The sequence below is a fragment of the Zingiber officinale genome, chromosome 8A (genome assembly GCF_018446385.1).
Source record: "Zingiber officinale cultivar Zhangliang chromosome 8A, Zo_v1.1, whole genome shotgun sequence".
Lineage (NCBI taxonomy): Eukaryota > Viridiplantae > Streptophyta > Magnoliopsida > Zingiberales > Zingiberaceae > Zingiber > Zingiber officinale.
This window is the reverse complement of record NC_056000.1, coordinates 40,689,924-40,966,406: the sequence shown is the minus strand read 5'-3', so window position 1 is coordinate 40,966,406 and position 276,483 is coordinate 40,689,924. Positions and strand designations below refer to the sequence as shown.

The following is a 276,483-nucleotide window of genomic DNA, read 5'->3' as shown; positions in this document are numbered from 1 at the left end:
CCCGCTGTGAGCGCTTCCCGATTTATCCTGTTAGTCAATAGAAAACTTTCGTGAAGTCGGATCGATCATCCCAAACTCAACGTTATCCAACTTGATTAATTTTTTTTTTTTTATTTTTTTTCTATTAGTCTGTTCTCATATTAACACGACGACAGGTTTCATCACGAGGATATGTCCAGTAGCAATTAAACACTTAATTCATATATTCATCGTCAAACATTTACCAACTGTGTTGTGCACCGGGTGTTATCCATCTGAACTAGGAACATTAGTTGGTGGATCTATGAACAAATTACTCAAATGCAACAATTAATGCATGGATAGTTAACAGCAGCTAATACAATCCTCTATGCTAGACCTGACCACGACCAGGCTCGATCAGGCTGAAGCAGATCCAACTCAAACCTACTTGTTGATCTAGTTCAATAGATGGATCTGTAATTGATCGCCCATGGCACTAAAAAAAATAGTTTTCCCGATGAAAATATCCATTGGTATTCCGTCGGTATATGCCTATACCGACAGACTTTCGACGGAATAATTTTCGTCGAGAAAATATTCGACGGTCCATGATTTCCGACGAAAAACGTCATTTCCGTCGGTAATATATATCGGAAAACTCCCAGTAATTTTAATTCCGTCAATGACATTGGCAAAACACTGTACCAAATATCGAAAAACTTCCGACGGAACCATAGGTTCCATCAAGAAATTTCAGAAATACCGATGGAAAATGATATTTCCGTCGGCAATCTATCGAATTCCATAATTAGTTTCGATAATTGTCGACGGAATAGTTTCCGTCGGTATTCCGACGGAAAATAAAAAAAAAAATTGCCAGATTCAAATCGTTTACACGTTGTTCCCATATACATTTTTCAAATATATAAACAAACCATCACAAACGATGGTATCATACAATCCACACATTAAATACAATCCACATCAAATATAATCCATACATCAAATACAATCCACATCAAATATAATATATACATATATATATATATATATAACAATCACACACTAATAAAATCCACAAAAAAAAATATATTCCATATAATCCATAGCTAATCAAATCTACAGAATATATATATATATATATGCAAATATCCATATCTAAAGTCAAGTTTACAGAATACATACCGCGCTAGAATGCACTCCAAATAATACAAGAACGCTAAATAATAAAGAAAATCCAGTAGAAAGTCAAATTCAAAATGATCATTTTGATGTATAAATAAACAGTTTACATATATATGTATAACAAATTTTATATGAAATGATACCTGAACAAAAATGAGCAAATGATGTAGTGAAGAGCCAATATGTAAATAGGACCGAACGTGATTCCTGAAACATATAGTAATAAAATATTTAGAAATAAACATGTTATAATATCAAAACAGAATAAATATATTAGCTCAGGTTCTATATGATAAATAAAAAATTAAAGTGTAGTTGAACAAACCTCAAAAAAGTTAATCATCACCGTCTGATAGATCTTGAGTCTCTTGTGACTCAGAACCATGTGATGCCTGGGTGAAAGAAGCCACAATCGTCCGTATTTGGGCCATCAGATCTTCATTATTGTTGTCACGTTCAGCTCTCTTCTTCTCCTCTCGGCTCTCCACTAATCCATATCAGTCAGTCTCTGATCTATTGATTTCAGTTGAGTACGTAATTCTTGATTTTCACATCTTAAAGACTACATCTCACTAGAAGAAGAGGAACTAGCACGATCTACTGGATTTCTCAAACGATCAAATGCCACTTTGGCCAGAGAGACAGGGTCGTAGAGGGTAGAGTTTTTTTGTCCTTTCATGATAACATCATAATAAATCTCATTTAGATCGTCGATGGATAAAGAATGCGACTCTCCACCCTCTGCTGATGGCTGAGATGCCTGAGCCACCCTTTCTATCATTTGTTGATCGATAAAAAAAATATAATATCCAATTTGATCAGTATTACTAAATACTAATCAAGATAGAAATGAACAAATGTAATAAAGTTAATAATCTTACATGTAGAGTTTGAGATCGAGAATCAACAAATGACCCATCCTTCTTCTTGTGGGTCATGAGAAAGACCTCCATACATGTGGGATGTCGGGCAAGCTCACATTTCTACATTCAAAAAATTTGGAAAAAAATTATACAAGGTTGGTAATAAATATAAAATTTGTTACAAAGTATAATTTTAAATTATACTGACCAGATTCATGGTATGCTCAATAATAGATCTGGATCCTGACGTATGTCGAGCGGTTTCGGTGCTTGGGCCACCTGGCTCTGTATTCCTATTTTCTTTTGCCTTTTCGGCATTAGCTTGCCACCTTTCTGCAGCCCAGGTGGTCGTCCATGCACTCCATATCGCCTCCGAAACATACGCAGACCTAGTGCCCTTCTTTCTCATATAATACATATGATCTCTGTAGAGTTTGGCACAGTAAGTATTCCATGTAGCTTTAACGCTTGCGATAGATCGATGGATCTATCGGCTGGCAAGCATCATCAGAATTTCTAGGGCACTTGCAATGTCTTGTTTGCACTATCAACAAAACAATAGGAGCAGAAAGAAGAAGCTTCTTCAACTGTATAAGTATTGCATATTGACCCTTCAACTCTTACTTTGTTATGAACATTATTTTTTAATTTCCTCAAAAATCGTTCGAATGGATACATCCATCTGTACTGCACAAGACCTGCTATTTGTGCCTCATATGGTAATGTACTGGTAGATGTTCCATTGAATCAAAAAAAATTGGTGGAAATATACGCTCCAGTTTACATAATATGAGAGGAATGTCTGTTTCTAGCCGAAGCATATCATCCATCGTAATACACCTTGTTGTCAAATCTCTAAAAGAATAGACTCAATTCAGTGAGTGTTTATCAAACATTTTAAGGAAGTAAGTCATGGAAAGCTACTGGAATAAGTCTTTGCATAAATACATGACGGTCATAACTTTTCATTCCAAATATCTTTAATCTATTCATATCCACGCATCGAGCCATATTTGAGGCATACCCATATGGAAATTTGATTTCTTTCAACCAATTATATAAAGCTTGCTTGCCATCTTTGTCCAATATATAACAAGCTTTTAGAAATCTATTAGTTATTTCATCTTGATGTAACTATGCTCTATTGACTAATTCTTTTAATTTCTCACGTGATTTTGCAGTGTCTTTAGTTCTTCCAGACACGTTCATCACAGTGTTAAAGATATTATCGAAGAAATTTTTCTCAATATGCATAACATCTAAATTATGTCGAATAAGCAGATACTTCCAATACGGTAACTCCCAAAAAATACTCCTTTTCTTCCAACCACACTTGCACATCCTAACAATATATTTATTTATCTCATCAGAACCAGATTGAGATACTGGTAGAAATCCATAACTATCAATTTGCTCAATGATTTGTTCACCTGAAGCATGGAGTGGAGGGGGTTTTCTAACTACAATATTTTTTAGAAAATTTTTCTTATTTCGCCTGAGAGAGTGATCAAGTGGTAAAAATTTACAGTGATTATCAAACCAAGACACCTTCCTACTGTAAGATAATAAAAATTCATCAGAATCAGTCATGCAGTGTGGACATGCTAATTTATCAGTCGTGCTCCAACCCGACAACATTCAGTATGCTGGAAAATCACTAATCGTTCATAATATTGCAGCATTCAATCTAAAATTAGTTTTACTTGCAACATCATAAATCACCGACCCAACATTACATAATTCATTTAACTCGGCAATCAGAAGTTGTAAGAAAATATCTATCTTCTCTTTGAGATTGGTTGGACCAGGAATAAGTACTGTAAGGAACATAAATTCATCTTTCATACACATCCATGACGGTAAATTGTACGGTGTTAATATAACTGGCCAAGATGAATATTGTTGCCCTGACTGTCCAAATGACTGAAATCTATCTGCAGAAAGTCCCAATCTCACATTACGTGGTTCCATTGCAAAAGGAGGAAATACATCATCTAGATGTTTCCATGCTGGTGAATCAAAAGGACGACACATTTTACCTCCATCTTGCTCATGCTCATAATGCGACGTCATATGGCAAGATGTAGCAGCAGATGCATACAAACGTTGAAGTCTAACAGTTAACGGAAAATAATACATCACTTGCCAAGCAATTTTTTTCTTCTTCTACCCTGGTATATTAGTACCATGCTTATAACGAGGGTGTGTACACATTTTACATTCACGCAGATCATTATTTTCATTCCAAAATATCATGCAGTTATTTATACAACAAACAATCTTCTCTACAGGCAAACCTAAACCTTTGACCAATTTTTTTGTACTGTAAAAACTATCAGTTATTATGTTATCAGCAGGAAGCAATTCTGACATCAACTAACAAATGTCATCGTAACATCTTTCTGAAAAATGATATTCTACTTTCATATTCAATAACCATGCAATAACTGATAATTGAGAATGACCAGAGGGAATGTCTTTCCACACTTCTCTTTCACTAACCTTTAACATTTCATATAGTTGTTGTTATTCAGGTGTTGGTGTTTCATCTGTATTGGAATAATCAACTGCAGCATTCATCGCATCATGAACCATTGATTGCATTGCAATATCAATATTAGTTGATGCTTCAGGAGCGGTAACCATTGTCCCAGATGACAAACCACCAGAAGGTTCAATTGGTTCATATAAATAAAGCTCTCTGTGACAGTACCAATTGTAGTAATTTGACACAAAACTATTTCTACATATATGCAATTTTACAGTACCTCATCATAGAAAGCTTTATTTTGACATTTTTTATGATTACATGGACACCGTAACTCGGCACCATTCATACAATCAGGGTGACTTTTAGCAAAGTTCACAAACTGTTCAACTTCAGCAATAAAATCATCTGATAAATTTATTTTCTAATCGATTGTACATCCAAGTTTTGTTCATAGACATTTTCACCTAGAACTAATACATTCAGAATTAGAAATTAGCATAGATTAACATATTACCGCAAAACAAACAAACGGACTATATTATGTTATAGATTAACATGCTAACATAACATATTTCTAAATTTAACCATGTTAAATAACATATAGTATAATTTAGTAAATTTTACCTGAAGATGTGTAGGTCAACCGAAGAAGAGCAGCAAATGCTACATGTTTACAAAATAAAAATAATTTAGCTCAAAATTTATGACAATAAATGACAAGTTGCTCGCGGCAACAAGCACAACCTGTGGGCGGGCGACAAAGCTGGATCAGGCAGACCACGGACGGGCACAACCGCCAGCAACTGCTGGCGGTCGGCACAACCGCCAACAGCCAGCTAGCAGCCGACAACGGTCGGCACAACCACCGGCAGCCAGCTGGCGGCCGACAACGGTTAGCACAGTCGCCAGCAGGCGCAGGCGGCAGCTGGTTGGCGCCAGCGGGCGCAGGCGGCCACCGCCGGCCGCCGTTAGTGGGCGCAGGCCGACGGCAGCTGCCAACCACTGGAAAACAACGGAGAAGAGTCGGAAAGAAGGAGAAAAGTCATACCTGCGATCGGGATCGGGGAAAATGGAGAAGAGTCGGTCGTCGCACGTGAGGGAATAAGCGAAGCATTAGGGTTTTTTAAGGGGCATTTCCGACGAAATTTTAATTCCGTCGGAAATCCCTAATTTTATGGACAGGATTATTAATTTCGTCGGTAAAATCCTGGGGTTACCGACGGAAATTACTCTTCCGTCGGTAAAATCAGATTTTACCGACGAAATTAATAATTTCGTTGGTAATATTAGGGATTTCCGACTGAATTAAAATTTCGTCGAAAATTCCGTCGGTAAATTGTTATTTTTTGTAGTGTGGTGTGTCAATTAAGAGTTGGATTCCAAATGAATCAAATATGGTTTGAACCGTGCTTTAACTGGTATTATATAAAAATATAAGGTGATGTTTGGTTAAATGACTGGAATGACTAGCTATGAGTATGAGTTTGATAGTTAGATGGAATAAGAATGAAAATGAAATTCACCTACTTATATGAGTTTGGTTGATTCTCATAAATGTAGAAATCATTCTCAAATTGTCATTCTCAAACTCATAATTTAAATATTATCTTTTATTATTATTCTATTCCCTTATTCCTAAATTCATTAACTAAACACCACCTAAATTCATATAGTGACTCAATCAACGACATTTTTAATTTGTAAGGCTTTTTATATATTGAGAGAGAGAGAGAGATTTCTAGGTAACCAAGGACAATTTCATGGCACCATGAAAGGAAGGAAGAGCACTCATAGGAGCGGAGTTAGGATTTGTGTAGTCAAATAGGGTGCAAATGAATGAGTATATTCAGCTTTTTTTAGTCAATTCGAAAAATAGTTGGTATGTGTTTGAAATTATTGAATTTGAGTCGAATTTAATGTTCAATAATTTTTTTCATTCCTAATCGAATCTATAATATTTTATTCAATTATTCACGAATTATTCATGAACTGAACTTAAATCAAACTTTGTTTAATTTTTTACATAATTTTAATTAAAATATGTTAAATTAAAGCTAAATAATTTGAACCGAACTTAAATTTAAATCATTTCGAACGATAATTCGATTCTTCTTGAATCGAGGTTCGAACAAGTAAAACTAATTCAAATTTTATTTCAAACCAAGCTCAAACTCAAATTATTTGTACTTTCTAACTTAAAATAAAATTCAAATATCACATATATTTTTTAATAAGATTGTATCTATCTATAGTTCTTAAATAAATATTTCAACTATCTATTATTCTTAAATAAATATCTTCATGAACTGACGGAGCTTTAGGAACTCCTTAAAGCTCATTGCATATTCTGTTTTTTTTCTCTAATCAGCTCATGATTATGTTCATTCTTTATTTTTTTAATTGCATGTTATTATTTTTTCTCTAAGCCCACTTCTTGAAACATATTTTTTTTCTCTAATGAGCTCATTAATGATTATGTTTATTTTTTATTTTTTTTAAATTGCATGTTATCAATTTTTTTTTTTTAGACCAAGCTATCCACTTTGGACCTACATTAACTCCACCCTTAATGGGAGACATGAAGATAGTTGTATAGAATTTTAGGAGCTCCAACCAGCCCAGAAAACAAGAGGAGTAGAGGATGGGGATGATAACAGGTCGGATTTAAATTAGATTTTATATCTTTTGTCTCTGCCCCCATTTATTATATTCATTTCTATTCCCATCCGATATTCAACTTTCATCTCTTCCTTATTCTCATACTTATTAAAGGATCAGATATGTAACATCCCACCCTCCTCACTACTAGTCTGCGAGGGTGGAGCGCTACTGGACTACTAACTTATCTTAATTAGAGTTGTTCACATGTAAAGATCAATACATAAACTCTCTAAACATACAACTGATAGCAGCGGAAAACATAAACAACTTATCTCTACATTCTACTCCAGCATATGAACACAACTAAAACTATACATCAATCTAATCATGCTGAAATATATGTATTAATCTGAACATGCATACAACCATTATACAAGTCAGATAATAGGTCTAATGTGCATAACACTTAAATGAAAGAATTCTAAATACATGGCAATCTTAATAAATTCTTATGCTAAATCCCAAGGCTTCTATAGTCCAGACATCACACATCCATCCGTACCTCCTTGTCGCCTTCCTTCGCTATAGCTTTTCCTTTCCTTTATCTGCAGTAAGAGGAAATGCATCTATAAGCAAAATTGCTTAGTAAGCGCTATCTAACTCACAAAACTCGAATATGCATGTGACTGGAAGAAATCTAAAAACTGAATACTCAAAAGAAGATACTACTCATGCTCATCTAATAGCAAAAGAAACATAGCATACGAAAATACTAAACATGTAAGTAAATCTAAACAACATGTCAGCATATTGGAAAACTAAACTTGCTGAATTTTAAACTTATGTGAAGTTTATTTCTTTTGTTTTAAAAAAACTTATACTTTAATACTTCAAAATAATAATAAATCTCTTCTTGGGCCCAGGCATAGTACCATTGCGCGCTCCCTAATAGAAACTGAGGTAGCGAGTCACCAGTCCTACGAGGATAAAGACCTCGGTCTTACCAGGGCCGAGATCTCGGAATTGGTCATCTAGATTTGTTTAACGACAACCTCGGAAGTCGGGTACTAGCCTTTCAAAGTAAAATATCTTAATTACTTCTTCTTTAAATGCCTTGGCATTTTAACAAACACCTTGTGTGCCAAAATCCCTAAAGTCTTGACTTTGGGATCTACTTAAGGCCTTGGCCTTTTTCTTTTTTTTCTTTATATTTCTTATACTTGTTAATACCTCTAATAAAAGAATGCTTCTTTAAAAACTGAAATGTTTAAACAAATTCTAACATTGAAATGCATAACCAAAAAAATCTACATACTATGCTAATCATAATTCTGCATACTATACTAACAAAATTCTGCACTTGTAAGCTTAATAAATTCTACAAATCTAATTAAGCTACTAGAGATCTAATTGGATCTTCCAATGCTAAACCATCAAAACTGCAATGCTAAACAATTCAAAATCTGCAATGCTAAACAAATCAAAATCTGTAATGCTACACATAGTTATTCCACACTAAAAATATGTTAAAGCTCGATACCTATGTAAAGCTTATACTTTTATAGAGCAATAGAGATCTTTAAGCATGTTACAACATGAACTAAACTGGAATACTAAGCCAAAATCACAAACTGAAAACTAAATTTGCACTAAAATTATGCACTATAAGGAGATCTAAAATACATTAAAACTTCCAAATTGATTTCAACTATTTCAGTTTCCCCACTCATCTAGTATCAACAACTGCTTTCTAAACTTTCTGTTTCATCATCAACATGATCCATTTATCCACTAACATGAACTCCAGAGTTGTGTAAACCTACCAATGCTAGAAATCAATAGTACTTAAAGCTCCTAACATCTCAAGAACAAACTCTAAAACGGTTTCCAAAAGTTAATAAAACTTCTTTACAAACTCTATTCCATATGGACAACTGGAAGCAAAATACTGAAAACAATTTAACAAGTTCATCTAAACTTCAAAATCATCATCAAGAAATAGTTATAACCTTGTAACTGATCCATAATCTGTTCACAAAATACCATAAACATTCACAAACAACACTGAACATCACCTGGAATTCACACATCAAAACAGAAATACAGAAATACGTCCCTGCTTCAATGGAAACTTGAATCTATCCCTAGCTTATGAACCATCACAACAAGAACTCAGAACTTGCTTACCCATTTCTATCCAGAAACCAAACCAATCGAAAACCAATCGAAGGAACTACTCTTACTGCAGGTGAGGAAGCACTTACCTTGGTTCTTGGACTCAAAACCGAGAAGAAGAGCTCTAGGGTTTCCGGTTAGCTCGAGCTTTCCGGCCTCCTCTTGTGCCTACGCGTTCACCTTGCCGAGAGAGTCACAACCGCGTGAAGAATCCATCGGATTGAACCTTGGCCGACCACCGGAGACGATGCCCTAACTCCTCCTTGCGTTCTCGCCCAAGCTGAGACCGACACCGCGCGAGAGGGAGATAGGGAAAAGGTTTAGGTCATGGTAACATAACCCCAACTTATCCCCTTTTTATAACTTAGTATTTCTGTTATGGCTTAAGACCAATTCGTTATTAATTAGTTCACAAAACACCTGGTGAACGTTTGGCTACCGCGCTTCGCCTAAATCTCTGACCGGGTCAGAGGTCGCGGGTTCGAATCTCAGTCGCATCTCTTTTATACTTAATTATTTTCTGTTATTAAATACTACTTAAATAAATTTCGTTCTTCCTTTAATCAGCACTGCCCGCTTGGGCACTTGGCTATCGCGCTCCGCTTAAGTCGTGGACCGGGTCGGAGGTTGCGGGTTCGAACCTCAGCCGAAACTCTTTTATTCCTAATTATTTTCTGTTTACTACTAATACTTAAAATATTTCCACTCCTTCTTTAATCAGCACCGCCCACTTGGGCACTTAGCTATCGTGCTTCACTTAAGTCGTGGACTGGGTCGGAGGTTGCGGGTTCGAACCTCAGTTGAAACCCTTTTATTCCTAATTATTTTCTGTTTTCTATTATTGCTTAAATTAATTTCGCTATCTATTTTATCAGCACCGCCCAGCTGGGTTCTTGGTCAGCCGAGAGGCTTTGCTTAACCAGAGGTCTCCGGTTCGAACATCGGCTTAACCTCTTTATTTTTGCAACTTATTTCTTTTGGTAAAAATACCAAACGAACTCCAAAAATTACATAAAAATACTCTAAAAATTTATAAAAACCTCTAGAATATTTCTAAAGCATTTCTAAATATTTTTAATTACTATTAGGACCTGAAATGAAGAAATTGGGTTGTTACAGGATATCTATAACCTATCCAAATATCCTATTACCACCTATAATTATATATATTTTTTAAATTTAAATTATTTTGATGAAGTTATGACTATTTACTAAATTATTTAAAAAAAATAAGAAGAAAAAAAGATTAAAAGTAAAAAAATTAACAAATTAAATATCATGGAAGAAATAATAAAATATTAAAAATAATTTATCCCAATTAGGACTGAGCAATCGGTTCAAAACTCAATTGACCGAAGTGATTAACTTGAAACTGAATAAATCAAATTTTTCCGAACTAACCAAACCGACCAATCTTTTCAATAAAGATCAACCAAACTAGACCTATAAAACATCAATTAATTCGATCAAAACTCAAGTTAACCGAACTGTCTATGGTGCTGATTTTTGAAAACCAACATTCAATGGTGCAGCTCTAGTTTAGTTGATAATGTCAATTTATTCCGCTTAACTGAATTAAGAGTTTTAGGATTAAACCTTATTTTCATCCCCAAAAAAAAGTTAAAGAATATAGGGTTTAGGGTTTTAAAGTGGAAGATGAAGAGGACGCGATGAAATGAAAATTTTCTTTAATATATATATATATATATGATTGGGTATTCGGGTTAGGTATGGGTAGAATTCTACTAAACTTGTCTTTAGATTTGAACCCAAAAAATCTTCATACTGATTATGCGATTGTTTAATCAAGTTCAAAAAAAAAATCTCTTCATACTCTCCTTCATTCGGGTCATATTTCAGATCGCTTATAGGGTTCAAAAGAAATTATCATTTCTAGTAGAGGGTCTCCTTAGAAAGCAAGGAATTGCAATATTGGGACTTTTGGAAACCAAACTCAAGCATGAAGCGTATCACAAACTGTTGAAGCTTAGGTTTCATCATTTTAGAACTGAGCATGACGCATTGTGTATGCAAAGAAGTAGAATGATGATAGTTTGGGATCTAAGCAAGGTCAATTTGACCATTTTGTAGTAGGAGCAACTCATTCATTGCAATATCAGTCGTAAAGTTACACATATTTGCATTACTATCACCTTTATATATGGCCAACTTAATATTGTTGGTGGGAGCCTCTAAGCATGACACAAACATAACAGGATACTACATACACTAGGAGGAAGGTTTGTACCAAAAAGAGCATCTCATATGAGGAGGAAGGTTTGTACCAAAAAGAGCATCTCCTATGGTATAATGCACCCTACAGGAACTACCCATTTGTGGTTTGATAGGGTTCCAAATAAAGGAGAGTCAAAAATCAATTAGTTATTGTAGACCCTATTCAGTCAGCAAAGAGAATATCTGAATGATGTTGAGGCTGAGGAGTTTTCTAGGCTACGAGTCTGATTTGAATGTCAATGAAAAAGGAAAGGGCGAGTCAGTGGTTACTGAAAAAATAAGACTACCTCCTCACAGAATCGAATTGAAGTGTTTGATGAGTTAAAGAACAAAATTTTGGAGGTAACCCTAAATTAACATAACCACTAATATGATTTAGGCATGCTTTGTTTTAAATATAATAATGTATTTGTTTAATATGCAGCAAGCTTATACACACTTTAGTAAAAACATTGTAACAACAAGGGTGGAATCTGTCACACCGCAACCCCACACAATCAGTTCCACGATTATATGTGAGGAGGTAAATCAGGAAATTACAGTTGGCCACTATGGAGAGAGCATTTTTCTCAGCTTTACCAAGATTCTGTTGGTAGTCCAAGGAAGATCGTACTGGTTCTACTGTACAAAAATTTTGTACAAGTCTCGAACCTTTCCTAAACAACCTATTGTGTTCTTTAGAAATTAAATTAGGAATCACAAACGAAACTTAACATCATTGATTCCAAATTTAACTTATCTGTACTTAATGGTTTAGATTTGGATCGTAAACGATGCTTAATATTATTGATCCAAATCCACCTATGTTATAAACTCAATTAAATATTAATTTCCAAAATTTGCTTCCAGGTTAAACATGGCGAGGCACTAGGTCTTCTTGGATATGGGAGCAACCATCACTTCCTAGACAAAGCCTTTTAAAGAAATTTAATATTTAATTTCCTTATATAACTCTAGGTTTAACCAAAAGAAACAATCGAATCACAAATTTGAAAAACAAAAAAAAATAAACTCGAATAACAAATTCGAAACTCTAGAATCATATGTCTCTTGTGTTTGGAATTCATACAAAGAAAAACTAGTATGATGCGGAAAATAATTACTAGTTATACCTTCCTTTGTAAGCAAATAACCTCTTAATCTTCTACCGTATTCCTCTTCTAATCTCAGACGTTGTGTGGGCAATGATCTTCCGAGACGAGAACCACCAAGCTCCTTCTTCTCCAAGCTAGATTCGGCCACCACCAATTCTCCAAGAGAAGTAGAGGCCCGGCCACCACCACCAAGCTCCAAGGGATGCAAGAGCAAAGCCTCCTTTCTCTCCTTCTTCTCCTAGCTAGAACCAACCACCAACAAGTGCTCCAAGGAAAGGAAAATCTGACCACTAAAGAAGAAGAGAAAAGGAAGGAATAGGGATGGCCACACACCAAAGAAAAAAGGAGGAACTATAGAATAGATGTTCTAAGGCGAAGGCACCTCTACACCCTCTTTTATATTCCTTGGTCTTGGAAAATAAAGAAATTTAATTGTTATTAAAATTCCAATATATTCCTTGCCTTTGGTTATTAAGGAAAAATTAATTAAATTTTCCTTTTAACCATGCTATGGCCGGCCACATCCCCATGCTCCAAATAAGGAAAGTGTTAAACACAAAATTAAAACTTCCTTATTTGTTTCCGGAAATTTTAAAATTAAAATTTCTCTAATAATTTATCCCTTCATGGCTGGTTATAAAAGAAAATTTTATAAATTAAAATCTTTCTTTTAAACATGTGGTTGATTTCCAAAAAGGAAAGTTATCTCTAAAATTAAAATCTCCTTTCAATCTACAAATAAGGAAAGATATCTAATCTTTCTCTTAATCTTTTGTAGAATACTATAAAAGGAAATATTTAATTTTAAAACTCTCTTTTTAAATCATGAATATGGTTACAAAAAAAGAAAGTTTTATCTAAATTAAAATTTTCCTCTCAATCTATAAATAAGGAAAGATATCAAATCTTTTCTTAATCTTTTGTAGAAGGAAAGATTTAAATTTTAAACCATGGAATCCACATAAGAAAAATTTTAAAATAAAAATCCTTTTATTTTTCTTAGGGCCGGCCACACCATGCTTGGGCTCCAAGCATTGGCCGACCCCTACTTGGCTCAATCTTTGGATCTTGGCCAACCCTAGCTTGGGCTCCAAGCTAGCTTGGCCGACCACCAAAGAGTGGGTAAGAAAGTGGGTATAGGTGGGTATAATTCTCTATATACAATAGGCTACGATAGGGACCGAGAGGAGAAATTAGTTGATTAAGCTTCCCGTTTTCGCCCCGAACACCCAACTTAATTTTATCAATAATAATTCATATCACTAAAGAATTATTATTGAACTACCGCACCAATCCCAAATTATATTTTGGGCTCCTTCTTATTATGAGTGTATTAATCTCCCTGTGTTTAAGATGTCGAATGCCCACTAATTAATTAAGTTACTGACAACTCATTTTAATTAATATCTTTAGTCCAAGATTAGTACCACTCAACCTTATCGTCATGTCGGACTAAGTCCACCTGCAGGGTTTAACATGACAATCCTTATGAGCTCCTCTTGGGGACATTATCAACCTAGATTTCTAGGACACAGTTTCCTTCTATAATCAATAACACACACTATAAGTAATATCATTTCCCAACTTATCGAGCATTTTAATTTATCGAGCTAAATCTCACCCTTTGATAAGTCAAAGAAATAAGTACTAAATATATGTGCTTGTTATTATATTAGGATTAAGAGCACACACTTCCATAATAACTAAGGTCTTGTTCTTTTATTAAGTCAGTACAAAAAGAACTTACCTTAAATGGTCCTACTCAATACACTCAGAGTGTACTAGTGTAATTTATTAGTCAAGATAAACTAATATCTAATTATACTACGACTATTCCAACAGTTTGTTCCTTTCCATCTTAGTCGTGAGCAACTGTTTATAATTTATAAAGAACTGATAACATGATCTTCTGTGTGTGACACCACACACCATGTTATCTACAATATAAATTAATTGAACAACTACACTTAACAAATAAATATAGACATTTGACCAATATGATTCTATTATTTCAAAAATAGATGTTTACAAAAAGCTAGACCTTTAGTATACACTCTAACAATCTCCCACTTATACTAAAAGACTAAGCTGTCATATCTGCTGTCATACATTTGATTCTCATCCCCTCCACATGCCGATCAAAAGCTTTCGCCGGAAGGGCCTTAGTGAAAGGATCTGTCAGGTTATCTGTTGATACAATCTTGGCGACGACAACTTCTCCTCGCTTGACGATGTCTCGTATCAGGTGGTACTTGCGCTCTATATGCTTACTCACCTTATAGGCTCGTGGTTCCTTCGAGTTTGCAACTGCACCGCTATTATCACAATAGATTGTGATGATTTTGGGCAAACCAGGAATCACATCTAAGTCCATTAGGAAGTTCCTAAGCCATACAACTTCTTTGGCTGCCTCAGAGGCTACCACATACTCAGCTTCCATGGTTGAGTCTGAAACACATTTTTGCTTAACACTCCTCCATGCAATGGCTCCACCTCCTAAAGTAAACACATAGCCTGATGTAGACTTACTATTGTCCCTATCTGATTGGAAATCTGAATCTGTGTAACCCACAAGGAGCAAATCATCTGCTTGGTATACTAGCATATAATCTCTAGTCCTTCTAAGGTACTTTAATATATGTTTTACCGCAGTCCAATGTCCTTGTCCAGGGTTACTTTGATATCTACTAACCATGCTCACGGCAAAACAGATATCTGGTCTCGTACACAGCATTTCATACATTAGGCTTCCTACAGCTGAAGCATAAGGAACTGCCTTCATGTCCTCTATCTCCTTTGATGTCTTCGGAGACATCTCTTTAGATAAAGCTACTCCATGCCTAAAATGTAAGAAACCTTTCTTGGAGTTTTGCATGCTAAAACGAGTAAGGATTGTATCTATATATGAAGCTTGAGATAGGCACAACATCTTTTTCTTGTGATCCCTTATGACTTTGATCCCAAGAATGTGTACACATTCTCCTAAGTCCTTCATATCGAATTGTTTGGACAATCATACCCTTACGTCTGATAATACTTTGACATTGTTGTCAATTAACAAAATATCATCTACGTATAGTACAAGAAATACCACCACATTTCCGTTACACTTCTTGTATACACAAGACTCATCCGGACACTGAATAAACCCATATGACTAGATTACTTCATTAAACCGGATGTTCCAAGATCTTGAAGCTTGCTTTAATCCATAAACGGACCGATTGAGCTTGCACACTAGATGCTCTTTGTCTTTTTTAATGAACCCCTCTAGTTGCTTTATATGGATATTTTCCTCAAGACTTCCATTAAGGAAAGCTGTCTTGACATCCATTTGCCAAACCTCATAATCCATATGAGCGGCAATAGACAAGAGTATCCGGATAGACTTAAGCATGGCTACCGGCGAAAAAGTTTCCTCATAATCGATTCCCTCTTTCTAAGTATACCCTTTCGCAACAAGCCTTGCTTTGAAGGTTTCTACCTTCCCGTTTGTCCCTCTTTTCCTTTTGTAGATCCACTTGCATCCAATGGCTTTTACATCATTTAGTGGTTCTACAAACTCTCAGATCTTATTAGAATACATAGATTCTATTTCAAAATTCATTGTCTTTTGCCAAGATACTGCATCTTTATCTTGGAGTGCTTCGTCATATGTCCGGGGATCAAGTTCATGTTTACCCGGGATCAAATCTGAAGATTCTCCCAAAAACATGAATCTCTCAGGTTGCCTCATAACCCTCCCACTACGACGACGCACTGTCTTTAACTGTGCATCATCTGTAACACGTGTTGCAATCTCTTGTGGTACTTCATCTTATACTGTTGGTACTAAAGTAGATGTGTCCTCTCTTATTTCTTCTAGAACAATTTCACTCATGAGCTTATGGTTCATTACATAATCTTTTTCTAAAAATCGAGCATTAGTGCTAACAATGATCTTCTGATTTTTAGGATTATAAAACAAACCACCTTTCGTTCCCTTAGGATATCTCACAAACAGACAAACTTCTATACGTGATTCCAACTTGTCAGTATCTCCCTTCAACACATGTGCTGGACTACCCCATATCCTGATATGATTCAGACTAGGCTTACGCCCATTCCACAACTTCATGGGAGTAGAAGGAACTATTTTAGAAAGTACCATATTGAGAATGTACACTGCTGTTTCTAGAGCATATCCCCAAAACAAATTTGGTAATTCTGAATAACTCATCATCGATCTAACCATTTCCATAAGAGTCCTATTCCTTCGTTCTGCCACACCATTCTGTAGGTGTGTACCAGGTGCAGACAATTGGGATTGGATCTCATCTTCTGATAAGTAATTCCTAAACTCTCCAAAGAGGTATTCGCCACCACGGTCAGACGGTAGTGTCTTGATACTTTTACCAAGACGTTTCTCCACATCAGCCCTATATTCTTTGAACTTATCAAAGCATTCAGACTTACGACGCATCAAGTAAATGTATCTGTATCTTGAATAATCGTCTATAAAGGAGATGAAATATTCATAACCACCTCTTGCCTGGATAGACATAGGACCACACAAATCAGAATGAACTAGTTCTAACACATCTTTGGCTCTATACCCCTTGGCCTTAAAATGTCTCTTGGTCATTTTACCTTCCAAACAAGATTCACAGGTTGGAAAGTTTTCCAACTCTAATGAACCCAAGAGTCCATCGGCTACAAGCCTTTGAATCCTGCTTAAGTTAATATGACCAAGCCTTAGATGCCAAAGATATGTTTGGTTCCTTTCCAAAGGTTCTTTTCTCTTATTAAAGTTAGAAGATGTGTTATTAATTTCCATTTGTTGCTTTGTGAGAGAAATTGGATTTAAAGTATATAAATTGCCAACCAATGCACCAGAACAGATAATAACCCTATTTCTCTTTATAACCACATTGTTACTAAAAGAAACAGAATATCCATCCAAATACAGTTTAGAAACTGAAATTAAATTCTTTCTAAAACTGGGTACATAAAGATAATTTCTTAAAATCAAACTTCTATTCCTATCAAAAGATAAGGAGACATCTCCCACTGCAACAGTCACCACCTTAGTAGCATTGTCCATGTAGACAGTTATCCTCCTTCAAATAGTCGTCGGGTTTCCTGGAACCCCTACAAAGAGTTATAGACATGATCAGTAGCTCCCGTATCTACACACCAAGTGCTGGTAGATAACACCGCTAAACATGTTTCAACTACTAGAGAATGAGATATACCTATATTGTTCTCTTTCCTACGAGGGCAGCCAACCTTCCGATGTCTGACCTGCTTGCAAATGAAGCACTTGCCCCTCGGCTTCTTCATTCCAGCTTTTAGTCTTGTACCCAGAGGTTTATTCACCTTCTTTACTGAAACACCCCATTTCTTCTTCTTCTTGCCTTTCGACTTAGATGAAGAACCATTTTCAGCATAGTGAATCTGAGAATTTTGACGAAATAGCCCTTCTACTGTCTGAAGTTCTGTCAGTAGTTCCGCTAATGAATACATCCTTTTATTCATATTATAGTTCAGGCGGAAATGCTCAAAACTTCTGGGTAGCGCTTGGAGAATAATATCGATCTGGGTTTCCCCATTGATTTCACCTCCAAGGATTTGTATTTTGTTCAACTAAGTCGTCATCTTTAGGATATGATCCCTTACGGGAGTACCTTCTGACATGGTGGTTTTCAATAATTTTCTCATGGCTTCTTGCCTAGCGGCCCGATCCTGGTGACCAAAGAGATCCTTAAGATTGTTCATTATATCATAAGCTATTGGTAAATCCTGATGCTGATGTTGCAGCACATTTAACATTGAAGCCAAAATGTAACACCGAGCCATCTCATCTTCTTTTACCCATTTCCTATAATTCTCAATCTCCTCTTGAGTAGATTCACCATTAGGCACAATAGGGCACTCCTCTGACAGTACAAACTTATAGCCCTCCGCAGTTAGGACAATGTCTAGGTTTCTTTTCCAATCAATATAGTTTGTGTTGGAGGATCGGTGGACGGCTAGAAGGGGGGTTGAATGGACGGCGCCCCCAAATCGATTACTTCCTACGTATTCGTTAGCACAGCGGAATACAAAGAATACAAATACGAATACGAAAGATAAATACTAAATACAAGAATGGAAATGCAAACCGCTAACACGTTTGTTTAACGTGGTTCGGAGATGATGCTCCTACTCCACGGCTGTCCGTAAGGTGGACGATCCCGATCCTTCGGTGGATTAGCCCCCGGAAACTCCGGCTATCTCAAGTCGCTCCTTGTGGGTGGAGAAACCTCACCACAACACACCAAGACCTCTTGGATTCCACAAACACTTGAGCACTTGTAGACTACTAATTAGACCTTAACCAAGTACCAGTCGACTGGTACAACTCTAAACTTAGGGTTTCCCATCCCGAGTACATTTCACTCGCACTCGGACCCTCACGACTCTCTTGACTCTTCTTTGCAGCCTTGACCTCTTGCCTTCAAGTCTACTTCCTTTTGGCTCTCGTCCCTCGGATGCATCCAAGCCCGCGACTTGTCTCCAATGCCATCCTTCGCGTATGCCTCGAATTCGCTTCCCTCGGCCCTTGTCCTTGCTGCCTTGTCCACGATCCCTCAGATGCATTCAAGCCCGCGGCTTGTCCTCAATGTCATCCTTCATCGGACCCGAAGCCGTCAACCTGAGTCACATGTGTCACCTGCAGTCCTGCACAACTCAAGTACACATATCAAATAACGAGGGTAAACCAAACTTAAACCCTTTGCCCAAACACCAAAACACATGGTCCCGCGGACCATTGGGATTGCTCCAACAGTTTGGACCAGTAAGTTTGTTCTCTTTCAGTATAATGGTCAGTGGATTGAAAGTCATCCTAAGAATCACAAAATAAACTTTGGTCAGGACTCTAAATTTAAAATAATATTGATTCCTCAAACAATACTATTTAAATTTACCAACATCTCAAAACACTGTGAATTTTGCATGTCACGTTAGTGTGGATGTATACAAATTCAATATTTGTAAGAGGAGGGTATTACCCATTAATTTTATTCTCTTGTCATCCTAACTTTATGACAAATAAAATTAATAGTTGATTTTCCTTTGGTCACACAAAACAATAGCAGTGACTCCGTTGGGGAGGATACTATTGAATGCATCTAAGTGTATACCATTACTTGATACTTAGTCCATTAAATAGGATTGTGCCCCTTCAGTTGGAGAAGATCACACACTCCTAAATAATTTCCTATAACCATCCATAAAGGAAGTTTGATCTAGTGATCCACAACAAATCCATCCGTTGTGGAGGGAGGCACTCAAAGCCAACACGCAAGCTTGTTGCATCACTTACAAACCAGTAATGGAGACCGTGGAATTTATTTAAAAATCCCTCTCCCACTTAGTTATTTAAGGTGAGGAATTTTAACCTAGTTTGCACTCATCACACACATTACAGTAAATAAAAGTAATAAATATGGAAATTAATTTTCCAACTATTATGGCCTTTTTCCATCACTGTCCTTCGCATGTTGTCAGCCCTAGGGTTTATGTCATCGGGTCCATCAGGTTTCTTTTTTTGCTGCGCTTCTGGTCCTCCAATAGTACCACGCCTTACAAGGATACGATCCGCGACAAAAATAGAATTTTACATATATCAATCCTATATTCGACAAAGGAATATACATGTAATCTATATCGAAACAAAAATATAAAATCCTAATAACTAATACATCTCCTGCTGTATTTAATATTACAATCATGCACACACAATAAAATGCCCTTGACATGTCCAAGGGTCCAATAACACACAATATCTGTAAGCCATAATAGTTGGAGCCAGCAACCACAGAGTTAGCACATCCTACTATTATCCTGCCTAAATTATGTATGACATGGGCATAATTAATTTTGAAAACCAAACACACAGAGGCAAACCCTAGCTCTGATACCAATTGTTGGTTGGTCCTAGGAAGATCGTACCGGTTCCACTGTACAAATATTTTGTACAAGTGTCGAATCTTCCTAAACAACCTATTGTGTTCTTTAGAAATTAAATTAGGAATCGCAAATAGAACTTAACATTATTGATTCCAAATTTAACTAATTTGTTTTTAATGGTTTAGATTTGGATCGCAAACGATGCTTAACATTATTGATCCAAATCCACCTATGTTATAAATTCAATAAATTATTAATTTCTAAAATTGGCTTCCAGGTTAAACATGGCGAGGCACTAGGCCTTCTTGGATATGGGAACAACCACCACTTCCTAGACAAAGCCTTTTAAAGAAATTTAATATTTAATTTCCTTATATAACTCTAGGTTTAACCAAAAGGAACAATCGAATCACAAATTCGAAAAACAAAAAAAAAATAACTCGAATAACAAATTCGAAACTCTAGAATCATATGTCTCTTGTGTTTGGAATTCATACAAAGAAAAACTAGTATGATGTGGAAAATAATTACTAGTTATACCTTCCTTTGTAAGCAAATAGCCTCTTGATCTTCTACCGTATTCCTCTTCTAATCTCGGACGTTGTGTGGGCAACGATCTTACGAGACGAGAACCACCAAGCTCCTTCTTCTCCAAGCTAGATTCGGCCACCACCAATTCTCCAAGAGAAGTAGAGGTCCAGCCACCACCACCAAGCTCCAAGGGATGCAAGAGCAAAGCTTCCTTTCTCTCCTTCTTCTCCTAGCTAGAACTGGCCACCAACAAGTGCTCCAAGGGAAGGATAATCCAGCCACTAAAGAAGAAGAGAAAAGGAAGGAATAGGGTCGGCCACACACCAAAGAAAAGAGGAGGAACTATATAATAGATGTTCTAAGGCGAAGGCACCTCTACACCCTCTTTTAAATTCCTTGATCTTGGAAAATAAGGAAATTTAATTGTTATTAAAATTCCAATATATTCCTTGCCTTTGGTTATTAAGGAAAAATTAATTAAATTTTCCTTTTAACCAAGCTATGGTCGGCCACATCCCCATGCTCCAAATAAGGAAAGTGTTAAATACAAAATTAAAACTTCCTTATTTGTTTTTGAAAATTTTAAAATTAAAATTTCTCTAATAATTTATCCCTTCATGGTTGGTTATAAAAGAAAATTTTATAAATTAAAATCTTTCTTTTAAATATGTGGTTGATTTCCAAAAAGAAAAGTTATCTCTAAAATTAAAATTTCCTTTCAATCTACAAATAAGGAAAGATATCTAATCTTTCTCTTAATATTTTGTAGAAGGCTATAAAAGGAAATATTTAATTTTAAAACTCTCTTTTTAAATCATGAACATGGTTATAAAAAAAGAAAGTTTTATCAAAATTTAAATCTTCCTCTCAATCTACAAATAAGGAAAGATATCAAATCTTTTCTTAATCTTTTGTAGAAGGAAAGATTTAAATTTTAAACCATGGAATCCACATAAGAAAAATTTTAAAATAAAAATCCTTTTATTTTTCTTAGGGTCGGCCATACCATGCTTGGGCTCCAAGCATTGGTCAGCCCCTACTTGGCTCAATCTTTGGGTCTTGCCCGGCCTTAGCTTGGGCTCCAAGCTAGCTTGGTCGGCCACCAAAGAGTGGGTAAGAAGGTGGGTATAGGTGGGTATAATTCTCTATATACAAGAGGTTACGATAGAGACCGAGAGGAAGAATTGGTTTTGGTCTCCCGATGAAATTAAACTTCCCGTGTTCGCCCCGAACACCCAACTTAATTTTATCAATAACAATTCATACCACTAAAAAATTATTATTGAACTACAACACCAATCCCAAATTATATTTTGGGCTCCTTCTTATTATGAGTGTATTAATCTCCCTGTGTTTAAGATGTTGAATGTCCACTAATTAATTAAGTTACTCACAACTCATTTTAATTAATATCTTTAGTCCAAGTGTAGTACCACTCAACCTTATCGTCATGTCAGACTAAGTCCACCTGCAGGGTTTAACATGACAATCCTTATGAGCTCCTCTTGGGGGCATTATCAACCTAGATTTCTAGGACACAGTTTCCTTCTATAATCAACAACACCCACTATAAGTAATATCATTTCCCAACTTATCGGGCATTTTAATTTATCGAGCTAAATCTCACCCTTTGATAAGTCAAAGAAATAAATACTAAATATATGTACTTGTTATTATATTAGGATTAAGAACACACACTTCCATAATAACTAAGACCTTGCTCTTTTATTAAGTCAGTACAAAAAAAACTTACCTTAAATGGTCTTACTCAATACACTCAGAGTGTACTAGTGTAATTTATTAGTCAAAATAAAATAATACCTAATTACACTATGACTATTCCAACAGTTTGTTCCTTTCCATCTTAGTCGTGAGCAACTGTTTATAATTTATAAAGAACTGATAACATGATCTTCTGTGTGTGACACCACACACCATGTTATCTACAATATAAATTAATTGAACAACTACACTTAACAAATAAATGTAGACATTTGACCAATGTGACTCTATTATTTCAAAAATAGATGTTTACAAAAAGCTAGGCTTTTAGTATACACTCTAACAGATTCAACCCCTTGTCCATTGTAACAATATCTATCCAATAGTAGTCAAGTCAACTATGTCCTGGGGGTCACTTTAGTAAATGATAAATAACAAAATGATGGTGTTGGTTTCCAAGGATCAACACTATTGTGGGACTATTATTCGAATATCAGAACCAATATGTTCTATTGATCTTACAAAAGGATGGTGTTGGTTTCTAAGGATCAGCATCATTGTGGTATTGTTATTCGAAGACCAAAGTCTAAAACTTTAAAAACCATTTGAGTACTATTGGGAATATCTTCAAGATGATAACTTAGGGCATATTTGGACTTTAAGGAATTACAGAAACCTATCGGACTTGGAATGGATCCACTCGGAACTTACTAAGTCCATCAATAGATTTTCATCGAAACACAATGATGAAGCTAAGGGATTTGAATTTATGAAAAATAACCCTAAAATGGAAGAGTTGAGTGTGAAGAAGGTATATATCGTGTGCAACCCTAGTTCTAATACCTCTGCAAGAGTTATTGGTCCATACTAATTGGCATGCATGATGAAATTTTTTAATTAACACTGGTGCTGCATTTGAAAAAATAGAAGCATTGTTTACAATAATTAACAAAATGATAGTACTGGTTTCCAATTATCAGCGCCATTACGGTGATGTTATTTGAAGATCAAAATCAAAGTCTGAAACTTTTAAAATATTTTGAGCAATGTTGGGAATGTCTTCAAACTGATAACTTCGAGCACATTTGGACTCTAAAAAATTGCAGAAACCTACCGAACTTGGAATGTCACCAATCGTAGTTTGCTAAGTTCATCAATGAGTTTTAACCAAAACTTACTAATGAACCTAGGGGATTTAGATTTATGAAAAATAGCCATGGAATGGAAGAGTTGAGTGTGGAAAAGATATATATGGTGTGCAAGCCTAGTTCTAGGCCTTTACAAGAAGTTATGAATCTATGCCAATTGACATGCATGATATAATTTTTTAAAACACCAGTGTAGAGTTCAAAAGAACAAAACTATTGTTTATTAGAAATACTAAAATGGTGGTGTTGATTTCCAAGGATCAACGCCATTCTGATGTTGTTATTTAAAGGTTAGAAACAAAGTTTGAAACTTTAAAAACTATTTGAGCATTGCTAAGAATGTCTTTAAGCTGATAAGTTAGGGCACATTTAGATCGGGAAACTGTCAAAACCTATTGTACTTGGAATGAGTACAATAAGAGCTTGTTAAGTCTATCAATGAATTTTGACCGAAACTCATTGATGGCCCTAGAGAATTTGAATTTTTGAAAAATGGACATGTATTAGAAGAAGGTAGTGTAAAGATCGTTGTTATGATGTGGAAGCCTAGTTTTAAGCCTCATAAACGAAGTTATGGATCCGTTCCAATTGGCATGAAGTTTGAAACTTTAAAATTCATTTGAGCACTACTGGTATTGCCTACAAGCTAAACTTTAATAACTCAAGTTACATTTGGACTCTAGGGCACTGCAAAAAACCTACCTGACTTGGAATGGGTTGAATCTGAGCTTGCTATGTCGATCAATGAGTTTTGACTGAAATCTATTGATGAACTTAGGGGATTTGAATTTCTAAAAAATAGTCATGGAATGGAAGAGTTGAGTTTGGAATAGATAGAGATGATATTCAACCTTAGTTATGAGAGTTCTATAGAAGTTATGGGTCTGTGCTAATTGACATGCATAATGAAATTTTTTAAAACACTAGTACTAGGTTTGAAATAATAGAACCGTTGTTTATGATAAAAAACAAAATGGTAGTTTTGTTTTTCAATGATCAATACAATTGTGGTGCTATTATTCAAATATCAGAACCAATATATTATATTAATCTCACAAATAGTGGTGGTAGTTTTCAAGGATCAACACAATTCTGGAGCTATTATTCAAAGATCAAAATCAAAATCAAAGTCTAAAATTTTAAGTGTGCATTTGGTTATTATGCATAATTTTGACTGTGTAATTATTAGGTAATCACATAATCAAATTATGGGAAATAAAAAATAATTTAATATTATTTAGTTCAATCTTAGATAATGGAATAAAAACTTATTTATTTGGAGGCTTTAATTATAACCTAGATAATAATAAGTTTATAAGAGTGAAAATAAACCAAAAAAATATAATAATAATAATAATATTATTATTTATTAATGATGAATATATAAATAAATAAATTTAGATAATATTTTAGAATTTTTGGAGAATAATTTTACTGGGCTTTAGATTAGATCTACTTAATTTATCTTAATTAAAGCCAGGAGTTTATTGATTAATTGACTAAAGTTTTAATCAAAAATTTAAAGTAAAAAAAAACCCAAAGTTAAACAAAATCACAGTCACCTCACATACGTGATTGTGAACCTATCGTCCCTACCGTCATCTCTCGCAACGGCGATTGTGCGCATGCAACATCCGTCCCCACTTGTCGATCATCTTGTTCATGAGACTGATGAGCCGCCGCCACATCCGGTGAGCCTTCTGCACAAAAGGAATGACGACACCATTTATTGCTCATGCTCACTCCATGAGACGATCAATTGTTGCTAGCCATGGGACGACCGGTCGCTGCTCGCCCTAACTGCGACAACCGGCTGCTGCTTGCCATTGGAGGACCAACCGCTACTCGTCCCCGCTGCGATGAAGGAATGATCGACTGCTATTCGCTCTCGCTACGACGATCGGTCGCTGCTCGTGCTCGACCAACGAACGACTGAGGTTGGATTCTCGTTAACCTCGAAATCAAGAAAAATCTTATAAGTCTTTGGTAATCCCATTTCAGGTTCTATTCCCTTTTTACTGATGTTTGTTGATGCACTAGGAATGCATCAGGGAATTGCCCATTACCTAAACCAAAAGGAGTTAAACAACATAATTTTGTGTGGATAACTAAGGTTATTGACAATAACCCCAACCAAATGCATCCTAAAAACCATTTGAGCAATGTTGGGAATGCTTTCAAGCTAATAACTCAGGACATATTTGGACTCTAGGGCATTGTAGAAATGGGTCAAACTTGCAAACAGTTTAATCAGAGCTTGCTAAGTCCATTAATAGATTTTGATCGAAACTCATTGATGAATTTAGGAGATTTAGATTTCTTAAAAATGGACACAGGATATAAGAGTGGAATGTGGAGAAGGTATATAAGAAGTGTACACCTAATTCTGAGACCCTCACAAGAAGTCATGAGTTCGTGCTAATTGGCACAAAATCAGAACTTTTTGGTGTTGTTGCTCAAAGACTGGCACCATTGAGTAGGTGAAATCACAAAATGGTGGTGCTGGTTTAGAGAATTCATAAGCTATTTGGTGTTGTTGTTCAAACACCGATGCCACTGTGTTGCAAAGATCACAATATGTCAACATCATTTTGGTGCTAGTTTTAGACATCATCATTTTTTTGGATAAATAACAATATTGTATGTTAATTTTGAAAGTTCAAAAGTTTGTAATGCTATTGTTCAATGATCAGAATAATAGTGGTGTTAATTGTCAAATAATAGTACCAAAGTGACAATTGATATGATGTATTTTGTTCGACATGATAGTAAAAACATTATAACAATTTACTATAAATAATTTATACATAACACTGTTAAATAAACATTTAATAAAAGTAATAACAAACAACTCTAATATAATTAACAATACAGTTATTACGACAATTACCAATACATTATATGACGAGCACAGGCCTACTATAACCATAACTTTGTTGTATCATTTCAAACGTGAAATAAATATCTAACCACTAAAAATATATAAGTCACATACATACATAAATTCACAGTTACAATCCCTACCAAACTCTTTTTGTTACAACAAGATGAATAATTAAACTAAAATTTTTGAAAAGAGTCCGTCAAAATTGATATTGATACACCCATTCTTTTTTTTTTTTTTTTTTTTTTGCTTGTTTGAAATCTATATTCAGATCATATATAAGATATATAATGTATTACATTGTAAAAAAGTTACAATTATTGTTGTAAATAACATAAGATATTTAGTATTCAAAATTTGTCAAAATTGCACATTAATATTGTTTTTCGTTTATTTATAAGTTGACTTCGTGTCAGGAGCAATCAATTGTAACATGTAATAGAGACTTAGTTGTCAATAGGTGTTGGAATCTTAAGATTATTTTTTGTGTGATCAACCAAGTTAGGTTAGGTTTTGTTATGTTTTGACCTTGTGTCTAAGTGTGCAGGAGCTTACGAGTAAAGAAAGTTGAGCGAAAGACGCGGCTAGCGAGAAGACAGCACGGGAGAGAGTCAACGGGCTCGGTGCGTCCAAGGGTTGAGATGTTGCGGAAGAGTACACCAATAGATGAGAAGGATGTGTGTGACATTCGAGGGACGAGAAGCCAGAGCAAAAGCCTGCTCGAGGAGAAGGCCGAAATTGGGTTCGGGTGAGCCTTATTTCGGTTGGCCGAAATCACCCAAGCAAACAGAACAACGAAAGAACTAGAGTGGAGCTATGGAGCTGCTAGAGGCGCCTTCAACAGGAGTTGGAGGCGCCTTTGCAACCTTCAGGCAGAAGGCGCCTTCAACCAACCATGGAATGCGCCTTCGACCAAGCAATCTGACCGTTGGCGGAAAGGATAAAGTTTTATCTTTTGCCTCGATGGAGGGGTCTTCCGGCCCTATGGAAGGCGCCTTCATCTTGTGGATAAGGTTTTCCAGGGTCTATAAAAAGACCCCTGGACCTAGGAAAGAAACAACAACTTGTGTATTGATTTCCTAGCAATAGTCTGAGCTATTATCGAGTGTAAGAGGCTTCTCCGCCTTCAGTGAAGGAGACTTTTTAAGAGCTTTCATTTGGCTTGAATTAACAACCACCTAAGTTGTAACCAAGTAAATTATGGTGCCTCTTTCTTTAGTTATTGTTTAATTTTATCTTTATGTTATTACTACTGACCTGAGTTGAAAGATTGAGAAAGGTATTTTAGTGTTTCAGACAACTCAACCCTCTCCAGCCGGCCGACCCGAACCAACAATAGAGTGGTAATATTCTAAACAAAGACGAATATCACTAAGTTTCTCATGAGAATATTCTTAAAATTCAGATACCTATAAGAATAAATGAAAAAAACTAACATAACTATTAATTTATACTAAAATACTAATATAAACACAAATATCGTATACTCACTACTACTTCAAAATTATATGTTGGAGAGTTATAATGGTTAAAAGTCATTGTAATTGTGCTAATAGACAATAAGTGAAAGTGTATTCTAGCACTGGTAATAGGTATAAAAATATAACTAACTCCTCCAACTTCCATATCCATTTTTATGAAGTGTTGTGGAAGTCTTCCACAAACATTTTGATGTTGACTGTAATTGTGCAGAAATATATAATTAGCCAACTAATATAACATATTCAATCATGATATATTACTAGATAATTTTAGTTCCTTACAGTGAACCTAGATGAAGAATATACAGACTTGTTATATGGCCTACTAGACAAGGCCCTCCTAAATAGAATTGAACAATAGATATCAATTAACTCACTAATTGTAAAAATAGAACCATTTACACTATATAAGAAGGAAGTCATAGTTGAACAAAAAGGTGCATCATGCTAAACAAATTTGAAAGTAGGCCTCTATGGAAAATCAATTGTAAATTATTAAACGTGTAACATAATTAAATAACTATGTAATGAGGGCTTCAAACTACCGTTCTTTATTTTTTTTCAATGTATAAAATAAATAGACAACATCTTCATCTTATTTTTTTCTTCTTAGGAGTCTTAAATTATTTCTTGACATACTATCATTAAGAAAAAACACATATAATTAGTAATTAAAATCAAAATACACAAAATACTTGATGTGAAAATACAATCTTACAACAATGACTCCCAATCTCATTTTTGTTAAGTTTAACGATCCTTGTTGCCTTCTTATTGACCTCTTCTTTAGAATTACCTTCAAAAATTGAGATACTAACTCTTTGTTATTGCAAATTATCCACATCAATTTTTTTTCTTTCCCCCTTCCCCTTCCAAAACAACTTTTACTTCTTTTATATTTTTTCAACATTGCTTTTTGATACCTCAATCAATTGTACTCCTTTCCATGTCATGTTTATGGAAGGATCGAAGATTTCTGTCTTACTCCTCTTCCTCTAAGGTACCATCTTGAGGCATATAGGACTATCAATAGTAGCATCTCTATAATTATAGTGACTTCGGTCACATCTTCTCCTAGTCCTGGTTTTAGAAGCGACTAGTTCAAGATGAGGATCCACTACATGGTCACTTGGTTCAGACTAGATATCTTTATCTTCTATCATTGTAAGTAATTATTTCACCCTTTTATTTATTTGAATATTTTTTTTATTATTAGCTCCTTGATTTAGTTTTGATGAATAATGCAATTACGACATTCACTATTACTAGGGTATCTTGCTTCTATAGCAAAATCATCGAGATAAGGAAGATTTTCAACCAATATATTTTCAAAAGGAGTAGGGACTAGCTCAACAATAACTTATCAAAAAAAATAAAATTATTTAGAAATTGACAATAACTTAGAAATGAAGAGGAGCTTTGGCGTAACGGTAAAGTTGTTGCTATATGACCAAAAGGTCACGAGTTTGAATCCAGTAAATAGTCTCTTATAAAAAAAGTAGGGTAAGGTTGCATACAATGAATCCTTCTGTGGGACCCCGTATGGCGGGAGCTTCGTACACCAAGTTATCTTTTTTTCATTTAGAAATTGACAATGAACGAAAGTTAGGTGAAATTCTTGATATTTACCTCTCTAGATGAGATTTAGCTCAACAATGCCCTAACCTTACTAATATATATAGGAGTAGTCATCCACTTATTTATTCATGTCTATTCAATATTATAATATGATCTCTGATTGAGACATGCTCCAAAAAATCAAACTTATTTCATAAACTAAGTATTACATACATACTAATGTCATCCATATAAAAAATCAAATTGACTAGCAAAAAATAATTTATAGCCAAAAGACCCACAAATCCCTTTAGGTAAGGAAGTGAGATGGTTGTTTGATATATCTTAGAGAAATAAATTGATCAATAACTTCAACTCAATTGAATCTAACTAGATTGTCAAAAACCTGTAAATCCCTTTAGGTAAGGAAGTGAGATGGTTGTTTGATATATCTTAGAGAAATAAAGTGATCAATAACTTCAACTCAATTGAATCTACCTAGATTGTCAAAATCATCAATAATATCTAGAAGATTTATAGGAATCTTATATGTAATAGAAGAAAACAATACACAAATAAATATATATACAAAATATACAATTTACAAAATACTAAAACATCATCATTTACTTCAATTCTATAGGACTATATTTAAAGCAACTCAATTTTTGATCTAGTAGGTTCTTTTAAAAAAAAAAAAACAAGAAAGAGGTCACCGTATGCATTAGTTGAATTCATAGGAACTTAAGCATCTTTATCTAGAATACCAAGCAATAGAGACACATCTCTTCTGGTGAAAGTAACTAGAACACTTGAAAATCTAAAATATTTAAGACGTTGAATTCCAACTAAGAAATATATTCACCAATAGATCCACAATTTACTTAATATCTTATATATTTAAAAAAAATAGTAAAAGTGGACTATTTAATGATATCTTTGTGTCTATCATGTAAATGAACAGAATCATGTTGCTTTCCTTTACTTATTGTACAACCAAAAAAATATTAAAGTGACCTAAAACAATAGTCCATTGGAATTTTTGCCAACACCTACAATTTTAAAAAATAAAAATTAATAAATGATAAAACCAAATTCTCACATTCCTATCAATTTGATGATGCACGAGTATGGTTACTGTAAGTACCCTGGGTTGATTTTGATACGATCAGCCAAGTTAAGTTAGTTCATATTTATTTTTTTATGCCTTGTGTCTAAGTGTGCAAGAGGTTAGGAACACAAAAAGTTAAGCAAAAGACACAACGGATGAGAATGATGACATGGGAAGTGAGTTGACGGGCTTGGTATATCCGAGTGACGATAAACTATGGAAGAGTATACTAGTGGAGCGAGGACACGCACAGCAATCCGAGGGACGAGAAGACAGGGAGGAAACCTTCTTAAAGAGAAGACTGGAGTTGAGTTCGGGTGAACTCAATTCCGAACAGCCGGAGCATCACCCAAACAAGCATGGGAAAGAGATTTGTTCAAATGAATAGTATTCAAGACGCCTCCAATGGCTTTGGAGACGTCTTAAGCTTCGGTAGAGAAGTTGTCGCATTCGAGACCCAAGGTGCCTCAAATGTGCCTGAGGCGCCTAGGATAAAAAAGCACGAAGGCACCTTGAGCGAACTCGAATGTACCTTAAGCAGAGGTGTGAAAGCGCCGTCAATCCTCATGAAGGTGCCTTTTCAACGTGGCAGAGACGTTGGTGACTATGCCACTAAGGATAAAATTTTAACCACACTAGAAGCGTCTTGGATCCTTTTGGAGGTGCCTCTGAGCCACATCAGCCAATGGTAACATCATCTCAGGAGACTATAAAAAACTCCATGGAGTTAGAATTTAACAACAATCATTGTATTGATTTTCCTAGCTTTTTTTGAGCATTCAAAGTTTGTAAGAGGCTACTCCGCCTGCAGGAAGGAGATTTTTCTTAGTGAAGCTTATAATTGTCTTGGATTAACAATCACCTAGGTTGTAACCAAGTAAATCTTTTTATTCTCTTACTTTATTTTTGTTATTGATTTTAATGTTAATTATTTGTGCTTAATTAATTTGACTATCCTTGCTAAGTAAAAGTAAAAAATTTGATTAATTTATTTTTAGGACTATTCACCGCCTCTAACCAGTCTAATACAGTCTACCCATTATAAGATTTTAAAATTGATAAAACTCTATGTCATGCCCACCAATGAATTTTGATAAAAAGTTATCGATGGATTTTCAAATTTCAAGAAAATTGCGTGGTGGTTAAGGACAATGCAAACCAATACAAAATCAAATCAAAGGAATGCAAGTTAAAGTGTGACAAAGTCTAAACATGTGTAAGAGATGGGGACTACAATAGAAATCTGAAACATACCTGATCGAGAGGTTGAATTACAATACTAGGTCAGCGATCCAAGATAGTAGAGGAGAGAGATGACCAACATCATGATACAAAATGAGAAGTCAAACTAAACCCTAAACTTGAATCGGAGAGGAAAAGATTATCAGTAGATCCTAAGTCACTTTCGGCGAGCTGATAGATCTACGTGGAGGGTTTCAACTTTTGAGGAAATTGTTTTCGACGAGCTAATAGAGAGAGAGGAGATTTAATTTCTGTGAACTGGGAGAGCGAAGAGATGTCGAGATTGTATGCATCCGAATCAAATAATTTTTTTTATTTTTAATATGTTGCTCTGATGTTTGGGAATGGGATAAGCAGTTGGCGAGAGGCATATTATCGGAAATAAATGCACTTTTTGAAAAATAACAACTTTAGTATGTTCTTTAATTAGGAATTCTGAAATTTTATATGTGGGCTTTAGTCAATTACCGAATATCTTTTTGTACATCTACTTTCTTGATTTCTTTTAGAACGTTGTTTCACTATAAATCAACACAAAGGACATGATCAGTTGGGAAGCAACACGTGACTTCTATGGATCTCATTTGCTATTGTCTTCGCAACAAGCACGAGGCCGCCACACGTCTTCCTTATTAGGGCATTCATGCGGATCCTCTCTAATATACCCGGTGATTTCTATTTTAAAAAAATATATAAAAAATATTAAAAAAAAGGAGGGCTCTACAAGATAGAAATCTGAAATATACCTGATCGAGAGGTTGAATTACAATACTAGGTCAGCGATCCAAGATAGGAGAGGATAGAGATGACCAACGTCAGGATACAGAATGAGAAGTCAAACTAAACCCTGAACTTGAATGGGAGACGGAAAGATTATCAGTAGATCCTAATTCACTTTCGACGAGCTGATAGATCCATGTGGAGGGTTTCGACTTTTGAGGAAATTGTTTTCGACGAGCTAATAGAGAGAGAGGAGATTTAATTTCCATGAACTGGGAGAGCGAAGAGATGTCGAGATTGCATGTATCCGAATCAAATAATTTTTTTTTTTATTTTGAATATGTTGCTCACTTGCTCTGATGTTTGGGAATGGGATAAGCAGTTGGCGAGAGGCGTATTATCGGAAATAAATGCACTTTTCGAAAAATAACAACTTTAGTGTGTTCTTTAATTAGGAATTCTGAAATTTTATATGTAGGCTTTAGTCAATTACCGAATTTCTTTTTATACATCTACTTTCTTGATTTCTTTTAGAACGTTGTTTCACTGTAAATCAACACAAAGACCATGATCAACTGGGAAGCAACACGCGACTTCTGCGGGTCTCATTTGTTGTTGTCTCCGCAACAAGCTCGAGGCCGCCACACGTCTTCCTTATTAGGGCATCCATGCGAATCCTCTCCAATATACTCGGTGATTTCTATTTTTAAAAAATATATAAAGAAACATTAAAAAAAAAAAAAGGGACTCTGCATTGGGGGCACGTGGGTGACGTGTAGCAGGGGCCACCAAAAAAAGTCGGCATTGATTACTTATTTAATTTTTTTATTTTTATTTTTTTGAAATTAAAATTAAGAGAGAATTAAAGATATGTGATATTCAACGAATTTATCTATAAATATTTACTTAATAAAATATTTAATTATAAATTTTAAAATATTTGAAAAATAAAATATCTGAATGATAATATGAAAATCAGATAAAAATATCAAAAAAAGGAAATGGAATTATTAGTTCCGTTTGCACCGTGGATGGCATTAAAAGCTCATGAGCTGCCTTTTGTTTTCAAAACTTTATTTTTTTTTTGGCTGAAAGATTCCTTTCACACGGTCGCCGAGGAAGAGAGTCGTGTGGAGTCCACGCGCGCATCCGACTGAAAATGATCTGACTGTCCACTTGTCGCCCATCCAGTCTCTCCCCTGCCCTTTTTATATCCCCGCGTCCTCGCCCTTTCATTCCCCACCCATCATCCTTCGAGCGAGAAGACATGCCTCTCGAAGCTTCCGCGGCCGCTGCCAACTCCGGCCAGGCGTTGACGGGAGTCGTGTTTCGGCCCTTGGAGGAGATCGGGAAGGAGCTCGCTCTGATTCCGACGTCCCCAGATCTGTCTTTGGGCCGTCAGAAATACGCCGATGAGTGCGAATCTGCCATCAATCAACAGATCAAGTCGGTTCTATTTCTCTCTCTCATTCATTTAACCTTATGTTTATTGTAATATTTTTTCCCTGCGATCTTTGATTCATCTTTTCAATGAAATTTCTTTGTCATTCTCGAGATAAATGACCTGGGATCTCCACAATGCGAGCGAGTTCTTAGCTGCCTTGTTAGTTGATAGTTCTTCGAAAACGCGTCTTGTTTGACTTACCTTTCGTTTGTTCTGTTCTTTAAATTCCTTCTATGAGAAATTTAATTAGATCAATCTCAGTGATCTCGTCAACATTGTTCCATTCGCAGTGTCGAATTCAATAATTCGTACGTCTATCATGCCTTGTTCGCTTACTTCGACCGCGACAACGTTGCGCTGAAAGGCCTCGCAAAGTAAGTCGGCGTTTATTCTCTATTTTCATACATGTGTTGTGATTCTTGAGTATATCTGACTTGCTTTTGCTCATTACAGATTTTTCAAGGAGTCAAGTGAAGAGGAAAGGGAGCATGCCGAGAAACTGATGGAATACCAAGTAAGTTACAGATTCAAATTTCAAGGTGTTTGTTATTGTCTCTGATCTACGACAACTGATTCTAAATCTCTCCGTGATCAGAACAAGCGAGGAGGAAGAGTGAAACTCCAGTCTCTTGTTATGCCACCGTCTGAATTCGATCATCCCGAGAAGGGAGAAGCATTGCATGGTAAGTTCGAATCTGTGCATCAGCACAAATCTACTCTGTCGTTTTATGTAACTGTTGCATATAAATATTTGTTTTGTCCATTCTCCTCAATATCGATGAACTCTATCCTGTTATTACTTATTCGTTGATGATGTTCCAGGAAAGAGACTTTTTTTTTTAAACAACGATGGCGACTATTCCTAAATTTTTACAATTTAATGTCGGCTCCAGGAATCCTAATATTTTCATTCGGAATCCTAAATTTTTACATCGAGATTGAATTATTTGGTTTTGTATCATTCCATTTTTTTTATTTTTTTTACTACTCTGCTAAGTTTGATCAAACCTTGGATTTTGTAGAATCTTTGGTGACATTGTTTTGCTTTGTTTCAGCCATGGAATTGACTTTGGCTCTTGAGAAGTTGACTAACGAGAAGTTGATCCAGCTACACAATGTAAGTGATACTGAACCATGGTCCAACTAGTTAGCGTTATTTCATATTTGAACTTTTACATTGTCTTGAAATTTAATCCAGATTGCTGAAAATTGCAAAGATGCTCAACTGGCTGACTTTATTGAGAGTGAATTTCTCGAAGAGCAGGTGACATAATTATGCGCATGGTTTAACTGATTGTCAACTTTGACACAATTGTTAATTTGTTCAGAAAAAATCAACATAATTTCACTAAAATCAACAAAATTATAGATAAAAACCTAGAATAAGATTGAAAGGTCAAGGTAAAAAAAGAAAGCAAAAGCTTTATTTCCAGTTTCTACTCTCCAGTAACCAATCTCTATACCGCTATTAGAATACTGTTGGAGCAAATAAGTAATAGCAACTTATGAAACTGTCAAACAACAAGTTAGAAAAATCAAAGTTGTTTATTACTGTTGAAATTTATAATCTTCATCTCATTTTTAGGTGGAAGCCATAAAGAAGATATCTGAGTACGTTGCTCAGCTGAGAAGGTTAGGGAAAGGACATGGTAAGGATTCCATTATTAAGATAATCTCTAGATGTCTGTTTTGAAATGTTGTAGATAACCTTCAGATGTCTTATTTGCGATTGGGTATTATATGCAGGGGTTTGGCATTTCGACCAGATGCTCCTCCATGAGGGAGATGTTGTGGTTGCCTAAAGTGTTGAGGTCCTGATCAGTTACATCTGTCTCTAGATGTAGGTTGTCATTTGTTTCATTCTATATTTGTAATCTTTGATGCTGTCGAAAGTAGAGAGCAGAACCAGACGGGCTTTCTGGAGGAAGTAATATTTGATGTATGACATCGAGGTCTAGTCTTGATTGACTATGAAACTTGGTTCAAGCTTTCGCAATCAACTGGATTAACACTGCATGTTGGAATAAATATGTGCAATTGTGTGTGGTTGTCATAACTTGAAAGGGCTGACCTCATGCCATGGATTTGGGATCCTTCGTTCATAAAAAAAGTGAATTAGGGGATTGATCACTTATAATTACGACTAGATTATGGTCGTGATCCGGTCATAATTGGTTATGATCCCTTGCTAGGTTCACTATCCCTAGATTATAGTTTGGGTTGGGGCGAGTGGTCGGAGGCCACCTCCTACTCGTCGCCCGGCAGCTTGGCCACTTGCCCACTGCTGGCGACCTCCGAGCGGCCTTTGGTTACTCGTCATGACCCAAACTATAATAGGGGGTGGTGCGATCCGGCTGCAATTGCAAGTGGTCAATTCCCTAGTTCATTTTTTTGGGGCCATGGGCTCTGGGCTCATTAAACCTAGAGTGATTGTTCTATTTGTTTACTATTTTACTTTCTTTAATTATTCGGAGGAGTGTATAACTGCTATTTTAGACTCTCATTGAGTAAATCTACAAAGTCCCAATTTGAATATAGGAGTTTATTCATAGTGAAATTGTTATTTTACTATGGGAAGCCTCATGAAAATAGATCAAATCGTATTCTTGGATTCGAGAACTAGATTTTCTAGACTAATCGTGTTGATAAATTTGAATAAGCTTTCTCTACAAGGTTTATGAATTGGGATTGGAAGTGGAACATTTTTTAAAAGGAGGCCCTCCAACGATGGAGAGGCCGAGCGAACGGAGATTGCTTTATTTAGCATGACTAGACAAGGAGTCCTGGTCGAGCAGGTGCCAATCGGGCTACAACGGGACCCATCTATGTATCTCTTCGTATTCTTTTAGAGTTTTGTGCTACTAACAACAGAACATGTTCCATAGGCAAATCGTATTTTAGAAGCTTCTAGCCTGTCACATCAGGGATTTGCATACTCGCTTAAGGAAAGGTGTCAAAGACATTTTTTATCTTGTCTTTTCCTAGGACATCTGGGAAAATGTGTCATGCTTTGATATGTTTGCACAGGCACTGCAGTGACACTATAAAAGGGAGGTTCCCATCTTCAGAGGTATGCGTAACTTTGTTATTCGACACACTCTTTGTTATAATGTTTTTACTATTCTCTACATCAACAGAAACTGACTTAAGTATTAGAGGGTCAATGCCGGGAACCCCCTTCCCAACCCGGCACTAAGGTTTTGTGTTATAGGACTACGTGGAGTCTTCGCCCCATCAACTTCCGAACCACATCCCCAGCTTGCCATCTTCTTCGTTTCCAGACTGGATTAGGATCTATTTTAGGTCATGTGGATTTCTAAGGCTGCAAGGAGTCTAACAATGTCGTCCATTACATATTTCAGCTTCTTTGAAGGTGTTAAAATTTTATTAGAATAACCAGCTAAACCTTACCCCCCATGGGTCTAATATGGAATTATATCAAGCCTACTTTAGGCTTGATATGAATGAGTTTATGGTTTAGCTATTTTTTTTGATAAAATTTTAGCACCACTAAAAAGGATGAAATATGTAATGGACAACACCGTTGGACTTCTTGCAGCCTAAAAAATACAGGACCTAAAATAATTACAATCAGAGGTTTCTAGATCAATCAGTGAGTTTTAATCAAAACCTACTAATGGACTTAGACTAATCTGATTAGACTCATTTCAAGTTCTATGAATTTCTGAGACTATAAGAAGTCTAATGGTGTCCTCCATTACTTATTTTGACTTTCTGGAGGTATTAAAAGATTATCGAAAGAATTAGCTAAATCCTAAATCTTATGGACCTGATATGAATCATATCAAGACCAACGTGGGCTTGATATAGAATTATATTAGACCCATGTTATGCATGCATACATCCAAATGAGAGAGAAAAGAGAGAAATGATGGAAGGGTAGAATGGGAAAAGTATTAAATTGAGTGTACTATTTGGTAAATATTAAAATATAGTCTGTATTTTTTTTAATTCATAAACCTAAGTGCATCCTTTGAAAAATTGTCATTTTTATTTTTATCCTTTATAATACAATAAAGTTTATTATTATAGTAAGCTTTTGAATATAAGGGTAAATTCTCCTAAACTTTATAACACCAAATTCAACTTTCTTCTCAATCCTTACGTCAGAAAAAAATTTATTCTCACTCTCTACGTACAAACTTTCATTTGCTTAAACTACTTTTCAACTCCCTAATGCACATCGATTTACCTAATTACTCTAATTTTTTATAGGTAAAAAAAGTCCAAAATGAGGTATAATTTCTCCTAAATTTAGCATATTTAAATTAGAATCTAATATATTTTCTATCAAATTAAGCATAATTTTTTTTTCATTTGTCGCGAGGGAATAAAAGCCTTTATTATTTTTTATAGGTAAAAAAAATCTAAAATGAGATGTAATTCTTTCTAAATTCAACATATTTAAAATAGAAACTAGTATTTTTTTTTATCAAATTAAGAATGACTCTTTTTACTTAAGAGAACAAAAGCCCTGGTCATTTTTTATAAGTAGAAAAAAAAATCTAAAATAAAGTATAATTTTTCTTAAATTTAGCATCATTTAACTAAAATCAAGTATATTATTTATTCAATTGAGCATAATTTTTTTTTCGCCTGACCAATTGATTCGAAGCTCATATCAATTAATTGGCTTAGGCTAAATTAATTAGATGATTTTAGTTAAATTGTACTAATTTTATGATAAATTATATCTTATTTTAGATTTCTTATATTTAAAAAAATAAAAATAATTAGGTAAATCGAAGTGTATATTAGGGAATGAAAGTAAAAAAAATATATTTTAGATAGGGAGTGGAAATAAAAAAATGATTAATCAAGTTGGGTAACATCGAATCTGGGGTGATCAGTCTGACCGGATAGAAGTTTTCTACCGACCTTAGGATAAATTGAAAATTTATCATAACAGAATGAATCGGAATATCAGCATTTAACTATTATGTATTTGGAGGAAAAATTAAAATTTTGAGACACATGGGAAAGTGGAGAAAGTTGCGTTTTGTATTAGTGATTTTTGGGTAATTTGCTGTTATAAGAAACTCAAAAGTCATTTTTGCTAGAAAAAAAAAACAAAGAAGAAAAGATTATTTAATTAACTCCAAGAAATAAAATCATCAAATAAATAATTATGACGTGCTCCCGCTGCGGCCCATGCCCCTCTGCCTGCCCTAACGCCACGTCTACGACTCGCCATGTCTCCGGCCATCCGCCGCCTCCCGTCCGCCCCCTCTCGCTGAACATCCGCCGCCAGCACCGCCACCAGCACCTTCAACCGAGGTTTGGATCCTCCTCTCTTCCTTCTTTCTGCTGCCCTTCTTCCTCTCCCTAGGAGCTGCAGTCGGCAGTCGCCACTCTGCTTTTTCCCCCTTCCTTCCAATCTGCCTCTCCCTATTTCTCTTCTTACTCCCTCTTTGGCCCCGTGACCTACCTGACTGCCTCACTTTTTTTTTTCTCTCTTTCTTTAGCTAGCTACTACCTTCAATTTTGCAGTATCAATTGCCTACTCTGCTAGATTTTTTTTTTTTTTTTCAAAATGCTACAAAATTTCCAAATTTTTGATTGACTCTGGCAGATGTACATATAAGAAAGACGCTTACATTTTTATAGGTAGAGCACAACCACTTTTCGTGTTTAACCAAACAACACATCAACGCTGATTGTGGAGTTCAAAATTAATCTTAACAGTATAGTTGTTTATTTCAGTTATTCCAGCACTTGCTAATTGTTAGATCTCTTTGTCTGTGAAAGAATGTTGGAGACATTAAACTATACCATCATCGAAGACAATCCTTTTTGCGCCGATCATCCTACTAATTAGTAGCAACTCAGTGAATCCCATAATTATGTTACGTATTTAGATGTTTAAATGACTTGAATAGGATTGCTCATATTTTTTGGGCAATGTGAATTTTTAGACAGTTTCTGCTATTGTGTGAAGCTTACTATGATATTATTGTGAAGATTTTCCATTATTTTGTTGTAAAAAAATAGATTGTCCTGAAAAGGTTTAGTCTCACTTTATTGATGTTTTACATGTCGAACATTTAAGATATAAATTATAAAATTTGAATAGTACAAATAAATCTAGTGCTTGAACAAGGAGATATCCTTTGAGATTGGTATCACTCAACTATTGAAAGTTTGCGCTGCTAGGCATGTGAGTTTTAAAATTTTGTAACTGCTAGATTGTCAGTATGTGATGTCTATGTATTAATTTTGTGTTACTAATGTGAAAAACTATCATAACAACAACAACAACAACCAAACCTTATCCTAATAAGTGGGATCGGCTATGTGGATCTTTTTACGCCATTGGGCTCTATCCCCTACTATAAAATTATCAACATCCATATTGAGAATAAATTAGCTATGTGGATCTTTTTTTTTAAGTCGACCGCACCTAGTGGGATAAGACTTGGTTGCTGTTATTGTTGTAGTAGTTAAATTCTCATTTTTTTTCCTTTATAATTATCAAAATAATGCATATTAAACCTTGGGCTTTCTTTTTATTTAATAATGAAACCTCAAATTCTGAGAACTAGACACAATTTTGTGTTGTAAAATTATTAATATTTAAAAATTGTAATAATTTAATTTTCAAGGAAATATTATTCTCTCACTTGCATTGAAGAATTTGCACTTTGTGATGTCCTCAATGTTAGAATTTCTACCGATGATGAAAGTGATTTATAAAGTAAGTTTTTTTAAGCCTTGAGGTTTTTCATCAAGCTACTTGTCCCTCGGTTGCATAGAGTCCTCGATTCCTTCTCATATCATCTTTCATGCTTTTGCTTATGTAGTTCACTTCCTCAGCTCTATTGTGCTATCCTGCGGACCCTCAAATGACAATTCCATCATTAATAAATCTCCATGGATCTCATCCTATAGACCCTTGGATGTCTACGTCATGCTTCTCCGATCTCCATGGACCTCGAGCCATCGAGCCATCAACTGCCTTGACTATGTTGGTTTCACTTCTTCACGCGGTGGATCCTGCACAACTTAACACACATATTAGATGTAGCAATCTTTAATTTAAACCTTTGTACGATTCATTAAAACACTTAATTCCATCAATATAGAAGGGGATGAAAACTCCAACGATCTCCCTTTTTTACAACACATTTAAGTTAGGGGTATAAAGACAACATATAGGAAAGTTTTTTTTTAAAAAAAATATGATTAAACTCCCTCTTCACTTAAGCTCCGCTTGAGTTAGGAATTTAGAAAAAAAATATACTACTTCGAGAATTAACCCCTTATATTTTTCTTCCTTTGTCATTCATCAAAGGAATGTACAAAAAACCAATCGAAAATATTCATTACACATGATTAATATTTCAATTTAACCCTAAACCACGAATGTGAAAACAAGGTTAGATTGCTATTCATAAAGTACTATTGCCTGAAAGGCGTTATTCGGTCGACAAAATTACTAAATCAGTCAATTGAGGCACAAAAGGTTGGTTCTGTGCCACACTTCGAAAAATGCATAGAAAATTCTAAATTTTTCTAGTTACAAGGTAGTAATACGATTTTTCCTTCTTTAACTCCTTGTGGCCTAAACCAGTTTTGCTGAAATTTACTATTTAGTTATTGATTATCATGTTTAAGGATTGTGAACTAATGGTAAATTTTTCTAATGCTACTTTAAAGAGTCAATTTACCTTTTCAACCAATTATTTTCTAATTTTAATCCTTAAATCCTAATATAATGCAATTTCTCACAAGGAACAATAACACTTATTTTTTTTGCTAACATAGAAATTTTCTTTTTCTTTTTACGTTTCTAGAGTGATCGATTCAAGGAATTTACTAAATTAGCTTAGTTTCGTAGGTGGAAGAATTTACCTCATTGTGTCAGTTGAATCATAATGGTTTGCTTTCCCTTAATTTGATGCCTCATTGCCTTCTTTGGATGAGGAAGGTATGCTATCGTCAAACGCCATAAATGTTTTGTTGGCTGTGTAGGTGTCTCCTGCTTTGTCTTCGGATGCAGATGTGTTGATATAATTCACCAAGCATGTTGTGCTATTGACTTCAACATCTTCCGATGAAGAGCTTGATTCATTCCATGTGCCCTTCAAATTTCTTTTAGGATGTTTCTTCTTTGACCTCTTTGATGTGGTTGCCTCCTTTTCTTCTTCTTTTCCCTCTCCTTCGCCCTCCTTATGAAATTTGTAGCAATAAACTATTTTCCTGCTGTCTTACTTTGCTTCAAGTACTCCTTTATGTCGTTCCTGGTCAATTTCATTTTATTTTTGAATTTTACTCTTTACCTTACCATACATCATTTGTCATCATTCCTCCTCTGCAATGAACTCCTCAGAATCTGAGGATGGTGCTCTGTCATTTTTCTCTTTTTCTTTACCTACCAATGCCAGGTTTTGATGAGTGTATGCTTGTTCCTTTTTAGCATTGGGTCTGGAAGTATTTAATTTTAATTCTAAAAATAACTCATCTAAAATATTACATTCATCTCTTGAGCTATGTATTAGCTCTTTATCATTTAGCTTCAATACTATGTCTTCAGTAGGGCATTTAGTGTGATTCAGATGAGGTACCTATTCAATATTTACTCGCTAATACTTGTTGAGTCATGAACAATTTGTTTATATCTTATGTACATATTGACGATTTGTTCTCCCTTCAGCATGTGAACGAATTGAGTTTTGTTTGTAGTAGGTCTCTCCATGCAAGTTTCACCTCCGATGATCCTTCATGTATGGCTATGACCTTGTTCCATAGCTCTTTGGCGGGCTTGTATTTTCCAATTTTGTTCATCTCCTACTCCTACTCAGATAATGCTTGTTCCAACTCCAAGTTCACATTCATGTTGGTCACCACCTCCTTTTGTTACTTTGTCAACCTAGAAGGAGATAGCAAATTATTATTTCCATCAATAGGAAAATCATACTGCAATAAATCTGTCTTGGAATATGTAGGAAAATCATACTGCAATAAATCTGTCTTGCAATTATTATTGTCAACCTTCTTTTATGGATATCTCTATATCCATGTCGACTATGTAGGAGAGAGCCATTTTCTTTTCCATGAGTTGAAGTTGCCCTCCAGCCTTGGAATAAATCTGTCTCTTACCATTGCTTCGTCTGTCATTACTCCTTTGAATGTGATGAGGCTATGATACCACGTGTTGGATTGAGTGAACGATGTGGTAGAGAGGGTGAATACCACTTTCCTGCAATGTTAGAATTCTGAAAGAATACAAGAAATAAAATGCAAACCAGAATGCATTGTGATTTAACATAGTTTAGCAGCCCTAGGCTTATAATCAATTTTGTAGCTTCTCGAACTCTTTTTATAGCCTCCTCCTTAAATTCAAACTTATCTTATCGTTATGCTGATGTGACATCTATAAGTTGATTGATCTGTCATATTTTATCCCAGTCCTGTCATTGCTCCTTTCATCTTCAATTGCATTTGAATAGGTCGCTATAACATCAATCAGATGATTAGTATTGAGTCAAATGCTTAGTTGATTAGAAAGGATTATGTTCTCAGCCAAATAGAACCTCAGTTTACTGTGCAATCAACTGACAAACATTTTGTTCGTTTGCCAAATGGTTTGAGTTATCAGTAACCAAAACTGACCAATCAGTTGATTGCTACATCCATAACACGACCAACTACCAGTCAACTGTCCAAACCATAAACTTCGTTATTGAATTTCTCAACCATCAATTGACTATCCTATAGGCATCAGTCGATTGGTCAAACCACAAGCCACAGAACACTTGAGGTGTGGTTTTCTTAGCCACCAATCGACTAATCCCCAACACTAGTCAACCCAGACTTCGACAACATTTACGGTCGAGTTTGCCTAAGTTGTCATCTATCCTTGTCCTTTATATATAGGTCACTTTACTCACATCTCTCATGGAGAGTATCTAAACCTTGAGGTTTTCTTCCATCAAGCTACTCGTGTGTTGAGCCCTTGGCTTATCATGCCATCCTTCATGCCTTCTCTTACATAGTTCACCTCCTCGGCTTTACCATGTTCTATGCTCCTTGTCCCATTGTCCCTTGGATGGCATTGCCATCCTTCTTTAATCATCACAGACCTTGGTCTGTGGTCCCTTATGATAGGACTCTTGTCCCTTTTGTGTTGTAAGTAGCAAAAGGATTTTGATAAGATTGACAAAGGGGTTAAGTTAGATTTGTGGTTTGTCTAACTTGTGTGTTAAGTTGTGTAGTATATATTATGTATACATGTTGACTTGGCATAGGTTGTGATGACCCAAGGGCTGTGAGATCAGAGAAGGACAGTGCATCAAAGGTCGCTGGATGAGGAATATTGGAGTGTGGCAAGCCGAGAAGGTGAACTACACGAAAGATGCCATGGGTAGGAGTCGTGGGTTCATTGCATTCAAAGGACATGAGAATGTGAGATGTGAGTGGAGTGAACTATATACAAGGGATGAAAGGTAGACAACAACTTAGGCGGAATCGACCTTAGAACTGGTCAAAGTCAAGGGGCATAGTCGATTGGTGTTGGGATCTAGTCAACTCCCCGTGTGAGTAAGGGGTTTGTGGTTTGACCCAATCGACCAATAAGTGGTTATTAGTCAACTCATGGTTCAACACCTATTCTAGTTAGAGTAGTTGACTAATGGGTAAGGATCGGTTCAAACTTTGTTAAAGTGAAGTTTTCAGGGATTAAAATCTTGAATGACTAACATCTATCATGCCCTTATGGATTGGTTAATTTATAAATCTATTAATATTTTGAGGACTGACATAACTAAAACTAGAGAAGGCCAAGGTTTGTCCCCATGGGACGGATAGATGGTCATTGCATGGGGGTGTTGCCACCAAGAGGTCTGGAGGTCAATTCCGGGAAGCGAAATGCTTGCCAGGTTCCTGCCCTCCCCCATGTAATGGTCACTATTCAAAGACAAAGTCACCCGTAATTTACCTCTTTATAAATGACTGTGAAACCGGTCGTGTGGGGGCTTCTGGGGTCAACGTATGACCTTTTGCTAAAAGAAGGCCAAGGAGCTCTAATCCATCATTATATGATGTGTTAGAACTACAGCAGCAGGAAGGTTGAGTGTGGTAAAATATCAGTTATGAGTTTATTATTACTAAATGTAATACTTATACATGTATGACTATCTATTTGTACTCTATATTACAAAGAACAATGTCGCTATTTAACCCAAATTGTATATTTGATTTGATAATTATTCAGAATTGGATTCAAGTTTGGATTTAAACTCGGTTTTATAGGTCTTAAGTTTGTCTTGTATTGACAGCATCAAGGTTTCTACTTCCTAGTATTGGCAATATACCATATGGGCAAAACTTGTTATTTTTTCCCTATCAGCTGGTTCAATTTTCATTTCATAGGTGTAATGATATGTGTTGCCTATGTCAACTAACAAAGCTAACTACTTATTTCTACTACCATGACTTTTGTTGTCTTCTTGTGATTTACTAGGAGAGACTTGCCTAAAGAAGATATTACAAGAGCATGCAAAATTCTTTGTGGATTCTAGAGCTTCTTGAAGAATTCTGATTTGGGGGCTTGAGCTTGAGGATGTGATATTGATGATATTTTGTACAGAAGGTTGATGGGAATATTGACTATGGCGTTGAAGGATGAAGGTAGCAGTGGGGATAGGCAATCTTCCCAGATTCAGAATTTGTCGAGGCAAGGGTCACTTTATAATATGACCCTCAACGAAGTTCAGAACCACTTAGGGGAGCCCCTTCATAGCATGAACCTAGATGAACTACTGAAGAGTGTTTTTGCAGCAGAGACTAATCAGTTAAATGGTGTGGACCATGAAAATCCCATAGACCAACATGCCTCTAGCTCTGGAATCCACCGTCAAGGAAGCATTACCATGTCACAAGGGTTGTGTAAAAAGACAGTGGATGAAGTTTGGCGGGACATTCAAGTTGGGCCAACTAAAGGTGATGAGGTAAAGAAATCAGGCCATGAGAGGCAAACAACACTTGGTGAAATGACACTGGAGGATTTTCTTTTGAAGGCTGGGGTGGTTACTGAGAACATTATGAAAGAGGGTAATGATTTTATTGGAAATTTGGATCGTGTAGAAAATCCAGATCTAACATCTAGGACACATGGTTTTACACATGGAGCTAGTTGGTTACCACAGTTTAATCAGATCCCAGCTATGAATAATCAAATGCAGGGACAGCAAAGCTTGCTGGGGGCTTATATGTCTGCCCGTCCACCTCCACAACCAATAGTTGCTGGTTCTGCACCTATGTTTGACACTGTTTTCCCTGAGGGTCAGATGAATATATCATCACCAACAATTGGTGGATATTCTGATTCTCAGACACCTGGAAGAAAACGCAGAGCTTCAGAGGACATAGTAGACAAATTGTCTGAGAGGAGACAGAAAAGGATGATCAAGAACCGTGAGTCTGCTGCACGATCAAGAGCTAGGAAACAGGTTTTTTAACAGCACAATAATAATTATAACCATGCATTTGTTTTTTAAACCAACAGTTCGTTTGCTATTTTATGAGTTCTCTGGGAGGCTATTTCTTTCGTAGGAAAGGTTGCATTCTAACCTTTAATTTATTATATTTTAGGCATACACCAATGAATTAGAAAACAAGGTTTCTCGCTTGGAAGAAGAGAATGAGAGGCTGAAGAAACAGAAGGTAGACTATTGCCTTCTCTATGATTATTTTATCTGAGTGAATTTTCTTTCTGCAATCATTTTATTTATTCTATATCTGCCTTTGAATCCAGGCATGCCAACGTTGAAATTATTTTTATTCATTTTCATGTTACTGGTGTACTTATTTGGATGATTCTTTGTAGAGTGCTTTAAATGAAAATCGTTGTTTTAGAATTTTTCTATTATTCCACTAAATAAAATTTGGCCGACCCCACCTAATAGGATAAGACTTGGTTGTTGTTGTCTACTTAAAAATTGAGGTGGTTGCGAAACTATCAGTTCCTGTGAAATCACTTCCCTTTCAAGTTCTGTTTTTTCATGTTATTTTGAAGATTTATTTTTTCATGTTAACCACAAAACATCTGCAAAGTTCTGAAATGCTACAACTTTACAACATGCCTAAAGGTATTATCGTAAAGCTTAGCATATCATTGGCATTAAGACATTATTTTAAGATTACTCTTATCAGTGTTAAGAACGTTCTTAAAAGCATGCAAAAACATAGTTGACATTTCTGTGAAAAACGACACTTACAAATTAGATTTGCATAGTCATTGTTTTTTTCTTTGTTACTTGACAAGCACAACTAACATTGTCACTTGTTTTCATACTTTAGATTATGTAAAAAGTATTCATATTTATGGATTTTGTGCTTGAAAAACCATATTTTCACCTCAAAAGTTTTTCTTTAGATATTTCCTGTTTATAATCTTAAATATTTGATTAGACTGTCTACAAATTCTAATATTGGTTGGACTTTGGAGCATAAGTACATTTATTATTTACTTTTGTCCAATTATCCACTAATAGAACCAAAGAGCTCAGTCTTGGTGTACCTTTTCTTTAACTCTTGTTTCAATTACACCAACTGGTGCAGGTGCAGCTGAGTTTTTCATGTCTTATTAACAAACAGGTCTTAAATATACAACCAACATTGGAACTCCATTTGATTATCTAGCAGCCACTCATGCATTAGTATTGCTTTTACATGTTTCTCGGTTAACCTTTGTTTTGCTGCCTGTTTAAATTCAATGAAATATCACCATAAAATATAGCTCAAGTACATTATTCGCATTTGAAATTCATTTTATTTAGCGTTGATGGCATGGTAAGATGAATATTTGGTTGTTTGACTTGCATTGTGGCTTGTGATGTTAGGTTTTTGCTTATGTTCATAAGATCCACCATATGCCAGTTAATTCAGGTTTTATTAGGTGGATATTAATGTTAAGCATTATCAGTAGCCAAATAAAGAAACAAAAGTCCCAAACGATGAGGTGGATATAATACCTTAACGCATTTTTTTATCCTATTGATCCTATCTTCTTCAGCTAATCGTATTAATAAAATATTAATTCAGCAACCCTACTGTTATGCATGTTGTAGAGTTGCATTGAAATGTCAAACAAGCCACCTGTTCCATTAATTAAGTAATATAATATGGTAATTTATAGGGTATTAGAGACATTCCGTTAGTACTGGTTATGCTAGTCATCTTATTATTGATGCATGTAAAATTCTCGATGAAAAAGCAAATGCATATTACGTATCATCCATAATCTCATGAACAAGCATGAAACTTTTATATAGCATGATGATCAACTTCGTGAGTTTCATGCATTTCACACTTGCAATCTAGTTGCATCCTTATTCTCTACAATATTTATGCATCTGCCATTTCTTTTTGGCTGTGATACATAGACATCGATTAGTGGGAAACATTCTCTTCTTGGATTCAACTTGTCATGGCCGTGCTCTTTTGCAATTTGATTGCAGCTCAATAAACTGACTTAAATCCTTGCTTACTTCCATTTCCTCCAATCGTTGCAGGAGTTGGACCAGATTCTTATGGCTTTACCAGTACCCGAACCAAGGTATCAACTTCGACGGACGAGTTCTGCACCTCTCTAATAATTTCAAATATATATCCTTCGTAGCTCAGGGTGTTGTAATCAATCTTTCAATGGAGACATAATAGTTAGTCGACTTTTAAGTTATGGAGAGCAACAGCCATGAATAGTGGTTGCTGCCCCTTTATGAGCCCTGGTTTTGGGGAATCAATATTGTAGCAGTTGCTTTGTAAATTGGATGAGTTAAAGGGGATGTCCAAATACACAACACTCAAAATGTGGTAAGAGGTAAATGGCATTAGAAAGTAGATGGGTAGCTACAAATGATTTACTGGCTAGTTGGAAGGAAGTTCAGTTGCAATTGGTGCTCTTAAATTGCAGACAAACTAGCCTGTTGATTTGACATGCCTCTTGTAATAAAAAAGAGTAAAAATTAAAAGGGCCTTCTAAATAATATAAATTCTTAAAAGTTTTTTCTAAAAAAAATTAAAAGAACAATTCATCATATGTTTTATTTTGAGATTATTCTTATTTTAATGTTGTTGTAATAATTAGGATTAGCTGTTATAACATGTAATAATTTCCCTGTAGCTATTACAATATTATTTCTTACCTTTAGTGTTATTGTAGATGTAAAGATGTGATAGTGCTCGCGCTCACCATTGATCCTATGATGAGATGAATGGAAGTAAATTAAATATTGATGACCTTAAGTGGGAGGGTTATTTGTTGTAATCGCAGTTTAAACTTTTGTCTATTGATGTAAGTCTATCATTTGAGTACCTACTCAGGTTAGGTACATCCTGGGAGCTTTTTAGTGTTATTATAGCACGACTATATGTTATAATCTATAATAGCTATTATGTAATTGCAACACTATGTAACTATTAATACAATATTATTGTAATATAAATAGCTATTATATAGTTATCTCATTGCTATACAATATTATTGTAATATAAATAGCTATTATATAGTTATCTCATTGCTATACAATATTATTGTAATATTAATAGCTATTATGTAGTTGTACTCATTATAGCTGCTATAATTATTTTAAAATTTTAAAGTGATTTTGATAAATTTAAAATAATTTTGATAGGTTTAAATAATTTTGACAAATTAATAAAAAATATTTTAATATAATAATATTTAAAATTTAAATATAATTATATAATAACTACGTCATAGTTATAATTATTTTAAAATAATTGCGACCCACGTTAATAGATTTGGATGAATTTGAAAGAATTTTCATTAAGTTAGTAAGGGGTGTTTTAATAGAATAATATTTCATGTATAATAAGTTTAATTAAAATGATTTTAACATTGTAATAATTATACATTGAGGAACTATTATATGTTGGAGTTCCTAGCAGTTGTTATAATAACATTTAGAATTGATACTGTCCAAAATTTAAGGAGTTGGTGAGCTGACGATGTGGCCCATTAGTTGATTCAGTGAAAACTCCTTGATAGTCTTGCAAGCACATAGAATGTCAGTACTAAGCCAGGAAGGAGTTTTCGGTGTTGGCTCTTCGATGATCAAATTAGTTTTCTTGCAAAACATAATAGTGGAAAAACTACAGCTAAAGCGTGTAAAGAAATGAAGTTGCACATACCTTCGCTGTGAAGGAACCCCTTTTTTATAGAGCCATTGTAACTCTTGTGCATGTATCTCAAAGCACAAACACGTCTTCCCAAATGTCCTATGAAAGGACAACTCCATAAAGTGTCTTTGACACTTTTCCTTAAGCAAGCTAACCATCTTCTGACAAGATGGCTGGAAGTTTCTAAGGTACACTCCGTCAGCTGGAGCAATCCTGCTGTCAGTGGCACTCACTCCCAAAAGAATGTGATAAGATACTTGCTTAATCCGTACGGAGCCGCATGGGTGATCTGCTCGGCCGTATTATAGCTCGCTCGGGCGTATGTAACCTTCTTGGGCGTATGTAACCTACTCGACCGCATGTAGCCTGCTCATGCGTATGTAGCCCACTCGGCCATATTGTAGCCCGCTCGGGCGTATGTAGTCCGCTCGGCCATGGCCTCCACGTCATCCGGTCTTCGCGACCTTGACTCTCCTTTAGTGGGGTCCCTCATTACCGAATCACAAGTCTCTCCCTCAAGTTTAGTCGAAGGAGGCTGCAAGTCCGACTGATTGGACCATTAGTGTGCTTTGTCGTTCGCCTTCTTGGGTTTTGGTCTGTTGCTCAGCGGTCGAAGGCCCGGAGTTTGTGGGCATCGCTCAACTGCTCCCAATCGCACGGGTACGTGAGCCTGGAATTAAATCTGGCCGCTTGGCACAGGAATCTCCGACACTGGCCATGGCTAGCTAGGCTCCCTTATAACACGACCGCTCGGGCGCGTGAGTCTTTGACACTAGGCGTGACTAGCTAGGCTCACTTATAACACGACCGCTCGGGCGCGTGAGTCTTTGACACTTAGCGTGGGGGCATGCCCACTTATAACACGACCGCTTGTCACGTGTTCAAACCTGACCGCTCGACATAGGAGTCTCTGACACTGGGCGTGGCTAGCTAGGCTCACTTATAACACGACTACTCGGGTGCGTGAGTCTTTGACACTTGGCGTGGGGGTATACCCACTTATAACACAGCCACTCAGCACGTGAGCCTTGAGTTCAAACCTAGCCGCTCGATAGAGGAGTCTCCGACATTGGGTGTGGCTAGCTAGGCTTACTTATAACACGGCCGCTAGGGCGCGTGAGTCTTTGACACTTGACATGGGGGCATGCCCACTTATAACACGATCCTTCGGCACGTGAGCCTTGAGTTCAAACCTGGTCGCTCGACACAAGAGTCTCTGACACTAGGCATGACTAGCTAAGCTCACTTATAACACAGTCGCTCGGGCGCATGAGTCTTTGACACTTGGCATGGGGGCAAGCCCACTTATAACACAACTGTTTGGCACATGAGCCTTGAGTTCAAACCTGGTCGCTCGGCACAAGAGTCTGTGACACTAGGCTTGGCTAGCTAGGCTCACTTATAACATGTTGCTAGGGCGCATGAGTCTTTGACACTTGGCATGAGGGCATGCCCACTTATAACACAGTCGATCGGCACGTGAACCTTGAGTTCAAACCCGGCTGCTTGGCACAGGAGTCTCTGACACTAGGCGTGGCTAGCTAGGCTCACTTATAACACGGTCGTTCGGGCACGTGAGTCTTTGGCACTTGGTGTGGGGGCATGTCCACTTATAACATGGCCACTTGGCATGTGAGCCTTGAGTATTTTAGAGATTTCTTTCAAATTCCCTTGCATTGATGCAATGGATATTTTTATAAATTACATGAATTCAATTTCGCACTTACTATCCGACCCGGTAGGGTTATAGGTGGTTCGCACTCCATGGCCGCTTCAAATTACTCCTGTTTTTGTCTTGCAGACAATGAGAGTATGAGTCGAGCTCTCCTGCTCAATTAGCCTCAATTCCCATCTCGATTACCATATAACCAAGGAAGCACCCGCTTCTAGCTCAAAACAAACACTTGGCCGGATTCAGCCTAACTCCGAATTTCTCCAATGTTCGGCATGTTTTCTTTCTACATTTCTGCCGATTTGATGCCAGCACACTCTGTTCATTAGCCTCTAGTAGGTGGCTCCTGTGCTTTTGTGCCAGAACAGTATGAGTCTCCAACTGCTGGGCGTGCGACTTTCGTGCCCTGTTGGAGTTGCCATCAATTGGACTCCTCATGATCATCTAATGTCGGCCCGGGCGGCATTCCTTTTATTTTCTTCCTCCTGCGTGGATATGCACAGCCTTTCCGAAGACACCCGGGCGGATATGTCACCATGCCTTGACTGTGATCGCCTTCGGGATGCCTTAGCATGTGCGCTATCACGGTCGTGTTGTCATCCGATCGGCAATAGTGTCGGCGCTTGGGTTTTGGAGATCAGAACCAAACGCCCTACCGAGTGGGGCGGTGGTGTGGGGTATTTAATGTTGGATCGTGAATTCGCTAGAAGGGGGAGGGGTGAATAGCGATTAAAAATTTAGCGAGAGTACGCAGCGGAATAAACACGAAAACAACAACACTAACACAAGTAATTTTTACTTGGTTCGAAGTCTTCGGCGACTCCTACTCCAAGGCCCGTACTCGTTGAGTGCTTTCGTTGGACAATCCACTAACAATTCGAAAAACTTATTACAAAAGTAAGGTACAAAAATGCTAGTAAAAATAATACCGATAATAATTTAGAAGAAATAAAAAATAGTACTTGTCGGAGAGCCTTCGCAGCGTCGTAGGAGCACAGCAGAGCAATCGATGAAAGATCTTGTCGTTCGTTGTTTTTTTTTTGCTCCAGCCTTCACCCTCCTTATATAGGAGGCTCCGGACACCCGGATCCCTTCCGGACGCTTGGAATGTGACGTAGCACAGCCAATCACAAAGCTCTACGTGTCGACGTGCGTTGGAGGATAAAACTTGCCTCCGGGCGCCCGGACCCTTGTTTTCCAACAATCTCCTTCCTGCAAGAAAACGTTAGTCCGGAGGCAAATGTAAATTATATATCTTGCAAAATAGATTGTTAGCACAGTTTATAATTAAACAGAATAGTATTTAGATTCCGTCTCACCGAGACCGGAATCTAGTCAAGATCTCGACTTAGAGTTCTGAAATGGTTCTAAGTTGAATCGACACCTAAGTTCCCTTCCCGGGAAGCCGTCCTCACAGTCACTCCCCTCTAGTGACTTACCTCAACTTACCTGTCAGACGTCCGGTCAGCCCGTCGACCCATCTGGACTTCGTGCCAGACGTCTAGTTAGCACTTCGACTCGTCTGAACTTCGTGCCAGCTATCAGGTCAGCCCATCGACCTAGCTAGACTTCGTGCCAAACGTCAGGTCAGCCCTTCGACTCGTCTGGACTTCGTGCCAGCTATCAGGTCTGGACGTCGACCTAGCTGAACTTCGTGCCAAACGTCAGGTCAGCCCGTCGACCCGTCTGGACTTCTCCTTCACACTTGGTCAAAATGTTATATCAATATGAAACTAACTTAGCCTACTTTATCATTCATCAAAACTTGAGTTAGACCGTTAGTGCTAACCACGCCAACATTTAAGCTGTAGCAGTCTCTCATATTGTGAGTCACTGTTTTGAGCAACGAGCATAACATAGCAGTCCACTGCTGAAGCTCTTTGACCTTCTTCTGCTCAGCCTTTACATGTTGCATGGCATGCGCTTGGTGCTCCATATGCTAATACGTCGTACCCGATCGGGGTCCCTTCGGGGCCGGATTATGGTGTGCCTCTCGGCACTCCTAAGTAACAGCCGACTTGGCAGTCGCGCCTCTCTTCCGAGCCGCATGTGCCTCCTCGATGTTGATGAACTTCGTTTCTCATTCGAGCAACTCATCAAAGTCCTTTGGGGGCTCTATGACGAGCGAGCAGAAAAATTCGCCCTCCGTGAGTCCCTGAGGGAATGCGCTCTGCGGCACTTCTTGGGTAGCCGCTAGGACCTCCATAGTCACCTGATTGAACCTCTTAATATAGGTCCTGAGCGGCTCCTTGGGCCCTTGCTTGATTGCGAAGAGGTTTACTTTGGTATTTTGCTAATGACGGCTGCTAGCAAAGTGTTGAGTGAATGTCACTCAGAAGTCTCTGAAGCAACGAATGGAATTGAACGACAATCGCTGGAACCACCTCTACGCCGACCCCGAAAGAGTAGTAAGGAAGACTCGGCACTTGACTCCGTCCAAGTATTGGTGGAGAGTAGATACAATGTCGAACTCGAGCAAATGGTCCTTCGGGCCAGTTGACCTGTTATACTTCCCGATCGTCGACGGTCTGAAGTTCGATGGCAACTCATCATCGTGAATTGCTTGTCAGAATTGCCGGTTGACCCACTCAGCAGAGTCGTCGAGCCAAGGGGTCTTGCCCTTTCGGTTATCCTGAGCGGTCATGTCTTCGCTAGATGATCCCTGCATTCTTTCCGCTTGGCCTTGTCCTTCCATAGGAGTGAGAAACAACGCTCGATGGTAGGGGATCGGTGCGTTAGGCGCCTGCTAATCGACCCCTATCGGTCGGCTACACGGTCACCGGTCAGGCGAGTTGTCTGCTCATGACCCATGGTCAGGTGGTCGACCTGGCTCCGATGTTGTTGGGTCCTTGGACACTCGGTCATCGCCCGTCGCTTCCTGCTGTTGTTGAAACATTCTCGCCGCTCAGACCTATATCAACACCTCTAGATCCTCTTGTGTTAGTGTTACCGTTGTGAGCCGTCCATCGTCCTCCATCTTCACGTTTTAGATGCAAGCTACGTTTCCACAGATGGCGCCAATCTGTTCCTGTCCAAAATCTAAGGAGATGGTGAGCTGGCAACGTGACCCACTGGTTGACTCAGTGAAGACTCCTCGATAGTCCTGCAATAACGTCAATGCCGAGCCCGGAAAGGGTTCCCGACGTTGGCCCTCCGACGCTTAAGTCAGTTTTTCGGTGAAACAGAATAGTGGGAAAACTGCAGCTAGAGCATGTAAAGAAATGAAGTTGCCCATACCTCCACTATAGAAGGGAACCTCCCTTTTATAGAGCTATTGTAACGCCTATGCATGCATCTCAAAACGCAAACGTGTCTTTCCATATGTCCTATGAAAGGATAACTCTAGAAAGTATCTTTGGCACTATTCCTTAAGTAAGCCAACTATCTTCTAACAAAACGACGGGAAGCTTCTAAGAAACTCTCCGCCAGCTAGAGCAATCATGCTGTCAACGACACTCTCTCCCAGAAAGATGCGATAAGATACTTTCTTGACTCGCATCGAGCCACTTGGGTGATCTACTACGCCGTATTGTACCCCGCTCGGGCGTATGTAACTTGTTCGGGCGTATGTAGCCTACTCGACTGCATGTAGCCTGCTCGTGCGTATGTAGCCCGCTTGGTTGTATTGTAGCCCGCTCGGGTGTATGAAGTCCGCTTAGGCGTATCCTCCACGTCATCTTATCTTTACAGCCTTGACTCTTCTTCGATGGGATCCCTCATCATTACCAAATCAAGAATAAAAGAGTATTTTAATTACACAACATCCAGTGGAGTGTGCTTTATTTATTTATTTTAAAATGAAAAATCCTTTGATCATTTATATAATTTAGAAAGCTCTTTTAATTCTTACCTTAGGTAATGATATAAATAAAATTCAACAAAACATTTTTATTTTTCAGTTGCCAAAGAAGCCCGATCTTCTTGGACTATTAGAAAATTATCTAATTTCATTTAATTAGCGATGGAATTTTTAATTGCATGGCTAATCAACTATAAAAATTTAATTCAGATGTAAATTTAAGGAATGAAATTAAATATCAGTCGTTAATTTAACGACAGATAAAATTTTTTATTGCTAATAGTGTCGTCGTTTTGACTGGATGAATCAAATACAAAAATAAAGTTATAATTATTTACAATGATCTTCTGAAGAAATCGAAGAAATCGTCGGACATCGCTACTGTTGGAAGCACGATCATGGGTAACCGAAAAGTACTTCAAAATCAACGAGTCAAATCTCTAGAGTCCAGAACGTTCTGCTTTGACTCTCTGATCACCTCCAATCCCTCTCCTTATGCTTGTTCCTTCTCATGGCTTGGACACACTATTTATAAGATGACTGAGGAAGACGAAAGGGAAAGAACGTTCCTTTGTCTCCTTGGCGTTTGTAGCAATGAGAGACGTTTGCAACAATGAGAGAAATGAAAGGGAAACGGTGTCCCTTCGTCTCCTCAACGTCAACAAATAGGGATGTAAATGAATTAGATGTTCCTAAACAAGTTTGGTAAGAATTTATTTATTTTCGTTCAATATACACAAGATCGTTTAAATAAATAAGTTTGAACAGCTCGTCATATTAAATAAAAAAGTTTGAACACATATGTATTCAGCTCGTTAACGTTCGTGAACAACGCTCATGAATAATATTCACGAATCATATTCAGTAATAAAACTCTTATCAATATGCTAATAAATAAGTAAGTTTGAATTATCAATCTCAATAACTAATCAAACAAACTTAAATTAAGAGCTTGACAATATTTAAATGAACCAAATTCAAACCAGGCTCAAGTTAAGTTTGAATTAGGAGTTCAAAAACATCTAAACGAACCAAGCTCAAGTTAAACTTCAAACAAGCTCAAACTCAAGTTCATAAAAAATAAACCAAACCAAACTTGAACAATCATTTTAAAAATTTGATTCATTTTAAACTCGACTTGACTCGATTATCTTATCAAAAAAGTTTGAGCGCCCAAAAGTTTAACTTAGTTCGGCTCAACTTATTTACATTCCTAATTACTAAATAGTGACTAAAAATAATTTCGTTGTTGTTGGATATTGGGGTCTTAAATGGACCAAAACGATTTAGAGGAAGGAAGCCATCAATTGTTGAAAGTCGTAATTGACTTCAAAATTGAAATCTACGATTCACGTAGATAGATTTAGACTATTAATTTGCTCAAAACCGATTAAGGGTGAATGAGAAATTAATGTTTAAAGTCAGCCCAAAATAATATTTATTATTCATTAATAAAGTGCATGGGAGAATAGTCCCACATCGGAAATTCTCGATGTGTATTCTCTACTTATTAATGAAGATGTGTTAATGGAGTTAACACAAAAATAAAAGGACAGGTTACCCCTTAGCCCAGGGCGAGCAGGTGCTCGCACCTGTGAGCCCGCCACCCGCCACGTGCGCACGTGCGCAATGGGCGCTTTGTAGGCGCACTTTGCACTTCGCACGTACGCATCGTCACGTGGCACTCGGGTGACGTGTCAGGCTCGTACTTGACGTGGCAGCACCTATGCGGCATCCTCGTGGGCAAAGGGAGATGACTGGACAGTTGACTTAGGGAATGGATGGCTACCGTTGATCAACGTTGATCAAATAGGTATGATGGATCGCTTGTGATGCGATCTAGAGCGTTGGATCGCAAAGAGTAACGATCTGACGGCTTGGGATGAGACTTGATCTGAAACATCGAATCAATAGATCCAGATCCGATGGCCGATGACAATAGGCGGGATCTGAGGGTCACAACTCCTCAGATCTGATGGATGAGATTGAAGTGGGCTTGGTGAAGGGTTACAACCCTTCAGAATGGATGATCTAGATCGATCCAGCCCAAGGAACACATCCACTCACCCAAAGGACAATCAACCTCTTCTTTCAGTATAAATAGAACCCTCCAGATGATGGAAAATTTACTCAATCCTCTCTTCTCTTCCTCAAGCATTCATATCATCTTGTGCATTCAAGAGTCCAAGAAGTCTACTAGAAGGTTCACTGGTCTCGGAAGTCGGAGTGCTACGATTCCGAGACGTTCGTCGTAGTTGTATCTTGGGAACGAATTGCAACAATCCGTTAAGCACCGTAGCGGAGCAATATCGTTTACGGAGATAGTGTCGAACACTAGCATCGACGATCAGTTTGCATACTCCAGAAGCTACCCGGGGACCAACAGTCGTAAACGATATTCCGTGCAAACTGATATGGATACCAACGACATTCCGACGGCCGTTCCGACCGCCATTCCGACAACCATTCCGCACGGAGAAAAGCCGGAGAAATTCACCGGAACCGACTTCAAAAGATGCAGCAGAAGATGTTGTTTTATCTAACAACGCTAAACCTTGTACGGTTTTTGCACGAAGACACGCCAGCCGCTACGGAAGGTAGTAAGGCTGCTAGCGATGCGTGGTCTCACGGAGATTTTCTGTGCCGCAATTATATACTCAATGCCTTGGACAACACGTTATATAACGTATATTGTTCTCTGGAGACGGCAAAATCTTTGTGGGAATCCCTTGAGAAGAAATACAAAACCGAAAATGCTGGATTGAAAAAATTCATCGTCGGTCGGTTTTTGGATTTCAAGATGGTGGACTCAAAAAGCGTCTCATCTCAAGTCCAAGATATGCAATTAATACTGCATGATCTGGAGCCGAAGGCATGAAGCTGAACGAGAAATTCGCAGTTGCTGCGGTAATTGAGAAGCTCCCTCCGTCATGGAAGGATTTCAAGAATTACGTAAAGCACAAGCAAAAGGAGATAGGGCTGCAAGACCTGATCCTGAGGCTACGAATAGAGGAGGATAATCGAAAGTTATCCGACTCCAGAGGAACCAAACGGACTATAGACGAAATGTCCAACCTGGTCGAGCCGAACGCCAAAAAGCCGAAGCAGTTCAAAAAGAAGGCTCAAGCAAAGAAGTTCAAAGGCTCCTGCTACAACTGTGGAAAGGCAGGACACCTATCCAAGGACTGCAGACGCCCAAAGAAGCCAACCAAGGGGCCAAAGGATGTTGCGAATCATGTCGCAACCTCTCTTGAGGACTTGGATCTCACTGCGGTTGTATTTGAAGCCAACTTGGTGGATACCAACTCGAAGCAGTGGTTCATTGATACTGGAGCAAACTCGTCATATCTGTTCCGATAAAGCGATGTTCTCCAAGTATACTCCAATAAATGGCAGGAAGCTCTATATGGGTAATTCCACGACGTCGCCAGTTGTTGGACTCGGAAAGGTTGTTCTGAAGATGACGTCCGGAAAAGAGCTAACACTCATTGATGTACTCCATGTTCCCGACATCAGTAAGAACCTAGTTTCTGGAGCGACATTGGTCAAGGCCGGATTTAGGCTAGTGTTCCAGTCAGACAACTTTGTACTTACGAAGAATGGTGTCTTCGTAGGAAAGGGGTACCTAGAAAAGGGTCTATTCAAAATGGTTGTAATGCCTGTACTCCGAAATTTTAATGTTAATAAAATAAATGCTTCCAGCTATGTTGTTGAGTGTTTTAATTTATGGCATGATCGACTCGGACATGTGAATAATAATACTCTCAAACGTCTCGTCAAATTAAATTTATTACCAAACGTCAATGTTGACGGAACACACAAATGTGAAGTGTGCGTGGAAGCGAAAATGACGAAACTACCTTTTCATTCGGTGGAAAGGACAACAACTCCTCTAGAGTTAATACATAGTGATCTATGTGACTTGAAATTTGTGCAAACTAGAGGAGGTAAAAAATATTTTATTACTTTTATCGATGACTGCACAAAGTTCTGTTATGTCTTTCTTTTAAGAAGTAAAGACGAAGCCCTAGAGGCGTTCAGAACCTATAAAACAGAAGTTGAAAACCAACTTGACAAACGAATTAAAATAATTCGAAGCGATAGAGGTGGAGAATATAGTGCACCGTTTGATGAATTTTGTACAGAATCTGACATTATCCATCAAACAATGGCGCCTTACTCACCTCAATCAAACGGTGTTGCCAAACGTAAAAATCGGACACTAAAAGAAATGATGAATGCCTTGTTGATAAATTCAGGCTTACCTCAAAACTTGTGGGGGGAAGCAATATTATCCGCAAATCACATTCTCAACAGAATCCCTCATAAGAAAAATGATAAAACTCCATATGAATTGTGGAAAGGCCGCGAGCCATCGTACAAATACCTGAAAGTGTGGGGGTGCTTGGCAAAGGTCGAAGTACCTAAACCAAAGTAAGTAAAGATCGGACCTAAAACGTTCAATGCGGTATTTGTCGGATATGCCCATAATAGTAGTGCATATCGTTTCCTAGTTCACAAATCAGACATTCCTCATTCCTGATATACATGTGGAAACAACCATAGAATCTCGGAATGCGATATTCTTTGAAAACGTATTCCCAAATAAAAAGGGAAACATTGAAAGTGATAAAAACGGAAGTTCAAACAAAAATGACGTTACCGAACTTAGCTGTTATAAAAGGACTATTGACGATCAAAGTGAAAAGCCACGTCGTAGCAAACGGGCTAGAGTTGAGAAATCGTTCGGGCCAGATTTCATGACTTTCATGTCAGAAATGGAACCAAGAACATTAAGTGAAGCTCTCTCTAGACCCGATGCTCCAATGTGGAAAGAAGTTGTCAATAGTGAAATTGAGTCTATCATGAATAATCATACTTGGGAATTAGTAGACCTTCCTTCTGGTAATAAACCATTAGGTTATAAGTGGATACTAAAACGTAAGTATAAAGCTGATGGATCAATTGACAAGTATAAGGCCAGACTTGTAGCCAAGGGGTACAAGCAAGAGGAAGGCCTTAATTACTTCGATACATACTCACCGGTGACAAGGATTACGTCCATACGAGTGCTAATAGTCATTGCAGCACTGTATGACCTTGAAAAACATCAAATGGATGTTAAGACTGCGTTCTTAAATGGTGAGTTAGAAGAAGAAATTTATATGGAGCAACCCGAAGGGTTCATGGCTCCTGGAAATGAGAAAAAGGTGTGTCGACTTGTTAAGTCGTTGTACGGACTTAAGCAAGTGCCTAAACAATGACACGAAAAATTTGACAAAGTAATGCTGTCAAACGAATTCAGAATAAATGAATGTGACAAATGCATTTATGTCAAAAACACACATGAAGGCTATGTAATTGTCTGTCTATACGTAGACGACATGCTAATAATGGGCAGTAATCATGATGTAATCATGACTACAAAGAAAATGTTGACCAGAAATTTTGATATGAAAGATATGGGTCAAGAAGATGTTATATTGGGAATTAAAATTCTCAGGACATCAGAAGGGATAGTTTTAACACAATCCCATTATGTAGAATCTGTATTGAAAAAATTCAATGCGTACGATCTCTCTACAGTGAAAACACCTATGGATCTAAGTCAACACTTAGCGAAAAACCATGGTGAGACCATATCGCAGTTGGAATATTCTCGGATAATAGGCAGTTTGATGTATCTCACAAACTGCACACGTCCGGATATTGCCTGTACGGTCAACAAACTGAGTCGTTTTACGAGTAATCCAAACGACACCCATTGGAAAGCATTGATGCGAGTTCTCAGATATTTGAAATATACTATGAACTATGGATTACATTATGGAAAATATCCCGCTGTGTTGGAAGGATATTGTGATGCTAATTGGATATCAGATACAAAAGACTTCAAATCCACTAGTGGATACGTATTCACGATCGGTGGGGTCCACTAAGCAGACTTGCATTGCTCGGTCAACTATGGAATCCGAGTTTATAGCACTAGACAAAGCAGCTGAGGAAGCTGAATGACTGCGGAATTTCTTGGAAGATATTCCTAGCTGGGTGAAACCTGTGCCTGCTGTGATAGTCAATCAGCGATTGGAAGGGCACAGAGTAATATGTATAATGGGAAGTCATGACATATACGTCGTAGACATAATACCATTAGGCAGTTGATCTCGAATGGAGTGATTGCAATCGACTATGTTAAGTCCAAAGATAATTTGGCAGATCCTCTAACGAAGGGGTTGAGTCGAGATCAAGTATACTGCTCATCAAGAGGAATGGGATTAAAAAAATCTACAACTAAAAACGACTGTAGCGGTAACCCAACCTTGTTGACTGGAGATCCCAAGATCATGATTCAATGGGACAACGAAGTTACAGAAGTTGTGGTCCAGCACATTAGATAGTTTATCTCTATCCCAATCCTAGGATGAATTTGTGTTGTCCTACCTCATGTAGTGAGGTTAAGTTTATGCTTTTAGTGACTTCTATACCTGATAAGGTGGAGTATGGTAGGATACTCTTGATAGAAGTGTCACCTATGTGAGTGTGAAGACAGGTCGCTTCAATGAAACACTCATGAATCGAAGATGGTATCCATGGCCGAAACGGAACCAACCATGAGAACCTAAAGTAGGTGAGATAGATCTCTGTGTGGGTGTTATTGTCTCAGTATACACCAACAGCTGAGCAGTTCAAGACATCACGTTCACTGCACAGCCTAGTATACTCGATAGCATTTCACTACGGAAGGTTCAAAGCCACAAGCTACCTCTCCCGATGCAGTGACTTATCGATTGGACTCTTGTAAAATGTCAGCATGCATACACGCATTGCATTAATTTCCATTCATGTGGGGGATTGTTGGATATTGGGGCCTTAAATGGACCAAAACGATTTAGAGGAAGGAAGCCATCAATTGTTGAAAGTCGTAATTGACTTCAAAATTGAAATCTACGATTCGCGTAGATAGATTTAGACTATTAATTTGCTCAAAACCGATTAAGGGTGAATGAGAAATTAATGTTTAAAGTCAGCCCAAAATAACATTTATTATTCATTAATAAAGTGCATGGGAGAATAGTCCCACATCGGAAATTCTCGATGTGTATTCTCTACTTATTAATGAAGATATGTTAATGGAGTTAACACAAAAATAAAAGGACAGGTTACCCCTTAGCCCAGGGCGAACACATCCACTCACCCAAAGGACAATCAACCTCTTCTTTCAGTATAAATAGAACCCTCCAGATGATGGAAAATTTACTCAATCCTCTCTTCTCTTCCTCAAGCATTCATATCATCTTGTGCAATATCGTTTACGGAGATAGTGTCGAACATTAGCCTCGACGATCAATTTGCATACTCCAGAAGCTACCCGGGGACCAATTTGTATCGTTTACGGAGATACATCGGCTAAAGTAGCGATAGAAAATTTTTGAAATAATTTATTGCGTCACTAAATTACTTTTCCAATTTCTTTCCGATCTATCCTCTAAATTTTTCCTCACGCAATCACGCCCATGCGATCTCCTCATGCAATCTCTCCTCATAAGTTTGCTTCTCTCCCCTCTTCCCTATCCCCCTACCCTGATCTGTCAGCAACCGAGGTGTCATGGTCGAGCGTGGCCTCGACCGTGGCTCATAGCGGTCACGAAGTCAAGCGTGACCTCGACTGCGGCCTTGCAGCGAGGCCATGAGGTCGAGCATGACCTAGCCACCTTAATGATACCAGGTCATGGGCAAGGTAGAGGTCGGGTGCGCATGCAACCCAGGCCGGCCACGCGTGCAACCCTTGAACTGGCGTGCATGGGATGGAATTTTCTATGGTAAAAAATACCAAAAATGTTGTTTGTTAGCTGTGCGACCCTCTATTTGATACTTAATTTTATAATGTTGTTTGTGCAGCCTTCTATTTGACGTGTTCTTAAACTATTTGGAGATAATTTTCTTTGTGCACTAGGTATTGATGAATGATTATTATTAGCAATGCGCTCTTACTCACTTAGCACAATGCAGATGACTTTCTGTACTTCAAATAAGCATGTGGAAAAGATGATGTTACCCCATATAAGTATTCACATTCCAGTGCACATTATTGATGATGTTAGTAAATTCACATTCCTATATTAGAACGAACAATATATAAGATCCTAATGCTTAATAAGAATTCTACAACGATAGAAAAAGAATTGCTAACCTTAGTTAATAAAGATTAATAGTTTGTTGGTGAGAGGCTGACATCTTTAACCAATTACCTATTTATTATTGAAGAGATTACATTTGTTATTAAAAAGAACACTCGCAAAGATAAATGTGCATAGATTGCCTATGGTACAATGTAAATAAATTCAAAATGAAATCAAAATGGTAGGTAAACCAGTAACCTTTTCTGTTATGTCTGGTTTCAATAGATTGAAATCATTTCTAATGAATGGGATTGAAGCATGGATATAAATAAATTTTCTAAAAATAGAAATTTCATCCATAGAGGGAAATGAGTAAAATTATTTTGGTTAAAGATAGCATGTTCATTAGAGGGGTTGAACTATGCAAAGATGAATGGTTCTTGAACATATTTAATTTTTTTAGGACCTATTAGATATTAAGAATGTACTCGGCAAACTTGGATGTTTTAAATAAAGTCTAGCGATGAAGATTTAAAAATTGTTAATGTTAATGATTTAGTTTGTAATGATGATTAAATCTTAGGATTGAAAACTATGGTTAAGTAAATTTCTAAGGCTGATTGATCTGTAATTTTTTTCTGGCCTCATAATGTTGTACACTAAGTTTGCCTAACATGTCTCTTTTGTTGCCAAACAAAATTTCTAAGGGTGTCCTTTATGCTTAATTATTTCCGGCATATGCTTTTATACAGATTTGATTATTATTTGAAACTTATATGTGTTATAATATTATTTTACATATATAATAAAGCTAGATCTTATATTAAATATACAATGGCTAGATTATGCTGAAAATTATTGGTGATAAGTATTGATGTTATTAATGATTCATATTCATATAATTTTTTTATTATTTTAAAAAATTAAAGATTTTTTCATGCAATCTTACTCCTAATGATCATAGCATATCTGTTTACATCATTAAAAAAATTTAATAAACGTCAGTGTGTTTTTGATTATATATGGAGGTATGTAGATCAAGATATTAAAAATTTTTATTATCATGATTTTTTTTTTGTAAGTATTTGAATATTATTGTAGCATAAAGTAATTACGCTAACCTCATAAGTCTTTCACAGTCCGTCCCCAGATTATATGAAGGGAGGTAAATTATGGAGTCAGCTTATAACTGACCTTCAAATTGGTTAGAAGGTGGGAGTGGTCAGCTTATACAGTATTATTGATATTGTATAATATCCATTTATACTAATTTTCTCAATATTATTGTAGAAAAAATATAATTGGGAGCCGATACGAGGTCAAATTTATAGAACTTGTTGTTAGACACAAATAATCTGATGCCGGAGATTTTACGGGGTATTAGCTGAATTTAAATTGCGCTGAATTAAATTCAACTTTCAGTAGAGATGACCTGAGCGGATAATCTCAGGCTGCCAGCAGGGGCTGGTTTCTACTCTGAGCCGAAGAATTGTCGAGCAAGAAGATCGACTGAGCCACTAGTTTGTGTTGCCAAGATGAGGTCGGATCGGCAGGTCGGATCGGTCGGTCAGCCGAGATGAGGTCGGTTCGGTCGGGCATCAGGTCGACCGGTCTGCTCCGTTTTGATTAATGATCGTTACTCAACGCCAGCTTTTCACTTTGCCGTTTTGATTCTGCATTAATCTTTCTTTAATGCATCAGTTACACAAGTAGCAAAAAGATATATGTGACAAAATATTGGTTGTTCTGCTTGGGTAAATTTTGCCCAACCGATCCGACATTTAAATTGGTTCATGCAATTCGGGACCTGGATTTGCACCCCCTGCGCACCCACACGTGAGAGAGAGTCTCTCCCAATGCATTTGTTCATATCCTTAATGTATGTGAATCAATATAAACCAACAAAGATGTCAAAAAACTACCAATGTGGGACTAAAGTCCCATGCACAATAGAGCTTCTTCTCTTCCTCCTCTTCTCCATTCACACTTATTCAACACTTGTCAAAAATAATATAAGAAATTATTATACAAGTGGAGAAAGAAAGAGACAAAGTCATCCCATGTACCAAATGAGATTTGAGATGATTGGAAAAAAATTTGGACTATAGAAAAATAACAAAATTCATTAATTTCTTGAAACAATATAAATACTGAGATCGTTGGTCTAGGTACAAGAATGATACAGCTGGATCACAATATATTATAGAACATGTAATAGAGTTGATGAACTTACAATAAATTTATATATGTACTTTATAATTATCAATGAATTTATTTTAATTTATAAACAAATGTGTTTATGTAAGAAATACTTTACAACTACCATCCAATTGTTGGGAGCTATTTTGTAGTAGCATTAATGAAAGGATGATACTGTTGTCAATGCTCGATCATAGGCTATAGATATAATTATCTTAAATGTATTACCTCTCACATTTAATAATGACTAGCTTTATTATTTGTATATTAGATAAGAATAAAATTTTCTTTTACATAGAACGATATGACTACTAGTATTGCACAGGTGTCTCATCTTACTATAGAGGGAAGGGAGCTACAGATTCCATCACACAATGTTATACATGATATGTATTATAAGGTTGTTGGTGAAAGCAAAAAATAATTCCCTCTATAATCATGGCTGACAAACAAAAGTTATTTTTGATCGTGTGATGTCTACTCCTAGGCTCAAGGTCGTTCGAGTTCATCATCTACTAAAGTACAAGAATTAAGAAAGGAGAATCAAGAATTGAGAGATCGATTCACAATATTAAAGTTGTTGATGGAAGGTCAGGTCAAGGTGGCAGTAGAGCAATTGATGCAAGATTTCATATCTCACTTTATATGTCTCATTCATTGATGAGTCATGCTTTTTCAATGGCACATGATTTTTATTCCCAAAAGACTCAAGACCCTAAAGCCACTGATAAGTAGCTAAAAATAGCAATCCTTTTTTTTTAGATTTGTTTACCTTCAACTTAGTCTTTTTTGTTTATTACTCGTAAAATAGGCAAAATGATTTTGTTAATTTTAATACTATATGCAACTCTAATTACATCATAACTTTTTAGGAAGAATGTAGATAAAAGTTAACACTTGAAAACTTAGATTTGATCCTTCTTTGATGAAATTGTTAATGGAGGGTAAGATTCCTCCTTATGCTAGTCTTGATTTGCATAATCTTCCAATAACAATTTAGTTCTTTGTTTATCATGCAACTTAAAATGATATAATTTTGTTCTCCTGGGAGCCTACTGTTTATATATATATATATATATATATATATATATATATATATATATATATATATATGTGATCCTGTCCGAACCGTCGAACCAAAGGACGCTGGGCACGTGGCGCACTCCTAGTCGATGGTGTAGGCTTCCGTGGGGTCGCACGAATCTCCGGCGAACTTGCACAGAAGTCGGGCCGGGAAGGGGTTCCCGGCGGCGACCCTCCGACGCTCAAGTCAGGTAAGCGAACAGCAAAAGGTGGCTCCCAAGCTTGTAGAATGCATACCTCCGGCAAAGGAAGAGACTCTTTATATAGAGCGATGAAAGAACTAATACACGTCCCCCGGGGCGCATACGTGTCCGCAGCCCATACCTCGGTATGTACCTTTCAGAGAGCTTACCTGACACCATACTGCTACAGTTCAATCATGTCTTCAATGGGACAACAGAATACCTTGTTGTCAGACTTAGAGTATGGCCTGGCCATAGGACTTGACGGCTGTCAGAAGATGTTCCTATCCTTCACTCACCGCCCAGCCCCGGCGCGAAGAGCGTCGTCCGAATGGCCCTAATTCCCCGCGCCAGCCGGCCGGCGCGCCCATTATGCCCTGTCTTCTCCTAGGCCTTCCGCTCGGTCATTATTTACTGTTTCATTAAGCGTCGGAACCCCGACTCCTGTCAGGACGTCTTTCCCTATCAAACGTTTACGGGCAGGCCGATCGACCTGCCCTTTTTCCATACATCCGGTCGGCTCACCCTTCTTCGACGGACCACCTGGCCCTTTGGCCTCCACGTGGCATTGACCCCTCGTTAGGGGGTCCCGGGCTCTTACCACCGGATCAATATATATATATATATAATTAATTAATAGAAATTTATTGGAATTTTTTAGAATTTTAAAATGAATGTTTAGATAGTTTATAGGGATAAATAGATTAGGTTTTTCTAAAGTCTATTTAGAATATCCATTTAAGTTGGGAGTTAATAATATAAATTAACTTAATTAATCTAAGTTGATATTAAAAACCTAAGTTCGAAGTCTCCTCTCACGCGTCTCATGCACGTGGCGTCGAACTGTAGCCGCAGCCGCCACTCACCTCAGACGCCGGTACAACCTCTACCGGTGCCGTTTCTCTACTGCACAGCCACCACTCGCCCCTTCCCTGCTCCCACACGCGATGCGAGTCACTAATTTGCCCACTGCCGCCGTCTTCTGCGGTCGTGAGACGTCGCTGAAGAAGACGATGTGGAATCGTTCCTCATCCTCATCGCCGCCGCACGGATGCTGCCGTGATTTCACGGTCGTCGTCGAGCATCCTTGTTGTTTTTGTTGGTTGTCGGACACTGTACTCCCTTCTCCTGGTCATGCGACGTCACCGCTGTAAACTGTCGGCTACCGAGAGAGTAAGCTGTCGTCTATCGCTGGAGAAAACTGCGATCTGGGTACCATGAGCGGCCGCCGCCGTGCCGACTGCCCAAGAGCCCGCCCTAATGCCGGCGCCTCCCAACTGCTCCGACCGACTGCCTTCCCCTTCCTCCCAATGCCACACACGCCGTGAGTCCGACGAGTCGTCACTACCGGGCCACCTGCCACTTTTCTTCTTCCCTTCGCCGTGCACGAACCCTTCTCCAGTGACGTCACCGCCGTTGATTCCCTACAACCTCGTCGGAATTTCTACTCGTGGAGGAGTCACGAACTCAGGAAGAACACAGTTAACAGAAGGTTATATTAATTAAAGCTATGATTTAGTTGATTAATTAATTGTACTAGTTACAGATTTAATAGATTGACTAACTAATTAACAAATGGGTTAACATTGATGAGTTAGTGATTAACATATGAATTAATCACCTGGTTGATAAACCAATTTAACTTTATTATTAGGACTACTTTGCTACTTAGATTGGATCTGTATCCTATACTTGTAAGACTTGAGCTCGGAGTAGACAATTGACTTAAAGACAGTTAGGATGATTTACAATGAGGTGGGTAGATCCTGCTTATCGTTTTGATCATAGCTGTGATTATAGTGTATGATTGTTTACTGTCATGTTTTGATGAGGTCACAATTACTCGCTTCCTTAAGTCTGTCCTATATCACTCCTAAGTTTGATATCTTATTATTTATCCTTATATGCTGATCTATTATTGATAGCTATGCAATTATGTTTAATATTCATGATAGTGTTTATGGATATGCATAATATTACCATACCATAGTGTAAGACTGAATATTCTGCTAGACCCCTTAGTAGATGCATGATTTGACTTTGTGTTTATTGTTAGGATGATCATATCGTAGTATAGGATATCGAGCATCTTGCTAAACCTTTGTTTATTATTTTATACTACAGTGTAGGATATTGAGTATCCTAATAGACTCTAGTTGTTATTTAGGCCTATAGCTTATGTTCGTGAATTTATATTATAGTATGATTATATACTTAGGCCCGTGTCTGCAGGACACTAATATTATAGGTAGTATAGTTGTATATTGGTGCGAGGACATATATGTTAGTGAGATTATAGTAGCCTATACTTGATAGAAATTACTCCCTAGCAGGAGGGTAGTGTATTCCACTAGACTTTCCCCTTTGAATCGGCTTCTGGGATTACTTGATTTTGATCTCGTTGTTTATTATATCTGAGATGATTCCATGGAATTAGTCAAGATATTAATGCTAGGTGACTAGTAACTTGGAGATATGATTATCTATTTTCTACCCCTATATTAGTAGGATTATATCGTAATATAGGGTACCGAGTATCCTAGTAGATCCTTACTTAATATAGGCTCATGCCTATACATTAGTAGAATTATACCATAGTATAGGATTTCGAAGATTCTACTAGACCCTTGGTTGTTATACCTTGTCGACAATTATCTCCCATTCGTGGTTGAGAGAGTCGTCAGCAACCGTTGGTGTATCATGTCGACCATTGTCTCTCATTCGTGGTTGAGAGAGTCGTCAGCGACCGTTAGTATATCCTGTCTCCCATGCGTGGGTGAGAGAGTCATTAGTGACCATTGGTATATACTCTGTCCACCTACGGGACTACCCGTGGTAGAGCGTTCTCCTGCAGACAGTGACTAGTTATTTATCCTGTCCGCCCATGGGACCATTCGTGGCAGAGCGTTCTCTCACGAATAGTGACTAGTCATTTACCCTGACTGCCCACGGGACCATCCGTGGTAGAGCGTTCTCCTACAATCAGTGTTTGTTATATACTTATTATATGTCGATCATGTATTTGTTCATGCAAGTTTGGATATACTGTATATATTCCCGATTTGTTGGTTATACTTGGTTGAGCAGGTTAGTGAAGTGTTACGTTATTGATTATACTTTTGGTTAGCTGGTGATTATGTCGGGACATCTACGTTGGTTAGTAAATATTTTTACCTGAGACTGGATCCTTTGATCTCCTGTCAATGTGTTATCCATGCACTATCTTCTTCTACCCACTAAGTAGTTGTACTCACTACCCTTTGCTTTTCATTTGACTTTCAGATTAGCAGATAGAGGAGGTGTTGTGTCACTCAGAGGTGTTGACTGTCAGTCTCACTCGAGTTGGATTTATGTTGAGCTATTTCTTTTTATTGTTTCCGTTGCTTATAGGGATGTAAACAAGTCAAACCGAGTCGAACAATATTAGGCTCGAGCTCGGCTCGTTTAAGTTATATTCGGGCTCGAGCTCGGCTCGAGCTCGAATCGAACTTTTATCATAAGGCTCGAGCTCAGCTCGTTTTAGAATTATCAAGCTCGCGAACAATTCGAGCTCGGCTCGTTATTAGCTCGATTATCAAAGTTAACGAGCCTAACTCGTTAAGCAAGCTCAAGCTCATTTAGAGCTCGTTTTTGGCTCATTTTAGTGCTCATTTTTTGGCTCATTTTAAAGCTCATTTTAAGGCTCATTTTAGAGCTTGTTTTTTTGGCTCATTTTAGAGCTCGTTTTAGAGCTCGTTTTTTGCTCATTTTATGACTCATTTTTTTGGCTCGCGAGCCTATAAACGAACATGTTCCCGAGTTCACGAGCTGAATATCCTTAAGGTCGAGCTCGGCTCGATAAAACTGTCGAGCTCGAAATTGAACTCGAGCTCAGCTCGATAAGATAAACGAACGAACTCAAATGAGCTTTTTACCGAATCGAGCTCCGAATAGCTCACAAACTGTTTGGTTCATTTACATCCCTAGTTGCTTATAGTTATAGTTCTTTTGGTTATAGTTCTCTTTGTTTTGGATTTTTTAAAGTGTTCCACATGTACATGCATATATACACGCATTGTCATTTGTGACTTGGTGTTGTTATATTACATCGATATTTTTTATGTTGGATTGAATTGATTTGATATCATATTTCTTATATTATCACTAGGGGGAAGACCTGGTAGGTCAAAGACAAGTCAGACTATAGTTGGTAAGTGGAGGTAAGCAATTGGAGGAGAGATCCAGTGAGAACGCGTTCTTGGTTGAGAGAACAGTAGGCGTCAGTCCAGCTTAGGTCCATTTGGGAAACCTAGCTGAGACCTTGACTAGATCCTGATCTCGGGGATATATGATCTAATTACTACTCCTACCTTATTATGTTATGCTAACTTTATTTTACAGGATAAACATATTTTTGTTGCCTGAACTAACTCATTTTTGCAGGAAAAGAAGAGGTTGAAAAAAGAGTGTCAAGGTGCCCAGAAGGGATTTAACTGTCGGAGCTGATCCGAGTGCCCGGAGCTACTTTGCCCAGACGTGGTCCAAGCGCTAGGACTAGAAAAGTTATCCAGAAACTGAGTTAGAGTATTATGACTTGTCAAACCCACGTCAATGGTCCAGATGACTAGGAGGGGTCTAGGCTCCCAAAGGTGGATAAACTTGACGGATCAAGTTTCAACAAGAGATCACTACGTCAGCAACGGTCTAGGTGCTCGAAATGGGTTTATATACAGGCCTTCGACCAACAACTTCAAACAACACATCTGCTATAAGTTTCATTCTTACGCACTGCTCCAAAAAGGCTCGGATGACACCAAAAGGCTGCTCCGAAGTTTGAAGAACGAAAGATTTCAAATTTTCTTTCTATTTGTCAGTAACAATTAATTTCAATTCTTGTACTCAAATCTTTTTATAACTCATTTTTGAACTGATAGTGATTGCCCAATAAAAGCACTCAATGAGTATGAGCCTTGGAGTATGAGTTGTCAAAGACTCCGATCCAAATGAAAAATTACTTGTGTTTGCGTGTGCTTTTTGTTCTCTTTCTTTTCTACTACGTGACTTGTTTTAGATCACGATTTTCGACAGTGGCATAACGCTAAAGCAATCTTAGGTCCATTTGAGAGTCAAACTGCAATTGTGAGTGGAGGTAAGCAACTGGAGGAGAGATCCAATAAGGACGCATTCTCGGTTGAGGGAATGGTAGACGTCGGTATAACTTAGGTCCATTTGGGAAAGTTAAGCTGAAACCTTGATTAGATCCTGGTCTCGGGGAGATAAGATCTAATTACTACTCCTACCTTATTATGTTGTGCTAACTTTGTTTTACAGGATAAATATATTTTTGTTGTTGAACTAACTCTTTTTACAGGAAAAGAATAGGCTGAAAAAAGAGTACCTGGGCACCCGAAAGGGATCAGGGCGCCCGGACCAGCTTTGCCTGAGCGTCCTAGGCAGGCACCTGGGTGGTTCGGGCGGTCGGATTAGAAATGTTATCCATAAGTTGAGTTAGAGCATGACGACTCGAGATCTAGGCGCCCATAAGTGGATAAACTTGACTGATCAAGTTTCAACGAGAGATCACCATGTCATCAACCGTCCAGACACTCGAAGGGGTTCCAAGCACCTGGAATGTGCCTATATAAAGGCCTACAACCAGTAACTTCAAACAACACATTTGCTACAAGTTTCATTTTGCGCGCTACTTTGAAAAGACTCTGCCGATATCGAAAGGCTGCTCCGAAATTCGAAGAACGAAAGACTTTAAATTTTCTTTTTATTTGTCGGTAACAATTAATTTCAGTTCTTGTACTCAAACCTTTTGTAACTCATTTTCGAATTGATAGTGATTGCTCGATGAAAGCACTCAACGAGTGCGAACCTTAGAGTAGGAGTCGTCAATTACTTATGTTAGTGTGTGCTTTTTGTTCTCTTTCTTTCTCACTGCGTGACTTATTTTAAATCGTGATTTTTGGTGAACGCTATTCACCCCCTGCCCCTCTAGTGTCTTAATTATACTAAAAGTGTTATGAGAGAGAAAGTATGATAGAAAAACTGAAGAGAGAGAAAATTTAATGAGAGAAAATAAGGAGAGAGAGTGTGATGGGAGAGATTGAGAAGAGAGAAAGTGTGATGAGAGAGAAAGTATGATGAGAGAAAATTAGAGAGAGATTGATGAGAGAGAATGAAGAGAGTAAAAGTGTTATGAGAGAAAATGAGGAGAGAGAGTGTGATGAGAGAGATTGAGAAAAGAGGATGTATGTTGAGAGAGAAAGCATGATGAGAAAGAATAATGAAAGAAAAAGTGTGATGAGAAAAAATAAGGAAAGAGTACTGTGTGATGGGATAGAAAGTTTGATGAGAAAAGATGAGGAAAGAGAGAGTGTGTGATGAAAGAGAAAGTGTGATAGAAGAGAATAAAGAGAGAGAAAGTATGATGAGAGAAAATGAGGAGAGAGAGCATATGATGGGAGAGAATGCGTGATGAGAAAGAAATGGTAGAGAAAGTGCGATGAGAGAGAATAAGGAGAGAGAAAATGCGATGATAGAATAAAGAGACAGAAAGTATGATGAGAGAGAATAAGGAGAGAGAAAAAAATATGAAAGAAATTAAACAAATATATTAAGGGTATTTTCATCCAAAACTTAATTTTCATTCTCATTCTCATCAAAACCTAAGGGAGGAAGTGTGTTTCATCAATACCTAAGTTTTTGAGTTTCATTTCAAAATCTTGATTACATTCCCATCAGTCATATATAAGGTTTGGAAATGAATCTAATTTCTCATTCCCATATCCATTTATCAAACGCCACCTTATAAGTATTTTTTTTCTTTGTCAATCATATCACATAGAAATAAAAGTTTTTTTTCTCCCATGCAAGTTATCCATTTTATTTTCAAATATTATTACAAGAAGGGATTTGTTTCTCCAACAAGTAAGTTGGTTCCATCAAACAACTCAGCTAGCCATTCTTATATCTTCCCATGAATTCAATTGTGTTATCAGAAAACATGCTTGTATATTGTTTTAAGAACTTAAACTAGTAAAATTTCTTTTGAAAATTTTTTGCTTTAGATCTAGCACTCTAATTTCATCCTGATAGTGTCTTGTATGATCATACTCGAAACCAAAGCAAATGTTATCACTTCTAAAGTAGCAGTGAATAGTTTTGATGACACTATATCCTTTTTTAGCAGGTGAATATCAAACTAGATCATACTATGCTGAATTTTATGCTAGATTTTTGACTGCTAGATATATCCCTCATCTTGTAGACCATTTCTCAGGCCCTTGCAACAACTTGTAAGCACTTGCAACTAATTCCTTCAAAATATTCTATTCGCTTCTTTCCAAGAAGAAAAGAGAAGACTGTTGTTGAAGAATTTAGTTTACTCTTTTTGATGTTTTTGAACTCTAGTGACTATGAATGGCTAAATATTTGGTGTAATTTACTAATTTGAATCGATATTTATATTTAAAATTGATGATTTTGATGTTGTTACTAAATATTATTTTGATTAGTATTAATATTGTAATTGCATATATTTGGATGTTATTAGTAAATTAAATTTTGATTAGTATTGATATTGTAATTGTGTGTATTTAGAAGTCGTTAATAAATATTATATTGATTAATATTAATATTGATGATTGATATTGATATTATTTTGATTGGTGTTGATATTGATGATTAATGTTGATTTTTAATGTATTAATACTTTAATTATATATGTACAATTTTTTTTATAAATATTAAGGTATATCTAGTAAAATTATCAACGGATAATTTATAGATAAAAATTTTAAATCCGTCACTAATTTAACAATCAAATTTAAATTTCATCACTAAATTAGCAACAGAAATTTTAAATCCATTACTAAATTAGTGACCAAATTTTGGACTAAATTTAGTGACGAAAATTAAATTTCATCATTAATATTAGTGACTAAATTTAAATTTTGTTGCTAAAATTATTACCAATACATTATTATATTCTGTCTCTAAATTTAGTAGCTAAATTATAATTTCATCGCTAAAGTTACAAAAAATTTAGTGATTGATAATTTTAATCGGTAGACAATCTTTTTCTTGTAGTGATGTTGCCCACTCAATTGCGACTTTTCATCATATATAGATATTAGCATCTATCAAAGATGAACGTGGTACTGGATACCTAGATTAGTATATATATAGAGGAGTTGCTAACACATCCTCATTCCATGGAGATAGATATAAGCAACATCAACCACAATGTAGGAGTGGAGGAGGAGGAGAGAGCGTGCCTTACTGATTGTTTAATTAGATAATTTTCAATCAAAATCGTCTATTTATAAAGATTAATTCTAATGGATAAATCAAACACTACTAATTAAGAGAGATTAATTAAGAAATAAGAGAGATTATTTTACAACTTAACCAATTAAGATGATTTGGATTAATTAAGAGAGATTAATAAGAGATAATGTTTTAATTTCCCTTAACCAATTACTTGTTTAATTTAAAAAATTTGAAACATTTTATTCTTTTATATTTTTACAACTTATGTGAAATTATTGTAAATTATTTTTATTCTAATTGATACAACTTTTTATAAAATTAAGTTGGGCATTTTAAGTTGAAATATAATTAAATTCAAGATGATGTGACAATTAACTCTTAATTTCACAATTACTCTTTCTCAAATTTAATTGACTATTTTTAAATTAACTTATTTCTAAATTAACTAATTAATTTATTAAAATAATTCTCTTAATTATCTACTAATCCTCCCTCAAGCAACATGTGTCATATGCTATATGCTATAGCTTGAGTTATGCATGTGACTTTGCATTCTCAAGGATAATGTCAATGTACCTAATCGAGTAAAGTTATTAATTTTGCATGAAGGCTAATCTTCATTGATTCTACTGCATAAGTCTTGCTTGGTCTTTGGCAAAGCATTAAAATTGTTGGATCCTTGAAGTGTGGGTAAAGGAGGTCAAGAGATATACACTTTTATTTGTCATTTTGTTCATGTTTACAATTCGAGTTAGCGCAATGAAATATAACATATTAATTGATACAGATAATATATGTGGTTTAAGAGTCTCATGGACTCCTACTCCATAACTTGTGATCCATCAATGGCCAAAGCTTGAGAAACCTCTTACATGTATGATTTATAACAAAAAACAAGAGGAATACAAAAATGAGTAAAATAAATACAAAGCTAATGAAAGATTACAACAATGATTCTGTCTTTTGCTTGCTTATTTTCTTTCATCGCTTGCTTGAATTTACAATCCATCAACCAACCGACTAGTTTGCATTTATTAGTTAATTGATCATTGTAGTTGGTTATTAATATTATTGTCGCAACTTTTTCAAATCAACGACTCATTCTTAGATTCTTATGCTCAATCAGTTGATTGATCACTATAATCGATTGATTGATGACCCTCCAATTGACTCATGTTAATCTAGTCAACTAATATAGTTTTAACAACAATTGGACTCTAGAATAGTGATATTTTTGGAACCCCAACTTAAGCCAACTATCTAGTTGACTCAATAATTAGTCAATTAATACTTGACTCCAGCCTCTATATATTATACCAAGAGAATTCATGTCTATTAGTCTCTCTCTAATTTGCCTAGTACAAGTCCACCTTAATTTATTAGGAATTTTGTTGTCTAAAGACAATTTCTCTAAAACTTCCTCCACTGTCTATTATAAATCGATCTCAACTTACTAAGACTTTTAAAGCTTGGAGATCATTACTCCAAGACTTCATTCTTTACCTAGTGCAAATCAATTTTGACTCACTAAGTTTTTCACTTGCTTAGAGTCAGGTTAATCTTTATTAGTGTAGTCAATACATGGTTAAATTGACCAAGAGTTAGGTTTTGATGTTTGAATAATATATTTATTGATTGTGTCAAGTAAATCAAGATTGACTAAATACTTGATCGTGAAAGCAGAGTTAGTGTGTTAGGTTGATTAAACTCTTGGTAATAAGAAAAGTCCAATATATGTTGAAAAATATGAAAGTACGATAGGTGTTGACAATGATAAAAGTTCAATAGGAAGGTTGATTGGACATTTAATTGATAAGAAGTTCGACAAGAAGGTGTTGACATTTGGTTGGATTAGATAGACCAGACATTTGACATTGAAGAAATTCGACATGTGTTGATAGTAAACGTCTAGATGGTTAACGAGAACCAAATACTTGACAATGAAAGTCCAACAAGTTAATGATAATTGATGTTAGGCAATTGAAATTCTTAAGATAAAAATGTTGAAATACATAATGCGGAAGCGCATAGACATAAGAAAGAACTAGAGAGACAAGGAAAGAAAAGACAATTACTTCTTTATTATTGATTGACTCACCTATTTATACATATTGTCAAGATAATATATGAAAAATATAATGATAAATATAGAAATATATTATTATAAATATGATAATAATAAATATAGAAATAATGAAAAATATTGTTTGGATTACAATCCAAACATGGTAAATCATCAATAATTAAAATCAATCTTTTAATCTCTTGAATTGTTATCTCTGTCATCATTACCCCCGACAAACTCAACGGGAGATACTTGAACGTTGAGTTTGGTTGTTAACCAATCATATCTTCTAGAGCAAAATCCATCAGTACGATCAATGAAACAACAGATTTGTTGACCTTTGCCTTTAATGAAAGAAGACAACAACTAGAAGGAGATGGGAAGTTGTTGTTTGACGACTAGAATCTGATCTGTCTCTAGAATAAAAGCAGCAGAGAAAGAAAACTGCATTTTGGTGGTTACATATGCTGGAGCAGAGGAAGAAAATATGCTATTGTGTGCTGAGCAACGAAAAAAGCTTACTATTTGGACGTCTAAAAAAGAAACAATAGTTATGGAGAAAAGACAGTAATAATGAACCTGCTATTGTAAAATAGGAGATAGAAGGAGAAGAAAGAGAGAGGAAGATAAAGAGTGATGAAATTTGATGTCTTTGAAATTAAAAAGGACAATAATATTGCTCTTACTACGAGAAAAACAAGAAGAGAAAGAGAAAAGAGGAGGAATTGAACCTCACTAAAAGGAAGATAGGAAGGAGAAGAAAAGAGGATATATAGTAAGAGTAAGAGAGAGGAGCTTTAGAGTAACTTGTTGATTTTGGGAAAGAAAGAGCAAGAGGAAGACATTTGTGAGTAGAAGATTCTTATCGAAACTTGAAAGAAGAATAAGGGGAACATTAATGAGGAAAGATAAGAAAAATAATTTTGGACTATTTTTGAGAAGGAAACAACAAGAGAAGGGAAATAAAAAATAGTTTCTAAAAGCCAAAACAACGAGGGAAGGGAAAGAGAGGAGAAAAAAGCTTCTAAGAAAACATAAGAGACTATAGAGGAAGCCGAAAAGAAAGTTTGAGAGAAGGCGATGCTGACGAAGGAGGTGTCGTAAAGTGAACTTGAATCTACGAAGAAGAAAGCGGTGGAGTTGGTGAATTTTTAAGGAAAGGGGGTGACTCCTAAACTTTTGTAACAAGGAGTTGCTGCTGTGGGTGCTACACCGGGTGTCGTCCTCAACTAGTTGCTAACTTGCATACGAATCTGCAATTTGTGGTGAAGAAAAGGATGCATAGAGAAGAGGTTGCAACATGCATTATGGTAAAAAGAAGCAATATAGAAAGAAAGAAAGAAAGTAAGAAGAGTTAGATACTTTAGCAACAGTATAAAGAAGAGAGAAATTGATGGGAAGAAAAATTAGGAGAAAGAGAAATTGGTTGTTGCTGTCGAGCAGAGAAAAAGAGAGAAATTGATGCGGAAGCACATAGACATAAGAAAGAAGAGAGACAAGGAAAGAAAAGACAATTGCTTCTTTATAATTGATTGATAATTGTGCTAACTCACCTATTTATACATATTGTCAAGATAATATATGGAAAATATAATGCTAAATATGGAAATATATTATTATAAATATGGTAATAATAAATATAGGAATAATGAAAAATATGGTTTAAATTACAATCCAAACATGGTAAATCATTAATAATTAAAATCAATCTTTGAATCTCCTAAATTGCTATTTTTATCGTCATTAAAAAAGTCTCTTGGAAGTAAAAGTCCCTAAAGCATATAGGCTTCTTGGAAGTTGGGAGTCTCAGAATCATAAAGGTTTCTTGGCATGGTAAAGTCAAGAGATAAGGAGTCTCTTGGCAATGAAAATCCTAATATAAGAGGCTTCTTAGCCGTTAAAGTCAAATAGATGATTGAGGAATCTCTTTGGCATAGTGAATTCCCGAAGATGATAAGTCTTGGCATGAGAAGTATTAATAGGTTGATGTCAACTAGAGATGAAATTTTGGCAAGTCAAGATCAACTTATACTAGGTAGATGAAAAAGTCCTAGAGACACGGAGTCTCTTGGCACGATAAGGATTTGGCTGGAATCTTAATTGCAGTCGATTGAAGGTAGAAAAAAAAATCAGTTGACTAACGAACCAAAAATTACAAATTTATAGTACGGTTGAATTTGAGATAAATAGTTGACTAATATAAATGGCCAATTAACTAGTGAATTTAAAACCACAAAGTTATGATTTAAGAGGATTCATGGTCTGAGCGGTCAAATGGTACTTTCATAGTAGTGGACTGATGATCCGTCAACTTAGCTAGAAAACAAAATAAAACAAAATGATTCCATTCAATTTGTTTGAGGACTAGTTGACTGGGTCAATCGACTAGTGAAGTTTAGTCGATTGTGAATGTAATAGCAACCTACTATTGCCAAACCAAGAAATTCAAAAGGAGCCATTGTAAGATAAAGTTGCAAGGAAAACATTTAAATTCTAAGCTGATATAGTCAACCAATCGATTGAAGATAAATTAGCAATTGACTGATCAACGTCTTACTCAAAAACAACTTATAAAAGAAGTTTTTTAGAGGAGTTCAAGGCTAATGCTTAAGGGAGAACTTTGAGCGAGTGCTACTATATTCTAAGATTTTCAAAGAGTAAGAGAAAGAAAAGTAAAATCTTGATTATTGTAAATCTGTTTCATTTATTCTTGCTTGTATATTTATATTCTCTTGTATTGTTTGAAAAGGTAGGAAATTGTAAGAGATTTTTATGTCTTTAAAAGGTATGTGAGAAGGAGAAAAATAGCGAAATTCTATGAATGATCCACTGAGGGATCATAGGTCTTGGACATAGTGGTTCTTGGGAGAACTATGAATCATGTTATATAGTTTGATTCATGTCTTGTATGTTATTTTTCTAAAATAATAGTCAAATCGTGAGGATTAGTTGACTTATGATGATAAATCAATCGAATGTTGGGCGGTAGACAAACTTATAACAAGGATTCGAATGATCCTAAGGTAGGCATCATTGGTTTCTTTATCTCTTATTAAATTGAATTTGCACCATTGGGAGACAGTATTTGAAGACTCACATTACTTAATATTTATTTCATAATTTTATTTTCAAAAATATCATGATAAATCTTTAATAAAAACTAAAAAAGAGTTTTTCAATCAAATAAACTAAAGGGAAATAGTCCTTTTTCAATCAAATAAACTAAAGGGAAATAGTCCTCATATGAATAAGATTGAAAATAGAAGTATGATTATCCATCACAATAATAGTAAATTTTTATCCTACTAAGTGAGGTCATTCTTCTATATTATTGGGTTTGATCTCTTACCATAAATGATTTTTTTTATTATATTTCATCATCACCTACTAAGTCTTTTTAGTTTCTCTTTCTAATTTATGTGTGTATTTATCATGATCTCACATTGTCTAATCAAGACATTTATCGATCACCTAACTGTTGGGATTTTCGGACCGCAAAAATTACTTTTTGCGTTACGGAAACCCCGAAATCTCATGTCACCGGATCCGTGCAAATATTAAAATTTTACATGTACAAGTTTTCTAATCAGATCTACTTTAGATCTACATGTTTAGGAGTTTATATCTTTGATGCGAAGCCCTTCGCTTATCCCACTCGTCCAAGGTTCGTCGGATCTCAAGGGTGTCAAATGAACACCCCTCTATGTGTATCCACACGAACAAAAGGTGGAGAAGAAACCTTAGAGTGTGCTAGCACCCTTGAAGGTTTCGGCCAAGGTGGAGAAGAGGGAGAGAAGAAGAAACAAGGAGGAAGAAGATGAAGCCTTGAATAACACACAAGAGCAATCAACACCACTAAAATGGCCGACCACTTCAAGAGGGGCTTTTAAACTCCATGGAATGTCAAGAGTCACAACTCTTGATCTCCCTCATGAGGTGACACACACATGTACTATCCTTGATGATGTGTGATCCTGTCCGAACGCTGACTCAACGGACGCTGGGCACGTGGCGCTCTCCGAAATGCTGACGTGGATCTCCGATCGGTCGCCCAAGTGTACGGTGAACCTGTAAAGAAGTCGGGCTGGGAAAGGGTTCCCGGCGACGACCCTCCGACGCTCAAGTCAGACAAGTGGACAGCAAAGAGGTGGCTCCGAATATGCCAGAATGCGTACCTCCGGCGAAGTGTGAGGCCCCTTATATAGAGCTGTGAAGAGGCTCCCGCACACATACCGAGGCAAATACGTGTCCTCTAACCATACCTCAGTATGGGTATGTCAGAAGAGCTTACCTGACACCATACTGCTACAGTCCGAGCACATCTCTGATGGGACAGCAGAACCCTCTGTCATAAGATCCTGCGTATGGCCTGGTCGTTGAGCATATCCGCTGTCAAAAGATGTTCCCTTGCCCTTTTGTCTGTTCTTACCCCATGCCGAGCGTCCGACCGGTCGGCAATCCCCTCACGCCCGGCCGGTCATATGTGCTGGTCCGCTCGGGAGATTCCCGGTCTTGTGCTCTGCTGACTGTTCACAGTAAATGCTACTTTATGCCTCTGGCCGAGCGGGCTCTCCGCTCGGCTAGTCGACCCTGTTCAATCATGAGCGTCGGAACCCCGACTCCCCGTCGGGGTGCCTTTGTTTCCTCTGAGACCCCGTTCGACCGACCGGTCTCCCCTTCTCCGGTCGGTCGTTCGGCCCTTTGACTTCACATGGCGTTGACTTCCCTCAGAGTGGGGTCCCTGTTCTTACCGCCGGATCACTTGCCTCCCCTTCAAGTCTAGTCGAAGGAGGCGATTAGTCCGACTGACTGGACGATTGTTTCGCCGATCGGCTCATCAAAGAAACCATCCTCCGCTCGGCCTATGTGATGCTAACTACGGCCTCAGTCAACGCCCCCATCCCTCGGATCTCCTCGGAATTCACACCAATCTCCGTCATTAAGGCCAAGCACGTGCTCTGTGCCTCGATAAGGCGCTTATTAAATGTTATCCCGTGGTGGAATGCCACGTGGCATTGCTGCCGTCATCGTACGGTGGCGGCGTCGCAGGCGACGAGACCGAGGCGATTTGAAATGGACGGCCCGATGCATGCTTCGGTTCTCGCGACCTGAATCCGACGGTGGAGGCCGCTCGGGCTCAACCCTATAAAGCCTTCGCTTTCTCCGCTTTCGCCGCATTTCTGCTCTCGCGTGCCCAGAAGCTTCGGCGTTTCAGTGCACCGGCGACTTCGATTCTCCCTTTCCGGTGATCCCGCGTTCTTCGTCGATCCTCTTTCTTCTCTGTAAGGTCCTTTTTTTGCACTAATTCTGGTTCTTGTGTTTTCTTCGCCTCTCTTTTCCCGAGTTTTGGTCCTTGGGACACTGTTTCGTTTACCATCTCCTTTCTTCTGTTCTCTATCTTTCTTTGCCTCTTTTGATTTCGTCCGTTCGGACAATGGCCCATTCCTCTCAATCCCAAGGCCAAACTCTCGGCCCGTGGTATATTACCATGGAGTCACGCTTCGATCGGCGTGACGCCGATACTCTGATAGATAACTTTGACATCCCTTTCGACCTCGAAATCATCCTACCTACCCCCTCCGCTCGGCCACACAAACCTCCGTGCGGAGCCTTTTGTGTTTTCCGTGACCAGTTTATTGCCGGTCTGCAACTTCCAATTCATCCCTTTATCATTGACGTTTGTAATTTTTTCGGCATTCCGCTCGGAAGCCTAGTACCCAACACTTTCCGCCTTCTATGTGGTGTGGTCGTCCTATTCAAAATCCATAACATTCCCCTCGTATCGGAGGTTTTCTACTATTTCTACTACCCAAAACAATCTGAGTCGGACACTTACATGTTCTAGGCTCGGTCCGGCTTAGTTTTCTTCAACAAACTACCCTCTTCCAATAAGCATTGGAAAGAATTTTACTTTTATATTCGCCTTCCCGAGCGGCCCTCCTTCCGATCCCAATGGCAGATCGGACCACCCACCTCCCCCGAGCTGAAGAGATTCAAGACCCCACCTCCCCCAAGCTGAAGAGATTCAAGACCCGGCCGGAGTATCTTCACGCTGCCAATATGCTGGTCGGTCTGAAAATCGACATCAACAAATTCTTACCCGAAGGGGTCATGTACATATTCGGCCTGAGTTCGATCAGAACCCCTCTCCCGAGCGACTTCGGTAAGAATCTTACTTGTACCTTTGCCTTAATTGCTAACTGATTTTCTCTTTTTTCCTTTGCAGCGAACATTGTCATGGAGTCGGTGATGGCTGGAATTTTGAAGAGGAAGGCGGCAGCGCTCGAGGCCGCGGCTGTAAAAGAGATGGAGGCGCTCGGCATTGAGCTGGTCGGCTCGCATGAAGGGGAGAGCGGGACTCACGAGGAGTCGGCCGCTCAGGCTTCTCTCCCGGAGCCGGTGGTGGGAGCAACTATTAGCCAAGAGCCTTCCGCTCGGGAGGAAGGCTCTGCTCAGGAAGAAGAGCGGCCTCTCCGACAGAAGAGGCGCCGATTGGAGACTCCACTCCGATCAGCCACGTCCGCTGTCCAGCCATCCGAACGGGCCACAGCGGATTCCCGAGGCAAGGCTCTAGCTATGGAGACTATTTTGTCCGATCGGACCCCCTCCCAATTGGATGCGTCCGCGGACCCCCTTGAAGCTGCTTCGATCAGCTCTCTTCCGCCCACTCCCCGTCAAGTCCATCGCTCAACCATCTTGTCCCAGTTTTCGGCGCTGGCCTCCGATCCTTCCCCGGCTTCCGCCCAGACGACGCCCGGTCGGCGCCGCACCGTCCGAGTCTCCCTGCATCTCCCCACCGAGGAATTAATGCCTGAAGCCGATCGGCCAGCAACGCCCGAGCATCTGATCACGATGAAAGGGCCCTTAGCTGAAATGTGGGCCGACGCTCGGGCACGCGTCGCAATGATTCCCCTCAGTAATCTGGCCAACAGCCACATGCAACAGGCCACGGGGGTAAGTTTGTTTTCTCAAGTCCTTTACGCATTCTCTCCGACCGGCTGATAATCAACTTTTCTTTGGTCAGAGATGGGTGGAGGAGATCGCGGTCTCCAACCGCCTCGCGATGGTGGATGAAGAATTGAGGAGACTGAAGGCTGCAGGCGGTCCTTCCAGCTCACAAGGTCCATCTTACGCCAAGCTGCAAAAAGAGCTCAAAAAGACACAAGATTTACTGGAGGCCGAGCGGAAGAAGACGGCCGACCAAGCTCACAATCTAGTCGAACTTGATCGCTTGAACAAATCACTGGATAGCAAGATAAGTCTGGCCACCGAGCGGAAGAAAACAGCTATCTCCGATCTGGAGAAGAAGAACGAGGCTCGGGGGCTGGAGCAAAAAGTTAAAGAGCTGATGGACCAACTGGCCAACGAGAAGACTGCCCGCTCGGATGAGGTGACGAAGCTCGAGGCTATTTTACAAGAACACCAGGCAGCCGCCAATGCTTCCCGAGCGGCACTTAAAGAATATCAAGAGGCCGAACCAAGCTAGGTCGCTGCCCTGAGACAGAATTACATCCGCTCGGCCGAATTTTCGGAGAAAGTTTACGAGCGGATGTACATGGCCTTTGAACTCACCATGAATGCCACGACAGAATATTTGAAGTCCAAATGGCAACTTCCCGATTCCGCCGTTATCCCCGCTCAGGACCAGGCAACACTCCTCAACAACATCCCGAGCAATCTCTACGAATATTTAGAATAGGAAGTATATGTGTAATTCGGTCGCTCGGCCAGAGACTATCCCCCCTTTTTTTTTGTAATTCGGCCGCTCGGCCTTGATGTCTTTAATGTTATCCTTTTACTTGCTTTTCCCTTTGCTAATCAATACGCATGTTGTCCGCTCGCCTCTTATCACACCCCTCTTGTGTTCGAAAAGGATTTTTTGCGAAGTATTTTGCGTGGCTAGGCCGCTCGGCTTAATATATCATATTTCGACGAGAGGTTATTCGCTGGATGTTGACGAAGTACTTTTGGGTACCTGGCCGATCGACGAAACGACTCACTAGTTAAACCTCTTTATTGCCTTAGTCCGCTCGGAGGGTTTATAGTCGCCGGCTCGACTCTCGATATTTAACGTCGGAGCTCGACGGTCTTCCGCTCGGAGGGTTTATAGTCGCCGGCTCGACTCTCGATATTTAATGTCGGAGCTCGACGGTCTTCCGCTCGGATGATGAAATTTTGCTCGGCGCTGAAGTCCCTCTTCCTTTGCTTCACCGACCGAGTGTCCGGTCGGACGTGGAGTTCGTGCTGCGCTATAATTGGTGAAATTCCGAGCAGCTCATGCGTCGACTAAACGAAAACATCACAGTTTTTCTGGAGACATTTGATCACTTCTTTTTTCTGGCTTGCCTCCAGATCGGCCGCAATGAACGTGGTGGCCTCCGATCGGGTCGGGTGAATCTGCACTTCCTCTTTTTCTTCATAAACCAAAGAGGGTGATTTTTCGGTTATAGTGTTCACCTCGATTCGTGGCGTCTTCCAAGCGACATTAGATTCAACTCGGACCATCTCGACGTAGCATCGCCGAGCCACCAGCTGGTCTCCTCGTACTTCTCCCACTTTATCTTCCATCGGGAACTTGATTTTCTGGTGGAAGGTGGATACGGCCGCTCGGAACTCGCTGAGCGTCGGTCGCCCCAAAATGACGTTGTATGCTGAAGGAGAGTCGACCACGACAAAGTTGGCAGTCCGCGTCCTTCTGAGCGGCTCTTCTCCCAGCGAAATAGCCAGTCGGACTTATCCGACCGGCAGAACTTCATTGCCCGTAAACCCGTAGAGGGGGGTTGTCATGGACAGCAGCTCGGCTCGATCAATTTGTAGTTGGTCGAATGCCTTTTTGAATATGATGTTGACCAAGCTTCCTGTATCGATGAAAACACGATGAATAGTGTAGTTAGCTATTACCGCTTTGATGAGGAGAGCGTCGTCATGTGGCACTTCGACTCCCTCCAAGTCCCTGGGCCCGAAGCTGATTTCGGGTCCTCTCGCCCTTTCCTGGCTGCAGCCGATCGCATGGATCTGAAGCTGCCTGACGCTCGCCTTCCTTGCTCGGTTGGAGTTGCCTTCGGTCGGCCCGCCAGCAATAATATCGATTTCACCTCGGGAAGTGTTACTTCTATTTTCTTCTTCCCGAGGGGAAGGCCTAGGCCGCTCCCTAGACATCCGGGGATATTCCTCATGCCTCTGAGGATGATGCCGCTCGGGAGACTGTCGCTGTCGCCTGTCGGATATACGCCGGTCGGCTTCATGGTGTTGCTGTCGCCTGTCGGATGATGGTGAGCGACGATGGCTACTCCGAGGAGCGGGGTGGGCAATCAGTGGAAGGCTCCGACAATCACTGGTGTTATGCGTGTCGGTCCGGTGGAATGAGCAAAACATAGGGGGTCCATACCTTCTTCTTAGGTTTGGGCCACTCGGCAGCTACCTGTTGGACTGCTTGGGACCTCGCGTGGTGAGGGCGGGCTGCTTCGGCCCTCGGTCCTCTGGGCGGCTCCTGTCGATTGACAGGCTTCCGCTTGGCGGGTGCTAACCGCTCAGTTGGCACTTCTTTTCTTCGGGCCACCTGGGCTTCATCCACATTAATATACTCGTTGGGCCGGTGTAACATGTGATCGTAGTCCCGAGGCGGCTTCCGAATGAGTGAACGGAAGAAGTCACCGTCCACAAGGCCCTGTGTGAACACATTCATCATCGTTTCTGAGGTGGCCGTTGGGATATTCATGGCCACCCGGTTGAATCGCTGAATGTAAGCTCTGAGTGGCTCTCTGGGCTCTTGCTTGATGCCGAACAGGCTGACACTTGTCTTCTGATAACGCCGACTGCTTACAAAGTGGTGGAGGAAGGTCATGCGGAACTCCTTGAAACTTGTGATGGATTCGTCCGGCAGCCTCCAAAACCACCTTTGCGCCGATCCCGAGAGGGTGGTAAGGAACACCCGACACTTTACTCCATCTGTGTATTGATGAAGGGTGGCTGTGTTGTCGAACTTACCCAGGTGATCATCCGGGTCGGTGGTTCCGTTGTACTCACTGATCGCCGGGGGCACATAGTGCTTTGGTAGAGGGTCCCGCAGGATAGCCTCTGAAAATTGACGGTTGATCCGTTCGGGAGAAGCGTCCGCTCGGGGGGCCTTCCCTTTTCTATTGTCTCGTATTGGCAATTCGTCTGATGAAGATCCTCGATCACGATTAATTGCTGCGACTTCAGGAGGCGTGTGGAATAGGGCCCGATGAAATGGAATCGTGGCATGCGGTGCTTCCGCTCGGCCCCCTGATGCTGATGTCGCTTGTTGCTCAATCCGCTCGGCTTGCGACTTCTGCTTTTGTTGTTCCACAAGCTTAGCTGCTCTTGCCTCGATCAGAGCGTCGAGCTCCTCTGTGGAGAGCATCACCAAGTGCGGTCGTTCAGCTTCGTCCATTTCTTCCGCTCGGATGTAGGTGCTTTCCCACAGACGGTGCCAAATTGATCCTGTCCGAACGCTAACTCAACGAACGCTGGGCACGTGGCGCTCTCCGAAATGCTGACGTGGATCTCCGACCGGTCGCCCAAGTCTACGACGAACCTACAAAGAAGTCGGGCCGGGAAAGGGTTCCCGGCAACGACCCTCTGATGCTCAAGTCAGACAAGTGGACAAAAAAGAGGTGGCTCCGAATATGCCAGAATGCGTACCTCCGGTGAAGTGTGAGACCCCTTATATAGAGCTGTGAAGAGGCTCCCGCACACATACCGAGGCAAATACGTGTCCTCTAACCATACCTCAGTATGGGTATGTCAGAAGAGCTTACCTGACACCATACTGCTACAGTCCGAGCACATCTCTGATGGGACAACAGAACCCTCTGTCATAAGATCCTGCGTATGGCCTGGTCGTTGAGCATACCCGCTGTCAGAAGATGTTCCCTTGTCCTTTTGTCTGTTCTTACCCCCTGCCGAGCGTCCAACCGGTCGGCAGTCCCCTCACGCCCGGCCGGTCATATGTGCTGGTTCGCTCGGGAGATTCCCGGTCTTGTGCTCTACTGACTGTTCACAGTAAATGCTACTTTATGCCTCTGGCCGAGCGGGCTCTCCGCTCGGCCAGTCGACCCTGTTCAATCATGAGCATCGGAACCCCGACTCCCCGTCGGGGTGCCTTTGTTTCCTATGTGACCCCGTTCGGCCGACCGGTCTCCCCTTCTCCGGTCGGCCGTTTGGCCCTTTGACTTCACATGGCATTGACTTCCCTCAGAGTGGGGTCCCTGTTCTTACCGCCGGATCAATGTGGAACATCCTCATTGACCCACTTAATGCCAACTCACAAATGAGGTGGCAATGGTCAAGTCAAACTTGACCTTTCATCTTCCTTCTCAAGTCAAGTCAAACTTGACCACTTCTCCCCCATGGTTGATCAAATCTAACCATTCGATTCAAATCAATTTAATATAATGAATCTCTATTCATTGATTAAATTGATTCAATGAAACATAATCTAAATTAGATCCATTGAACACATGCATCAAATCAAGTCCAACTCAATTAGTTTAATTTAGATTACTCTTAATCCAATTTGGTTTATCACATGAACCTAATTCTCTAGGTACATCGAGTTGACATACATGCTAGTCTCGTCACATTAACATTGTCCTTGAATGTTAATACTTGACTAGGAATGATTAAGAGTAGTGTTCTCTATATCATCTCACTATCGATTCAACCAATCGATGATATAGATAAGAACCTTCTACTCAAGGACATTATTATACTTAGTTATTTGGCACCAATACAAGTAAGTATAATAACAAAAAAGAAATGCCTTTATATACATATGAATATGATATAACGAGTCCATACAAATCATCATATAATTGGCTCTAGGGCTCTAACTAACAATCTCCCACTAGCACTAGTGCCAATCAACGTAGGCTTTAAGGCCCAATGACCTAGTGTGCCCATCATGCTTTCTCTATGCCAAAGCGTTGGTCAAGGGATCTGCGATGTTAGCCTCTGTGGGTACTCTGCAAATCTTCACATCTCCTCTATCGATGATCTCGCGAATGAGATGGAAGCACCGTAGTATGTGTTTGGTCCGCTGGTGTGAGCGAGGTTCCTTAGCTTGCGCAATTGCTCCATTGTTGTCACAATAGAGCTCTAGCAGATCAGCTATGCTAGAAATCACCCCAAGCTCAGTAATGAACTTGCGGATCCAAACTGCCTCCTTTGCTGCTTCTGATGCAGCAATATACTCGGCCTCTATTGTAGAATCAACGACTGTGTCCTGCTTCGAACTCTTCCAGCTTACAGCACCACCATTCAAGCAAAACACGAACCCAGACTGCGATCTATAATCATCCTGGTCAGTTTGGAAGCTGACATCACTGTAACCCATTATAGCTAGCTCGTCATCACCTCCATATATCAAGAAATATTCTTTAGTCTTTCTCAAGTACTTAAGAATATTCTTGACTGCTATCCAGTGACTTTCACCTGGATCTGACTGGTATCTGCTCATCATGCTCAAAGCATACGAGACATCAGGACGAGTACATAGCATGTCGTACATGATAGATCCTATGGCTGAAGCATAAGGGATCTGATCCATGCGGTCTCTCTTCTCTCTAGAAGAGGGACTTTGAGTCTTCGAAAGACTCACACTATGTGACATCGGTAAACATCCTTTCTTGGAATTCTGCATGGCAAACCGTAGTAATACTTTATCAATATATGTATTCTGACTTATGCCAAGCAATCTCTTAGATCTATCTCTATAGATCCTTATGCCTAGAATGCAGGTTGCTTCACCTAAGTCCTTCATTGAGAAACAATTCCCTAGCCAAGTCTTTACAGACTGCAGCAAAGGGATGTCGTTCCCAATGAGTAGTATGCCATCCACATACAATACAAGGAAGACAACTGTGTTCCCTACAACCTTCTTGTAGACACAGGGTTCATCTTCATTCTTGATGAAACCAAACTGTTTGATTGCATCATCGAATCGAAGATTCCAGCTCCGAGAAGCTTGCCTTAGTCCATAAATGGACTTATGCAGCTTGCATACTCTGCCAGTATGCTGTGGATCTACAAAACCCTTAGGTTGCGTCATGTACATATCCTCGAGCATGTTTCCATTCAGAAACGCGATTTTGACATCCATCTGCCAGATCTCATAATCATGGTATGCTGCAATAGCAAGCATGATCCGAATGGACTTAAACATCGCTACTGGAGAAAAAGTTTCATCATAGTCAATACCATGAATTTGCTTGAAACCTTTAGCCACCAGACGACCCTTATATATAAGTCCATCCATGTCAGTCTTTCTCTTAAAGATCCACTTACACCCAATAGGTTTAACCCCTTCAGGTGGATCAACCAAAGTCCATACTTGGTTGGTGTATATGGATTCCATTTCGGATCTCATGGCCTCTAGCCATTTCTCAGAATCTGGTCTCATCACAACTTCCTAATAAGAGGTAGGCTCATTCTCAATGAGCATAGCGTCATCATGGTCAAACGAGAGAAATGAGTATCTCACAGGCTGAGGACACACCCTATCAGAACTGCAAAGAGGTATGTCTACTTGAACTGGTTGTTGTTCCTCAACTCCTTGTGGAACAATCTCATCATCTACAACACTTTGTGGTTCTAGTTCAACTTTCATCAAGGCTTCAGTTGTATGGTCCATATCTTGAACTTCTTCAAGATTGAACGTACTCCCACTAGTTTTTCTAGAAACAAAGTCTCTTTCTAGAAAAACCCCAGTCTAGCCACAACTACTTTGTGTTGACTGGGAATGTAGAAGTAATATTCCTTTGTTTCCTTGGGATATCCTATAAAATAGTACTTATCGGATTTGGGTCCCAGTTTGTCCAAGACTTGACGTCGAACGTAAGCCTCACAACCCCAAATCCTCATAAAAGACACCTGAGCATTTCTCCCAGTCCATATCTTATATGGTGTCTTTATCACAGCCTTGGATGGAACACAATTGAGTATGAAGGCTGCTGTGCCCAGAGCATAGCCCCAAAGAGATATATGAAGATCTGTGTGATTCATCATAGACTGTACCATATCTAATAGGGTACGATTCCTCCTTTCGGATACACTATTCCACTGTGGTGTTCTAGGAGGAGTAAGTTGGGATAGAATCCCACACTCAACTAGATAGTCACGAAACTCATGGCTAAGGTATTCGCCACCTCGATCTGATCGAAGTATCTTAATACTCTTGCCAAGCTGGTTTTGTACTTCATTCTTGAATTCTTTGAACTTTTCAAAGGATTCTGACTTATGTGTCATCAAATACACATAACCACATATACTGAAGTCATCAATAAATGTAATGAAGTACCTACAACCACCTCTGGCATCGACATTAAAAGGGCCACATACAACTCTATGTATACGTCCTAACAAGTCAGTCGTTCTCTCGCTGTGTCCACTAAAGGGAGTCTTGGTCATCTTACCCAGTAGGCATGACTCACATGTCTCATATGATTCAAAATCAAATGAGTCCAGCAAACCATCTTTATGGAGCTGGGATAAGCGTTGTCATTTATATGACCTAAGCGACAGTGGCAGAGATAAGTTTGGTTCATTTCATTTAATTTGAACCTTTTAGTATTTATGTTATAGATGGGGTTCTCTAAGTCAAGAATATAGAGACCGTTAATCAGAGGTGCACTATAATAGAACATATCATTTAAATAAACTGAACAACATTTATTTTTTATTATAAATGAAAAACCTTTCTTGACTAAACAAGAAACTGAAATTATGTTCTTAGTAAGAGCAGACACATAACAACATTCATCTAATTCTAGTACAAGCCCAGAGGACAGAGATAGTAAGTAAGTCCCTACAGCAACAACAGCAATCCGTGCTCCATTGCCTACTCGTAGGCCCACCTCGCCCTTCGTCAATGCCCTGCTATTTCTCAACGCCTGCACATTAGTACAAATGTGAGAAACACATCCGGTATCTAATACCCATGATGAAGAAATAGAGAGATTAACTTCTATAACATATATACCTGAAGTAGAAGTCTCACTTCTCTTCTTCTTAAGATCTTCCAGGTAGACTTTGCAATTCCTCTTCCAGTGCACGGTCTGACCGCAGTGGAAGCAGGTAGCATCCTTGGTGACCACTCCTTTGGGTTTCAGTGCCTTGCCTTTGCCCTTGGCTTGATACTTTCCCTTACCTTTAGGCTTGCCCTTGCCTTTGTCCTTTTGCACCATCAAAATGGAGTTGGGCTTAACTTTCTTAAGGTTGATCTCAGTAGTTCTCAACATACTCAGAAGCTCAGGCAGTGGCTTGTCAATTTCATTCATGTTGTAGTTCATGACGAATTGACTGTAGCTCTCTGGCAAGGATTGCAAGACAAAATCAGTGGTCAGCTCTTGGGCAAGGGGGAATCCCAACCTCTGTAGGTTTTCTATGCACCCAATCATCTCGAGTACATATGGACCTACGGGAGTCCCGTCTTGCATCTTGCACTGAAACAGTGCCTTAGAGATCTCGAATCTCTCGTGCCTAGCTTGTCCTTGATATAGTTGACGAAGATGGTCAACCATATCATAAGCACCCATCAACTCATGTTGCCTCTGAAGCTCAGAGTTCATGGTCGCGAGCATGAGACAGGACACATCTAATGCATCATCTTGATGCTTCTTATAAGCATCACAGTCAGCTCGCGTGGCAATGGCAGGAGGTGCCTCGGGAATGGGCTGCTCCAGGACGTACAGTTTTCGTTCCTGTGTGAGAACAATTCTCAGGTTCCTGTACCAGTCTAGGAAGTTAGTTCCATTGAGCTTGTCCTTATCAAGAACAGAACGTAGGGAGAAGGTGTTCGTGTTTGACGACATGACAATCTACAACAGAAAATGCAGAAAATAAATATCATATTCCACTAATCATTTAATTACGCCTTTAACTAAATGATGCTCCCACTGAATTATAGAACTTTTGTAGAATCAAGTCATGGATGTGGTCAAACCACATCTACTAGATTCTAACCAACTAGCTATAATTCTTGTGGGACAAGATCCACATCATACTACGCCTTGAGTTAGCTTTGGCTAAATCACCCAAGATTTAGTATGATCAGTAGGTAACTAATTACCAATTATATCTCTATGCAACTCTTGTTTATAGGATTAAGATCCGCATATATATTAAAACTTGAGTTAGCTTTGGCTAAATCACCCAACAATTAATATAAATGTGATTTTGACCTATCTATCAACCATTGAAAAATGCCTATAGTTAAACTCGATCTAATTGAGTTTAACTAGTTTTACTCAATCTGATTGAGTTTGTACTCACCCATGCGTTGATAGGCGGGACCAAGATTGTCCTTCCGCACCCTACCAAGATAATATGCGTTGCTCTGCTTTGGCAGATTCAACAACAACATGTGATCGAGGTAGTAATGGGTATCACGGCATGGTAGGCATTTTGAGTTGTTGCGATTAAGATCTTATCTAATCGTTGATGTGTATCATATACGCGATTTAGATCTAATCTAATCGTGGTACATCATATACGCGATTTAGATCTAATCTAATCATTAAAGCACTAATTAATTACTCTACACTAGCATGCATCACATACACACATAATCAATTAATTAAATTGTGATTAGTCATGGCCCTACTACGATCTTCTCAAGCCAATGAGAAGATCGGATGGTCAACCTAGGGTCAACAGCTTCTCCAAGCTCCTTCCCTTGATCGCCATGTGTTGCTCGCACCCTCCTCGTAACTCCTTCTCGAGTGGACCTTCCACAACTCCATTTTGTACATTACAAAGATGAAACTCAAGTTACATTCGAGTCTAAACTATTTTACAACAGGAAATAAAATAGAAAGGCATGACGCGCAGGTCGCGTATCAAATATACAACACGCACAATCACACAAAAATGGCGTGCAGGCCATATTATGAATTACAACACATGTATCCAATCCAATTAGGGGTTTTGGGTGATGACCATCACAAATACATACATAATTCTAAATTATGTATTTTATATAAATTTATGTAATTTTATTACTATTTTTACAATTTTATGAGTTACAATTTTCCGGCGGTCCCGTTTAGCATTTTTCGGACGCAATCGCTGGACAACGCCCCTTGCGGGATTAGGGGCAGCACCCCTACTCATGAAATGAGTCTCACGAGTGTCCTACTACGATCTTACAGCACCTTAAGCCGCTGTCCCAAAATTATTTGGGCGAAACCTTATCGTTTCGGAAGGTTTTTCTCGGTATACGAAGTCTACAAGTGACCAAGCACTTGTTGCTTCGCATCTCCAAGAAAAATGCTCATAAAAACTATAAAAAAACGTAAATTTACAGAGCTTTAATTTTTCATAAAAATTAAAATAAAAACAAGTACATGTTCGCACGTGGCTCTGATACCACTGTTGGGATTTTCGGACCGCAAAAACCGCTTTTTGCGTTACGAAAACCCCGAAATCCCATGCCACTGGATCCGTGCAAATATTAAAATTTTACATGTACAAGTTTTCTAATCCTACATCTACTTTAGATTTACATGTTTAGGAGTTTATACCTTTGATGCGAAGCCCTTCGCTTATCCCACTCGTCCAAGGTTCGCCGGATCTCAAGGGTGTCAAATGAACACCCCTCTATGTGAATCCACACGAACAAAAGGTGGAGAAGAAACCTTAGAGTGTGCTAGCACCCTTGAAGGTTTCAGCCAAGGTGGAGGAGAGGGAGAGAAGAAGAAACAAGGAGGAAGAAGATGAAGCCTTGAATAGCACACAAGAGCAATTAACACCACTAAAATGGTCGGCCACTTCAAGAGGGGTTTTTAAACTCCATGGAATGCCAAGAGTCACAACTCTTGATCTTCCTCATGAGGTGACACACACATGTACTATCCTTGATGATGTGGAACATCATCATTGACCCACTTAATGCCAACTCACAAATGAGGTGGCAATGGTCAAGTCAAACTTGACCTTTCATCTTCCTTCTCAAGTCAAGTCAAAGTTGACCACTTCTCCCCCATGGTTGATCAAATCTAGCCATTTGATTCAAATCAATTTAATATAATGAATCTTTATTCATTGATTAAATTGATTCAATGAAACATAAACTAAATTAGATCCATTGAACATGATCCGGTAGTAAGAACAGGGGACCCCACCCTATGGAGTCAACGCCACGTAGAAGTCACAGTGGCAGTTGTCCATCCGGAGAGGGCCGGGTCCGACCGGACGGTAGGGCCGGGTCCGACCGGGCGGCAGGCCGGCCGTCCGGTGGAATCGAACGTCCCGAGCGGACGATAGTCGGATGATGGTTAAAAGGCACCCTGTCGAAATCAGGGTTCCGGCGCTCAGTGGAAAAGGTCGTGGTGCCGAGCGGACCTCACGCTCGGCCAAAGCCATAAGGTAACACTGCTAATAGTCTCCACAAAGTATATGATGGAAAATCTCCCCAAGTAAACCACCACATATGTCCGACCGGATGTTGAGGTTGCTGTCCGCCCGGACGCCAGATCTGGAGCAATGGGAAAAAGGACAGGGGACGTCTTTTTCTGACAGCAGGTATGTTTCACGTGTAGGCCATGCTCCAAATCCTGTGATAGGGGATTTCGCTGTCCCATCGAGGACATGCCGAGACTGTAGCAGTATGGGTTAGGGAAGCTCACTGACAAGTCCTTACGGGGGTATGGGCCATGGACACGTGTACACCTCGGCAGGTGTACACTCACTTCTTCGCTGCCATATATAAAGGCTCTCATTCTTCGCCGGAGGTAGGCATTCTACGCGTTTTGAAGCCATTATTTATTCCTTGAGCTTCGCCTGACTTGAGCGTCGGAGGGTCGCCGCCGGGAACCCCTTCCCGGCCCGACTTCTGTGCAGGTTCGCTGGAGCTTAGTGCCACCAGTCGAAGATCCACGATAGCAGCTAGGAAGCGCCACTTGCCCAGCGTCCGTTGATTCAGCGTTCGGACAAGATCAATTTGGCGCCGTCTGTGAGAACGTTCCTGTATCCGAGCGGAAACAATGGACGAGGCTGGACGACAACACCTGGTGACGCTTTCGAACGAGGAACTCGACGCTCTGATCGAGATAAGGGCCGCCAAGCTTGTGGAGCAAAAACAGAAGGCAACAGCCGAGCGGCCAGAACAGCAAGCCGCGTCAGCATTGGGTGGCCGAGCGGAAGCACCGACTGCCACAGTCATTTCCCTCAAAAGCAGATACTTCATCTCCCGAATTCAACTTATAGCAAGCCCCTCCTTCTGGAACCTCAAGAGAGGGAGTTTGATGTCAGGCGATGGATCGACCGCATACGAGGGGGTTGGGTGGACGAGCTGCCGAGCGGATGAAGATGGATTGACACTTGGATCCACCATGAAGCGCAAATTATCTCCAGCCTATCCGGGGCAGGGTGAAAGGTGCACCAATAGGATATGTGCTGTATATTTTCCGTTTGGTTGTATATTTGAAATGTAGAAGGCAAAATGTTATAATGTGCGCAATTGGCGTTATCGGCCGAGCGCTCGACGAAAAAGACCCCGAGCCGTTCGGCCGGAGGTATAATATCTGAGCCAAGCGCTCGACGAAGAAGGCCCCGAGTCGTTCGGCCGGAGGTATAATATCCGAGCCAAGCGCTCGACGAAGAAGACCCCGAGCCGCTCGGCCGGAGGTAATAGTATCTGAGCCAATCGCTCGATGTCGAAGGCCTCAAGCCGTTCGGCCGGAGGTATAATATCCGAGCCAAGCGCTCGATGAAGAAGGCCCCGAGCCGCTCGGCCGGAGGTAATAGTATCTGAGCCAATCGCTCGATGTCGAAGGCCTCAAGCCGTTCGGCCGGAGGTATAATATTCGAGCCAGACGCTTGACGAGGAAGACCCTGCGCCATTCGGCAAGGAGTACAGTATCTGAGCCAAGCGCTCGACGAAGAAGACCTCGAGCCGTTCGGCCGGGAGTATGTTGTGGCCAATGGGTTTGCCGAGCAGTGGTGTTAAAGTTAGCCTTAAATAGGCCGTCGAGCTCCGACGTTAAATATTGAGAGACGAGCCGGTGTCTATAAATCATCCGAGCGGAAGACCGTCGAGCTCCGACGTTAAATATCGAGAGACGAGCCGGCGTCTATAAATCATCCTAGCGGAAGACCGTCGAGCTCCGACGTTAAATATTGAGAGACGAGCCGGCGTCTATAAATCATCCGAGCGGAAGACCGTCGAGCTCCGACGTTAAATATCGAGAGACGTGGCGTCTAAAAGCGTCCGGCGGAAGACCGTCGAGCTCGGCCGTTAAATAGAGAGGCGACGGCGTCTATAAACGTCCGGCGGAAGACCGTCGAGCTCCGGCGTTAAATATCGAGACGAGCGGCGTCTATAAACGTCCGGCGGAAGACCGTCGAGCTCGGCCGTTAAATATCGAGAGAGCGGCGTCTATAAATCATCCGGCGGAAGACCGTCGAGCTCCGGCGTTAAATATCGAGGGACGAGCCAGCGTCCCTCTCGGCGGAAGACCGTCGAGCTCCGGCGTTAAATATCGAGACGAGCCGGCGTCTATAAACCCTCCGGCGGAAGCCGCCGAGCTCCGGCGTTAAATATCGAGAGACAAGCGGCGTCTATAAATCATCCGGCGGAAGACCGCCGAGCTCCGGCGTTAAATATCGAGAGGCGGGCCGGCGAATCATCGGCGGAAGACCGTCGAGCTCCGGCGTTAAATATCGAGAGCGGCGTCTATAAATCCTCCGGCGGAAGATCGTCGAGCTCGACGTTAAATATCGAGAGAGCGGCGTCTATAAACCCTCCGAGCGGAAGACCGTCGAACTCCGACGTTAAATATCGAGAGACGAGCCGGCGTCTATAAACGTCCGAGCGGAAGGCCGTCGAGCTCCGACGTTAAATATCGAGAGACGAACCGGCGTCTATAAACCCTCCGAGCGGAAGACCGTCGAGCTCCGACGTTAAATATCGAGAGACGAGCCGGCGTCTATAAACCCTCTGAGCGGAAGACCGTCGAGCTCCGACGTTAAATATCGAGAGACGAGCCGGCGTCTATAAATCATCCGAGCGGAAGATCGTCGAGCTCCGACGTTAAATATCGAGAGATGAGCCGACGTCTATAAATCATCCGAGCGGAAGATAGCTGGCATCTATAAACCCACCGAGTGGATTAAAGCATCTAATGTCCCGAGACCCGCAATTTCGATGTCGTTCGATCGTCTATACACGCTTCGAGCGGCCCAGTATCCAAAACTACTTGGCATTTGGTACATAAGCTATGCCCGCAAAGAACGCGGTGTATTTTGCCGAGCGAGGAGATCACGGCGATCACTTTGTTAAGATCCCTTATGGGGGAGCGCACGAAATAATTATGGGCGAGCAGATAAACACACATCTCGGTTATGAAAGGAGACAGCAAATACAAGGAAAACATTGCATTAAAATTAGAGTTTTAAGCCGAGCGGCCCAATTACACACAAAAAAAAAGAAAAAGATGATATCCTGGCGAGTGGCCGAAACACAGACAGCTACTCAATATAATCGTAAAGGTCCCTGGGAATGTTATTCAGGAGCGCCACCTGATCGCCGGCCGGAATAGCAGCAGACTCCGGAAGAAGACCCTTCGACTTTAGATAAGTGGTAGTGGCGGTCATAGCCAAGTCGAAGGCTGTGTACATCCGCTCGCATATCTTCTCTGAGAATTCGGGCGAGCGGATGTAGCTCTGTCTTAAGGCCGCGACTCGACTCGGCTCGGCATCTTGATATTCTTTGAACGCCGCCTGGGAGCCAGTAAGAGCCTCATTCAGATTCTGAATCTTAGCCGCGTCGGCCGAGCGGCCGGCCTTCTCCCGGTCGAGCTGCTCTGTCAATTCCTTTATCTTCAGCTCCAGGCCCCGAGCCTCAACGTTCTTCTTCTCCAGATCGGAGATAGCAGTATTCTTTCGAGTGGTGGCCAGAGTTATTTTTGTTTCAAGCGACTTGACTTGCCGCTCGGACTCGGCCAGGGCATGGGCCTGGTCGGCTGTCTTCTTCTCCTCGGCCGCCAGAAGAGTTTGAGCTTTCTTCAGCTCCTCTTGCAGCTCGGAATAGGAAGGGCCCTGAAGGCCGGACGGACCAACTGCGGCCTTCAGTTGTCGCAGCTCTTCATCCACCAAGGCCAAGCGGTTGGAAACCGTAATTTCCTCCACCCATCTCTGAAACGAAAATTATAATTATTATCGGCCGATCGGAAGGAATGCATACAAAGCTTAGAAGCATAAATTTACCCCAGTGGCCTCCCGCATGTGGCTATTGGCTAAATTTCCGAGGGGTATCAGTGCTGTGCGTGACCGAGCATCGGCCCACATCTCAGCCAGGGGCCCTTTCAAGGTGATGGTGTGCTCGGGCGCAGATGGACGGTCGGCTTCTGGAAGCAGCTCTTCGGTCGGTAGATGAAGAGTGACCCGAATCGTGCGGCCATGACCGGGGGTCGTCCGACCGGCAGTCGGAAGGGGATCAGAAGCCGGCGTAGAAAACTGGGAATGAATGGTCGAGCGCTGGGCTGAATGGCGAGTGGGCAGAAGGGTGCTGATTGGAATAGCCTCCACTGGAGCAGTTGGCTCGTCCCAATCCGAAGGCGTCCGATCGGACGAGATAGTTTCGGTCTCTGGCGCCTTGCCCCGAGAAGTTGCAGTGACCCGCTCGGAGGGTTGGACAGCTGAGGTAGCCGAGCGTAGGGGAGTCTCCACTCGGCGCCTCTTTTGTAAGGGCTGCTCCTCCTCCCGAGCGGAACCTTCCTCGGGGGCAGTTTGTTCTCTTGAGGGGGTGGCGCCGCTAGCCACATTTTGTTGGGAAGCTTGAGCGGCTGACTCAGCTTGAGTTCCGCTCTCTCCTTCATGTGATCCGACCGGCTGGATACCCAGTGCTTCCATCTCCTTGGCGGCCGCGACCTCTAGCGCCGTCGCCTTTCTCTTCAAAACACCGGCCATGACCGAATCCATGACGATGTCCGCTGTAGGAGAAAAAAAAGAAATCAGTTAGCAATTAAAGCAAATGCCCAAGCAAAGTCCTTACCGAAGCCGGTCGGAAGAGGAGTCCGTATAGGACTCAACCCGAAGATGTACATCACTCCCTCGTGGAGAAGTTTGTTGATGTCAAGTCACAGACCGGCCAGTATATTTGCAGCGTGGAGATAGTCCGGTCGGGTCTTGAACTTCTTCAACTCGGGAGTGGGGGTAGGCTGACTTGCCATTGGGTCGGGAAGTTGGCCCGAGCGGGCATGCGGATGTAGAAAAAATAATCCTTCCAATTTTTATTGGAAGTAGGAAGCTTGTTGAAGAAAACCAAGCCGGGTCGAGCTTGGAACATGAAGGTGCCCGGCTCGGCTTGCTTAGGGTAGTAGAAATAAAAAAAGACCTCCGGGCGGAGGGGGATGTTGTGAATCTTAAACAAAACAACTACGCCGCAAAGGAGACGGAAGGTGTTGGGTACTAAACTGCCGAGCGGCACACCAAAATAATTACAAGCATCTATGATCAAAGGATGTACAGGAAAACGAAGACCGGCGGTAAACTAGTCTCGGAAGACACAGAAAGCTCCGCGCAGCGGTCTGTGAGGCCGGGCGGAAGGACCAGCTAAGCGAATTTCGAAATCCTCTGGGATTTCGAAATTGTCTGTCAAAATATCGAAGTCCCGCTGTTCGAATCGGGACTGCATGGTGGTGTACCATGGGCCGAGCGACTGATCTTCGGGATTGGAAGAACTAGCCATGGGCCGATCGGAAGGAGTCAAAAGGCAAGAAGGCAGAAGAAAAACACCAGAAAACGAAAGGAAGTTTCAAGGATCGAAACCGAGGAAGAAATGCGGAGGAAACACCGGAAAGGAGGAAGGAAAGATATAAAACCTTGCTGCGAGGAAAGGGATCAAGGGAAAGGCGCCGGAGAGCGTCGGAGAGCAGAAACAGGATCGCCGGAGCTCTAAAGCGTAGGGGGCAGTGGTCGAGATCGCGGAGGCAAGTGAGGGGATAGAAGAGAATGAAGAATTTATAGGGTGAAGGTCGGGCGGCCTCCACCGTTGGATCCAGGTCACGGGAATCCAAGCATGCATCGAGCCGTCTATTTCGAATCGCGTCGATCACATCAAAACACCATGCCACCGCCGTCGTACGTTGATGGCATTGCTCCACGTGACATTCAATCATTCGGAGCATTTAATGAAAGCATGCTCGACCTTAATGTCGAAGATTGGCGCAGAACACGAGGAGATCCGGTGAACGCCATTGTTGATTCGCTCAAGGCTACCTCTATGGTCGGCCGAGCGGGAGATACAAGCACAGAGGGACCGCTCGGCTAGATTCTTAGTCCAGTCAGTCGGACTGTTCGCCTCCTTCGACTAGACTTGAAGGAAAGACAAGTGATCCGGTAGTAAGAACAGGGGACCCCACCCTGTGGAGTCAACGCCACGTAGAAGTCACAGTGGCAGTTGTCCATCCGGAGAGGGCCGGCCGGCTGATGGTTCGAACGCCCGGAGAGGGGTGGGGTCCGATCGGCGTCGACCGGACGATAGTCGGATGATGGTTAAAAGGCACCCTGTCGAAATCAGGGTTCCGGCGCTCAGTGGAAAAGGTCGTGGTGCCGAGCGGACCTCACGCTCGGCCAAAGCCATAAGGTAACACTGCTAATAGTCTCCACAAAGTATATGATGGAAAATCTCCCCAAGTAAACCACCACATATGTCCGGCCGGATGTTGAGGTTGCTGTCCGCCCGGACGCCAGATCTGGAGCAATGGGAAAAAGGACAGGGGACGTCTTTTTCTGACAGCAGGTATGTTTCACGTGTAGACCATGCTCCAAATCCTATGACAGGGGATTTCGCTGTCCCATCGAGGACATGCCGAGACTGTAGCAGTATGGGTTAGGGAAGCTCACTGACAAGTCCTTACGGGGGTATGGGCCATGGACACGTGTACACCTCGGCAGGTGTACACTCACTTCTTCGCTGCCCTATATAAAGGTTCTCATTCTTCGCCGGAGGTAGGCATTCTACGCGTTTTGAAGCCATTATTTATTCCTTGAGCTTCGCCTGACTTGAGCGTCGGAGGGTCGCCGCCGGGAACCCCTTCCCGGCCCGACTTCTGTGCAGGTTCGCTGGAGCATAGTGCCACCAGTCGAAGATCCACGATAGCAGCCAGGAAGCGCCACTTGCCCAGCGTCCGTTGATTCAGCGTTCGGACAGGATCAGAACACATGCATCAAATCGAGTCCAACTCAATTAGTTTAATTTGGATTACTTTTAATCCAATTTGGTTCATCACATGAACCTAATCCTCTACGTACATCAAATGAACTTAATCTCCATCTAATTGCCGTTTGTGTGTGACCCTATAGGTTCTTGTAACGTTGGCAATGCTCCTAAACCTATTTAGAAGCATAAGTAATGAGCGATATCTAGCAACACATCATTACTACCCAAGTTACAAGAATGTTGAGATCCAACATCACCTTGTGACTACTAATTGTGACTCTTCACAATATATGACAAGTGTCCTTCTATCCTTGACACCTAGATTGATCAATGTGAGGCACAGACCGTGTTATCCTCTAATCAATCTAAATCTTGAACTCCAAGTAGACTCACTATAATCAAATGAGCTCAATATCTCATAATAACTCATTTGAGCATGACCATGCACTTAGTGGTCTCACTCTATCAAGAATAACGATGTCACTCCTGTTATATAGGAGGGATATATCACATCTACATCACTCACATCCCTTCGCATAATTTGTTACATACCCAGTAATCGCCTTTATAGTCCACCCAGTTACATGTGACGTTTGACGAAGCCAAAGTATGCAACTCCTTATGTAGGGAACCATGGTGACTTCAGGTCCAAGGACTAATAGTCATACTAATAGCCACATGAGAAAATATATGACACTCATATAACGATCCATGATACTTTCTCATGGCGGATCATTCAGTATACATTCTCCAATGCATACCCATGTGTCAACTTGATATCTCTATATCCATGACTTGTGAGATCAAGTTATCGAGTTGACCTACATGCTAGTCTCGTCGCATTAACATTGTCCCTGAATATTAATACTTGACTAGGAATGATTAAGAGTAGTGTTCTCTATATCATCTCACTATCGATTCAACCAATCGATGATATAGATAAGAACCTTCTACTCAAGGATATTATTATACTTAGTTATTTAACACCAATACAAGTAAGTATAATAACCAAAAAGAAATACCTTTATATACATAGGAATATGATACAACGAGTCCATACAACAATCATCATATGATTGACTTTAGGGCTCTAACTAACACTAACTATATGCTTATATCATCTTAAACGTATTTTACCGAGTTTTTTTTTTTCAATAAATGCAATCCTGACTTTTTTCTAATATTCTTATTTCGTTTTCTGTTCCTGATATGTTTGTACATATACGTTAGCATTCTTATCTCTGTGAATCTCATTTTTTACTACTATATTCATTTCATAATCTAATATTCAACTCTATATCAGATTTTAACTATCATTTTGTAAAATTTTCATTTGAGTTTTAGATCTACCTTACTATTATCAAGAATACTTGACGTTCTCTTCTATTTCAACTATCTTACTCATATTCTATAAAAAATATCTTTATCAACCTCTCTATCTTTTTGTAAATATGATTATAAATATTTGAAACTATCAAATACAAATAACTCATCATCTCATATTTTAATAATTATTTTACTATATTTACTACTAAACTTAAATTTTATATATTTTATATTTATTCTACTCAAATCTAAACATTTAACTTCCAACCTTTCCTACTAAGATTCTAATTTATCATTTACTTATTCACGTGTCTCATCAATCAAAATAACATCATCTGCAAGAAAACATACATCATATAATGTATTTTAAATGTATCCAGTGAATTCATCTATTACTAATATAATAAGTTATGAACTTAGAGTTGATATTTGATGTAAATATTTTTATACTAAATACATTAGTTGAACCGCTAGGAGTTTTCATTGTTGCCATTAAATCCTTATAAATATTCTTAATTGCTTCAATATTTGCTATACTTGTTTCTCAACGTTTATACATATTTTCTCTCAAGACTGTATTATAATTTTTTTTACTTTCTCTCAAGACTGTATTATAATTTTTTTTAGGTTAATAAATACTATATGTAAGTTTTGTTTCTTTTCTTGATACTTATCAATCAATTGTTCAAGAAAATGTAAAATTTCTATCGTTGACCTTTTAGATATAAATTTAAATTGATTTTTGATTATCTTAGCCTTGCTCCTTTGTTTTTTTAAACACTCTTTTATAAAATTTTGTAATATGACTCATTAACTTCATAGCTCAGCTATAATTCATATAGTACTTACTTGCTATTAATTATACATTTTTTCTGTTCAGTAATTTTATAAGTTATTCAATATTTTACTTTTTTTTTTCCATAACTTTATTATTTCATCGATTAAATTGTTTTTAAAATTTTCATCACATTTAACACTTATTATACTTTTAAAAATATAAATTCTCCTATAAAAATTTAAATTTCACCTACTTCAATTTTCTAAGCTAAAATGGTTATCTAAATTTTCATTAAAAATTTATGAAATAATTGTTTTATCATTCTTTTATTATCTTATTCTTCACTAGTACTCTATTATTGTATTTTATTGGGATAAAATCCTTTATTTTGTTCTCTTTACTTTAGCTATTATATATATAAATAATATTTTAATATTTTAAAATTTAGAATTGATTTTAATAATTTCAATCACAATTGTGAGCAGATAAAAATACATCAGCTCGGTTGAGAATAATTATGATAAAATATTTTAAATGAGACCCTATTTAAGAAAACGTGTTTTAATATAACAAAAAAAAAGGTCCTTTTGAATTTTGTCCAAAATTTATAACAAAAAATAAATTAAAAAATAAAAAGTCAGAACTACAAGGTCACCGTCTAATCCGCCACGACTCACGTGGAAATCACGTGCAGTTCGGTGGAGGTGCCGAGAGAGTGGGAGGGGAAGGAACTGGGGAAAGGAGGGTAAATTTCACCTTGCCTATACAGGAAAGGAGGGAATGGGCCGTTCACTCGATTGAATCGTAATTTGTGTGGAGAAGGAAAGGAGGGGAGGGGCGAAATCTTCGTCGCGTTTGCCCCCACCGTACCGCTACCCATCGTCGGAGACGCGAACTGCGATCCCCGGGTTCTAGCCTTCACCGTCGGTCCCTGTGCTCGGCCTCGCTGTCGCGTGCTCGGTGCTGGCACCTTCACCTTCTTGCGGAGGCTGATCTTTTCGCTTCCTTCCGTGAGCTCGCCTGTATCCTGTATGACACTAAGCTTCCTTCACCCCCTTTATTGTGCTCGCCTGCCGTCGCGGAGAGAACAAGGATAGCCGTTAGGATTCAGTGCCGTCGTCGCGCTATGTTCCCTCGGAGCAGAAATTGGTGAAGCAAACAGCGCCTAAGTCGTCGTTTCTTTTCTTTCGCATACTACCCATCCGCCAGCCCATCCGGCGCCGATGGCTGCTCCTTCGGAAACTACTCTTTTCACCATTCGCATTGTCTCTCTTGACTACTACATGGCGGCTCCGATCCCTGGCTTCGACATCTGCTACAGTTCCCTTGATGGTTTGTTGCCGTTCTGTCTAAATCCCTTTAATTTGTCTTCTTTTGCTGATTTTAAAGTGAAATCTTCCTAAAGACTGATATGTTAGGGCGGAGTGTGAAGGAAGTTCCTGTCATTCGGATTTTCGGACCTACGCCGGCTGGACAGAAAGCTTGTCTCCACATTCATGGGGTTCTGTTTCGTATATGCACTTCTTGTTGATTTTTTTTTTCTGGGTTTGGTTTCATTTTTTTAAGCTTGAATGTTTTATGCTACATCTTGCACCATAAGAATTGCATGTGAATCCAATGACTGAAATCCATAAGGGACAATTTCTAAATTAATAAAAAAAATTCATTGACGCACTGCATTGCTGTCACTTGGAAGCCAACCTCGGAAGTCCAAAGGGACTGAAAGCCAACCTTGGAAGTAGTGGAAACATGGAACGTAAAATAAAACAAAAAGGAGAAGGATAAATGGAAAATTAATAATAGACAAGGAGTCACCCTATCAACAACAACCAAGCATTTTCCCGATAGATGAGGTCGGTTATATGGATCTTTTTATGTCATTGGATTCTATTTCCTACTATATCATCACTTATGTTTAAATAAATTTTATCTTATTTTATTATTGCTAACCAAGTTTTCTTTGGTCTTCCTCTTTCTCGATTGATATGCGGGCAGGATCCTCTGGTCAGGATCCCTGGACCAGTCCTGATCCCCTGTTCATTCATTGGTTGGATGGACGGGATCTTATCTGTTTAACAGGTGGGGTCAGTCCACCCAATCAATAAATAAATAGGGTATCTTCTGATCCAGAAAATTCTGGACCAGAGGATCTGGCCTCATTGATATGCACATTATCCATATCACTTTATCATGGTTGTTATTTTTCATAAGCTTATCCCATGTCACATATATACTTGCAGCCATGGGATGAACTTTTCCTACAACTAGAAGTTGGTGGCCTTTATTTTATCGAAATATTAGGGGAGCATGCCTGGATCGTTGCTTGCTTCACAAAGGGGGAGAGGAGGGTTTGGATACTAAAGAACATATATCTCAGAATCAATTTCCCAGTTAGATGTTGTATGAGCCATATTTTGTGGCACAACATTCTCACTTTATTAACTTTCTAGTGAGCCAATAGAACTATGATAAAATGGAACATTGTGCTTAGACTTCACAAAAATAGTGTTAGTTAAATAACTCATCTATCAATGCAAAAGCTTAGAGTTCATTTATTTCTCTGAGTACCATAACCTATTCAAGTAGTGAGAAATCTGCCTTTATTATTTATAGTCTGTTCCGTCTATTGTATGTATTCCTTTTTCTAAATTGAAAAATGGCAGGTATGCCAAACACCAACTTTTATAACTCCATTTTACTGTTACACCTGAGTAACAAGGTTGACCTTGTGTGGCTCTTGGTTTTAAAAAGATTAATAATAATTTGATTGAAGAGAAACGGTAATCTCTCTAAATTGCCAAGCTCTTAAACAAATGTGTTTGGGATAAAGATATAGTTATGGTGTTTGTTATAAAAATTTCCTCCAATTACACATAATGAAGAAATATTATACAAAAGCACTCTTGTCAAACAGTACTTTGTTGCAGTTATTAAAGTGATTTAAACATGGTTAATTAAAGAAGTTTTAATAAATTAGAATAATTAAATGTTATGAATTGACCTTTCATGAATTATATATACTCTGCATTTGGATTTTCATGCTAACTATTTTCATTTGTTGGTGTAGGTTTTGCCATTTTTTTATATACCTTTTCCTGATGAGCTTCTTCAAAGTTCTAAAGAAGGTGACTTTTCTGGAAAAACAGTTTGAATAGAAAATGAGCTATATGAAACTTCAGTGTAGATTACATTAATGCAGACTTTAAGGTGCTACCTATCCTTATCATGTGCACAGTATTTTCTTGTCAATTTACCTCCACCTTTTCTGCATCATCTCAAATGGTGCGTGTTCACTCCTGCAACACAAATTTATTCTGTCTATGCACCATTAGCTGTGATTCCATCTAAAACTTTTCGGTCTCCAATCAATGTAAGAAATAGTATTTGGTTTATGATGCCATGGTTAATGTTCTAGAAGAGCCTGGGTTGTACCGAGAGCATGGAGCTCATCATTGTTTTGGAATAGTTTTCTTTATCAACTACATGATAGCAGTTGCAAAAGTCTTCATAAAAAATAAATTATATACCATGTTTTTTGATTCGACGTTACCGTTAGTTTTCTTGTATCATCTTTCATTAAAATGAGCAACTCCTCTCAACCACTGATTTTTAAATAGGTATGGTAAGTTGCTGATTGACAAAGAATACACTTAGTGTTGTTTTGGGTTTGCCAGTAATCCAGCCTGATAAACCACCTAGTATATTGGCAATTAAATTTCCAATTAATTAATGAAATTAGGAGGCAAGCATTGTCATTTTGGATTTTTCTTGCAACTATTTCTTGTGATTGATATTTGTCTTAATGGCATATGCACAATGTTGATTGTATCCTTGATTGTATCAACTTTTGGTTGTTATTTTTTTATTTTCATTCGGTCAGTTCTCTTTTACATTATTAAATTTCAAGTTAACTTATGCACTGCTTTGCGCTGATATGTATATTGAAATGCCATGCTAGTCTGCTCCCTAAATCAATTGTGTCTTTCAATAGGATTTGTTTCAGTGACCTTTTGACACTGATATGAGGCAGTCACTAGATTCTCTTCTCAGTGGTACTCCAACCATTGTTGCTTTACTAGATTCTATTTTAGCATAATATCTTATGTAAGATAAAAAAAAAGTAAAGATGAAAAAGCTAGAACTGTTAATACAACTTAGATTTTTCTTTGCAATAAAGTGATGTTATCAACTTGATTTACTTCATAATTTCAGAAGATGAAGAAAAGGCAAAGCTGAGAAATATAGAACTGTTAGTACAACATGGATTATTCTTTGCAACATTAATAAACATGAAGTGGAGCTGTGAACTTGATTATTCATAATTCAGTTGTAGTTTTCAAAATAAAAGTGATGATTTTCATAGAACATGCGTCATTTAAATCAGGATATAGATGACCTACACTATCTAATTAGGTTTTATGTGCCATATTGTTTTTTGTAGGTGACCAGTATATGAAGGCTTTAATGACTGCTTTGGAGAAGGCTCTGGTATGTTTAACACCTTGGGGATTGAATGGATGCATTTATCTGTGAGAGCTTATTAGATCTCTGTCATTTTTTTAACTATTACAGAATCAAAATGTTTCTACAACCAAAAGAAGTGTTCATGGATATAGCCTTGTTCGGGCAAAGAAGATTTATGGATTTCATCCATTGGAGGATCTTTTTATAAAGATATACTTGTATCCTCATATATCGTCATCTACAAGTAGCAATCCCACACTGTAGTTCTTTATATATTTCTGGTAATATTAATTGATTGCCTTGAAAAAATTAACCTTGAGATGAATTTATTTTTCAATGTTTGAATTTGTATTAGGGATAGGATTAGCTGCACTAGATTAACAAAGTCAGGGTTAGACAAAATAAAATCGATAATAGAATGTAAATGATCTTGATAACATGTAATTATAATTAGTTACGTGACATCAAATTTTCTGAATAAGTTTCTTTGAGTAATGGAATTGCTTCTAACATTGTGTTATTGTAAGTTTGGTAGTAAATATCCTGATTCCAACTGAAAATTTAAACAATTAAATTAATTGTGTTTGTTCAGTTTATTTTGGTCATTCTTCCTCTGCCTTACTGTTTGCATTTTTGGTGACATGAAAACTTCATTTGCAAATCCAGATGTTCTCTCCACTTCTTTTATTATTTATCTTACTCTATCTTTTATTTACTGACTGAGGGTTTTTAATTGATTTCCTTGATTGGGGGTGTGAAGATATCATCCACATGATGTTGTTCGTGCTGCCAATATACTTTTGGTGAGGAAAAATGTTTTCCTTGTCATGTTTGTTCTCCACTACTGGGCTGTGTTCTCTTTAAACTTAAAATGGAGATCAAATAGATGATATACTTTCTCCAATAAGAATTCATAGTATATATATCACTTAACCCTTGGTCTGAATACATTATTGGCTAGATTCCCCAAGGATCAAATCATTCTCTTATCTGTGACTTAACAGTTCATATATCGGAACACGGAAGTTTTTTGTTCCATGTTCATTGACCCTTAAAGACTTGAGTTCTGGTGGACCACGACTTCCCAGTCTTCTTTCTTCCTCTTTATATATTTTCTTAAAAGGGGCAAAACCTTGAGTTTTGGCGGACCAGGCAACCATTTTCTTCCTTCTTGTTGTTTATATATTTTCTTAACAAGTTGTTTTCATTATTTATGCCTAATCGCATGTAAATAAATGATTTTTGCTGGAGCTAGAAACATCGATTCGTGGAATTCTCACCACTCTTGGCACTTCACTTTGTCATTCAGCTCTAGGTCTTTGTTGGTTTCTATAATCCGTAGTTTGTTTGGAACGATGCAGAAGAATGTAAAAAAAAATTACAGAAGTTGTTTATAAAATTGACATAGTAATGTGTTTCACATTTACCTGAGGCGCACGAATGTATGGTTTAGGGACGTCATCCACACAAATTCTCCATTGATTAAGTGGTTGCTTCATATACATGACCTTGTCTGTTGGCATCTAGGACACCGGAGGCTGCTAGACAGATGCTGGTAGATTGGTTTACTCGGGATGATGGAGTGACTCAGGCTTATGATTTCTTTAGGCACTCTAATCCTAAGAAACCATGAGTTTAGACAGTGTGGAAGGCATATATTCTGCCAAGCCATGCAGTTACATTTTGGATGTTGGCGTAGGGACGCCTTTCCACTAGAGATAGACAAGAGTACTTGGAGGATCAGCAATGCACCTTCTGTCATCATGTGCTAGAGTCTCAGGAGCATATTTTCTTTGGGTGCCCCCTATTGCGGAGCTTTGGAGGAGGATCAGAGAATGACTTCATATGCAACAGGAGATGTCTACGTATAGGAGGATGATGCGAGTCTTTGGTGTTGGGGCAATTTCCCTTGGTCAAGTTTGACCAGTTTGACTAAGCTTGAGTTGAGTCAAGCTTGAGTCGAGATTCGAGTTTTGATGTTTGACAATATAAAGAATTTGACAATATAAGGAGATTGCTGGAGCAATCGTCCGGTTGTAGAGATGGTCAAAGGGTTGACCAGGTTGATGAGAAGACAAGTCAAGTAGGTCAGGAGACTTGACTAGGGAAGTCCTAACTGGAGTTTAGGCAGTGGTAAAAGTCCTAACTGGAGGTTAGGTATTGGAGAAAGTCCTGGTGAGGAGCCAGACAACTGGTAAGTCCAAGTGTGATCTTGGCAAAGGTTGAAAGTCCAAGTGTGATCTTGGCAAAGGTTGTAAGTCCAAGTGTGATCTTGGCAAGGTAAGTCCAAGCATGTGGTCTTGGCAAGGTGAGTCCTAGTGTGACTTGGCAAGGAGAACCTGATAACTAGGATGAGGTCGAAGGAAGCTCCTGAAGGCAAGGCGTGAAGGATGCGGAGATATCCGAGGGACGTGAGGCTGATGAAGGAGGCTAGAAGGCTAGTTCGAGGTTGGTCGGGTGTGGCCAAATGCTAAGCATGATGTACCAACAGGTCACGGATGACCAGATGTTGGTTTTAGGGGGCTTTGGACTTGCCTTGGGCAAGAAATCAGGAGCTAAATCGATCAACCGATCGATTGGCTCATGCCCAATCGATCGGTTGATCAATTGGGTGAGTCCCCAGGAGAGTCTCCTTCCCAATCGATCAGTGGATCGATTGGGAAGACGACTGCGTTGCACAGAAAGCCTCCCAATCGATCGGCCGATCGATTGGGAGCCTCCAATCGATCGACTGATCTATTGGGAGCTGCGTTTTTTGCGCAATAAGCTCTGGATCGATCGGCCGATCGATTCAGGTGATTTCCAGAGAGCACAGAGGCGCTCTGGATCGATCGGCCGATCGATCCAAAGCCTCCCCAATCGATTGGGAGCAATCCAATCGATTGGGATTCGACCGTTGGCGCAGGTTTTAGCCGTTGGCATGCGATTCCTTCGGAACTTCTTCGTTTCTTCTCTACGAGTGCTCACAGCAAAGCTCCACAGTGATTCCTTGATTCTCACCGTCAGTTCTTGAAGGTTCTTGGAGGCACATCCAAGTCAAGAGGCGAGTTACAACAAGAGGAAGAAGCTAGGGTTAGGGTTTATTGTACTAATCTTGTAAGATGTCCCTTGTATTTGCTTCTCTTTGTATTCTTGTTGTATTGTGAGTTTGTAAGGCTTCTCCGCCTTCGGTAGTTACCGTAAAGGAGTGGTTTCATAGTGGAGGGTGCGTGAGTGTGTGGATCCTTGGACTAGTCACCTCTACTTGAGGTGGATACCAAGTAAATCCCTAGAGTTAGCGTTGTTTGTGTTTGATTCTTGTATTTTCCGCTGCACATCATCAAGAAGAAGCAAACCAACGCAAGCGCGACGAACCGCTATTCACCCCCCCTCTAGCGGGTACAAAGGTCCTAACATTTGGGAGATACTTTTGAGGGAGTAGGGTGTCAACAAAGGCCAATCACCTGACCTTGTCTTCCATGATTCATTATGTTTGGCGAGCGAGGAATAGTAGATAGGGGTAGTTAGATATTGAGAAGATCTTCAGGAGTTTGCAAACTCATGTGTATCGGTCTTTGGGAGTATACTCTGATCTTGTGTCAAACATAAGTATTTCGCAGGGACTAGTGGTTTGATTGGGGTGAGTGTCTGATGGCGCTTCCCATTAGCTATATGGGACAATGTTGGTGATTGGGCTTGCCTAATCCAGTTTGTACCCCGTTTTCTTTGGATTTAAGTTAGTTTGTACCCCTTTTTTCCTTGGATTAATATATTTTTATTTATCAAACAAAACTAAACTTTGTTTCTGACAACAACTTACTTATCCAACACAATAGAACCACTATTTCAATCTCTAAGCCTTAACCAATTCCTAATATATCACGGAGTTGAAGGTACAAATTGTTGAGCTGTGCCAAAGTTTTAGAGTTTGACTAGAACGATACTGTTTTGATATCATGTCAATGTTTCAATGCATGGTGTCGGTAATGAATTCGAGTTGAAGAAGGAAGGTGATGAAGTGTAGGAAGGAAATATTATTTGTGCCGAGCTTGATTTTAAAACTTGTACCATGCCAGGCAAAATGGTCAAAATATATAATTCCGGTAAAATATTGAAGCTTGATACCACTCACAATGTCTCCTTCATTTGCTTCATCTCCTTCCTCCTTCAACTTCTAATCTATCACCGATACTATGCATCAGAGCGACGCGATATTGGAATAATATCTTTCCGGTCAAAGATCGAAACTATGATGCGACTCGAGATTTTAAACTTTGGTGCTGAGTGGTATTGGTGATTTAAAAGAAGATACATTTCGACCACTTCGCTCGGCACAGTACGTGATTTCAAACTATGAGTTGACTTAACTAGTGATAAATTGATTTAGTTATCTCCATTAATTTTGTAATCACTTGTGTTGATCTTACCAGTAATCGAATTTATTTAGGTTTTGGGTGACTCAAATAGGAAACTGAAGCTTAAACTGACTAAAAAAAATTGTTAGCTAGTTACTTAACAATCACATCAGCCAATCCAATAGAGCTAGTCGTTCAATCGCTAAGCCTCAGCCAGTTCTTCTAATAGATCACAGAGTTGACTTGAGAAAGGTTGATTTAGTTTTCTCCAATAAATTTGTAGTCAGCAGTGTTGATACATTTAGGTTACAGATAACAGAAATAGAAAACTGAAACTTACATTGGCGTATTCAGATTTCTGTTTGCTCTCCTCATCTGGAACGTAACGAGCACTTGACAGGGTTATAGTTGTGCTCCTTTGACATTTCCACAACTTCATTTGTGATTTATGTTTTCACTCTAACCATTATTGTTTTCATTTTAGGATGGTGCTGTTCTTGGTAGGAACTTTCAACCTTATGAATCTCATATTCCGTATCTTTTACATTTTTTGGTAAGTGATTATTGTGGTTTCATTTTCTAAATGACACTCAACTATGCAATAATTTTTTAGAAGTATCGTCCATGAACAAGTTGTTTCTGTAATTTGTGGTCTATTACTTGATGGTCTAGCTACCTTGATTCTGACGGTTCAACTTGGAAACTGCTGTCTGATCTCTACGATGATGTTGTGAATAAAATAGGCATTAGAAAATGAATTAATAGGATAGAATAAATTGGACACTTCTCTCTTTCTACTTTGACTTTGTTTTTTCAACTTCTGTTTTAGCAAACTTAGTGTATTGTGCATGTCTTATTAGAACATATTATTGCAAAGTCCATAATCGAGGCCCATCTTTTGTTTTTTGCATGTCAAGCAACAATTCAATTTTATATTGAAGTTTATTTCTCTTTGTATGAGATTGCCCTAGCTTGTTTAACCATTTTTTCTTTTAAAAAGATTATATTTTACTCTAATTGGATTGAACTTGTTGAATCATTGAATTGGCAACTATACAAATTTATTGACCAATTTAAATTTAAAAGTCCTTGAATATGAAGTTAAAGAAATGAAAAAGGTAATATACACTATTATGTTAACAATGTATAGTTAAATTTTCAATTATTTTATATATTTTCAATCAGATTGTAAAATGTAAAAAACCAACACACGACAACTGGGGATTGTGTGCCAGTCACTGATCTCATGGATTTGCATGCCTAAATTGACACTTGCAAAAGGGAGAAAATAGTGTTGGAGAATCAACTCTTTTGTTGATAATTGATTTTTTTAGGCTTTCCAATAACTCAATCTCCTAAGGCCAATATGCTGTGTGCCAGAACTAGAAAAACTAAAACCATATTTTTCTTAAAAAAAAATAAAATCACATGATTTTTATGTTATTGGACCAATTATTATTATTATTATTATTTTAAAGTTAAACAATTTTAATTTTGTTTTTGTGTGATTGTTAAAACATTGATTCCCATCCTAAACCTGGATTGAAATGGTTGAGAGTGACGTTAGACTTAATCTAAGCACATGATTCATGTAATCAATCATAATTAATGAGCTTAGACATGAATTGATTGTTGCAACATTCTCCTTACTAGAAGATCTCTACACCCATTAAGGCGACTAAAAATCATGATAAGGTCTATCATCATCAAGAATAAGTGTAGAGTAGGCAGTCTAAAAGAGTCCTGGGCCAAGTTGATTTTGATACTTGTTGCACTGAGAAAACTTGTGAGAGTGCAGTTCAATAGAACAAGTACTGTTATGAGCTTCCTTGGAGTACTGTTTATATGTTAACCTTGTAGTTGATTTGAGAGGTTGATTCCTTGTAGTTACTACTATTTATATGTTAACTACGCACTTGAACTGAAGGGGGTGACTATGCCATAAAGCAACTTTAAGTATCCTTTATAATCAGAGTATTGGTCTCTAATCTCTGGCCTTAATGATATTTTGCCACTTTTATGTTGATATGATGAGATGACATAGTGTCAATAGGGTCGAGTAGGAAGATAGAAGGAAAAACAATTTCTAGGAGATTCGCTTAAGGAAGGGGAAAATAGTGGGAGTCTCATGCTTCTACCTTGATATGGTCAATCGAGTTGGGAATTGTTGCTATTAGATTGAGGGGGTGGGAGGAATGGGACACAGTTTTAAGTTTTACAGCTTTTGATGGTTTAAGGTATTAATTAACATTTTAGGTTACAATGAAGCTCACTTTCAGCTTCATCCGCCCCTAATATCTCATTGTGATCCCAAGGTGAACGACATCGATCAAAGGTGAATCTTAGGCAAGCATCAAGCAACATCGGATAATGACATGTTGAGGACGGCCTCATTTGTGCCAATTCCCTTTTAGTTACGTCCTTGGTATATGTAAATATTTTTTAAAAAGTTAATGAAAATATCTTTTTCATTGCTCTTTTATTTTTTCATCATTCACTAGTGTCCTATTGCATTGATCTATAATATATCTTATTTAGATAAGATCTCATCTTCTTCTCTCTCGCTGTAGCTATTCTATAGATGGCCTTTTCCTCTTCTTTTATATTTGGCTATCAATATAAACGTTCGAATGATTCATTGTTGGCTTCACTCACCTCCTTCTTAGCTAGTGCATACTTTTTAAAATTGTTTTCGTTCTTACAAGTGTATAATAACTTATAGGTTCGTTTTTTCTTCACTTTCTTCTTGTTTTACCACCAAGATTCTTTACTTGGTGGTGTACATTCTTTTGACTACCAAGTACGCTCTTGGCCGCTATTATTAAATTTAATATTATTTTATCCCATATTGTTTTCGAGTTTCCATGTATTCTCATAATACTTATGCTTATACCCATTTCTTAAATATACTTTGTTTCTCAGCTTTTAACATCCACCATTTGATTCTAGAAGCCATGCATGCCTTCCTTCTATTAATATTATGCTTTAAGTGCATATCTAACACTACTAACATATGTTGAGTGGTTAAGGTTTCTCTAAGAATGACCTTGCAACCTTTATAAATCTTTCTATATTCTTTGAGATCATAAGTAAGTTAATTTGCGATTTATTATTCACTTTTGAAGTTAAAGTGTTCTTCTCTTCTCTAGAAAAATGTATTAACTATTATAAGTTCATATGTTATCTTAAAATCTAATATAGTGTTTTCTTATTCATTTTTTGTTTCATTCCTCATTTTTTTACTTTTGCATGCTCATTTAAATCTCCTATTAAAATCATTTCATTGGACACAATTTTTTATAATACCTTATTTAGGTCTTTCCAAAATTTATATTTAGTGTCTTCATCTAATCCTACTTAAGGTGCACATATGCTAATTACATTGATAGTTTCTTTCGCCATCACTTTCTTAAGAGATATAATCCTATCCTCCTTTCTAACTACTACTACATCATCCTTTAAAGAACTATTTACAACAATAGCTACTCCATTTCTTTAATTTCCTATGCACCATAATTTAAAATCTGAAATCTCTATCATCTTTGCCTTCTCTCCTATTCATTTTATTTATTATAAATATAAAATATTAATTCTTTTCCTAATCATCGTCTCAATTACTTTACTAGCGAGTGTTCTTATATTACATATTCTAAATTTAAGGCAATTGGTATTCTTATAATGTTTGTTTTTATCCAACATGCGGTGTGAGAACTCTTGCATATTTAACATTATATCTAAGTTTTCATGGAGATGTAGTTGTCCTTATTGTGACATTGCAGTTGGACCATGCAACATGTTCGAACAACCTAGCGAGCACAATAGTTTGATGAATCTAATGGTATATTTGCTTGTGTTTGACACTAGTTGACAAACTAAAACAACCCTCAATTTTTTCATCCGAGCTTGGACCGACATTGACATATTTAGTAGGTCATATATAAAAATTTAAATTTTTATTGGAGAATTCAAACTATAGAAGTAGAAAAACATTTAATGGAATGAAGAATAGGAAAGCGATTAGACCGAACGATATTTCAATATAGGTATAGAAGTGCGTAGGGAAGTAGGGGATTAAATGGTCGACGAAATTATTCAATTTGATATTGAAAATGTTTGATCGAGGGTAAATACTTTAGTCCCCTTTATAAAAATAAAGGAGACATAAAAAATTGTATGAATTATAGGGGCATTAAGCTAATGAGTAATATCTTGAAACTTTAAGAAAGAGTGATATAAAAAATTAAGGAGATCAAGTTGATCGAAAATTAATTTGGATTCATTTCCCATAGAAGCTATATATTTTCTCAAACACTTGATTAAACAAATATAAGGGAAAGAAGTAAATTTATATATGATATTCATTGACTAAAAAAGCTTATGGCAGGGTTTCGAGGGAATCTGTCTGAAAATTCTAGAAAAGAAAGGACTTAACGTAGCATATAATAAAATTATTAAGGATATGCATGAGCATGTATAACCAAAACTTTTTTTTATAAAGATAGAGTTACATGAAGGATCACCTTTAAGTCCATACCTTTTTACAAGTTATGGATGAATTTATTGGACACATGCAAGACACGTTATTATAGTACATGTTGTATGTAGATAACATTGTTTTGATCGATGAAACACTTGAAGATGTAAATGCTAATTTTGACCAGCAACATTAGAAGTAAAAGGTTTTAGACTTAGTAAAGTAGAGATAAAATATATATAAAAAAGTTTAATAGTACTAGACGTAGTAAGAGAATTGTTAAGGTTAGAGATGACTAGTTACCTATAATTGAGAGCTTTAATTAACTGATTTACTTTTTACAAAGGGATGGAAGGGTTAATAGAGATATTTTATATAAAATACAAGCAGGATGGTTGCAATAAAGGAGGACGTCAGATGTCTTTGTTATTATAAGGTACCTTTAAAGCTTAAAAGAAAGTTTTATAAAATGACAGTTTAATCTACTATGATATATGGAGCTAGTCGTTGGGCTATAAACTGAGTATACGAGTCACAAAGATGAAGATGCTAATGTCACACTTCGAGAGTATACTTGTCTATCGAACTAGACGGTACCCCCTAGTGACAATATAAGGCATAACTGATATCAAACCACTAAAAGCCAATATAACCATCTCGATGCAATACAAGATCACAATTCATAACAACTAATGCATATATGTATATATGTACATGTAATCACACTAAACTATACAAAATAATAGTTATAATATTATAACGAAAGCTCAACAATTCAACAAGGGAAAGAAAATAATAAATAATGGCAGCACAACAGAAAATAAAGTAACCCAAAAGAAGAATCCAACACGAGTGGGACCGGCAGCCAGGACCTCTGGGCGACATGACGCTTCATCTACTTACTAACCTGGAAATCAAAGAGAAATAAAGGATAGTGAGTACAACGACTTAGCAAGTAGATAGAAAGATAGTGCATGATATTATATAAAAGGAGATCAAAGGGTGCAGTCTCAGGTAAGATACTACAAAAGCAATAACACCAATATAATCATTTGCTAACCAAAAATATAACTAACAATGTAACACTCCACTAACCTGCTCAATAAATCGGGAGTACATGTAGTACATTCAAACCTGCACAAACAAATACATGACCGATATATAGCTAGCATATAACAACTGCAGGAGAAGCGCTCTACCACAGATGGTCCGGTAGGCAGTCAGGGTAAATAACTAGCGGAAGAATGCTCTACCACAGATGGTCCCGTGGGTGGACAGGATGAGGTAGCTATCTAGCTCCCCTATCACTGACTGCGGGAGAATGTTCTACCACAGATGATCTCGTGAAATATGTAACTGCGGAAGAACGCTCTACTACGGATGGTCATATGGGTAGACAGGATGTATAAGTGTACCAATCCAAAATGATACGTAAGTAGTGATAGTCACCTCCAAGAATAAATTTTGCTAGCTACACTATAGTAGGGTCTCACTAGCATATAGTCATAAGCCTAAACAACCAAAAGGGGTCAAGTAGGATATTCAGCTACTCGCTACAGGCTATATGCGATAGCTCAAGATTACTATCTGATCTAATGACAGTTTGAATGCATAGACATGCATTAAGTAATAAGTCTAATAACATATGTCTAAGTACCATAACAATAAGTACAATAGTAACAAACTCAATCAAGGGAATCCTAGTCATCTAGTGATAATATATCATCTAATACTATAAACCAACGGATTCAAAATCAAGTAGTCATGGGGTCGGTCCAAAGGAGATAACCCAAAATACTCTATCACTCTGCTAGGGTAAGATATCTATCTTGTATAATGGTAAAAGAAGATATAGTCTCACTAACATATATGCACTTATATAGTATACAACTATACTATAATATCACTAACATATGGTTACAAGCCTAAGTATATCACTATGTGGTGTAAATGTCCAAGCATAAATCTGTAACTATACTATGGTAATTCTTAAACAATACATGCATGAAAACAAAGAAGACTACGTAGATATAAAATAGACTAAACATAAGGGCAAACAATAAAGTATCAACTCAAGAGCAAATAGAGGGGAGTCAAGATAGCAGTAACTACTATCTAATCAATAAACGACAATAAATAATCATGTACTAAGATCAAAGAACAAAAGAGCAGAGATTAAAGTAGGAACTACCCACCTTATTGTACAATATCTAACCATCTTCAAGTCAAAGGGCATGCCTCGAGCTCAAATCCTACATGTATAGGATACAACAAACAACAATAACAACTAAGCCTTTTCCCCCTAGGTGAGGTCGACTGTATGAATCCTTTTATTCCATTGAGCTCTATCTCCTATTATATCATCATCTATATTTAAATAAATTTTATCTTGTTTTATTGTTGCTAACCAAGTCTTTTTTTGGTTTTCCTCTTCCTCATTTGATATGTATGTTTATCATAGTTTCGCATCGCCTAACTGGAGCATTTATTGGTCGTCTAAGTATATGTCCGTACCATCTTAAACGTGTCTCATTTCCTCAATAGATGCAACTCCGACTTTCTCTCTAATTCTCTCATTTCTTATTTTGTCCATCCTCATATGTCCACACATCCACCTTAACATCCTCATCTCTGCAACTCTCATCTTCTGCTCATGTACTCGAATCATAGCCCAACATTCAGCTCTATATTTAACTGCGGTTTTATAGAACTTACTTTTAAGTTTAAGAGGTACTTTACGGTTACATAAAACACTCGACGCTCCTCTCCATTTCACCCATCCTGCTTGTATTCTATGTAAGCCATCTCTCTCAATTCCTCCATTATTTTGCAAAAATGATCCTAAATATTTAAATCTCTCGGTTCTGGGTAACTCGTCCTCTCCTATCTTAACAATTGTTTCATTACTTCTAATATTGCTAAACTTAAATTCCATATATTCTGTCTTTAATCTACTAAGCTTAAAACTTTTTCCTTCTAGTGTTTCCCTCCAAGATTCTAGTTTAGCATTTACTCCTTCACGTGTTTCATCTACCAAAATAATATCATCTGCAAACAACATGCACCACGGTACTGTGTCTTGAACGTGCGCAGTGAGTTCATCCATAATTAGTGTAAAAAGATAGGGACTTAGAGCTGATCCTTGATGTATCCCTATCTTTATTGGAAATGCTTCAGTTACTCCGCTTGAAGTCTTTACTCTGGTCGTTATATCCTCATACATATCCTTAATTAGTTCAATATATGTTACGATAACACCTCTCTTTTCTAAAATTCTCTATATAATTTTTATTGAGACTCTATCATAAACTTTTTCTAAGTCAATGAATACCATGTGTAGATTTTGTTTTTGCTCCCGATATTTTCCAATTAATTGTCTAAGAAGCAAAATTAAGTACTCGAATAATTCTAATAATCATAAATAGTCTATGTAGGTTAATCATTTATTTCCCTTTCTCTACAAAATCATTTAATTGTCTTAAATGTGGTATAGCAAATCCGTATTTGATTGGTTCAAGACCTATCAATCAATTTGTTGACTTATGATTTATTTAATCAACTTATTATTTAACCAATTAATCAACTGATTCATATATGAATCAGTTGATTTATCTAGTTTAATTAACTTGTTACTAAATTAATGTACCCTAATTAATAAATCTGTTAGCAAACTCATTAAATGAATTATCCTGTCATTCATCAACCTTAACCAATCTCAATTATCAATTAATCATTAATTGCATCTATTAATACTAATTGATTGATTGATTAATTAATTAACCAAACTATTGATTAATTAAAGTTAACCTGATTGTTGCGATGACCAGAACTCTGGCGACGGTGCTCGGGGTTCGTCACTGCGAAACAGCAATGACAGCAAGGAGGTGGCAATGATGGGGAGGTGGAAGAGGGAGACGCAAGGTCGGTGGAGATGTGCGGTGGTAGCGTCGTTGCATAGCGATGTGATGTCGGATCGCATGGTGGAACAATGCCTCAAGCACGTAAAGAAGAGCCATAGATAGCCATGTGTCGCACACGTAAGCACGAGCAGGCTACGACGGTCGGCTTCGATTCGACGACGGTTGGCACACGGCGGCGGTGAGCAACACATTCACGTTGTGCACCGGTGTGTCGCGTGAAAACAGAGGAGACATGAGAGGAGAGGTTAAGTGACGATTTGGGCCGGGCGACGGTCAGCATGCGACGTTGACGGTAAGCAGTGCGTCTGCGTTGCACGTCTGTGTTGTGTGAAAAGATGAACCTACTGTTCACGCATCAAATAAATAATGCTTAGGTTTTGTAATTGAACATTAGGTTAATTGATATTATCAACTCCTACTTAATAGGAGTATTCTAAACAGGTTTTATATCTTACTCTTTTATCCCTATAAAATATAAAACGACTTATTTATAATTCATAAAAATTCCATAAAATTCTAATAATTTCTATAAAACTATTTCCTTCTTAATTCCTCACCAAATAATTTTTTTTCCTAAATAAATTTAATTATGTCCAAACTTTAATCATTTTAATCCATATATATATTTTCAGTATTTTACCATTAAAATGGATGTGCGGACATACGAGGATAGGCAAGATAAAAAACGATAACATCAGAGAGAAAGTTAGGGCTATACTTATCGAGGGACTCTGAGAGGCGCGTTTAAAATAGTATGAACACGTACTTAGGTGTTTAATAAATGTTCCAGTTAGGCAATGTGAGACTATGACAAATATGCGCATTAATTGAGGAAGAGAGAAACCAAAGAACACTTGATTAATAATGATAAAATAGAATAAATTCATTTTAATATAAATAGATGATATAATAGGGAATCCAACCTAATGACGTAGGTTGTTGGTACAAATTGGGTAAAATATAGATAGATTTTCAAGAGATTAGGATATTGTTGGATTTTAAAAAGAGACCCTTTATCTCTCTTATCTTTCATTGAAGTTTCATAAAATAATTAATATTTGTACAATTCCTTTTCTCTTGTGAGGCTCATTTTCCATGGTCTAGTTTGAAATTCTAGTTAAGATTCTTATGATTTTTATTTTTCTATTTTTAGAGAGCTTAGACTATGTTATACCTAGTCTTAGAGTAGAGGGGTTATAAAACACATTGATCGATGAGCACGTGAGAAGGGTGGGAGTGAATCACGTGTATTTAAAACATTTTTTTTTTAACTTTTAAAATAAGTGAGTGCGTAACGGAATAAAATAAAATAAAACATGAGAAAAACCAAAACATGGTCGGTTACTTGGTTCGAAGCCTTCAGTGACTCCTACTCCAAGACTACTTTAGTTTTCTTCCTCGATTAATGTGTATATTTGTTATGATCTTACATTGCCTAACTAGGATATTTATTGGTTGCTTAGGTACATATCTATACTATTTTAAATGTATCTATAAGTTTTCCTTCAATAAGCACAACCTCACTTTTCTCTCTCATATTTTCAATTTTTATCTTATCCATCCTCGTATATTTGCACATTCACCTTAGTATCCTCATCTTTGTGATCTTCTACTTGTGTGTTCCATTTGTAGCCGAACATTCAGTTCCATAAAACATAGCAGGTTTAATCGTCATTTTGTAAAATTTTCTTTTAAACTTTAGAGATACCTTTTGATTATAAAAAAATGTTAATGCCCTCTATTTCAACTATCCTACTTATATCTTATGTAAAACATCTTCTATATTTAAAAAAAATTATCCTAGATACTTAAAACTCTCCGTTACTCTTAAATTCATCATCTTCTATTTAATAATTAGCTTCCTACATCTGCTACTACTAAAATTTTATTTTGTTTTTATTAAGCCAAAACCTTTTACTTTTAGTGTTTTTCCAAGATTCAAGCTTAGGATTTACTTCTTCACGTGTCTCATTGTCTAAAATAATATCATCTACAAAGAACATGCTCGCGTGTCTTGGATGTGTCCACTAAATTTATTTGTGATTAGTCTTAAAAGATATAGGCTTAGAATTGATTTTTGATGTAATCTTATCTTTATAAAAAATATTTCGATTAATCGGCTTAGAGTTTTCATTAGTCATTACATCCTCATGTATATCATTAACTTTTCTTGAATTCTTCCCATAATTTTTTCTTTTTTAAGCTCCTTGACTATGATGTAGAAGTCTTTCTTTTTTTCCTTATACTTTTCAATTAAGTTATTTGAGAAGATGTATAACTTTTATAATCAAACTTTCAAGCATGAATCTAAATTGATTTTTAATCACCTTAGTTTTCTTTCTTAATATTTTTTCTCTCTCTTTTTTCAAAGTTTCTTGTTATGACTCATTAGCTTATTAGTCTTATAATTCACATAATTTTATATGTCTTTTTTATTTTTATACATAGGCTATAATACTTAGCCTCTACTAATCAAATATTTTCTTTATTTTTAATATTAGATCGAATAACTTCATAAGTCATTCAATAGCTTGCTTATCTAGATAGTTTTATATCTTTATTGGAATATCATTCGGTCTGTTTTTTTTTTAAATTTTGCATCCCATTCTGAACTTTGAGTTTTCTAATAAAAATTTAAATATATATATTTCTCTAATTGACTTAAATTTCCTAAGCTAAGTTGGTCATCTGGATCTTCATTAAAAAATTGATGAAAATATCTTCCAGCGCTTCTTTGTGTCCTTAATTTTCACTAGTATGCTATTGTATGCATCTTTAATGTATTTTATTTGGGTAAAATCCCTTGTTTTTTCTTTCTCTTGCTTTAGTTATGTTATAGATGTTGTTTTCCCTTTTTTTTTTTTTATCAAGATGTCGATATCAGCATTTAAAAATTTCATTCTTAACTTCACTCACTACTTTCTTGGTCCCTTTCCTGGATATTACATGATTTTTAATTTTCTTCGTTCTTACAAATGTACAATAACTTAAAGTTACTTTTCTTTCCTTCGTTTAGTTTTCACCACTTGATCCTAAGAGTCATGCACTCTTTTCTTTTACTAATATTATGCTTGAGGCGCGTTTAATAGTTTTGGATCATCTTGCACAGAAAGTTAGGGGTCTTCTAAGTAGTTAATGAACCTATTGGTAAATATACAAATCATAGAGATATAATTGTTAGATGACAATGAGATTACCTATGAACTAACCTTACAAGTTTCTCAAATGCATAATCGAGGCTTGGAACAATGCCATTACAAGACAATGTTGAGCTTGCCTATTCAAAACTGTGACTATGAAGGTAATCTTGGTGAGGCAGCACGAAGAAGGTTGAGACATTTATGGCAATTATGAATGGTGAGCAACAATTTTTAGGGGACCCCGTTTCCAAAGACGACAATTACAATCATTACATATCCCATCTCTCTTTGTTGCTTTTGCTTCCTCTTCCTTCTCTTCCTCTGCCCACATTTGAACCACATTGACATGGTTGACCAGTTTTGACCTGTATTATGTGATATCAGCATTGGTATTGAGTCGTTCTGACTGAAACTGGTTTCAACACACTGATATTTTAAACCTGGCACTAATATAAAATAACACTGAGCTTGAAAGTATGATGAAGCTACTCTTGGACTGAGCTCTGGAAACACATTCTCTCTTCATTCTGCGACTCTATGTTAAGTATTGACTTGTGGAAATTGCAGGATTAACACTAGGAACCTCCCTAAATTCTGCATTATTAAAAGCTTGATGAGGGGGATTTTTTGAAATGACAATCCTAAAGGTGCACAGTGCTTCTTTTTTTTTGTCTTCCTGTTCATTCTCTTTTTTTTTTCCCTTATCCTTTCTTAATTTCTGTTTCTTAACCTGTCTTCACCCTTTTTTTACATTCCAGCTAGTATTTTTGCTTATATTATTAAACTTGCTAGCTGTTGTTAGTCACATGGAAGTTGACACTTTGTTTGTCATTGGCCATTTCTTATACAACTGATTACCTGGCGCTTCATATAAATTGGCTTAAATTGTAGTTCTGTTGGTGCAGTATTATTGTTGATATAGATGTTTCAGTATGTTATAATAAGGTAGAATTTATCAAGGATAACTACCATGTTTTCTTTGCATATTTAGGTTGACTATAACTTGTATGGAATGAGCCATGTACACAGTTCGAAGATAAAGTTCCGCCCTCCACTACCAGATAGCTTTGTAGGGAAGATGGCTAATTGGAAAAAGAATGACCTTGAAGTAATCACAGACAAAATTGTAAGCTTCTAATTAGCTTGAGAATAATTTTTCCATCTGCTTATTTAAAATGTAGATTTTTTTTTTTTGCTTTGTTGTGCATATCAGGGTGTAGGTAAGGACGCAGTTAGGGAGTCAGCAATATGGGTTTCTTCTATGGTTTCAAGTTCTTTGCTGTGGCCGGATTCAGTTGCATTTCAATGTTCCATCGAGAAGCTGTCTACTATGCCTAGACGTCAGAGCATATGTGAGCTTGAGGGAGACTCAGTTGTAGACGGTTTGTCTTTTTTGTCCTGAACGCCAAAATCTGAGTTTACACATCTGAATTAAATTTCATTTGATTCCTGTCTGACTTGCAGATATTTTAAATGAGAAAAATAAGATATTTACATCTTTCTCCCAGTCCAAGTGTGAGGTTAAAATGGTGCAATCACTCGTATCAATCTGGGAGGTAATATGTCAAAGCTATGGAGTTCCGTTAAAAATCATTATTCACCCGGCTATTCTTATTTTTAGGAGTTTGAAAGGTATGGAGTTCAGGAAATGACAAAGCCACTAGAACTAACTCAACCTCATCCTGAATATGTACTTGAAAAGTTTGTACAAGGGCTGCAGTATGATAATCTGCTCTCTAGCTCCCTTGCAGCAATGTATCAATCGTTTCCAGAAAATGCTCCATCTGAAGATGGTAAAAAATTAAAGATGCACATTGAATCACAAACTAGAACTGATGTCTCTTGTAGATTTAAGCAATGTCAAATGAGAAGCACTATTTTGGGGGAGTCTATGGATAATCATGAAGGTAATAACACTTCTAATATGCCTCATTGTCTTCCCTCCGATGACAAAGAAGATACGCTGCTACGAGTGAAAGTATCTGATGCTCATGAACTAAGAACTAGCAAAAAGATCTCATCAAACTCATCTAGCTCTGAAGAAGAGGTATGCACTAATTGGATCATTCATCTTCTCCCACATTCCATGGTTAAGTCTTCAGTTTTCTATCTGTTGGAAATTAAATTGTGTTATCTCACAAAAATCATGTTTCATAGCCCTACTTATATATGATACCATATCTAGAAAATAAGGAAAGAGAACATATCAAATCTCTTCAAAAAGAAAAAGAAAAGGGAACAATCAGAGAGTGTGTGTGTGTGTAAGCAAGAATACTACAACAATCAAGGCTTATCCCACTAGGTGGGGTTGATTGGGTTATAAATGTTCTACAATATTCTACACTTCCCCTCAAGTTGGGATATAAATATTATTAACCTTAGCTTGGAGTTCAGGTCTTCAAAGATATTAATTGGTAGAGCCTTAATGAGGATGTCTGTTGTCTGAAGACTATTTGGCAAATACTGATGTGATTAACTCTAACTTGATTATTCCATCTTTTATCTTTTCCTGTATGAAGTGGCTATCAATCCTGACATGCTTCGTTCTACCATAATGTTTTAGGTTATTTGTAATATTGATATGATATGGAAGGTAATATGAAATGTGACTGATCATCACAGAACATCCTTATAAGTTCTTCAACAATGATTTTTAACTCGTTTAAGAGTCTTCATAGCCATAGCCCTTCACATATACCATGTTCTATTGCTCTAAATTTGGCTTTTAACTGCTTGACACAACTGACATTTTTGTTATGCCGTGTAACTAAAAGTTTTCTCATACACGTGCAATAGCCAACTTCCGAAAGTTGATCTTCGATCTCTCTTGCCTAATCAACATCACTAAATATCTTAATGCTTTTGGAGTTATATTTGGAGTTAGTTCTAAGTATATTAAAATTCTATAGACTACCTCCATATGCTTTTCATTTGGATTGTTCATGAACTCATTCACGATACTAATCGAGTAGCCAATTTCCATGTGAGTGGTAAGTATATGAGTTTGCACACAAGTCTCTGATTTCTGTACAATTTTCTTTTGTTCCTAGTTCGATTGTTGAGTCTATGGGAAAGTTTGCTTGCTTGCATCCGAGCATATCAATTTTTTTAGAAGGTCAAAACATATTTTCGTAGATTGAGATTCCTACGTTTGACTAAGCTATTTCCATTTTAAGAAAATACATGAGGTTTCCCAAATCTTGTATGTCGAATTCTTTAGCTAGTAGGCTCTTGAGTGTGCTTGTCTCTCGCATATGATCCCCTAGAATAATGTCATCCATGATACAATAAGGATGATAATGTTCCCTTGAGATGAACTTTTAACAAAGAGTGTGATTTGCCTAATATTCTAGATAACCATACTGTTTGATTACTCTACTAAATCTGTCAAACTAAGCTCTTGGTATTGAGTCCGTATAATGATTTCTTGTGACTCATATTCAAGAGGAATGCTCATGTAAACTTCTCTGTTAGGTCTTTATTGAGAAAAGTATTCTTGACATATGATGAAGTGAATAGTCTTAGATTTGTGGCTAGAGATAGGGGAACTTGAACTGTGTTTAATTTGGCTATAGGAGCAAATCAACACTTGCATTTTCTTTATTTAATTGTGAAGACCCATTTACAACCTACAGTTTTTCTAGTAATAGTTCAGTAATCTTCTATGTTCCATTCTTTTTAAGTCCTTGGATCTCTTCTTCAAGAGAGCCTTCCATCTTGTTATTCTGAGAGCTTCTTGAATGGATTTAGAAATGTGTGTTTGATCTAAACTTCCCACAAAAGCCTTATACTTACTCCCGATATAATAAATTGGATGTTTTGTACATTCTTTAACTCCTTTTTTTTTTTTTTTGCAATAGGAAGATCACTATCGATTTAAATTGTGTCGTGTCGGTCGGCATAGGCGGGATTTACCATTTTGCCCATCGACCGACAACATCATATAAAATTACACTTTAAATTTCATTAGTTTTGTCATTATATCTTAATACTAAATTACCTAATAATATAATTATTTTATATAATTAAGATAATTTTTTATGTTGATAATTTGTAACTTGCTTGAGTATTATTCTATTTTTTTAATGTTTTATTAATATTGTGCAATAATAAATTAATTAAGATTTTCTATTACTAATATCATTTTCTCTGTGAAAATGTTTCAAATCAAATATATTTTTATTTCTTACTAAAAGATAACAATATAAATTAAGAGTATGTTTTGTCAAACAAAATTTATAATTTTTTTTTTATCTCTTTTACAACTTTTTTGTTGGGTCATACCAAATAGATTTTATAATTTTCATCTAAAATTTTTAATCATTTAAGAGCAATTTTAAAAAAGTTTGATTCTCATACACATTTTTATTCTCTTTGTAATCTGTGATTAAGAATAGCATGCGATGTCAAAGAAGAGATGAAGCTAGAATGCCTAGGTGACAATATCGAAAGCTAGGATATAAAAATGAAATCTAGAAATATAATGAGAACTAGAACTGTTAGACTGGAATCACTGACCAGAGATGGTTAATAGACTAGAGCGCATGAATATACAACTAAAAAATTTCAAAATTATAATATAACCTATAGTAGCTATAACCTATACTATTGGCCAATAGTAGTTATAACTTATAATAATTAAGCATTGTGGTGTTCGTGGTTGTGTCATTTCCCTGCAACAATAATTGAGCATTGCAGCCAGTGAGAGAGCTTAATGTGTAAGTGGATCCATCGTTGGAGAAGGAGCACAATGTCATGAGATTGGGATTATTATCATGGCAACCTAGCTTTGATACCTCAATCTGATACCATGTGAAGTTGATACTTCACGCAAGTAGTCCTTTTACCTCTGTCTATTATTCATCAATGTAAAATTGCACTTTCATAAATACAAGTAGATTACTAATATTTATAATTAGTGCCCTAACAATTATATTGAGACAAAGGTAGATGCCTGCACCTCATTTTTGAACTTTGGGAAGGCCTTCATCATCACTATCCACCAAGATCAGTTGTATGATATTTTCTTGTGTTAAACAATTTCTATAAAGTCTGCTTTAACCTTTTTGCTCTCCCTCGTGGTTTTCCTTTTTTGATAATCCTTATTTCCACACTAATGGGAAAAAACCTGATACAAATCTTATAGGTTCTATGCCAATATGTTCAATTGTTTTAATGATTTTTTTAAATGACAAGTAATACTTATGCTGTACTCATATCATGATAGGCTTCAATTTTAAGAGTTCCCCAGATTACATAGTTTGCTTTGTGATTTGTTTACCATACTTTATTGAACTTCCTGAACTTTTTTGTGGATCGTTTCTTTTGTTCTTACAGAGCTTAAGTACTGAAGCTATTAGGCTTTTAAGCTGGCTAGCATCATCACAATTGGAAGAAGACTTGGATATTGATGACGAATTAGTTCAGGATTCTGTCCTCAGTCTTTTGTTTTCTGTAAAATCCTTCAAAAGGGCTTTAGAGATTGCCAATTTGGACTATGAGCATGCTTCTCAGCAGGAGTGCCAGGACATTCTTGATTCTGTTGAACAAAAATTGCTGCCTGATGTGGATAAGGAACATGTCTCACATACAGCATATCATGAGCAAATGATCACTACTTCCTCAGGTAATCCCATTGTCCAAGCTGATGGATCATGGGATGATAGCTTTAGTGTCTCTAGACACAATAATGAGATGAGTTCCAGTACTAGTAAATTGAGATCATCTGCAGATGCTGGTGTTTCTTTTATGCAGACGAACATCAGTTTGAGCAAGAACACTAATATGCAGGGTCAATTACCTTTTTTATCTAGTCAAAAGGAGCATGAATTTGATGAGCTATATTCTTTTCCTGATGACTCAATTAAAAGTGATGAATCTAGCATCTTATATAGAAGTAAAGGGGATAATAAAATTGATCATTCAAGCACAGACTCAGATACTTCTAGTAAGAAGCTGCAAAAGAAACTGGGCTCTTGTTCTGTTAGGGACTTAATGAGGTGGAAACGTAGCTCCAGGGCAGAGTTTACGGAACCTGAAAGGAGTTCAATAGAGTGTTCTTTTGAGGCTAACAATGATAAAAGCAAAAGATTCTGTTTGGAAGGTTCACCTTGTGTAGAACCTATCATGTCAAATGTTAAATCATCTTGTGTTGGTCAAGAGAATTCCAAAAACTCTGCAAATTGCATGCTGAGGCACTCGACATCACACATTGATGATCATGTAGTTTTCGATGATGACATCCAGGACATGAGTAAATATGATGTTCGGAATGTTAGGGACATTTTTCACGATGCACATGCTAGTAGTGACATGATGCAAAGAAAAAAATATAACGGTACTGGAAGTAGCACATGGATCCCTAAAAAAAGAATGCTTACAACTTCTGAGTTGGAGAAAAATGATAATGACTTCATTGAGATGAGGTATAACCAGAATCCACCTTCTAAAGATCAACTAATGGATTCTTTGGTGGTATCTACAAATGCTACCAGGCTTGAGGATCAAGCAGATGCTCATAAAGAGTTACTTGCCATAGATTCTTGTTCCATGATTGGTATGTTATTGTTTCATGAATTCTTAAACAATTCAATAGGATCTTAAATTTATAAGAGACACCTTTTAACATGTCTATATCATCTCAATGTGGCCAGTGCTATCTGACTTTATCATCCATTGGAGCTAAACCTATTTTCTTTTGGATATTGATATATTTTTATTTTATCATCTGTTGGAGCTAAACCTATTTGCTTTATAATGAATGAATTGGTTGTAATATATTTTCATAAGTCAATATATCTTTATTATCTTATTTCTAGTAACTTACACAAGCATCTTAACATTTTTATACCTCCTACATTAATTTTTTGTATGAATTTGTATTGTATAGCTGTAATATATCTTTTTCTATGTGGAAGTATGATTTAGATGTGTAAATCAATATCTGTTTTGTATATGCTACTCATTTTATTAATATAAATATTTTTTAATGTTTTAAATACAAATTGCTTGCACCCCACATACCATAAATTATGCAGTGGTATGTCACACATATGCTTTTTAGGATCTAGATCATTGGACTTTCAATTTCACTTTGATATTGACTTAAACTTATTGATTTGTTTCGGTACGCATGAAGATTTTTTAATGCAAGTTAAGGACCAAGTTACATCATTGTACCTAAAGTTGGGATGAACCTTGATTTGATGATTGAGTTGATTTCATGATTATAAGTTCATAAAGCAGAGAGATGTTGAACGAAGAAATAAATCCAGTGAGAAGTTGAATAAAGAAATGAAGGGAAGCCTTGATGCAACGATAAAGTTGTTGCTGTGTGACTTGGAGGTCATGAGTTCGACTCTCAAAAACCTTTTGCAAAGTAGAGCAAGACTGTGTACAGTAGACTCTTCCTCGGGATCTCACATTGGCAGGAGCTTCGTGCACCGGACTATCCTTTTTTAGAATTTAAATAAAGAAATAGATCTAGAAGCTAAAAGAACTTATCTTGAGCAATTGCAAGAATTGAGATAATTATTGTTCCTGCTATAGTAGATGCTATCACATATTCAGCCATGTGATCTCTTTCTTGATTTTGTCCAATCATTTATAAATTGTTTACTTTTGGATAATAGTAGATATAACAACTTTATAAGGGGACCCTATTAAAATCCAAAAATATTATGCTTACCTTTGCATTTAATGAAATTCGAGCTGCGGGAAGTTCTTAACACCAAATTGGCAAACATGTCAATTTTTTTGGTATATATATATAGTGCTCACCTCCCCATGCGTGAAATAGAGAAGTGAGTTTTAGGACTTACTTTTATTTATGCTTTTATTCTTAATCATGTTTTTTTTTCTTCTATATTTTAGAAATTTTGAAGAAATGTAATTTTCAAACATGGTTAAATAGCTATATTTTTTCAATATGGAATGTAGAAATTGGGTAAAAATGTTCCAACTAATAGGGCATTAGTGATTTTCTTTTTTCTTATATGGATGACATTGTGATGGCACTTTAGAAACCACATGGCTGAAAACATACATCTCAAAGCAAGGATTTGGACGTTGTGAAGTGTTTTGTTTTTTCAAAATATATAAAAACTTAGTGCTCACCTCCCCGTGCGTATATATCTTTTGTACATTTAGTGGTTGCACGATTAAGGGGAGACATATATATCATGGAACTATGTGCTTGAAGTTAATATAGGAGCTAGATCTGTTCAGGTTCTCGTGAATCTAAGCATTAAACTAATGTGACGACAGGGTAGCTGTTAACAGATTCTTCAAAAAGTACTTGAAATTAATTGGTTTAATTGATCTACTAGTTGCTTGAATCTCCATGCCAATTCCATTGGGAGGAACCTCTAAGGTTTCTTGTTTTTCCAAGAATGCCATGGGTAAAAGTGTCTATATTGTGATCGAGGTCATCTTTATTTATTATTTATTTTGGATAAGTAAAAGTTGTATACCATGTGTCAAAATGTATAAAATGAGATTTTAGAGGATACTAATGAAGTATCAGATCTAAGTAAACACCTAAAGACTTGTGTACATGAAGCTGCACACTCTTGTATATCATTTCTACATCTAACCAGTGATCGAGGTCATCTTTAGGTTATGGGGCATATTGTTGTAGATTGGACGACAGGTAGACCAGTAGGTCAGGAATATTTTATTTAGGATTTATGGCTTATTTTGTGCTACTTTAAAGAGATTTCGATTGAGATTTCAATTAGCTATTGGCTTCTTTATTGTAAGAGCATTCTAAAGGTTAGAGATGCCTTGGGGTGAATGTGGAAGCTCTAGGGGCATGTTGCTAGTAGAGAAAGTTTGTTCTTCTGATATTTTTTTATATTTTAAGGAGTGCTCGTGTTGAAGTTTGCCTTGTCCACTGGTATTGAGAGGGGAATCTATAGAGGCTTGAAAGTCTCTTATATAAGATGGATAGTGATTTATTTGATTTTCATTCAACTTTTTTTGTCGTGGTATATAAGCCTTGATTTTCTCATGGAATGTGTGCTTATGTTGATTCACATTAAATTGCTCTTTTTTGTTATCCTGTCATAGAAAACAAAGATTCTGCCATTTGTTCTTGTTGTAGAGGTGGTTCCACGTTCTAGCAGCATTGAATTAGTATTACAAATGTGAGATTTGGGAGGGTGGATTCTATAAAATACTTGTGAATTGTGGTTGCAACATGTGCCATAAAAATATTATTTGCATAATTAAATATTTTTTAAAAAATAATTATACTAAAGATGTGATAATGTATAAGAAGAATGAACCAATAAATAATATTTTCAATATTTTATTAGGAATCTGAAATTATATTATAATAGGTTTAAATGAAAAATAATAGTTCAATCACTAAGTTTTTATATTTAAAGCAGTAATAACACAGTATATTTTACAAATTTATAAAATACTAAAATATAATATGCAAATATATGATTTAGTTTAAATTTTACTTAATAATGCATTTTATTCAAATTGTCTATTATATAATCATTGTTCAAAGCTAAAAGTCTAAGTATACTTTTATCAAAACGCTATAGGGTTTAGGATTGCGTTGCAAAGCAGCCCAACACTGAACTAGTTTCTATGATGCATTTTAAGTTTTTTTTTCATATGTGCACTGCGGCACTGCCCTTTGTTTGTGCTATTATGCTGCTACAATTGCCAGTTGCCTTTTTTGCTTTTTTTCTTTTCTATTTTTTATTTATGATTTAGCATTCTCTTTTGGGAGCAAACTACTGAGATAATCTGTATCTGTGGTAATTCTTCCTCCCAATGTTTAGGCCTGACATGCAAGAATATGCCCAACTATTAACATGACTCTTTGCATTTGGAATAGTTAATCAAAACCACTTGTCTTCATCTAGTTCTTCCATCAGTCACAAACATGACGTGGTTTTGTCTAAACAGTAAATAGAAATTCCATTTTCTTCAAACTGATCATTGTGGGTTCTTTCAAATCTGTCCTGGTAGAGATACTCTATTTGAATTTTGTTAGGAACTATGCTATTTAGAGACTTAGGATGCACCTATTCTGTATGTTGGTAGTCATAATCATATTCTCAGTTGGAGATTATATTTTCTTCTAACTTATATTGCTTCCTTTTTCAATGACTTCTAAGTATTTTTTTTAACGTGCTTTTATTAGCTGATTTGCAAGGAACAGAAAAATTACTCCCTTTTTTTAGAAGGGATTTTGAGCATAGGAAATCATATCAGTCTCCATCTGGTGTGGAAGGCAGTGAGTTTCATGAAGAATTTGCATTTGGTGTTCCCACCCACTTCAAGAATGATGGTTCTCTTCTCTACTTGCTTAGTCATGCAATTTCACCTCCATCTGTTGAGTCTGTTTGCCAATGGCTTTTGGAATTGGAGAAAAGAAGATATTCAAACAATACCTATGGTTGGTTCCTTGTAGAATAATTTATTCTCCTATTTTGTTGGCAATAACTTCATGGTTTGTTCTTTCAGGTAGTTCTATGGCATTCCTCCCACAAACATTGCGAGATCATTCTTTGAAGTTGCAGAGTAGTTCTAAGGATGCTAGCAAAGAGATAGGTCGCCTTCATGGAATAAGCAAGGATCAACCATGTAATATATCTGGAAGTGATTCTTCTGGTACTACACCAGAAAAGCATCTTTCTTTATTGGTGCAACAAGATAAGTGTCATTCAAGTCATGAGAAAATAAAAAATCAATTGGTTGCTGATCGTGCTCATACTGTTACTTCTGGAAAACATGAATTTTCTAGTTCTTTTGTGATAGAAAACATTTCATGTAGCAGTTCCCAAGATGTCTCTCAGTCTCAGATATCAGGCCCAGATAACAAATTGACTCTTACTCCTCTTAGTCAAATTGGTTTTTGTGATCCTGCAAGTATTGGTTGTGGTCAACAACTAACTATAATGAGTGTTGAGGTTGGTCATTTTCTATTAACTGCATAGATTTATTTTCCCCCCTTATGATTTCATTGTTTATTGTGTAACTTTTTATTGAAGAACCATATAATAATCATTTTATCATCAGGTTCAGGCAGCATCTAGAGGTGATCTCCGACCTGATCCACAATTTGATGAAATTAATATGATAGCTCTTGTAGTTCAAGAGGATTCATGTCAGTCTTTAGCAGTTAGTGTTTTAATACATAGCGACAATGATGAACCACGAAGGTGATTCTTTTATCATTTTATTGCATTCCTCTTAATCTTCTAGTCCAATGCAATAGTTTAGTGTCTTTCCTACACATCAATTCCCTTGTCAATAAACATTAATTTTAGAACGTATACTTAGGCGATTAATAAGCACAGATCATTGACCACATCTTGGATGTTAGACAGTGTTTCTCCCTCTTAAACAATTTTTTATTCTCCTTTATGTTTTCCCATTTTTCCTGATGGTATATATGTGAAATAGAAGGAATGCTTCTAGATATCGAGTAGGACTTACTGCAAATTTTCATCCTTCTACATGGAGTTGCAACTTGCAAGTATATAGAAAACTTGTTATTAATAGTCCTAGGGATTTGTTTGATCCCTGGTAAAATCCCACCTCTATTTAGTGCTTTCCTGAGTAATAGATCCCATCTTTCAGTGAGAAGAAGCTGGTAAAGCTTTATCTTGATGTTTCTCGATAGGATGTGCTGTACTTTACAGTTAACATACTGAGTTATTCATCATATTTTTTGCAGAAATAAATACAGAAGAGCTGATTGGGAGATCTGTAATTTTATTGAGGAAAAGCAACTCCTCCTCCATTTTGCGAAGATTATTTCTTCTGTTGATCCAGATATTCTAATGGGATGGGAGATTCAAGGTGGATCTCTTGGGTTTGTTGTTGAAAGAGGTGGATACTTGGGTATAAATTTAATCAACATCATTTCTAGGACACCTGATTATGAGTTCAGCCATAGAATTGGAGATTCAGCTAATCCTGAATCATTTAATGAATTTTCTGAAGCTTCAATCACTAATGGCCTTCAGAATGGACGGGTTCATTCTCTTGCCAATGAGTTACATGTTGTTGGGAGAATTGTGCTTAATTTATGGAGGTTTATGCGTTCTGAAGTTAAGCTAAACATGTACTCTATCGAAGCTGTCGCTGAAGAAGTTTTAAGAAGAAAGATCCCGTCAATTCCTTGCAAAGTACTGAATCACTGGTTTTCAAGGGGTCCAGGATGGTTAAGATATCAGTGTATTGAGCATATCATAAAGATGACTAAGCTAAATCTTGAGATAATAAATCAACTAGACATGGTAGAGACCATTATATTTTATCATATATTTACTCATCTAGATCTTTCCTTATTGGGAATCATAGCCATTGGCTGGCATTACCTTTTAATTATGATAAGCAATTTATTTATATGTTGGAGTACTTATTGCTTTTTGTTTCTATTTTTAACCAATATATTGCTGTAAGTTCTTGTAAGCAATGTGAGGGAGACTCAAGTTCCATATTATTCCCTAAATAAATGCTAATTCATCACATAATTGATTTTAATTAAGCATTCTATGAATTCTTGATGTTTCTGTTTGTATTAATCGAACTTTTACTGACTTTGGTTTTGTTTAAGCATAAGATATTTTTTATTTGATTTCTTGTTTAGGGTTTTCATTAGCTATTTTCTTACCTGTCTTCCTTGCTGGGTACTTGGCCCTCTGAGATGATTTAGCCTTTTATTCTACTCTATGGTAAGAAAGAACGACACACACCTCTGTTATTATTTTATTGACAAATTATTGGGTTAAAGTTGAATGTTACACAGACTAATTCATGTTTTTGATAAAGCCAACTTTGCAAGGATCTGGAAATATCAACTTGGAATAGTAGAAATGGGATTCTTTTGCTTTTGGCATTGATTGTGCCTATTTTGTTTGCAGATAAACAGGACGTCTGAGCTTGCCCGTGTGTTTGGCATCGACTTTTTCTCTGTCCTTTCTCGAGGTTCACAATTTCGAGTTGAGTCTCTGCTTTTGAGGTTGGCTCATACACAGAATTATCTTGCTATTTCTCCTGGAAGCCAACAGGCATGTAAGCCAATAATTTCAATTCATTTGCAAAGTCATGGTGTTTTTCCTCCCTATGATTGTCAATATTGTTTCATATCCACTGTTTCTTTACTATTTCCTCAAAAAAAATTGATTATATATTGCAAAGCTAGGGTAGCAATAAATTTATTACCTGGAAATTTTAATAATAGACTTTGAACTAATGAATGTTCTTCTCATTCATTGAGAACAATTGCATGAAAAAAAGAGAGGAAAGAATGGCTTGAAATTTATTTCCTGGACAATTTTCTTATTATAATTAGTGACCCTATTATCTGGAAATTTTAATAGTCAGACTATCATTTATTGCAATGCTTTGGCAATGAGTTGGCAACTTGGACTTGCAGTTGGGGGTAAATAATGGATATTGCATGATTTAAAATCTTGGTCTTGTACTATCTCATTGAAGGATCGTTATTATAAATTTTTGAATCATATTGAGTTGTGGATAGTAAGTTTCAGCGAAAAGTTTTAAGATGTGTTGAGAGGATTCCTACCTTGGAATTGTTATCTAATGTGCTCTGCCGCTCTTTAATAATATAATAAGATTAATGGAGCACATTCATAATGATTCGTAGCAAAATCATTTAAGCTTATAGTTTACCTAAATAGAAAAGGTTAGAATATTGTCTTATTGCATTTACTTATTGACTTTAAATTGGTCGCATTGATACAATTGAACAAAAGAAGAGAGAAGAAAACAAGACACTATGTGTTGACAAGAGGAGGAAAATGATTGAAGGTCTCCTAGAGCTCGAGGCACTCCCAAGGCGCGCGCCTCTTGAACATGAGGCGCAAAAAAAAAAAAAAAAAAAAAAAAGAGAAATTTGATTACTAAACTACTACACACTCATATAATATGTCAAATATGATACTATTAATATTCCACACATAAATGTCAAACCACTAGCCATGAGACACATAATATGACAAGCAAAACAATATCATCATAAAATTAATAAAAGTTTCAAATTTCTAATCTAAACTAATGAAGTTCATCAAAACAAGCGTAATAAGTCAAATTAATCATCGAGCTCAAGATCATCCTCATTGTATTCTTCTTCTTCTTTATCTTCATCTTCTTCATATTCAATTTCTTCTTCTTCTTCTTCTTCTTCTTCATCTCTTAAGTCTTAGAGATGTGCGTCTCATAGAGGAAGATGTATTTCCCTTCTCGACTTGTTTAGGCCTAGCACGTGAAGTAGAGGCCATGGATGCAATGTTTTTTTTCCTCTAGTATAATATTTAGACTCTTCAGCTCCACTAGCCCTAGCAATGACATCCTATGCCAAGTCATCACCTGCAAAAACTAACTCATCTTCTTCATTATTACTTTCTCCATCCATTCTACCCATCAACCATTCATTACTGTCATCAATATCTGTCAAAGATATGGGGTCAATCTGATCACGTGCATCATACCAAAATTTTAAGGCATGATTGTATTTCACAAATACCAAATCATTTAAGCGTTGCTGAGCTAATCTATTCCTTTTTTTTTTTTGTTGTGAATATGCAAAATGTCAAAAATCACAATAAGTATAATAACCTAGCTTTATTAGACGCCAAGACTCCCCTTCTACTATTCCAAAGTAGATGATATGGTAATTTATTAGGACATATCCTAGCTTTGTCTTTGCTTGTTGACTTTACACCAGCCACACACTTGTATAGTTGCATCCTAAACATTATAATGAATTAATGATACAATTTAGCTTCTAAGTTGGAAGTGTGATCTAGAAAGTTTTATCCTTGAGTGTTAGGTGACCTAGGTCTTAGGTAGCCTTGACCTTCGAGATGAAGGTATATAATGTTGGAGTGTTTGTTGGGCGACTTAAGTGGTGGTTTCCTATAGTTAGGGCCTCTATCTAGAGGTGGCCGATCAAGACATTTTATTAGGTTGACCGAAGTTAGCAATCACTTATATGTAAATCTTTCCAAGATTGATTAACATATAACCTAAGAATCATACTTTGAACTTCTAAGTTATATAATATAAAATAGGTTACCCTAACAATTTTGGTAGGTTGCTATTTTAGGTTGACTTATGAGTTTTGCTGTTAGGTTGACCCAAACCTTTTGATAGGTCGAGCTAAGTGGAAAAATATGATCAGTTGAGGCTGCATAATTTTGGTAGTTCCTGCAGTGTTAATGCTTGCCCAGGAACATCTTTAACTCTCTTGTACTTCCATTCAAGTGTTAAAGCATCGCCACAGAGAGAGAGAGAGAGTGCTTTGGAAATAAAAAATAAGGATTTAAATTTATATTTGAAGTCTAAAGATGCCTACTTTTATCCATAAAAGGGTTGATAAAGGGGAAGGGAAAGGAGTGACAATCGGGGTGCTTTTTCTGGGAAAGAAAGGAAGTTGGGATGGGGTTGCCTTTCATGCGAGAAAGAAGAAAGAGTTGTTGGGAGTTGTTAGCAATACTCCTATACGAGTGAAAGTAGAGCACTGTGACACATGATGGTCTACTGTGGTGGAGGTAGTTGGATGATAGATCTATGCAGGTGATTTGTTATAAGTAATTATTTGTAGTGCTAATTTAATCTAAACTAATCACCATCCATATAATTTTTAGATCAAGCATGATGACATAATAAAACTATTTTAATTTTTTAAAGTAAAGTATGCATAATAGAAAAACACAACTCAAATTTATCAGAAAAAAATGTAATGTCTTCAGGAATTAATGCAATGAAAAAAAGTGATAATCAGCATAGTGGAAATACAAGTTTAGTGAATGTAGAAAAATGTGAAAATAAGACGAGTAGAAGGCACAATGACTTACATGCTTTGGAACCTTTGGCTCCCACTCTACGGCCTATGCACTCATAAGATGAGTCGACTTGGTCCCCGGGGCCATGGTATCGCGGTAGGACATCCAGATTGTCATCCAGACACCCGCTGTTTAAACCCTAGCTATGGTGTATTTGCAGAAATTTTTCCTCCAAATGGAGGCGTAACCAAAGGATGCTGGGCTTTTGGACTTCTGGGCTGGCCGCCGTGTGCGCTTCCCAATTTACCCTGATGACCGGTGGGAAATTTTCGTGTGATCGGGCCGGTCACCCAGGGATAGTCACTAAGGCTAATTGGGATTATCATTTTTTTTTATATAAGATGAGTCGACCTTAAAAAATCTACTATTTTTTTCCTCTCAGAAACCTTCCATTAGGAGAAAACTTTTACAAAAACAAACAACAACAACAACCAAGCCTTTTCCCATTAGGTGGGGTCGGCTGTATGAATCCTTTTACGCCATTGAGCTCTATGTCCTATTATATCATCATCTATATTTAAATAAATTTTATCTTGTTTTATTGTTACTAACCAAGTCTTTTTTGGTCTTCTTCTTCCGCGTTTGATATGCATGTTTATCATAGTTTCACATCGCCTAACCGGAGTATTTGTCGATCTAAGTACGTGTCCGTACCATCTTAAATGTGTATCTCGTGTCTCTCAGAGTTTTCCTCAGAGCAACCTCACTTTCTAATATCTTTATTTCTTATTCTGTCCATTTTTGTATGTCCGCACATTCACCTTAATATCTTTATCTCTATAACTCTCATCTCTTGTTCATGTGCTCGATTGATAACCCAACATGCATCCCATATAACATGCAAGTCTAACTGCGGTTTTATAGAACTTAACTTTAAGTTTAAGAGGTACTTTACGATTCATAAAAACACCCGACGCTCTCATCCAAAGACATCTCTCTCAATTCCTCTATTATTTTGCAAAAATGATCCTAAATATTTAAATCTCATTCAAGATAACTCGTCCTCTCATATCTTAACAATTGTCTCATTACTTCTAATATTGCTAAACTTAAATTCCATATATTATGTTTTAATCCTACTAAGCTTAAAATCTTTCTCTTCTAGTGTTTTCCGTCAAGATTTTAGCTTAGCATTTACTCTTCACGTGTCTCATCTACCAAAATAATATCATCTGCAAACAACATGCACCACGGTACTGTGTCTTGAATGTGCGCAGTGAGTTCGTCCATAATTAGTGTAAAAAGATTGGGACTTAGAGTTGACCCTTGATGTAACTTTATCTTTATTGGAAATGATTTAGTTACTCCGCCTGAAGTCTTTACGTCATTACATCCTCATACATATCCTTAATTAGTTCAATATATGTTACGCTAACACCTCTCTTTCTAAAATTCTCCATATAATTTCTCTTAGGATTCTATTATAAACTTTTCTAAGTCAATGAATACCATGTGTAGATCTTGTTTTGCTCGATATTTTTCAATTAATTGTAAGATGTATAGCTTCTATTATCGACTTTCCAGACATGAACCAAATTGATTTTCCATCACCGTAGTCTCTTTTCTTAATCTTTTTTCTATTATTTTTTCCAAAGTTTCATGGTATGACTTATTAGTTTAATACCCCTATAGTTTGCACAATTTTGTACGTGTTCTTTGTTCTTATACAAGAGAACTAATACTTATCTTCCGTTGATCAAGTATTTTTTTTATTATCAATATCATGTTAAATAATTTTATAAGTCATTCAATACCTTGCTTTCCTAAGCACTTCCATACCTCTATCGAAATATCCATCCAACGGCTTTTCCATTGTACATCTCATTTAAAGTTTATTTTACTTCTGAAGTTTGAATTCTACGATAAAAATTAAAGTTTCTATGCTCATTTGACCAAATTAAATTACCTAAGTTAAGTTGGTCACCTAAACCTTCATTAAAAAGTTGATGAAAATACCTCTTCCATCGCTCTTTTATTTCCCCATCGTTTACTAATACCCTATTACATTCATCTTTAATACATTTTATTTGGCTAAGATCTCTTGTTTTTCTTTCTCTTACTTTAGCTATTCTATAAATGTCTCTTTCCCCTTCTTTTGTATCCAATTTTTGATATAACCGTTCAAAAGTTTCATTTTCCACTTATAATCTTTTACTTAAGCTTCCTATAGTATATTAGACGATCCTTTCCTCAAGTGTCCACAAATATATAATTCCTTATATCGTTCGTTTTTCCTTCACTTTCTCCTGTACTTTTTCATTCCACAACCAATATTTCTTACTTGGTGATACATATCCCTTTGACTCACTCATATACTTTGGCTACTATTTTTAATTTTGATACCATATTATCCCATGTCATAGTAAAGTCATCATATATTTCACCTAATGCTTGTACTTCTACTTAAATATGTTTTACTTCCAATACTTTAACTTCCCCCATTTAATTCCATGAGTCGTGTATATTTTCCTTCTATTGATACTATGTGGCGTATATCCAACACTACTACCTTATGTTGGGTAGTTAAGCTTTCTCCAGGGATGACTTTGCAATCTTTACAAATCTTTCTATCCTTCTTCCTAACCATAAGAAAGTCAATTTGCGATTTATTATTCCCACTTTTGAATGTGACTAAGTGTTCTTCTCTTTTCTTAAAAAACGTATTAGCTAATATAAGGTCATTTGCTATCGCAAAATCTAATATAGTTTGCCCTTCCTCATTCCTCGTTCCAAACCCATAACTCCCATGTACTTCTCATATTCCTCATTTTTCACTCTGACATGCCCATTTAGATCACCTCCTATTAAAATCATTTCATTTGGTGGAATATTTTGTAATATTTCATCTAAGTCCTCCCAAAACCTTGATTTGGCAGCTTCATCTAATCCTACTTGTGGTGCATATACACTAATTATGTTCATAGTTTCTTTCGCCACTATTATCTTAAGGGCTATAATTCTATCCCCTTTTCTAACTACTCTTACAACTTCATCCTTTAACAAACTATCTACAATAATACCCACTCCATTTCTTGCTTTACTGTTTCAGTGTATCATAACTTAAAACCCAAGTTTTCTATCATCTTTGCCTTCTCACCTGTCTATTTTGTCTCTTGTACACACAAAATACTAATTTCTCTCCTAATCATCATATCTACTACGTCCATTGATTTACCAGTAAGAGTTCCTATGTTTCATGTTCCAAATCTTAGATTATTAGTTTTCCTATCATATTTGTTCTTATCTAACGTATGGTGTGAGAACTCTTGCTTATTTAACACTACACCCAAGTTCTCATGGAGATGTAGCGGTCCTTGCTGAGACGTTACAGTCGGACCCTGTAACGCGAACTCTTGCATATTTATCACTACACCCGAGTTCTGGAGATGTAGCGATCCTTGCCGAGACATTACAGTCGGACCCTGCAACGCGTTCCTTCCGGGGAACAACCTAGCATTAGCACAATAGTTTAATGGATTCATTCATTGAATATTTGTCATAGTTTGACGCTGGCTGGCAACCTAACGCGACCCTCCTCCTTTATTTGGGCTTGGGACCAGCCATGACCGGTCATCATGGGCGGAGTTAAACCTTTACAAAAACAGATATCAAAATCTATGAAATAAAGATAGCAGCATATATTTGAAGAATATGGAGCTTAAAGCTAAAGGCTTGAGCTTAAAACTGAATCGTAAGATAATAAAACTAATAACGAAAAACTACAAAATCTCTAAGATAATGAAACAAATGTTGTAGACTCACAATATGTTGTTATGGATGCTGTTGAATTTGTATGAGATTGATATCTTCTCGATGTGCCTTTGCTCGTTATCTTTAAAGTGAGGATGATCACTATTAGTGGACTCATTTATCCTTAATAGTCGATTGATCCATTGTTTTAGAACTATATTTGCAACAACTATTATTAGACCATTATCACCTTTAGTTGACTGAACACCTATCACTAGTCAACTAATCCTCCTTCAGTCGACTCAACTCCAATCTGGTCAACTCATCTAGATTGCATCCACCGATTTATGATCGCTTCAATTGGATCGCATCCTGTTTACTTGGATCTTGGTTCAACTCTTCTTTGCCATCAGTCGATTGATCTAGATTAATTCGTGATCAATTCCTTTGGATCACACTGTTTCCTCTAGCGATTATGTTATCAGTCTATTGTTTTAACAATATAGTCAACTGCTAATTGCTGATTATCTTCAAGCAATATTTTGTTTAACAGTTACAATAATTTGAAAATCAAATATCACTAAATTGACCAATTCCATTCAGTCAACTCAACTAGAATAAAACCTTTTCTATCTCTATCTCTATCTCGAGCTTTCTACCTTCAGTCAACTCACTTATTGCGTTTGATCCTGAAACTCTTGTTTCTTGTTTCCTGGTTAAGTCCTCGCCAAAAAAAATAGAACTACACGTGTCCAATTATACAACTCCCTTTCTCTCACATCTCACATCTCTCTCACAACTCGCATGTCAAGAGTTTAGTTTTGGGACTTCTTGTGTGCTTAGTATCCAATTAGATATCTCTTTTGCCAAGAGGTCTTGCTTTCGACCTTTAGTCCTCCTTAACCTATGGACCAAGAGGTTTAACCTTCAGGTTTTTCTCTTCTTCTAGGTATCTGGTCCTCCTTGATCTACTAAAATTTCATTTGTCAAGTGTCCAGTCAATCTCGATTCACTTGAGCTTCCACAACTAATTGTACTTTCCATACTATAGGATTTCCTTTACCAAATGTGCAGTCCACCTTAACCCACTCTTGGACTTCTGCCAACACCTATTCAACTTTTCCATTTGTACCTGCAATGTAACTGTCAACACAATCTGCACTTGCACACACATAGCAGGACTAATAACAACTAACTTTAAACCTTTGCCAACCATATCAAAACACATTAGACTCATATGGTTGGACTCAACCATTTCGTAAATGACTGCACCTTTCTAGTTCACTTAATTATGATTACTTGTAAAGAAGTCTTAATTTAGTTCTAGCTAGTCCTGTTCGATCTGTTTTGATAATAAGGCCTACAGATTTGACCTTCATTATTGTGCCAAATCATGAGTTTGCAGAATGACTACGTGCAACAGCGTTTGGATGCATTTGGGAGCAATATTCCATTCAGTTCATTGTGATATACTCTTACATTTTAGCCTTTGTAAACTGTCTTCTGATGAATTGATTTTTCTTTATATGTTTATTATTATTACTCAAGATTATTATATGATGCAGGTGGCCTTGCAACCTGCAATGGAATGTTTACCCCTTGTAATGGAGCCAGAATCTAATTTTTATCAAGATCCAGTTGTTATTTTGGATTTTCAGTCTCTTTATCCTTCGATGATAATTGCTTATAACCTCTGCTATTCTACCTGCTTGGGTAAAGTTCTTCCTTCAAAAACGAATGTACTTGGTGTCAGCTCTTACTCAGCAGATGCACTTTTCAAGAATCTAAACGAACAACTCCTAGCTCCAAATGGAGTCATGTATGTTCCATCAAAGGTGAGCTTTTTTATGCTTTCTACTTATACTCTTCTCTATTTGTATATGACATTGTACATGCTATAAACTTTACTATTCAATTAGGGAAAACAATCTATGCTCGGAAGAAATAGCAAGTGTGGGCTGTGTTAAATGCAATGTGTTTGAACATAGCTCCCAACATTTCCAGTGTGTTTATTTTTTGCCTTTGAGGTTATCATGTGTCTAAATTGATCTCTACCGCCCTAATCACATTACATCACCTACAATCTAAATTAAAATGCTTATGATTTGAATATAGCCTATGATTTTTATTTGGGTCCCAAACTGTTGCAGTTAAAATTTTAAATTTTAACCTTAGGTAACTTTATCTTATGTTCAATTATTTTGATTTATTTATGTTGCAGGTTCGTAAAGGTGTGCTTCCCCAACTCCTGGAAGAAATATTATCAACTAGAATAATGGTAAAGCAGGCAATAAAGAAATTAAAGCCTTCTCAACGAGTTCTGGAAAGGGTATTCTCATTCTTTCCATGGTTGTACAATTTTTTTGTATGTCACTCATATATCCATCATCTCAGATTGACAGGTTTTATTTTTGACGTGTTTTGAGTGAGAGATTATGCAGTTTAGTATGAGAAGTTATCCCTTATAAAGTGTGGTTATATCATTATAATTTTGAGTTCCACCAAAAACTGCACAAAACTACCATTAACACAAATATACTATTTCCCATGCCTTCCCTACACCAAGAGAGTTCAAGCTTGCAACCAAGTGATTCCTCATTAACCACTATCTCCAAATTATGACATCAAGATCGGACAGTCAACTGGGTCACTTTAGACACTATTAAAACAATCTCAGGTCACTCTACTGACCACAGAGAGTCACAGCCCTTATACATCCAAATCAGATCAAAATTCTTTGAGCGACTAATAACATTGGTCCATAAGTTAACACATGGTCTGGCTTACATGATTAACACAACTCACAAGGTCATCAAGCTACTCTTACAATATCAACTGAATACACTCGTAGTCAACAAACTTCTTAAAAAATCAAACACTTCATATGATCCACCAGTGCCTCTAGGATCAAAATTGAGGCACTGTTGTAGGTTCCCGTGCCACACATTCATGCACTTAAGGCTTGTCCTTAGGCTACACACCTCACACAAAGGATGCTCTTGAGTGTGATTGCTTTATGGAGTTGTAATCCGAACAAGCGAGATGCCCATTGAGATGAAGTGAGAAAGGGAAAGGCCTTGTGGATCTATCTTTGAAGATAATTTACCTTCTGATTGCCTCAATTGGCATTGTGTATATCCTTCTTACCCTGAGGGAAAAGGCAAGGGGAAGAAAAAAAAGGAAGTCAAAAAATGGCAGAGTTAGGAAGCAAAATAGGGAGGACAAAGCAGGCAACTGTTTAATTGTGACTTGTTCTCTTCCTCTATTTTAATAAAAACACAATTGTATTATATTTGTTCAATTTAATTGGCTCAAACTCAATGTATCCCCCGTAGCTGCTGGCCACAGTCTCACTTAGCTTTCGAGGTTCCATAACTAATTGTAAGAAACATGATTAGATGGTTATAACCTATCAAGTTAATAACGCACTTGAGTGGAACTAATAGTTAGGTTCGGAACATTAATGTGTTTTGGTGGCAACCAATTGTGTATCTGCAACAATATAAAGGCTAGGACAGTATAACTCATCATGGTATATTGGCAACAGGTGTTTGTCAGAATTATTCAGGATTTAAGTTTCTATGATATGTAAATAAAATTGCATGCTTCAATCATGCTGTTTTCTTGTAACTGCAAATAATTTGAGTTGTCTTAATGTCAGATATTTAATGCAAGGCAACTTGCTCTGAAGCTCATAGCCAATGTCACTTATGGTTACACTGCAGCTGGATATAGTGGTCGCATGCCTTGTGCAGAACTAGCTGACAGCATTGTACAGTGTGGTCGCAGGACACTTGAGGAAGCAATTTCATTCGTAAATGACCACTCTAAGTGGAAAGCCAGGGTCATATATGGTGATACAGATAGGTACATTTTTATAGAATCAGACACATCCTAGTCATTTCTGGGCCCAAATTTCGTAGTTCTAATGTTTCCATTTGTTATTTTTTTTTAGCATGTTTGTTCTATTAAAGGGCCGTGATTTGGAAGAAGCATTTAGAATAGGAAATGAGATAGCATCTGCAGTAACTTCCATGAACCCATATCCAGTGACTTTGAAATTAGAAAAGGTTTATCAACCGTGCTTTCTCCTGACAAAGAAGAGATATGTTGGTTATAGTTATGAGAGTCCTGATCAGCAAAGTCCAAAGTTTGATGCAAAGGGTATAGAAACTGTACGTAGAGACACATGCCAAGCTGTTGCAAAAACATTGGAGAAGTCCATAAGATTGATTTTTGAGCAACGAGATATGTTAATAGTACGATTTTTAATTTTCCTGTGCTCTTTTTATTTTTTAACCCTCAGATTTTTATTCCTAGGATCCTTGTTGGGTATCTAATCTCTAAGCTCTATTTTTACAGGTAAAGTCCTATCTACAACGCCAATGGACACGTATCTTATCTGGAAGGCTGTCTCTTCAGGACTTTATTTTTGCAAAAGAGGTACACCTAGGAACTTATAGTACCCAAAGATCCTCCCTTCCACCAGCAGCAATTGTTGCTCTAAAGGCAATGGGCACAGACCCCCAATCAGAACCACGCTACGGGGAGCGTGTACCATATGTTGTAGTTCATGGAGAACCTGGAGCTCGTCTAATTGACATGGTTGTTGATCCACATCAACTTCTTGACCTCAATTCTCCATTCAAGCTGAATGAACTGTATTATATCAAGAAACAGATCATTCCTGCACTGCAAAGAGTGTTTGGGCTTCTTGGTGCTGATTTGAACAAGTGGTTTCTTGAAATGCCACGGCCCATCACACCGTTATCAGTTGTATCCCATCTTGGGTTCTCACAAGATTCTGATTATAATGTGCTAGGAAATACTAGTAAAGGACAGGCGAAAGGTAGGATAGACACCTATTACTCCTCCAAACATTGTAGTCTTTGTGGCAACTTGGTTCAGAGTTCCAGATACCTGTGCGAGAAATGCTTTGGGAAAAAGTCATTTGTTGCAACAGCTGTAGTCCTTAAAACTTCAAAGTTGGAGAGAGAAATTCAACATTTAACTGCTGTAAGTATTTATTGCCTTATTTTATTTATAAAATAAATTTGTTCAGTGTATCCAAGTAAGGATTCATCCTCACACATAAGTACACTAACATACCTAACTTTGTAGTGTAGTTGCAGATACCATTCAATTTTTCGAATGACTCTGCCCTCGGTTTTATCTATATTTGTAATTTTATTTTTCACGACTTTGGCAGTATGTCGTTGCTGAATAAATGCAGGTTCCGGTTGTGGTAGAACTGATTGCTGTGTTTCGTGCAGATATGTAGGCATTGCGGCGGTGGTGGTTGTATGCCAGAGAGCACTGTGCAGTGCAATTCGCTTGCTTGTTCTGTCTTCTATGAGAGGAGGAAGGTTCAAAAAGCACTACGAACTAACTCTGTAATTGCCGCGGACACAGGATTCTATCCAACTTGCGTGGCCGAATGGTTCTAGCTTTAATTTATCTTGTACCTGTATTGTATTTTGTACATTCTGTAACAGATGAAATATAGAAGTATATTTTTGTATCTTGGTGCAGTATATATTTCAACGGAGGAACAAGGTGGGTATTTCCACCATTTTCAATTATTGCACTATGGCCCGCCCCTAGATCATCTGATAGTTGTAATCCAGTTTTGTTAAATCAACAGTCTATCTTCTATCAATATCATTGAGACATTAGTTGACTGAATTAGGTCATCTGTCAACTAATTCAAGTTTAGTCAACTGCTGGATTGATTTAATACATCAAAACACATGGTCGAGCATGATCACTTAGGGACCACAATTGCATTAACAAGCTATTCTTGAAGCTCATTAGTTTTGTCCAATCGTTTAGAAGGCGAAAAATCTCTTACTCTTTTTGCGGGAATGAGGGAAATAAATAAGTGTAGAAGAAAACTATAAACTAAGGCTACAAAATGCAACAAGAGAGCACAAGAAAGCAAGTTAAACACAATTCCCCTGATCTTTGCTATCTCTCTTTGTTCATTATTTATAACCTCAAAGTTTTTTTTTCCAATCCAACTATATTTTTCTAGTTAGGTCAGTCAACTCAAAGCATTTTAAGTTAATTATTTTTGTGATCACTTCTGTTGTTTGGCATAGATTCATTAATCAACTCACTTTGGCTTCAATTGCTTGTTCTATTAGCCAATGGCTCCTTTGATTGACTCATCTTGATTTTAATTGGCTAAGCTACTTTATTGTGTAATTCATACGAAGTCTACAAGTTTTCCTTGTCCGACCAATGGTCTTATTTTCTTCTAACTCCCGTAAAAGATTTAGTTGACTACTCATGAGGGGGTGCTTGGTCCCGAGAGGGGAATGAGAATGTGAAAGAGTATGATAGAAGTCAAGAATGGGAATGGAAAGGTTTCCATACCCCCCAAAATGCTATGTAATGGCTCATTCCCATGTTTGGAGGAATGAATCCATGGGACCCACCACTAATTACCCAAACCAAGCACCAATATTTCATTCCTTTCCCATTCCTCATTTCCCATACCATCCAACCAAGCACCCCCAGAAATCAACTCAACTAGGTTAGTCGACTACACAATTGACTAAGTTTTAAATAAAAATATTTTGTTCATAAACCAACCAGTCTAAGTTTATTTCCTAGTTGATTCAATACTTAATTGATTGGGATCACCCTTCACTAATTGGATCGTCAACTGTGACCAATCTAATGGTCAAGTAATTTCCCAAATCAAGTCCACCAAAAACCAAAAATATAAGTCACTCCTCTTACAATTCGCTCAAGTCTTACAATTCACTTGAGAATTTACCTTTATAGTTTTAGTTTTACCCATGAGGCCATCTCTTTCAGGTTGAAAGTCCTCAGATGCGCCCAACTTTTGGCTCATTCCACATATCATCCTTTCACCTACATAATCTGCCTTCTTTTGCCTATTATAAATTAAGTTTCCGCCTCTATGTTCCTTATTCTATGGTCTTCAAATGTTCTGTACCATCCTTCTCCAAATTCTAACAAACGGTTGAGCTATCATACCATTAAACCAACACCAACTTTATTACACCATGTCAAGCTCTACGAGCTCCATATCAACTCTATCGAGCCCCTTCAAAACTTCGTGCACGCATCAAAATACAGGTCAATCTAACTAAAATCTATCGTCCAATAATTATAGAGTGGGTAGCTCATGGTTTGGCAAGTGTCGAGCTTGATGCATATGTCCAAGAAGATATTGGTTTGATGGCTTAGAGACCTAGATTGAAGGGCTCAAAGGAAGGTCCAGTTTGGAGAGCTCTTGTCAAGGACTCGAGGGCTAGGAGCATTGTGAGATGAGAGATTAAAAGTGAATGCAATCTTAGGTTTTTGGATAGACTTTTTTCACTAGGCGTTTAATCGACCAAGGAATAGGTGTTCTAGGCCAATGTCAATGAAAAAGTTCAAAGTTGAGTAATTTTTTTAGTTTATTAAATAATCAAGTGGAATAAGCAGTGATGTTTTTTTGCCTATGAATTAAGATATTTTATTGAATTGTTGGGTGGCTTAAATTGAGTTGATTAAAATGGTCTTGAGTTGACTCAAGATTTATCTGTGTTCATCCAATGAGTTGACTGATATGAGTTAGAGTTAACTAGAAAGACTTAAGTCAACATTAAAAAAAACAATCACTATTGCTATTGATTGCTACGGAAAATTTCTATCGATCATTAAGATAAATTTAAAAATATGTGCAATCCCATGCCCCAGTAGCCAATGTCCTAAATTTTTCATCTCACTAGAGAAAAATATCCTATAATATATCATAGTTAGGAATCGAATAATGAACAATTGATTAATCTACCAAACATTTTACTATTGCATCATTGCCCAGGGATAGAAAACAAGCCAACCTTGAAGCATATACAGTTTGTCCTAACACATAATGTGAAGTATTGGAAATGTTTTTTCACCTCACTAAAATCAAGTTAAGTTTTATTGTGGCAAATTGCATCCCCGATGAGCAGTCTAGGCTCATCAAGCACTTTTGGACATGAATGTTGAACAACCTAACTGACAAGAAAATCACTAGCTAGGTGATAGTGTCCTTTTCTTCTAGGTAAGAACTTAAAGTTTTAACAAAGAACTAGAACAACATGAGACTTTTTAGATTGGTGAAATGTTATACAACAGACCATCGAGTACTATTAGGGTAGCAATTAGCGAGCACATATACATCATAACTAGAAGGATACAAACAACGAGTGAATAAAAAACACATATACTACCCAATCTTAGAAGGATGTTGGTGTAATTGTGCTTTAAATGGTTAGCTTTGACGTTAGGTTTCAATAACAACAATTAAACTTTTTCCTACTAGGTGAGGTCGGCTGTATGAATCCTTTTATGTCATTGAACTTTATCTCCTATTATATCATCATCTATATTTAAATAAATTTTATCTTATTTTATGGTTACTAATCAAGTCTTTTTTGACCTTCCTCTTTCTCATTTGATATGCATGTTTATCATAGTTTCACATCGCCTAACTAGAGCATTTATTGATCGTCTAAGTACATATCCATACCATCTTAAACGTATATCTCAAAGTTTTTCCTCAATAGATGCAACTCTAACTTTCTCTCTAATGCTTTCATTTCTTATTTTGTCCATCTTCGTATGTCCATACATACACCTTAACATCCTCATCTCTGCAACTCTTATCTTCTGCTCATGCGTTCGAGTCATAGCCCAACATTCAGCTTCATATAACATAACAGGTCTAACTGTAATTTATAGAACTTACCTTTAAGTTTAAGAAGTACTTTACGATCACATAAAACACTCGACACTCCCCTCCATTTCACTCATCCTACTTGTATTCTATGTAAGACATCTTTCTTAATCCCTCCATCGTTTTGCAAAAATAATCCTAAATATTTAAATATCTCGGTTCCGATCAACTTGTCCTCTCCTATTTTAACAATTGTTTTATTACTTTTAATATTTCTAAATTTAAATTTCATATATTGTGTCTTTAATCTACTAAGCTTAAAACTTTTCCCTTTTAATGTTTCCCTCCAAGATTCTAGTTTAGCATTTACTCCTTCACGTTTTTATCTACCAAAATAATATCATCTGTAAACAACATGCACCACGGTACTGTGTCTTGAATGTGCACAGTGAGTTCGTCCATAATTAATGTAAAAAGATAGGGACTTAGAGTCGATCCTTGATGTAATCCTATCTTTATTGGAAATGCTTTAGTTACTCCGTCTGAAGTCTTTACTCTGATCGTTACATCCTCATACATATCCTTAATTATTTGACATTAGGTTTCAATGATTCTAAAAAAGGTTTAGGTTAAGTCTTGCAATTTTATTTGATATATGTGTTTAAATTATTTAGGAATTTGACACGACACACATGGAGCTCAAAGAGCTTATATGACTCAATGAGGTTGAGTGTAGATGATGGCTTAAAGTGCTAAGGCAAGACACTCAATAAAAATGAATCAGGTAACACCAAACTTAGTTCATTCTTATTAAGGTAAGACAATCAATGACATAGAGAAGGAGACATGATAGTAGAATGAAAAATGTTGAGGTGGTGTTAGAGTAACTTGTAGATCATAACTTGGTGAGGCCAAGTTGGTTAACTCGATGGATTAAGGTCCACTAGTAATCGAAGAAGACTAATTAATTAATGATAATCTTTATGTTAGATCCCGTGATAGTTTTGATGTGATCAACCAAGTTGGTTAGATCCTGCATTTTGTTTGATCCCTGTGTCTGAGTGTGCAGGAACTTAGGAGCACAGAAAGTCGAGCGGAAGACGCAGCTAGCGAGAAGGGCGACACGGGAAGGGAGCCGACGGGCTCGGTGCGTCTGAAGGATGAGAGAGCTGCGGAAGAGTACTCCGGTGGAGCGAGAAGAACGTGCACGGCGTTCGAGGGACGAGAAGCCAGACGGAAGCCTGCTCGAGGAGAAGGCCGGGAACTGGGTTCGGGTGAGCCCTATTCCGGATGGCCGCAATCACCCAAGGAGCCGAACCGGAGCAAGTCAACTGGGAGTTGACTTGTCAACGGTTCGGTCGACCGAACCTATTGATCGGTCGACCGAACCCATCTTTAACCGAAGCCAACCGCAGCAGACACGTCGACTGCCACGTCAGAAGTTGACCGTTGGTGAAGTTGATCGGTCGACTAAACCTCCTAATCGGGCGACCGAACCGAAGCTTATCCAGAGACCAAGTCGAGCAGTTTGATCGGGCCAACTCAGCTGGAGGCCGTTGGCCGGTCAGTCGACCGAAAAAGGATCGGTCGACCGAACCTAAGCTCGATCCACAGAGACTGCACCTGGACGAAAAGCTAGGCAGGTACAGCAGGTTCGGTCGACCGAACCTGGGGATCGGTCTACCGATCCCTCTCGAGTCAAACCTGATCCCGAAGGATCAGGTAATCTGATAAGCTCGAGAACCCCTATATAAAGAGGGTCTCGGGCAACTTTACAGGATAACGAATTCATACGAAAAAGCAACTCTGTAATTTCTGTTTAAGCAACTAGCGAGCATTCAAAGTGTAAAAGGCTTCTCCGCCTTCAGAGAAGGAGTTTTCTTACTGCGCCTTTCATCGCCCTGGATTAACAACCCTCTTGGTTGTAACCAGGTTAAAACTCTGAGTTTTTCTTTTCTGTCATTTTTATTAAGTGTTGCTTTATTTTAAGAGTTGAAAAGCTTTGAGGAGGGTTATTTTTACTTGCAGGCAATTCACCCCCCTCTTGTCGGTCTCCGCTGCACTAACAAGTGGTATCAGAGCCTGACAGCCTCAGAAGGACTAACCGCCGTCTGAAGCACTAAGATCAAGACAATGGCTGGCGCGAACATTCATCCCCCGAAGTTCGACGGAGATTTCGCTACATGGAAGCGAAAAATGGAAATATTCTTTAAAGCAGACTTTGATATTTTAATTACTATGAAATATGGTTTTGCAGCTCCTAAAGACAAAGAAGAAAACACGTGGAGCAAGAAGGAGCAAGCCGATTTCGTCGCCAACGGAAAAGCTGAATTCCACCTCCTCAGCGTTCTACCACCTCAGGAGGTAAGTCGGATCGGAAGCTACAACTCAAGGAAAGATCTCTGAGAGAAATTCCTGGAGCTTCACGAAGGTACCTAAGCGAAGCTGGCGCGGCGCGACATCCTCCGGACACAACTAACAAACCTCCGGATGAACAACGGCGAGAAGGTAGGGCAACTCCAAGCGAGAATCAAGGAGCTGATAACTCAACTAACGAACCTTGGAGAAGAAGTAACCAACTGGGATTCCATCCGATACGCGCTCAATGCCTTCCCGAGGACTTCAGAATGGGCATCCTTAGTAGATGCTTACTACATCTCTAAGGACTTTGAGGTAAGCAGTTTAGAAAACTTGTTTTCAATTTTTGAACTTCACGAGTCTCGACTTACAGAAAAACCAGTAGAGAAGTTGAACCTCAACTTAGCCCTACGAGCTGAAAAGGACGATCCCGACTCCAAAGTGTCAATCGACAAAAACGAAGCTGCATTAATGGTAAGACGTTTTAATAAGTTTTTTAAATCTAACAAGTTTAGATCGCAGTCAAGTAAACGTCATCAAAAAGGAAGGACAGTCCGGTGCTACAATTGCAATGAAGAAGGGCACATCAAGGATGATTGCCCAAAATTGAAGAGCAAACAGAAAGATAAGGAAAGAAGCAAGAAGCCAGCTCGACCCAAGCACAAAAATCTGAAGGCAACATGGGACGACTCTTCATCCTCTGAGTCAAAAGTTGAAGAATTCGCAGGATTAGCTCTACTAGCTAACCATCAGCCAGAAGAAGAGTCAAGCTCAGAGATGAGCATCGATGAAGGGGGAGGAACATCAGAAGAGGAAAGTTGCAGTGAAGGGGAAGCCTCTCCAAATCAGGTAAGTCAGGTACGCAATCTTACCTCTACTCAGTCCTTTCGTTTTATTAAAGCACTTTCTAAAGAGTTAGATAAATTTGAAAAGGAAAATGAAAATTTGAAATTAGAAAATGCAAAGTTAAAAAATGAAATTCAAGAACTGAAATATGATGCATGTTTAAAAGTAAATATTTTTCCAAAATCAAAAATAAAGTTAAATGGAAAATTAAACTGGTATGTTAAACATCATCAGGGTCAAATTAGGAAAATACCAAGAAACTATGAACCACCTAAATTCCTGATTAATTCAGTAGGAAGGAACCTCTATTGGGTTACAAAATCTGTGCTAAACTAATTTCTGAAAACTAAAAGCTTTATAGAGATAAAATTAAACATTTTCTTTATGAAAGCTTTGTTTAAGGAAGTGATTATTGCTCCAATAACCAAGAAGGCCTAGTGCCTCGCCACGACCTGGAAGCTAAAATATCGAAACAAAAATGTTTAATTAACTTTCTGAAAAAGCATTAAAAGTAAAATTAAAATGCTTTGAAAGTGTACAAACATTTTTTTTTTACTTTACTAAGTTTTGAATTTTTTTTTAAATTTTTAAACTTAGAAAATATATTTTAACTTAGAAAAATTCCTTTTGAAAATTCTAAGAAACTATTTTGCTTAGAGTTTTTTTTTTTCTATCTTAAGAACTTGCTTCCTCGTTTTTGCTGTGATCAAAGGGGGAGAGAAAAGTACAAGTTTAGGGGGAGTTAGGAAATTAAAAATTAAAATTTTAATATTTTTTTTCTCTAAACTGTGTTGCAATTTATTTATTGCAAATTTATGCTATACTTGTTAGTTTAGTAATTTTTTTTAAAATTACGATTGTTTATTTTTAACCCTAACTTGAACTTGGATTGATGCACATCAAAAAGGAGGAGATTGTTGGACTCCGTAGTAGTTTTAATGTGATCAACCAAGTTGGTTAGGTCCTGCGTTTTGTCTGATCCCTGTGTCTGAGTGTGCAGGAACTTAGGAGCACAGGAAGTCGAGCGGAAGACGCAGCTAGCGAGAAGGGCGACACGGGAAGGGAGCCGACGGACTCGGTGCGTCCGAAGGACGAGAGAGCTGCGGAAGAGTACTTCGGTGGAGCGAGAAGAACGTGCGCGGCATTCGAGGGACGAGAAGCCGGACGGAAGCCTACTCGAGGAGAAGGCCAGGAACTGGGTTCGGGTGAGCCCCATTCCGGATGGCCGCAATCACTCAAGGAGCCGAACCGGAGCAAGTCAACGGTTCGGTCGACCGAACCTATTGATCGGTCGATCGAACCCGTCTTTAACCGAAGCCAAACCCAGCAGACACGTCGACTGCCACGTCAGAAGCTGACCGTTGGTGAAGCTGATCGGTCGACCGAACCTCCTGATCGAGCGACCGAACCGAAGCTTATCCAGAGACCAAGTCGAGCAGTTTGATCGGGCCAACTCAGTTGGAGACCGTTGGCCGGTCGGTCGACCGAACAAAAGGATCGGTCGACCGAACCTAAGCTCGATCCACAGAGACTGTACCTGGACGAAAAGTTGGGCAGGTACAGTAGGTTCGGTCGACCAAACCTGGGGATCGGTCGACCGATCCCTCTCGAGTCAAACCTGATCCCGAAGGATCAGGTAATCTGATAAGCTCGAGAACCCCTATATAAAGAGGGTCTCGGGCAGCTTTACAGGATAACGAATTCATACGAAAAAGCAACTCTGTAATTTCTATTTAAGCAACTAGCGAGCATTCAAAGTATAAAAGGCTTCTTCGCCTTCAGAGAAGGAGTTTTCTTACTGCGCCTTTCATCGCCCTGGATTAACAACCCTCTTGGTTGTAACCAGGTTAAAACTCTGAATTTTTCTTTTCTGTCATTTTTATTAAGTGTTGTTTTATTTTAAGAGTTGAAAAGCTTTGAAGAGGATTATTTTTACTTGCAGGTAATTCACCTTCTTTTTATCGGTCTCTGCTGCATCAACACTTTAGTCGATTAATATTACAATAAAAAAGTCAAAATGAGTCATTAATCTGACAAAGCTACGATGCATGTGGGTCAATGATCTAAGGGTTACAATAGATTGTCACTTGGGCACAGTGCAGTGGTAAGTGATAAAAATGATTCTCATGTAAAGAGGGTTCAAATCTCAAGTTGAGTATTTCCGAATGTCCATAGAGTTTGAATTACTAGTGATGCTTGGTGTCATGACAAGACCCACTTGCGCCTCAAATCAAGTAATGGTGGATTCAAATCAATTCAGATAGTCATTGCTAAGGGGTTTTTTTTTTTTAAAAAAAAAGAAAGATAAGAAACTTTCAAAAGCCACTCGACAACGAGTAGTATACTCATGGCATAGAAACACAGGTTTGCTACATTGGCTAATAATTATAGTATGCAATCTTGTGCGTTATTATTTTTATTGCTCATTATTTTTGTACGACCTTGCTAAGTTATTAATTAGAGTAAGAAGAGTGAGTAAGTTTGAATTTGTAGATATAGTTACTATTCATTTTCTCTAGCCATCCAATCATTCATGCCCATAGATCCTAACAAGAGATGAGTCAAACATGCCTGAATATCATATTATGATGATAAAAAATGAATATACTCGCTTTTTGCGCATGGACTACCAACTTAGGAGCTAGTTCAAGGAAGTGGATGGATACTTTTGGCCGTTAAAGGAGCATTATTTGGACATTTTAGGAAGGTTATTTTTTTTTTTTTTTGGCAGAACTCAGTAAGACAATCAGGAAATTTTCCTAAACTTTTTGCCTCGGTCGTTGGTAGCTCCTTGTTTCATCCTCAAATTTGCGTGCCAATGGGGAGTTCGCTACCGTGCGGCGGCTCTGCCACTGCTCCGCCTCCTCCTCCTCGGGTACCCGTGCGACATCTGGTGAGACTGCCGCACTTCTTTCCCCCGGCTACCAAGGCTCATACCGCAGCCATTACGAGTATCGGCAGACGGAGCTCTTTCCTCTTCCCTTACCTCCTTTTCTTCAGCTTTTCTTCTTCCTCGCCGGCAGCCACTTCTCTTCTGGCTCTGGAGTACTTCACGGACCAGGATAAGGGGTACTCCGTCCTGAGGCCGTCGTCCTGGATGCAGGTCTTCCTGCTTCCCTTTTCTCCTTGCGTTCTTACTCCGGAAAGATTTCTCCTTTCGATCTCATGCGGTGGACTTGGGTTGGTGATAGGTGGAGAAGGCGGGGGCGACGGCTCTATTTGAGGAGGGGAAAGGGAGAAACAACATCGGGGTGGTGGTGAGCCCGGTCAGGCTTTCATCTCTGAAGGAATTTGGGACGCCGGAATTCGTGGCCGACAAGCTCATTCAGGCTGAGAGAAAAAAGGTTCTCTTCTTTTTTTATGTAACAAAATGTCATCTACTTTTCCATTTTTGTTATGCTTCTGCAAAATTGAAATCCAGTAAGTTTCTTGAGAAAAATTGTTGCTGGGCTATGCTAGAGATTGCGTCCGATTCCTGTGTAGAAAACAGTTCGCAACTTATGCTTTTAAATCAGCAACCACAATAACAGGGCCAAGTTTGAATCCGACGAATATCCTAAAAATCAGCATCTGAGTGTGCATAAGATGTGCTTTGAATTTACCTAATAGATGAACCAAGAGAAGATGTTTACTTCCACGATTAGTCTGGTGAAGCTCGGACACTAGATTATCCAAATAAAATAAATCAACAACAACAATGCATTAGGGTTGCTTAATGTGTGCGTGTTGAAAATACCATGGTTTTTTTGGCATAATGGTAAAGTTGATGTCGTGTGATCCCGTGGTCATGGATTCGAGTTGTGAAAACAACCTCTTGCAATGCAAGGTAAGACTGCATATAATATACCCAATGTGGTCTGACCCTTCTCCGGGGCCCTGCATTGGTGGGAGCTTTGTGTACCGGGCTATTCTTTTTTATTTTCCTTCGTTTACAGAAAACACTACCTCAGTGCTTGTAAAGATGAAGCTAAAGCAAAGTCATGTTTAAGAGGAGGTGCCACAATTGCTCTTAAGTTGGGACACTTGGATAGACAAGACCAAGGGGCTACAGAAGAGATGAACATGCATGGTAAAGCATGAGGAGGTCGGGTGGGATAAATTAAAGTGCCTAGATTTCGGAGAGGAAACATTGATAACCACAGACTTAGTGTAGCTGTGAACTAGATTAGCTATCAATTTGCGAGTTGACTGGTTAAACTAGTTAAGTTTGATAAAAGATTAGCCACCACTTTGTGAGTTGACTAGTTAAACTAGTTAATTTAATTATCAATTTTCATGTAGAAGTGTAACGTCTTTCTAGGAAATCTTGTTATACAACTGTATTGGATTTGAAGTCACAGTGTACGATCGTTTGGACTTATAAGAATAAATTGGTCTGCTAAATAATTTTTTACATCATCTAAGTTTTAAACAAATTAAAAAAAATATTATTTTTGGTTTTAGTATTTCTAGCAAACCTAATCCCTTTTACTTCGAGCTAGGAGATTGATTTATTGTAAGGCCTACAAAAATGTCTTAATTACTTTATTTGCCATTTCATAATATAATAGTTCTATTTAAAGATTCTCTTAATCTTTCATGCAACTGCCAATTGAAGCGCCTAAACCTTGTGAGATTGTCAACCTTGGTAGAATTTATCTTGTCGCATCAAATTTTTTGACATCGTTAACTGAAGCTCATGTTATTATCTGCTCATGTTGCATAAAGTGGTACTAGAGCTGAACCACATCCTCAATGTCAGACATGTGCATCATTGTCTTCTTCCTCCACTATTATGTAATCTCTTTTGACTAGTTCATATTAACTAGGCGCGTAAATATGTTTGCTAAATTTATTGGGTTTTCATTGATTTGGTTTTTCTAAATGGATAAAAACTCTACCATAGTTTGACGGTATGAACAAATAAATTAATCAATGTACCTTCATAAAGAATTCATTATATCTTAATTTATTCCTAAAAAATTTCACACCTTTGCAAAACAATCCATTGTACCTCAATATACGAACATTCATTTTTGATTATGCTCTAGTTTATCATGTTGTAGGTCTTTGTAAATATCACTCCTTGTCGATATTCTTATATCAATACAATGAAATGGAATGATAGAATTGTGAAAGATGTAGATTCAAGTTACAAGGATCCTGAAATCAAAATGGAGGATGCATAATCTTTGATCCTGTAGTGCAGATTGGATTCCTAGAAAATTTACGAGTCTAAAGTTATTAAATTGATAGAAGGGAAGTCTGTTGATGTCTGTTGATGACAGGCTCTATCAGCACTGGAGAAAAGGTGGAAGGATGTTAAGTTTGTTGGACTTGAAACCTAGTAAAGAAAAAAGATGCTAGGAATATCCTTGATGGGGTTGCACTCCAAGGCTCGAGTCAAACAAAAGTCTCACTGTGTCCTAAATGAAAGAGTGAATGCTAACTACATTAACTTTTGGTGTTTTATAATTGAGAGATATAGGGGATGATATTTGTGTAATAGTTTGGTTGACATTAAATGTGGGAGGATAACTGCTTACATGGCTTAATGCAAGAAGAGTGTTTTGATAGATGAGGTTTGGAGAATGGTCAGCTGTGAGTTTAACCTGATTGCTAATGAGTGTTTTGAGTTATAGTCATATGATGAGTCTTGACAACTCTAGTTCATTTGTTTAATCTGTTGAACTTATTAGAAGACAGGTTGGTTACATATTCAACGATGGGAATCCGACAAGCTTATTTGAGGAACATCTTGGATATACGGAGTTTTCATGCAGCTTGCCATTGTTTTAGTATATTGGGGCATTTGTTGTTTGGCTAGGCTGGCTCTATTCTAGGGTTTGTGGAAGAAACCTTCTTGGAGTTCTGAGCAATACCATTAGTCAGAAATATCGATAATATGAAATTATTCAAAGGGTGAATAATTGAATATCCCCTAGAGTTATTATTATATTGTGAATTGACCCACATAATTTAGTTATTGTAGTTGGTTTAACATCTAAGAACATTAATGATGATTGGCAACATGTTCTCTACCAATTTGTTCTAATTTTTTTCAACCTCTGAGGAAATTTATAATAATTGATATATGATAGAAATTGGCTGAAGACATGTCATAGGGTGGTAATCAACACATGGCCCACGGGTGAACCTTCCTTTCCTTATCAGCTAGAGTTGTGCTATATCAGTCAAAGAAAACCTCTTTTTCATCCAACAAACTAAGAAATGCATTAGAGTCTTGCCGGTCATTAAAACAGGGTTTCTAGCTTAACATGTGATATTTCCTAGCTCAATTTTAGACCTATGTTAGTTATTGTTTTCAAAGAAGATTACTTCTTCCCTAGGCATAGGGTGATGATCATTATGCAGGTTATGATTAGGTGTTATGAACTTATCTTTGATAAATTATCCAACGTATCAAGATTGTTTTTTTTGTCAATTTGTTGAAATATTCACATACCACCTTTTTTTAAAAAAAAATGTTCCAGTTCATACACTCTTCTTAGGGTTTTAAGTATGTACACCATGTTGTTTCATTTAGTTTTAGATCCTCACATGAATAATTGTCACGCCCAGGTTATAATTTTTCACTTACCAACAGTAGCTCACTTGGTGACATTCTAATAGAAGGGAACCAAGGGCCATCTAAATAGGACATGGATAACCAAGAAATTCAACAAATTTATATGTATTTATTTATGCATCTTTTACTACGAGTACAACAAAATCATATAAAACAAAGTATCAAATGAACAGAATGGAAATACATTGAAACAAAAATCAAACCAAGAATCAACAGGTCGAGATCTTTAAGCAACTCTATGATCTAGCTGAAACAACTATGATATCAAAAGTGTGGTTTCGTGCACCACATGTAACTCTCAGATGCTCGTCGAAGTTATAGTGTCAATGTGGCTCCGTTGTGGTAAAGGTGGGCGAGCAAATCCTTATGATATCTTAGTCACCTTTTCTTGATTGACTACCTCTCTAGTTAGATTGACTACCTTGACTTTGTTGTCTAGACTGTGAAGTTTGACAGATAACTTCCCTTTCTTGTGAGACTTACTGCTGAGTCATCACACTAAATATAGTTCGATCAAGTGCTATATTGATCATAAATTTGAGATGACTCACCGTCTCTGTGTAAATATACTACATCAACAAGTCTCACAAGACTTTACACGGACTTACAATATATGGGCAAAACTCATAGTCTAGAAAATCTCACAATAGGTACTAATAGAAAATCCAGACATCCTGATCCAAATGTATATTGTAAGTCCCTGTGCTTATAGATCATAATCTCGAGCTACCATATAGCTTCCCTCTCTCGTGAGACTTCCTGATCCAAATGGATATTATAAGTTCGTGTAAAGTGTAGAATGGATCATATAATCTTGAGCTACCATATATGGGCAAAACTCAGCAAGTCGGCCAAATTTAGCATTGTACTCCGTCATGCTTTTGTCACCCTCCTTGAGGCTCATGAATTCCTGACGTCGAGCAATACAAGATGATGCAAGAAAATACTATCTCTCAAATGCCTCTCTAAATAATTGCCAAGAGATAATCCGATCTTCAAAGACAGGCTTCTACATCTTCCACCAAGTAACAGTCTCACCTCCAAAATGATAGATAGCTAATTTCAACTTCTCTCTATCTAAACAGGCCATATACTCAAAAGTGCATTCAATATCCTCCAATCATGCATGTGCTTCCCAAGGATTGGTGTCTCCAAGGAATACATGCCTTTGTCCACAATTATATCTGTAGGTGTGTCTGGGTTGGCTATAGGTACTCCCCAAAGATTCTTCTTAGGGCCTACTGTAGGTTGCCCACTTGACTGACCAGCAGCTCTTGGATTGGACTGAGGTTCTAATAATGTCTCGGAGATGGAGATAAGTACATTATCCATGCCCTGATTAACTTCCGGAGCAGCAGACATATGCTTATGTGTACCCACAACTATGATCATGATCATTGCTATGACCACGGACACAACCATGAGTAATTTGACCTCGTGGCAATTCCTAATAGAATCAAATAATTTTTTTTAATAACCAATTATAATTGAAAATATTTAAAATGGGAGATAAAAGAACTCCTAAATCCTATGTCTCAAAAATATACACCTCGACTTTGACAAGATTTGATGAAATGGCTGAATGCCACTTTCTTTGATGATCTTTCCTTTAAATAAGAATTATTGTACAATCTATTTTAGACAAGAAAATATTTACAACAATCACACTAATTACTGCTAATCTATTTTAGGTAAGAATATAGACAATAATTATTACAAATTTGTTTTAGGTAAGAATATATACAGCTAATACACAAATGATAGTAAATTAGATCTTGAAATCTCAGTGCCATAATTTTAGCAATTGATGACCCACAACCTTTGTCATCGATATCTCTCCTAAAATCGATGTTGGATGATCAAAAAGCATCAATTTGGTAACCAGAAAATGATGTTATCGTGAGAGAGCTTTAGTAAATACATGTCTGTTGAACAGTGGTGATATGAGGTAGAGAAATGACATGGGCATTATATGCTTCACGAATAGAGTGACAATCCACTTCTATGTGCTTGGTGCGCTCATGAACTAGTGGGTTAGCTATAATTTGGATAGCGCTAGTATTATCCACATGAACCGTAGTAGGTTCCATTTGAGGAAACCCAAGCTCACCCAACAATCCTCGAAGCTAAATAATCTCAGAACATGCAGAGGACATAGCACGATATTCAGACTCAGTGGAAGATTTCAACACCTGATCTTGCTTCTTGCTTCTTGCTTCTTGCTTTTCCAAGAGACAAGTGAGTTGCCAATGAACATGCACTAGCCAGTAATGGAACATCGAGTATCAGAACAACTAGCCCAATCAGCATCACTATATGCAACCAAGTGAATAGGAGAATCCATAGGAAAGAAAAGACCTCTATATGCAACCAAGTGAATAGGAGAATCCATAGGAAAGAAAAGACCTCTGGTAGAAGTACCTTGCAAATAGCGAACAATGCGACGAACAGCAGCCAAGTGAAGGTGTCGAGGGGCTTGCATAAATTGGCTAACTTGTTGGACAACAAAAAAAAATGTCAGACTGAGTAATAGTTATTCAAGCTCCCTACTAAACGTCTATATAAGGAGGGATCAGGAAGAAAATCACCCTCATCGTGTCAATATTAACATTCACTTCTAAGGGAGTATCAACAGATTGACCATCTTAAAGACCAACCAATATAATTATCTCTTGAATGTATTTATGCCGATTTAAGAAAATACCTGCCACTGTAGAGTTCATTTCAAGGCCTAAAAAATAACATAAAGGACCAGGTCCTTCATATGAAAAGAGCTTTGAAGACGTTGTTGAAGCTGCGAAATCAATTCAAAGTCGGTCCCTATAATAATGATATCATCAACATATACTAGGAGCAAAACAATTTCTTTAGCAGTCTTGCAAAGAAATAAAAAGGAATCATATTGACTCTGGATAAAAGGGAAGTGAATAAATGTGGATCGAAACTTATCAAACCAAGCATGTAGGGCTTGTTTTAAACCAGAGTGACTTTTTTAGTTTACAAATATTAGAAGAGGGTGTAGAAAATAATCCTTGTGGTGGAGTCATATAAATTGCTTCCTTAAGATCCCCATGTAAAAAGGCATTCTTAACATCCATATGTCGTAATGACCAGCCCTTAGAAGCAACAATAGCTAGAACAAGTCGCACAGTTGTCATTTTTACTACTAGTGCAAATGCGTCATAATCAACTTTATGTTCTTGTCGATTTTCGAGTGCCACCAACCTTGCTTTGTATAGCCATCAGATGTTAGCTTAATAGAATATACTCATTTACAACCAATGGGTTTAATACCAGTGGGAAAAGGAACAATATCCCAAGTATGGTTCTCTTGAAGAGCTTGAAGTTCCTCTTGCATAGCTTTCTCCTAACATATATGTTTAGTGTCCTAAGAATAAGAGGAAGGAACTGTAGTATCAACTAAAATAGCAGAAAAATCATACCTATCAGGAGGACAATTGATACGATTAGTGTTGGTCCTCGATCGGCCTGCAAGAGGGGGTGAATTGCTCTGAAATAGAAACAAACCTTTCTCTATCTTTTGAAATAATAAAAACACTTTTATAAAAAACAATTGATAAACTAATCAATAAAAGAAAGAGGATAGAGATTTACTTGGTTTGCAATAAGAAGATTGTTAATCCAAAACTATGAAAAGCTCACTATTAAGATCTCTTTCAGGCGGAGTAACCTCTTACAACGTTGACAACTCACAGACAAAGTAATAGAACAAAAACTGAATTCGTGTACAAGTGATTGTCTGAACTGTTGGGAGCAGGGCTTTATTTATAGCCTGCTTGTTGGATCTAACCGTTTGCTGATGTGGCAGCTCTGAGCTCCTAGAATGGATCCGGGCGCGTAGGCGTGGATGAAACTTATCCACGATGCAACAGTGTTATGCTATAGATAAAACTCAAATGGTCTGTCCCTTGGAGCAGCTCCGAGTGCCCAAACCGTGTTGATCAATAGCCAAACAGGGCACGTCGAGGAGGCACCCTAGGCTATGCCGAGTGGGTCTGGGCGCCCGGACAGTCAACATCTTGTTGACTGTCTGATTCTCCTCCGTTCTGATTCCGTTCGCTTGGGTAATTTCGATCATCCAGAATAGGGCTCACCCAAATCTATTTTCCGGCCTTCTCCTCGAGCAAGCTTCCTCTCTGGCTTCTCGTTCCTCGAAAATATCGCGCGCTTCCTTTTCGTCCGCTAGCGTACTCTTTCGCAGCACCTCGACCCTTAGACACACCGAGCCCGTTGACTCTCTCTTGTGCTATCCTTCTCACTAACTGCGTCTTTTACTTGACTTCCTGTGCTCCTAAGTTTCTATACACTTAGACACAAGATATTAAATAAACACAGGACCTAATTTAACTCGACTGACCACATTAAAAGTACCTCAGAGTTCTAACAATCTCTCATTTTTAATGTGCATTAACCCGAATTAGAGTTAGGGAAAAAACATAGTAAAAACATAGAATGAAATAATAGTTAAAATTGAAATTTTGCAAACTACAAAATTATAAGTATAACCTCCTCCTAAAACTACAAAATTACAAGTATAACATCCCCCTAGACTTAAGCTCTCATCTCTCATTCTCTCCTTTTGATCACAGCAAAAATAAAGTCAGGGAAAAACAAAGTAAAAAAAAAAAAAATTGAAGCTTTTTCTAAGGGTTAAGGTAATAAAATTCAAGGTAAAAATGTTTTTTATAAAATATTTTTCCAAAAATCTGAATTTCCACGATATAATAGTCACATTTGCAAATTTAATATAAAAATAAGTTTAACATTTCGAAAAATTTCGAAAATTTTTCTTAAAGTTCAACAGACGTATATGAATATGAAAAAAAAAATCAGGAAAAATTTATAAGTGTTTTAGCACAAATAAATTATTTCACATAGAAACATAGGTTTTGCAAGTTAAATTTTAAAAAATTTATTTTTATTCAAATAAATCCTCCAAAATATTTCTGAGTATTGAGAATAGAATGTCTAACTGATAAAAAAATAAAATTTTCAAAACTAAGTTTTCGATATTTTTCAGTTTTAAAAATAAGGTTTTCGGTAGAAAAATTTAATCCATAGAAAAATTATTATTTTTAAAAAAAAATTTCAAATAGAAATTCAACGGTTTTATCACTGTAAAAAATTTAGATAAGAATTTCAAACAGAAAGATAGTACAAAAAAAATTAAAATGGACATTATTCTTTTCGAAAATAAATATTTTAAAATAGTTTTATTGATCTAAAAATCGGGTTGATTTCTCTAGTTATTCAAAATATAATGGTAATTCTCCAAAAAATTAGGTTTGTCAAAATACATATCCGAAGAATTTTAAATTTTAAATTATGATTTTTCAATAAAAAAAATTTAATCGAATAAAATTTTTGAAAAATTTCATACTAAGAGATTTTTCATTCTGGCAATAAAGGAAAAATTTTTAGCAATAAATATTAAGAGAAAGCATGCAAATGAAATTAATATTGCTAAACATAAACATGCTTAATCATTTATTTAGACTAAGCAAGATTTGGGGACCCAAAGTAAATTTTTACGTATTGGGTTAACCAGAAATTTCTTGGATACATATATTTGTGTTACTTTTCTAATTTGGCCTTTATGATATTTAAGATACCAATTTAAGCTTCTATAATTTTTCCAGATATTTTGATTTACACATGCAAAGTTTTTTATTTTTCAATTTAGTCCTTCAATTTTTCATATTCATCCTTTAATTTAAAATACATTTCTAAGGGACATGTATTTGATAAAATTATTTTCAATTCTAATATTTTCTTTTTCAAATTATTATTTTTAGATTTAAGTTTATATAAGGATCTACTAATGGATTTAATACCTGAATATAATTGGTCAAGATGTAGTAAACATACCTCACTTACCAGATCTGCTCTGAAGCTTGTTTCTTCCTCCTCGCTGTAGCTTTCTTCTGAGGAGCCTCCCCCTTCGTCTATGCTCACCTCCTGGTGACTTGTCATCCGTGCAAGTTCGGCGTACTCCTCCAAGTAATAGTTTTCTAACAACTCGTCCCAAGTCACCTTCAAGGTTTTGTGCTTTGTTATTGTACTTGGTCCTTTCTTGTTGTCCTTCTTATTCATCTTTAGGCAGTCCTCCTTGATGTGTCCCTCTTCATTACAGTTATAGCATCTTATCTTCCTTGCACTTCTTTTCTTTGCCTGCACTTGATTAAACTTATTAGTTCTAAAAAATCTCTTAAATTTCCTTACCATATATGTTGTTTCATCATCGTCGAGGGAAGTGTCAGCATCTGATTCGTCCTTCTTGGCTTTTAGAGCAATATTATTTGATTTTTCTATGTCCCGAGAATCTACACGAGACTTCAGAAGTTGAAAATAAATTTTTAAGAGTACTTGCCTCGAGTTCCTTAGAGATGTAGTAAACATCTACTAAGGCTGACCACTCTTGAGTTCTCGGAAAAGCGTTAAGTGCATACCTTAAGAAGTCACGATTTGTTACCTTTTCTCCGAAGTTGTTGAGCTGGGTGATCAGATCTTTTATCCTTGCATGGAGTTGGGCTACCTTTTCTCCCTTATTCATCCGGAGGTTCGTTAGTTGGCTTTGAAGGATGCCCTGCTTTGCTAGTTTAGCTTCTGAAGTACTTTCGTTAAGTTCCAGGAATTTTTTCCAGAGATCTTTGGCGGAGTCGTATCTTCCGATCCGGCTGACCTCCTGGGGTGGAAGAACACTAGGCAGATGGAACTTTGCTTTCCCATTAGCCACGAAGTCGGCTTATTCCTTTTTCGTCCACGAGTACTTTTCTTTCTCGGCTCCATGTTGATCCGTAGGTGCTACAAAACCGTATTTTATAATTAGTAATATTTCAAAATCGATCTTGAAGAATACTTCCATACGCATTTTCCATGTTGCAAAATCTCTCTTAAATTCGGTGGGTAGATGCTAGCTCCGACCATTTATTTTGCTTCGGATAGCAGTTAATCCTTCTAAAGCGAGCTTGACTCTGATACCAATTGTTGGTCCTCGATCGGCCAACAAGACGAGATGAATTGCCCTGAAATAGAAATAGACCTTTCTCGATCTTTTGAAATAATAAAAACATGTGTATAAAGAGGCACAGAGATTTACTTAGTTTGCAATCAGAAGATTGTCAATCCAAGATAATGAAAAGTTCACTATTAAGATCTCCTTCGGGCGGAGTAGTCTCTCTCAATGTTGGCAGCTCACAAATAAAATAGTAGAACAGAAACTGAATTCTTGTACAAGTGATTGTCTGAACTACTGAGAGCAGGGTTCTATTTAGAGCTTGTTGGTCGGATCTGATCGTTTGCTGACGTGGCAGCTCCGGGGGCCTGGAATGGGTCCTAGCGTCTGGACGTGGATAAAACTTATCCATGATGCAACGGTGTTGCGCAACAGATAAAACTCAAGTGGTCTGGGCGCATGGAACAACGCCGAGCACTCAGACCGTGTTGACCAGTCGCCAAATAGGGCGCGTCAAGGAGGCGCCTTGGGTTGTGCCCGAGGGTCCGAGCACCCGGGCAGTCAACATCTCGTTGACTGTTCGGTTCTCCTTCGTTCTGGCGTCGTTCGCTTGGGTGATTTCAGCCATCCAGAATAGGGCTCACTCGAACTCATTTTCCGGCCTTCTTCTTGAACAAGTTTCCGCTGCAGCTTATCGTCCCTCAGAAACGCTACGCACTTCTTGTTCGCCGGCGTACTCTTCCGCAACACCTCGACCCTCAGATGCACTAAGCCCATCAACTCTCTCCCATGTCGTCCTTCTCACTAGCTGCGTCTTTCGCTCGACTTCCTATACTCCTAAGTTCCTACACACTTTGACACAAGACATCAAACAAACATAGGACCTAACATAACTCGGTTGACCACATCAAAACTACCTCGAGTACTAACAATTAGATTTTCGAGGAGCCACAAAATGCGCATTGGATCAGAGTCGGGTAGGATTTGTGATGATGGGGGATGTCGTCGTTGATAGACAAAACTAGGTTTAAAACGCTCAATGGAAGGAGATACATCATCAAAGCTAGGAAGAAGAACACCATTTGAAGGGAGATCTTGCTACTGAAAATAGTACTCGGGTTCAAAGAAAATCACATTTCTATAAACACCCAGTCATTTGGTGGTAGCATCATAACACAAAAATCCTTTGTGAGTAGTGTTATATCCCAGAAATGCACACTTTACTGATTGAGATGTAAACCTATGGCGTTCATGTGAAAGTAAGTGAATAAAGCAAACACATCCAAAAGTGTGTAGCATACGATAATCAGGTTGTGTACCAAAAGGATGAAAGTAAGGAGAATCAAAATTCAATTGTTGAGAAGGTAGTCGATTAATCAGATAAATCGTAGTTGACAGAGCTTTCACCCAAAATCTAGGCGGAACTGATGTCTCTAAGAGTAAAGTGTGAACCATATCCAGTAAGTGACGATTTTTCCATTCATCCACCCCATTCTGATGAGGGGTATAAGAGCATGATCGTTGAGATATAATGCCTTTCTGTTGTAGGAAAGCTTGGAAATCATGTGGCATAGACTCACCACCATTATCAGACCATAAAATCTTAACGAAGGTAGAAAATTGTGTCTTAATATAAACCACAAAAATTTTGAAAACAGTTAACACTTCAACTTTGGTACGCAGAAAATATATCCATGTGAAATGACTATAATCATCAATGAATGTCATGAAATATTTATACTGTGCATATGAAATGATAGGAGTAACACCCCAAACATCACTATGTATAATCTCAAAACATGTATTAGCACAAGTACCATAAGTAGGACAAGGTAACATTTTACCTTTTCCTAGTTTACAAATAGAGCAATCAAGAGATAAACTATTGGAAGAACACTGATTTTTATTGCCAAGAAAACCATGCTTCATCAAATGAGATAATATCACATTATTTGGATTACCCAATCGTTTATACCAAACATAGCCTTATTTTCACTAATAATAGAAGTCAAAGACAAAGTTCTAGGAATAATAAATTGTAATGGAAATAATATGCCTACTTTAGGCCCCTCGCAATCACCTTCACTTACCTCTGATCTTACACAAGACAATCATGACGAGAGAAATTTACATCACAGTTATTATCTTCCAACTACCCAACAGAAATTAAATTAATAGACAATTTAGGAGAGACAAATACTTGACGAAAGGAAGGTTCAATATCACCAATGGTTGTAATTGGAAGATTACTATCATTAGCAATCTGAATATTTTGTTTACCAGTATACTTCTTAAGATTATGCAACCAATTAAGTGATCCCGTTATATGATTTGATGCCCTAGAATCAACAAACCAAGGAGAAGAAATAATCTTACCTTGACCATAAAGTCCAAGAGTAGAAAATACTGTGATGATCGTCTGTTGGACCATTTTTGGAGTAGCAAAAGATTGATTTATGCCAGCAATTGTGACTGTAGAACTGATAGTGGTAGGGTCTGAGATAGGAGCCTGAAAAACTTGGCCTCGTCGATTTTTTGGCGTGTAGGACATTGCTTGATAATGTGTCTATTTTGTTTACAATAATTGCAAAACTTCTTACCACAATTACGAGCAATATGCCCAAACTCTTTGCAACTATAGCACTGCATTTGTCCCTTTCCTTGGTTCTTCCCTTGAGCAGCATAAGCAACATTAACAACCTCAGATATCTCCTTGGACAAACCTAGAATAGCTTGTGTAGCCATTCTTTGTTCTTCATGCAACAATTTTGCAAGACAATATATCCAAGGAAGTGACGGGATTTCTATTCAGTAATCCAACCCGTGCAACTTCAAATTTTGGCCTCAGTTTTATCAAAAATTGATCACGTCTACTATCTTTATGAATTACTTGAAGGCTGCCTAAGGCCTTTTTAGGTACCTTTGAATAGATAAGACCAAAATATTCGCTCCATAGATTAATAAATCCGGAATAATACTACTCAATAGAGAGATTACCTTGACTAAAGTTACCAATCTTAAGTTCTAATTGAAATCATCTTGCAGTATTATCTTAAAGATATATGCGTTGCAGATAATCCCTCATCTCCTTAGCTATACTAAAGGAATATAAATTGTTCACCATATGAGGTTCAATAGAACCTAAAACCCAAGAGATGATTCGAGCATCCTTTGCCTCCCATTGACTAAATTTTGTACCTTCTTTAGGAGTAGGAGCAAACCTGTCAATATGATTTTAAAGCTCCTTCCCTTTCAGAAACATTCTGAACTGAAATTCTCATGCTACATAATTCTTTCCTATAAAGTCTCTGTAGACATTCTTCCAAGAAAATTTTCACACATTCTTCCAAGAAAATGAAATCTTAAAGTCAAAGTTGTTGATCAAAAATTAATCAACCCAAAAAAATGAAAGCAAACCAAAAAACTCTGTAAAATAGAGGCAAAAGAAACTGGCAAAGATTCGAAGATTCAGTTATGAATTTCAGAACCTGGCTCTGATACCATGACAAGATTTAGTGTAATGGCTGAATGCCACTTTCTTTGATGATCTTTCCTTTAAATAAGAATTGTTGTACAACCTATTCTAGACAAGAAAATATTTACAGCAATTACACTAATTACTGCTACTCTACTTTAGGTAAGAATATATATGGTAATTACTGCTAAACTTTTTTATATAAGAATATATATAGCTAATACACAAATTATGGTAAATTAGAACTTGAAATCTCAGCCATAATTTAACAATTTATGGCCCACAACCTCTATCATTGATAAACTTGTGTGTAATCCTTATGTTTGAAAATTACAAAATCCAGATAAAAAAAAATCCAAAAATAAGAAACCCGTGAATAGAAATCAAAATTAGACGTTGTTATCAACTAAAATTGTCACGCCTCGGGGGTGTAATTTTCCACTTACCACGAGATACTTCACTTAGTGACACTATAACAATCAAGAAATTCAATAAATGTGTACATATTTATTTATGTATCTTTTACTACAATTACAACAAAATCATATAAAACAAAAGATCGAACGAATAGAACGAAAATACATCGAAATATAACAAATTATGACTTAGCAGGTCAAGATTTCTGAGCAACTATAATCTAGCTGAAATAACTATGATATCAAAAGGGTTATGTGACAGTAAAATTATAGGTCAAGGAAAGCAAACAGTGAACACAAATTTATTGAGTAATTAAAAAACATGTGCATGAATTTTAATCTTGTTTAGGAGATTAAGAAACTAAAGCAAGTCATAATCTCGTATTACAATTTTAAGTTCTTTAGTTTATACATATATGGATATACATCTAACTATATCTATAGTCAACTACTATTCTCATTTTAGTTATTTAGCAATATTTAGAGGTACATTATCATTTCTAGATTATTATTATTATCTTTTATCACCATTAAAATAATATTCATTTATCATAATCTACGCATCATGTATGACTGTCACTAATGATATAAGTATCAGCATATGCATAAATGTCATCCATGATAAACTTCTAGTAAGTCAACTATCAATAAATCTAATAAGAAGTAAATCATTGAAGTCAGTGTCCTTACTATAATAATGTCATCTAGCATATGGGCTAAAAGTCCCCACACTAGTTGAATACAACAATATAGCATCAGTGCAAATAAATACTAACCACGCTAGCATGTAGGCGGTCAAGTAGTCCCCTCAGGGCGGTGCGATGGTTAAGACATGGGGTGTTGCCACATGAGGTCTTGGGGTCGAAACTCGGCGTGACCGAGCATAACCTCTCCCATGTCTTGACCATTTGCACTAATGGCTAGTAGCCACCCGTGATTTACCTCCTCCGTATTGGCCTAAGGACGGGTTGGCGGGGGCGCTGGGGGCGAGCGAATCGTCTTTTGCCACATGTAGGCGGTCAAGTACTCTAATATAAAATTGGGCTAAGTTTTTATTTTTTTCTCCATTTAATATCTCTATTATTTTACTTTAATTCTTTTTACCATAATTATTTTATTCTAAGTTCACATCTTATCGGCCAATCTTAATGACCAACCTAAATCCATTTTTTTAACATAAACCATGTTAATTTAATTAGATATCATCATAGGACCTGCAAATAAGAGCAATACAATATGAAAATACAAGGATATACATCTAGATCATCAAGTAGCATGAAGGTCCAGCACAACAATAGGTAACTATAGAGTAATTCAAAGTATTCATTTTAATTTTTTTAAAACAATTCTTCCCATGTTAATTCCCATATCAGCCCACATGTGAAGATAATAGAAAATCAATTATGTTCAAAGGATAGATTTACTCAATTTTATGTATAGCCAAAAAGCTGAGTGTGAGCAAGTCACTATGCTCCACTCAAGCAAGTATCTACAAATACAATATAAAAATAACTCAGAACTCAAAATAGATATCCAATAATAATAATAACATAAAATTGAAAATTATCAAAAACACGAAGTCAATGGATCAAATCTTATCTTGTTACCTCGATATATTTCCAATTCCTATATGACATCAATTACTATCGAATAACGAATTTATTTATTTATTTATTTCCCATTTCTAAACTAAACAACCCAACCTAAAATAGAAATCCAATAAAATAAAATATACCTTGCAATTCTCCTTTGATCAATGAGACAAAAAGGTATTTCATTTATACGAAACTCTCGAGCCAATCAAACCTTTAATTGGTCGTTGTATGAACAACAACCTCATTAAACAAGGATCCCTAAGGGTTCAGATCACAAGGATCCAGCTATGATTTTTCCTCCATGCTACCAGTTACAGCATCGTTGTCCTCTCTTAAGAGGATGACAGTGATCGCTTCTATGATGACCAATGATGACACTAACTTCTCCCGTTGGAAGAGGGAGAGAGTTGCCAACGGTTGGGAAGATGATGTTGTTGTGTTGTTGAAGAGAAAGATAAGAAGAGGGTTTGATGCCTGAGGGATTCCAAAGTATTTGGATCTACATCTTTTGGGTTTTTTAATTAGTTATTCATTTATTAAGTTTAATTGTCTTTTCCTTAATTATATTTGGCCTTGTCCTTAATCTTAGGGAACTAAGTCGTATTGGTTAATTTTTCGTTTAGATTTTTTTTGAGAGATTTGAGAGCTATATAAACCTATGCTTAGATGATGTTTAGGACAAGTTTTTTTTTTATATTAAATCAATTTGCTTCGCTTAAGCCATGTTACGATTACATCTTTTTTTTCCTATCCTCGCTCTTGTTTTCTCGATAAGGTTTTAAGCCTAGTTTCGGCTACTCCTTATTTCGTTATTTCTCTCTTGTTTTCTCCTTAATCCCTCTAAAACTTTATGCCCAAAAATAATCTATATTTTGTCCGACGTTAGTTGCTATCAGAGCTCATTAATTGTGACAAAAAGCGAAACGCTCGCCCCCAGCGCCCCCGCCGTACCCGACCCAAGGCCATCACGGGGGAGGTAAATCGCAGCATTCGAGCGGGCATGTGGCGAACAGGGTGTAATACGAGAATAGGGGATTTATTCCCCAGCTGTCCCGAGGATCGACCCTACCGCCTCATTGTGGCAAGTTCCGCCACATACCAACCCGGATGACCCACGGGGTCGTATCAGAGCTCATTAAGATCCAATAGAGGGTTGTCGTGGACTTGGTTGTGGTCGCAATAGGCAGGTTCCAATTAAGGAAGCCCAACACCATAATCGTAACATCTAGGATGTAATGATGATTGAGGATTTGCTTGCAGAATTAACCGAGCGTCTAACAACGCAGGATTTTGAAGATCGTGAGATCTTTGATCGTAACTATGAGTCTACTTTTGAGAACTCGTATCACCATCATATTACATATCGGGAACACCATGGTCGAGAGGAATTTGGTTTTCGAGTTAATCTTCGTGATTGTTTTGGCATATTACAAGTAGAAGGTTTTGTTGATTACATCAATGAAGTAGAGAAGTTTTTCGAATACAAGTACATGATCACGTCAAAGTAAAGTTGGTCGTTATCAAGTTAAAAGGTCGAGCTTCGGCATGGTGGGAATAACTTCGATGATCACGAGAGAGACAAGGTAAATCCAAATCATCGATTGGGAAAAAAAAATGAAGAAATTGATGAGAACCCACTTTCTTCCCTTCGGCTATGCGCAAACATTGTTTCAACGACTCCATACATTGTGGCAAGGAGCTAGAACCGTCGACGACTATACGGAGGAATTCTATCAACTTATTTCTTAGAACGATCAGTCCAAGACCGAGGAGCAAACACTAGCACGATATTTAGGGGGATTACATCAGCCTTTACAAGATTCCGTGAGCCTCCACTCACTCTAGACCGTTTCGGAGGCTTATCAACGAGCCTTGACCGTTGAAAAACATCTAAACTGAAGACTAGCAACTAGGAGCAATTAAAATAATCGAGTCATTCACCCTAAGGAGTTGCACCCTTTCCAGCAGCCACCACAAGATAACCCTAAAGCCCCTATCAAGTGCTTTCGATGTGGTGAACAATGACATCGAGCTTCGAATTATAAAAGATCCCTAAATAAAAATAAAAACAAGACTTAGGAAGACATGGAGGATAAAGCCGAACAGATTGATGAGCTGATTTACAATGCCGATATTGATGATGAGGTTCTTTATGACGATCGTCATGAGACTCTCGTGATACGCAAGAGTCTACTAGTCCCAAAGGAAGAATCTAAAGATGATTGGCTAAGAACCAACATCTTTCACACAACTTGCACGGTCGCGAACAAAGTTTGCAAGATAATCATTGATAGTGGAAGCTGTAAAAACATGGTATCCAAAGAAGTTGTTCAAAAGTTATAGTTGAAGACGGATCGTCATCCAAAACCCTACAAGTTGTCATGGCTAAGTAAAGGGAGCAAGGTAACTGTAGATAAGCGGTGTCTTTTATCTTTTTCTATTGGCAGCAAATATTACGACCGAGCATGGTGTGATGTTGTGTTAATGGACGCATGTCACGTATTGTTGGAACGATCGTGGCAATATAATCACAACGTCATTCATGATGGACGAAAGAACAACTACACCCTCAGCATTAAAGGGAGGAACATCGTATTGGCTTCCCGACAAGAAGGAACCCTTTCAAATTTGGTAACCAATAACTTTACACTACTTTCTATGTCCAGATTTTGAACGAGATGAAGCACAGAGACGTGGTTTATGCTTTGCTTCCTTGTGAAAGCGATGTAATAGACCTAGACTCAGATCTTCAGGGTTAACGACTCTTATCCGACTTTGCTGATTTGCTGCCCAAAGACCTTCCTTTGGGACTTCCCCCTATAGGAGATATTTAGCACTAGATTGACCTCGTTCCCGGGTCAAGCTTGCCCATACCGTCTTAGCCCTAAGGATGCCGAAGAACTACAACGACAAGTTGTGGAGCTATTGAGATGAGGCTATATTCATGAGAGTATGAGCCCTTGTGCAGTCCCGCCCTACTCGTGCCAAGGAAAGACAGTTCATGGCACATGTACTTTAATAGCCGAGCCATCAACAAAATCACGATGAAGTATAGATTTTTGATTCCTTGCTTAAATGACATGTTAGATCAACTTTCCGACTCTAAGATTGATCTTAGGAGTGGATACCACTGGATTCGAATCACGCCCGAAGATGAATGAAAGACCGCCTTCAAAACACAGCATGAATTGTACAAGTGGATGGTCATGCTTTTCAGACTGTCTAATGCACCCAACACATTCATACGATTCATGCATTAAGTCCTGTGACCTTTCATGGGAAGATTCGTGGTTGTATACTTTGGCGACATCCTCACTTATAGTCCGACACGGTCTTTACACCTTGATCACCCACAAATTATTTTTGAGAAGCTAAAGGTGGAACACTTGTTTGTCAACAACATGAAGTGTTCTTTCTTCACGACCTCAGTTTCATTTCTTGGATTTATAGTGTCTATTGATGGTGTTTGTGCGGATCCATTAAAGATAGAGGCAATCTTAGAGTGATCGCAACCAAAAATCGTTCACGACATCCGAAGTTTCCATGGATTGGCTTCTATCTGTTGCCGGTTCATCAAAACTTCAGCGCCTTGAATGCTCCTATCACTGAGTGTCTCAAGGGTCTCAAGCTTAAGTGGACTGAAGCTACTACAACTAGTTTTCAGCTAGTAAAGCAAAAGATGACTAAAGCACTTCTAAATTTCAACAAACTATTCAAAGTAAACTGTGACATATCTAGTATTGACATTGGTGGTATTCTAAGTCAATCAAGACGTCCTATTGCCTTCTTCAGCGAGAAACTATCCGGTAGCAAGAAAAATTACTCTACCTATGACTTGGAATTTTATGCTATTGTGCAGTTCTCGAAGCATTGGCTTCATTCTCTCATGCAGAAGGAATTTATCTTGTTCATTGATCATGAGGCTTTGAAGTACATCAACAGCCAACACAAACTGAGTAGTCAACACGCCAAGTGGATAAACTACTTGTGGGAGTTCACGTTCACGCTAAAGCATCAATTAGGGAGTCTCAATCGCGTCGCGGATGCTCTAAGCCATTGCTTACTACCATGAACATTAGGGTTTCTAGCTTTGGATCTTTCTCATATATGTATGTTGTTGATCCCTCCTTCGGCAAGATATTTTAGAGGTAACTAATGGTCTTCGCAATGATTTTATTATGTATAATGGTTATCTATTTCGTGGACTACGATTATATATTTTGGACTATTCCTTAAGGCAACACATTATCAATGAATTGTATAACGAAGGACACCTCAGTCGAGATAAGGCATTAGCACTCATCTCTTCTGGCATCTATTGGCCCAAGCTAACTAGCGACGTAGCTCATTTCGTGGACTATTGCTTTGTTTTTCAACAATCTAAGGGAACCCTCACCAACACCGGTTTCGTAGCCCCTTGGTGAAAGGTCGCTATGGATTTCGTATTGGGTTTTCCCCGCACCCAACGGACCGCAGATTCTATTCTAGTTATGGTGGACCGATTCTCCAAGATGGCTCACTTCGTGGCATGTAAAAAAATCATGGATGTTGTTCGAATTGCTACCCTCTTTTCCAAAGAGATTGTGCATTTACACGGTATTCCTCAAACCATTACCCTAAATCATGATACTAAATTTGTTAATCAATTTTGGAAGAGTTATGGGGAAAGCTAGGGACGAAGCTAAACTTTAGCAGCACCTATCACCCTCAGACAGATGGTCAGACCGAAGTAGTGAACTGGAGCTTGGGAAATCTTCTAAGATATCTGACAGGAATCAAACCGAAGCAATGGGATCTGGTTTCACCTCAAGCAGAATTCGCATACAACAGATCAAAGAATAGGACCACTGGTTTTGAGCCCTTTCGAAGTTATTTATGGACGAAACTCAGCCTACTGGATTTAGTCCCTTTTTCGCTTCCAGGACAAGTTAATCCCAAGGTTAAGGAGATGATTGGGCATCTTTGAGTCATTCATGAACAGGTTAAGCAAACTATTCAGGAAAATAACACCAAGTACAAAATTAGGGCAGATCGATATTAACGTCAGGTTCTTTTTTACGTTGATGATATGATTTAGGCTATATTAACTTGTGGTCATTTCCCTGTTGGTGAATACAACAAGCACAAAGATCAGAAATATTGTACCTTGCAAGGTACTAAAAAAGATTAACGACAAAGTTGTGCCTTTCTAGTCGCTTAAAAATTTATGAAACACCTAAGTCCTTGTGTTGTGGAGCCGTATACACCCATCCTAAATTGGAGGACGACTTCTCTTCAACTCCAGGCGACTTATGCAAGAGGAATTCCAAAGTATTCAGATCAACATCTTTTGGGTTTTTTTATTCGTTATCCGTTTATTAAGTTTAGTTGTATTTTCCTGAATTATATTTAGCCGTTTCCTTAATCTCAGGGAACTAAGTCTCGTTGGTTAATTTTTCGTTTAGATTTTTTAGGGTTTTGGGATCTATATAAACCTATGCTTAGATGATGTTTAGGACAAGTTTTTTTGGATATTGAATCAATTTGCTTCGCTTAAGCCACGTTAAGACTACATCTTTTTTTTTTTCCTATTCTCGCTCTTGTTTTTTTGACAAGGTTTTAAGCCTAATTTCGGCTATTCCTTATTTCGTTATTTCTCTATTTTTTTCTCATTAACCCCTAAAACTTCACACCCCAGAATAATCTATATTCTATCCGGCCTCAAGGTTGGAGCTTACTAGTGCTAAAAAAGGAAGAAGAAAGGGAAGGGGGGCTTGATGCGTGGAAGGAGGTGGTGGCACGGTTGTTGTTGCATTCGTGGAAGAGAAAAAGAGAGAGGAGAGAAGATGATTTTCTCAAAAAAATTTCTAATTTGTTTTAAATCGATTAAACCAGTTTAACCGATTTAAAATCTGATTCGGTTATAAATTAGCCAAATCAACCATGTTCAGACCCACGTAACTCTAATTTCTATACCTAGTTCAATCCAAACTCAATTGGCTTCAACTCAACGCCCAAATTTCGTGTTTACCAATTCGGTTTGTCATATTTTGTCGATTTAAAATTTTAGAAAAAAGATAAATTTGATATTTTACTAGTTCTATGTGTTTTTAATTATTATATTTTGTTATTATAATGATTTAATTTTTAAAATAAAAATTAATATTTAACAATAATTTCCTTCACTCATAGCAGGGCACCTCTTATTACACAAATATAAGTGTTCACAATTGATATTTATAAAATAAATAAAGAATAGCAAACTATAGAAACAATTGTGATAAGCAAACAGGAGATTAAGAAAATGACATATTTTTTTTATTGTTTTCAATAGGGTTGAAGATAGAATTTGCCTAAAAATAAACTAAAAGAATTCACACAACTAGGATCACAGAGGAGCCACTATTGTGCTTGTTGAAGATGAGGCGAGAAGAGGTAGGAGTGAGTGGTGTTGGGAGGTTACTTTGAGGTGTGCAGGCTTATGAGTGCTAGAGTGGCAATAGGTGCAAGGTGCAACGAGGAGGCAAAATTGCTACACCTGTCATCCAGACATGGGAATAACGAGAGATATGTCTTCTTCCTCTAACTTACTAGGTATTAAAGATGAAGTAGAAAAAGATAACAAAGTCCGTTTGTAAAGGCACATGAATTGAAGGTGAAAGAAGTTACAGACCTCACTAGGAAGGATGAAGTTTGGTAGGGATATAGGCTGTTGCTACAATAAGGAGTAAGTGAAGCATAAAAGGAAAGTGGGGTTGTATTATTGATGGAGGAGAGGTTCAAGTTGATGCATGTGTATTGCACTGAATAAGAGAGGGGTAGGGGATCACTTACACAAGTAATTGGGAGGGAGGGGTGGGAGATCACTCACATAAGCAGTTGGGAGAGAGAGGTTCTTTTATCTAGTAATTTAGCATGAAGGCAAATTGTGAAATGTGGTTGTCTTCATGGGAGGCTCGTATTTTTTTGAGGGGAGAAACACAAGTTGGTGAGAGAGAGCTTCGGATCACATATAAAAAAAGAGTAAACTAGGATAGCATTAATATCTTAGTATGATACAAGGAACAATCTCATACAAAAGAGATGGAATATCATGTATAGAAAAGAACTTTTTTATTAAATTGTTCATAAATGATGATGTCATGCCCCCTCCCTTCGCCGCGTGGAAATTAGGCAAAATCTCCCCTTATTTTTATATAAAAGCACTTGGAATATAACTTATATAAGGCAAAACCTTCTGATTATCAGATTTTACCTCGAAAGGCTCATTTTTATAAATTACCCACCTAGGTTCTTCATTCCTAATGTTTTGATCAAAACTTAGTGAGTCCTAAAAATATAAAAAAGAAATGCAATGTGTTCTATGGTTATTTAAGACCCCTGACGTGATCTCTAGGAATTATATAACATATTTTTGCACTAAAAAAGGTAATGCATCTTGTAGTTATTTGATACTCTTAATGTGATTTTTAAGAATTAGATATATATACCAAATCACGATCAATTTCTTTGTCAAAACCTGCTGCAGCTGCACAAGCCCTTCCTGCATGCCACAAATGCCCCGCAAAAAAGAAGAATCCTAGGACAAATTGGAAGTTGCCAACCAACTTTTAGGAGAGACATAATTGACTGCATTGATCTCCGTAGCTATGCCACCCATGGATTTAAAGAACCTAAAGGAGGATGAGTCATATATTCTGCCGAACGTCGTTCTTGCCAAGGTTGTATGTCTTTTTTCAGCTTACTCAGGTCCAAGCCATTCAGAACCCTTAGAGGTTCTAACCAAGGAGCACGAAGATCCCAAAAACGCATAGCTTCTCCTCCAAAAATAATCTCTCCGGTGGGGGAATACATTAGATGTTTACCTAAACTCGTAATATATATATTCACTTAATTAAGTTTTTTTTAAAGACTCAGTTAAGTGTCAAAAAATAGCTAACGGTTGATGGATATATCTTTGTATTGTTCTGTCAAATGTCAATTTTTGTGCTTGGTGGATGATTGTTAACATCCAACCATATTTTGACACTAAATTTTGCTCAAAAATTAATTTGATGATATGTAAGGGACACGTAATATAGAATTTGCTATGACCATTTGAGGTCCTCTTTTTGGAATTTGTATATCATTATCTCTATTTTAGCACTTAACTAAATTTTGATTAAATCTTGGTTGGGTGACCAAACATATTATATAATTTAAAAAATCACATTAAAGGATCCTAAATAATTGTAAGGTGTATTGGTATTTTTCATTTTTTGATACTAAACTTGGGTAAAAACTTTGTTTTGAAATGTTGGATATATATATATATATATAGACACACACACACACACACGAAGACAATGCATGCAAATACATTACCATATAAATCAGTGTTCTCATCAAATCTCATAACTAACAACATTAAGCAATTAATTTATAAACAACTACACTAGAACAATAGAAATCCAACAATCACATTAATAATCTTTTAAAAGAAAAACACCATAATAAATTCGACCACAAAAGTGCGACATGCTGAAAATGATGTAGTTGTTTAAGAGTCGTTAAAAAAAAGATAATTCACAAATCTATTTATAATAAAAGGATTCACCTCTGACCAACAGTTAGGATGTCATGACGTTTCTCTAGTTATGTATCTGCCAAAGGAAAATCAAGGGGGATGAACATAAATATACCTAAGCAGGTCGGATAGGATAGAACATGAACCAACATACCTGAAAACAACAATAATTGTAAATTACATACACTTAATTTCATGTTATCCGCTAATAGCTATTCAACAATCAAAAGTAGTAAGTATGTCAATCTTTATTGCATTGTGTCTTATTCTATCTTTATCCATAAGTATTAAAATAAGGAAAGGAACTATGTTCCAGTTTTTATAATAACAAAGCAAAAATATCAACCAAAGAGTTAGTTATCACAACTACTAAAGGTCACATCTAACATATAAGACCTCAATACATTCAATACAAGATAACAATATAAAGGGTCAAAGTTCACATTGGTAATGTGTCAAATCACTCCAATGTTAGGGATAAAGCCCTGCAGTCTCACAAGTGCTTCGAACTAAACTTGGTTTATACCATGGTTTGAAATCTCATATTGTGCCAAGTGAAATGGTCAAAATGTATTATTTCGGAAAATTATCAAAACTCAATAGCAATCAGTGCATACAATCCGTCATCAGCACCATGCACCATGCACCATGCACCATGCATCAGAATGTAGGCACCGACATAGCTCGAGATTTTGAAGCTTAGGTTATACATCATTTGGTTCATGAAGAATCATTTACATTGATATACTTAACTAGACAACTCAAAATTTATTTGTGATTGTTCTAATTTTTCCAAGATGAAATTGCATTGTAAGATTCATATTCATGTATTTAAGACATTATGTATATCCTGATTTTCCTTTACTTTTTCTTTTCATTTTGTGCAGTAGATTACCTGCAAGGTCGTAGTTAAATTTTCATGCAAACAAATGAATCTACTTAACATTGTCGTATTTGCCCAAGAGAAAGAGGTGTTTCCCTCCACCAAAGGGCCATTGGGGCAGAGACAGAGGGGGTTTATATCCTCTGTCTGTAGAGACGCAACCACAGGCCCATTGCTTCAGGATTCAAATACAGTGCTTGGTTGAACACGATATTGAAGCTAACAAAGACATCTATAAGATCTTGTGAAAGTTAAGATCATCAGCGGCAACAAACAACTAACTTTGTAAATCTTTGGAGGATTTGTTATTGGAGGCTTGTGGATCTATGCAGCATCAAGAGAAAAATTAGAGCTCTGATATTATGATAGAAATAAGGTTGAAAAAAAATGGGTTGTATTTTCTTTTTATAGCGCAAACAAGTATTTTTTAAATTGCAAGATTGAATTGTCTAATTGCATGACTTTTTATATTATATTTTAGGGATGGCTCAATAATTTAAATAACATTGGACAACAATAATTCAGGAGTAGAACAAGTCAGTCCATATATATAGCAGGGTTAGAACAAAGGCTATTACTGAACAAATAATTCTCCAATTCTTGAATGGAAACTTGTTCACTTGTGCTATCACAAACAAAAATATTGAGTCTGTCATCGACATTAGGACAAAAATGCAACAATCTTTTAACGATGCTTGGTACTCTTTTGATTACTTGTTATCCCTTTGTTAATTTATTTAGGATTTTGTTCTTTATGTGTTATCTTTCAAGGTTTCATAGTTGCTGATGGAACAATGTTATCCCTGTATTTCATATATCCACTATTTGTGTTTTTAGACATGTAACATATGTTTGTTTTGTAGGAAAGCACCACAAATGCTGAACTGATTAAAGTTGATGAAAGGTTGGGTCACAGTGGTGTGCCAATCTATGAGTTCGAATACCTAATAGACAATACCCGACGAGGGAAGGAAAGGATATTTTCAGCTGCATTTGTGGCTTCTAAGAAGCTTTATCTCCTAAATATAGCCTACTCAGACCGACCAGATAATCCTTTGGCCCCTGAGATGAGATTGGTCTTGGAACAAGTACTTCACTCTTTTGATACAGTGTAAGATCAACAACATCAGGTAATACACATGAAGGTCAGTATCGATACTTTGAGCTCTCACCAGACCCTGCCAATTAATTGTGTTTCTCAGCGGTTTTAAGTGTCAATTCTTGGACTGCCGCTGAGCTTAGCAGTGTGCCTAATGTACAAGGTTTCTATGTTTCTACTGTCGGGTGTTCCAACATATTGTTGTCGGTTGCAAATGATCCAAAATGTCCATATGTACTGCCACATACAAACCTTAACATAATTTGTTTATAAAAAGAAATCTTTCACATTGTTTTCTTCTCCATCTCATATTTCTACAAACATCTCAGAACATCTGACTATATGATTGGATCGATGTGATACCTAGCATTGAGACCGGGAAATTTCAAGCAATTTAGCGATGTTTTTGTATGCCAAATTTGGTCATATGAGGCCCTTCCACTAAGCCTAAAATGTTTCAAGAAATTCAACAATGTTTCTGTGTTTTATTTGGATATTTAATATTTTATGAACATTTTATAATCGTCAAGGCATTTAAAAATAAATAAATTTGGCTATATAAAGCATCATTCAAAATGTTTTAAGAAATTCATTTTAGATATTAAAATAGATATTTTATGGGATCATTTTTTTTTTACATGGTTCAAATAGCAATGTGATGAATGGGTGGATATTTTTGACTATTCATTTTAGACCTTTTGATACATTTTACAGGTGCGGTGTGTGTTTTGGATGATGTTGAACATTGTATAGTCAAGAACTCAAGATGGTTACGAGGATAAAAGTCTATTTTTCTACAAAAGAGGATAAAAGTCTATTTGCATCTTGTCTTAGCTATGCATTTAAGGTAGAGATGTAGTTGACGATTTGAGGTAATCATCCAAATAATAAATTGAGAAAGAAAACTGAATTTAATCAAATTAAGTAAAAAATCAGTTTATTGATTTGTTAGATGTTAGTTTTTATATTCAATAAATTAAGTGGTGTTGATGCATATCATGTGTATAGTTAGCTTGGATTTTGAGTTTTAATATTTGGATAAAGAGTTGAAGTATTGCAATTTATTTGATGTGTGTTAAGTTGTGCAAACATACACACATGAAGCTCGTGAAGTTCGTGATTCGACAATGTCAAGTGTGGATGATGACCCGGTGCAGCCAATATAGCATGCTCAATGCCTTAAATGTTTAATAAAGTTCAAAGAAAGTTACATGAGGCATCCGTGGAATTGAAAGACAAGAAGCATTAAGGTGGTGTTCAAGTAGCTCCTGAAGTTTAACTATCAAGGAGTAATGTTGACGGCTAAAAAAAGGCAAACTACGTAGGGGAGAATGAAGAAGGACATGTGAAGTGAGCCATGGACTTCGTGTGCCCAAGGGACTTAAGGACCTAGTGAGAGATAACCTTAATGGTGAAGTCAAATTGTAAAAAGTAAGCTCGTGTGTGAACTATGAGAGTTGAGAAATATGTACAAGGCAGATCTCAACTTAAGTGCAAACTCAATGATTAGGATGACTATAATTAGAACTCCAGTTGAGTGGAGGGTGCAAGAAAATCCTTATTTAATAATACTCAAAAGATAGCGATTTTATACTAAAACAATTATTTTTTACTTTTTACAATGGTTTTAACAAAATTTACTATTTTTGAGTATTTTTTTTAATCAAAGACAATGATTTGTGAAAAACTATTATCTTTGAGTGATTTTTGGACTACAATAATAGTTTATAAAAATCATTATCTATGTACATTTTTTTGGAGGGGGTTATAATAATGATTTTTAAAAATTGCTTTCTATTTGTGCTTTGGGGGCTACGAAAATAGTTTTTCTATTTGCACTTTTTTGGGCTACAACAACGATTTTTGAAAATCGTTGTCCTTTTACAAAAACCTAATCCCTTTATTCTCTTCTCATGCCAAGTATCTCAGGCGAATGTCATCTCTTCCATGCCAACTTTGGACGTAACCGATGACCCCTCTTCCTCTCTTCCTCCAAGAAGTCCAGCGGCTCCACCTCCCTCATCGTCGCCGGTCGTTTATCTCCTCTCTCCTCAAGTTCCACCACATCCCTTCCTCATCACCTCTTCCTTACGCCAACACAAGAAGACACACGACGCCAAGGTCCTGACTTCACCTTCCATTCATCCTTCTTCTCAATTTCTAGTCATCTCTTCTCTTCGGGTTTGAAGAGATAGATCTGACCACTTCATCTCCACCTCCTCCTTGGGTAAGAAGAGGAAATTTAGCCACTTCATCATCCAGCATCCCTTCATTGTCATTGATAGCCCCCTCTTCTCTTTGGGTTAAAAGAGGAGATTTTTGTTCATCTCCTTCACTTTCAGACAACAACTATTCTCCTCTTTGGGTTAGAAGAGGAGATTTTTGTTCATCTCCTTCACTTTCAGACAACAACTATTCTCCTCTTTGGGTTAGAAGAGGAGATTTTCGTTCGTCTCCTTCACTTTCGGACAGTAACTATTCTCCTCTTCGGGTTAGGAGAGAAGGGCAACCCTCTTATGGCAATTCCAACATTAGCCCCTCTACAAGTGCCTACAACCCCCGTCCACTCACGAGCATCTCTTTGTGTGCAGTTTATATTTCTTGTTGGGTTATTTCTTAAGTGTTGATTGTTCATTTGTCTATTAATACTTGTATTGAATTGATCTTCAATGATTAATTTGTACACACCTTGGTTAATTTAGTTCATACCCACAATGTGTTTGACAAAATATCTCTTACTTAGTTAAACTTTAATTGTTGCAACTAGTTCTATTTAATTTCGTACAATGCTTTTCTTGTTGAATTTAGTTAGGATGTTTATTCTTGTTTTTAAGTTCGGTGTAATTATGTTAGATTATATTAGGTTTCATTCCATGTTAAGTTCATGTCATGCTTACTTTATGTTTTTATAAATTTTCTTGCAATTGTAGTTTAGGATAGATTAGATTTTCATTACTTGCATTGTCTTTCATTTATTAGAATTACATTTCATTACATACATTGCTATTTCATTTCTTAGTCTTAACACTCAAATCCAAACCCCTCATTTAAATATTAAAACTCTAAGCAATAACATTCGATCCTAGGATTATCATATTTTATTTTTATTAAGCATTTAATTTAGTTAATAAAACATTCAAATATCAACTCTTATTAATGTATGAAGGAGTTTATTAAGTAAATATTATCCCTACTATAAAAGAAATCAATATTTTTAAAAATGATGTTGTCATCCAATTTACGAATCCCCAAGGTAAACCAAGATAGAAATTGATTATGCAATTAATGATTTCATATATTATATAACAATATTATACATTGTGATCTCTAGATTGTGTTGGTCCCCTAGTGGTCGGCAAAAGAGGAGTGAATTGTTTGAAAATAAAAAAAATCTTTCTCGATCTTGATAGTTTGATTAAAACTAACACTTGTATAAAAAGAATTAGCAAACTAATTAAGAAGAAAGTACAGGCACAGAAGAATTTACTTGGTTTGCAATCAGAACATTGCTAATCCAAGATATTGAAAAAGCCCACTAAAGTCTCCTTCAGGCGGAGAAGCCTCTTACAGCGTTGATAGCTCACACAGTAGTATAACAGACAAAAAAAATTGATTACAGGTGATGATATTGAACTATTGGGATCAGGGCTGTATTTATAGCTCTAATCGGGGTACTTGAAAGGGTTCCAAGCACCTAGACGTGAATAAAATTTTATCTAGGTCACAACGGATCGCGACACGTTGAGTTTCGATAAACTTTCTAGTCCGGGCACTTGGACGGCGTCGATCCGGCCCTCGGGGCGCTTAGGTGATCCGGGCGCCTGGACAAAAGTCAACTTTCCTTTTGACTTTTCAGTCCGGGCTCTCGCTCCAGCTCCGCTCGCTTAGGTGATTTTGGCCATCCAGAATATGGCTCATCCAAACTCATTTTCTGGCCTTCTCGAGCAACATTCCGCTTCGGCTTCTCGTCTCTCAGAATCGCCACGCGCTTCCTTCTCATCCGCCGCATACTCTTCTGTAACACCTCGTCCCTCGAATGTACTGAGGTCGTCGACTCTGTCTTGTGCTGTCATTCTCTCTACCTGCGTCTTTTGCTCGACTTCTTATGCTCCTAAGCTCCTGCACACTTAGGCTACGTTTGGTAGGGTGTAATCTGCCTTGCAATGTAATCAGGATTACATTACAAGGCTGATTATTTTGTTTATTTTAACTTTAAACATGTAATGTAATGTAATCTTGATTACAAAAGGTAGTGAAGTTTTGTAATCTGGATTACAAAGCAAATACTATGTAATCCGATTATATTACGAGGTCACTGTTTAACCAAAATTTGAATGTCGAATATACCCCTAGTTAGTCTACCGCCCGTTGGCCGTCGACCGCCCGTCGGCCGCCGCCGCCGGTCGCCGGTCGCCGACCGCCGCCGGTCGCCGACCGCCGCCGCCGGTCGCCGACCGTCGTCGCCGGTTGCCGGCCGCCGCCGTCGTCGTCGTCGTCGCCGGCCACCAGTCGCCGGTCGCCGGTCGCCGGCCGCTAGTCGTCGCCTGCCAATCGCCGCCCGTCGGTCGTCGGCAACCAGTCACCGCCTGCCAGTCGCCGTCCGTCGGTCGTCGGCCGCCGATCGCCAATCGCCTGTCGGCCATCATCGGTCATCGGATACAAGCTCCGACAGAGATGCAACGGTCGTCGGTAAAAGTCGCAGGATATTTTTATCATTTTATAATAATATGAATTACATTCCTTATAAAAAATAATAGATACCAAACAAAAGAATGTCTTCACCCTTGTAATCAAAGATTACATACATTATATTACCAAACGTAGTAATGTAATCAAGATTACATTACATTACTGTTAGAATAAGTATAGGGGTAGTTTGGTCTTTTGGTTTATTCTTCTTTTCTATATAAAGGTCTAACTCGTGGTTTCTAAATACACACGAGATTTTAGGTTTTACTTTGTACATGGTATCAGAGCGAGGTTAAAACCCTAAACCTAATTTCCTTATCTCAGCGTCGTGCATCTCCCTTGCCGCGAGCAGCTCCTTGTTCTTGCGCTGCGTCCGATCTTCCTCCGATCCCAGCCAGCGACGACATCTCCCCCTTCCGTTCAGCGCGAGCTTTCCCTCGTCGCGCCTCTCTCGCCGCGCCTCTCCCTCGTCAGCGTCGCCCGATCTTCCTCGCCGCGAGCAGCAGCTGTGCCGCCGCCGCCTTCCGTTCTGCCTCTGTTCACACATTTCTTCTCACGCGAAGCTAGGGCCCGCGAGCTTTCCCTGCGCCACCTCCTCTTTCTTTCTTCTCTCCGGCCGGAGGCTTCTTCTGCTCTTTCGCTCTCTCGCGAGTTGTGCTGAGCAGGGAGAAAAATGCGATCTTTGGCGATCAGCCGTCGGACGCCACGGTGAAGGAAGCGGCGCAGGTTTAAAAAAAAAAACTCTGCTCGCGTCGGCTAGGGCACACGGCAGGTCTGGTAGAGGATTGAACACCGCTCCCGGATTTGCTCTCTCTTGCCCGCAGCTGCTCTGGGCTCTGCCGCTATTGGTTCTCCTGGCAAAAGCCTTTTCAAAACAGATCCGGATTTGCTCTCTCTTGCCCGCAGCGGCTCTGGGCTCTGCCGTTGTTGGTTCTCCTGGCAAAAGCCTTTCCAAAACAGATCCGGTGCAGTTGTCAGCTAGTTTCCTGATACGATCAGTTCTTTCTTCTTCTGTGGATTGGTTGCTAAGCAAGCTCACATCATATATTCCAGCAGTCTGGTTCACAGCTCTATTCATGGCTGCATCTGGCGCCCCAAAGCCAGATACCTCAATCTTTACCAACCATATAACTGCACCTCTTTCTTCCGAGCAGTTGGATAGTAAAAATTATATTTCTTGGGTATCTCACATTGAGCTTTGGCTTATTGGACAAGGTTATGAGACACATCTCACTCAAACTGAAGAAGATGTTCAAGTCGCCGATCGTCCTCTGTGGAAAAAGGTTGGCGCTCAGTTATGTTGTATTATCCGAGCCACCATACATTCATCTCTTAGGAATGTCTTCCGTACTCACAAAACATGCAAAGCTATTTGGACACAAGCTCAACAACTCTTTACAAACACCTCTCGGCGACTCTATCAAGTTTGTGAAGATCTCATGACCATCCTCAGCGCCAATCAGATTAAGGATTCAATGTCAACTTATCTGAGTTCAGTTTCTAGTCTTCTTTGTGACTTCAATGAACTGATCCCACCTGTGGCCGATCCTGTTGAAGAGCTTGAAAATCGGAAGAAATTTTTTATGTCTTTGGCTTTATATGGTCTGCCCACAGATTATTCTCATGTCCGTGACCAGATCCTGGGCAGCCCCACAGAAGCTACCATGGAAAATACCTGGGCGACTCTTCTCCGTGTCCCGGCCAAAGTCTTGACGATGTCTTCTTCTATTCCTGTCGACTCGTCAGCTTTGGTCTCTCGACACAAAGGACCTCCACCTCGCAAGGGTGGCAAAGGACGCCCTTGGTGTGATCATTGCCACCGACCGGGACACACGATTGATAAATGCTAGAGTCTACATGGTCGTCCTCCTCATGCTGCTCAGATTGTTCAGAGTTTTGTTGCTCCTTTAGCTTCCACTTCACAGTTAACACCTGATTCGACTTCAACACCTTCTTATACTGACTTTCTGAAATGGTTTGAGGATCGACAGGCTTCGGGTTCCACTGCTACCATTGCAGACGCTGGTACTTCCTTTGCTGGCATATCTCGTTCTTCGGGTCCTTGGATTCTTGATTCTGGGGCCACCGATCATATCACTGGTAATAAATTCCTTTTTTCCTCTCTCACTACTTCTGGTAATTTACCGATGGTCACCATGGCCAATGGTTCCCAAACTCAATCCCAGGGTATTGGTATTGTTCATCCTTCTTCATCTCTTTCAATTCATAATGTTCTTTATGTTCCCGGCGCTCCTTTTAATTTATTGTCGATAAGTCAACTTACTCGATCTCTTGATTGTGTCATTTCTTTTACTAACACGTCTGTTTCCTTACAGGACCGGAGTACGGGGAGGATGATTGGCCTCGGATGTGAATCTCATGGCCTATATCAGCTTCAACAACCCTCTTTTGTTGGTTCGGCGGCGACATCTCCACTTCTTATTCATGCTCAGTTGGGACATCCAGGTCTTAATAAGTTGAAACAGTTACATCCTAGTCTTTCTCACTTAGAGTCTTTATCTTGTGCGTCATGTCAATTAGGCAAGCATGTTCGTAGTTCTTTTTCTCCTTGTATTGATAGTCGGCCTATGTCTCCTTTTGCTTTGGTTCATTCTGATGTTTGGGGTCCGAGTCGTGTTTCTTCTACAATGGGGTCAAGGTATTTTGTTACTTTTATAGATGATTTTTCCCGTTGTACATGGTTATATCTAATGAAGGATCGTTCAGAATTGTTTTCTATTTTTGAATCCTTTTTTCTTGAAATAAAAACTCAATTTGGTACTTCCCTTCAAACTTTACAAAGTGATAATGCACGCGAGTATTTGTCTACTCAGTTTCGTACCTTCTTGACATCTCATGGTGTGCTGCATCGCACATCTTGCCCTCATACCCCTCAACAGAATGGGGTTACAGAACGCAAGAATCGTCATTTCCTTGAAACCACTCGGACTCTTCTTCTCCATTCTCATGTCCCTCATCAGTTTTGGGGTGATGCGGTACTTACTGCGTGTTATCTCATCAATCGCATGCCTTCATCCACTCTCCAGGGTAAAATACCTCATCAGGTACTTTATCCACATCAGTCCCTTCATCCTCTACTACCTCGGGTCTTTGGTTCTATTTGTTTTGCTCATGCTCTTGATCCCGGCATTGACAAACTCTCTCCTCGGTCTCATAAGTGTGTCTTCCTTGGGTACACACGGTCTCAGAAAGGGTACAAGTGTTATTCCCCTACTCTTCGTCGGTACTTCATCTCTACTGACGTCACATTCTTTGAGTTAGTTTCTTTTTTTGGTCCTTTCGCTTCACAGGCCGAGGTTTCTCCCTCTCCACCTGCACCAGTGACTATCGTTTACCCTCCGGAGGCGCCTCTATCACCTCCAGTCTCGTCTCTTCCTTTACAGGTTTATCAGCGTCGTCCTCGTTCTGCTTTGCCGCCGACCAACACTGACACTGCTGTGGGCACATCTTTGGAGCCAAGTCCTTCGTCGTTTCCTTCGGTCCCATCTCCTAACTCTGATATTCCTATTGCACTTCGAAAGGGTATGCGTTCTACTCGTAATCCTTCTCCTCACTATGTTTCTTTAAGCTATCATCGTCTTTCCCCATCCTATTATTATTGCATGTCTTCCCTATCGTCTGTTTCTCTTCCAAAGACTGTAGGTGATGCCTTTGCTCATTCAAGATGGAAACATGCTATGCTTGATGAAATGAGTGCCTTACAGAGTAGTGGGACTTGGGATCTCGTTCCTCTACCTCCTGAGAAGTCAGTGGTTGGTTGTCGATGGGTGTTTACGGTAAAAATTGGTGTAGACGGCACGGTTGATCGGCTTAAGGCTCATCTTGTCGCTAAAGGCTATACTCAGGTATTTGGATTGGATTATGGAGACACCTTTTCTCCTGTTGCCAAGATGTCTTCTATGCGTCTTTTTCTGTCTATTGCTGCAATTCGCCATTGGCCTCTTCATCAATTGGACATCAAGAATGCATTCTTATATGGTGACCTGTTCGAGGAAGTCTACATGGAGCAACCTCCATGTTTTGTTACTCAGGGGGAGTCTTCTGGTCTGGTATGTCGCTTGCGGAAATCTTTATATGGTCTCAAGCAGACACCCAGAGCATGGTTTAGTAGATTTAGTACCGTAATTCAGCAGTTTGGCATGACTCGAAGCGAGGCTGATCATTCTATTTTTTATCGCCACTCGTCTAATGGTTGCATCTATGTAGTGGTTTATGTTGATGATATTGTCATCACAGGTAATGATCATCTTGGGATTTCACAAGTAAAACAACATCTTTTCAAACATTTCCAGACAAAGGATCTTGGCAAACTCAAATATTTTCTAGGGATAGAAGTGGCATAGTCTAAAGATGGGATCATTATATCCCAAAGGAAGTATGCAATGGATATTTTGGAAGAAACAGGAATGTTAAACTCAAAGATAGTCGACAATCCCATGGATCCTAATGTCAAGCTCCTACCAAATCAGGGGGAGCCTTTTCCAGATCCTGAACGGTATAGGCGATTGGTAGGGAAACTAAGCTACCTTACTATCACTCGTCCGGATATCTCATTTGCAGTGAGTGTAGTAAGTCAGTTTCTTAGCTCTCCATGCAAAGAACATTGGGATGCAGTGACTTGCATTGTTCGATATATCAGGGGTGCACCAGGAAAGGGTCTTCTATATGAAGACAACGGACATACTCAAGTCGTGGGATATTCTGATGCAGATTGGGCAGGATCTCCCTCTGATAGAAGATCCACTTCTGGATTTTGTATATTTATCGGAGGTAACCTTGTTTCTTGGAAAAGCAAAAAACAGAATGTTGTGGCAAGATCCAGTGCAGAGGCAGAATATCGAGCTATGACTATTGCTAGTCAAGAACTTATATGGTTAAAACAGTTGCTTCAGGAACTAAGGTTTGGAGAGGTTACACAAATGTCACTCATATGTGACAACCAGGCCGCTATGCATATTGCCTCAAATCCAATCTTCCATGAGAGAACAAAGCATATTGAAGTTGATTGTCACTTTGTCAGAGAGAAAGTCATATCTGGAAAAATATCTACTAGTTTTGTCAATTCAAATGATCAGCTAGCAGATATATTCACTAAATCACTTAGAGGTCCTCGGATTGACTACATATGTAACAAGCTTGGTGTATATGATCTATATTCTCAAGCTTGAGGGGGAGTGTTAGAATAAGTATAGGGGTAGTTTGGTCTTTTGGTTTATTCTTCTTTTCTATATAAAGGCCTAACTCGTGGTTCCTAAATACACACGAGATTTTAGGTTTTACTTTGTACAATTACATTACAAATTTGATTACATTACAAGCTAGATTACATTACACCCAACCAAACGTACCCTTAGACACAAGGATCAAACCACAACAGGACATAACTTAACTTGGTTGATCACATCAAAATTCTCATGAAGTACTTACAATCTCTCCCTTTTTGATGTGAGCAAACCCAAGTTAAGTTAGGGTAAACAAAAATAAATAATAGAAAACTAGAAAGTACATATTTTGCATTTATGAGAAAAAATATGCAAATTTAAAATGTATCCTCCCCCTATACTTAACCTCTAGGTCTTCCCTTTTGATCACATTAAAATAGGGGTATGTCATGAAAATAACTTAGAAAAAACTAAGGGATAAAAATAAGGTGACTATTATCCAGAAAAACCATGAACTTTTAAATTTTAAAAATATAGATTTTTATAATTTATAAACCATTTATAAAAATAATTTTAAAATTATTTTTAATTATTGAGAATTTTTCTAACTATTAAGCTTAAATATCCAAAGCTAAAATAAAATTTCCAAGAAAAATTAAATTAAATTTAAGCAGGAATAAATTATTTTCTATATAAAGATTCATTTTTACTAAAAAATTTTTAGATAGAGAAAATGATAAAGTTTCATAGAAAAATAAATTTTATAAAAAATAGCCCTGTAAGATATTTTTAAATTGAAAGATATGAATTTTATTAAAAAAAATCATAAAAAATAATACAATGGTAAAAAAAATTGAAATTTTTTCCATGAATGAATAATGAAATCTTCTTTCTCAAAAAAATTAGATTAAATTAATTTTTAACATAAATTATGTAAAAAAAATTATTTAGTCAATTCTAAGCAAGAAAAAAAATTCAATCAATTTAAATGCAAGACATGTATGAAAATTTAATCCAAGCATGATTTTGGAGCCCAAAAAAAATTCCTTTCTACTGGATTAAGTAAAATTTTTTAGGGATATATTTTAGTAATAACTTTCTGACTTGGCCCTTATGATATGATATTGAAAATATCAATTTAGTCTTGAATTATTTCTAAAATTTGAAGGAATAATATTTGAACATGCAGAATTTTTAAAATTTTGTATTTGTTCCTTTAAGTTTTCATTTTCTAATTTTAGTTTGTCGAAATCTTCCAATCAATAAGATATTGTTAGAGTTTCTTTTAAATCATTATTTTCTTTTAATAATTTTTTATTCTAAATTTCTAATTTACAAGAGGTTTTAGATAGGACTTTTATAAATTTAAATAATTTATCAGGTGGTAAAGATCGTACCTGACTTATCTTATCGATTTCATCATCTGAGACTCCCCTTATAGAGTTGCTTTCTTCTGACGTTGCTCCCCCTTCATCGATGCTCATTGCGGAAGGGCTTGCTTCACCTTATTCTTCTTGGTGACTTGCCATCAGTGCAAGTACAGCATAGGCTTTGATTTTTTACTCTGATGAAGTTTCGTCCCACCTCGCCTTTAGGTTATTGTGCCTTTTCTAGGTTGGTCTCTTGTCTTTGCTTGTGTCCTTGTCCTTGTTCTTTAGTTTTGGGCAGTTGTCTTTCATGTACTCTTCTTCATTGCAGTGGTAGCATCTTACTCTTCTTGTCCTTCTTTTACCCTACACTTGATTAAACTTATTAGTTTTAAATAACTTTTTAAACTTCCTTACCATGAATGTCATTTCGTCATTGTCAAGGGATGTTTCGGACTCTTGTTCGTCAATTTTTACCTTAAAGGCAATGTTGTGCTTGAGCTTCTTCTTTAGATCTGCACATCTAGTTTCATGCACTTCAAGTGTAGAAAATAATTCTTCTAATGTACTTACTTCTAGATCCTTAGAGATGTAATAAACATCTACTAAGGTTGACCATTCAGGATTCCTAGGAAATACATTAAGCACGTACCTTAGCGAATCTCGGTTAGTTTCCTTTTCTCCGAGATTCGTGAGTCCGGTGATGAGCTCCTTGATCCTTGAGTGAAGGTTTGCGATGATTTTGCCTTCTTCTAGCCGAAGGTTGCTGATTTGGTTCCGAAGTAGGTCCTGTCTCATGAGTTTGGCTTCGGGCATACCTTCATATAGCTCTAAGAACTTCTCCCAAAGCTCCTTTGCTGATTTGTAGGTGTTGATTTTGTTGACTTCTTGCGGAGGTAGCACACTCAGTAGATAGAATTATGCTCATCCATTTGCTACAAAATTTGCTTGCTCCTTCTTGGTCCATTAATATTCTTCTTTGTCTTTTGGAGCTACAAAACCATATGTTAATATTAGTAATAAATCAAAATTTGTTTTGAAAAATACCTCCATCTTTCTTTTCCAAATCGTGAACTCTCCTTCGAACTTCGGTGGATAGATACTTGGTCTGACCATTTCTTGTGCTTTGGTCGGCGATTAGTTCTTCTAAAGCTTCCTCGCTCTAATACCAATTGTTGGTCCCTTGGCAGCCAGCAAGAGGGGGTGAATTATCTTTAAAAAAAACTTTCTTATTCTTTATAGCTTGATTAAAACTAATACTTGTATAAAAAGAATTAAGAAACTGATTAAGAAGAAAGTAGAGGTACAAAAGAATTTACTTGGTTTGCAATCAGAAGATTACTAATCCAAGATGTTGAAAAAGCTCACTAAAGTCTCCTTCAGGCGGAAAAGCCTCTTACAGCGTTGATAGCTCATATAGTAGTAGAACAGACAAAGAAATTGATTACAAGTGATGATATTGAACTACTGGGATCATATTGTATTTATAACCCTGATCAGGGCGCCTAGAAGGGTTCTAGGTACCTGGATGTGGATAAAATTGTATCCAGGTTGCAACGGATCATGACACGTTGAGTTTTGATAAACTTTCTGGTTTGCATGCCCGGAAGGGTTCCGGGCGACCGGACAGTGTCAATCCGGCCCCCGTTGGGCGAGGCGCCCCGATCGAAGTCAACTTCCCTATTGTCTTTTTAGTCTGGGTTCTCGCTCCGACTTCGTTCGCTTGGGTGATTTCGGCCATCCGGAATAGGGCTCACCCGAACTCATTTTCTGACCTTCTCGAGCAACCTTCCACTTCGACTTCTCGTCCCTTAGAACCGTCGCACGCTTCCTTCTCATCCGTCAGCGTACTCTTTCATAGTGCCTAATCCCTTGGATGCACCGAGCCCGTCGACTCTCTTTCTCGTGCTGTCCTTCTCGCTAGCTGCATCTTTTGCATGACTTCATATGCTCCTAAGCTCTTGTATACTTAGACACAAGGATCAAACCACAACAGGACCTAACTTTACTTGGTTGATCATATCAAAACTCCCACGAGGTACTTATAGATCATGCATTAGTCTATAGGTTACCTTGTTCATTGTTTAGTTATTATTTCACACTTTCATTTTTTATGTATTTTGATAGTTCTTATACTTGCTTCCATAGCTATATGATTTATGATATTTCATAATGACCTTTCATAACATGTAATCAAGCATATAACTCTCTTCTTTTATGGGAAGCTCTTATCATGTTTAACTATGTTGATATTGCTACTGTCCTTGAATCTTTGCAATCAATAAACATATTTAGGATTTTACTCATTGTGTTTACAATTTTAAAATTTTTTGTTCAATGATATGATTGAATCTAATTAATTTGTCTCCTCTATAATGTAATTAACTACATTGTAGCTATGTAGGCCATGTTCATCTTCAAGTTACTGAATCACTTCTTCAAAAAGTTTTTCAAAGTATTGGTTTGATCGAAGTGGATAAGCTTATTAGAAAAGAGAAGGTTAGTTAAATTCTCAATTTCAAAAGAGGGTAATCATCTAACTACTTTGATGGATTTTTTAGATCTTGCTAAGACATTGATTTTATTAGTTTTTATGCCAACTTTTTTGTTTGTTTTAATTTTAGCCAAACTTAAGCTTGTTATTAAAGATGCCTATTTGGATATGCCACTTATAAATTAATACATGTTTTATTCATGGAAATTGTTGTGTCAATTAGAAAACTAAATGATATTGCATGACAGGACAAAGACTTCTTTATTACAAATAATTCTTTCTTGTGGAAAATTATACCTCAAGTTTGTCAGAATTGTCGATCACTCTCTTTTATATAGCAATATAGCTAAACTAACTTGTGTTGGTGTAATCAGCGTCTAGTGTTTCGATGTTTGACAATGTACTTAAATTTAATCAGTTTGACTAAGGGTTGATCCAAACAGGAATTGATATTTTGAATAGAGAAGTCTAGTCAAGACTAGATGACTAGCAAGGGAAAGTCCTAACCGGAGGTTAAGCAGATGAGAAGTCTAATAAGTGACTACTCTTAACTGGAAGTTAGGCATGTGAGAAGTTATGGTGAGTGAAGTCAGACAATGAAAGTGTAAAATATCGAAAAAAAGGCGAATATTAATAAGGGAATTTTCCGGAATTTTTGGAAATTTTTCGGGAATTTTTCGGAACTTGTACGAACGAGTTAACGGGGATAAAAACGGGGCCCGGAAAAGCCTGTTTAGGCTACCCCATTTAAGTGAGGAAAAATTTTATTTTATTTTATTTTATTTTATTTTTCTTATTTCTATTTCTTTCCTTCCTCGTGCTGTGCTCTCACCCGACGCCCGAGCCTTCTTCCCCGCGCGAACCCGAGCCCTAACCGCACGGCGGTTTCCTCCACCTTCTCCTTCATTTTCTTCCTCCCGAGCCGCACACCCGAAGCCTTCTTCATCTCCTCATCTCCCTCGCGCGACGCCAACCCCAATCTGCCGGCTACAGCCGAGCCCTAGCGCCTACCACTGGGAGCCTCCACCTTTCTTCTCTTCTTCCCGACGCCGACGCCACAAGGGAGTCGATCGGCCGACACCGTCCAGCAACGCCAGCGTCGATTGGGTCGTGCCCTAGTACCGCCGGCCTCCCCTGTGATCTTGCGACGCCGTTGTCATCCACAGCCGACTGGCACAGTGTGTCCACCGCGCCGAGCCTAGTTCTTCCTCTGTGTGCCACTGCCGAGAGCGAGCAGTATCGAGTCGTGCCCTAGACTTGGTTCACCGCCGCTCTAGCGAGTTGGTCTTCAACCAAAGGCAAAACTCCAAGCTCTAGTGGCTTCACCGTGACCTATACCTCACCATCAGATCTTCCTGCTTCACCACTAGCCACCGGCAGAGAGAAAACAAGAAGGTATCGAGTAAGTAAGGTTTATTGGATTTGGATTTCAGATTTGGTACAGGATGTTGTGCTCACCGGGTGGATGCCTATGGTTGTAGAATCAGTGTAGCTCCGGCCAAGAATCTGCGACAGTAGGTATTTTCGGCTAGCAATTTCCAGCAGCAATCTCCCTACTGTAAGGATTGAGGTAAGGTGTAGCGCAGTTGTATCTTTTGTTTTATCATGCACCGAATTGAAGGAAAGGTTAGGAAATAAAATTGGATTCGAATTTATTATGTTAGGCTGGATATATATATATATATATATATATACCTTGATCAATTGAATGGTGGAAGGGGTTAGAGTTAAGGAAGTTAACCCTAATTGATTAATGAATTTGAATTTAGTTTAGTTAATTGATGCATGATAGAATTAACTAAATTAAATATTGTGACACAGGACTTTGACGCGAGACGAGTATCTCGATGTCGGATTTGGACATTCCTATTGGAGGCGGGTACTTTTGACTTTGATATGCATAGTAGTGAATTTAACAAATTGCATTAATTATGTTCCTCATTCTGTTTCGGTTAATCACTACCCAAAACTTGTTACATGCTTGATTGATTGTTTGGTTTGCATCTCATGTATACTTTACCTGTTTATACATGCTTGTAGGGGTAGTGATATACCATGCTTCACCATGTTTAGGACCTAGGTTTTATACCTTCTGTGTACATTTGATTTGATTTGATTCGTTGACCTATGATGCACTTTTATATATATATAGATTAGGTCAGGATATTTTGTGGTTAGTGTCATGCACCATTTACATGATTGTATGTTGTGCGATAGTCCGCTCCATTATTGTTGAGCACATCGCCAGTTACATGGATCTACACACACCACCACTCATGGGTTAGTGGTCAATTCAGGCAGAGTGTGTTGCAGCAGGGACTCTGTTAGGCACCGTTGGTCTGCTCATGGGTAGTGTGACACAACGTGTTATCCGGCAAGGATTCCTCCCCGTCATTGTGTACCGGGAGATGAGAGTATTGCGCTCCCCCATTTATGATTTGGGGTAGGAGGATAGGTGTACTCCGACAACATCCCGTCCACTCGGTCACTCATCAGGAGTAGTGACGACAGAGTACACGGTTGTCACAACCCTACCCACTCGGCCTCACTTTTGTGTGAGATGGTTGATTGGCGTCAAGGGTGACCAGGACGCATCATTGGCATCATATGCATGATGCATTTATTGCTTGTGTTTGTGTTTGTTGCATTTATATGCTGCATATTGTTTGGATACCTATGTTTAACATGCATACAGGATTTCCATATCACTCGGACTGTTTGTCCTTATACCCAGGTCCTGGTTAGTACGGTTTCTCTCCTGTTTACTTTAGATGCATTTTTATCTTTCTTATATCAGGAGACTGTACGCATGATTAGTGCTAGGTGTTATTTCCCTACTTTGTATATCAGTTGTACCTGCTGAGTGTTGGATTCACCCCACCTCCATTGTTGTTATTTTTTTCAGGTTGATGCTGTCAAGAGAGAGTTCTAGTTGCTAGTCCCTGCAGACCTCGAGGATGTTATTAGTCTTTTGGTTTTTCTTACATAGACTATGCTGAATTTGTTTTGTTTGATGGTATGGATATGGTATGGATTTTGTAATGTCGATGGATTTGGTTTGGTTTTGCTTTTACTACATGCCTGCCTAGATGGCAGAAGAGGTAAATTGATCTTATCATCGGATTTGTGCTTTGTGGGTGTAGTGGAGTAGGGTTGATTTCGAGTCAGAGTATTATTCTTCCGTTTACTTGTTATATAAACTGCGTGGAATGTCTGTGTATTGTATTTTATTTCTGCTATTATTCAAGCCCCATGTGGCTGAGGTATGTGGATATGTAGAAAGTTTCAGATTGTCCGCCGTACAGGGGAGATGCTGCCGAAATTTCTTCGGACAGGGACTCCTCCGGAGCGTGACAATTTAGTGGTATCAGAGCGAAGTTTTACGATCGTTGTTTTCGTATTTTGGATATTTATGTTTCGGATTTCCATTTCGGATTTATATGGATTTCCAGTGATTTTCTCGTTCAGAATTTTGAGGTCAAATTTGGGACTGGACAGCGACGAAACATCTCCAGACGGCAAATTGGTATGATGTTATTTTATGATTGTTATACTGGTAGTAATATCTGTAATATAACTTAACAGATATGAGGATATCTACGCGTATTGCGGCGAGACGTGGTGCTGGACGACCACGTACGAGGACCACGGGATCTCTGGATATGCCAGAGATGCCTACTGTTGATGAGCCTGTCAGTCAGGGACAGACTCAGCATATTGCGAGCGCGTCGGGCTCTCAGACCCCGATGGCTCCTATAGAGGTACCTACCTCGGATATGCCGAGTGTACCTATCCCTACTATAGTTCTGGTACCATCAGGGGTACCATTGGCGTTCCCGATATCTGCTCCAGCACCGCCTACGGCGTACTCGGCACCACCGCCACCTGGACCTACAGTGTACCCGACATCAATGGCATCTGTGCCCCCAGTGCCAACAGTAGCAGCAGTTGCTCCACATCCGGTACCACTACCTACTGTACCTCCAGCTGCAGTCACTTATGTTCATCCTACAAAACCACCGACGGCTTATGCTCCAGTTTATACAGCAGCACCGGGAGTTCCTCCTCCGGTTTATTCCGCGGTACCACCTATAGCACCAGTTCCAGTGGTTCCGCCAGTTCTTGCAGCCGTCCCGACACACCTCACTGACATTGTCGTGGCACGAGCTAGGATTCCAGTATTAGCAGAGTCGATGAAGACTCGATTCACACTCTTTCGAGGAGACCTTAATCCGAGTATGGCCCTGTCATGGATAGAGACTATGGAGCAGACTTTATTCTATATGGCTTGCTCCGAGTGGGAGAAAGCAGAGCTGGCTGCTTTCCATTTACGGGATGAGGCTAACGCCTGGTGGATTACACAACGTTCTATCATCAACGAGCGGAACGTTACTTGGGCCAGGTTCAGAGAGGCTTTTGAAAGCCGTTTTTTCCCACTATCATATCAGATGGCTCGCCGACAGAATTTCATGAGTCTGCGTCAGAACAATCGCACGGTGACAGAGTATAATACTGAATTCAACCGGTTGGCTAAGTTTTGTCCAGAGTTAGTTGCGGAGGACAGATCTCGCATGATGCAGTTTATATAGGGACTAGATGGCTATCTGCAAGTAAGACTTGCCGGTTTAGGGATCGTATCTTACTCAGATGCACTGGATCGCTTTGATGATAGAGTTAGCTCAGCAGAGAGCATTTCCGGGCAAGAAGAGGAAGCATACGGGTCAGGCATCCGGGCAGATCCAGCAGATACTGGCGACAGGACAGCAGCAGAGTAGTCGCAGTCGGTCAGGTCAGGGTACTTCTGGGGTATCTCGTAGGCCTCAGAAGTCAGGGCGGTCTTCTTCAGGACGTTCCCGGTTTCTCAGCAGAATCGGCAACCACCTTCCAGCGATACTCACTGTTTCCGATGTGGGTCCAGAGATCATCTCACCCCAGCTTGCTCTCTGGGACAGCCGGTTTGCTTTTATTGCAAACTGCCTGGGCACCAGTCGGATTGTCGGTGAAGGCTCGGCCCGGAGGGTCGGATCGGAGGGGGTCTAGTCGATCGGGCATATCAAGGAGGCGGCCCGGTCTGCTTAACATCGGCGAGGGCGATTTCACTGCAGCGGCGTTGACATGCTTGGGCAGAGTACTCGGTGCTTCCATGCACCCGAGTTCTGTTCGGGACCTTATTATCCGACGCAGGGGTATCGGATGAAGCCTTAGCCTCTAGGCCGATGCAAACTCGGTCCATCCGACAAGATCGCCACCGCCCTCGGCCTCCTCGCACATTATCCGAGATCGCCTCGATGGCGAGCGCTTAACCGCGGCGGCATACCACCTCCTCCTCCGCCAGAGACTGGAAGTGTTCATGCGATTAACAGAGAGGATGCGCAGCGAGCCGACGGATCCGTTTTCCGCGGTATGATTTCCATTTATGCATTTTTCGCTGATATATTGATTGATACTGGTAGCTCGCATTTTTTTATATCCCGTACCTTTATGCCGGAGATTGGTAGATTACCTACTGTTAGACTGTAACGATTGATTGTCTCCCTACCGTCCGGTGATACTTTAGACGTCACTCAGGAGATCAGAGGTTGCCCGTTAGACTTTGGCAACATGATACTTACGGTAGATCTTCTAGTATTGGAGATGGTCGAGTTTGATATCATTCTTGGCATGGATTGGCTGTCAGTATATCATGCTACCGTTGATTGCCAGACGAGGGTGGTCACCTTCCGGCCTTCGAACCAACCCTCGTGGAGTTTCACTGGCATCAGAGATGACGTCATCTAGATTATTTCGGCGATTCAGGCGCAGAAGCTGCTGTCTCACGGCTGTCACGGTTTCCTATTATCTCTGATTAGTACCGAAGACAGCAATAGTTCGCAGCTCTCCGAAGTTCCTGTGGTCTGTGAGTACTCGGATGTGTTTCCATAGGAGCTACCTGGTTTGCCTCCCAGAAGGCCAGTGGAGTTCGCTATTGAGCTGATTCCGGGAACCACGCCGACATCGAAAGCTCCGTATCGTATGGCACCAAAAGAGTTGAACGAGCTGAAGGTTCAACTCCAGGAGCTTTTAGACAGGGGATTCATTCGCCCAAGTGTTTCTCCATGGGGTTCTCCTGTATTATTTGTCAAGAAAAAGGACGGCACTATGAGGCTCTGTATTGACTATAGACAGCTGAATGCAGTTACCGTCAGAAATAAATATCCTTTACCACGGATCGAGGATTTGTTTGATCAGCTCAGAGGTACATCAGTGTATTCTAAGATTGATTTGCAATCCGGATATCATCAGTTGAGGGTCAGAGACTCAGATATCCAGAAGACAGCTTTCCGTACGAGATACGGTCATTATGAGTTTTTGGTAATGCCATTTGGGCTTACCAATACTCCAGCGGTGTTTATGGACTTGATGAACCGCATCTTTCTGGAGTATCTGGATCAGTTTGTTATCGTTTTCATTGATGGCATATTGGTCTACTCGCATTCCGAGGAGGAGCATGCACAGCATCTTCGTATAGTCTTGGAGACTCTTAGACGGCATCAGCTGTACGCGAAGTTCAGCAAGTGTGCATTCTAGTTATCCTCAGTCGGTTTTCTGGGACACGTGGTTTCTAGCAGAGGTATTTCAGTTGATCCTCAGAAGATCGAGGCTGTCACCAGTTGGGAGCAGCCGAAATCAGTACAGGAAATCCGCAGTTTTCTAGGACTAGCAGGATATTACAGATGATTCGTCGAGGGTTTCTCGCGTATTGCTATGCCGTTGACATGTCTTACCAGGAAAGGCATGAAGTTCACGTGGTCCGAGGATTGCGAGACCAGCTTTCAGGAGCTGAAGCGGAGATTAGTGTCGGCTCCAGTTTTGGTTTTACCTTCTGGAGAGGACGGATTTGTACTCTACACCGACGCGTCTCTTCAGGGTTTGGGCGTTGTTCTAATGTAGCACGGCAGAGTAGTCTCTTATGCTTCTCGTCAGCTGAAGGAGCATGAGAAGAACTACCCAGTTCATGACCTGGAGTTAGCTACCATCATCTTTGCTCTTAAGCTTTGGCGGCATCATTTATACGGTATTACATTTGAGATTCTTACTGATCATAAGAGTCTCAAATATATTTTCACTCAGAAGGAGCGTAATCTCTGACAGAGGAGATGGATGGAGTTCCTGAAGGATTACGATTGTACCATTAGCTACCACCCGGGAAAAGCTAATGTGGTTGCCGATACACTCAGCAGGAAGTCCAGAGGGACTTTGGCTTGCCACCGAGTTTCAGTTACAGACTTGATTCAGGGTTTCTCTGAGTTAGATCTTGAGGAGTAGGGACCGACAGAGCAGGGTATTCTGGTTACCATGGTTGCTCAGTCGTCGATCAGGACGAGGATCCGAGAGGCCCAGGCTGGTGATCAACATTTGCAGTTCATTAGCAGTCAGATAGCTTCTGGGCAGCAGACTGAGTTTACACGCGACGAGGAGGGTATTATATACTTCCGAGGTAGATTATGCGTACCTCAGTCTCATCCGGTCTTACAGGAGCTACTCCAGGAGGCACACCGCTCTCGATTTGCGATCCATCCAGGCGGGACCCATATGTATCGAGACTTGAGGCGTTCCTATTGGTGGAACGGCATGAAGAAAGACATCGCGGATTTCGTAGCTAGATGTCTTGTTTGTCAGCAGGTGAAGGCTGAGCACCAGAGACCTGCAGGATTACTTCAGCGGATTCCTATTCCTGAGTGGAAGTGGGATCACATTACCATGGACTTTGTGGTGGGTTTGTCGAGGACACGACGAGGTCATGATGTGATTTGGGTAATCGTTAATCGATTAACCAAATCCACGCACTTTTTAGTGATTCGGAGGACTGATCCCCTGTATTGATTGGCAGATTTGTATTGTCGGGAGATCATCAGACTACATGGTGTTCCGTTGAGTATCATTTCGGATAGAGATCCACGGTTCACGTCTCGTTTCTAGCAGAGTCTGCAGCAGGCCTTGGGCACACAGCTCCGTTTCAGTACAGCTTTCTATCCACAGACAGATGGACAGTCAGAGCGGACCATTCAGACTTTAGAGGACCTGCTGAGATCATGTGTTATGGATTTCGGAGGCAGTTGGGAGGACCATCTGCCGTTGGTAGAGTTTGCTTACAACAACAGCTTTCATTCGACTATCCAGATGGCACCGTTTAAGGCGTTGTATGGTAGGCCTTGTCGGACACCCGTCCTCTAGGATGAGGTTGGAGAGGCCCAGATGTTGGGACCTCATAAAGTTCAGCAGGATGCAAAGTTGGTCTGTACTATCAGACGGAGGATGTCAGAGGCGTAGGACCGCCAGAAGAGTTATGCTGATCGGAGACGCAGACCACTAGAGTTCTCTGTTGGCGACCATGTATTTCTGCGAGTTTCATCCGCAAAAGGGGTGAAGAGATTTGGCCTCAGAGGTAAACTAGCTCCGCGGTACATTGGCCCTTTCGAGATCTTGGAGAGGATCGGAGCGGTAGCTTACCGACTGACACTACCACCGTCCCTGTCAGGCGTTCACGATGTATTCCATGTATCTATGCTGTGGATATACGTGCCCGACCCGACGTATTCAGCCTGACATTACATATGAGGAGGTTCCGGTACGGATTCTCGACCGGAAAAAATGTCAGTTGCGGAACAAGACTATCCCGCTGGTTAAAGTCGGATGGCAGCATCATTCGGACGAGGAGGCTACTTGGGAGCTCGAGGATACGATCCGAGCTCGATACCCCCATCTTTTCACTTGAGGTATGTGATTTAATATATCGTTCAGCATTCATACTTTCTATTTGTTGTTAGTACTTGCTGATGGTAGATAACAAAAATTTGGAGACCAAATTTTTATTAGTGGGGGAGAATATAAAATATAGGAAAAAGGCGAATATTAATAAGGGAATTTTCCGGAATTTTTAGAAATTTTTTGAGAATTTTTCGGAGCTCGTACGGACGAGTTAACGGGGATAAAAACGGGGCCCGGAAAAGCCTGTTTAGGCTACCTCATTTAAGTGAGGAAAAATTTTATTTTATTTTATTTTATTTTTCTTATTTCTATTTCTTTCCTTCCTCGTGCTGTGCTCTCACCTGACGCCCGAGCCTTCTTCCCTGCGCGAACCCGAGTCCTAACCACACGGCGGTTTCCTCCACCTTCTCCTTCATTTTCTTCCTCCCGAGCCGCACACCCGAAGCCTTCTTCATCTCCTCATCTCCCTCGCGCGACGCCAACCCCAATCTGCCGGCCACAACCGAGCCCTAGCGCCGACCACCGGGAGCCTCCACCTTTCTTCTCTTCTTCCCGACGTCGACGCTGTGATCTTGCGTCGCTGTTGTCACCCACAGTCGACTGGCACAGTGTGCCCACCGCGCCGAGCCTAGTTCTTCCTCTGTGTGCCACTGCCGAGAGCGAGCAGTATCGAGTCGTGCCCTAGACTTGGTTCATCGCCGCTCTAGCGAGTTGGTCTTTAACCAAAGGCAAAACTCCAAGCTCTAGTGGCTTCACCGTGACCTATACCTCACCATCGGATCTTCCTGCTTCACCACTAGCCGCTGGCAGAGAGAAAACAAGAAGGTATCGAGTAAGTAAGGTTTATTGGATTTGGATTTCAGATTTGGTACAGGATGTTGTGCTCACCGGGTGGATGTCTATGGTTGTAGAATCGGTGTAGCTCCGGCCAAGAATCTGCGACAGTAGGTATTTTCGGCTAGCAATTTCCAGCAGCAATCTCCCTGCTGTGAGGATTGAGGTAAGGTGTAGCGCAGTTGTATCTTTTGTTTTATCATGCACCGAATTGAAGGAAAGGTTAGGAAATGAAATTGGATTCGAATTTATTATGTTAGGCCGGATATATATATATACCTTGATCAATTGAATGGTGGAAGGGGTTAGAGTTAAGGAAGTTAACCCTAATTGATTAATGAATTTGAATTTAGTTTAGTTAATTGATGCATGATAGAATTAACTAAATTAAATATTGTGACACAGGACTTTGACGCGAGACGAGTATCTCGATGTCGAATTTGGACATTTCTATTGGAGGCGGGTACTTTTGACTTTATGTCTTTGATATGCATAGTAGTGAATTTAACAAATTACATTAATTATGTTCCTCATTTTGTTTCGGTTAATCACTACCCAAAACTTGTTACATGCTTGATTGGTTGCTTGGTTTGCATCTCATGTATACTTTACCTGTTTATACATGCTTGTAGGGGTAGTGATATACCATGCTTCATCATGTTCAGGACCTAAGTTTTATACCTTTTGTGTACCTTTGATTTGATTTGATTCGTTGACCTATGATGCACTTTTATATATATATGGATTAGGTCAGGATATTTTGTGGTTAGTGTCATGCACCATTTGCATGATTGCATGCTGTGCGATAGTCCGCTCCATTATTGTTGAGCACATCGCCAGTTACATGGATCTGCACACAGTACCACTCATGGGTTAGTGGTCGATTCAGGCAGAGTGTGTTGCAGCAGGGACTCTGTTAGGCACCGTTGGTCCGCTCATGGGTAGTGTGACACAATGTGTTATCCGGCAGGGATTCCTCCCCGTCATTGCGTACCGAGAGATGAGAGTATTGCGCTCCCCCATTTATGATTTGGGGTAGGAGGATAGGTGTACTCCGACAGCATCCCTTCCACTCGGTCACTCATCAGGAGTAGTGACGACAGAGTGCACGGTTGTTACAGCCCTACCCACTCTGCCTCACTTTTGTGTGAGATGGTTGATTGGCGTCAGGGGTGACCAGGACACATCATTGGCATCATATGCATGATGCATTTATTGCTTGTGTTTGTGTTTGCTGCATTTATATGTTGCATATTGTTTGGATACCTATGTTTGACATGCATATAGGATTTCCATATCACTCGGACTGTTTGTCCTTATACCCAGGTTCTGGTTAGTACCGTTTCTCTCCTGTTTACTTCAGATGCATTTTTATCTTTCTTATATCAGGAGACTGTACGCATGATTAGTGCTAGGTGTTATTTTCCTACTTTGTATATCAGTTGTACCTGCTGAGTGTTAGACTCACCCCGCCTCCATTATTGTTATTTTTTTCAGGTTGATGCTGTCAAGAGAGAGTTCCAGTTGCTAGTCCCTGCAGACCTCGAGGATGTTATTAGTCTTTTGGTTTTTCTTACATAGACTATGCTGAATTTGTTTTGTTTGATGGTATGGATATGGTATGGATTTTGTGATGTCGATGGATTTGGTTTGGTTTTGCTTTTACTACATGCCTGCCTAGACGGCAGAAGAGGTAAATTGATCTTATCATCAGATTTGTGCTTTGTGGGTGTAGTGGAGTAGGGTTGATTTCGAGTCAGAGTATTATTCTTCCGTTTACTTGTTATATAAACTGCGTGGAATGTCTGTGTATTGTATTTTATTTCTGCTATTATTCCAGCCGCATGTGGCTGAAGTATGTGGATATGTAGAAAGTTTCAGATTGTCCGCCGTACAGGGGAGATGCTGCCGAAATTTCTTCGGACAGGGACTCCTCCGGGGCGTGACAGAAAGTCCTACTGAGTGAAGTTAGCCGATAGAAGTCTTGGTGAGTGAAGTTAGACACTGAAAGTTTTGGTGAGTGAAGCTATGTAGTAAATGTCCTAATGTGTGAAGTCAGACGGTGAAAGTCCTAATGTGTGAAGCTAAATCCTAGCAAGTGAAGTTAGGCAATGAAAAGTCCTAGTGAGTGAAGCTAGGCAGTAAAAACCCCTAGGAAGAAGTAACTCTAGATAATGAGTTGTCTTGGAGGAGTGAACTCCAAACATATGTCGGAATGGCTTCCGATTGATCATGCACGATTGATCGACCAGCGAATCTTAAATACTGCTAACACTAATTTACTTTAATATTTTATATCTATTGTACTAATTTGGTGTTGCATGAAAGTCTTAGTTGATCAGGTTGATCAGACATTAAGTAGGACCAGAGAAAGTCCAAACAGCTCTGAAAGACCAAATATTTGACAAGTAAGGTCAAGTAATCAACTAGAGGAGAGAGATCCAGTGAGGACGAGTCCTAATGGGACTGTAGATGCTAGTCCAAATTAGATCTATTTTGGAAATCTAAGTTGAGACAAATATTAGATCATGGTCATGTTAGACAGAATCTAATTCATAATTTAATTATATATGCTAACTTTATTTTGCAAGTATCTTTATTATTTTTGGACTAACATATTTTGCAGAAACTTAGAGCAAAAAATGAAACATAGATGAATAGTGCTCGAGGTGGCTCAATTGATTGGATGCACCTTGAGTAAGGCACTGGAGGCGCCAAGGATGGATGGAGGCACCTACACTCAGATAAACTTCGCGTATGAAGATTTAGCCATTGGAGGCACCCTGGGTTGATTAGAGGTGTCTCAAAGTGGGCTGGAGGTGCTCTCAAGTGAATAAACAATGAAGTTTTCAAATTGGATTAGCGCCCTTGGAGGAGCTCGGGGCCATTGGAGGCGCCTCCAATGCAGTATAAAAGAGGTGTTCGACCAACTCTTTGGATATAATTTCCAAACAAGCATTCTAGCTCATTCCGCTGCACCATCTTTCTGCTACCGCTTTGTTGCGACCCTGCTACGCCTAACTGCTGCAGTCAAATTGAAACCGACCTCGAGCTATGATCTTCAACTACTACACGTGTTGGTAACATTTTTTAAAGTTAATTTTCTATTATTTTTGCATAAGGAAGTGTAGCTTGTTATACTTTCTTCATTTGCAACCGAGATTCAATTTTTAGTGAATTACTTAATCAATACGGTCTAAGTAATCATGGATCGTGGAATAGAAGTAGTTGAATGCTTCAAAGCAAGTAAAAACAAACATGTACTTGTTTTCTATTGTGTCTTTCTTACTTAATTTTTTCGCTACGTACTTAGTTTTTCGACAAGTTTTTAAAACAAAAAAGAAAAGTTTTAAAATGAGATTCACCCCCCCCCCTTGTTCATTTCAATCCTACAACTTGCACCTTAGTTCAACCCTAGTTTTATTAAAGGAATTCCATGTCAAGTCTTAATAAATTTCTAAATGAGTTAGGAAATGAGATGATAATAGATTTGTATGGATGATTACAGGGAGCGGTAACTACGTGCTATGTGGCACTGCATCTAAACCTTAGGGGTGTGAGTGGGAAGTACTTCGATGATTACAATGAGAATGATACGAGGGATATGAGTAACCATGCTAAGGATGAAGAACTAGCAAGAAAGCTTTAGAATTTAAGCGAGAAGATGATTATAACCAATCAGTAACGAACATTCAAGGCAAGAGGATAAATAGCACCTACCAAGATTCTTTAAGTTCATGCAATAAGATGTTGTCAAGAGGAGTTGTTTTGAGTGTATCTTAATTGTAATTTCTTTGTGTGCGAGTAATTATGTTTGTTATAGAAATGCAAGGATGATAATCTGTATACTTATCTTGTTGTTTATTTAATAATATGTCATTGATTGAAGTAGATTCAATTTTCATTCATCTTTTATTTGTCTTTGGTATCAAAAGAACAGTTTAAAATTGTTGTTGTCTATCACATTTAAAGAAAATAATTTTAAACGTTGCAAAATTGTTATCTTTGATATTAAAAGATAACGATTTAAAACTATTATCGTTGAGTATATTTTTAACAACAGCATTAATTATAACAGTTTTTAAATGACAAAGACAATGGATCTTATCCATGGTCTATGACAATTTTTGTTATAGTGTTAATTTTTCTCTTTAAAGCATAATTGACTAAATACTCGTTTAATGGAGTCCATGTGATTAGTGTGAAATCTAATCAACTGATGAGTTGAATCAACTTAGGCTTAGTGGCTCGCAAATAAAAATATTTCTATTTGAAACCAAATAGATTGAGCAATTAACTGAATTTAATCAACTGATGTCTTATTCTAGTCAACTAATACTACACCAAGATAACTAAAAGGAGTAATTAATTTGGCATGCTAGCCTTATAATGGTTAAATGCAATAGATCAATCAATTAACGGTGAATTTCATTCGTTTGAGGTAGTCATTGACAAACTATAGGCTAAAGAAATTTAAAAAAAAAAAAAAGTCAATTACCAATGATGGATCTAGTCGATTGAACGGTGACAAAAAAGTTGAATAATAAATAAAGTTGAAGAAGATTAAAGGCTATAATTTGAGAAGTGAGAAGAGGATTCGAAGGCTAATGAAAGTATTAATTGTATGCTATTTAGAGTCTTTCTCTTGTATTCTTTATAACCTAATCCTCTAAGCTTTATTATAAAGTGTGTTATTTTAAGATATCTCTCTTCTAGAAATTCTCTGAAAATGAGAAAGATAATAGGCCTTCGAGAGTAACTCACTCATAAGTCATATGTCATGTTGTAGGAATAAGGGTTTGAAACTATGTCACATCACCATATTAGCAGTTGGTAGGTATTAATTCTTTTGTTTATACTTTTCCACTTTTTATAATCTATTTGTATGACTTTGCTAAGACATTTGCAATACTAAAAGTTTTAATTTGCAAGTTAATTGTTAGTCACCTCCTCTAGCCTAAATCTCTAAGGGTTCTACAAAGTGATATCAGAGGCAGGTCGTGTGAAAGAAATGACTAATGACCAACTATGCAATCAAATATGAGAGAGAATCATTGAATTTACATTATAACAAGTGATATTGGATGATGTCAAAAATTGAAAGTGTTGTTGAAAAATAACCCTTATAATTCTACCATATGAAGAAAATTTCAGCATGGGGAAGCATTCACCTCTTCAAGGAATAAGAAAGAATTCAAATTGACAATGAAAGAGATTTCAAATAATGGTCATTTGGGGATAGAAGCATTTATATACGCTAAGATATTGTGCCTTTATTGGAGAAACTCTAGTGACTTGGAGAAACAAAAAATTGGATGTGGTTACTAGTTCTAGTGTTGAAGCAAAATACAAAACTATGGCACAAGAATTTTGTGAATATCTATTACTTAAAAATGGTTTTTGCAAAATATTCATCTTCTTTAAAAGAAGTCCGTGTTGCTACATTGTGACAATAAACAACTATTAGGAGCTCATAATCTAGTCCAACTTGATTGTACTAAGTATATTGGATTTGATTGATTCTTTATCAAAGAAACAATAGATGCTCATAATGTAAGAATCAACTAGACAAATTCAAGGAGTCAGCTAGTAGATTATTTTACTAAGGGCTTGTATAACATCCGTTTGTATAGAAGATGGGTATGACAAGTAAATATACATGAGGGGGAGTGTTGATTGGGTGCATACACATGTTTTAGCTATTATATATCTCTAATTCAGTTGTCTAGTAAGGATATTTCTATACTGAAATAGAGAATAACGTTGTATTGTCTTTAACAAAATTCTCTATGGCTAATCCTAGAATTAGTTATGTAATGAAGTTAATATCTATGTTCTCAAGATCCGTATAATCAAGGATAACATTTAGACTACATTTAGTTAGGGGTAATGTAATCAAGCTTGTAATGTAATCAAATTTATAATATAATATAATATAATTAGGATTACATCACTATGTTTGGTGAAAAAATTATATACTATGTATGTAATATTTGATTACAAGGGTGATTATTATTTTTTTATTTGGTGTCTATTATTTTTTATAAGGAATATAATTCATATTATTATAAAATGATAAAAATATTTTGTGACCTTTGTCGACAACAACCGATGTGGGCGGCCGACGAAGATGACCAACGACCGATGATGGCAGCGGCCGGGCGATGGCCAACAATGGTAGCGGCCAGTGGGGCAATGGTGGCGACCGATGGCAACCAACGATGGCGGCGGCCGACGACTGACAGCAACCAATGGCGGCGGCGACCGATAGTGACAGCGATCGGTTGGTACAAGAAATGGACTAGGGATATATTTGACATATTAAATCTTAGGTTTAGAATGTAATACATATTGCATACTATTAGTTTTGTAATTCAGATTACAAAAGTTTATTGTCTTTTGTAATCTAGTTTACATTACATTACAAGTTTAAAATTATACGAAATAATGTAATCAATCTTGTAATGTAATCCTGATTACATTACAATGATGATTATCCCTCACCAAACACAGCCTTAACAACATTAATATTTAAGACGAATTCACATCTTTCTTATCTATTATTAAAACAATAATGTTGTTAATATTGGTTCCTCCCATATGATTAGTGATAATCATAACAATTTCATATTTGATCAACACATTTAAGTTATAAAATTATGATTTAGGAAAGTGAGATGAGCGGAGATGAAGAAAGATTATCATTCGAGGTTCCAAGATGTCAAGCATGAAGAACTTGAAGCTCATGCAACCTATGTACATAATATGTGCATGTTGTAATGCATAAAACATGTAGGTGGATGCATGATAGCAAGGTTGAGACCTTGGCTGCCTGGAGTTATGCATTCTTTCTTTATCTTGTAGTTTAATTATATTATTAATGAGTCCTCATGTGGTCTTACATTTTAAGGTATTAGATACCCAAGGCAATAAAGAATTTGAAATTACCCTCAAAGACAGAATTTACTATATAGTTAAGTGACCAATTTGCTTAAAATGGAATACAATTTCCTATTGATGACTAGGTTTTGTGCCTTAAGACTGCTCGAAGTGTCTAAGCCAACTTAAGTGAATTTCTTAACTCAATTACTAGATATTTTTTCAATCAATTGAACTTAAGTATGTAGTTGACATCTCTATAGTTTTGGAAGTAGAATGTATCTATTTGTGCGTTAGTCAAATGAAAATACTCATTAGTTGACTAGATGTAATTTAGTTGATTGGGAAGCCCCTTTGAATCATTCAATTAGACCACTTCGACTAGAAGCATCACACTTAGTTTTTTGAGACAGAGTTTTATAACTTAATGTATAAGCTTCATTATTTTTTGGGATATAATAGGATATGGAAATTCTCATTGATTCGACCAAATGCTCCAAACAACTCAAAGAGCTTAAAATCATCAAGGCTACAAATCTTCCATGTTTTCAAACTTCAGACATGAACCTGCTAATTTCTCCCTTATATCTTAGACTTAGAGGGCTTAGTTCTTACTGTTTAAGGAACTTGATATTGTTATTATAGAGGCTAAAGTGCTCTAGTCCTCTCTCAGACAAACTTGTTAAAGTTTACTCCATTACCCCTATTTTTAAGAAGATTTAAAGTGTTTTTTATAAATTTTTGTGGAAGCCACACTTACACAATAAGAGAGATAGGGCACGAGAGATCTCTGAATCAGGTTAAATCTCTATATTAGCATTGTTTCATTTTAGCTTCTAAGAATACTTAATTTGCTTTTGATATTGCAATATATTTTTTTGACATCTATGCACCCCTTTAGATAACCATTCAAAATTTACAGTTACAATCTTTTATTATGACTTATTAGTTGCACAAAATAAATAAGATTGATAAAATAAAAAATAATATCATTATCATTGATCATTTTCTTTTACAATTAAGTTATCTATAAATCAGTTAGGTTTGACATAGGAGTAGGTAACTTGGTGCCTAGATCATTATGAGAGACTTCTAGAGATGTGTTCTAGAAGTTTTTCATTACCTAAATTTTAAAGAGTTTATTACTATATTTACCTAAACTATATTATATCTTATATTAGTATTTGTTGTTTTTTTACTATCAAATTCTACTATACGAAATTCACATGTACTTAGATAAGATTTTATTTTCTTAATAACTGTTATTAAACTTGCGCCTTTTGTAAGAATTTTACATTAACTGCTTATTACTCTAATCTACCCACTACACTTGTACTTGTAGAACATGAATAGCTCTGAGGTATATATTACTATCGAACGTCTTTGATGCTTACCAATTAAACTTTTTGGAAAACTTCTTTTAGAGTTCTTGTTCCATGGTAAATTAGATATTTGTTGAGTGATCCTTAATTCTAGTTGATAAAAGTTTTTACCTTTCATTTATTATAGTTGTTGAACTCTGGTTAGACTATATATATATATATATTTTGTTGGGTGGCAACCCTCGTCCGCAACTCTCACAGACATTCAGTCGCCTCACGCACTCAATCGGGGATAGAAGTTCAGCAACATATCAATCCCATGTGTATATATAATGTTTCAGATTGTTCCATGCGGACGTCATTCGTGACTATGCAGTTTTTTATTTTCTTAAGCTTCTGGTTATACTAATAAGATTTAGGGGTTGTGTTATATTATATTATTAAGCAAAAAAAATCTTCAAATTGGGAAAAAAAATTCAGATGTGTATGGGGTGTGTGACATAAGATCTTTAGGTTATCATTGTTATATACACAAAGATTTTATCCTGGGTGTCCACGATGAGCGACTACCATCGGTGCACCTCTCACAACGTATGAAATGTGCATGGTGAATGTGTAAAATGATGTTTCTTACACGAGAGCAAATCCTCTGGATCACTTTTTGCGGTCCAGAGGATGATCCTTTTACATGTATTGGTGGGATGTATAATCCCCATTTATAAAATAGATGGGAACCATTCATCCCCACCAATACATGTAAAATTATTTCCTGGATTACAAAAAGTGATTCAGAGGATCCGGTCTCTTCTTACACACCGTACCTTGCATACTCCATATACATCAATTTTTTTTTTCTTATTTAAAAGTTTTTATGTGTTTAATGTTATAATTAAATTCCTAAACTCTATAAATAAAAGCTATATATATATATAAAAGAATCTTATCGTGCATATCTTAAAAAAAATTTGGATTTGATTTTTTTTATGTTTAATGCTATAATTCAATTCATAAATCAAGATAAATTTTCATTATCATAATCAGAAATTTTAAAAAATAAATAAAATAATAATAATATTTTTTTTTAAAAAATGTAACGACATGGATGACATCCGTAAAATATATATTTATATATTGTCTACACATTCTATGCATATTTTATTTATATTTAATATTATAATCCAACTCGAAAATAAACTTGTATATCCAGAAGTTTTGAAAAAATAAAAACAAAAAAACACTGCCCACGGCAACTCACTCACAGCCGCTGCCCGCCGGGGCGGCGGTGGTGAGGGTGAAACCCATATATATTTTGAATAATAAATATATTTTTGAGTATAGCCAAGGAAGTACTGTAAATTTTTAGACAAGTAGAGGTCCTGTCCATTTATTAGTTGAAATCCTTGATTTAGAATTTTCTGGACTAGACAAATCCTGACCAGACCTCGCATGTTGAACAGATGAGATCCAGTCCATTCAATCAATGATTAAATAGGGATCTGATCCAAGGATTTTGGAGAGGATCCTGCCGAAATTGTAGCCGTATATAATTTCGTATGCATTTTTTATAAATGTCCTAGGATTTGGGTAAAATCGCGTAAACAGGCTGGGAATTTTGAAAATTATGTTGTTGCGTTGGTGGGGCTGGTTATTTGAAACGCTCCTCAACGGCTCAACACAACGCTGCAGCCGCGGTTATTCCCGCTCATTTCACTTGGCTTCAAGTTTCCCGTCACAGGATCTGCTGCTATTTCGGTGGTATCTGGTTTACGGCAAAGCTGGAAGTAGCGGATCAAGGCGAGGTTTACCCTCAAGTTGACGGACTGGATTTGCAACAAGTTTCAAGTTAGAGCGATAATGGATCGGATCCCGATGATCCTCGACGTCATAGAGGAATTAGGGATTTTGAATACCCCGTCGACTACCACACCTGCAACTAACAGAGGGATGTGGTGGGGACCACTGTAAACCAATTTTCTTTCGAAGACTAATTGTTTTGGTAAATGCACGCATGATTGGTTGTATGAGTGGCTGTGTTTTGGGGGCTAAACTCGTTTAAGCGACCGCTCCATCTCCCAGTCGACGACCTATGTATGCTCGTACCCACTTTTCTACCACTTCCCTTCTCCTCCTGCCCAAGATATTCCCTATTTCTCTCGACCCTTCCTCCTCCGCTTCACCGACTCTCTCCTTCTTCTTCTACCTCCTTTTCCTCTTCTCCATTCCCACATTCTTTCCTATTCCTTTTCACGTGAGAGTGAAAGCGAGGGAGAGGAAGAGAGAGAGGAGAGAGAGGGAGAGAGGCTGCTGGATCTCCGAAGTTGATGGCTGGGAAGCCGTACTCGTCGGCATCGTCGAGAGGGCGGAGCAGTTCCCCATTTGGCCATCGTAAGCCTCAGTTTACCTCCTACTCCTCCTCCTCCACCTCCACCTCCACCTCATCCTTCATGAACAGCCGCTCGGTTCCCCGATCCTCCCCTTCTTCCGTATCCTCTCACTTCTACGGCTCCTCCAACGGCGGGATTACGAGATCCACGACTCCCAGCCGCGGCCGCATGGAATATGCTAAGGGATGGGTTGCTCCCGCTGGTTTTGAGGGCGATGAGCTGGTCGCCGAACCGTTGGATCCGACGGGATCTGGGGACAGTATCACCGTCACAATCAGGTTTCGGCCTATCAGGTAAGGATGAAAGTGCAGACTGTAGTAGATCTGAGAGTCTTTTATTTATGCTGAACTTATCTTTCTTTCCCGGTCTGTTTTAATGTGTTTTGCTGATGGGTTAGATACTTTTCGGAGGTTTCTTTTTTCTGGACTGTCCTTTTAGGATGTAGACATGTTTTTATTTGATCTTGTTGGTTGGCCATTGTAGTGACCGCGAGTTTCAGCGTGGAGATGAGATCGCTTGGTACGCCGACGGGGACAAAATAGTCCGCAACGAGTACAATCCGGCAACCTTCTATGCATTTGGTAACATTTGTTTATTTATTTTGTGTAATTGGGAGACACAGTGACATTGTTTTCTGTTTTCGTTTTTGGTTTTTTGCTTTGTTTATTTTATTATTTTCTTCTCTTTTGATATATTAATTTCTCCAGACTTTATCCTGGTTTAAGTGAGCTTGATAAACCTCCCATTTACGGTGTTGCATAGATTGTTATGTATTGCACACATCATATCTATTATTTGATTCTTAATTTTCCTTTTAGCATGATAAACCAGGTATTTAGTCCATCCAAAAAACAGTTAACTATCACTGGTTAAGCATAAGTTGCTGTAGTTCTGTAGTTGTTCTAAATCTAATTAGCTGGTATGCATGTATACTTGTATGTTAATATCTCAATTCAAATCATTTTCATATATGAAACAAATTTTACTTTTCACCTTGACTTCAGATTTTCGATATTCTGATTTGTTTCTACTTTTTTTCCTAACAAGAGTTCAACACATTCAGTTAGACATCCTAAGTGCTGATGGTAGTTCTTTTCCAACTCCATTTTAATTCTTCCATGTTCCAGTTTCTTTTTCTGCCCTCTTATTTTAATGATCACCATAGGGAAGGTTGCAAGATTGGAAATTCTCTTGCCCTGTATCACTGTTGCTCATCCTGACACAGATAGGCAACACAAGGTATCGGTATTGAGATCACAAGCCTTCCAACTTTATTCATGTGTCAATTGATATTTTGTAATTCAGAATATTTATCCCAAATGTTAATAATAGTTCTTTTCCAACTCTTCCTTGGTTCTTCCTTGTACCATTTCCTGCTTTTTCTCTGTTCTATGGGCGTTATAATTCTTCCATTAGAGCTAAGGTGATCATGATGGGACATTCTTCAAATCCCTGCATCATGATTCTGATACTGTTACTGACTAGTCAATCTGAGATACTGGAGGGTGGCATCACAGCCACATGGGATGACAAAAGGCAGACAGGGTTCTTCTTTTGCCTTTCTTAATAATCTTGAAAAGTCGTGTGCATAGGAGTGCAATGGTATATCTTTTGAGTCTTTTGGCCATATTATAAATTAGATTATTGAGTTCTATAGAAACTTGATTGATATATTAGTTCTCCCCATCATTGATTATTGACTTACCTAGACCTTCAATTCAGATTCTTTTTGAGCAACTGTCAGTTCCAATCTTTTTTCATTTTGTGAAGCCATGAGCTACCTTTTCTATAATTGAGAGATTTAGATATCTTCAATCTATTAGTTAACACGCAAATATTGATGAAATATCTTCAATCTATTAGTTAACAAGCAAATATTGACGAAGATATCTTTAATAACATAAAGAGTACTACAACAGCAACCAAGTTTTTTCCCACTAGGTGGGGTTGGTATCTTTAATAACATAAAGAATGATTTATTGAAATTAGAGGAGTTTTGGATTTTTATGTGATCATTGTATGCCTCATTTTAAGTGAAATTTTTTTATGACATTTTGTAAGACCTACCAAATTTTAGGTACCTCAGAATGTTAATATAAATGTGTCCAGCTACCACTAAGGATAAGAAAATTGCTAATATTCAATAATGATTTTGATAATAATTAGGTGTAGCTATGCTAAATGATAAAATGAGATAAAGTAGGATGAGATGAGATAAAATGATATAAACATCTTCAAAAGTGTCCAATACTTTTTTATAGTTAGAAGAGTTGAATTGATTGTAGTGGAAGAGTAGAGGTAGGCTAAAGAAAGAATTATTCAATGTGAGAGAGATGATATAATCGCGTTAATATTACTAGGTTGCTAGTGGTGTTGCCGTGCATTGGGGCTCAATGGGATAAGATTTACATAGTTGAACCCAAATAGTTGGGACGAGCTACCTGCCATAAAACTTATGTTTGAATCAGAAAAGGAACAAAACATGTACATCTAACAATTTCCATACAACCCTTACCAATAAAAAGGTGTTTTATTAAGATTGCAGAAAACAGAATTCTTTCAGTGAATTTATGCAAACTGAATTCTTGTCCATTTTTAATTATTTAAGCATTAGCAATATGATATTCTCCCTTTCTCCAACAAAGGAAAGTTACATATTATCTTGTTTTCTTAAAGTGTGTGCAGACACACACATCTATTGTTATTAGCCATTCATTTTTCATATCATTTGTAGATCCTACAATCCCCCGCCCATAACAAAATTAATTCCATGTTGCAGATAGAGTTTTTGGTCCTTCCACAACTACTCAATCAGTATATGATGTTGCTGCCCAGCCAGTGGTTAAAGCTGCAATGGAGGGCATAAATGGTAACCTTTTTTTTAACATGTTTTTAATTTATACATTTGAAAAATGAATTTGTGTTTAGCGGAAAGGTGATATGCTCTCTAACTAAGTTACTTGCTATATGTGTCAATGCCATGGATCATACTGTTCCTTTGGTTTGCATTTTATAAAACTTTTATCTGTAATATACAACTATTTGTATGACAATTTGGTTGGTGCTTACTGATTATCTGATCACAATATGGTAGAGGGCTGCTTGATGGTTGATATTTAGTCTATGCTTCTTTATGTTTTAATGTGTTCTCGTCACTTTTCTACCTGTTGGGTGCTTAGTTGCTATTGGCAGCACTTGTGAATCATCATCTTATGATTTTTTTCTCTTGCATAGTTGGGATATCAGTCATTTACACTGCTCATTCCTGGTATATCTTTGGCCAAAACAGGCTTTTATTTGGCCGCAGTGTGGTAAGGAAGTTGGTTGAAGGTTTCAAGGTGCAGAAATGTTAAACTAGCTAATTGCAGTTTTTCTTGGTTTTTTTTTTTTGGAATTATTTCAATGTTCTACACTCCTCAATTACTTCAGATTTAGTTATGATACTCTATACAAAATTTTTCTTTCATTGTTTGGGATTTCGGTTTTTTTTTTTTAAATTTCTGTTATTTTACTGTACCTAATACATACATGAAGCCTTCTAATTCAGTGTCACATTATCATTTTAAATAATTCTTAAAAGTGTATACTCTATCCTAGTTTAATCAACTTCAGTTTTCTTCTCAAATAATTTTCCTTTGTTTACAAAACTAAGTCTGATTTAGGGAGTAGTCAGCTGGCTACTTGTCAGCCAGACACTTTCCCTTTAGATACAGCCAAATAGTAGACCATATGTATTTACTTTATTTCTGTTTTATTTGCAGGGACAGTTTTTGCCTATGGTGTCACTAGCAGTGGCAAGACACATACAATGCATGTAAGTTTGTAGAGTATATTGACTCAAATAGATGACCTGGGGAATTCTGAAGCTCTTTATTTTATATAATCTCGTAGGCAATTGCAAAAGTATTTGGAATTTATCCTTTCAAATCTTGCTTGTTCTAGTACTAGTCTTTTCCGTCAAATAGAATTTATTACCTTAAATCATATGTGAAAATTGCTTGTTGAAAATAAGGATTCAACGCCTATGTTTTTTTTTTTTTTTTGCTTTACCAAAGCTTAACATTTTTGTAAATAATTAAAGTTGCAATTGATTCTGTCAAAGGAATTAGTTGGTCATTTAAAGTCGACACATTATATGCATTAATTGGGCAGTTAAAGTAAAATTAACGGATTACCATTTAAAGCCATTAGAATATGGAAATATATAGAGGTATTTTTGTAATTATGTTGTATATCTTCTTTCCTATAAAAAGACTAACTCGTGGTATCCAAGACACGGGATTTTGATTTTCCTTTTAACATGGTAGCAGAGCCGAGTTAAAGCAAACCCTAATTTCCTAAGAAAACCTTAATTTTTCTGCCGTCATCCCTGTTCCCCATTCCCTTTCTCCTGCGCGTCTGCGGCGCTGCTCCATCGCGTGGATCGATCAACGCTGCCACAACGCGAGCTGCCGACGCTGTGTCCTCTCATTCCTGTCGCCCTTGCCGCGTCTCCCTCGCTGTGACAAGCTCTCACAGGCGCCATTAAATCTAGCTAGGGTTCACAGCGGTCCGCAGAATCTTCTCGCCACAAAAATCTTGCAATCTTACTCCTCTCCCGGACCCACCGCTTTGCACGACGCACCTTGTATTCAAGCCTACTCTTCGGCATCATCAACATCTTGTCCTGCTTGTCCATTAACGCCATTTGAAGTCCTCAGCCTTTCTTCGCAGTTCTTTCCAAATTGATCAATGACTTCATCCGACGTCCTAAAGCCGGATATCTCAATCTTTACCAACCACATCACTGCACCCCTTTCTTCCGAGCATTTGGATGGTAAGAATTACGTCTCTTGGGCCTCTCATATTGAGCTTTGGCTTGTCGGACAGGGTTATAAGACACATCTCACTCAAACTGAAGAAGATGTTCAAGTCGCTGATCGCCTTATATGGAAGAAGGTTGGCATTTAGTTGTGTTGCATTATCCGAGCCACCATCCATCCATCTCTTAGGAATGCCTTCCGTACTCAAAACCTGCAAAACTATTTGGACACAGGCTCTACAACTCTTTACAAACACCTCTCGGCGACTCTATCAAGTTTGTGAAGATCTCATGACCATCCTCAGTACCTATCAGATTAAGGATTCAGTGTCAACTTATCTGGGTTCGATCTCTAGCCTTCTTTATGATTTCAATGAACTGCTACTGCCTGCGACCACTCCTGTTGAAGAGCTTGAAAATTGGAAGAAATTTTTTATGTTTCTGGCTTTATATGGTCTGCCCACAGATTATTCTCATGTTCGTGATCAGATCCTGGGCAGCCCCACAGAAGCTATCATGGACAATACTTGGGCGACTCTCCTTTGTGTCCCGGCCAAAGTCTTGACGATGCCTCCTTCAATTCCTGTTGAATCGTCAGCTTTGGTCTCTCGACACAACAACAAACCTCCACCTCACAAGGGTGGCAAAGGACCTCCTTGGTGTGATCATTGCCACCGACCGGGACACACGTTGATAAGTGCTGGAGTCTACATGGTCGACCTCCTCGCGTTGCTCAGATCATTCAAAGTTCTGTTGCTTTTTCAGCTTCTGCTTCATAGTTAACACCGGAGCCGACCTCACTACCTTCCTATAATGACTTTTTGAAATGGTTCGAGGATCGTTAGACTTTTGATTCCACTATTACCGTTGCACACGTTGGTAATTCCTTTGTTGGCATATCTCGTTCTTCAGGTCCTTGGGTTCTTGATTCTGGTGCCACCGATCATATCACTGGTAATAAATTCCTATTTTCGTCTCTCACTACTTCCGGTTATTTACCAATGGTCACCATGGCCAATGGTTCCCAAACTCAGTCCCAAGGTATTGGTATTGTTCATCCTTTTCCGTCTCTTTCCATTCATAATGTTCTTTATGTTGGTTGCTACTCGGAAAACCTAGAGGTTCCACTATACAAAAATTTTGTACAAAGGTCTGAACCTTTTCCTAGCTACTATGTGTTCTTTTAAATTAAATTTTGGATCGCCTGCGGAACTTAACACGTTTGATCCAAAACTTAATCTATTTGTTCTTTTAGGTTTAGACTTGGATCTCCTGCGGAACTTAACACGTTCGACCCAAATCATCTTAAGTTATTAATTCTATTAAATATTAATTTCCATAATTGGTTCCCAGTACTGACGTGGCGAGGCACATGACCTTCTTGGATATGGGAGCAACCACCACCGACTAGACAAAACCTTTTATGGAAAACTAATATTTAATTTCCTAAAATAACTTTAGGTTAACCGAAAAGAACAATCAAATCACAAGGAAAAGAAAAACAAAAGAACACTATATCGAAAACAAATTCGAAACACTAGAATCGTATGCCTCTTGTATTTAGTATTATTTTCAAAAATAACTAGTATGATGCGGAAAGAAAAATACTAGTTATATCTTTTAGAAAAACCTCTTGATCTTCTACCGTATTCCTCTTCTAACCTCGGACGTTGTGTGGGCAACGATCTTCCGAGATGAGAACCACCAAGCACCTTCTTCTTCCTTGCAAGTTTCTGCCATCAAAACTTCTTCTAGGACGAAGAGGTTCGGCCACCATCACCATGCTCCAAGGGATGCTAGAAAAGAGGCTTCTTTTCTCTCCTTCTTCTCCTTCTTAGATCCGGCCACCAAAGCTATCCCCACCATGAGAAAGTTTCGGCCACACAAAGGAGAGGAGAAAATAGAAAGGGCCGGCCACACCCAAAGAAGAAAAGAGGGAGAAAAATAAAATAGAGACATTCACCTTAAAGCCTCCTCTACCCCCTCTTTTATAATCCTTGGTCTTGGCAAATAAGGAAAATTTAATAAAAACTTCCTTAATTCTTTTGCCATTAAAAAGGAAAATTTATTTAATTAAAAATAATTTTTCTTTTCTATTTGTAATGGCCGGCCATCTTAATCCCTTTAATCAAGGAAATTTTAATTCACACAAGAATCAAAACTTCCTAATTTGCTTCCGGAAATTTATAAAAATTTCTCAAATAATTTTTCCCTTCATGGTGGTTAATAAAAAGGAAATTTTAAAAATATTTCTTTTAAACATGTGGATAAAAAGAAAGTTATCTCTAAAAAATTAAAATCTCTTTCAATCTACAAATAAGGAAAGATATCAAATCTTTTCTTAATCTTTTGTAGAAACTTATAAAAGAGTATTTAATTTTAAACTCTCTTTTAAATCATGAACATGATTAAAAAGGAAAGTTTTCTTAAAATTTAAAATCCACCTTTAATCAACAAATAAGGAAAGATTTCAAATTTTAAACTCTCTTTTAAACATGTAGATGATTTACAAATAAGGAAAGTTTTTACCAAAAATTAAAACCATCCTTTTAAACTACAAATAAGGAAAGAGATTAATCTCTTCTCTTAATCTTTTGTAGAAAGTTATAAAAGAATTTTTAATTTTAAACTCTCTTTAAAATCATGATATCCACATAAGAAATAATTTTAATAAAATTCTTTTAATATTCTAATGGCCGGCCACGACTTCGACTTGGCCGGCCCTAGCTGGGTTCCAAGCTAGCTTGGCCTCCAAGTTGGATGGGAAAGAAGGTGGGTATCGGTGGGTATAAATCTCATATACTAGAGGCTACGATAGGGGAGAGGAGGAATTGGTTTTGTCTCCCGATGAAATTAAGCGTCCGTGTTCGCCCCGAAAACACAACTTAATTTCATCAATAATAATTCATTCCACTAAAGAACTATTATTGAACTACCGCTCAATCCCAATTACATTTGGGCTCCTTATTATGAGTGTGTTAGTCTCCCTGTGTTTAAGATAACAAATGCCCACTAATTAAGTTACTGACAACTCAATTAATATCTAGCTCCAAGAGTAGTACCACTCAACTTCATCGTCATGTCGGACTAAGTCCACCTGCAGGGTTTAACATGACAATTCTTATGAGCTCCTCTTGGGGACATTCTCAACCTAGATCACTAGGACACAGTTTCCCTCTATAATCAATAACACACACTATAAGTGATATCATTTCCCAACTTATCGGGCTTATTGATTCATCGAACTAAATCTCACCCATTGATAAATTAAAGAAATAAATATCAAATATATGTGCTTGTTATTATATTAGGATTAAGAGCACACACTTCCATAATAACTGAGATATTTGTTTCTGTATAAAGTCAGTATAAAAGAAACGACTCTAATGGTCCTACTCAATACAATCTAAGTGTACTAGTGTAGTTATATAGTTAAGATAAACTAATACCTAATTACACTACGACCTTCCAATGGTTTGTTCCTTTCCATCATGGTCGTGAGCTACTATTTATAATTTATAAGGTACTGATAACATGATCCTCTGTGTGTGACACCACACACCATGTTATCTACAATATAAATTAATTGAACAACTACATTTATCATAAATGTAGACATTTGACCAATGTGATTCTTATTTCTAGATAAATGTTTATACCAAAAGCTAGGCTTTTAGTATACACTCTAACACTTTATGCTTCCGGAGCTTCCTTTAATTTATTGTCAATAAGTCAATTTACTCGGTCTCTTGATTGTGTCATTTCTTTTACTAAAACGTCTATTTCCTTACAAGACCGGAGTACGGGGAGGATGATTGACTTCGGATGTGAGTCTCATGGCCTATATCAGCTTCAACAACCCTCTCTTGTTGGTTCGGCGGCGGCATCTCCACTTCTTATTCATGCTCAGTTGGGACATCTAGGTCTTGATAAGTTGAAACAATTACATCCTAGTCTTTTTCACTTAGAGTCTTTGTATTGTGAGTCTTGTCAGTTAGGTAAGCATGTTCGTAATTCTTTTTCTCCTCGCATTGAGAGTTGGGCTACGCCTCCTTTTGTTTTGGTTCATTATGATGTTTGGGGTTCGAGTCGTGTTTCTTCTACATTTGGGTCAAGGTATTTTGTTACTTTTATAAACGATTTTTCTCGTTGTACATGGTTATATCTGATGAAGGATCATTCAGAATTGTTTTCTATTTTTGAATATTTTTTTCATGAAATAAAAACTCAATTTGGTACTTTCCTTTGAACTTTGCAAAGTGATAATGCACACGAGTATTTATCTACTCAGTTTCGTACCTTCTTGGCGTCATGGTGTGTTGCATCGCACGTCTTGCCCCTATACCCCTCAACAAAATGGGGTCGCAGAACGCAAGAAACGTCATCTCCTTGAGATCACCTTGATTCTTCTTCTTCATTCTCATGTTCCTCGTCAGTTTTGGGGTGACGTTGTAATTACTGCATGTTATCTCATCAATCACATACCTTCCTCCACTCTTTAGGGTAAGATACCTAATCATGTACTTTATCCTTATCAGTCTCTTCATCCTTTACCACCTAAGGTCTTTGGTTCTATATGTTTTGCTCATGCTCTTGATCCTGGCATTGATAAACTCTCTCCCCGATCTCATAAGTGTGTCTTCCCTGGGTATCCATGGTCTCAGAAAGGGTACAAGTGTTATTCCCCTACTCTCCGTCGGTACTTTATCTCTGCTGATGTCACGTTCTTTGACTCGGTCCCATTTTTTTGGGCCTCGCGCATCTCCATCCGAGTTTTCTCTTTCTCCAACTGCACTAGTGACTATCTTTTGTCCTCCGGAGGAGTCTCTATCAACCCCAGCCTTGTCTCCTCCTTTGTAGGTTTATCAGCGTCTTCCTCGTCCTATTTTGCCTCCGCCCTGCAATGACACTGCCGAAGACACATCTTTGGAGCCAAGTCCTTCGCCTCTTCCTCCGGTCCTGCCTCTTGAGTTTGATATTCCCATTGCACTTCGAAAAGGTATTCGTTCCACTCGTAATCTTTCTCCTCATTATGTTTCTTTAAGTTATCATCGTCTTTCTCCTTCCTATTATTCTTGTCTTTCTTCCTTGTCGTCTGTTTCTCTTCCAACGACTGCAGGTGATGCCTTTGGCTATCCATGATGGAAACATGCTATATTTGATGAAATGAATACCTTACAGAGCAGTGGGACTTGAAACCTCGTTCCTCTACCATTTGGGAAGTCAGTGGTTGGCTGTCGATGGGTGTTTATCGTGAAAGTTGGTACAGATGGCACGGTGATCGGCTAAGGCTCGTCTCGTTGCTAAAGGCTATACTCCAGTATTTGGATTGGATTATGGGGGCACTTTTTCTTCTGTTGCCAAGATATTTTCTGTGCGTCTATTCCTGTCCATTGCTGCAATTCCCCATTGGCCCCTTTATCAGTTGGACATCAAAAATGCATTCTTACATGGTGACCTGCTCGAGAAAGTCTACATGGAGCAACGTATGTGTTTTGTTGCTTAGGGGGAGTCTTCTGGTCTTGTATGTCGCTTGCGGAAATTTTTATATGGCCTCAAGCAGTCATCCAGAGCATGGTTCTGTAGATTTAGTATTGTAATTTAACAGTTTGACATGACTCGGAGTGAGGCTGATCATTCTGTCTTTTATCGCCACTCATCTACTGGTTGCATCTACGTAGTGGTTTATGTTGATGATATTGTCATCACAAGTACTGATCATCTCGGGATTTCACAAGTGAAACAACATCTTTTCAAATATTTCCAGATAAAGGATTTCAGCAAACTCAAATATTACCTAGGAATAGAAGTAACACAGTCCTTTATCTCAGCAAACTCAAATATTACCTAGGAATAGAAGTAACACAGTCTAAAGATGGGATCATCATGTCCCAAAGGAAGTATGCAATGGATATTTTGGAAGAAACATGAATGTTAAATTCAAAGACAGTTGACAATCCCATGGATCCTAATGTCAAGCTCCTGCCAAATCAGGGGGAGCCTCTTTCATATCCTGAACGGTACAGTCGATTAGTAGGGAAACTAAGCTACCTTACTGTTACTCATCCGGATACTTCATTTGCAGTAAGTGTAGTAAGTCAATTTCTCAACTCTTCGTGCAAAGAACATTGGGATGCCATGACTCACATTATTTGATATATCAGGGGTGCATCAGGAAAGAGTCTTTTATATGAAGACAAAGGATATACTCGAGTTGTGGGATATTCTAATGCAGATTGGGCAGGATCTTCCTTTAATAGAAGATTTACTTCTGAATTTTGTATATTGTCGGAGGTAATCTTATCTCTTGGAAAAGCAAAAAGCAGAATATTGTGGCAAGATCTAGTGCAGAGGCAGAATATCGAGCTATGACTATAGCCAGTCAAGAACTTATATGGCTAAAACAGTTGCTTCAGAAATTAAGGTTTGGAGAGGTTGCATAAATATCACTCATATGTGACAACCAGGCCGCCATGCTTATTGCCTCAAATCCAGTTTTCCATGAGAGGACAAAGCATATTGAAGTTGACTGTCACTTTGTCAGAGAGAAAGTCATATATGGAGAAATATTTATTAGTTTTGCCAACTCACATGATCAACTAGCAGATATATTCACTAAGTCACTGAGAGGTCCCCGAATTGATTATATATGTAACAAGCTTGGTGCATATAATCTATATTCTCCAGCTTGAAGGGGAGTGTTAGAATGTGTAAATATATAGGGGTATTTCTGCTTTCCTATAAAAAGACTAACTCGTGGTATCCAAGACACGAGATTTTGGTTTTCCTTTTAACAAAAGCCAACAAATTATATGCATAAATTAGCGGATTACCATTTAAAGCTAGCAAATTATATGCATTAGTTGCTTATTTAAAGTCAACACATATGCATTACCTAATCAGGAGATTATATGCATTGTACAAATTGCCAACTATCTTTTATTCTTTTATTAATTAGGATATACTAGCTGCAGGCTATCTTTTGTAGATTTATATATGATAGTTTAACTCTTTTAAGGGCTAAAAATCAGTTTGTATTATTGGCTTTATAATGAGAGTTCTCCTCGAAGAGAAGGAAGACATTTTCCGCTCAAAACTCTCTTAGTTTTTCATGGTATCAGATTCTCTTGTTCTTAAGTCCAATTCAGCCTTAGTTCAGTCCCTTGTTCTTGCTTATCCTTGATCAAGTTCATCTGGTTTCATGCCTTCAGATAAGTATGATGCATTCTTGATGTATTTTAACGACAAATTACTCTGCATGGGCATTCCACTTTAAGATATTTGTTAAAGGCAAAAATTTATGGGGCAAAGTAAGGATGAACATGTCAAGTGGGAGGTCAAGGATGCTCAAATCATGACATGGATTCTAGGATCTGTGGAATCCAACAGCATCTTGAACCTTTGACTCTTCAAGACTGCAGTATGGATGTGGAATTACCTAAAGAAACTGTACAATCAACACAACACTACTTAGCTGCATCTCGAACATGAACTAGCCACACTCAACATTCTTCTGATTTTTATTCTAGCTTCATGAAATTTTGGGTTGTGTTGTTACAGTTTATCCTACCTAGCCTCCCAAAGATCGTTCTATTCATTTTGTCCATGAAAAACTTAGCAAAAAATTCGTCCTTCTCTCAAAGAATTCTCATTATATACCCATAATACAAGTTGATTTTGAGCTCTTAAAGTAGCTAAATTATCGTATACAAATCTGCAAAGTATAGCCTATAAAATAAACTATTTACAATCGTAAAAGGTGGTTGGCAGAGTTGTACAATGCATATAATCTGCTGGCTTTAAATGCTCTAGCTAATGCATATAATCTATCGTCTTTAAATGATAAGCTAATGCTGATAATCTGCTTGGTTTTAAATTGTAATCTGCTGACTTTAAATGTCCAGCTAACGTATATAATCATCTGGCTTTAACTGACTTGCTAATTCTTTTAAAGCAAATTCAAATGTTCATTTCTTTATTAATATTATTGAAATGAATATCTATACAACTCACTCATATTTAAACAAAAATCAAACCCAAATAAGCACATACTTACAATTCAAAAGCCCATGTGCAAACTCATATAGATGACTGAGAACAAATATACAAACTCTTCATGCCCAAAGAAAACCTCTGTAGGGCTCAATTCAGCCTAAGTGAATGTACTAGTAAATGTAGTAACTGCAGATCAACCTAACAGACAAAGGGAGTAATAGAACTGAATTTTGAAGATAAATAATCATTCAATCAATCTAACATAAATCTTAATTCAAGGGAGGCAAATAAGATGTGTTCTGGAGGTAAATTTTACTACAACCCATTCAAATGGTGGATTCAATCAAGGATGCATTCAACTAATATGAAGTTAAAAGAATGAATAACAAAATAACATTGATCAAGGAAGATAATTTTATGACAGTGCATCTGTGAATGAGTTAGGCTGGAAATACTAACTTTGGATTCCTCTTGCAATTGAAAAGAATTTTGAACAGAAAAATGTCTTCTCCTCAAGGAGAATTCTCATTATATCCCCATAACAATTTTTAGATTCATTCAAGGATGCATTCAACTGATATGAAGTTTAAAGAATGAATAACAAAATAACATTGATCAAGGAAGATAATTTTATGACAGTGCATCTGTGAATGAGTTAGGCTGGAAATACTAACTTTAGATTCCTCTTGCAATTGAAAAGAATTTTGAACAGAAAAATGTCTTCTCCTCAAGGAGAATTCTCATTATATCCCCATAATAATTTTTAGATTCATTCAAGGATGTATTCAACTGATATGAAGTTTAAAGAATGAATAACAAAATAACATTGATCAAGGAAAATAATTTTATGACAGTGCATCGGTGAATGAGTTAGGCTGGAAATACTAACTTTGGATTCCTCTTGCAATTGAAAAGAATTTTGAACAGAAAAAAGTTTTCTCCTCAAGGAGAATTCTTATTATATCCCCATAATAATTTTTAGATTCAATCAAGGATGCATTCAACTAATATGAAGTTTAAAGAATGAATAACAAAATAACATTGATCAAGGAAAATAATTTTATGATAGTGCATTGGTGAATGAGTTAGGCTGGAAATACTAACTTTGGATTCCTCTTGCAATTGAAAAGAATTTTGAACAGAAAAAAGTCTTCTCCTCAAGGAGAATTCTCATTATATCCCCATAATAATTTTTAGATTCAATCAACGATGCATTCAACTAATATGAAGTTTAAAGAATGAATAACAAAATAACATTGATCAAGGAAAATAATTTTATGACAGTGCATTGGTGAATGAGTTAGGCTGGAAATACTAACTTTGGATTCCTCTTGCAATTGAAAAGAATTTTGAATAGAAAGTCTTCTCCTCAAGGAGAATTCTCATTATATCCCCATAATAATTTTTAGCCCTTAAAACAGCTAAACTATCATACCTCTGCAAAAGGTAGCCTACCACTAGTATATCCTAATTAAGAAAACAATAAAAGATATACAATCATAAAAGATAGTTGGCAAAATTGTACCATGCATGTAATCTCTTGGCTTTAAATGACTAGCTATGTATATAATCTGATAGTTTTAAATGACCAATTAATGCATATAATCTGCTAGCCTTAAATGGCCAGCTAATGCATCTAATTTTCCTACTTTTAATGGTAATTTGCTGGCTTTAAATGTCCAACTAATGCATATAATTTGTTGGCCTTAAATAACTAGCTAGTTTATCCCCTCAAATTGATGCTCGTAAAACTACAAGCATTAATTTGCTAACAAGCAAATTATGATGTTGACATGTTATGGATTTGGTGAAAATATTTTGTTGGACCCTTGGTGGACGACTGAAAGGGGGTGAATAAAAAAAAAGGGCAACCCGGTGCACGAACCTCCCGCTATGTGGGGTCCCGAGGAAGAATTCATTATATGCAACTTTACCCTATTTTTTGCAAGAGGTTGGAAACATGATTCGAACTCGTGACCTTTTTGTCACAAAGCAACAACTTTACCGTTGCGCTAGAGGGGGTGAATAACTTTGCAAAAATAAAACGAATCTTCCTCGAACGTTTATAGCTTAATTAAACTAACACTTGCATAGACAAAATAAAAGACTGAAAAAGAAGAGGCACGAAAGGATTTATTTGGTTACAACCGGGGAGGTTGTTAATCCAAGGAAGTTGAAAACTCACTAAACTCTCCTTCAGGCGGAGAAGTCTCTTTACAACAATTAAAGTACTCAATTACAGAATCAAACTCAAGAAGAATCAATCACATGTGTTATTTTTTGCTTTTGGGACCAGGGGTGTATTTATATCCCTGGTCGAGGTGCCTGGAAGGGATTCGGGCGCTTTGAGGGGGTAAAGTTTTATCCCCATCGCAATGGGACGTGTCACGCTGCATTTGGCTAAAATTCCAGGTCCGGTCGCCTCAGACAGGTCCGGGCTCCCCGAACTGGGTCGGGGCGCCCCGGATTGAAAAGTCAACATTTTGTTGACTTTTGGTCTGGTCTTCCGCTACGATTATGCTTTTGCATGTCTATGGAGTTTTGAAAAATCCAAACATCTCAGAAATAGATATAGAGATAGGAATTTGTCGAACGAACCACACTCCTTCGTATATGTCAGGAGTCCATTGATGAAAAGGCGCTGGGAAAGCTTGAACCCAATTCCTACAGTGATGGATATAAGCGCAATTGTAGGATTCTTGGCGGTTAGAGAGGGGTGAATAACCCTGCAAAAATAAAACGAACCTTCCTCGATCTTTTACAATTTAATTAAACTAACACTTGCATAAACAAAATAAAAGACTGAAAAAGAAGAGACACGAAAGGATTTATTTGGTTACAACCGAGGAGGTTGTTAATTCAAGGAAGTTGAAAGCTCACTAAACTTTCCTCCAGGCGGAGAAACCTCTTTACAGCAATTAAAACACTCAATTACAGAATCAAACTCAAGAAGAATCAATTACAAGTGTTGTGTTTTGCTTCTGGGACCAGGGTTGTATTTATAGCCCTGGTCGGAGCGCTTGGAAGGGTTCCGGGCGCATGAGGGGATAAAGTTTTATCCCCATCGCAACGGGACACGCCACGTTACATTTGGCTAAAATTTCCGGTCCGAGTGTCCCGTTCTGGTTCCGCTCGCATTGGTCCGGGTCTTCCGCTCTGGTTCCGCTCGCTTGGGTGATCTCCGCCATTCGGAATAAGGCTATCTGAACCCAACTTCGGCCTTCTCGAGCAAACTTCCGCTCCAGCTTCTCGTCCCTCGGAAACGGCACGCGCCTCCTTTTCGTCCGCCTGCGTACTCTTCCGCAGCACCTCGTCCCTCAGACGCACCGAGCCTGTCGGCTCTCTCTCGTGCTGTCCTTCTCGCTAGCTGTGTCTTTCGCTCGATTTCCTGTGCTTCTAAGTTCCTGCACACTTAGACACAGGGTTAATACCAACAAGAACTTGACTTGGTTGATCACATTAAAATTACTACGCGTACTTACAATCTTTCCCTTTTTTATATGAGCAGATCCAAATTAAGTTAGGGTAAAGCTCAAACAAATAACAGTTATAATATTTGCAAGTAAAAACATTTTGCAAGTAAAAACATTTTGCAAGTACAAAAATTTTGCAAGTAAAAAAAAATTTAAAAAATTTATACTACCCTCCCCCAGACTTAATCTCCACTACTCCCCCTTTTGCTCATATTAAATAGGGTACTTTAAAATGACTTTAGAAAATCTAAATTTAAAGTCTAAGGGGGAAAAACATGAAAGGTTAAGCTTTAAAAACTCTGGTTTTGTAAATAATTTCAATAAAGTGTTTAGATATAGAAAAATAAATTTGCTAAAATAACTCTAACAAATATGATTTTTGTTTTAAAAAATTTAACGATCAAAATTTTTCTAATAGAAATTTAGACAAGCAATTTAAAGCATTAGTTAAATGCTTCACAAAGTTAATTAAACATTTATTTCAATAATTGACTTTCAGGCTGTGGCGAGGTACTAGGCTTTCTTGATTATTGGAACAACAACCACTTTTTAGAGAAAGTCTTTTTAAGAAATTAAATATTCAATTTTATCTCTGAAAGCCCTAAGAAAAAAATCAATCTAAATATGATTTTGGAACCCAATATAGATTCCTTTCTACAGAATTAATTAATAATTTTTTAGGAATATATTTCTGTGATATTTTTTTAATTTGACCCTTATGATATTTGAGATACTAATTTAATCTATTATATCTTATAACATTTTGAATCTGTGAGCATGCATGATTTTTTAAATATTTTATTCCTTTTCATATTTTCATTTTCAATTTTTATTTTGTCGAGATCTTCTAATCGACAAGATATAGCTAATGTTGATTTTAATTCTTTAACTTTTTTTTCTAACTTACAACAATTTTTTGATAATAGTTTTATGAATTGAAATAACTTGTCACGAGGAAGGGACCTTACCTAATTTACCTTGTCGATCCTGTGATCTGAAGCTCCCCTTAAAGTACTGCTTTCATCCGATGTCGCTCCCCCTTCATCGATTTTCTCGATGCTTATCTCAGACGAGCTTGCTTCGTCTTCATCTTCTTGGTGACTTGCCACTAGCGCAAGTCCGGAGAGGGCTTCTATCTCCGATTCGGATGACGTGTAGTCCCACGTCGCCTTTAAATTATACTTGAGTTGGGCTGACTTGCACTTTTCCTTGTCCTTGCCTTTGTCCTTCAATTTTGTTATTTTTGACATGCCCTTCTTCATTGCAGTGGTAGCACTTTATCTCTTTTTTTTCCTTCTTCTATCTTGCACTTGATTAAATTTATTAGATTTAAATAACTTTTTAAATCTACTTACCATGAATGTCGTTTCATCGTCATTGAGAGAAGATTCAGAATCTCGTTCGTCCATTTTTGCCTTTAAGTCAATGTTGTGCTTTGGCTCGTTTTTTAGATCTGCACATCTCGTTTCATGGATTTCAAAAGTTGAAAACATTTCTTATAAAGTACTTGATTCTAGATCCTTAGATATATAATAAGCATCTACTAATGATGCCTATTCAGTAGTCCTAGGAAATGCGTTATAGGCGTAACTTAGCGAATCTTGGTTGCTTACCTTTTCCCCGAGATTTGTGAGTCCGGTGATGAGCTCTTTTATTCTTGAGTGAAGTTCTGCAATGGTTTCGCCTTCTCCTAACTTGATGTTGCTGATTTGGTTATGAGCAGATCCCGTCTCGTTAGTTTTGCCTCCGAGGTCTCTTCGTGTAGTTCCAGGAATTTCTTCCAGAGTTCCCTGGCTGACTCGTAGGCTCCGATCCGGTTGACTTCTTGTGGCAGTAAGACGCTCGCAGATAAAACTCTGCTTTGCCGCTTGCCACGAAGTCGGCTTGCTCCTTCTTCGTCCATATTCTTCTTTACCCTCAGTGCTAAAAATCCAAATTTCATTATTAAAAATATTTCAAAATCTGTCTTAAAGAATACCTCCATCTTTTTCTTCCAGCTCGTGACTTCTCCCTCGAACTTTGATGGGTAGATGCTCGGTCCGACCATCTCGTGTGTTTCATTTGGCGGTTAGTCCTCCTAAAGTGATCTGGCTCTGATATCAATTGTTGGACCCTTGGCGGCCGACTAGAGGGGGGTGTATAGCCCTGCAAAAATAAAATGAATCTTCCTCGATCTTTTACAGCTTAATTAAACTAACACTTGCATAAACAAAATAAAAAACTAAAAAAGAAGAGGCACGAAAGGGTTTACTTGGTTACAACCGGGGAGATTGTTAATCCAAGGATGTTGAAAGCTTATTAAACTTTCCTTCAGGTGGAGAAGCCTCTTTACAACAATTAAAACACTCAATTACAGAATCAAACACAAGAAGAATCAATCACAAGTGTTGTGTTTTACTTTTGGGACTAGGATTGTATTTATAGCCCTGGTCGGGGCACTTGGAAGGGTTCCGGGCGCCCTGAGGGGATAAAGTTTTATCCCTATCGCAACACGACATTCCACATTGTATTTGGCTAAAATTCTTGGTTCGGGCGCCCTAGACTGGATCGGGGCGCCCCGAACTGCAAAGTCAACATTTTATTGACTTTTGGTCTCGATTTTCCGCTCCGGTTCAGCTCGCTTGGGTGATCTTGGCCATCCAGAATAAGGCTCACCCGAACCCAACTTCGCCTTCTCGAGCAAACTTATGCTCCGACTTCTCGTCCCTCAGAAACGCCGCACTCCTCCTTCTCATCTGTCCGCGTATTTTTCCGTAGCACCTCATTCCTCAGACACACCGAACCCGTCGGCTCTCTACCTTGCCGTCCTTCTCGCTAGTTGAATCTTTCACTCGATTTCTTGTCCTCCTAAGTTCCTGCACACTTAGACACAAGGTTAAATACCAACAGGACCTAACCTGACTTGGTTGATCACATTAAAACTATCTCGAGGTGCTTACATATTTGCTGTATGTAGAGCGGTGGGTATATGTGGTTGAGTGATAACCTTGGATTAGTAAAAGTTACCTCTATTTCAAATATTCATGTGATGCTATATTGTTGATGAATCTTGTCTTTAATAAAATTGAAGCCAGAATGATGATGCAAAATGGCAATATAGGTTCCGGGCGAATGCTGTTGATGCTTATAGAAAAAAAGCTAGATGGATCGATCATGCCACAACGTCTAGTTAATTGTGCTTAGAATATGCCCTAATGATAAATACACAAATGTTAGGGGTATAAATGTCAATGATGATGATGATACAATGCATTAAGGTCAAAGGGACTGCCTAGGGTAAGTATTGTAGTAATTTCCTGTATTATGGTATCAAAGCCAATATCGATTCCTATTTTTCTCTCCTGATTGTATTAGCATGAGTATTTGCTGCCTCATTTGCACGTAGACTATGTGACCCCTTCCCAACTTATCTACGAATGCAGAAATCTCCTAGTGCTGCTCCTTTGCTGCTGCTACTACCATTGTCACTGCTTATCAAAAGAAACCTCGATGGATCAATTTTGCCACCACTTCTAGTTACTTGTCTTTAGAATAGATCCTAATGATAAACATACAAATGTTAGCAGTATTAATATAAAATGATAATAATGATTCTATATATTAAGGTCAAAGGGACTACCTAGGGTAAGGACTAATAATTTCCTCATATTTTCCTATATCATGGTATCAACGCCAATGTCAATTCCTATTTTCTTCTCAATTGTATTAGCATGAATATTTGTTCCCCTATTTGTGTGCAGACCATGTAACTCCTTCCCAACTTACCTTTGAGTGCAGAAATCTCCTAGTGCTGCTCCTTTGTTGCTGCTTCTGCTGCTTACCATTGCCACTAAAGAACAAATTAAGTTGGTTTTCTGCAATTGGGAAGCTGTGCAACAAAATGCCAAACTCTTTCTTCTGCCTTCCACTCTTCTGCTCTGTGAAAGCTCCTGGATTCTCAATTTCCCAAAGTCCTCTTGAAATCTGTTTACAGTTTTTCCATTCTGTTTCCATTTTACTATTTATTTGATCTGCTATTTCTAGCTTTTCCCATTTGTTCTTGATCTGGAAGAAATTCAAGTCTATTCTTTCTGGAATTATAGATTCAAACTTGTTTGTGTTCCTATGGAGATTTATTTCCAGTTTCCTCGATTGATCGTTTGGAAGAAGGGTTTTCAATTAAGGTTTTCTGCTTCACATCTTCTAGCTGCGACCTCCCACAAACCACATAAGCTTCTCTTGCCAAGTGTGAATACTTGCTCCTCTGTTTATGTGTAGGCTGTAGGACGGTTTTCCATCATAACTGAGGATGCAGAAATCTCCTACCCTCTTCTGCTACTACTACCATCATCATTGGAGCAGGTTGAGTTGACTTTCTGTGATTTGGAAGCTTTTTCAACAGATACCAAACATTTTGTTCTGTCTTCCATATCTGTGCTACATGAAAGCTCCTTGATTTCTCAATTTCTCAAAGTTCTCTTGAAATCTGCTTCTAGTTTTCCAATCTGTTCCATAGTTTATTTCCACAATTTCTAGATTTTCTTATTTGTACTTGAACTGCAACATATTTCCAGTTTCTGTTTTTTCAGAAATTACATCCTCAAACGTTGTTTCTGTTTCTGTGGAGATTTATTTCCAGTTTCCTTCATTGATTGCTTTAAAGAAGGCAGGCTTTCAATTAAGGTATTCTTTTTCATGTCTTCCTAACTGTGGTTTCCCACAAGTTGCATAGTATCTGTTGCTAAGCATGGATATATGCTTTCTGTTTGTGTTTAGGCTGCATGACTCCTTCCCAACATACATGTCAGTATAGAAATCTCCTAGTGCTGCCTTCTTCTGCTGCTACTGCCATCATCACTAGAGCAGGTTGAGTTGGTTTTCTGCTCCTTCCAAACATACCTGAGAGTCCTGAAATCTCCCAGAGCTAGCCTCTTCTGCTGCTACTACCCTCGTCACTAGGTTTTCTGTGATTGGCAAGCTGTTGCAACAGTGTCACTCTTTCTTCTGTTCGCACTGCTCTGTTTCACGAAAGCTCCTGAATTTCTCAATTTTCAAAGTTCTCTCGAAATCTGCTTCTAGTTTTTCCAACTGTCCAACCCATTCTAGTTTATTTGGTTTACTTTTTCTACCTTTTCTCATTCATACTTGAACTGCAACAAATTTCCTATTAATGGCTCCATAGTTTCTGTTGCTGTGGAGAATTATTTCCAGTTTCCTCCATTAATCAGTTGAAAGAGGGCAAGTGTCAATTAATGTCTTCTGCTTTGCATTTTCCTATCTGCAACCTCCTACAAGTCACATGAACATATGTTGCTAAGCATTAATATTTGCTTCTCTGTCAGGATGTGGATTACTTCCCAATATACTCGTGAGTGCATAAATTACCTAACACTGCTCTTTCAGCTCTGTTGCTACTACCATTGTAACTGCAGAGCAGGCTGAGTTGGTTTTTTGCAATTGGGAAGCTGTTGCAAAAGATTCCAAATTCTTTCTTCTGTCTCCCAACACTCTTCTGCTTGAAAGCTCCAATATTTCTCAATTTATCAAAGTTCTCTTGAATTTTTCTTTCCACTTTTCTGATTTAATCCTACTTCTTTTACTTAGTCCTCTATTCTACCTTTTTCCATTATTCCTGAAATCTGCAACAGTTTTCCAGTTATTCTTCTTTCAGAATTTACAACTCCAGACATTTTTATTTTTGCTGAGATTTATTTCCAGTTACATCCATTGATCACTTTCAAGTGTTTTGGTCTTCTGTTTTGCATCTTTCTAGCTGATTCCAATTCCATCGCCAGATTTCATAGTTGTATTCTGATCTTGTGGCAAGCAACAATCTATAAAACTTATTCCAGTAGGTTTTGAAGTACCAAATATCCTCTATTTCTTTTGTTTTCCATTGTTGCAAGCTGCAGTGTGGTGCAAGAAAGTTTTCTAAACAGATTTCTTTCTGTGATTCCTTACCTAACCATTGTTTGTTCCTATGTTTTGAAGAATAAATCAGCCTAAGCAAATCCTTAGGATGGTGTTTCTGATAGTAGGCCTTCTACATTCAAAGTACCGGTTGAGGAATATCAATGCTTTCTCTAAGGTGCATTGTCACTCTATGTCATCAATTGTTAATAGAGGTAATTTACTGTTGGGTACGATGATTCTTGTATCTAGCATGTGGATTCAGGATTTAGGAGCCTCTGATCATATGTTTGCTAACCTCTTACTTTTCTCTAGTCTCGTATCTCATCTTACACTTGCTAACTATCAGATGGGTTACTCCCATTTGTGAAGACTATTGCTCAAGTCATTCATATTCCATCTTTATCACTTCTTTATTCTATATGTCTACTAAATTGCTTAGTAACTTCTGGTGCTAATTATGTTTTTATTCAAGTGGCATAGTTTGGAAGCATATCAATACAAGATAGGTCTTGAGGATTGTGTAGTTGATTACAACTGTACATTGTTCTACTCTAGTTGATTCCTGTCTACTCCAAATCCATAGTTGGTTAGAATGTTGTAGTCTTTAGAACCTACAAAAGATAGTCTCTAGTTTGTCTAATCTTTAAAATTTTAAATGTCTATCCTTCCAATTAGGAAAGCATGTTCATTCATCATTTCCTCCTAGCATTTATTAATATGCTTCTGTACTTTTTTTCCTTTGTGTATTTTGATGTTTAGATTTTGAGTCATCTTTACCCAAAGTTTAGTTTCAAATATGTTGTCATTATTGATGATTATTTCATTTTTTTTTTTTATTAAAGGAGCATATTGAAGTCTTCCATCTTTTGCTGATCTTGTCCTGAGATAAAAACTAGTTAGGTGTGTGTTTTAAAGTTAAAGAAGTGACAAGCCAAGGAAGATTTCTCTCATATCTTTTAATTCTTTTTTTTTTACTTAGGGTATTCCTTTATCAATCTTTGTGTCCTCATGTGCCCTAACAAGATGTCTTTGAAAAGGAAAAAAAAAGACATTTGGCTTAGACAACTTATACACCACTACTTTAAATGGGGGTTTCACTTAACATACATTACAACTTGCACATTATCACGCCTTAAGGGGGTCTCCACAACCATAAGTCCTAACCTTAATCTATCAAAACAGCTTTGGAGCAACAATAGGAAACGTAGAAGTAATAATGTGGATAATAGAGGATGATAGGTTGATAACATAGACAAAGACATACTATGATGTTAATTGCAATATGCAAAATGAATTAAGCAATAAGTTGCGAATCATTATTAAAGATGATAATGGGGCAATGTGGGGTGAATTTTTCAATTCGTATCCTTGCTCCATATACGAAGCAGAGTGGGGCAAAGAAGAAAAACTCTTCTCTATCCTTGCCCCCCACACCTCACTTCTTATGAAGTATGGGTTGAGTGAGATAATATAATATAAAATAAAACATATTGAAGGTAGGGCAAGTGGAGCGAGGTAAAAAATTCTACCCATATTTGCCTCGTTTATGTAAGGTGTTTTATTTGGCCCCTCCCCTCTCTAGTTATGTTACAACATAGTACAACCTCAATCATTTTGGGTTAGAGCCATTCTTGATGGGAGGGGGATTGCTATCCCAAATTTCTATATAGTTAACCATTAAACACCAATTAATGAGAAATCCTGCACTCCTACTACGTGGTAGTGTCGTGCTCATGTATGCTCCCATACATGTATGGCTTACTAATGGTAATTGAACATGCTATATTTGACACATCACACTCGCCGAGATGTAGCCATCATATAATTGAGACAAGAGATGTGCTATTCTAATATAGAAATGATCCTAATAGGCTCAAGGCTCCATCCACAATATACTTAACATCTGTAAGAAACTCTATTAACATAACTATCATCCAATGTTACATTATGCCCTAGGTTTATGTTCTAGCCTGATGTAATATATCAACAAGCATCACGATATGTCTAGAAAAAAGTGCATATGCAACCTTATAAATCTCATATCTTCTCTATTCTTTATGGTCAAATCCATTTTATCATATTTTGCCTGAAAATGCTTGTTTATACTTTTCCCATAGACAACATGCCTTTCTATGGCCATTTTTTCTCATTTTCCAGTGCATTCCGTTCTATTAGAATCAGACTGCTTATTTTCTTTTCAAATGATTGATTTCAACTTCCACCTCTTGCCAGATGCATGCTCAAGAGTATTAGGGCCATCTATTAGGTATGGAATAGGTTATTTCTTAGTTGCTTATTGAAACACACAGCAATATCATAAGGAAATCTTGCAGAGATTTTAGGACAATACAGAGATGACTGAATGATACAGTCACTGATGATTGAGTGAACAACTCATTATTCTGAAAGACTGTTATTAATTATCTATTTTGGTGTAGTTGCTTGATTGCCAGTGAGTAGGCACCAGTAAACCAACCATATTATAAGATTGATTATGTTCTCCATTCTCACTTCTTAAAAGAACATTGTTGCTTTTGGTGAGCTGAATCTGGATTAATCAACAGTATAATTCTTGATTCTTAGATATAGATCAAGCCCATTCAATGGTAAAAATAAGTAGAATATATATGGTTCATCAAGCAAACAAGTGCTGGGCAATCTTGGTGAAGTTGTTTGATTGGCAGCGAATAGTTGTCAGACAACTAACATACTATGACTTCGATTGTTTTCCATTCTCATTCAAAGAGAATATTGTTGATTTTGGTGAGCTGGAAATAATCTGCAATATATATATATATATTGTTTCTTATAGATTAAGCCCATTTAGTGGTAGAAACAAGTAGTATGTATGGTTCATCAAGTGAACAAGTGAATATCTCAGCCATCATCAACAGAGGAATTGCATGTTTGAGGAGCCTTCCACTATGGAAGATTCTGAAAAGTTTGTCGAGCAACTCTGTGATTCTTGATAGATTACAGACTTAATGAAATGTGATAGGTGGAGTATTTAGAATGATCCACAGAAGCAAATGCCTCTTCTTATATCAGTGCCTTTTTCTTGAAGAATATCGTATAATGTCTATTAGTAATTAACATTTTAATTCTATTGTTTCTATATTCACATTGCTGGGAGCATTTGGGATGGAATAACCTTTATTTAATGGCTTCTTGCTATGAATTTTTCTGTATTCAATCTCAGGTGCAATATCGTTTCTGTTGTTGTTGAATTGAATTCTTTACATTCTTGTTAAATATGTTACACTTGCTGTTAAGCAATCCATTTGGCTTTGGATGTGGATGTAAACTGCATATCTGAAAACATCTATATGTAATCATTTGCTTAATCTAAATTTGATTTTCTAGGGCGATCCCAATTCTCCGGGCATCATACCTCTAGCGATCAAGGATGTCTTCAGCATAATTCAAGATGTAAGCTATTTTTGTATCTCATATATCTGATTTAGAAAATATATTTCAGTTGTAGAATTTATATCTATGCAAATTTTAAATGGACTTTGTTGATTATATCAGATATTTATCAGGGAAGGAAAGCATCGGCGAAGACTTATTGCATTCTTAATTAGAAAAGAAGTTTCCAGTAATAAGTTGATTATAATGGACAATATGGACATATATGAATCAATTTTGTAGGGTATATGTTGGTCAACAATTAAAAGGTTGGAAGACTATCTAATATTTCAGTATCAACAAGAGTCCACACAGTGGTGTTGCTTCACTTAGCTGTAGTAATTGTTGCGAACCAAATTATAAATAGAATAGAGTTCAGTTGTAAATATATCAACTTGAGGAGTGTAAATGTAAATGAACAATAATGGCAGTCTAACTGAAGGTAGAGGGGGCTACCTAGGGTAATGCCCTATTAATTTTCTCCAAAATTAACATGGTACATTCCCCTTCCTTCCCATGAGATAACCTAAGTTCTAATGTCTGATCTCATTGTCTTCCTCCTCTCGTGCTATCCCTGACTGATCTGACAGGGAGTCTTTTCTGTGCTTTTCATCAGTTAGATGGAAACAACCTCCTTCTCATGCATTTCCTTCTAAGTTTTGCTGGAAAGATCCCCATGCTTGGTCACTTCCACTTCCAGCAGCGAGAACGGTATTCCTCTGCATGTTCGCTCCCATGTAGTGATGCCTTCTTCCAGATTCTCAGGAAACAAAATATACCATATCTCAGAACCAGCAAGTTTTCCATCCCAAAATCAGCATGCTCTCAATAGGGAAGATGATCGGCTATCAGTGACGTTGCTTGAGGTTTTTGTTTGTAGTCGATTTTGGAAGTAATCTGATTTTGTTCTGATTTCTAAAACTGATTTCTTCCCTCCCTTGCATAACAGCTTGACCTACGTTTTCCAGTTTTTCTGTCTTTTTTCTCAGATTCAACTTCTTCCATAATACAGAAAATACTTCTTAGACTTTTCCCATTTTTTCAACTACTTCCCCATCATATTTGGCCAGATTTTTCTGTTCCATTTTTGTTTCTGCTGAAAGATTTGCTTGTAGTTTATTTCACTGGATCTGGGTTTGCCATTCTGACAAGGTGCAGATATGTTCAAATTGGTTTGTTTTCAGCCTTCACCTATGTTCTTCTTCCATCAATCTTTTCAAATAGCTTCTTTTATAATTGATCTTGCGAGATCTGGTTTATTGTTTTCTGAAATCTTCAGTTTCCAGATCACTGTTGCAATCTGCAATTTAATCAGTTGCTTTCAGATATCAGATGTTTTCTTCCCAAAAAATTCTGCTTGAATCTTTTCAATCTATGCAATGCAATACGATCTAAGTAGAAAATGTTAATACTGTCCTTTCAACAACAAACATACAGTTGAGATATCACTTGAGTATAAATGCTTTCTTCAATAGTGAGCTACTCTGAATGTATCATCACAGTCTGTTACATCCTTGGTTCATGGAGATAACTTTATTACCTGCGTAACACATTGATTCTGCTTGAATCTCTTCAATCTATGCAATATGAGATGGTCTAAGCAGAAAATGTTAATACTGAGTCTTCTTGGAAGTAAGCCTTTCAACACCAAACATACTGTTAACATATCAGTTCTGGAGTGTAAACACTTTCTCCAATGGTAAGCTACTCGGAATGTATCATCACAGCTTGACATCCTTGGTTTGTGGAGATAACTCTATTGCTGTCCTGACAGACATCACCAAGTAACATTTAGATTCTAGATTTAAGAGCCTTTGGGTGCATGCTTAGTAACATTTCTCTCGTCTGTAGCCTTTCATCACTTTTATTTCTTCATATTATTCTATCCATGCTACATAGTAGATGAATCACTCTCATATGGGAAGGACGTTGGCCAAACCACTCCTCCATCTTTATCTCTGTCTTTGGTTCTCTATTTTCCTCAAATTTGCTATTTGTTAGCAAATTCCAAGTTGCATTTGGGATTCACTATGAACTTGGTGTTGTTTCCATGCCCATTTAGGATTCGCAGACTACGTGAGTACTTTGTGTAGGCCAAGTTTCTTGAGGATTATATTATTTGATTCTAATTGCACATTCATCTTTTCTGGTGCCTAACCCCTTTCCTCTTCAAATATATGTCTAGCACAATCTATCCTTCATTATCTATAAGATGAGCGCTAGTCTTTCCTATCAATCCTTAGTCTTGAATGTGAATCCTATCAATTAGGAGAATATATTCAATTGCCATTTCTTCATAGCAGCTATTTCCTCCCGTCATCTGTAAATGTTCTCCTGCACCTTTTCCTTAGTGCACTTTTATATTTGTGGTTCAAATTATGTCTCCTCGAAGCTTGGTTTCTAACAATAACACACTATTCAAGAATGACGTTAATTTTTCTTACTAAAAGAAAGTTCTGAACTCTTTTTCATTTTTTGTTTATTTTGTGCTTAGATAAGAATTCAAATTGATTTTTTTTTAAAGTTTTGAGAAGATATAGTTCCAAAAAATATTAGACTACTCTTATACTATTACTTCATATGGTAGTTCATTTTAAGTTTTGGGATGATTCTCATTACGTAGTACCTTATAAATCACATGCCTTCTTTTATTTTTCAGGTCAAATCTCCTTCACAATTCTTTTCCCTATTCTTTTCCCTCTTCATGCCCTTTATATCTTTCCACCTCTTATATTTCAGTATACTTATTTTGTTCATATGTTTCTCCAGTTATTAGGGATAAATTGCCTCCTAGAACTGTCAAGTAGAGCTATTGTGGAGCAAACTTTTCCATAGATAGGAGATCCTCATCACAATACTATATTCTTCTTTGTGGCCATCTGATACCTTGGAACAGCATGAAGCAAAATATTATGGCCATATTGAGTGCAAAAGAAGGATTTGACTCAAACAGTTAATGTCTAATCCATGTAATATTCTGAGTGAGCCAATGAAGTTGCATTGTGAGTTGATGAAATTGTATTCTAAACATTAAATTGTCATGCACATCCTTCCCATCCTATGTTTGTGTGAGGATGAAACATATTGAGATCAATTATCATTCCATCTGAGGAAAAGTGCAATCCAAGGAGATTCTCACTGCATTCATTAGTTCCAATAATCAGCTAATTGATTCGATCACAAAATCTCACAAAGATCCTAGAATTGAGCATTCAGCATCAAATTGTAAACAGAATAGAGCTAAATTGTAAATATATCAACTAGAGGGGTGTGAGTGCAAATCTAATCTATATCAAAGTGGAACCATAATGGGGACTGCATGGGGCAATACTGTTATAGTTTTCCTCAAATTAATGATAATTTTCATACTTGCTGTATTGTAAATATATCCTAGAAGACATACTTCTTGGATGTGAGTAGGAGTTTTTTTTTTGAGAAACAGGTTAGCAAGTTGTATAAGATTGTAGTTATAAATTTTGGATTGTGGTTAATTTGGATTTCACAGTAGATTGGCAAAATAAAGTAATAAAACATAAATTCAGTGTGTTGATGTAGACATGTGTGATCCATTTATGTCCTTGTTGCATGAAGCTATCGCTAGTGATGTGCTGAGTTCCTGTCAACAATGCTATCATCTAAATTCCCATTACCGTGTGTGTTTGTTACAGTCCCGGTCCTAACATTCGGGAGGCCCGGGGCGAAACAATCAAAATAAGTTCTTAATTTTTTATTTTCATAAAGTAAAGATTATTTACAATGATTTCTTCTAACTTTTCTAGATGTAAAATCATCTATAATATTATTAATTTCAAAGTTTTTAAAATCTTTTTTTCAATAGATAAAATTGTTAATCCATTCAATCTCTCTTGTGAGATTGTTAATCTCATGTATGTTTTTAACAATTTTAATTTTGAATAATTTTGAGAATCTTTATCTACATGTTTATTTTATACCAACCACTTTCGGTCTCTTACCTCTCCATTACTTAATTTTTTAAAATAATGAATACTTGAAAAATATCTAGAGTAATGATCAAAAGGACATATGAGATTCATTTCTCTTATAGGCCCCTTTTCAACTAAAATATTATGTGCATTATTATCAAGATTATCCCAATTCCTTGGATCATATATATCAAGTGGAGGAATAAATCGTTTATTAATATTAGTATTCTCATTATCTACTACATTAGTAACATTTTCATGCTCTCTTAAATTATGTCTATCCTTATTAACATCATGAATTTCATTAGATTCATCATGAATTTCATTAAACTCCTCGTTAACATCATGTATTTCCTTAAACTCATCTATATTATCCCTATTTAAATTTTCTATATTTTCATTAGAACTTGATCTTTTAATAAAGAATTTATTAAGAGCATCTCTTTGTGATTCACTTAATTGTTCTATTCTTTTTTTTTTTTTTCTTTTTTCTCATCCAGAAATATATTTTCTAGGCAACATATTATAATGCACAAAATTACAATAATTGCAATACTATAATTTAAATCAACTGAAATAAAATTATAATTTAGATAAACTGGAATAATTGCACCTGGATGAAAAAATGAGTAGATGACAACCCGCAATCGTCGCAACTCGCAAACCGCAACGCAAACAGTAGAGGTTCAAAACCTTTAGGTGCAGCGTGTAGGAGGTGCTGGTGCAGCCGTGTGTAGAGAAGAGGCAAAGGCGCAACCTCGCTGTGACGCTGTTACGGAGTCGACGGTAGAAAGGAGAGCAAACAAAAATGAAAAGGGAAGAGAGAAAAGTGATGTAATTGTAAATAAATTCAAGAGAAAACTGAAAAATAAAGAGAATATGGAGAATATGAGAAAGGAGAGGCAGAAATCGCAACAGCTTGTGCGGCGGCAGAGGATGTGCAAAAGGTTTACAACTATAAGTTAATTAGCCTAATTCTCAATTAATATATGCATATATAAATTATATAAATGTTTCAAAATTATGGGCCCCTCCCAAACTTGGGCCCTGGGCAATCGCCCAGGGTGGCCCGGCCTCTGGGCTGGGGCTGGTTTGTTAAAGCATGGAAAAAATATCGATCTGACAGGTTGTACAAGTAAGAACTGAGAAGTATAGTAGAATGCGCACTTTGCTAGGGTATATTTCTGAGACATGTCGTTGTATCCAAAAGAAACATTGCTTGGATGTTGCTATTCTATTTGATAAAAGATAAATTTCTGATGATGTATTGTGCATATAATTCTGCTTCCTGTCTAATACTAGCACATTTTTATAATAAAATTCTTTGTCTTACATAACTTGAACTTCCTTGGCAGACTCCAGGAAGAGAGTTTTTACTTCGTGTATCCTACCTTGAGATATATAATGAGGTAAGCATTTGGCAGGGATACAATAATTTCTAATCACTGTTTAAATTTTTGATAAAATTTACATGCATTAGTTGTATTTTCATTGAAGTTTGTATCATATCAGTTAGCTTAATCAACCTCCCACTCATCCTGTCTTTTTCTTATATTTTTATATATTGATGGATGTTGGCTACTATATGTAGTATGTAATTGTCTTTGCTTTTATTCTAAATGTGAACTTCTTGACAAACTTGGGCTTCCTCGCGAAGGTGTTCAACCAGATTGATCTATCTTTTGCATAATCTATTAAAATTTGGGGCTTATCTATTAAATTACTGCTATACAGGTTATCAACGACTTGCTTGATCCAACTGGCCAAAATTTACGTGTTAGAGAAGATGCTCATGTATGAACAACAAACTTCGTCTCTTTGGTTTTTAGTTTTCTTATGTACTTATCTATCTATTTTGCTTTCTGTCTTTGATTACTATTATTCTTCCTTTTCTTGTTAAATTTCACAACATGGTTCTGTAGCTGAACCAGTACCATTTGATTTGAGGTATGCACTGGTCAAACAAAGATCTGGATTTGGGAAACAATCGGATGTATGTTGGTTAATGTTTCCCTAATGATACTCGTTTGTAATATTGATTGACGTATTTATAAACAGACCCCTCAATAAACAAAATATCACAACTTATTCCCACACTATCCTCTTCTCTTCAAGATGACACTTAGATATTTCTCATGCCCATCCCGCTTATAATGCCACAAAAAACTGCATTATGATGACATTTTCTAAATAAATCAGTAAATTCGTCTGTTGAATTAACAAAGGAATGCAAAGAAATCTGAACTTTATAAAGCAATATGTTTTCTGTCTGTATAATGTACAGAGACGCTTCATGATTCTTAGGTTGCATTTGGTGCACAAACAAAATGGAATATAATGAGATTAGGAATTGAATAGAATGAAAAGAAAAGAGGAATAATCCATTCTGTTCCTTTGGTTGGTTGCTATAATAGAATAGTATAAATGTTAGTTCTTCAAACCTATTTATTGGAAAAACTCAATTACTTAATTTTTCTATCATTTAAGTTATTTATTATTCAGTAGGCCAAATAGAAACTTGTTGACTTATGCTCATTGGTTAATATTTCTATGAATAATTATATCTTTCTATGGAAAATCATTTTAGGGCACATATGTCGAGGCAATAAAGGAGGAAGTTGTTTTATCTCCTGGTCATGCATTGTCTTTTATTGCCTCTGGTGAAGGTAAATCATTTTTTTTACCCTATTCTTTTAGCCCCTTTGAATTTATTTAGTCACTTTGTTGCTACCAAATGCTTGTATTTTTTGAAAATGTGTTTATTAAAATTTTAATTGTATTATTATAAAATTAAGTGAATATAAGCTTAGTAGTATAGTAAAGACAAGATTATATGAAATTTAAGTTTAGTAGTAGTAGTAGACGTAGCCAGTGTTTGAAATGCTGAACTGTGCCACTCGCAATGGGCAGTATTTACGGTTTCAGTGCAGGGCTGCACCACAACTACGAGGTAGCCACGAGGTCATGGAGGGTGTTGTCACTCTGTGACGACCCTCTGCGGGTGTCGCAGAGGGTGTCGTGACCCATTTAGTAAGATAATGTTTTCTTCTTATGCTTTATCTCCTTCCTCCTTCAATCTCAAATCTATCATTGTCACTATGTATCGGAATATCGACACATACCTAATCAATATCGTTCCAATTAAAGATCAAAATTCCAGTATAGCTTGCATTTTTGAATCTTGTCTAAAATAATTGTGTAAAAATCAAGGTTTTCGATGTTGACTCATGCCTCTATACAAGTGATTTTTACCATTTTGGATCAACATCGAAATGCCATTCTTGACACTAGATTGGCACCAAAATGCAAGGAGAGGGAGAGAGGGCTAGGAGTTGGAGAGGTAGAGAGGGCTAGGAGTTGGAGAGGTGAGATCTTACTTGAGCGATGAGCGACGATAACGAGGTGCAGTGATGAGCGGCTACGACGAGCGACGATGATAAGTGACTTTGAGCAATTATGACGAGTAATAGTGGCGATGGCAACGAGATCGCGAGAAAGGAAAAATCTAATCTCAGTTTTAACTAAAACTGATATATAATATATTTTTAATGGTTTAATAGATATATTAAACAATTATATTATAATTGTATATATAGATTATATTTGTAATAACTATTTATATATAAATATTATATTATAATATAACTATTATATTTAATTATATAACAGTTTATATATATATATATATATATATATATATATATATATATTGAAATTAATTTTAAATTTTAAAAATAAATTTAAGTTTTCTAATAGGTTAAAAATTTCTAAAAATATAATTTCAATATTCTAAAAATATAGCCATCTATATCAATCAAATATTTATGAAAGAAATTTAATTAATATAGGCTTATATTTAAAAACAAACAAACAACAACAAGCAAGCCTTTTCCCACTAGGTGGGGATATTTAAAAACAAACAAATATCGAAATTGTATTGTCATGACACGATATAATATTGAAATTGTATCATTTTGGTTTGAAACAGAAACTACAGCATGACTTAAAATTTGAAACCTTAGTAAAAACATTAAAAGAATAAAGCATATGTGAATTCATTTTGACACATTAAAGTTAAAAGAGAGTAGAAATTATTTTTAGTTCAATTAATTAATTGATAATCATTAAAAATAGAAAATCTTTGAATCTACAACAATAACTAAGTCTTATCCCACTAGGTGGGATCGACTATTTGAATTCTAGTTTAGCATTTATTCCTTCATGAGTTTCATCTGCCAAAACAATATCTGCAAATAACATGCACCACTGTATCTTGAATGTGTGTAGTTTATTCATAATTAGTGTAAACAGATAGAGACTTAGAGCCGATCCTTGATGTAATCCTATCTTTATTGGAAATGTTTCAGTTACTCCGCCTAAAGTTTTTACTCTGGTTGTTACATCCTTGTACATATCCTTAATTAGTTTAATATATGTTACGCTAAAACTTTTCTTTTCTAGAATTCTCCATATAATTTTTCTTGGACTCTATCATAAGTTTTTTTTAAGTCAATGAATACCATGTATAGATCTTGTTTTTGCTCTCGATATTTTTCAATTAATTATCTAAGAAGATGTATAACTTATTATCGACCTTCGAGGCATGAATCCAAATTAATTTTCGGTCATCGTGGTCTCCTTTCTTAATTTTTTTTTATTACTTTTTCTCAGTTTCATGGTATAACTCATTTGTTTAATACCCTTATAGTTTACACAATTTTATACGCCTTCCTTGTTATTACATAAGAGAACTAGAGTACTTATCCTCCATTGATCATGCATTTTTTTCGTTTTCAATATCATGTTAAATAGTTTTGTAAGTCATTCAATACCTTGTTTCTCTAGACACTTCTATATCTCTATCGGAATATCATCTGGCCCAACGATTTTTCCATTGTACATCCCATGTAAAGTTTCTACTTTTGAAGTTTGAATTCTATGATAAAAATTTAAATTTCTATGCTCATTTAACCTATTTAAATTACCTAAGTTAAGTGGCCACCTAAACCTTCATTAAAAAGTTAATAAAAATACCCCTTCCACTACTCTTTTATTTCTCTATCATTTACTAGTACCCTATTACATTTATCTTTAATACATTTTATTTGGATAATATCTCTTGTCTTCTCTCGCTTTAGTTATTCTATAAATATCTCTTCCCTCTTCTTTTGTATCCAATTGTTGATATAATCGTTCAAAAGTTTTATTTTTTACTTTATTCACTACTTTTTTAGTTTTTTTCTTGGCTATTGTATATTTTTTTAAGTTTTTCTCGTTCTTACAAATATATAATTTCTTATAAGCTATTCGTTTTTTCTCCACTTTCTCTTGTACTTTCTCACAGGGATAGAAATTTTGTTCTGTATCGGGTAGAACGGGCGAAACTTACCATTCCGTCCGCACACCGAAACCGGCACCGGTGTTCTATTGGTGTTTGCTCAGACCATTATATTTCGTTTGTACTAATTGACACACGCTGGTTCTTTAAACCTTGTTATTATATCTGTATATATTTCATTTGTACTTTGTACTAAGTGCGTTCTTACATCAATTTGGTTTCTCGATTTGAGAAGTTTTTCTTGTTTTTGCAGTTTAAACACGTTAAAAAAACAAATGCATGGTTGTTTGCTTGTCTCTTGCGTTGAAAAATTCCCTTATAACTAATTTCCAGAAGCTAGAGATTCTTACTGTCAGTGTCATGGTATATTAATCTTTGTGATGAAGCAGTGACATATATCATAGTTGGCAAACTATCTAATACAGCTATGGATTGTCCGTGTTGGAGAGGCATCGACAATAGCTGATCCATTTTTTTTCTAAGAAATCGATATTTCACAAATATTGAAAAGAAGTTTAAGAAAGACTACAAATTTGAATGAAATTAGCTAGAATATCAATAATATTACATTAGAAAATTAATGAAATCAATTAAAATTTGATAAAATTGAAAGCTAAAAAAAATGAAATTGAGTTAAAATTTGTTCAAATTGTGATTGATTGAAAAACTTGACCAATCTAACATTGATCTAGAGAACCCACATGGGAAGGAGTGATTTTATATCCCTCTAAAATTTCTTTGTCTTGTCACAACTTGAGATTTGCTATAAGATTAGATACTGCTCATTCAGCTTTGCCATTACTCATTACTCAGTGACTCATTCATCTTTCCCTCGCTCATTATTGATCCATTGAAGTTATCGTCCAATCTAGCATTGATCTAATGTAAGAGATTATTGTGGATTGAGAATGAACACAATGCTCTCTCAAATGATCCTAGAATTGTCCTTTCTTCAACTAAAAACTTGTCAGGGATTCAAACTATAACATTTAAATATTAAATGATAGCACTTTTATAAAAAAAATATAAATTAATAATTTAGTGTTGTTTAGTAATCTGTGCTAAAAAATGATCTTAATTATTAATTATAATCTAGTTTTATTATTTATTAATTTTTATAAAAAATAATATGATAATTTTAATATGTTGCATTCTTACTAGTTGGATATGTAAATGATATACAATAGACATTCTATTTACAATTTTAGAATATCAATTATAATAATGTATGAAGCTATCTTTTTATATCTTGCTTTTTTTTTTTTGTGATTTGGCTGATGAGACCAGTCTGATATGGCCATACTTGAATTTTTGAACTATTTGATTTTGTTGTTGGTAAACACGTTTAAGATGATATGGGCATATACTTAGTCGACCAATAAATGCTCCACTTAGGCGATGTGAAACTATGAAAAACACATATATCAAACGAGGAGGAAGACCAAAAAAGATTTGGTTAGCAACGATAAAATAAGATAAACTTTAGTTAAATATAGATGATGATATAGTTAGAGATAGAACTCAATGACGTAAAAGGATCCATATAGCCGATCTCATGCAGTGGGATGAAGCTTGGTTGTTGTTGTTGATTTTGTTGTTGGTACTGATTCTGACATATATGATTTATATACTACTCTTATCTCAAGTGAATTTTCTTATGTATTTTCATTAATTGGGCTATTGTCTAGCATGCCATCAAAATGATTGGTAGAGTTAACATTCTTATGTTGCTTGAACACCTACTCTCTCAATGTCTACATCGATGGGACTTACATTAATATTTTTGTTTTCCTAATTTCAGAACATCGACATGTGGGTTCCAACAATTTTAACCTGTTCAGCAGCAGAAGTCACACAATATTTACCTTGGTGTGTTTGTAAAACTCTTGATATTCCCTATCTTACTATTCTAAACTAGTTTTTATATTATTTCTAGCCATCACTTTATGTTACCTCACTCAATGAATGCCTCTTCATATCAAATAACCAGAGAAGATTCAAATTTTCATGCTTGCTCTTGTAAATTTATGTTAGCATTTCCAAGTAATTTTTCCACAACCAAATATTTGGTCTCAACTCTTAAGAGTGATTGCTAGATGGCCCTCTCTCCAAGTCATTTTGTTATCATTTCTATTTGTAGTTAAATGCTTTATCATTACACTGCTTAATATTAGTCAGTTGCTGTAGTAGTGACTAAATTGTGAGATTTTGTTTACATTTTTCTTTGTCATCTTAAACAGTTTTTTCTTTTAAAGTTACCTTTTTATCTCATCCCAGTTATTTGATTAAATGATTGACTTGCGCAGATGATTGAAAGCAGTGCTCATGGTGAAGAATACGATGGAGTGATGTATTCTCAATTAGTAAGATCTTTTTAACATTAATCACATTGTATTTTACGTGTTTGAATTGCAAAACCTTACTCAGGGTTCTCTTCTTCAGAATCTTATTGATCTAGCAGGATCTGAGAGTTCTAAAACTGAAACGACTGGGATAAGAAGAAAGGAAGGATCTTACATTAACAAAAGTCTTTTAACTCTTGGAACAGTTAGTATCCTATCTAATAGAGTAATTTTATCTAATTTTATTTGTGACACTGGTATTGACTAGTGTTATCTTAGTTTGTGACACAAAAGCAACTAGTAGTCTATGAAGACCTTGTAACTCTAAATTGTGACTCTCTTTTATTATAAATTTGTTTACCTTGGGTTGCTTTATACTCTATTAATGAACAGTGGATGGAAAATTCACTAATATATGTTATTCAATCGTTGATTTTAACTGTACCTTGAGTATCTGTTTTTCCAGTTCAATGGCTAATTTAATTGCCTATTTTATAAAGGTCATCGGAAAGCTTAGTGAAGGGAAAGCATGCCATATTCCTTATAGGGATTCTAAGTTGACTCGACTTTTACAATCTTCATTGAGTGGCCATGGGCATGTGTCGGTGAGCATTAAATAATCATTTTTAGAAATTTTGTTAATCTTTATGTTGACTTCTATTTGAATTCAAATTCTACACTCTATTTGGTATTGTGTACCATACAGCTTATATGTACAGTGACACCTGCATCTAGCAATTTAGAGGAAACTCATAATACACTAAAGTTTGCAAGTAGAGCAAAGAGAGTTGAAATTTATGCTTCTCGCAACAGGGTACATTTACTTTTTGTTAGTCATGTTGGATTCAAAGTACTTGTATGTGGCCAAGTGAGTTTGAATTTAATATTTTGTTCCAGATTATTGATGAGAAGTCATTAATTAAGAAGTATCAGAAGGAAATATCGTGCTTGAAGCAAGAACTTGAGCAGTTAAAGAAAGGAATGCTGTGTGGTGCAAGTCAAGAGGAAGTAATGAGTTTGCGCCAACAGGTAGTTTGCAAATGCACTATAGATGCCTTATTTGAATTTAAGTATATTTATCTCGTTAATATTTGATAATTTCTACAATATTGATCTTTTGTTTTCGGACTTCTGTAAATTCATACTAAAGGCGTTTTTGCTGTCTGAGCAGCTTGAGGAAGGTCAAGTGAAGATGCAATCACGTTTGGAGGAGGAAGAGGAAGCCAAAGCTGCTTTGATGAGTAGAATACAGAGACTGACAAAGCTTATACTTGTTTCTACCAAAAACACAATGCCTGCTTGTTTAACTGATTTACCTCGACATCAGCGCCATCTTTCTTTAGGAGAGGAGGATCATGTGAGTATTTTGATTCATAATGCTGGAATTTCTAATTAAATTTGTTGCTTGAAGCCTATTAGATAAAATTATTAGAGATAATTGAGTCCAAGGAATATTTAGTCATATGCATAATTATATATATAATTAATCATGCTTAGATCTACAAATACATGGATTGTATTTGACCAAAGAATAACATATCAAGTTCCTTGACTTGGTAATTGGTATTAGAATCTACGAGACCTAATTTTTCACATCCTTTTGCAACTTGCCCATGCAACTTGGAAATCCACCATTGTCCCCTCCCTCTCTACACTAGGTTGATACTGTCGTGTCAAAGCCAGTTCCACCTCTCCCTCCCAACTGCTCATAATTCATGATGACCCATTCGTCTCCATCCCAAAATCCCATCCCATTCAGTCGGTGCCTCCTTGACACTCAGCCCCCTTAGTGCTGAGACTTAGTTCTTGATGTGAATTACCGCAAGCGCACGGTCGTCGTCAAGTAATAAAATTTATATAAGTTGATCCCATGAAAATTGAGGATTAAAAGCTAATTGGTTTTACACGTTGAATTTTGCTAGACAACATTGATAATCATTTGTTTTGTGATTTTAAATTAAGATGTGAAAATAAAAGTAAAGAAAGATAATTGAGGAAGTCCTTAATTCAGAGAATGTTCTAGGTCGTTGCTTTCATTGTAATGGTGAATGTTGTGCTATGAATTCACCCATTCCTAGTTCTCCGTTTGTATGTTTGTAGGATAGTCTGAATTACTACCGAATACCACCCCGCGACGGCGTATCAGAGTACTTCCCTTGCCAGTAACTAAGTATGCTATCAAGTGAAGAAGTAACTTAGGGAGTCCGGGTTTTCAGTAGAGTACCTCCTGTCACAAGGCCTCCCCCAGGTGTACATCTCTAGATTATGTAGGTCACTTATGTAGCATATGATTAGGGAAAACCCGTTAGGTTAAGTAATAGACTTGTCCATACATAGAATTGTTCTCCTTTCGGAGGTTACGCTCCATATAGAAGGATAGTTACCTTAGATATTGAACGTTAAACAAGTATCATAAGGTAATGTCGAGCTATATCGGAACGTACACTCAAAAGAGGCAATAATTCATGCATCTATTCAATGAAAATTCAGATTCACGCCCAAATATAGACACACAACAATGTATCTAGCTCAGAAATTAGATCTACACATACAAAAATGCAATCTAGATAGATAAATCCATGTTCACAAAGAAAACCTATTTGCTAGCATTTCATCAAACAAAACAAGTGCCACACAAGCTTCATCAAACAAGGAAATTGGCAATTCAACAGAGTTTACAACATCCACACATTACAATTACTTTCTACGTCCTAAAACAACATTAATTTACTCTATAATTGGAAGAAATACAACCCAAGAACTCAAAATCATAGAAACTTCAAGAACCTTAAAGAAAGCGAGAAGAAACTTATCCTTTGACGTCGAGTGAAACCCTTGGATGCAAATCTTGGAGTGCCGACGAGGATGGAGTAGCAGAACGACCTCGGATTGCCCAGATGACACCTTCGAGTGCAAATATTTGACCTAGATGGTCCCTTCTCGCATTGGATCTCCTCTCCCTCATAAAGGAAATGAAGTGCCCCCTTTATAGGAGTGGTCGTGCCCTGGGACACGACCAAACCGTCCTCCAGCTATCTAGCCGTGCCATTTAGCACGACCAAAGCCAACTTGTCTCTGGCGCAATGGCTTAGCCATGCTATTTGGCATTACCAGAGCTATGCTGGCTTCGTGGCCGTGCCTTGTGGCTCGGCCAAAGCAAAGTTGGCTCTGTCCACATAAGCTTGGCCGTGCCATTTGGCACGGTCAGAACATGAGGCTGCTCTGTTTTGCCTTTTGGGCCGTGCCATTTGGCATGACTTGATCTTTAAACCTGCAATTATGGAGGCATGGCTGTGCCTCAAGGCACGACCCATGCTGTCTGGCATGGGCAGTCTCCACGACCATGCCCATTTCTACACTGTCCTCCTTTTTGGCCGTGCCATTTGGCACGACCCTTGTCTTCTTGCTTCCTTAGCCGTGCCTCAAGGCATTGCCAGACCCAATTTGCATTTGAAATGATTTGGGCACTCCAATCCTTGCTTTTCTCTCCACGGAATAGACAAGGCTAAGTCATGGTCTTCTTCAAATAATCTTCTTTTGCGTCTTTAGAATTCTTTTCTGCTCCAAATTGCTCCTGAAAGTAAAAAACAAACACCGAGCAGATCTCTGGACGCAAAGTAGTAATTATGCTGAAATTATCATGATAAAGGGGCAAAAGCATATATCACAGACAACAAATGCAAAAAGATGTGCGTTAAACAATACAAAATAACATATATAATCTACGCACATCATTTTCCCAAACCCAACCATAATCTCCCAAGAAGTAAGCATCTCCGCTCCTACATATAAAGCTATGGCTCTTCATAGAGATGGAGGATGCAGATGTATTTCATACCCTCCTTATGTTTATTTTAACCATCCATCTAAATGCTTTTTTGATTAGTTTGGATCATCACCCACCATTCAGGCTACTACACAAGTTATTATGGTCTCTTCATTTTTCAAATCCATCCTAACATCCATAAAGTGACTTGTCAGTTTTGCTAAAAATAATTTGATTCAAATCTCGAACCGTTTCTCCTAATACGTTCCACCCGTGGACAGACACAAGCACGCCTTTGGTGCCAGCGCACCACGATGCGTAAGGTAAAATTTTTTTAAAAACTTATGTTTTAATTAAATCGCTTAGGTTAATAATTTTTATCAATTCTTAGTTATGATTGAGATAATTTAAATAAGTTTAATTAAAATCTTATAAAATTATCCTAGTGTGTGTGTATAATATTTATTTATTTTTAAAATTTTTGATTATTTTTTTTATTTTTAGTTAATATATTTTATATTTAGAAAATAACGAAATTATATAGGCACGATACATGGTTCCATTTTACTTTAGAACTCCTTTGGCTCATCTAAGTTTGCTGCATTTACCTCCTCTTGATTCTGTACCTTGATAGCATCCGAAATTGTATGGTTATTTGATTCAGGTGCATCTCCATATATGATAACAGATGACATGTAATTATGAATTATTTTCTACTTTTTCCACTCTACGTTATTAGCTGTATATATTGCTGATGATTCATACATACTTGTTAAAGGACATGGCCCTTTTTGTGCCTTTCCATTACTCTTAGACAAGTCCTCTATGTTCAAAATTCCTCAAAGTTACTCTTATCCATTAACACTCATTAAATCCTGGATCAGTAGCTTTATTCTATAACTTTGATAGGTTATATCAATGACATTTTTCTATGAGGAAGTGAGGTACAGGGTTCCACAGAATTGCAGGCAATCTTCGAATATCCTTTAGTTGCATAAGGACTCCGAGATATTAACTAACGCACAGGGTGTAACATGTGATAATTTCAAATTCCAATACAGAAAATTATGATTACATACTATCTTATCATAGAAACACAATATATGTTTTTATTTGCAATTTATATAAAATAGTGTAAGTGAACCATTTTATTTTGGAAAATTTTGAAACTATGACTTATGGTTTAAAATTTTGAGACACATCAAAGTTTCGGTTTATAACCAGACTGATATGATTTCGTATTGTGCCATTATTTTTTAAATATAAAATATATTAATTAAAAATAAAAAATTTAACCTAAATATTAGAAAATTTAAAATATAAAAAACTAAAAACTAAAATGTTTTTTTTTTAAAAAGAAAAAAAAATGGGATTGGTGTGCATATGGTGTATGTGTGTGTGTGTGTATATATATATATATATATATATATATAGTTTGATTAAGCATGTTTAAATTATCCCTATTTATAGTTAGGAGTTAGATTGAAATTATTGATATGAGTTTAATTATTAAATCGTAAGTTTAATCTTGTACCTGCGACCCTGTGGTAGGTTGTTGTAGCCTCCGCAACCCTGCAGGAGGTCGCTGTAGCCTCTGCACCACGACAGGTTATTGCGGGATTGTGGTAGCATCTGTGACCTGCCGCGGCCTGCGGTGTCGGGCAGCGAGCGGAATCATAAATTTTGCCTGTTTTGTCGGGCAAGGTACAAAATTTTAAACCATGCTATGACAACTATATATATATATATATATAGTTCATGAGGAAAGCTTGAACCTGTCATATGTAAAAATGAAATCCCATATTGTTTTCTATAAACCACTTATATGGAGGACATAGGAATTGCGAAATCTGTTGGCTGTAACCCAACCAAATATTTGGTAACAAGATTGGTGTTGGCTTTGACCAATGCTCATTGGAACATGAGCCAAGAAGTTGTACACTTTTTCAAGGCTCAATTAATGAACAAATTGAACATTTGAAGCTCAGCCTTGTTAATATTTTTGACCGAAATTTATGATCTCTTAATTATTAAATTTGTTCACAATTGAAGTTTAATGTGCATATTGTCATAGTTTTACATCGCCTAACTGGAGCATTTATTGGTCGTCTAAGTACATGTCCGTACCATCTTAAACGTTTTAATACAAAAAGAAGGAATGCTTGGGAATATTACAAAACATGATTTCATGAAAAATAAATTCTTGTCATTCTTGAATAATCAACTGTGAAGATTACAAAATAGTTGAAACACAGTGTTGAAGTGCATGACAAAGTTTGAATGTCTGAGTAAACTAGAGATAAGATTGTAAAAAAAAAATCCATCTAATGAACTTAAGAAGAGCCAAAATGTTTTCCTAGTTGATAGCATTCACACTCTAGGAAACTCTAGGAATAACCAATCCTAGATTCTGAAGACTAGGATGTTCTGAGCAATGATATATTTCAAGAGATGATGATTCAACCAATTAAAAGATGTTGGAGCTACAACTAGTTGATACAGTTCTGAAGACTCATACCATATGTCGATTACCATTCTAGTCAATGAACCCTAAATAAAAAGTTTAAATTGTAATTAAGAAGCAATTGTGATTACTTTAGATGTAGTTTTGTCCATGACTACTTGTAGTTTGCTTCTTGCACTGCATCACATAGGTGAACTAGGAAAGTGCTTGTGAGGTAGAAACCACTGGAGTTCTTGTTGCCAAGATGGAAGAAGTCTTTGGATACATTGGTTCTTTTGTGAGGAAGAAGAAAAGGAGAATCAAATAAACCTACACCTGTGTTTCTTCTAGGAGAAAGAAAATGTAAAAGGAAGAAGGAGCTTGGATAACTAATGTACGAGCATCCAGGGACAATCATTTCATATCATCCAACACGGCTATGTTCCCCTTCGAGTTATTACGAGAAGAAACGAGGCTATCAACTTCTCTTTTGGATTTTGAAGGACGATCGAGACTACTTACAAGGAAGATGATTAGTTCATGGTCTCCTAACATGGTTGCACTCTATTCGGAGTCCAGACGAGACAGAATCGGCTAACTAAGTCGTCAAAACTTTGGATTTGGTCTTTTGACTTTTCCTTTATTTGTTTCTGATTTTTAGAATTAGTTTTCTTTTCTAAAAATTAATATAGATTTTATCTCTTTCTTTTTTAGGATTATTTTTTTTAAAAAGTTTAGATTTTATCTTTTTTTTTTTAAAGATTAGTTCTTGTTACTTTTTCTTTTTCTATTGCGACTTTTTTGTTTTAACTTTTTCTTATTTTTTAGGTTATTTAAACAAGGGTTAGAGCTCTTGTAAAATGGAGGTGATTGAATGTTGAGTTTGGTTTTGATTTGAATAAACAAATTATTTTCGTTTAAACCTAGAGGCGACTCATCTTTGTTTACGAATTATCTTCCTATGTCTTTCTCTGTAAACCTCTAATTCGAACGTCGCACCTGAAGTTTTCTTTCCCTTGTGTCAGTTGGTATTAGAGCCTTAGATCCATGGATGATCATCGTAGTTGAGGTTGTGGCTGTAGATCCATGGATAGGTTCCGACTGAGGAAGTCTTGCACTAGGATCGAAGCATATCCTACGAGCTCATCAAAGATCTATAGAGACAAGTCACGGAGTTATCCTTGTGTCTAGTGGCGCAAGATCTTAAAGATCGTGAGGTGTATGGTCAAGGTCGTGATAGATAGGTTCCGGCTGTGGAAGTCTCACACCGTGATCGTAGCGCCCGAAATCTTAAAGGTCGTAAGTTCTTTTACTTTAATTTGGATACAATTTTTGTTGAGAGATATGGACGACAAGATTGAAATTGTCGGCGATCCAATCTATGACGATAGAGAAGAGGATCTGGTTATTTTCACCAATGAGGACCAACATTATTGCCTCCCCACCATGGAAGCGCAAGATTGGAGCGAAGAGGCTGTGCAACCAGCAGCTGATTGGAGAGCTGTTCCTGGATGTTGTTTTGTTAAATATGCAACTTTTGACGAGGCTGATAGAGCAGAGCCATCAGGGCTTTACATAATCGATATACTTTACCTGGAGGAACTGGACCTATTCAGGTAAGATATGCCGATGGAGACAGAAATCGTCCTAGTGCTGCTGATGACAAATTATTTGTTGCATCGCTGAACAAAGAAGCTACTGCAAAGGAGATTGAGGATGTTTTTTCTCCAATGGACAAATTGAAGATGCCTACATAAGGAGAGGTGCATTAAATAAAAATCGTGGTTGTGGCTTTGTTAAATTCTCAAATAGAGAGATGGCAGCTGCAGCTTTGAATGCTCTTAATGGAACTTTTGTGATGAGGGGATGTGATCAATCTTTGGTTGTTCAATTTGCTGATCCTAAGCAGCCTAGGACTGCGGACCAGAGGAATTAATCTGCATTTGGTGGATCTGGTCTTATTCCTCTATCTGATGCTGCATTAGTTATCAGGCCAACGACTATTTTGAATTTGAGGATGAGTTCTTTTGAACCTGGGGCGTCTGATGCAGGAGTATCAAGGGACACAATTATTTCATATCATCCAACACGGCTATGTTCCCATTCGAGCTATTACGAGAAGAAATCGAGGCTACCAACTTTTTGGGTCTTGAAGAAGGACGATCGAGGTTACTTACAAGGAAGATGATTAGTTTGTGTCCTCCTGACATGGTTGCACTCTATTCAGAGTTCAGACGAGATAGAATCGGCTAAACTAAGTCGTCAAAATTTTAGATTTGGTCTTTTGACTTTTCCTTTATTTGTTTCAAATTTTTAGAATTAGTTTTCTTTTCTAAAAATTAATATAAATTTTATCTTTCTTTTTTAGGATTATTTTTTTTTAAGTTTAGATTTTATTTTATTTTTTAAAGATTAGTTCTTTTTACTTTTTCTTTTTCTTTTTCTTTTTTTGTTACGACTTTTCTGTGGTGACTTTTTCTTATTTTTTAGGTTATTTAAACAACGGTTAGTGGAGGCTTGCACGTGAGGCAATAAGAGCGAGGTTGCGTACGTGGAAGAGAATAAAAAGAAAAGAGAGGAGAAAATAGGTTTTCTCAAAAGTTTCCTAACTCATTTTAAATTGATTGAACTGGTTTAATCCAATTAAACTTAGTTCAGTCATAACTTGGTCAAATCAAATCTAAATAAACCCCGATTTGAACCAACATACTCCTTTTCTTCACGCTTATTTTATTCAACCCCAATCCGATTTTAAATCAGCACCTTAACTTCATGTTCAATGATTTGGTTCATTTATTTATTTATTTTATTAAAAATTTCAATACTTAATTAAATTTATATAGATGATAAACAAATGGACTGGCCAGGACTGCCCTTACGTGGCTCCATCTCTAGGAGTCCTATAAAGTTGATTTCATGGAAGTTTCAAAGGCAACATTTATGATTGGTTTTAAATAGTGTTGTTGCATTCAGTATTATTATGAGCGATACACAATGATCAAAAGCAACCAAGAAAATCCTTTTGTAATTTTTAATTTTATTACTTTTATTGTTTGGTTGTATCTTTGTATCTCTTTGTGTTTGATATCAAGAGTTGGTTTCTCCGCCTCCATAAGGTGTTGAAAGAAGATCAACTAGAGCGGTGTTGATCCACAAACAAATTATAGGTTGCTGAGTGGGAACCGAGAATCTAAACCATAGAAATTGGCTTGCATTTTGTTTGTACTTGTGTTTTATGTTTATTTTTTCTTTATTTTCACTATACAAACTAACATTGTATAGAGACGAGCACAATTGAAATGACAAAAATGATATGCGTCTATTCATCCCTCCCCCGAGCCACAACATACGATCCAATAACGTTGGCTAAAGTAGATGGCCCCACAAGTAGAGAAGTTTGAATTAGTATTGACAAAGAACTTGAGAAAGAAATTTGGTCAACTCTTATATTATGTCAAAGCTTAAAAATAAAATTAATTTATTGTTTCTACCACTTAAGAAGACAAACATATGTCATGCTCTTGCACATGATATATGTCGTATAAATTTACAAAGAAATATCCAAATAAGCCATTGTCCAACTAAGTCTATTCTAACAAGATGTGCATTAGGCCAAAAAAAAAAAAACATGATACCAAATCAGCATTACCACACATCAAATGTATGGTTAATCAGATTCACAGTGAATACTAAGAACATTAACTATTTCACTTCTACAAGCATTTTAGATTTAGTTTCATTTATACTAAGTTGACCGTATGGGGATAGTTTTTAATGGCATGTTCATGGTTTGATATCCTCCTAATGTGTTAAGCGAAATTGATACTACTTGACATAATGTATCATTTCAATAAATTATTAAAAATTGATACTACTTGACACAAATAATGTCTACTTGTTCTGTCTTTTTTCTCCTTCAACTTCCAATTCATCACCAGCCCCATGCATTGGAATTGGATGTAGGCACGATACTAAAATAGTATTTTTCGGTCCAGGATTGAAACTTGACACTCTTTGAGATTTTGAAGCTAAGCTTGGGTCTATCTAAATTTTAAATTCAAGTCATTCAATCTAAGGATCAGATTTATTTGAAGACTTGAAGACAAAAATCTCACACCGGCATTACCAATAAGATGATTGCACATGACATAAAAATGGCCGGCACACTATGGTCGACTATGTTTTATCTCGTTAAAAAGGTCCTTCAGAGATTGCAGTTCCATACCTTAACCTGGCTGAGAACGGGAAAAGATTCGATGTTCTTGTAGTAATCTGCAATAAAATCAACCATCTTGTGTCCGTACTCCCTCAACTGCTCAGCGTCCATCGGCTTCAAACTGCCATCCCTGGAAGCAGTGAAACGACAAGTCAATCCAATAGCATCACGCCAAAGGATTGAACTGAACGAAAAAACATACTTACATTGAGTTTACGAGTCGAATACGATCGATTGCCAATGAGTGTCGCGGAGAAGAAGGGAGCGGTTTTTTGATATGTAGAGTGTCCCACACCAGACGCCGCTGCCGGCTTCATATCCATCCGCAAACCATTCTTGCAAAATAGCCCAAATAATTTTGTACTTTCATATTATTAAATACTTTTGATATGATTTAAAAGTAGGGTTATCGGAGAGATCAAATATTCTGTCCCCAAATTTTTCCGTCCCCGTGTCTCCTACCGATCTGACGGATCAGATTACATCTTAAGGCATCATGGTATTCTTAAGATGTGTGCAGTATCCTCGTGATGCGTAAGACATCCTTGAGATGTAATATGATCCGTCCGATCGACAAGGGGACACGAGGACAGAGGATCCGAACTGGTTATCGGATGGCCCATCGTCAAAATTAGGACTCAACCCTTTAATATCTGAAAAATCAGAAAGACACTCTCCGGTTCCACCGTTACCCTGCGACAACTGAGCACTTCTATCCATATTATAAAACACTTGTAATTAAATCTAATCCAATCAAATATTTATTCAAATTATAAAAATATATCTTTCTAAGATTTATCAAAACAACACCCCTTTTATACTTAATGTTTGCATACTTAAAAGATCTTAACTTGTTCAAAGACTTAACGTAGTCGTATGATATATTTAGTGTAATAATTAGGAGTTAATTCTTAAAAATTGACGATCTAAATTTAATTTTCTCATTATATGTCTACTATCTATGTACCTTATACTTATCTCCTGTTATATTCATGAGACAGGTCAGGATTTTTTTTTTTTTTTTTTAAGATCTCAATTGTTTTTGAGTGTTTTATACTAAGAATAACTTTGAATAAAATTACACCTTAAATTCAAAATCCTAAATTAAAATTATACTAAAATGGTGTAATGGTAATTAAAGTTGCTTAAAAGATGATATATCTCAAAGGTGAAATAATTTTGATTAAAATTACAATATCATGGAGCAATTTTGATCATTTTAAAACAATGATATACTCTTTTGATGATATAGATAAAACATTACCCTTTTTAATTTTTTTTGCCAATGAAAATTATTATCAAAGAGATATCCTATTACTTCTAATATATCATCCTACCTATTTTTATCTAAATTTTATCAAAAATATTCATGTTTATTAATTTGAAATATAAACTATTTTGATTTCTTCTCCAACTGATCTAAAATTGCTTCAAGAAAATGTTAACATTTTAATTGAATTGAATTGTAACTTTTGGTTAGCTCAAATTCAGGAATCAGGTACAAAACTGATTTTTAAAAAAATTATCAAAACTTAAGGGGCATGTTGTGAAAGGAAAAAAATCCCAAGAGGCGCAAAATGAAATATGATTGCATGCTATTCGTGAATTTAAAATATTTAAATTGAGCATTTTTACAACAATATTCTGTAAATTATTCGAGCACCAAATGGATGTGACAAATCATACACGACATTTAGTGAAATTAACAAAAGAATGGGAAAAAAAAGAGTTTAACTTGTTTCTTCTATTTGTATGTATTTAATTACTTGTAAGTTTTCATATTTAAACTATATTTATTATTAATGGCTTTTAAAGATTAATACTGGTATCGCTGTAATAAATCACACTTAAAAATAGTAGCATTCATTACCAATTAAATATGGAAATGCATTATAATTTTTTTAGGAATTAAGAGCACTAATCTACCCATTTGGAATCGTCATTTAATATAAATATATTTGACAAAATGTGCATATATGGTGCATTAAAAGTTGGTAAAAAAAACAAAAGGATGCTTTTTATTCTTGGATGATCGAAATGACACCTCATTTTGAATTTTTATGGAAAGGACGTCCATTTTAATGTATTTCTAATATTATCTCTGGCATATATCTTCCATCTAAATCTAACTCTGAACGTATTATACTAGCGATGAACTCTTACGATAACTACTATTTATGAGTAAATTTTAAGAATGCATACTTTTTAATTTAAGTTGAACAATAGGACCTATTCAAAACTCATTCAGAATTATATATTGAGTGTAGCTCATAACGAACCAATCTTAAGTAAAAAAAAATATTATTTAAAGATTTTTTTAGAAACTTCAAAGAATTTTAATCATCTTTATTAAAATTATATTTTATATTATACCAACTATGAAATTATAACTATTATAACTATTACTGTAGCTACGATATCGTAATTATTACCAGCTACAACTATTTTCTTTCTTTTTTTTATTTTTTTCTTTCTTCTAATTCACATGTAAAAGAACCTAAAATAACAAAAACAAAAAAAGAAAACCAATATATATAATATCTAAAATTTAATGAAGAAATCTCTTCCTAACTAATAAACGCGATATTTAATATAATCATTTCCTTTGGGAAACATATTTTCTTTTATTATTTTGTCCTCATAATCTACTAGGAATGGTTGATGACACCTTTACTCAACCTCAGGAATTTTTGTTATTTGGATGAGAAGGATTAACTAATTTTGACATCTCAACTCTCATGGAGCCTATGGTTGTGGAACTTCATAGCTCTCGCTAAATCTTAAAAAACTCTTGCTCAAAATTTGCATCTCACTTTTGAGCACAGCGCAAGTTCTCCTATCTGTGTAATGGGGTAATCAATTGCTTCCGAGGTTTTGGTACGATCGATGGTAAGAATAAATTGTTAGATAATTTGTCAGAGATTTTAGATAAAATTACTGAATTGAAATTATATAAAATTAATTTTAATTTATGTGTAATGATGACCTAAAAAGATAATCTCAGATTGTGATGACGGCCATGTGTGAGAGAGAGTCTCTCCTCATACATTTGTTCACATCATACATGCATGTGAACCAATACAAACTAGCTAATATACATTGAAACTCCAATGTGGGACTAAAGTCTCATTCACAATGGAATCTCTTTCCTTTCCACCTCTTCTCCATTCACATATATCCAACAATACCCCATATGAATGGAGACAAGGTATACGATAGCATTTAACAAATTAGTACAATATAGGACAGGTAGGTTTTATCCTTTGAATCTTTCCCTGTGAAGATATGTTTGCTTACTAGCTGATAGTAGACACAATGTCCTTAAATTATTCTACCGTCTGTGTAAATATTGATATATCTCACCCAAGACTCTCTTTGATACAACTCAGTTCTCATGAGTGTATTCATTCTTGGCCATGAACATACTTGATTCTATGAGAAACTCTAAGAATTATGTCTCTAATTCTCTTTAAAGCAGCCTCACTTTTTTCTCACCTATATGATTTTTTAAAAGTATTCTAGATTACTCTACTGAATCATTAAAAGTTATATGCTCAACCTCCATCCTTCACTGGTCATTGGGTTGTTCCCCCCATAGTGAGCAACTTTGTTAGATAATTAGGTCGTCCCTTTAAACTTAGTCCTTGGGATCTTCAATCTGCATAGGTTGGGTTTCCTTTGCACCAACATTTTCCATCGACATCAAACTCATCCTCGCGATAAGGTTGCACCTAACTCTTAGTTTAACTCTTTAGTTAACGGATCTGCCAGGTTATTCTTTGGTTTCATATAGTCGATAATAATAACTCCCATGGAGAGTAGTTATCTAATGGTATTATGTCTACGACGTATATGTCTAGACTTATTATTATGTAGATGGCTTATACTCGACCAATTGTTGATTGACTATCGTAATATATGCAAATTGCTGGCAACGATTTTGGTCATCTTAAAACATCTTTTAAAAATTGTCATAGTCATTTAGCCTCTTCACCACATTTGTCAAGAGCTACAAATTCAGATTTTATTATGGATCTGGTTGTTATAGCTTGCTTAGAAGATTTCCAGGAAATGATTGCACCTCCAAAAGTGAATACATATCCACTCATAGACTTAAAGTCTTTTATGTCAGATATCCAACTCAAATCATTGTATCATTTGTCACATCAAGATATCTTGTATAGTGAAATCTATATTCACAAGTATACCTCAAGTACCTCAGTACTCTTTGTATCCCTTTCCAGTGCTCAACACCAGGATTACTCGTATATTTATTCAGTTTACTTACTGCGTAGGTTAAGTCTGGTCGTGTATAATTCATCAAGTACATTAGACTTCCAATTACTCAAGAGTATTGTATCTGATAGATATTTAATCCTTAATTTTTAGATAGATGTTGACTCCTATCTATTGGTATTTATATTAATACAATATCACCATTAGTGAATTTTTCAAGAATACTATCCACGTAATGAGACTGACTAAGAACAAATTCTTCTATTGTTTTAAGAATTTTGATTCCTAGAATCACATCAGCGAAGCTCATGTCTTTCATGTTAAACATTGAGTTCAATATGTTTTTAGTAAATTTGATTATCTTTTCATTACTCTCGATGATAAGTATGTCATCTACATAAAGGTACAAGATGACATAGTCATTTTCTGTGGCTTTTATATAGACACATTTATCATATTCATTAATCTTGAATTCATATTCTTTCATGGCATTATCAAATTTCTCATGTCACTACTTTGGTACTTGTATTAAGACGTATAATGACTTCACCAATCTATAAATCTTATTTTTCTACATAGCATAGAAAACTCTTCAGTTGCTCCATATAGATTTTCTCTTCTAAATCTCCATTCAAAAAGGTAGTCGCTCTTATCTATTTTATTTCGGGACACCTTATTTAAAAAGTAATTAACTGTTAACACAGCCTCCCCCACATGAACTCTAGTAGTTCAAAGCTTAATAAAAAAAAGCATTCATCATTTTCTTTAGAGTGTGGTTCTTTCGCTCAACAATATCATTTTGTTGAAGAGTATAAGGAACTATTATTTTGTATCTGATCTCATGTTCAGCACACAACTCAGCGAATGATGATACTATTGGATCACGTGGTTGCTTTGATGTGATCAACCAAGTTAGGTTAGGTCCTGTTTTGTTTTAATCCCTGTGTCTAAGTGTGCAGGAGCTTAAAAACGCAGGAAGTCGAGCGGAAGACGCAGTTGGCGAGAAGGATAGCACGGGAAGGGAGTCGACAGGCTCGGTGCTTCCGAGGGGCGAAAGAGCTGTGAAAGAGTACACCGATGGAAGAGAAGAACGTACTCGGCGTTCGAGGGATGAGAAGCCGGAGCGGAAACCTGCTCGAGGAGAAGGTCAGAAATTAGGTTCGGGTGAACCCTATTTCGGTTGGCTGCAATCACCCAAGCAATCGAAGCTTCAGAAGGTCCAAATGAGCTGGAAAAACAAGCTGAAGGCACCTCCGAGGAGACTCAGGCGCCTCCGCCTCCTTCAGGCGGGAGGGTGCCCTCCATGCCTTGAAGGCACCCTCCATAACTATCCGAGGCGCCCTCAATAGCATTGAGGGCACCCTCGACCAGTCAAATATGACTATTTTAGCAGTGGATAAAGTTTTATCCACCATCGCATTGGAGGCGCCCTCCAAGCCTCTTGGAGGCCCCCTCAACGCTATAGATAGAATTTCCAGGTACTATAAAAAGGCCTCTGAAGCTAGGAAATAGATCAACAACTCTCGTACTCAATTCCTAGCAATAATTAAACTTTCATAGTGTGTAAAAGGCTTCTCCGCCTTCAGAGAAGGAGATTCTTACTGAGCTCTTGCAATCGCCTTGGATTAGCAATCACCTAGGTTGTAACCAAGTCAAAATCCCTGAGTCTTCTTAAGTTCTATTGTTTTATTATTTTATTATTTTTTTATTTTTGCACTTTAAGAGTTGAAAGAACAAGGAGGATATTCCTTTTTCTTGTTTCAAGTAATTCACCCCTCCCCTCTTGCCGGTCTGTTGTGCTAACAAGTGGTATCAGAGCCCAATAGCCTCAGAAGGACTAACCGCCGACTGAAGCACAAAGGATCAAGACGATGGTCGGACCAGCAATCTATCCACCGAAATTCAAAGGAGATTTTGCGTTGTGGAAGAAACGAATGGAGGTATTTTTCAAAACTAACTTCGAAATTCTTTTAATAATTAAATACGATTTTATCACAGACTTATCCTCTTGAGGGCACCTCCTGTTAGAGTGTATACTAAAAGTTTAACTTTTTATATAAACATATAAGAATCACATTGGTCAAATGTCTACATTTATGCAAAGTGTAGTTGCCCGCTTAATTTATATTGTAGATAATATGGTGTGAGGAGACACAGAGAAGTTCATGTTATCAGTTTCTTATAAATTATAAACAGTTGCTCACGACCAAGATGGAATGGGATAAACCATTGGAGTGGTTGTAGTGTAATTAGGTATTAGTTTATCATGACTAATAAATTACACTAGTACACTATGAGTGTATTGAGTATGATCATTTGAGGTAGTTTATTTTTATACTAACTATATAAAAGAGCAATACCTCTGTTATTATGGAAGTGCATGCTCTTAATCATGATATAATAACAAGCACGTATATTTAATATTTATTTTTTTGATTTATCAAAGGGTGCGATTTAGCTCGTTAAATCAATAGGGCCGATAAGTTGGGAAATGATATTATTTATATGATGTGTTATTGATTATAGAATGAAACTGTGTCCTATTAATCTAGGTTGATGATGTCTCCTTGAGGAGCTCATAAGGATTGTCATGTGACCCTTGCAAGTGGACCTAGTCCCGCATGACAATGAAGTTGAGTGGTACTACTCTTGGAGTTAGATATTAATTAAGTGAGTTGTCAGTAACTCATTTAATTAGTGAGTATTTTATATCTTAAACATAGGGAGACTAACGCACTTATGATAAGAAGGAGTCTATATAGTAATATGAGATTGGTGCGGTAGTGCAATAATAACTCTTTAATGGAATGAGATATTATTGATGAACTTGAGTTGGGTATTCGGGGTGAACATGAGAAGCTCAAGCTCATCAGGAGACCAAAACCAATTCCTCTTCTCGATCTCTATTGTAGCATCTTATTTATAAAGTCTTATATCCACCAAACCCAACTTCTTACCCACCTTAAGGTGGCCGGCCAAGTCAAGCTTGGAGCCCAAGCTAGGGTCGGCCAAACCAAGGTTAGATGAGTTCAAGTTGTGGCCGGCCCTAGCTTGGAGCCCAAGCAAGGGTGGCCTGCCACATTCACATTGAAAGAGAGTTTTAAAATTATAAATCTTTCCTTTTATAGCTTTCTACAAAGGATTAAGAAAAAGGTTTAATATATTTCCTTATTTGTAGTTAAAAGGAAGATTTTATTTTTTTTGATAAATTTTAAATCTTTCCTTATGTGGAAGCTATAGTTTTAAAAGAGAGTTTTAAAATTATAAATCTTTCCTTTTTATAGCTTTCTATAAAGGATTAAAAGAAATGTTTGATATCTTTCCTTATTTGTAGTTTAAAGGAAGATTTTAATTCTTGATAAAACTTTCCTTTTTGTAACCATCCACATGTTTTAAAAGAGAGATTTTAATTTATAAAACTTTCCTTTCATAACTAACTATGAAGGGACTTAAAGAATGAAATTTTTTAATTAAAATTTCTTACCGAAAATAATTAAGGAAGTTTTAATTTTTGTTTAAAACTTTCCTTGTTTGGAGGACAAGGTAGGGGCCGACCATTAAAAGTTTATAAGGAAGTTTTAATTAAATTTTCATTCTTAGACATTGGCAAGGAATATAAGAAAGTTTTAATTATGTTTAAAACTTTCCTTATTTGCCAAGACCAAGGAATATAAAAGAGAGGGTAGAGGTGTCTCACCTCACAACAGCACATCTATTATTCCTCTCCTCTCTTTTCCTTGGTGGTGGTCGGCCCTCTTCTCTTGCTCATCCTCTTCTCTTCTTCCTTGGAGGCCGGCGGCATCACATCTCTTGGAGCTTTTAGTGGCCGGATCTTGGTTGAGGAAGAAGGAGAGAAAAGAGGCTTTGTTTCCTAGCATCCCTTGGAGCTTGGTGGTGGTGGCCGAAACTTGGAAGGAAGAAGAAGGCTTGGGTGGATTCTCGTCTTGGTAGATCGTCGCCGACACGACGTCCGAGATAAGAAGAGAAGTATAATAGAAGATTAAGAGGTCTATAAGCTACATAAGGTATAACTAGTTATTAGTTTCCACATCATAACTAGTGCATCCTTTTGTATAGATCTTGTAAAACCAAATACAAGAGATTATCGATTTTAATTAGCATTTTTGTTATCGATTTTCGTTTCAATTTTATGTTTCGATAATGTGTTTCGATAATGTGTTTCTATTGAGGTATCTATTGTTAAACCTTGTTTA

At 37.4% G+C, this 276,483-nt stretch overlaps 5 protein-coding genes across 13 annotated transcripts; all 5 read left to right on the top strand.

The window, feature by feature from the left end:
* Positions 1-34,180: 34,180 nt before the first annotated feature.
* On the top strand, positions 34,181-36,417 carry LOC122011433 (ferritin-3, chloroplastic-like). Its single transcript, XM_042567823.1, has 8 exons — positions 34,181-34,382; positions 34,671-34,754; positions 34,834-34,894; positions 34,976-35,063; positions 35,436-35,497; positions 35,579-35,644; positions 35,966-36,029; positions 36,127-36,417. Exons 1-8 carry the CDS (start codon positions 34,204-34,206, stop codon positions 36,180-36,182), a joined length of 660 nt encoding a protein of 219 aa, XP_042423757.1. The 5' UTR covers positions 34,181-34,203; the 3' UTR covers positions 36,183-36,417.
* Positions 36,418-39,540: 3,123 nt separating this feature from the next.
* Positions 39,541-49,320, top strand: LOC122008598 (ABSCISIC ACID-INSENSITIVE 5-like protein 2). Its single transcript, XM_042564382.1, has 4 exons — positions 39,541-39,678; positions 45,863-46,850; positions 46,993-47,064; positions 48,915-49,320. The coding sequence occupies exons 2-4, from the start codon at positions 45,996-45,998 to the stop codon at positions 48,993-48,995; spliced, it is 1,008 nt and encodes a 335-aa protein (XP_042420316.1). The 5' UTR covers positions 39,541-39,678; positions 45,863-45,995; the 3' UTR covers positions 48,996-49,320.
* A 56,624-nt stretch (positions 49,321-105,944) lies between these two features.
* Positions 105,945-150,657, top strand: LOC122008597 (DNA polymerase zeta catalytic subunit-like). 6 transcript variants are annotated; one of them, XM_042564377.1, is made up of 23 exons: positions 105,948-106,542; positions 106,629-106,711; positions 108,278-108,335; positions 109,652-109,698; positions 109,783-109,892; positions 110,435-110,477; positions 114,493-114,561; positions 126,534-126,668; positions 126,756-126,924; positions 127,007-127,098; positions 127,164-127,589; positions 130,880-132,098; positions 135,726-135,962; positions 136,031-136,476; positions 136,586-136,728; positions 137,247-137,811; positions 138,439-138,585; positions 146,640-146,909; positions 147,296-147,403; positions 148,736-148,941; positions 149,030-149,333; positions 149,437-150,090; positions 150,348-150,657. In XM_042564377.1, exons 1-23 carry the CDS (start codon positions 106,434-106,436, stop codon positions 150,519-150,521), a joined length of 5,814 nt encoding a protein of 1,937 aa, XP_042420311.1. In that variant the 5' UTR covers positions 105,948-106,433; the 3' UTR covers positions 150,522-150,657. The 6 variants fall into 6 exon arrangements, with proteins under 6 accessions (XP_042420315.1, XP_042420311.1, XP_042420310.1 ...); XM_042564376.1 differs by having other exon boundaries at positions 135,708-135,962; XM_042564378.1 differs by having other exon boundaries at positions 106,616-106,711; positions 135,708-135,962.
* An 8,911-nt stretch (positions 150,658-159,568) lies between these two features.
* LOC122008596 (psbP domain-containing protein 2, chloroplastic-like) lies at positions 159,569-186,797 on the top strand. 4 transcript variants are annotated; one of them, XM_042564371.1, is made up of 4 exons: positions 159,569-159,665; positions 159,746-160,061; positions 160,150-160,302; positions 186,280-186,797. In XM_042564371.1, exons 2-4 carry the CDS (start codon positions 159,777-159,779, stop codon positions 186,529-186,531), a joined length of 690 nt encoding a protein of 229 aa, XP_042420305.1. In that variant the 5' UTR covers positions 159,569-159,665; positions 159,746-159,776; the 3' UTR covers positions 186,532-186,797. The 4 variants fall into 4 exon arrangements, with proteins under 4 accessions (XP_042420305.1, XP_042420307.1, XP_042420309.1 ...); XM_042564373.1 differs by lacking the exon at positions 186,280-186,797 and adding an exon at positions 183,496-184,035; XM_042564375.1 differs by lacking the exons at positions 159,569-159,665; positions 186,280-186,797 and adding an exon at positions 185,421-186,232 and having other exon boundaries at positions 159,676-160,061.
* A 33,350-nt stretch (positions 186,798-220,147) lies between these two features.
* Positions 220,148-259,004, top strand: LOC122008595 (kinesin-like protein KIN-7K, chloroplastic). The gene is made up of 15 exons (XM_042564370.1): positions 220,148-220,708; positions 220,899-220,996; positions 223,195-223,284; positions 224,177-224,229; positions 245,940-246,005; positions 251,284-251,337; positions 251,663-251,722; positions 252,516-252,594; positions 257,068-257,135; positions 257,573-257,629; positions 257,709-257,813; positions 258,109-258,213; positions 258,315-258,422; positions 258,506-258,637; positions 258,780-259,004. The coding sequence occupies exons 1-15, from the start codon at positions 220,353-220,355 to the stop codon at positions 259,002-259,004; spliced, it is 1,656 nt and encodes a 551-aa protein (XP_042420304.1). The 5' UTR covers positions 220,148-220,352.
* Positions 259,005-276,483: the final 17,479 nt, after the last annotated feature.

Bases quoted from the DNA above. Each gene is read 5' to 3' on its own strand.
- LOC122011433 (XM_042567823.1), top strand. From the start codon at position 34,204: ATGCCTCTCGAAGCTTCCGCGGCCGCTGCCAACTCCGGCCAGGCGTTG. The intron at 35,498-35,578 runs GTAAGTGATACT...AATTTAATCCAG, and splicing joins AGTTGATCCAGCTACACAAT to ATTGCTGAAAATTGCAAAGA. The intron at 36,030-36,126 runs GTAAGGATTCCA...TATTATATGCAG, and splicing joins AAGGTTAGGGAAAGGACATG to GGGTTTGGCATTTCGACCAG.
- LOC122008598 (XM_042564382.1), top strand. From the start codon at position 45,996: ATGGGAATATTGACTATGGCGTTGAAGGATGAAGGTAGCAGTGGGGAT. The intron at 46,851-46,992 runs GTTTTTTAACAG...ATTATATTTTAG, and splicing joins GATCAAGAGCTAGGAAACAG to GCATACACCAATGAATTAGA. The intron at 47,065-48,914 runs GTAGACTATTGC...CAATCGTTGCAG, and splicing joins AGAGGCTGAAGAAACAGAAG to GAGTTGGACCAGATTCTTAT.
- LOC122008597 (XM_042564376.1), top strand. From the start codon at position 106,434: ATGGCTGCTCCTTCGGAAACTACTCTTTTCACCATTCGCATTGTCTCT. The intron at 109,699-109,782 runs GTATGTTTAACA...TAACTATTACAG, and splicing joins CTGCTTTGGAGAAGGCTCTG to AATCAAAATGTTTCTACAAC. The intron at 148,942-149,029 runs GTACATTTTTAT...ATTTTTTTTTAG, and splicing joins ATATATGGTGATACAGATAG to CATGTTTGTTCTATTAAAGG.
- LOC122008596 (XM_042564371.1), top strand. From the start codon at position 159,777: ATGGGGAGTTCGCTACCGTGCGGCGGCTCTGCCACTGCTCCGCCTCCT. The intron at 160,062-160,149 runs GTCTTCCTGCTT...GGTTGGTGATAG, and splicing joins GGCCGTCGTCCTGGATGCAG to GTGGAGAAGGCGGGGGCGAC. The intron at 160,303-186,279 runs GTTCTCTTCTTT...TTTGTTTTGTAG, and splicing joins TTCAGGCTGAGAGAAAAAAG to GAAAGCACCACAAATGCTGA.
- LOC122008595 (XM_042564370.1), top strand. From the start codon at position 220,353: ATGGCTGGGAAGCCGTACTCGTCGGCATCGTCGAGAGGGCGGAGCAGT. The intron at 252,595-257,067 runs GTAAATCATTTT...TCCTAATTTCAG, and splicing joins TTTTATTGCCTCTGGTGAAG to AACATCGACATGTGGGTTCC. The intron at 257,136-257,572 runs GTGTGTTTGTAA...TGACTTGCGCAG, and splicing joins GTCACACAATATTTACCTTG to ATGATTGAAAGCAGTGCTCA.